Consider the following 241872-nt stretch of genomic DNA (forward strand, 5'->3'; position numbering starts at 1 on the left):
CGATCAGCAAGCTCAGCAGCGCAGCGGTTTAACCTGCAGCGCCACCACATCCCTCAATGGTTATCTATACCTTGCAAATTACTTAGCAAAAAAGTTAACTCTTCCCTCCTGGTTCCAAGATAGAGACAAAATCCAAGAGATGTTCTGTGAAAAATAGAGCAGATGATAGAAGGGGCTGGATTGGGTCAGTCACCCCAACTCTGTGTGGTGTCAAAAGACAGAAGGGATTTGTGGTGGAAAAGGATGACTGGGTCAGCCATGTTGCACGTACATGGCCAGTGTGAGGCAGGCCACTCAGATGTCAGAAGTTGAGGGATGGAAGATAGGGATGGCATGTCCCAACCACACCTTTCCTCCTAAGCCACTGCTTCTGTTGAAGGGCAGAGCTGTAGTTGCTATCCCTCTTGACCTGCATGCCATCATGTTCTTCCTTACATTCTGTTCAGTGTGGCATGAAAACACTCTACTAATTGTTTTTCAAGGACACATCCTCATAATGCACCCTTCATTTCATCCCCCATCCACTTTTGAGACAGCTTACATTTATCTTTAGCTGTTTGGGTTTTAAGAACAGTAGTGTTTTCCTCTTCTCTCAACCCAAGTCTTGCCATACAAACATTCCACAATGCTTCAGTGACAATGTTGGTGATGAAGCTTTGGAGATGCAACCAGCCTAGCTCCCATTGGCCACTTCTGGCCATTGCAGGCATGTGAGGGTTGCAGGGTCTCATTAAATGTTGGGAGTCTGCAGCAGTGAGTTTGGTATGCTGGGACTCTGACATCTGTCTCCAACTGCTTTGAGTCCTAATTTAAGTGGGCATTTTCTCCACAACACTGATCAATGGCCACATCCTTCTTTTGCTGTTCTCGCTTGGTCTGCAAGAGAGATTCGCCACCTGGCTTCCCCAAAGTCATCTGTCCATATAATGCATTGTTCAGGCATTATTAAGTGGACTTCATACAGTACATACATGGATCTAAGATCTAGTGGTCTTCTAGGAGCACATTTACTGTCCTTTTAACAAGTTTGTTGGTCCTTTGAAAGAGTAGTAAACCTGTTTTTAAAAAACAGGATTTTCATCCTCTGCATGGAAGGTCAATTTAAACTGGGCACTGCCAGCTGTGCATTGCTGCATTGTCCCAAACAAGTGCAGTACAGATTTTGCACTATTTCTGCCAACAAGGGGGGTTTCACAGCTGCACTTTTTAATTGTTTTCATTACTTTGGAGACGGGAGCCCATTTTGCTTAATCTATGGGAACCTTCCTATGCTGTGGACCATGGCCACTCTCTGCCATCACTGTCACTCCCTTGCAACATTTATCAATTTGAGCTAAACTGACAAGGGTTTTTATCCATTTCTCCTTTTGGCTCAAACAACAGATCACAAGTAAGGTGGAAGGGTGTGTCCTCAGTGTTCCTCACAACCCTGTCCTTTGGGCGATTTCTGCCCTGTGACCTGTCATTTGGGCCATTTCTGATCATGGGCCTATCAGTCTTCTGGGTGAATGGAAAACCTGCATCCAAAAGTAGGCTAATAAATTGATGGGGCAGAGAAAGGTTGCTAGAGAAGCAGGAGGGAGCTTGGATGATGCCTCAGGTGGGAGGGAGCATTCTTGTTGCACCTTGCAAGTTCCCTCCCACTTTATCTCACACCCTTCCTCTGTCCCACTTATCTTTCAGCTAGACTAGTTTCCCAATCTTCAAGAAAACTGGTGGACTGGGGCCTCCTGTGGGGAACAGCAGACTGAGCGGTACTGCTTTTTTAAGCAGCGCTGATGGCACAGCATTAACTAGCGAAAGTGGAAGATAATAGAAAAATTCCAGAATGTGTTTACACAAGTGAGAGTAAGATAACAGACAGTTCCCCAGGGAAAGTAGCAGCAGAAAGCTGAAAGTTCAAAACAGCAGATTCAACATGTAGGGGAATGCTAGTATCTTTAAATTTAGTACAAAAATAATAACAGGGAGAAAATTGCATACTCTCAACCCTCCTTAGTATTTGGATGGAAAGCAAAGTCCAAAACTTTAAAAAAAAAAATTTTTAATTAATCACAAAAATAACGATAAGCACCAAGAGAGCCGGTTTCTCCTTGCTGTAGAAAGCCACTTTGAGGGTATGCATACTTAAAAGAAAAATAAATTGGGTGATTTAGAAATGGGGTGGCCAGTCTTAATGTCCCTTTAAGGCTACAGTGCAGCTTGGAAATGGTGACACCCCAGCCTCCCGGCTGCTCTTACCAGTCGAACGCAAATGCTGTTTGCGATCTTCTGGCTGCAAGCAGCCATCTGAAGGACAGATGGGGTGATTCCAAGTTTTTTCCTTTCTCCGGAAAACCACTCCTGAGCTTCAGAAAAAAACTGCCTGAGCCTGAAGAAATTACCGCGTTGTCAGTTCTGCCTGTGGAGCCCACAAGGACAGGTGTTCAGACCACCATGTCCCACCGGAAGTCCACATAGGGCCTTCCTTCTGATGCTTATAGTTTCATAGAAAGTGGAAATAACTGAATGTTAGACTCTTGGGGATAACTGTTTCTTGTGTCAGTCAAGCAAAACATTATATTGATGATATCAGAAGTTTAGCCAGCAAATCAGAAATCTGGTGGCAAAACCCATTTTTTTCAATGACCCTTCAGTTGAATGATAAAGGTGCTAACCAGTTTTCACTGGTAAACTGTTGTATGAATAGAGATTTTTGTCTGAGATACATGCTGGGAAAGAAAATGTGATTTATTCAGGCTTAGAGGGCACTGCCAAGCTATAAAATTATACAGGGATTTGTCACAGGTAGCCAAATGCCTTGGGTTGCCTTACCCAGCGTTTTAAAGCAACTCATACCAAATATTGCACATGGGTATTGCAAATCTATATCTAATTTGTCTATGTGTAGGCAAATTCTTCTGTAATTATTCTCTTTATGGGTGTGCAGTTGCATAGTGAATGATCTCTGTAAAGAAAATAAAATGTCAAATGTTGCACCAGAATTACATTCTGATTACCAAAGTTCATGTCGTCATGCATTAGTCTATTCCTAAGATGCCACAGGTCTCTTTGAAGTAAGAATAGAAAAGCCATGTGAATTATAAAAAAGCCATAAATGAATGGAAGACCTCAGTGGTCCTGAAATCCTTATAGCAAAATAGCCCCAGGAATCTCAGGGAGATTGGAATGTCAACATTAAGCAAGGTACAAAAAGCAGATTTTTTACCTGCCCTAAAAGAAAAATGTCATTAACATTAACATTCAGAGAATGTACAAAACCCATAATCTACAGGGGTTCTATATTGCATGTATATATTTACTCTGTATTACATACAGAATTATATGAAACATTAGTCCATCTGTACCTTCAGAACAAGCTAAATGCTAGTTTTGTATGGGTAGGACTTTGAAGTAAGGCAAGTTATGTAATCTACTACTTGTATGGTAAAATTCCAGGAGGACGATATCAACTATATACTTGGACTACCTTTAATTTATGAGGTACTATATTTACCTGAAAAAAAGAGAAGTTTGCTTTCTAATAATTTAAAATGACCTTCCCAGTTTAAAGGTAAATTATTAGAAGACAAACTCCTCTTTTTTCAGGTATTCCTGAACAGTAGGATCATGGAAGTTTCCCCCCACCCCAAGCTGTTGGGAAGGACCACCTGAAATTCTTCCTTTTGCCTAAATATAGTATTTTCTATAATGTTTTTAATAAAGTTTTAGTGTCAACAGGAATGACTCTAAATTCAAGGAACAGGGTTTTTAGTGGCTTATTTTATGACTAGCTATCTAACCTGCACATCAGACTCAATTAGTTCATATATTATTTTATTTTACTTTATTTATATAAAGTTATCCATTCCCAAAAAGCTTACAATCAAAGGGTTTCCAGCAAGAAAAAGAATAAAAACAGATGACAGACGCTTGTGCTTCCCTGGACAGAGCTGGCCTGAAATTTGGGGGTCTTCCTGGATTCATAGCTCCTTCTTGAGTAGCTGCAGCCAGGAGGGCCTTTATCCAGTTGCATCTTGTGTGCCAGTTGTGGCCTTTTGTGGAAGAGAAAGCTTTGTATACAGTCATGCATGCCATTGTCACCTTACATCTGAATTACCGCAGTTCACTCTACATAAGGCAGTTCCTGAGGACCCCTTGGACGGTATAGCTGGTTCAGCATGCTGGGCCTGAGTAATTATTGGTCCACTGGTTTTCACTCATGTAACATTATTACTATGGGAGCTGCACTGGCTGTCTGTTAATTTCTGGGTACAATGCAAGATGCTGGCTGTCACCTTTAAAGTCTTACATGGTTCAAGACTTAAATACCTTCAAAACCATGTTCTTCAAATTGAATCTGCCCATCCAGCAATATCAAGGAGAAAGGGCTTACTAAGGATCCTTTCACCAGTGGAATGTTGTCTGCAAGTTAAGCCTTCACAGTGCTGGCCCCCTCTTATGGAACAGCCTACCCCTGGACTTTCAGACCATTCCCTCCTTAGCTTGCTTTTAAATAGTTGTGAAAACATAGCTCTTTGTTAAAGCATATCAGGACAAGTAAATATTATTCTAGTCAAGATGGTGCCTATGGTTGTGGCTGTCAGTGTTATATGGTTTGGTTTTATTTTTAATCCTATGGTGGTGGTTCTGAAAGCCACTTAGTGCTTGTTGGAATCAAGCAGCATAGATATCAAAGCAATTAAATAAATAAGCTATAGTACAAATGCCTCTTGAGATTCTGCTTTTAAAACAGATTTAGATTTCTTTAAACCTACCTCTAATTATACAGTATTCCTTCTAAAACAAAGATTGCTTAATGTGTTTAATGAATTTAAAAGTATAGTTTAAAAGTATAATTTATAAATTAGAAGTATATTTCTGTATTTTGCATCAACTTTAGGCTTGAAATTAATCTCTGGTGCTTCTGATAGGCTGATTTTAGAATTGCAGTGAAACTGCAGAAAAGCTGACATATCCAGTTTTACTGTCGGATGAGAACTTCCTTTTCATTTTGGGGATAAAATAAGAGACTGGCTGGTGTTTTACATTTAACCATTTGGTTATGCTGCTATTCTGGCACTTATAATGGAAAAAACCATCTGTTGAAAGGAAAATGGAACATTCTGACCATTGAATTGATTTAGAAGACTGTTCAGTAGTGTTAGACTAATAACAACCAAACTCTGATGCTATCAGAATCCTACAATGAGTTGGAAACATAAATTGCTGAGAAACATTCCCAGCAGAAGACCACCTTAAAGTCCAATCCAGAAATAAGATGAATAAAACCCTCAATTGTCCCCTAAACCAGGGTTAATGCTCCTGAGCCCCCTTTTGTGTCCCCTGTACCTTAGAACTTCCTCTGACTGTGTTTGCTGAAAACCAAAGGCATAATTTCCTAAAATTTGGATTCAAGGAATAGATAGACATTCAGATGGAAACCTTGGACCCCACAAAATGTTAAGTGCCCATCCCTTTCCAAACCATGGTGGGGATCTCCATGTATTGGAACCTGAATGTGAATGCTTCATCCTATAAATGAGCAACTCTCTTTCTTACTTACCGGTGATGAAGGAATCTGCTGGGTGTCTGCTGTTCATCTAATTAATGTTACAGCAGAAACACTGGTGATTCACCGGTAGAATTCTCACTTGTCACAAGGGAGGCTTGGGTTTGATTCTGGGCCAGTACAAATCAAACTTAAAGCCAGTGAGGTGTGGCTAAGGTATTGAACAGGGTTAGGGTTAGGACTGGATCAGGTTCTCAGTTGACCACTGTTTTGATCTCAAGGCTGGCTGGCTGAATAGGGAAGGAAGGAAGGAAGGAAGGAAGGAAGGAAGGAAGGAAGGAAGGAAGGAAGGAAGGAAGGAAGGAAGGAAGGGTTATCACCATATAAATATCATCATATTTTCTTGAGCAAAATCATTTTAGATTATTGTTCTGAAGTCACTGGGTAAAATATAATGCCTTTCTTTTGCTTCACTCCCGTTTTCACAAGAACAGCTATTTGATGCTTGCAGTTACACAATTTCAGTGGAAGTTCTGTCTTTTTCTGTGTTTCCCTATAAAAATGAACATGTCTAAGTAAAGAAACCATTACACTGGGCCTGAAGCATATGTCTTTGAGAGGAATGGGGAGTCTGTATATCTCTGATATATCATAACTGAAAGAAGCAGACTCTCTTAAGCAATGAATTATGACAAGGTGGGAAGCAGCTAAGCAATCTCAAATGAGCCAATTTATGCTCAGAACCGGAGTGAGGTGATATATCTAACTTGGCCCTAAAGTGTGACTTCTCCCAGCGCCTACACACTGAGATTGCCCAGGCTAGCAACTTATAGCATCAGCCAACCATTGCTTTGCTGTTGACAGGTTTCACATCATGACCACAATGGCTGGCTGCTGCTATTAAATGCTAGTCTAGATGATATCTTAGTAAGGCACACACCAAAGATTGCAGAGTGATTCAGTTCATTCTGAACGAGCAATCTTACTTAACAAGCTTGCTGCCATTTGCTCTGAATATTAATGTTTTCCATTAATATCTCCCATGGGCCTTTCGGTAAACTAAGGAAAAACAGTACTTTGTTGTTTATTCGTTTAGTCGCTTCCGACTCTTCGTGACACTGATCTTCAAATTCATGCCATCTGAAAGCCAGACTCATTTGAGCCTAAACCCTCCCAGTTATTTTTTTAATTGTTCTCAGTGAAACTTCCAGTGGTATTCTCTATAAAGATCAGAATAATAGGATTAGAGGTATGTTCAGGCTTCTGTGTGGAGGTAATACATGGTGATTTCAGAAGTCTAGAAAGGAGGATAACTACATTTATATGGATTTGTACAGTCCATGAACTTGTGCCCCCTCCCAAAACCAGATGTACCAGGTTTCCCCCTTCCTTCCCCTTCTCTTCTTTCTACTTTTTCTGAAAGTTGTAAGAATTTTACTGGCTTTTCCTGAATAATTGTTTACTTCTCTCCAAAAAATCAATTAGTTTCTTCCATTTCTGTAGTTATCACTGTCAGTTCTAGTCAAGCATTTCCTGTTTGCTCATCACTCGGATCCTTATCAGAGAGAAAACTGGCCACTAAAGGTGGTGGAGGACATTCGCCCCAAGCACTGAATCCTCTGTGATTACTCCTCAGAGCTCCCAGCCAGCTCCCTGGCACTGCCCTGGCCTGATTCACACACTGCGCTAAATTATGCCTCAATGTGCTTTACTAGTTTGGGGCTTCAGAGCTTGTGAATTACTGTTCATGGCTTAGTATACTTAACAAATCATGTTTTATTCAACTATAGCTGTTTAAATCATGGCTTGATGTGAATCCATGTGGAAGGTGAAACTAGGGCTGAGTGCATAGATTTTATTTATGTGCGCATTTTAAGAACCACTGGCCTGAAGAGAGGGGGAGCAAGCCAGATCAGGCCTACAGCATGTTGGGACTGGGGCTTTCACCATTTGCTCCTGCTGGGATCCTGCTGAGAGCTGAGCCTCCTTGAGTCTGCTATTTGCAATGGGAGGAAAAATCCCATTTCTCCCCATAACACCCACACTGTGGTCATCATCTAACTCAGCTCTCTCCTATACTACTTACTTGCTTCTACATCAGTCACACAAGGCCAAACCATGTGAACAACATCAAGTCTCATTTAGCTTGGGGTAATACGCTATTTAAAAAGTGCCATCTTCCTGGAATGCCTGCCAAAAGCAGAGCTCTCTTTGTTTTATGAACAATGGTGTCTGCTTATCCTGTGTTGTGAATATTGATATAGTTGCCATGAAGTCTAAAAGCCCTTAGCCCCAAGAGAGGATCTTCAAACGCACTGAGGCTTTTTCAGTCTTGAAGATGCTCATTGGAGTCTTGCTGTGGCTCTCTCTCCTGCTGTGCAAACCTCTTTGCCTATCTGAGTTCTCTCAAGCGGTGCTTCTGACTGCTACGATGAGAAACACCCCAAGCCATTCATCTCCTCTTAGCCTGGGACTAATGTTGCTAAAGGGAAACTAAATTGCATTTTTCCACTCCTCCCTCTCTTAAAGCTCCATGAGCCTTCCCTTGGCTTCTCATGCTGGTCTCTGGCTTAAACACTGCCAGAAATAAATAAAAAAAAAAAACGTGCCATGCCAGAAATGTGGCTACTATTATTTTCACATTCAATTTGTAATTTAAAAATATGTTTATTGTTATAAAATAGGAACAATGGGCTGAAAGGAAGAGAAAACCCTGAAACCTTTGAAATGGCACAAAGCTTGATTTTTTTAAAAAAAAGCAGAGGGCAATACAAAAATATTGGGTGGAACTGGAAAAGGCACTGGAAAAGTATTGGTGGCACTGGACTAATTCAAGACATAATTGAAGGGAACCTGAAAGATTAACATGAGTAGGAGAAAAGTGTGGTGACATGTGCCACACCAATAAAAGGTTTGCACAATACTCAGAACAATGAAACACAGAGATATTTGTAGGGCTTGGGCAGTTAAATTATTTTTCACTGTATTGGTCTTACGGTAGAGAATTTGCTTTATAAATCCTTTCAAAAGAGAAGAGATTTTTGGCGATCTCGGTCGTTTGGTGAGGTGGTAGCCAAGAGGAGTGTGTGAATGTTCTGATGTTTATGGTACCATTAGTATCTCTCTCCAGCGGTCTGCAGCCTCTCTGATTCTTCTTGCTTGAATTCAGTGCTGAGAAAAGACATTATGGTGGAACAACTCAATGGTGCTTTTCCAGGAGGAGTGATGTTCTCACCACTAAGCAGGAGTCTTCCCATGAAAATGGGTTGGAGACTATTCTTCCGCTGGAGAGAATTTCCACTCAATTTTTCTGCCCCTTAATTTGGTGGAGTTTTAAAAGGCCATCTATGTCCAGCTCCAGTTATTTGATTACCAACCAATGGGCTGACATGACACAATTCAATATTTCCTCTGAGTTTGGGATAACCTGTCTCCAAAAACTAGTTGCAGAGGAACAACAACAGAAGAAGGCTCAGTCTCAGCCTAAGCACCCCAAAGGCATTTGTAATGCTGGCCTGAATGTTGGACAGACTCTCATCCAGCAGGCTTCCCTTATGTTCTTTTGTCTATAATTTTAAGTAAACATAGTTTACCCTGTTGGCTGAATCAGCAAAACCATAGTTACTGCAAAGCCTCTTCTGCATTCAAATCAGAATTGTAGAATCATGGTTTAAACAATATTTCCCATTTTGGTTTGGAACAAAATGCTTTGGACAAACCAAAGTTTGACCAGTTGGATATCATAGCAAGGATATTATACTTACAGAATCCAGGCAGCCAAGGAGGAGTTGGGTGCATAAGAGGTACTTGAGGAAGACAGGTGTGAGATCCCAAATGTGTTGTATCATAAATTTTATTCTGATGCTTTTTTTCTTTTTCTTTTTTCAAATGTCCAAATTCCCCTGCTCCAGTTCTTGTCAATGTGATAGTCACATTCAGACTTTCTCAACCTTTTGGTTGAGGGTCCCTGGAGGAACCCTTGAAATATTTTTCAGTCCTCGGGGAAACCTGGCATATTCAGGCTCAAATGTAAGCCTCAAGTTACAAAATTATTATATTCGTTTCATGTGTAGGCCTGTATATACTGTATGCATTAATAGTGTTCATAAACTAAAAATAAAGAATGAAACTTGCCTTTTCAATGTGAAGTTGCCCAGATTTGAAGTAATTTTTAAAATAAATTGTGATCTCCCAGGAAACCCCTAGTGACCTCTCACAGAAACCCTAGGGTTCCATGGAACCCTGGTTGAGAAATCCTGGTCACATTAGTTGCATGAGATTGATCAGGAAAAAATATTGTTAGGCCACCCTAAGTTTGCCATATTGAAAAGTTGTATCTCCCCCTTCAGTTGTTGCTAAAATCTGGGGAGTGAGTGGGGACATAGAAACAGAGAGAGAAAAAGAGTTAATTTTCATTATCTTACAGTATGTTAACTGCTTCAATTTTAATTTTTGAAATATTGTTTTATTTTTGTTTTTATTATTGATTATAGCATTATTATGGCTTTAGCTTCACTCTAGTGAAGAGGTGGTGTACAGATATTTTGACCAAATAAATAAAGATGGTCCATATATTTCCTAGAGATGAAGAAGAATCTGCAAAAGATCTATATATTGGAAAGTGGACTGTAGCAACAATCATTATACATTTTGCACTGTTAGAATTCTCTTTCATTGTATATTTCTCACTGTCTTATTCACGTAATCTAAAATCTGTAATTTAGTATATTTTTCCACTGTTTTTTAAAAGGAACATAGCTGTTTTAAATTAATGGCATTAATCAGAAACATTTTGGAGTTCCAGAGCTATTATCAGCTATTTAATAACCTGTGAATGATCGAAAGCCTGTGATTTCTTACTCCTCTAAGTAATTGTAAATAAATATTTTGCTTCTATACCAACACTATGTCCTATTAAGTTTTGTAGCAAACATTGCACAGGAAACTATGGTTACAACATGGAAGAAACCCTAGTTGCAGACTCCACGCTGGGGCTAGTCAGTTACAACTAAATAGCTGGAGGAGTGCTCTGTTCTTCCATGTGGAGCAGTAGACTGGTAACCAAAAGAGAAGATAGAAAGTAGTTGGCAGATGGAAAATACAGCAGGAAGTCAACTGCTGGCAGCCAGCAAGTAGGCAACACTATGGGAGGGACAGCCACCTGCCAAACTAATTGATGCAAGTGACACTTGCTAGAGCATTGCACAATTATTTACACTTGGTCTAGGATCTACATCAAAGAAGATTGTGCCTTTGTACTCATCAAAAGAGATAACACACTCAAGAGACTGAATCCCTTCATACTGTAATTCCACTTTAACACTATCTTATTTAGCAGAGGTACAAAATCTCTGTTTTTTATTAAAGCTTTATTAATTTTTCCACAGTATAATTAAAATACAAAATATAGAGTATAGAACAGATAGAATACAAGACCAAAAAGAAACAAGGAAAACTAAAACAGTGCAGGAATAGATAGAAAAACATAAAAGACAAGTGACTTCCGACCTTCAACACAGATATAAAAATGTATTTAAAAAGTTAATCTCTTACTATTAATTAAATATTTAGTAACATCATTTCTCTGAAATCAAACCATTTAATCATCAAAACCCAAAATCAGAACTTCATTTTTTTCAGTTACAAGCAAATAGTCCAAAAGCAGCTTCCAAATAGAAAGAAATCCACTTATGGTATTTTCTCTTACCAATGCTGTCAGTTTAGGCATTTGCGCCAGTTCCATTAACTTAATCATCCAGTCTCATCAGAAACTGCTGCTTTCTTGTGGATGAGAATTTCAAGTCATTTCTGTATGCTAAGGAGCTGGAAGAGGACTGATGTTCTGTAGTGAAAGAAAGATGTAGCACACAGAAAAGATATTTCAAGAATATTGAGAGGTACCTGATATTGGTACCATTGTCTGTGTCGAGGGCCTCAAAGCAGGATCTTCTCCAGCAGTTCCTGAAGATGTCAAAATTCTCTGAACTCGAGGCTTTCTGAAGTGTTTTACATCCTTTTTCTGTCTAGCTTCCAGTCTGTGGTATCTAGTGTTCATCCTATTCACATATTTCATGCTCTGTAAATCTTTTATCATGTAAATAAATACTGGTTTAACTTCACAGCACAAATGCAGGCTGCTTTGATGTTTTATATAGTTGCCTTGGATTATTTTTAATAAGATGGGATATATGTCTTTCAAACGCATTATGTGTAAAGCAGGATATAATATATGGTGAATAAGCCTGGGGGTACATAAAGTCCCACTCCCCTCCAGAGGTTAGTAGCTTTATAAAAATATACTTTTAAGACATTCCATCTAGCCCTATCCTTGTTTATTCAGAAGCTGGTCCAATAAATTCAGCATAACATGCTGTGAGACTCTCAAGAAGACGGTGTTGTGGTCCTGTCAGATCGCTGCTGCACTTCCTGCTTATTCCATTTCCCCTGTATTTTGTATCTGCTGAGGTGTCTTTAGGGAAGCCATAAATCTAAGGCATTTGAAGATCTGTGGCTACTTCCCAAACAGGACTGTTATGATAGTTTCCAATGCAGTGTGATCCCTCCCATTCCCTGCAAGTCACCTACTGTGAGTAAATAGTGACCAAAGGAAGAAAGCAGGATAACATATGGCCAGGCTATTGTGCCTGTGGATGAGAATTCTGTGCAGGCTGCCCCAGAGGCATGAAATGTGGGGTGATTGGCTAACCAGCTGTTGGACATATGGCCAAAGGAAACTGGCTTGCTATTATTTTTAGCATGATGATGTCTTGTATGAATTAAAATATAAGCAACACATATTGGCTTTGTCCAAACAAGGCAGCTTCCAAGGATCAAGAAGTATTGCTTCCTACCACCAGGGTTAAAAATAAGGGTTCTTGGCAGTTTTCTTCATTTAGTCTGGCCCAGATAATTGCCTGTCCCAAGCTCCAGGATCTGCACATTTTGGCTGGCCTTGGTTGACAAACTATATTGGCTGAAGACTACTGAATCTCAGCCCATCAGGTCAGACTCAGCAAATGGATTGCTCAGAGTGTTTCTGAGGATAAGCCCTTGGAGCAACCCTGAATTCAACTGAAAACGATACCTGCACGCAGTCTCTGAGAGGGAATCAAATCCCTTTCTTGGTATTTATTTATTATTTACATTTATCACTGTTACCTATAGGGATCCCTGTGTTAAGGGATCTTTGTGACATAGGCTAGGCTTGCATCTATGCAAGAGAAAAGGGAAAAGAGGTGGCAAAAGAAAGATGTTGAGAAGCTTTAATTCCAATTTACAATTGATTGCAGTCTGCGCCTGCAATGCCAGAAAAGAGGACCAAACTTATTCAATAGGCAATTCGTTAGCAATCAAGCAGTTAAATATTTCAGAAATGTTCAGCAAGTTTCTGTGAGTCCTTTTTAAGGACTATGTTCTTCTTTGATTTGGTTTCCAACTACTCACATTCACATGTCCATGTGAAGGATTACTCTGTATTACATAATGCACCTGGGAAAAATATTTTGCACTTGCCAGAAACTGTTTTTCCATGCATTGTACTATTATTATTATTATTATTATTATTATTATTATTATTATTATTATTATTCAACATCTGTCTATCCCAGGTCCTTGGGAAAGACACGATAGGTGAACAAAAATACCAAATCCAGTCTAAACATCTAGCTGACTGTGCAATCAACCATAATAATAAAAAAGCAGTGAGCCTTTTCTTCCCTGTCAAATATGATCAGCTACAAAAGGCAGAAATTGAGCAAATAACTGTAAAAGTTGAACGTTTCCAAGTACTCTGTCTGTATCCTCAGACCACAAACTGAATTTCACCCAATAATATAGGGGTGAGAAGGAACATTGGATAACGGGACTATCTTATATCAACTGCAAAATCTAGGATGTAATGGATAATAGCATTTTTTCCTGCACAAAATGTCTCAGAGTTCAAAAGGTGAGGTTTTAAAAGACGTCCCAACTGCTTAAAAAAATGCTCTGCTGGATGATATTCAGGAAATTCAAAGATGGTGAGAGGGAGAAAAAAAAACCTTTTTTGCAATGATCACTCCTCTCCCAAGGCCTTGGTAGTATTCTATTTACTCTGTTTTCTTCACTCCCTGATTAGTCTCTGAAAAATATGAAAGGGCTTCAAAGCTCTACTCAGGAGCTATCACATCAACTACTTGGATTATCTCTACATTCCATATGCTGTTGAGAACACAACATAAGGGTCAGACATGTTGCTGGGAACCCATTGAAATCCATCATCTTCCAGAGTACAATTGTCCTGACTTATGCACCATCATCAGTCTTAATCAAAACAGGAAGCAATCTGGCTAGGACAAACGAAAGATTATAAAATCCTTCTTCCCCTTGTAGAGTGCCATCCTCCTGAACTTTTGTACTATTTTCTGAGGGCCTCTGAGGCCCATTATGATGTTGAAGGGAGTCTGTAACAAACCTTCTGGAATATGGAGAAGGTATTAAGGTTCTTGTGAAATTTTAGACACTATGTAATAACACCAGCCACCAACACTGTTTTTTGCTGCACATTATAGACTGCTCTTTCCCCATGCAGAATCCTGGACAGGCAATGTTGCTTTTTTATGCTGAATAAAGTGAAAAGATTTCCACTTTAAAATGGAAATGTTAGATAGATAGAAAATGTTCTATCTATTATCCTGATTATAATTTACTAGCTAAATGGAAAAAAGATGGGTTTTGTCTGTTAAAAGAAAATGTTTATTAATGCCATAAATATCCTACAAGGAACACCTGTGCAAAAAATAATTAATGACCCCAGTGAACATTAGCAACTCACCTCAATAGATCTTCTATAGACAGATCACTCGTGGTTGCCTTGTGTATTAAAGCTTCATAGAAGCAAAGACTAATTTAAAATTGTGATTAATCTATCATCCAGGGGCAGTATCAGTCTTTCATTTCGTTCACCACATAAATTCAATGTTATATCTAATGGGGTTATTAAACACTGACATACTAGCAGAACTGATCAATATTGGGCCTCCAGCTTGGTGCTACTGAAAAGTTTGCATGAACGAGTTAGCAGCTTAGCAAGTGCGATGCTATTCCCTAGATGCCATATTGCCATGACCAAACAACTATTTCTATCTTTGTTCTATGTTTAGGACATTGGCTTGAGAACATTTGAGATGAAATCCCAAGCGTTGCAGTAGATTCTTGACATGCTTGCAAGGAGAGAGAGAGAGAGATGAGAAGAGGTAAATAAAAAAAGGTCTCCATTCCAAAAGAGAGATGGGATGTTCTTCATTTTGACAGGCTTAATGTTGCATGACCAGTTAGAGTTGAAATAGTTCAGTGGGAAAATGAGATATGACATGTCATGTACAACAAAGATCTGATACTCTGGTGACCTCGGTGCCTGAGGGCCAGGGCAGCAGTCAACTAAATTGGGCTGGGGGGTGGGCAACCCTGTGAGGCAGTTAACTGGTTTTCCAAAGACTGAAGCTGATTAGGGCAGGAGTTCAATAATGGAGATCTCCTTCATAGCCCAGGACTTACCTTGGTAGCACAAGAAAGAATGGGGCAGCAAGGGTCCAATTCTGCTAAGGCAAATGTGGACATCCTGGGGTTTTTTTGAGGTGGGAGGTGTAGAATAGCTGGGGAATCCTCTGAGGACCTCATCAGCTGGCAGTGAGTAGAACAGTGATGGTGGGGCCAAGAAAAGTGTGGGCACACACACTTTTGTCCTTTCTTTCCTATTAACCACATATGTAATAATAGCCTCACAGACAGAGCTCCATTCCCCAGCAGTCAGAAAAAAGGTGATCACAATTGGTGCAGGCAAGAAAGATTTTAACACCCTGCTTCCATTGATCCTGATCGAGGAAGCAGTTTCCACATAAGTTAAAACCCTCTCCCCCAGCAATACGAATAAAGATTGCTGTTTTCTATTGCCAGTAATCAAAAACAGATAGCTGTTGGCTCCCCAAAGGCCAGCTGATGGCTGATCTTTTGGATAACAGGCAAAATTTGACATGTGTGGGCTCCCAAGATCAGAACAGAAAAAAGAAAAAAATCAGTGGCTTTGGGGCTTCTATGTGTATTATATAATGCTGGCTGTAGTCAAATAGTGCAGAAATTATTACACTGCATTGTGGCATCACATACTGTAATTCCAATACTTGTGCCCTTGGCATCACATTTGACGGGCTTCCCAATTAAAACTCAGCTCTTGTTTCCACCTTGGGGCATCTGGACTGTCCACCCAAAGAAAGGATCAAGGACCAGTGCTTGTCTGATCATCAGAGTCACTGGATCTTCTTCAGAAGTTTAATTCAGAAATGAGGACTTTAGAGGAAAAGAAAATCACTTTCCTACCCATGGAAAATTGGACAGCTGTTAATTGAAAGCTGATGCTTCTTCTAAATGGAATAAATGAGCATGCCTAAGACAGTATCCTCAAAGGAGAGATGCAGTGGCATTTTTTCTGTTTTCCTTTAAAGCTAAAGAACATGAATGGTCACCTTTTCCCCCACTTATTAATGACTAAACTGTAACTGTGGACTTCAGTCCTGAAAACAGTCGTCTCTCTGTTCAGATTGTTTTCTTTCTTTCTGTTTCTTTCTTTCTTTCTTTTCTTTCTTTCTTTCTTTCTTTCTTTCTTTCTTTCTTTCTTTCTTTCTTTCTTTCTTTTAACAGGGCCAGTGCCAATCATATATCCAGAGGGCAGGGGCCACAGTGGAAAAGGCACACCTTCTGGGTCCCATCAGGTGGTATTGTTTCAGGGAAGGGACCTGAAGCATGTCCATCTTATTAGAGTTTGTGGGATGGGCTGATACCATCCTGTGCCATGTAGGGCTTTATAGGTGATAACAAGCACCTGGAATTGCACCCAGAAGTCTGTAGGGAGCCAGTGTATCTTGCAAAGTAATGGTATTACACAGGCACACCAAGGTATATCCGTAACTTCCCATGCTGCTGCATTCTGGACCAACTGTAGTTTTCCGATGGCCTTCAAGGGCATCCCCATGTAGAGCATGTTGTAATAGTCCAATCGGGGGTAACTAAAACATGAGTGAAAGGGAGCAGGGCCTTTTCATTCAGGAACAGACACCATTGGCATACAAAACAAAGTTGTACAAAGGCTCTACTGGCCATAGATATCACTAGCTTCAGTCCCCAAATTGCACACTAGGTCTGAGCAGGGAAGTGCAACCCTATCCAGTTCCAGAATCCAGAGAGTCCAAATCCAGAGCTGCCCCTCAGACGTGGTAGGGTTGAGCCACATCCAGACCCCTCATCCAGTCCCCCACATCTTCCAGACACTGGGATAGAATCTTGGCAGCCTCACTTGTTAGAGATATGCAACTGAGTATCATTAGTGTACTGATAATATTGAAGCTCAAGCTGATGGATGATCTCCCACAAAAGCTTCATGCAGATATTTTTTAAAAAGTAGGGAGATGTTAGAGTCCTGAGGCACCCTGCAAAGCAGGGGTCAAAGGCTAGACTGCTCCTCCTCCACCATTACCAATTGGAACTGGCCTTAGAGAAAGGAGAGCCATCGTAACGCCATGCCTCCCTCTCCCAGCCCCCTGAGCTGCTCTAGAAGGATACCATAGTTAATGGTATTGAAGGTGTTGAAAGGTCAAGGATGGATGCATTACCCTCATCCCAGCCAAGGTCATCAACAAGCACAGCCAATGCTGTCTTGGTGCAGTATCTCAGCCTGAATCCTGAAAGTAACCTGCTTCCTCCAGGGCCCTTTGACCTGCGATCAACCTTTTTGACAATCTTCACTAAAGATGAAATATTGGAGACAAGACAAAAAATGTCCAAATCTTTTGGATCCAGTGATGGTTACCTGAGGAGGGAGTGGGCCACTGCCTCTTTCAGAGCCAGCAGAATCACCACCTCTCTCCAAAAAGCATTTACCACCACATGAAACTATTCACACACTCCCTCCCTGGTGACTTTAAAAAACCAGGAGGGGCATGGATCTAAAATGCAACAGTGCCAAGAGCCCTTGAGCTTTGTCCTTGACCCTCGGAACTAACAGGATCAAATTCCTCCCAGGTAAGAACATAAGACCGTATCTCAGTCAACTCCATTGGATCTGCAAACCTGGAATCTAACTCAGAGCAAATCCAAGTGACTTATCCATCAAGTGTCAGAATTAACCTCACAGCAATCCTGCAGGTATTCCCCCAATTCCTCCTTCCCCAGGAAGGATCAGGTTACTCCAAAGAGGGTCACTCATAGGACCCAGAAAGAGCAGAGAAATAAGCACATTCTGCCACTCTTATCACCACAGGGTAAGTCCTCAAAAAGACTCCTTGTGTCTGGTCATAGTTGCTCTTTGTCTTCTTCCAGTTGTGCTCTAAGCATATTTTCTGCCACTTCATTCTCTGGAGACCCTTTGTAAGCCAGGGGGTCCACTGAGGTCTGCACACAGAGTCAATCTGCACAGATGCAATTGTAACCCTCTCATTCCAAGTGGCACATATGGCCCCAGTCAAACAATGCATCAGAGCCTCAGAGCCTAAGTTGCAGATGAGGTGAGCCTTATTAGAGACTGACTTGACATTAAACAGCAACAGTCAGAGCCCCAGGCCACCTAAGACTCAGTGACTGGGCATTGGGGGCAAGTACACAGGGCCAGAACACAGTACCAGTAAGAGACATCATCCTGTGTTTCCTGTCAGCAGCCCACCTTGTGACTATCATCATATCTCCCATTTCCCATCACCACCACAATGTTCCTGCCTGCCCCCAACCTCCCAACTAAATTAATTCCTCCACACCCCTAATCCTAACTCTCACCCCAGACAGGTTGGTCAGCACCAGGATGCTTCTAACTCACTCACTCTCAGGGTCCTCAGCACAAGCTGCCATCCCCCTCCCTATTCACCCACACCACCTCCTGACCTCCTGGACAGGCAGTTTACTCCCTCTGGCATCTGCCAAGTGGCAGTGTGGTGGGACAGCATGCACATCAAACAACACCCTTTTGCTTAATTGGAGAATTGCAATACTTAGGACTTCATAGCAGATTTCTCCAAGACACAGTTTGAAACTGACTCATAGGACCCAGTAACTGACTCAGAGGACCCCCTGTGATGGAAGAAGTTTTTTTAAAAAAATCTTCAACTGTTATTTCCATGTTTAAAATCTATCTTTCTTGAAAGTCCAAGAAGATCACACATTATATTAGATGTATGTTTAAGAGCTTCAAATAAACGTTAATCTGTAAGGATCTTCAGGTCCCACTCTCACTTTTTAATAGAATTGTCTATTAAGAGTATACATAAAGATTATTCTAATCCCATCCAGTAGTTCCTTCCCAGTTCCCTCCATATAAGCCTTCTTCATTCTTTCCAGAAAACAGGCCCTTGTCTTTTCACAAGGAATTCTAGGATTCTCGGATTTCACAAGGAATTCTAGGAAAATAAAACACTGAATTGCCAAACCCTTGGAAAAGAACAAAAATAACAGGATGGATCACAACCATCCCAGGTCGGTTTATCCCCCTCCTCCTCCGGGTCTCAAACAAACCATTTTACAGTGTTCATAATCTATTTGATGGGAGCTTTTGCCTTTACTATGCTTTTGTTTCTTTAATAACTGGATGTTAAAATGAGGGGAACAATTAAGAATTTACATGCAATCGCAATTGACACACCCTTGGATCTTCCTTCCTTCCTTCCTTCCTTCCTTCCTTTTCTTTCTTTTTAAGCAGTTGAAGTGATTTGTGTGCAGGAAAGTAAAATTCTTTTCAGGTACAAATCTAGGTTCTTATTGGATACAGTGAGGGCCAACATACATGTTAAGCCAAAGTGTAGCATGCAGTTCCTCTATTTTTTCATCTGCACACTATTGTCTAGATCTGAAGTACATCATTCAGTATGATTGTTCTTACGCTTTCTTGATGCATCATAACATATAGTGCTCTTCAGAAAGAACCATGTCCTCAAGAACTGCATCACTGCACAGACTGTGCCCTCCAGCAATCCCAACATACACTGACAGGCTGTCCCCATGCTGGTCCTCTTCAGGTGTGGAGGACCGCCACTTCCATTATCCAAAGGCAGCATAGGAAAGGTGGTAAAAGCATATGGCATTAGCCTGTGAGGAAACATCACACTTCAATGAATGTTTACGGAAAGGATCAACATTCTGAGGGCATCCATCCTTCTGCAGCAGAAAGAAAACAGTCTGCATTTTTCAAGAGCAGTATTATTTTTCTTCTTCTCTCATTATTTGTAAGGCACTTCCTGAGGGCTGAGTTAAAATAGCATGCTGGCTGGGGAATTCTGGGAGCTGAAGTCCACTCATCTTAAAGTTGCCGAGGTTGAGAAACACTGATAAATAGTCAGAGGTACTATCTGTAACCCTAAAGCTGATGTGTTTACTTGAAGGCATGGCGGGGACTAAAAAGTGCATATTGGTAGCTTTTCCCATGACAACAAACCCATATTAACAACCAGCTTTGCTATTCTTCTAATTTAAAAAACAAATTTTTAATTTTAAAAAATCTTTTAAAAATTATTTAATCCTTTGAATTTTAAAAATAGTGTTCTTTGCACAGTAAAGTTGTGCGTAATCATATTTTATTTTTATTTATCATTACAGTGATATTGTACCTTTCCTTTGAGTACCAAGGGCAGTGGATGGAGGGGTTTCCCCTTCTTTTATCCTCACAAAAAACAGTAAGTGGCAAGCTTGACATCATCTGGGAGCCCCATAGTTGGATGAACTTGAATCCAACATCATAAAGGTCTTAAAGAATAGGAATGTTATTGTTTTTTATTGTTTGAAGAATTAGAAAAGTAATAACTGTTGGTTTGGCTGTCAGTTCATTGTGATCAAGGAGCAAGTAAATGGAAAAAATTAAGAAAAGAAGTCAGCCATATAAATTAACACAGAGAAAGATAATATGAAATAGGAATATATATCAACTGATACTAGTTTCAGCTTTTGAAAATTAGTATTTCAGCACAGTGGTTTAATACATTTAATATTGGATTAATGCAATCCAATTAATGCAGTGCAATGCAGTGCAATGCAAACCCACACAACCAACATTTGTTTCTCAATTTAATCCTAGAACTTTGCCTAATCTCCTCTGCACAGCACCTCTGGAGCAAATGCCTATATATCAGCAGCTGCTTGAGAAAGACTCCTTAAGCTATTACTGCACATTGGAATCTTGGCAAGTACTCTTCCTGCTCTTTGGGACACATTTACATGATGTCTTACAATGTTCTCTGTTGACAGCTTCTAGTACAGTAAGGGAACTAGTAACGTGTAGAAATACTTTTATGTTCCTTAGATAGCCAACCATTCATTGCATGTTCTTATTGGACCTCATTCCAACAATGGTAAAATCAGAGGATTTTGGATGAGTGTTGTCACCCAGAAGGTAAGTTAGGCCTCTCCCATCATCCTGCAGTCCTGCAGCTTCATCTGTCTGGCAGTCATTCCACTTCAATCTGCTTTGATCAGACCCCACCTCAACTAGTGTCTCTACTGCTAGGCACCACACTGGGATTCAGACAAACTGGAACAGGCTCAGGCAACAGTAATAAACATGATGAGGGGAATAAAACCTAAGTCCTATGTGGGGAAACTGGAGGAGCTGGGTATGTTTGTCCATGAGAAAAGATGGCTGAGGGATGGGGTATGTCTTCAGATACTTCAAAGGATGTCATACAGAAGAAAGCTAAAACCAGTTTTCTCTTGTTCCAAAGTGCAGGACCTGGAATAATGGTTTTAAGTTACAGGAAGGCAGATTATGACTGAATCACAGGAAAAAAAATAACTTCCTGACAGTAAGGCCAGATCAACAGTGGAAACAATGACCCAGAATAATGGTGGGCTCCTGTTCATTGCATGTGTTCTGATTGAGGGCAGACAGCCCTTTATCTAGGATGCTTTAATTTGGATTTCTACACTGAGCAGGGGGTTGGGCTTATAGCCTAAGAACCCCTTCCGACTATATAATTCTACTATTTCCCCTCTGTATCTTTTAACCAAAAGAAAAATGACATTGGGAAGTGGATCCACACATCTACAGCATCAAGTTTAATTTGCTCCTTGGCCTTTATTCACTCAGTTTTAGATAGCATATTCCCAAGTTACTTATATCAAATAATTTAGTGGATCAGACTTATTTAAGTAATGCATATACCTTGATTTTGAAGATTAAGGGTGTGAACCTATTGAGAATGAAATATCTTCAACTTAATAGGTCTTTAATCCAGCAAACAGGGGATAGCCATCCATTACTAACTGCAGATCCATTCACAGTGCACATTGTTTTTTTTTCACTCTTTGCCTAGACTTACTATGTATTGCAAGACTCTCTTAGGCTTTACTAATAGGTCACCAACTATGTTTCTGCATACAGCTGACTTGAATAGTATATTAAATAATACTAATCTATATAAATGAGAAAAGTTGATTACAAGATGACTTATATTTGCCATTCTTTGCTGTTAACAGTGCTCCAAGTTCAGACAGTTGCATCTAGACATAAACAGAATTAATTCCCCATAACTTAATCAAGTAACTGTACCATGTTCAGCTGGAAGTGCTGGAAACACTGAAACCTCTTACCTTATTTTTATAGATGTGGACTGAACCTCTTCTGATATAACCAAGCATGCACTACAACTCCTACAGTTGTCAGGAACCACTGAATCAGTACAAGCCTGAGATGGAGAGGGACATCCCAGTGCTCAGAATGTCCAGTGGAGCTTTGGGATGAATTATATCCATTACCAATATACAAAATTATTCCAGAGCTGGGTTTCAAAAGCCAGAGGAGCAGCGAAGTTGTTTTGATGAACTTAGCAATATGTGGACACCCATGGTTAGCACAGAGTGTTTGTCACTAAACAAGCATTGGGAGGTAATCAGGTCACTGCTAACTTCATCAAAAGCATACTGAAAGCATGGGGAGCAGGATAAAGTAATTGAAACATGAAGTGGGAGAAATACAGGAGGAAACTCAACATAGCATCTTAAACAGGCATGAAAAGGAACATTTTTTTAGAAACTTGAACACAAATCCCTATAAAGAGTAAAGAATGTGGGGCTATGCAGAGCTGCAGACCAAGCCTCTTAGCTATGACATACTGTATATTTTACAGAGATACAAGACATGCTGCAGGGCCTTAATTTCACCTAAGGGAAGAAAAACTATACAAATTAGTAGAGCTGTGTTCTTATGAGCCAACATTCCCAGATGGAACACTAAGTTCCTCTTAGTGTGACATCTTGGTACATACTCCCATATGATGCTTTTGAGGTAGAACACTTAATCCCAAATTGACATGATAGATAAAAGAAGCAGCAATGATAATCCTTTCTCATCTCCAAGACTTCAATACAGCCGTTAAATCTGGAGGAACACAAATCCCATATTTGTAATGCAAGACAGGACTGTTCCACAAATATCACTTATTTCCTCCCCCCACCCATGAATAAAATAAAACATGAAGAGTACATCATAAATCAACATTATAAATAATTTGTTTCAATTTATGATTTAAAGAATGCCTGAGCAATTTGGAAGCTGCCTTTCAGTTTTTGGAAGTTTTCCACATAAGATGAACGTCCAGAGATTAATTGTCATTTTATTAGAAATGATATATAGAGAAAAGTTGAGGATATGGAGGCATGGTTTCAGTTATAAGTGCATCACTAGCAAACTAACAGCCAATTTTTCAAAGCACACTTAAGACACTTGACTTGGGAAAATTCTTTTGAGGTTCATGAAAATGAGCTGCACATCAGTTTTTACATAATCCTCATCCATAATGTCAAGACTTGTGTGGGATTTCTCCATAAACCTTTTTGAAACTGGCAGACAGTCACCACCCAGATTTGATTAGCACAGTGTTTCTCAACCTTAGCAACTTTAAGATGTGTGGACTTCAACTCGCAGAATTCCCCAGCCAGCACGGCCAGAAGTGGGGGAAAAAATCTGACTTAAAATATACATTCCAATTCTCATACAAACATAATAAATCCTTTAAAAGCACATTAAGAAATAATTAAATGTTGAATGTTTGTGAAGTTATATTTTTAGTGCAAAAGTAGCTACCGTGGGAGATGTATGTTGTGAATAGAGCTGCAACCCCACCCCATCTTCAGTACTTTTATACATTTTTCTATGCTTCCCCAGTCATGAATACGGTAACACCAAGCAGATCTGATGACAAGACGGCATAATTTCATCTTCATATGGTCCTCACTGTGAACGTGGGAGAGGCAACACATTTCCCTTCTCACCATGTATACTAGAAGTTTTATTGTCTGCAAGTGCTATTCAGCAAGTATTTTATACTAATCAATCTCAAGTGGCCTGTAGTTTCTCTATAACATAATGAGCTCAGGAATAGGATTCAGATGTGCTTCCAAGTATGCCTTGCTGTCTATGAATTCTTCAATCTATTCAAGTCTGTAAATCTAGATCAGAGCATGTGAACACTCCAAAAGGAAATATACCACTTGTGATAAAACTATTTCTGGGGCAAAATAATCTTGCTGCAGTTGGGCCCGTTTGTAAATTTTAGAAGGCATGTTAGAAGAAGTAATCCCTGCTGTTTATTAAGGCTGGTAGGACAGAGGAAATTGTGGTTAATAGCAGACGGAGCCTATTAGTTCCTAGCTTTGGCCCAGTGTCCTTAGCAATGACACTAAGATAATTTAAGCACTGCCATAAGACTTAATATGAATTATTTTAACTTAGCTCATATTTGAATCCCAACTGAGAAAAAAGTGGGGAAAACTGTGGCTGTCCTAAGCCACTATCCCTGTCCACCAATTAGTCTGTCATTCCTGTGGGGAAAATTTATTAGTTTAATTCAGTTCAGAGATGGTCAAAACCAACTAAGGCAAGGGATATAGTCCGTGGGGTGCTGGTGAACGGTAAAGAACTGGCTCTGGCCAGCTCCACTGCTGTGCTGTGCCACGAGCTGCAGAATGTGCTAGGAGTCGTGGCCCAGCTGTGCTCTCAACAGTCCTGCAAAATTCCAGGAAATTTAATGGTCAACTCTCCCAAGCTGGTGCAAGCTGGCTCCAGCATCTGGATATAGTAGAACCAGGGACAGGTGTTTAGATCACACATAGCTGCATGTTAGAAATTTTGAGATTCATTTTATGGACTTGTGGTTTCTGGGGCACTTAGCTCTGGAACAGACTAAGTGAATGGATGGCAATGGCAGACTAATCAGATGATCACCCTCCCATCTCTGCTTGGGAAAGGAAGAAGATCCAAAAGTTCAGAACCACGCAGCAGCATCACAAGAGAGGATGAAAAACTGAACTTTATTAATTTATGGCCAGAAGCAAAAAAAAAAAGTTTTAAAAAGGCCAGATGGTAAAAGTTGGGGTGGCCTTGCCCCTACGGTATGTGCATTGCACAAAGATTCCAAAAGGGCAGAGTTTGCATCATGAGGCCACTTGTGCCATCTTGTGTTTTTTGATGCAGTCACACAGCTGCCACTGGAACCTGGCTGTGGAGCCTAGCAAACTGCTGCTATTCTTTGCTTAAGATGACCCCATTGTCCTTTTTCAACTAATTTTCTTTCTCAGATATACAGGCACCCTCCCATGAAAGGTAAAGTTCATAAGATAGATTGCAAGAATTTCACTTCTCTCCCTTCACACTTCTCTATACTTTTTTTTTCAGGAAGTAAACACAGTTTCACAGTTCCATCACTTTATTCTTTAGTATTCACTAAAAACTAAACCAAACCAAGAATCTCCCCTGAAATGCTCGGTTTTTCCTCCCCTCCAAGATGGAGGAGCTCTTCTTCAAAGCAGTTTTCCCACTGCCAATATTCCTGAATTTCAAAATGAAATGAAGTAAGACCCCGGCTTCTTTTCATTCCTCTCCACCAGAACTTAGCTCTTGCAGATGGACTTTTCAAAGCAGATGGAAGATGGTTCTCATCCAGAATTCAAAATCAAAAGCAGCAACCACAGAATTCAGCAGTTAATCTAAGGCAAACAGCACACAGCCCAGTGGAATAGCTCATTGGCTTATGGTAGACACATTTGCTATCCTTCTGAGTCCCAGATTGGTCAATAGGTCAGTAAGAATGTATTGATCAGATTTGTCAATCTTCCCTTTCCACCCCTCTTGCTCCTCCTTGTCCATTGCCTCTTCATGGGAAGAGATAATCTCTGCCCCTCTCTCCTCCTTTAAGATATGTTTGGGGTGGGGTGGGGAACTCTGCATTCCAGTGATTCTTGGAACATGTGTGCTGAGTTTCACAAAGCAAGACAGAGAAACAAAAGAAGAGACAGATAGCTAATTACTTGCATTAGTGATTAAGTCAGGAGGTAAGGAGGGGGCAGGGGAGCTTTGGAGAGGTGAGGCTGAGGAGGCAATGCCCTGTGTGTCCTAATGGGCCAGTCTCCAGAGAAGTATAGGTGCTCAAACCAGGAAAAGAAAACTTGGGGTTCTCCAGATGTTCCTGGACTCCAGATGTTTTCCTGGGAGGGATGAGTAAAGAATGCTGGGAGTATATGCCAAGAGTAGAATGCTAGCAGAGTCACCCAAGGTGTGAAGATCATCCCAGCTGCCCAGCTAAAGCAAGCAGGCACCTATATTGGCAGCAGCAGTATAGGAAGGTGCTGGAGGTGGAATATCACTTCAGAGATAACAGCAAAGGCACTAATTTCATACTGCACAGGAGAAAGCAACGGTAAACCACTCCTGTATTTTACTAAGAAAACAACATGGATAGAAAATATAAAATGATTGGCAGTATAGTGCCAGATGATGGGCCCCTCAGATCGGATGGCACTCAACACGCTACAGGGGAACAGCTGAGAATCCTTTGGAATACTAATGGTGTTTATGATGTGGCTAGATTAAAACTTTCAGGACATCTAGCTGTTGATGTTGCCACACAGAAAAAGAAAATATGAAGCTGCAAATACAGGTGGTCCTCATTTAGCAACCACAATTGGGACCGGCAACTCGGTCGTTAAGCAAAGTGGTCGCTAAGTGAAACCGCAACTGTGCTTATCTTACTTCAGCTTTCCTTTGCTTTACAGTCCTGCAAAGGTCATAAATGTGAAGATTGGCCACAAAGTTACTTTTTCATCACTGTTGTAACTGTGGACAGTCGCTAAACAAGGACTATCTGTACAGAACTGCAGTGGGAACATGGAACTTAAGAAGCATCAGCATGAGAAAGCTCAACACAGTGAAGATGAAATGAATCAACTACACATTGACATCTTAGGCATCAGTGCATTGAGATGGACTAGAATCAGGTATTTTCAGTCAGATCACACTGTGGATCAGTCAGTCAGATCACTCAGGACTCAAAAAACCAAGAAGGAAGGGTGTTGCTCTCATAGTTAGCAAGGGTATAGCAATAACATTAAACACCTGGAAAAACAAGGAAAGTCTTTGAAACAATCTTTGAACTCAAAAAGAGGTTCCCATTTTGAATTGGTAAGCTAAAGGATGCCAATGGACAGATAGTAACTGATTTAAAGGAGATCAAAGAAAGATGGATGGAGTATTGAAATACTGTACAACAGAGGTGTCAACATCCAAGATGAAAGTATTCCATATTTACAAGAAATTCTACTGTAGTACTAGAAGATGTAGTTTGATCACCACTCTGGACATTACCAAGTTGGAAGTCTTTAGGAACTGGTGGAATACCCACTGAAATATGGCAAGCAACAAAAGAAGAATCAGTAAAGGTTCTGACCAGGATATGTCAGCAAATCTGGTGACTAACCAAAAATGCAGACATAACAGAGTATACAAACTATCTTACAATATCCTTAATTTCGCATGCTGGCAAAATAATGTTTAGGATCATCCAACACAGATGAAAGCCCTATATGGAAAGGGAGATGCCAGATGTTCAAACTAGCTTTAGAAAAGACCTAGAAACACAAGACATTATTGCTGATGCATGCTGAATAATTCAGATATCCAAAAGAAGTCACTATGAGCTTCATTGATTATAGAAAGTCTTTAGTTGTGTTGATCATGTCAATAGGGTCCACTATCAGAGGTAAAGGAACCAGCATTCAATAAATATGCCATAAACTAGCACTTGGGAGAGTAGCCATGGAAAAAATATTCAGATGTCGAGATGTGTCTAAACCAACAAAGATTAGAATTATGCCAGCAAGGGTTTTCCCTGTAAACTGTATCAAAGTGAAAGCTGGACTTTAAAGAACCGGGATAGAAAGAGTATTGACACTTTCGAACTTTGGTGTTGGAGAAGACTCCTGAGACAGCTATGGACAGCCTAAACAAGAAATGAATGGATCATTGAACAAATCAACCCAGATTTCTCATTTGAGGCATAAAAGACCAAATTATCCTACTTTGGACAAATTATGCAAAGACCTAGCTCTCTGGAGAAGTTTATAATACTTGGAAAGATGGAAGTAAAGAGAAGAAGAGACAGCAAGGTGGATGGACTCAATCACAGCAGCAATTGGTGCACTGTTGGAAGACCTCCTGGAGAAAATCTATGTGGTTGCTAAGAGTTGGCACCAACTTGATGGCTCATAATCAATCAGAATTTAGATGCCACTCCATTTCCAGAGACTCTGAGCAGTTTACAGTATTAATAAGATTAAAAACAAAAATCAGTTATTACAATTATAATCAATCCAATGTATAATCAATCCAATGCAGAAGTAGCATGATCTCACTCATCCCCAAATGCCTTTTTCTTGTGCAATCATTCAGTTGCTTCCAACTGTGATATGATCAGGGCCTCAACTGGGGGGGGCAACCGGGGCATGTGCCCCAGGTGCCGTGTTGGGGGGGCGCCAAAATGAGTGCCAGGGGGGTGCCAAAATGGGAGTGGAATTCATGTTTGCCCTGGGTGATACAGACCCTAGTTGCAGCCCTGGATATGATACACATCATTTCCCAGGATCATCTGTCAATAGCCATTCCTTTGAGTTCTTGTAAGCCCCATGACATTCATACAAAGGAAGACAATTTTGTCTGAGTCAGCTGAAATTTCTGATCTGCCTTTAAATACATAACCCTATATAGTGATTAGAGTATCCTGCAGGAAGCAAGGTCTGCTTCTAAAAACTAGATGCATTTTGGTCATTACTTGCTCATCAGTCCTATTATTGAATAGTTTTGATATCTTTTATTCCTTCCAACCCAACTGAATGTTGGAGAGAAATTATATAAAGGGGCTCAGAATTCTGCCTGTCAGCAAAATCACTCTCTCAAAACTGAACAAAATGGGATGAAATTTAGTTTGATGGGAGAAGCTGTTAAAAGAAAGACTGAACTTGAAAATGGGCTGGATCCAACTTGGGCCTGTGGAGAAAAGCATTCCAGAAAAAAACAGCCCAGGAAATAAACACCTCTCTAGGAGAGGCACCTGGACAGCATCAGCTCCGTTCCTTCCTCTTCCCAGTCACCTGAGCCAAAGTTCACTCTATGCTCCCCAGTGGGCACATACAGTATACACAAATACACAAATATACAATGCAACAAGAAAGGAGAAAATATACACAGCTACAACATATTACTTTGTTACACAGAAGAAAATACAGACACTTCCTGTGTTCACTGCTGGTATGAATCAGAAGCTCTGTCTTGTTTTTTCATTCCAAAAGACATCAAACAAATTGCATATAAATAAAACTCAATTTGATAGATGTGGTTAAAAACCCTGGAAGTTTAACATACAATAAGCTATATACTATAAGCTTTTAAAAACAGTTTGTAAAAATCCTGAATAAAGTATCACTAATGAATATATTTATATATTAAATTTATATTAAAAAAGCATTGAAACATTTATGTATATTTTAATCAGACTAATCATCATCATCAAGAATTTCAAGTTTTTAAAATCATTTGTTAATTCTTTAAATAATTTTGCCTCTAGAATTAACAAGCATTTCCAAGACTCAATTTCCAAGACTAAATGAAAATAATTGAAAAGCAATTATGTGATCCTTTGATATTAATCATCACTGCTACACAGAATGCCAGTGGGTATGTGCAGTCCTCATTTCATTTAACAACATTTGGTTCTTAGTTTTAGCTTCAAGTTAGTGGCTGTTTGGGGTTTGGTTTGGTTTTTTGGTCTCTTTTTCTCTTAAACGTATTTTGGAGAAGAAGATGCAACAGAATACATTTTACCCCAACCTGAAGTGCTTTTTAACAATATTGCTTATTTGTGGGGAAAACACTGATATTCTGCTTCCCTGTGCCTCTGTTCCTAGAAAGTTGTTTTCTCTGCATTCCCGAAAACAATGTAATAGTGCTTTGGAAAGACTATTACTGAGCATCCTCCCTTTCAAACTGCAGTGGTCCCGAGTGGCATCTGGATAAGTAACTATGCAGGTGTCACCAACACTTATTGGATGTGAAGCTAACACAAACTGTTTCTCACGGATGCTCTTTCGCAGGGTATAAACTGTCTGGACATTTATTTGATTTCATGCATTCATTGTCTCTGCACTTTTTCATAGCTGCAGTAGTCTCACTTTCTAAATGCCCACCGCCCCAAAGCACATCCCTGTCCCTTAAAAAAAAGCTGGTCTCCCAGCGATCTTATCCAGATGTCACTGTCATAGGATCAGAGATAGAATTATACCAGTGCCTGTGACATACTTGGGTTTTTGTTTTTAAAACTTCATGGTCCTGTGACTTCTGGATGTATGGATTTCCAGGCTGCATTGGAAGGTGCGGGAAGAGCCAAAGGGTTGTAAACATGTTGTTGTTATCAAAATCTCTCTGTAAGGCATTGTTTGGAATTGCCACTTTTAGGAATGGATGGATGGAATGCTGTTGAGAAACTGTTTCTCGATTTGGGCTGTTGAATTGTGCAAGCCACACTATTTCACAGGGAAGACCTCCAGCTTCTATTCCCCACCTCCCCTGCTCCGTATTTGACTGTTAATACTTTTGCAGAGATCCTTAAGGTCCGCTAAGACAGTATTCCATTCTTGAAAGGAAGCCCGTGAATTAAAGATCCCCCTTCTGTCTTCCTGCTTGTTACTCCTTTAAGCTCTGCTTTCCCAAACACCAGCTGTCACCAAGGAAATTTTCAGCAACATCTTCTCCTGACTCCTTAGTGGGCTGAAGCTGCACCAGCATGGCCTGGAGAGTTTCCTTCACCATCTGGATCTCTCTTTGTAGAGACTGTATGCGCTTTATTAAGGAATAAATTGAAAGGTAATTGGCAGCTCCTTTCCCCTCTCCCACTTATTTAATAAGTTGTTGTTGTACTCTGCACAACAGATGGGCACTGCTAGTTAATTGCAGCATCAAGTTCATCCAAATTGATTGGATTAAATATTAATACATATTCCACACTAGCTCCTCCTCACCCCCCACCTGTCTTCTTGAGCCTGTAGGCAACCAATGACTTTATGTAGTGTTTTTGCTTAAGGGGTGTGAAATGAACAGCATTCTGGGGATATGTGTGTGCATATGTAAGTGCAAATGGCTGCCGATGCCCCCAAAGTGCTATACAAAGAGACTATTGCAACCACTATTCAGAGAGAATCATCTTAGATCTGCATTCCAAAGAAATATAAATAACTTTTTTGTCACTGTGCCAGAACTTCAGGTCATAGATGTTAATTTTAACTAATGTGAGGTTTTTCTCTGAGTTCACATTTATAGAATTCTCTCTCTTTCATCCACCCATGCACACACTCACATGCAAGTAACATACTGCTTCCCCTAAAATGAAATGCAATCCCACACCTTTTATGTATAGAATGCAACAAAATCATTCTGAACACAAGGTTACCCTCTGTTTGTAAACACATTTGCTTTAACACAAACCTATTTCATTCACATGTAGCCCCAGTTAGGAGTGCTGACTGCAGCTTGCAGTCTTGGAAATAAGAATTTATTTTCCTCTGCAGCCTTATTTCTGCAACTGGATCAATATCTACAGAATGACTCTCCATAATACTAACCAATTTCCTATGGAACCGAACACAAATTAAACTTAATTAGAATGGACACAATCAGATTGTGGCTAATTTCTATGTACAACAAGAACAGCTACACTTCAAAAAACAAAAAGTTGCATGCTTTGGCTTGGAACCAAATGCTGAAAAATATTTTAACATGAAGATAATATGCAAATAGTTTCTGATGGGCCTCCCTGCCTTTTATTTTGCTTCAGACTTCTGATCCATTAGACAAAGCTCTCATCCCCATCCATCAAATTGTTTCTTTCATGGTGGAGAATGGAGGAGGGATGGGATCACCTGGTGTCCTACTTTCCATCTCTATGCTGCAGTCATTATGTACACAAAGGGATTCAAGCTGGAACAACCATAGGCCACCCCTTTTGGGACTGGCCATGCTACTTGCCTTCAGCACTGTTTCCAGTGGCTCTGGAAAGTCCTGTGCCTTCTGATAGATACAGATAGATACGTGGATAATGTAAATTCTTGCCTGTTAGTCATGTCTTTCTCCTTGTCTTTTCACTGCCTTATTCTATTTGCCAGATAAATGTCTTGATGTTTGCTGTTGTTTAATAAATAAACATCAAGTTACATTTTTGCTAGCTGATCTGAGTGGTGTGTGTGCTTGCTCTGATCTGGAAATTCAGATTGACTAGGAGTGTGCTGGGTGCAAACTACACTGGAAATTACCCACAGTATTTTCTAACATCTTTAACCAAAAAAGTATGTGAAGGTAAAAATATGGCCTTAAGGGTTTTTTGAAGGAAAAAAAACCTTTTCCCAGGAAGTTAATGGGGGGAATCAGAAGGGAATCATAGGCAATATATGTACAAATTTTCAATCTCAGTTCCACATACCAATTTGAAAAGCATTTTCCAGCTTCTGATTGTATTAAAGCTTACTCAAGATCTTTTCCCCTGTAATTTACATGTATTTATTTGTTTATTTTCTATCCTGCCTTTATTATTTATTTATTTTATAACTCAAGGCGGCGAACATACCATACTCCTTCCTTCTACTTTCCCCACAAGAACAACCCTGCGAGGTGAGCTGGGCTGAGAGAGTGTGACTGGCCCAAGGTCACCCAGCTGGCTTTCATGCCTCAGGTGGGACTAGAACTCACAGACTCCTAGTTTCTAGCCCAGCACCTTAACCGCTAGACCAAACTTTGCTGAGTGACTCTCTTTTTAAAGGAAATTGCATTGGTGGGTGGGTGGGTGTATGCAAGTGTAAAATTTCAATTTTTTAGTTTTATAATTTTGTATTATTGTACAAATGAAATTACAGACAAAAACGAAAAGAATAAAACAGTAACAATAGACCCAAAACAATTATGATAATAAACTGAAAAAAAGAAAAATGAAGATCCATACAATATAGCACGTTTCAGTGAGGAATATTAATAAATAGAAAGTTCAGCCCTTTTAAAATGTTATTAGATTTAGACCATATAGAAACATAGTGCTCCATCTTCTCATTTTCCATAGTAGAAGGACACCGTAAAGAGAATTCATCTCTTGAATCTGTTCTTTAACACCTGGAGTCTTATTCCCCCACCCCCCCACCCCCCCCCACACACACACAATTCTCTTGGTTGATTTCTGGGCTCATTAGAGCCATTTTTTTCATAAAACCTCAACATCCACATTTTTAAAATACAGTTCAACATCATGCAACATTCACCCTAATTTTTAGAGAAGATTTTCATTTGAGAGACAAAATACAAACAAAATGCTGAAGAAATATTCTGCTCAGATCTTTAAAATGGAATATAAGCTGCACCTCACTGAAACCTTCATAATTCTACAAAGGTAGTGAAATGGCTACAGAATTCTAGGAGGGATTGCCAGACACACCAAGCATTCTTCAAAATGATGGTGATCCGTCTGTGTAATGGGATCCACCCCCTCCCTGAATTTACACAAAATCATTACCTGGTGATAATGCCAGGTCCTGACTTCCTCCTGCTTCAGTTCCCTGCTTTCAAGCAAACAGGGAAGTTAGCAGTGAGTAATAAGCTTCCTTGATAAGTTTGTGGACCACCGAGCAAAACCACTTCAGTGAATTTCCATCCTCCTAGCATGACATTGGTAATTTTCTTCTGCTCCACGATGACCTTAGCTGATCTCTAAAGAAGCAAGAAAGGTTGGAACTGGTTGGTGCTTGGAGGGAATACACCAGGAACTCCCTGGGTTGTAGGTAAGATTGCAAAGTCAGAAAACATCCCAGAAGAAGGCAAGTGAAAGCAATTCTGCATTACTATCAAAAGAGCTACATGGTATGCCTGCTCACTAGGCATCACCAGGAGTTGAATTTGACCTAAGGACTCTTTCTTTTTAACCTCTGGGCCCAATTCAGAAAAATGGAAAAGCAAATAGATGTGTCTATTCCTTTTCCTTGTTCGCTAAGAGAGGCCAAATAAACAAGGAATGGCAGCTAGGAGGGTGATTACTAACATGGCCAAGGATTCAGGGATTAGCTATGGCTCCAGGACAGATGTTCTACAATACAGATTCACAACACTGATACTCAGAGAAAGCAATTTCTCTGGTGAAGAAGGTTTAAGGAGTTGAGTTGAAATGCGCAACATATTTTTTATGCCTCAATCCAGGGTTTCTCAACCAGGGTTCTGTGGAACCCTAGGGCTCTGCAAGAGGTCACTAGGGGTTCCCTGGGAGATCACAATTTATTTAAAAAAATATTTCAAATTTGGGCAACTTCACATTAAAGAGGTAGGTTTCATTCTTTATTTTTAGTTTATGAACACTGTTAATGATATATACAGGCTTACACATGAAATGAATCTAATATTTTTGTAACTTCTGGCCTATATTTGAGCCTGAATGTGCAGGGGTTCCCCGAGGCTGAAAAATATTTCAAAGGTCCTCCAGGGTCAAAAAGTTGAGAAAGACTGCCTCAATCAATAATTCAGAGCAACTTTGGAAACTTACTGGAAGCTCTATTTGAAGCAAGGTGTAAAAGGAATCCTTTTTACATGCAGGATTAAATGAGCCAACCCATATTTTAGTCAAACTATTACAAGCACTCAAATTGTCTGTCAAATCATAACTGCTAATTAAGACCCCAAATAACTGTGAAATTGCAATATAGAATCCATTTAATTTTACTGAGAAAGCTAGGACTCTCCCTATCAGTGAAATAACACCTCTCATCAGCTCCTTAGACACCAGAAATGCACCACCTCTGCTGCTGGCTCTTCCAATTAACAATTCAGATTATTTTCATACACTTTAAGATGATTAAGAGCCACTGGCTCTTAATCTACAATCCAATATCAGGTTACTTAGAAGTAAGTTCCATGAAATTCAAGGGACTTATGCCAAGTAAGGAAGTGTAAGAGTGCAGTTTAATTTGGTTGTTTGCTCCTCTTTCCATCTGCCAAATGTGAAACCTACTGCTTAATATTTGCTTTGAGAAGCTACAATATTAAATAAAAATCCCTAGCGGGCCTGGGTAAATATTCAGTGTTAAGCATTAGTGCTGGCTTCTGGCTTCATTTGTGTTGTGTTATTCAGCTCCTGCTAGCAGGCTGGTTGATTCCAGTATTCAGTGCCATTAAAATGTAGACTGAAAAACAATGGCATCTGGGATTTATTCCTTCTAATAGAAGTTTAATTATTAATCAAACCCACAGTGTGCTTAAATATTGGCAGAACTGCTTGCTTGACAGCACCAGGAAGTTGGATCACTCAGAAGGAATCTTTTAATCTCTCTTTTAAGAGCTGCAATCCTACTTCTGTCTAATAAACCAATTTTGTCATAGTCAGACTCAGAACTGGGGACCTACTTTGCCATCTGCAAGAACTGATCTGTCTTAATGTATGCTTTAGACATGAAAATATCTAGGATTTGTGTGTTTGCCACCAGAAATACTGTTTGCATCATTTAAGAACAAGCAACTGCCTTTGCTAAGAGCTACTTCCAACATGACATATGCCAGCTCCTCTGCGCATTTAACTTTCCATGCCAATGAGCAGTTAATGTGAACCGTACAAGCTCTGGCAGGTGGCACCCTACAGATCAGCTTCCCAGGCCAGGTTGTACTCTAAAACTGTTAACTCCTGCTCATGGAGGCTGATCTTGCTGAATTCAGAATCCCTGTTGTGATGGGGCAAGGATATTAGGACAGACAAAACTAAAGCACTTTCCAAGCTTAACACAGCACAAATGCCACATCCACACAGCTGCTGCACCATCCTGCAGCCAGCAAGGAATGATACCACCCTAAGTCTTGCTGTCTGCCCCCTTACCATGCATCCAGAATGGGGTCGTGCTGTGGTTTATACAACTTTAATGCACAACATTCTAAGGGCTGCAAGTTATTATTATTATTATTAATAGTAGTAGTAGTAGTAGTTCCCTTGGTTAAAATTCCAGCCCAACCACATGGAATTCCAGCCCTACCACATGAAAGCCTCCTCCAACTTTCATGCATTTTTTTTCTTTTTTCTTTCCTGTTGTCCCATGAACAACTGAACTTTAAATACATACATTGCCTGCATGTAGCATCTGGAGACAGAGTAAGAGGGAAAACACCACTTCCAGAGTGAGCACCTGAAGTCATCCTTGGGCTGCCTCAGTTGTGGGTGAATGATGAAACACAGTTAGTGGCAGGCAGGCATATGCTCTGGAAATAACTAGTGGGCCATCCTCACACTGGGCAAGGAGGCTGCGTCAATTTGCCCAAATATCTATCATCTATCTATCTATCTATCTATCTATCTATCTATCTATCTATCATCTATCTATCATATTTTTATGACCACCCATCTCCCCCACACAGGGGACCCTGGGCAGTTCACAATAAAAACAGTTTAAAATTCAATAAAACTATAAATAAAACCAATAATCAATAAATATAAAATACAATAAAATCCAAGTAAGGGCAGATCAAATTCAGCCCATGAAGGGGTAAGACTACCCAGTCCTGGCAAGGCTAGACCAGGAATGGCTCTTCCTCTCCCCACACCAAGCCAGGTTACACAACCAGGTCTTCAAACGTTTTCTGAAGTCCAGGAGGGAGGAGGCTAACCTCACTTCCGGGGGAAGGATGTTCCAAAGGGCGGGAGCTGCTGCAGAGAAGGCCCGCTTCCTGTACCCTGCTAGATGGAATTTTCTTGCAGACGGGGTCCGTAGCATGCCCTCTCTGCATGACCGGGTGGGATGGGTTGATGTAACGGGGATGAGACAGTCCCTTAGGTAACCTGGACCCATGCCATGTAGGGCTTTAAAAGTGATAACCAACACCTTGAACTGGACCCAGAAGCAAAATGGCACCCAATGCAGCTCACAGAGCAGAGGAGTTATATGTGCTGATCTTAAAGCACCTTAAATTGTCCGCGCAACTGCATTTTGGACCAGTTGTAGCTTCCGGATACTCTTCAATTTAATATGTGAAACAGGAACCATGTCCTCAGCTGGGGAAACTGCCCTGCACAAACACTGTCCTCTCCTTCCATCCTTCTTTTCATTTGTTCAGGCTATCAGGAACAAAATAAAATTATGCCAAATGAGTCCCTTTGCTCTCTGGCTGGAAGGTGCTGTGTTTTGGCTGCTCCTGATTTTTTAGCCAAGGACAAATACTACTTCCATGTCACACCTGAGCAGAAGCCTCCTAAGGGACCTTATATAAGCTACTCTGTATTTCTCAAATGAAAAGCAAGTTGTCTAAGAATGTGAAGCATGAGTTCAAATTAGCATATGGTGTAAGTTTCACAGCTACATGAATTGGGAATTAATTCTACTGGATCTGGGTGGAGTTTTTATCATGGTGTTTCAGAATTCCTTCTCTTTAGGGTGGGGAAATGCATAGTATCTTGTTATAAATCAAATCTTGAGAAGTGACACCTAGACCTTTAGAAATTCTATCAGAAAGGTTGTTTTTTTGTCCCTAGTTGTAGAATGAGTTAGCCTTCCATGAGTGTCTCGAATAGACCATAACAAGGGTACACAGCACCTCCTAGACTCAACTCCCAGCGACCCCAGGTAAGATACGAAAAATATGTCTGAAGGTCTGAAGAACAGCTGCTAGTCATTGCTCAGTAGACTCAGCTAGATGTGCTCAGGGTCTGATTTAACAAAAGGTATCTTAAAATAACCTTCTTCAATCTCCTATGTTCTTTCCATTTCTTACATTCTTTCTTATCTTGTTCTGCATTTTTATACGCATCCAATATAATCAGACTTTCTCCTTGAGGATACATTTTCATGAGAAGAATGTGTTTCCCCCATTTTTAACTTGGCAACTTTTCATTGTATGACAGGTAGCCACATAATGCTTCAGCAAGTTTTATCCAGGGATCGGTTGGTTTTTGAGCTTTTCACAAATTTCAGGTTCCTCATTCATGGGATTTTATTTGGAAGGCAACTTAATGTGTTATAACCTTTTGCACTCTACAACATTGTTGTTGTTGTTTATTCGTTTAGTTGCTTCCGCCTCTTCGTGACTTCATGGACCAGCCCACGCCAGAGCTTCCTGTCGGTCGCCAACACCCCCAGCTCCCCCAGGGACAAATCCATCACCTCTAGAATATCATCCATCCATCGTGCCCTTGGTTGGCCCCTCTTCCTTTTGCCTTCCACTCTCCCTAGCATCAGCATCTTCTCCAGGGTGTCCTGTCTTCTCATTATGTGGCCAAAGTATTTCAGTTTTGCCTTTAATATCATTCCCTCAAGTGAGCAGTCTGGTTTTATTTCCTGGAGTATGGACTGGTTTGATCTTCTTGCAGTCCAAGGCACTCTCAGACAACATTGTTACAGGGGAAAAAATGCAGGGCAATATGCATGATAGGTAGTCCTTGAATATTTTAAGGGGAAACTATGTTCCAAGATATATATCCTTTGATTTATCAGTAGGTGAGAATCCCCTCGATTTGGTAACTCAATTATTTTGGGTAGATTTGGCAATTTTCATGTATTCATTTCAACAAGTGGAGGGGGAACGGGGAATACATGCAATGCTCTCCTTCTTCCTTCCTTTCAGCAAAACTGTGTGCATGTTTCTTCAGTGCGCAACCATCCATGAGTGGCAATGTCACCATGAGAGAACCAAGTGTTCACAATGCATAAAAAAGTGCCATACGGGTGTAGATTCTGTGTGCATGTTCAGCTGAACAAAATGGTAGGGGCTACCAGGAACAATATTACACAAGTGGCCCATTCCTATCCATCTTTCTACAAATTCAGCTGGGTGCATTTTCTTTCACTAGAGGTCGTTAATAGTAGAAACATTATAGACAGCATAAGGTAAGTTTGTTGTTGTGTTGTTTATTCGTTTAGTCGCTTCCGACTCTTCGTGACTTCATGGACCAGCCCACGCCACAGCTTCTTGTCGGTCGTCAACACCCCCAGCTCCCCCAGGGACGAGTCTGTCACCTCTAGAATATCATCCATCCACCTTGCCCTTGGTCGGCCCCTCTTCCTTTTGCCTTCCACTCTCCCTAGCATCAGCATCTTCTCCAGGGTGTCCTGTCTTCTCATTATGTGGCCAAAGTATTTCAGTTTTGCCTTTAATATCATTCCCTCAAGTGAGCAGTCTGGCTTTATTTCCTGGAGGATGGACTGGTTTGATCTTCTTGCAGTCCAAGGCACTCTCAGAATTTTCCTCCAACACCACAGTTCAAAAGCATCGATCTTCCTTCGCTCAGCCTTCCTTATGGTCCAGCTCTCGCAGCCATATGTTACTACAGGGAACACCATTGCTTTAACTATGCGGGCCTTTGTTGTCAGTGTGATGTCTCTGCTCTTAACTATTTTATCGAGATTTGTCATTCCTCTTCTCCCAAGGATTAAGCGTCTTCTGATTTCCTGACTGCAGTCAGCATCTGCAGTAATCTTTGCACCTAGGAATACAAAGTCTTTCACTGCTTCTACATTTTCTCCCTCTATTTGCCAGTTATCAATCAAGCTGGTTGCCATAATCTTGGTTTTTTTGAGGTTTAGCTGCAAACCAGCTTTTGCACTTTCTTCTTTCACCTTCATCATAAGGCTCCTCAGTTCCTCTTCACTTTCAGCCATCAAAGTGGTATCATCTGCATATCTGAGATTGTTAATGTTTCTTCCAGAGATTTTAACTCCAGCCTTGGATTCCTCAAGCCCAGCTTGTTGCATGATGTGTTCTGCATACAAGTTGAATAGGTAGGGTGAGAGTATACAGCCCTGCCGTACTCCTTTCCCAATCTTAAACCAGTCCGTTGTTCCGTGGTCTGTTCTTACTGTTGCTACTTGGTCGTTATACAGATTCTTCAGGAGGCATACAAGATGACTTGGTATCCCCATACCACTAAGAACTTGCCACAATTTGTTATGGTCCACACAGTCAAAGGCTTTAGAATAGTCAATAAAACAGAAATAGATGTTTTTCTGAAACTCCCTGGCTTTTTCCATTATCCAGCGGATATTGGCAATTTGGTCTCTAGTTCCTCTGCCTTTTCTAAACCCAGCTTGCACATCTGGCAATTCTCGCTCCATGAACTGCTGAAGTCTACCTTGCAGGATCTTGAGCATTACCTTACTGGCATGTGAAATGAGTGCCACTGTTCGATAGTTTGAACATTCTTTAGTGTTTCCCTTTTTTGGTATGGGGATATAAGTTGATTTTTTCCAATCTGATGGCCATTCTTGTGTTTTCCAAATTTGCTGGCATATAGCATGCATTACCTTGACAGCATCATCTTGCAAGATTTTGAACAGTTCAGCTGGGATGCCGTCGTCTCCTGCTGCCTTGTTATTAGCAATGCTTCTTAAGGCCCACTCAACCTCACTCTTCAGGATGTCTGGCTCTAGCTCACTGACCACACCGTCAAAGCTATCCCCGATATTGTTATCCTTCCTATACAGGTCTTCTGTATATTCTTGCCACCTTTTCTTGATCTCTTCTTCTGTTAGGTCCTTGCGATCTTTGTTTTTGATCATACCCATTTTGGCCTGGAATTTACCTCCAATGTTTCTAATTTTCTGGAAGAGGTCTCTTGTCCTTCTCTATTGTCTTCTTCCACTTCTGCGCATTGCTTGTTTAAAAATAATTCCTTATCTCTTCTGGCTAACCTCTGGAATTTTGCATTTAATTGGGCATATCTCCCCCTATCACTGTTGCCTTTTGCTTTCCTTCTTTCTTGGGCTACTTCTAGTGTCTCAGCAGACAGCCATTTTGCCTTCTTGGTTTTCTCTTTCTTTGGGATGTATTTTGTTGCCGCCTCCTGAACAATGCTGCCAACTTTTGTCCAGAGTTCTTCTGGGACCCTATCTACTAAGTCCAGTCCCTTAAATCTATTCTTCACCTCCACTGCATATTCCTTAGGAATATTAGTGAGCTCATATCTAGCTGATCTGTGGGTCTTCCCTAATCTCTTGAGTCTGATCCTAAATTGTGCAAGAAGAAGTTCGTGATCTGAACTACAGTCAGCTCCAGGCCTTGTTTTTACTGACTGTACAGATGTCCGCCACCTTTGGCTGCAAAGGATGTAATCAATCTGATTTCGGTGTTGTCCATCTGGTGAAGTCCATGTATAAAGCCATCTCTTAGGTTGTTGGAAGAGAGTGTTTGTTATGCAGAGTGAATTGTCTTGGCAAAATTCTATCAGCCTATGTCCTGCTTCATTTTGTTCACCCAGGCCATACTTACCTGTAATTCGAGGTGTCATTTGACTGCCCACCTTAGCATTCCAGTCTCCTGTGATGAAAATAACATCTCTTTTAGGCATGTTGTCCAGTAGGTGCTGCAGATCCTCATAGAACTGCTCTACTTCAGCTTCTTCAGCATCTGTGGTTGGGGCGTATATTTGGATCACTGTGATGTTAGATGGCTTGCCCTGAATTCGAATTGAGATCATTCTGTCATTTTTTGGGTTGTATCCAAGCACTGCTTTAGCCACTTTACTATTAATTATGAAGGCTACTCCATTTCTTCTGTGGTCCTCTTGTCCACAGTAGTAGATCTGGTGGTCATTTGATGTGAAGTGGCCCATTCCAGTCCATTTCAGTTCACTGACGCCCAGAATGTCTATCTTTAATCTTGACATCTCACCAATAACCACATCCAATTTGCCCTGGCTCATAGATCTTACATTCCAGGTTCCAATGGTGTGTTGATCCTTAGAACATCGGATTTGCCGTTCACCACCAGCATCGTCGGCCGCTAGCCGTCCTTTCGGCTTTGAGCTAGCTGCATCATCACGTCTGGGCCTAGTTGAGCAAATCCTCTGTTCCTCCCCAGTAGCATTTTGACCATCTTCCGACCTGGGGGGTCTCATCTTCTGATGGTATACCGACATATCTCTGGTTGTACTGATCCATTTAGTTTTCATGGCAAGAATACTGGGGGTGGGTTGCCATTACCTTCCCCAGGGATCGCATTTAGCCTGACCTCTCTGTCATGACCTTCCCGTCTTGGGTGGCCCTTCACGGTTTAGCTCATGGCATCATTGAGGTGCTCAAGCTCCAGCACCACAACAAGGTAACGATCCTTTGCTGAAGAAGGTAAGTTAGAATAATCTAATTTGAGCTACTTTTACATGTTTTGATTACTGTAAAACGAATGCCAAAATTAGTAATTTCCATGCTAGCAATTTATAGCTTCTTCAATAGTCATCCAACTATCGTTGTGCCAAAATATTTGTAATGCATACAAGCTTTATATCACATAACAGGTGATGCTTTGAAGATATTATAAAAGTATAGTTTGAAAATAACAAGTTATTAGAATTGGCATTAACAATAATTTATCTATTCTACATTTTTCATATTTTAGCATGCCATACAAACTAGCACGAAAATGGTTCAAATGAACTTTTCATGGGCTCTATGAAAACCAGCATCTTTTCAATCTGATCTAATTTAGATCAAGCCAGTGACAAGATTTCACTCAGTTTCAAGGAGTGCTAGATAAGTGGTTTCTGAAAGACTCTGAGGACTTAACTGCTCATGAATACATCTGATCCATTTGGTAATTTAGTATTACATTGGATGGCTGATAGAAAACACTTGAAAACTATTATGTAAATGCAAAGTTTTAAGTGCAAAAATTCTAGTGCAGCCATATTTGCTCCAAAGGAAAGACAACATTTGGAAAGCCTCTTGCAACTGCAACCAAGCTTGGCTTTTCCTTGTTCCTGTGCAAAAGTCTGCTGATTTACCCCACTCCTTAACAGACAAGATGGAGAAGCTGGTCACCAAGGTATTTGGGCCTCTTTGAGAATGGCAGTATAGTGGCTAAAGGGTTGGATTAGAACTGGGAATACTCAGGTTCAAGTCTACCATCAGCCATGGAAGCTTGCATGGGGACTTTGCTCACTCTCTGCTCAACCTTCCTCACTGGATTAGATTTATGGAGCTAAAAGTGAAAGGAGACCCCCATGTAACTCTTAAAGGAAAGGTGGAAGCAAATCTAATTAATAATAATTGCTTATGGTGAAGGAGGAGGAGGAGGAGGAGGAGGAGGAGGAGGGTAGGTAGAGGCACTGAAGCCACAGGAACTGAGCGTAGTCTCTGCTGAGAAGAGGCAGACCTGGAGGGGAAGTCAGATGCCTGAGTACAGACGGTTTGCTGAGACAAGTGAAGAAAGGGTCTTTGTTACTGGATGAAGACCGCAAGGCAACAAATGAATCACAAGGTGCAGCCAGAAGATTTTTTTTAAATGCTGGATTTCAAATTCCATGGATAGAACCAAAATGTATTTGTTGAAGGGAGTTGATGAAAGGCACTAGCACTAATAAAGCATAAGGGAATAAAAACTATTAATCAGTCATTATTCTTATCATATATGGATTACAGTACCTGATATTACAGAGAGAGAGGTAGGGAATACAAGTGCCTATCCTACATAGCATATAGTCTATATAGCATCCTGCCATTTCCTGCTTTCCTGATGGCAATTTATACCTTTCTTAGGCTCCAAGGCTGCACTCCTGATACACTAATTAGTTGATTCAAGTGCCATGAAGTCAGGCTTGACCCTGCTGAATGCATGGACAAATGCTCACCACCTCAAATTGTCTCTACTAATAGCCTCTGGTTCTTCCAATGAAAGTCCTATAATCTGTTGGAAAGAGTCGAGTCACAGAGTATGCCCTTTGCCTGTTCCTAGAGAAGAAGCCTGGTGAGGCAGCATATTGAAGGCCGCCTGGACCAACTAGTTATTCTGTTTATATTTTATGTCTTTTTGCCTTTGAAAGAATTGTAAGCAGTATGAATATTAGGGTAGTGGAAGAAAGTGACAATGTGAATGATAAGAACCTTCCAGTAGAACTGGACAAAACACAGTTGTTTTCTTGAACGACCAATACCTTATATAAAGAGCCTTTATGGGAAGAGGACAGATAACTGAAGGGGTGGTTGGCACCTTGAGGGGGCCAATGATGACACCGTTATCCACCATCTTGGACTCTATATCTTGCATTTTTATATTTATGTATTTATATTTATATTGTATTTATTTTAATGATATTTTAATCTTTTATTTTTAACTACTTGTAAACTGCCCAGAGTCATCGTAATATGAGATGGGCAGGGAATAAGTATGATAAATAAATAAATAATCTGTTTGATTTACTGGGATTCTATGCACAGCATGAGCAAATCCGCTTCCCTTTAAAAAAAATTTGTAGATGCATACACATAAAACAAGCCTTTCTTTTCCAGTCTCCTAGCTGATGTTGTAACTAGGAATTCATCACCTTTTAGTATGTAGCATTCAAAAGCATACTGACAGATCTCTTACAAAACTCTTACTGATCAGTCCAATTCAGTAGGTTCTTAAACTGCCATTATTTTGCTAGTCTAAGTTTTTAGGAAACAATACTATAATAATTATCTTAAGCAGGATTCATGCAATGCACGTTTCAATGCATGGGTTGAATGCCACCACTTCTGCTGGAGTACTTAATACAGCATATCAAGAAAGGATATGAGCAAGGTCTTCATCATAGCTACAGACTGCTAACTGAAGTTGGTCTTCCAAGAATATCAGCTTCTTGCTTATTCTTTCACATTTTTCACTGAGTTCTGTAGAAAGCATTTCAAATTCCTGTAAGTAGATTAAAAAATATGAAAAGGAAATGGTTGTCAAACTTTTGGTTCTCATTACCATAATTGAAGGTGATGTCAAACTTTGATTTTATTTATTTATTTACTTATTTATTTATACAAATTTATATGGCTGCCCAACTCACCCATGGTGACTCCAGGCAGCTTACATAATTAAAATCCACAATACAAAAACCCATGAACCCCCCACCCCCCTACAGCGGCCACAAACACAATCAAATCAGCCATGTCATTGGCTCCATCTCAACCTGGGGTCCCCAGGCCCACTGACAGAACCACGTCTTCAGGGCCTTCAGGAAAAGTATCAAGGTGGGGGCCAATCTGATCTCCGGGGGAATGATATTCCATAGGGAGGCAAATAAAATACTATGGCAGAGGTCTAGCCTCAAATACATGTCAAAGTGAGCTAGCTGGGAAAGTATGCTAAGGAGGACTATTTCAAAGAAGTAATCTCTCTCTATATATATATATATATGTGTTTGTGTGTGTTTGTGTGTGTGTGTAATAATTGGACCAATGGATTTGTTCCACACATATCTAGCTGAAATTTTATGCAACAGGAGATTAAGCCTTCGTTCTTATTAAGGTGGTAAAGTTGTTTCTAGACTATACAGTTTGGTAATTTAGAAGCTGGTGCTTGATCTCCAACTAATGCAGCAAGAAGTGTTGCTGCAAATTCAATTCCATGGTTGCCACACTAAATTATTATGATAGCTCTGCTCATTGGAACTGTTGAGAGTCAAAGCAACTCTTACGTATGTCTATGGAAATATAATGTAATTTGTGATTTGGGGAAATATGACAAAGCATCAATTTCACACAAAACAGTCTGACATTTTCCTTGGTTCTCTTCACATTTAATTATTCTCTGTATTATTAATAAGAAACAAGTAGGTTGGATACAACAGTCTCACAATCTAATTATTAGACTTCCTGACAGTTTTGTACTGCCCCCCCAAATGATATAACTGTTTTTCACTCTTCTTTTAGGTACGTCTTCCACTTTAAACATAATTGCTATAAATAATAATACAACTTGACTATTCATGGCAAACATTTAAAGGAAGGGAGGAAAGGAGGAAATCATTTGATTTTGCAGGAGGCACCAATGTTCAGAAAGAAAACTTTTGCCTTCTGAATCACTAAAATGGTTCCTACAGACCTTTATAATAATTGTATTTATCTGCCCCATAAAATTCTATTAAAAGATAGGTTTACATTAAGTGTCAGTGTGGCATAGGCTTTTAACAACATGGGCAATCAGACTGAAGAAAGGAGGGAGAATCTCCAAATATTGGTTGTAAATGTCCTTGAGTATCTCTGAATGAAAGACAACAATGAACAACTCATCCCTCAAGCTGATAAATTGTTATTCAATACCCAGCAGGATTCTGAATATTTTATTGGAGAAAAATACCTGAGCAATTTACAAGATTGGGAAGCTATTAGAAAATACCTTTATGACTGGCAAGCTCTGTCAGCACTGTAAGTGTTGCTCTCTTACAGATTTACAAGGCAATCACTCATGAAATTATTTATTTTCTTTGTTTTGAAAATACACATCTCCAACTGGATTACTGATTATCAAGAAGCATACCCATCTCAGAAGGTTATTGAAGGGGCTTGCTATCGTATTCATTAAAAAGCTGGATTTTGATAGCTGTCTTCCTAACCGTTTAGGAAGCCTTAAGCTTAGCTCAAGTCTACAAAATAATAACACTGATGAAAAAATATATTTAAGAATATGCTCTATCCAGATCTATTACTTGAACCAAATAGTGGATATTGGTGGGGAAAGCTTTCAGCTAAACTCATAAATGCACATTTAACAGTGAACGTAATGAAAACAAGTATCACCCATCCAATTTCCTCTCTGAGGACTTCACCAGGGTAGAACCATTATAATTCAAAATAAGCAGAGCAATGTTTTGTTTTTTGTAAGTATAGAAACTAAGCTGCACTTCCAGGGTTGATTTATTGAGTGCTTTAGTTGAATCTAACCAAACTGCCCCACTATAACTAGAGGCTCTTAGTATTGCAGAGTCCTTCTATCCAGGAAGGGTAGATATCCAGGGAGGGATATCCTCATCAGCAGAGGAAATTACAGCAGATTAGAAACAACATCTTCCAACAAAATGGATACCCACTCAACTTTATAAAGAAGTTGATAGCCTGACCACTCAAACCACTACAGCACAACCAACACAAGCTACAAAAAGAATAACACTGCCGTACATCAGAAACATCTCAGAAACAACAAATAGACTATTACAACTACACAGTATCACCGTAGCACAGAAAACCAACTAAAGCCCTCCAAAACATTTTAAGTAAACCAAAAGACCCAGTAGCCCAAGAAGAAAAAAACAGGAGTCATCTACAACATACAGTGTAAGGACTGTAGCAGCCTATGTAGGACAGACAGGCAGAAGCCTAGCAGAGCACATCCATGAACACCAACTAGCAGTCAGGGGACACAATAAAAACTCCTTAATCTCACAACACATGGGCAGACTCAACCACAGTTTCAACTGGGAAACTGTGAGCATACTAGACCAGGATAAATCCAAAAATGCTAGGGAATTCCTAGAAGCTTGGCACTCAGATACATCAGCCATCACTAGACATATAGAGATAAACCGCATTTATACACCATTCAAAAGAGACAATAAAAAAGGTAAGAAGGAAACAAAAAGACCAGAATACATCCTGTCCAGCAGCTAACACCCAAATAAGAAGGAATTAACACCAGACAAACAATCAAGCAGAAAATACCCTAATCAAGGAACTACCAATGAGACAAACAAACAAGCAGACAATCAAGTGGAAAGCAATGCCCTGATCAAGGAACTGTCAAGGAGACAAACAAGCAAGCAGACAAACAAGCAAGTGGAAAACAATACCCTAAAGCAATCAAGCAGACAAACAATCAAGCAGAAAACAATACCCTGATCAATGAACTACCAAGGAGAAACCAGACCCTCACCAACACTGGCAGGGCAAGCTACTTATATAAACAGGGAGATAATCCCACACTCACTAGCACTGGTGGTGTTACCTAGTTGGGTAATAGAACATCTGCAAGCAAACAACCAAGCTCAGAGAACACCAAGGACTCCACAGTTCAACCCTTAGTTGCATATATTCTCTTCTATTGACTTTTAATATATATGGTTATTGGTCAGACTGATTGCAATCACAGTAGAGACAGCCAAAATTGATTTGAAAATGTTAGTTGCTATAAACAAAGTTAGATATTGTAAAATTATGACCTTTTGAAAAAGTCTATCATCCTCATAACTTCCCTCTACCAAGCCCAAATCACCAATACTTGAGCCTAGTGCTTAAATCTCAGATTATACAAGAGTATATAACCTGTGTTCAAATCTCTGCTAGCCAAGCAGTTTTTTGGATGACTTGAATCAGATCAACAACTGGATACAACTGAATCACAAACCAGCCTTAGACAGAATTTGTGTTTACCACGAATACATCTTCAGTACTTTGATCTTTCTTACTTGCACATTTGCTAAATCAGATGGAGTTTCTCTCACATGTCATCCAAACCAAAGATCATGACTTGTTGCTCACTTTACAAACTAAGATTTTAAATCATGTCTCTTTCTTACTCATGAATCTTGGCTTGTTTTGGAGTTACACATCAAGACCTCTGAGTAAAACTGCATTGTATTCAAATCCTTCCTAGTATTAGTATTTTATTTATTTTAAAGATGGTGCTTGCAACAAGGAACAGAGTCAGAGCAAACAAGTTCCATGTATAAATGCCTAATTTATATAATAATTTTCTACTCCTGATTAAGCATTTTGTGCAAATTCAGCCATTACAGTTCCGCTAAGAACCGATGGGAATATAAAATATAGTTCATCTAAATTCCCTGGAAGAAAAATATGATATAAAAGCAAATAAGGAATAATAAATAAAAACTTGTATATTAAGGAGGAAGAAACACATTATTTCAAATTTAATTGGAAACAAAAAATAGGCATATTAGGCGAAATAATGATATGAACCTATACACACACAAATTCATACACATACATACGTTTTTTTAAAAAAATGCAATTAAAAATACAATGCATAATTAATTATGACTTTGGCCTGGAATGCATGACTCATTAAGGTTGGGAGTTTATCCCAGTTTCCTCCTGAAAATCATTTCCTACCATCTGCGTTCTCTCCCTCCCTCTCTCTCTCAATCTGTCTGTCTGTCTGTCTGTCTGTCTTTACTGTAATAGTCCTTTTGTGTATAAATAGAAGTTAGATAAAGGCGGGTCACTGGGGAGATCCAGACCAAGAGTAGGAACTCTAAAGATACTTCCCACCCCACCCCTGCAAATTAAAAGTGACCAAATGAAGCCCACTTCATGGAATGTGTGAAATTCTCTTCTAAAGGTACCTTTGCTGTGACAATTCCATATTTTTTTAATAACTGGGAGATAATCTTTTTAATTAGAATCATTTTATTTATTTACAGATTTACACAGATTTAACCAACTAAATTAACAGACCAAAACTCATGCAAAATAGGAAATAGCTCAAATAAAAAGGTAATTGTTTTATGTCTTTATGCCACCCTTATGATTCATTCTCTTTAAAAGTAACATAAAACCTCTCACTGTAACTTCAAAAAGTGGAGAAGTAAAATGCCTCTCTATGCCTAATGTCATTGCTAATATTTTTAGCTGCCTGATCTACTAATTATATATAAAAACTAGTGACACTGAAACTACTTTAAACATTTCCTGGATGCAATTCTGCTTTGCAGACAGGGTATGTTCAGAAGAAAAAAAAGTTCCTTGCCAGCACGTTAGCCAAACAGCAGCCCTAAAGCTGGCAGGTTGGCCTACTGTGAAAAGCAACTAGCTGTTGCTGTGGAAGCTCTTCTCGTCTCTTCTATTAATTAAAAATAATATTTTTAAACTGAACAGTCTGAGGAAGTAAAACTCTGCTTCCTTGAGGGAGCCTAATATACCATAGTAAAGCTGAATCCCTACTTTTATGAGGAAGACAGGCTTCCAGGCCTTCCTGGTTTTACAGCATATGGCCTCCTTGCAATAAACTATAGGAAACTGTAGACAAGCACAGAAAAACTGTTCGTAGCAAAAGGAAGATGCTATCTGCTTTCCACAAGATAGTGGACTTTTATCTCTTTCCCTTTCACATGGACTATAAGATGGTCCCTAGGACTGGAGGAGGCAATACGTTCTGACTTCCCAGTGGGGAGCCTGACTTCAAAATAGGCCACTCTGAGTGGTCTAGAAGAGGTCCAATTTGAAACAGGCCTCTTCTGTGGGTTCAGAAAGAACCCATTTTGAGTCAGATCACCTCTTGTGCACTCAACATGATCCATTTTGAAGTAAAAAGGGCCCATTTCAGGGTTGGCCCATTATAGAAAGTTTTGCACACCCCTATTCCTCTTGATGAGAGGTGGTCTTAATGGCTTCCATTCTCTTTTCTTAAAAAGACTCAGAGATAGATATTAAGGTGCTTGCTAGACAAAAGAATAGCTTAGGCTCTTTCTGCAGATGATATATACTCTTCTATTCAAAGGGATGGAACGGCAATATACTAAAAAAGGACACTGTTGTATGAGCTCACCTAAAATTCTATTAATAAGATTTCCCACGACTGCTGTGGACAGATCTGACAGTGCCAGCTTTTTTGGGGCGCAGACAGGCTTTTTCTGATGCCCTGGAGCGTTTTCATGGACCGAAAATGCTCAGATTCATCCCATTTGCATTCCAGAATGTCACCTCATAGCCTGAGGATCATCAACAGTGTTGGCGCTAATCCAGTAAGAGAAGACAGGAGTCGGGGATGCCATCATTTCCAGACTGCACTGTAGCCTTAAAGGGACATTAGGTCAAGCCACCCCATCTCTAAATCACCCAATTTATATATTTTTAAGTTGTACTGTAAGAGAGACTCTCTACAAGAAAAAGAAGCAAACTCTCTTGGTGCTTATCGTTATTTCTGGATTAATTTTAAAATCTTTTTTTAAAGTTCTGCTTATTTCCCATTTAAATACTAAGGAGGACTGAGAACAAATAATCATTTCCCCACTATTATTTTTTTATCTAATTTGAAGGATTTAACATTTTCCTACCCATTGAATCTGCCGTTTTGAGTTTTCATTTTTTGTTTACTTTCCTTGGAAGCCACAGCTGCTGGTTAACATACTTCCTTTTTCGTCAATTACTCTCGGAAGTCTTCCATTAACCCATTAGCTCCTATCTTCGTGAGTAAAGTATCTAGGGGGTGCCATAATCCACTGCCTGAAACATGGAAGAGTTTAAGATTTTCTCAGAGCTGCATTCTGAGCTTCATTGTGATTTCAAACAGATTTTTCATGACACCCTGCAAGCTATTCTGCAAGATATTCAGGAGATTGTAGAAAATATCAGTTTTAAAATGTGTCAGCTGGCTGAGGATGTTCTGGAGGAAGAGGGAGATGTCTTTACTGACAATGAGATTGGACTCTTTGATGAAATGCCAGGCGGCGAATACACTTTGGTGTTGAAGGGGTTAAGACACCTTGACTTGCAAGATACTGACAGGCTTGTTTTCCTGAGGGGATGTTTTGGGAAAGAAATGGCTCTGTTCTGTGGGAGGCTTTCTGCTGAGAAGTCTGAGTTCCTAAGGGGGGCAGTTGGGCTGTTTGATTTCTCTACAAAAAATGCCTTGTGTGTAATATGGAGACAAATAAACGCTCCGATATATTTCAATGTCAGATAAAGAATTAAGAATATGTATTTGGTTTGATATTAAGGCTTATATGATTTCATTTTTCTTTAATGATTTGGATTAAGATTTATTACATTGCAAGAATTAAGAATATGTATTTGGTTTGATATTAAGGCTTATATGATTATGTTTCTCTTTAATGATTTAGATTATAATTTAAATGTTTTTATAATTTGATTTTTACTATAAGGATTAAGAATATTATTATTTGGATTGATATTGAGGCTTGTATGATTCTTTTTTGTAATGTTTTGGATTAAGATTTATAGGATTGCCTTTAAAGTTTGTTTGATCTTTTAAGATTTATAAGATACAATAAAAATTGTTTGGTTTTAGGTTCAATAGGGTTAAGATTGTTATAGCATTATTAAGTATAAAAGTAGACAATTTAAATGTTTTTATAATTTGATTTTTATTATAGTGATCAGAAATGTATAGAATAGTGGTAGGAAGGAAATACTTAAATGTTGTTTTCTGGGTGGGGGAGCTGATTTGGAGGTTTATATATTTTCTTACTTTTTATATATATAAGGGGAAGAGCAATGGTGTTTAGTGATTTTTATAATGTACCAATGGAATAATTTATAGAAATAATGCAATCTTGGTTTGATATAGAGTAAGGGACTGATTATGGAAATTGTTGTATATTCTTGTTTTTGGAAGTCAGAAGTCATCTATTTATATAATCTTCAAAACATCTTTTTTCATCTTGTGTTTTTCTCACTTTTTAAGTTTTTTTCTTTTGTAGTTGTTTTCTTTTTTGTAGTTATCGTTGCTTTAAACTTAATAAAATTCTTATAATAAAAGAATTAAGGGATAGCCAGGAAATGTCTATATGTGCCAAAGGAGATAGACACTGAGCAAGGTTCTAGATGCAACATCATGAAAGGACATAGTGACTGGCCAAAAGATGAAAAAATACAGGAAACTTTGAACTGGATCAACAAAATAATGAAAGAGTTATTTTAATTTTATTTAAAGATTTATATGGCCATCTGTTTCACATGAGTTGGATGACTGACAATTTGAAGAAATAAATTGTATGGGAAAAGAATTCTTCATTTATTGCCAGTACCAGTTCCAAGCAACTTCAGTGCAGTTTCCATACATGGACATTGCCAGATGAACAAGATCAGTATCAACAGACAACATACAATCCAGGGGGCTGCAGAGAATAGCTAAATCTGCTGAGATGGGTGGTGGGTAAACAGGAATTGAGATTTTGGAGAAAGACAGAAAGCTCATCCCAGGCCAGCTGGCTCCAGGTTAGTTTAACTAGTCCCAGCCCTACAGGTCGCCTAATGAGAGTGGATAGAATGGAGGGAAAGGACACTAGTTTTGGGGCAGAGGCAGAAAACTAGGTCAGAAACATATATAAGATTCCTACTCTGGGTGTGAGAAGGAAGGAGGGAGAATATTTGAAGCAGCAGGCCCAGGAGACCTTCACCACCCCGCATCAGACAGGCACCTGTGAGGGAGCAAGGGCATAAGGCTTTGGGCAAAAGAGGTATGCCAGCAAAATATCACCTGGAGATCTTAAAACCAGGAAAAATAAATGGAAGAGTTCCAGCTAAGATAGGAATGCTGAAGAGAAATGACAGAACGGATCTGATAGAAAGAAATGTGGTTAAAGGAAGATAGAAATAATATATTAAAACTGTTTAGAAACAATACTCTAGAATGACAGAAACAATTGTATGGAGAGAATGACGAAGAAGAACACAGCCATACACTGAGAGAGAAATGTGAAATGATCAAGCAGGTTTCAGAAACAGTTGAGGGTCACAAAATCAGATAATTGAGAGAACAAGAGAAATCAAGGAAGTTCACTGTTGCTTCACTGACTACAGCAAAATCTATATTGAGGCTAATAGGAAAACTATTCTTCTGAGGAATCTTTACAATGAGCAAGGAACTACGGTAAGGACTGAATTTGGTATTTCTCATGGTAATATTTGGTTGTGAAAGCTGAACAGATAGCAAAAGAAAGAAGATAGATGCCTTCAAATTATACATTTGAAAAAGGTTTCTATGAGTACTGTTGGTTGTAATAAAAACCAATCAATCTGTTCTGGGCCAAATAAAGGCTAATTGCTCCCTTGATCAGCAAGAAGGTCACATATTTTGGGAATGTGATGCAAGCAGATGATGGACTAGGAAAAACCATTATCTTTGGCAATGTTGAGAAAAATCGAAAAGGGGGAAGATAACAGATAATGCTGATACACAGCTTCAAATAAATTATTGGCCATATTGCTAAAGATAGGTAAAGATATCTTAGCATTAGTCCATGCAGTAGTCAGACATTAAAACTGATTAAATTGCATGTAACTCACTATACCAGGAAGTTCACTGAACAAAACCCTAATTCTGCTGTTTACCTCCTTCAGCACACCACTGTTCTATCAGATTCCTCTCTTCAGTAAATGTGTGGTACAAAGACACATCTTAATGCTGTATTATTTATTTATTGGATTTCTTTGCCACCAACTCCATTCAAACTCATGACGGCTATTGCTGTTATCATCATGATATCTTCACCATTTGCTTTTATACAATAAAACTGCTTTATTGTTTTAAAATGCTGAATTTATCATGATCATAGATTCTACTCTATGGCAAATTCCAGTGAATTTTGTGAAACTTAATTTTCATATATAGATATTCTGCTGTTTTATTATCTGATATCATATAGACAGAGACAGAGATAAAGATTCATATCTCCTGTATCTCCAGCTATGGTTGATCTCATGGCTGCTGCTCTCTAGTCCCCTCACAGATCCTCCAACAGCCATCAGATAAAAGTAGATCCCTAGGTTATCCCATCTTTTCTTTAAAAAAAAAAGAATAACTATAAAAGTCAAGATATGAAAAACCAACCAACAGGATCATACTTCTAGTCCCTCACCTATTAGAGTTGGGCTTGACATGATGCTGCTGCCTTGGAAATCTAGGTTCCCAAAACTGGTCTGAAAATTTCTGGAAAGAAAACTTCCTTTTATTTTTTGGAATATTTCTTCCACCCCCATCCTGAGCCCTCCAGACGACATCCACAAGGGCGACCAATGATGTCTCAGTACTCTACCCAGCCTGAAACCAGATTGAAAAGGGTCCAGATAGTCCACTTCATCCAGGGCCCTCTGTAGCTGAGCACCAACCACCTTCTCAATAACACTCCCTAAAAAGGGGAGGTTGAAGACTGGACAAAAGTTGTCTAACACTGTTGGTCTCTTAAGGGGGTGCAATACTGCCTCCTTCAAGGCAGGCGGAACCACCCCCTCCTGCAAAGAGGCATTAACCACCACTTGGACCCAACCAGATGGCAACTTCCAGGAGGAGTTGACCAACCAGGAGGGGTGTGACAGACGTGCATTAAGAAAATAATAATAATATGGTATTAAGCACCTATGCATGAAGCACCTATACAATAGTGAAGTGAGAACAAGTAATGGTGACATCATCCGCAGTATGACTATGCTTAACAGACCACTAAATAGCCAAGTATCTTATTAACAAATCCCTTTTCAATACAGGATTATGGATATTTAGATATTGACCTTCACTTCTTCTCAGTAAAGAATGCAATAAACATACAGTCTCAATACAATTGTTTGTACTATAAATACAGAAATAAAGGTACACAGTTCCTTAAACACTTTGCCCTTCATAGATTGGGTATCAAATCCCAGATCTAGGAGCTATTTTAATTTATAGAAATGTTCTGTGGAGTGCTGACAACAGCACTACAGCTGGCTAAGAGTAGCAAAGTATTGCAATATGCAATACAGCTTTCTTTGTGGAGAGGAATGAAAACCACCTCAAATCCTTTAAAGACTCTAGGCCTATTTAAGGCCATCTCTTTTTTCCCAGGGGTGAAAACTGGGTATTCATCCTGAAACATACTGTGTGCAGCACACAGTTGTTCAGTTGTTTCTCTTCTTGCCTCTCTCCCTTCCCCTGCCCCCTGCATAGCTTATGGCTTCACTTGCTGTCTTAAACTATCAGAAAACATTTTCCTAAAATGTGCTTTACACCGATAATGAAGGAAGAGGGCAGGCATTGAAGTCAACGAAGGAGAGGGAAGAATCCCAGATGCCAGCAATCAATCAATCAATCAATCAATCAATTTGGCCCATTGTGTTTCAGAAAATGTATTCCTTTTTCAAGGGCACTGTAGAAACAGAAAGAATACAAAAAAGGATACTAAGATAATTTCCAACTTACATAAATTATAATAATATTTATAAAAAGTTCAATTCTTATGTGCCTCAAATTCAGTAAAAGCCTAAAATGAAATAGCCTAAAGTTACAAATACTCCAGTCAAGGATGTAACAACACTGATAATACTGGTGTAAGGACAACATTTTGTATTCTGCATACTCAAATATTGTATAAATTTCCGACATTATAAAGATGAATCAAGAACATGTTCCAAGGTAGATTTGAACACAAAAATATTAAAATACAGCAAGGCAAAAGTATAAATCATTATAGAAACATATAACATTGTGAAACCCAAAACTAAAAATAAAAAGAACCCACACAATTGCATAATACTGTGAAGGTATTGACTGGTATTTGCTAAAAAAAAAAAAGGAAAACAAACTTGGTTTAATAGGAGAGTTGAAGTTCCTGAAAAATAAGTCACAGAACAAAATCACGGAAAGCAGAAAGTAAGAATCCTGTCTTCAACTTCCATGTTACCTATGGAGTAAGGATGTCTCACCTACAGTATTGCATTTGCTTTCATTTACTGCTTGGGCTTCATACATTCATCATGATTTTCTACTCCGTTACTTTTCTTCCACAGTTTAGGAACAAATCTGAATTCAGGCCCCAAAGTTCTGCTACATGGGCTGGGTGTTAAATTCTTTTCCCTGTGATGTGATTTGCTTCAGGTCTGAACCAGAGCCTCTGCTACAGCCCTGAAGAAGGATAGGGTGGTAGGGAGGTTTAAGTCTTCCCTGTCCTAATATTGTGGAACACGGGCTTTGCAGGTAGATGATCCATAAGCATCCAGAAGGTGAAGACCTACAGATATATATTCCTAAGCCAATTTTCTGCTTTTTTTATAGCACAAGATATGAAGGAAGCCATGCTATTCTTTGCTCCAATAATGGGACAGAGCCTTTGCAGCCTAAAGAGACTTCTTTTCACTCAGTTAAATGGGAACTGCTAAATAATCATTATATTTTTCATTAAACTAACCACAATAACAAAATAGACCTCTGGATTATATCTTACTTTAAAAAGAAATCCACTTTGCAAAACTTAGTTATCAAATATTTTATTATTTTTAAAAAAATAATTAGAAATAGTACCTTTCCTTTTGGTTACCTCTTCTATTTTAATTCTCTATTGCAGAATACCAAAAAGAATTGCCAATGGGTCAAATTAATGTCCAACTATGGGGGGGGGGGGCTTTTTCCCATTCTCACAAAAATTCTGTGGAGGGATTAGTTTTATGAAATCTTCCAATTTTCTGGTTTATCAGATTCTAAATCTCTTGGAGAAGCGCTATTCCCAGTACAGTATGTCCTTCCTTTCCTTGGGCAAATGTTTCTTTCCATTTTTCTCAGTTTCCCAGCATTGCAAATCTGCAAATCTGCAGATTATAAATAGAATGAGAGAGAGGGAAAATGGCTTACCTTAGGGAAAAAAGTCAAATTCCCCAGCATCACTTCTCCAACCTTCATAATTAGCAGTTGCTAGCTATCAAAACAGAATAAAAATATGCTGCTAGAGATTCTAATTGTAATTCCAAATTAGTTGGAGATTCTTTTCTGTTCTTTTTTCTTTTTCCTATTATCTATTTTTTAATTTTATATATATATATATATATATATATATATTAATTCATTTATATATATATGAATTTTCATGCACTTTTTTGCCACAAATATACATATTTGCAATTTTACCTAATACACAGTTTTTGCCAGCAATTTCTCCTAATGTAATATATTTTGGTACATGATTTACATGCATTATTTGCAGATATATACGCATATAGGATTTTCCTAATATTTATTTTATTTTTAATTGACAAACAGTATTATAAAGTTTGGCCACCTATGAAATTTCAGTTAAGTGAGGTTTAGTTTTTCCATTGTTTCAAAAATGTGAAATTATCTAAGGTCCTGTACAAATACAAACTAAACAATTTCTCTCCTATTCCTACTCCAACCCTGTATCTCAACAAAAACAGTGACTACAATGTTCAAAACATTCTTAAAGGTGCACTGCACTTTCATACAATGTGCTTTTGGGAAATATTTATATGTAAAATCACAACAGCATATCAACTTTATATCATCATAGTCTATGCATTCAATTTTTTTTGCCTGATTACATGGCCTTTTTAATGACTTTATTCTCACGAACATGCTCCTTTAGATTTTTTTTAATTTTTAATTAAGAATTCTGAAAAGAGGATAAAGAGGCTGAGAGTTCTAGTCCCGATGTCATGAGTACTGATGGTGAGCAGGAGGGGGCCCCTATCCAGGGGGGAAAACGCATGCGTAGTACTGAGGAGTTGAGCAGCCATTCAAAGAGACACAGAACAGATCTGCCTTGACTTTTGGGGTTTATCTGTCTGGGTTTTTCTCACGCTTCTTCAGTTTGTTAGGATTTTCTGTCTAATGTAGCAGTAATAAAACACTAGAGACCTATTCCTCGTCTCAGCGTGGTTCCTGACTTTTAGGACACCCGCCTTAGGCCTGAGAGCCGGCTGGGTGACGTTGGGCCAGTCACTCTCTCTCTCAGCCCAACCCACCTCACAGGGTGGCTGTTGTGGGGGAAAGAGGAGGAGGAAGGAGTATTAGGTACGTTTGCCACCTTGAGTTATTAAAGGCAGGATAGAAAATAAATAAATAAATATTAACAAGAACTAATATAAAGAAAAGAAAGAATAGAAAAAAGACAAAAAGACAAAAGTGCGAAAAGGAAGAATGAAAAGAAGTAGAAAGAAGTAGCTTCTGATTTTCTTTGCAGCAAATAAAAGTACAATTACCTTTTACCCTATGGTTCCAAAAAGAACAACTCTCTTTTTTCCACTATCTATTTTTTCTAATAATCAAAGCCATAAATCATAAGTTCATTTTCTTCTGTTTCATGCAAAAAGTCTATAAGGGGTTTCCAGTTAGTGACACGCTCCTTTAGATTCCTCAGGGACTTCTTGGACAGCACTGCTAAGGGTGGGTGATGATAGTGAAAAAGAGTCAAAACATTTCTCACTAGACAGTAAAATATTTAGACAAAAATGAATATTTAATGTGCATGGAATCATGTTCATTTGCAAATTCCTGGAACCATCCTCTGACAGCCTCTTAATGAGAAAGTTAAACAGAGTTTCAAGGACTTTTGCAAGGGAAATACTTAATTATCTAATCACAGATTTAGGGTATCAGTTCATGAAGGCAAGGAAATCTTAGAATGCTCTCAACGTAAAATGAACCCTCAGTACTACTGTGTCCATATTGGAGAGCTCTGCCATGTACATATTCTATACATCCTTTCAAAATAAACATGATCAGGAAAAAGTTCAGGCTCTACTGAACAAACTATGGAAAATGTGTAAAGTATATATCCTTCATGATATATGTACATTTTTAAATTTTTAATATAAAAACATGCCCAGCTTTTGAATTCGGTGGCGATTGAAGCACTTGGATCTCCCAGCACCACTTCTCCAGTCCCTGTCATTGGTAGGTGTTAGCTACACACAGAGATATGTACCCTGCATATCTCTGCATGTAGCTATTTCCACCACCTATCTACCTAGATTCCTGGGATCCATATATATATAATTTTGCACTCCCTAAGAATGGTAAATTAAGTTGTCCTATCATACCATGAAGACAGAAAATAAGCGCACTGGAATTAATACTACTTCAATTAACCAGGAATTGTGGACCACAAAAACCTTCTAGGAAAATCCAACTACTGTTATCTTGTTCTGTTTTTGGCACCCAGGATGCTTGCAATGTATTCTTCCATGTTCTACTATTAGGCACCATTCATTCATTCATTCATTCGTGCATGCATGCATGCGTGCATTCATCATATTTATATAGCTGCCCATCTCACAAAATGTGACCCTGGGTGACTTGCAAGATTGTTGTCAGCCCTTCTAGGTAAACCAGACATGAAACGTGACTAGATGAACTAATTCTACTTTATTGTAAGGCTACATTTACAGAATCTTGCAAGTCTGAAAGTACAAATCTCCCACCCTCCCTATTTATTGCTTGAGCAGTCAGGGTGGGTCTTTCCTAAGTTTCCACTGTAGATTGTTACCCTCTTATAGACTTCCTTTTCTTTTATCTGATCGTTCGCTAGGCAGCATCTCTTCCCTCTGTTCTCCAAGGTCACCCTCACATTCCATCACATCCATGGTAATCAGGGCATGATCTGATCATGACAAAGGGGTCATTGAACGCTCCCCAGTTCCAGATCACGTTGTTGCTGCTCTGACAGTGTGAGAAAGGGGGGATAGCGTTGTTGTTTTTGCAGGTGAGGGACTTGCTTTCTCTGTAACTTGCTAACTGAAGCTTGCTTTCTAGTAGCTAGAATTGCTTGACCGTATATTAAGGATGTGGAATATGTGGTCAAGGGAACAGAAGATAATATCTCTATGCTGACAGGTGTTAAGGAAAGAAGCTGCCTAACTGATGCTGAAAATATGCTCAACACCAGTTCTAGCGAACTTTGTGGTCAGACACGACCCTGACCTACTTACTCCAAGGGGGCTAGCTACCTTATAAGGAAAAGAACAAATAAGGGACTTGGGGAGGTAAAACGTGAGGAATGGGAGATATAAACAAAAGCGGGACTTCCTGCAAAATCTAAGGCGTCTCGGATAGGCTGAGAACTCCCAAGTACCTATCCAATGGGGAACAGGAGGAGGGATTTCACCTGCTGGGGGTAGGGAATAATACTGCATGCTTTGTGTGAAGGGGTGTGGCTATTTTGGCTGGGCACCCATCCTTGCAAGAACGTTAATAAAATCTTTTTGCTGCTTCTCAAGACTTTGTCAAATTTATTCCGGAAGGGACTTTTCCCACAACTGGGGGCTCGTCTCGGATCCAAAAGTCTTCAGACTTCTGGGCACTGCCCTTACGGATGGGAAGGCATGCCCCACTGATTTCAGTGGTCCTGCTCCAGAACAGTGGTCTGAGGTCTCTGAATGACAGAGGATCCCAGGGAAACTAAACCTATTTGAGAGTAGCAAAAAGACATTGAGAAAAAGGTAACCGGACCTATAACTGTGGTGACCAGTCAGATCTCGTGCATGAGCCAAAGATAAGGAAAAGTGGGACTATAAGTACTTACCTTGGTGGTCAGGACCAGGGAAGGAAAATTGGACTTAAGTACTTCCCTGGTTGGACATTCTGTGAGGGTGGGACCCTCTATAAGACTTTGAAAGTGAATGGATGAGACATACAAGGGTGTACGAAGTGATTCTGGAGTCTGGATCTGCAGTTCTGTTCTCCCGTGAGGGAAACAGTCAGAGAAGGACTAAGTGTTGGTTAACGGGTGAAAGTCAAAGTCTCAGGACAGACAGAATGGGGAATAGGAAATCTAGGCTTAGTGGGGAGACGGGGTCTCCGAGAAATAAGGACTCCAGGAAAGGTAGTCTGGGAACATTCCTCCAGATAGTCCTTTAGGAGTGTTGTTGTTTATTCATTTAGTCGCTTCTGACTCTTCGTGACTTCATGGACCAGCCCACGCCAGAGCTTCCTGTCGGTGGTCAACACCCCCAGCTCCCCCAGGGACGAGTCCGTCACCTCTAGAATATCATCCATCCACCTTGCCCTTGGTCGGCCCCTCTTCCTTTTGCCCTCCTCTCTCCCTAGCATCAGCATCTTCTCCAGGGTGTCCTGTCTTCTCATTATGTGGCCAAAGTATTTCAGTTTTGCCTTTAATATCATTCCCTCAAGTGAGCAGTCTGGCTTTATTTCCTGGAGGATGGACTGGTTTGATCTTCTTGCAGTCCAAGGCACTCTCAGAATTTTCTTCCAACACCACAGTTCAAAAGCATCTATCTTCCTTCCTTCCTTTAGGAGTAATGTTGAAAAATTGGAAACACGTGTCTTGTACAAGGGATAAGGATAAGAAGAAAATGATACAGTACTGTTGTTTTGTGTGGACTAAAGAACCTATAAAAGGAACAGCTGTTTGGTGGCCCAAGTTTGGATCTTGAGAAGACTGGGTGAAACAAGCAGTCATGTTCGTCGTTCCAATGTTGCTGGTACATTGTAATGTTTCGCATGTCATTTCGCTGATACATGTTTCATCTGGGAAGGGAGGAGGATTCAATCTCATGGGGTTGTTATCTGTTGGCTGCTGGGTTGGAATGTGTTTGGGTTACCTCATGTGTTCAAGGTTACTTTCCCAGGACATCAGTAGAAACGGTTACCAGCACCTGGGGGGGTGGGGGGGAGTTTGCAATGCCAGGGCGAGGGGAGGAATTACATTTTGAGCCGAGGGTTTTTAGTTTGTATTTGGCGCACTTTTACTCATTCTCAGCTTTCTCTGTATTTGCATACTATTCTTCTAATAAATCAGATACCATTAAGTACCTGCTTGTGAGTCTGAGTCTATTGGGATAGGCAATCATTACATAAAGCTGAGAATCCAAAAAAATTTTTCCGTTAGCCCCATTCCAGATTTATTTTGTGAGGGGAAGTGCTAGCGATGAGCAAGCCAAATCCACAAACCGTGGAAAGTGAGGAATCAAGCGAGGGGGAACCCGACTCTAAAGTAATAAGAACGGAGAGAGTCCCTCCTTGAGAGACTTCAGAAGTTTGGGAGGGGTCGAGCTTCAGCCTAGGAGACGAGGAGGTTGGAGGTAAAAGAGCCCCTGAACCGACCGGCGAGTCACCAGGCGAGTTGCTCACCTGGGATGAGACACAGGGAACCCTACCAGGGACGTCAAGAACGTCTTGGAAGCAGCGGTACCCGTTGTCCCCAACCGTGGTGAGGCAGGAGGGAAAGGAGGATTCCCAAACCCCTGATCGTATAAAACTGGTGGAGGCTAAATTGGAGTCCTTAGAATTTATGTTTCGGAAAATGTCCATGGACTGGGGTCCACGGGAGAGGAGGAGAGAGGAGTCCAGTCATAGGTATTCGACTCCTTCTTCGCCCCCACCTTCCCCGGAGGAAAGGAGTAGGACCCGGCACCGAGAGGAAGAGTGCCAAGGGTGAGAATTTCAAGGTCCCCTCCTTGAGAGCGGAGATCCTTGGGGGCTAGGAGGAAGCCCGACCGTCCAGCTGTGGCGAAGGGACCACCCGGAGTGGGGGTAAAGGACTTTACCGTTAAATTTGATGGAGATCCAACTAAGCTGTCATTCTTCCTTACCAATGCAAGGAGTTATATGGATGAATGGGAACAGTGTTTCTGCTCAGAAAGAGCCAAGATTAATGCCATTGCCACTAAGCTCAAGGGGCAGGCGGCCGATTGGTACGTGCAGTTATGTCAATCGGAGGCCCCTGAGCTGGAGGAGTTTGAGGAATTCCTGTGGGCGTTAAAATTACACTTTGAAGACCCGTTAGCTAAGGAAAGAGCAAAACGGGCATTGAGGGAGCTGCGCCAGGGGCCACGATCGGTGGCAGACTACGCTCTGGAATTTAAGGCTTTGGCTGGGAAAGTTGAGGATTGGTCCCAATCCACCTTAATAGAACTTTTTAAGGATGGTCTGAATACGGAGGTCCTAAGGTGGTCGCTTGGGCGAGACGACCTGGATTCCCTATATGAGTGGATACAGCTGGCAGGGAAGGCTGAGCATGCCCATGAAACTTTTGCTCACCGGAAGGTGATGAGATATGCTAGGCTCAGCAAGGGTTCCCGCACTGCTGCACCCACTGGAAAGTCCGGCCAACATGCTTGGGAAGAGGAGAGAGAGCGCCGCTATGCGAAGGGACAATGCCTCCGATGTGGGAAGGAAGGTCACCGAGCAGCGGCATGCCCGAAAGGAAAGACCGAGGAACGTCCGGGAAAGTTGTCGGGGAAATCTCCCTCTTTACCCAGGAAAATGAAGGCCGCTTTGGCTGAGACTGAAGTGGAGGAAATTCCTTACTTCGGGGATGAGGGGGAGCCCGATATACTCCAGCCGGCGGGAAACACCAGCCACCTGCTTTAAAGGGCGCCTCTGGGCAGGTGGTAGAGGAAGGGCGCGACCATATTTCGGTGAGTGGTAACTATCCCACACTGACAGTGAAAGTGAAGCTAGGCTCCCACACAAGAACTGTTGAAGTGTGGGCTTTGATCGATTCAGGGTGCTCGCGTTGCTTGATGCACCCTGACGTGGTGGCTGCTTTGGAGTTACCCAGTTTTCCGCTAAAATGTCCCATGATTTTTACCCAGCTGGATGGTTCTACAGTGGGGGGGAAGCCAGTCACCCATTTCACGGGCATGGTGGCATTGCAAATGGGCAGCCACCATGAGGGGCTGCCGTTTGTAGTGGCGCCTGTGGGGGGTCCTTTAGTCATTCTGGGGATTCCTTGGTTGGTCCAGCAAAACCCATATATAAATTGGGTGCACAGGACTTTGACTTTTGGGGATGGTTTCTATCAAGCCCCTGGGGAGGACGATGCTCTGCAGGCTGCAGTGGGGAGGGCGGCGGCAGCAACCCCGCATTTCGCTGCCACCCCACTGGAAGGCTTGCCGGAGCAATACCAGAGTTTTGCAGATGTGTTTGGTGAGAAGGAGGCGGACCAACTCCCACCTCATCGAAAAACTGACTGTGCAATAGAGTTGGTCCCAGATGCACAACTACCCAAACCAAAAATCTATGCCATGACACAAAAGGAACTGGCGGCGCTGTGGGAGTTTGTGGACAAAAACTTGGCCAGGGGTTTTATTGAACCAGCAAATTCGCCAGTGGGCGCCCCCGTTTTGTTTCAAGCAAAGAAGGATGGGACATTGAGACTTTGTACAGATTACCGCGGATTAAATGCGGTTTCGATATTAAACAAATATCCTTTGCCAATAATAAAAGACATGTTAGCACATCTGGCCAAGGGGAAAATCTTCTCTAAGCTGGATTTGAGGGAAGCATATTTCTGTATCCGTATACGGGAGGGGGATGAGTGGAAGGCTGCTTTCAATTGTCCTCTGGGCTCTTTCCAGTACAAGGTTTTGCCGTTTGGTTTGGCGGGGGCACCTGGGGTGTTTATGCAATTGATCAATGAAGTTTTACATGAGCATTTGTTCAAAGGGGTACTGGTCTATTTGGATGATGTTTTGATTTATACTGAAATGGTGGAGGAACATCAGTGCTTGGTGAAACAGGTGCTTAGCAAACTGAGAAAGGCTGAGCTTTATGCTAAACTTTCTAAGTGTGAATTTCATAAGACTCAGCTTGACTACTTGGGGTACAGAATTTCGGACAAGGGTATTGAAATGGACCCTGCGAAGATTCAAGCTATTTTGGAGTGGGAGCGCCCGCGTACTCGCAGGCAGCTCCAGAGTTTTCTTGGCTTTTCCAACTATTATCGCCAGTTCATCCAGGGGTTCGCAGAAATTGCATTGCCTCTCACTGATTTATTACGTACAAAGGGGCTGGGGGACACACGGAAGGGAGCATTGCTCAATTGGACACCTGAATGCCAGTTGGCTTTCGACAAACTCAAAAGCCTGTTCACTGCTGAACCTATTCTGCAACACCCTGATCCCACTAGACCCTTTGTGGTTCAAGTGGATGCTTCCGATTTCTCCATTGGAGCGCTCTTGTTGCAGGCGGATGCTGCGGGCTGCCTGAAGCCCTGTGCGTATTTGTCCCGCAAATTTTCTGAGACGGAAAGGCGATGGCATGTTTGGGAAAAAGAGGCTTTTGCAGTCAAGGCTGCTTTGAACGCATGGCGCCACCTCTTAGAGGGGGCCAAATGTCCTTTTGAGGTTTGGACTGACCATAAGAATTTGGAAGCGCTTAGTACGCCCCATAAACTCAGTCCTAAGCAAATCCATTGGGCTCAATTTTTCAGTCGCTTTGATTTTAAATTGAAGTTCATTCCGGGCAAGAAAAACTTCTTGGCTGATGCGCTTTCCCGCCTGCCCCAGGATTCAGTCCAGGCACCTGACGTTGTGGGTACACTGTGGACAGAACCCCAGTTGAGTTTGCAGGCTGTCACTCGCAGTCAGACTCGTGCGCAGCTGCCCTCAGCTTCAGTTTCACCGGCTGGGAGAAGAACGTCGATTCCTTCGCAATTGCAACAACAGTTTCTCTCAGAACTGAAATCTGACACTTGGTTGCAAGCGAATAGAGACAATGTTACATTTGACAGAGGCTTCGCATGGAAGCAGAACCGCCTCTATGTCCCTGACAGTTTGCGAAGGGAGATTTTGAGTAGATCTCATGATGATAAAGTGGCTGGTCATTTTGGCTTTGTGAAAACCTTAGACCTGGTGCGCCAGCAATTCTGGTGGCCCACATTGAGACATGATGTCAAAGAATATGTTGCTTCTTGTTCTGTCTGTGCCATGTCGAAACGGAAAGGGGGCAAACCGCAAGGCTTGCTGCAGCTGGTGGCCAGTCCCTCCCGTCCTTGGGAGGAGATCTCCATGGATTTTATTGTTGATTTGCCTCCTAGTCAGAGAAAGACTGTGATTTGGGTGGTGAAGGACTACTTTTCTAAACAAGCCCATTTCATTCCATGTGCCTCCATTCCATCTGCTCAGCAATTAGCCCATCTATTCCTAGTCCACATCTACAGGATTCACAGGAGCCCCTCCCGCTTGGTCACAGACCGCGGAACACAGTTAACTTCTCAGTTTTGGAGGGCATTTTTAAAGCTGGTGGGCACTAAGCAAGCATTGTCCACTGCGTCGCATCCGGAGCCTGACGGATCTACAGAGGCTCTTAATTTGACCCTTGAACAATTTTTACGAGCATTTGTCAACTATCAGCAGGACAATTGGGTTGATCTCCTGCCTTTTGCTGAAGTGGCTTACAACAACACCGTCCATCAGAGCACAGGCCACACCCCTTTCCGTACTGTTTTTGGCCGGGATTTTGTTCCCATTCCTGATCTGCCTCAACCCACTACACCGCCCTGTTCTGCTTCTGATTGGGCTGCGCACCTGGCCGATTCCTGGCCAATAATTCAACAAGCGTTGGCAGATGCCCAGTCCACCTATAAACTGCATGCTGATAAGAGACGGGCCCTTCAACCTACTTTTAAAGTTGGTGATAAGGTCTACCTTTCCACCAAGTTCATTAAGTCTCCTCAGCCCTCAAAAAAATTGGCTCCTAAATTTGTTGGTCCTTTTCCCATTGTGGGAGTTGTGAACCGTCATGTTTAAATTGGATTTGCCACACAATCTTAGACATTTACATCCTGTTTTTCATTGCAGCTTGCTCAAGCCTGTCAACCACTCCGATCGGTGGCATCTGCAGCCTACACCTCCTGTGCCAATCATGATTGATGGACAACAACATTTTGAGGTGAAGGAGGTCCTTGATTCTCGCAGGCTTTGTGGCACCTTGCAGTACCTCATTCGGTGGAAGCATTTCCCCCACCCTGAGTGGGTGGCTGCCCGCGATGTTCAATCTCCTGTTTTAGTTAGACGCTTTCATCTGGCTTATCCTATGAAACCTGCTCCTTAGTATTTTTTGGGGGGCGGTATGTCACGTTCGCCGTTCCAATGTTGCTGGTACATTGTAACGTTTCGCATGTCATTTCGCTGATACATGTTTCATCTGGGAAGGGAGGAGGATTCCATCTCATGGGGTTGTTATCTGTTGGCTGCTGGGTTGGAATGTGTTTGGGTTATCTCATGTGTTCAAGGTTACTTTCCCAGGACATCAGTAGAAACAGTTACCAGCACCTGAGGGGGAGTTTGCAACGGCAGGGTGAGGGGAGGGTTTATGTTTTGAGCCGAGGGTTTTTAGTTTGTATTTGGCGCGCTTTTACTCATTCTCAGCTTTCTCTGTATTTGCATACTATTCTTCTAATAAATCAGATATCATTAAGTACCTGCTTGTGAGTCTGAGTCTATTGGGATAGGCAATCATTACACAAGCCCTAAACATCTATGTTAACAATAAGGAGACTTGGCCAGGGGAGGAATCAAAATATGCTTTGTGTTGGGTAAAATCTGCCAGCCTAATGATACTTCTCAGGGCCAAAGAAACTAAAGGGAGTCAGAAAGTAAAATTTACAAAAGAAAACCATGGTGAATTATTCTGTAAAAGTATGGCCTACATATAAATTGATTAGGGGTTTTGTTTGGCCACCATATGGAACTGATGCTTTGGCTATTTGTGAAGATTTAAATATTACTATAAATGAGACTAAAGTGAGAAGTGAGGAGTTTAGATATGCTGCACCATGGTTAGGAAAACAAACCAACTCATTCATGACATTGTCAAAATGGGACCCCTTGGATGACTTGCCGCCCTACAATGTAGTGGCGACAGCTCCTCCAATGGAACCCCGGTCTGAAAGGGATAATGGATTTCCAAAGGAAACCAGAAATCTCACAGGAGAAAATGAAGAGTTAATAAAGAAAATGGAAAGTTGTTGTAGAGAAGGGACTTTTTTGCCTATCGGCCGAAGGTTCACACAGCCAGAAATCATTGCACCATTTAGACAGGTGCCTTTGGCTACTGGTGGCGTGGGTGTGGTGAGGGTTCCCTTGCATGCAATGGATGTTAGGAACTTTAGGAAGAAATTACAAAATTAGAGGATTGGGAGAAGAGGAAGTTGAAGTGTCACTACCGCCCTACAATCCAAGCCATGGGAGAGGTAGGGAAGGATGTGGGGGTTGGGAAAAAAAAAAGGGTGAGACCTGTGGGGAAACCTAGTAATTAGAATTGAAAAATTAGTAGTTTTTATTTTATTTTGTTTATTTTTGAGTGTGTTTGTGCATGCACATGTATTTTGTTTGTTTGTGTGTGTGTTTTGATTTTTATTGTCTCTTTGGAAGATATCTTGGGCTGCCATAGGTGCACATTGGCCCCGAGTTTGTTTTGTTGATGGGAAAGCAACCAAAAACAGTTGCCATGTTTATAAGTATGTTTGAATTTTATAACCATGTATGTCTTGTTTGTGAGAGAGCTGAGGATTGGCAACTGTATGTGGATAGAAGGTTGGATGAAGTGTCAAAGATTGTGATTTAGTTGAGAGTCTGTGGATTGGATTGATGCAAATCCACAATCCAATGTGGCAAGATATTCAGACTTCGTTATCAGTCTTCCTGACATTGGAGGAACAGAGGATGGTTATTGAAATAGGACAGAAAAGGGAAAAGTTGGGAGGATATTGAAAGAAAACTACAAAAGTTGTGGGGTGTGCTGGCAGAGCCCATAAATGAACAGGGTGTTTGCAGGGCAAACCCAGGAGGAAGAGAGGAAGGAGAGAGAAAAAAAGAAAGAAAGATGAAATGTCTTGTTTTTAGCTCAAGGTTTGCGGCCCCAAAGAGGGGGAGGCAGGGGGAGTTCTCGGAAGATTGGGTCGAGGAGGTATTCCATGGAATGGAGGGCTAGGAAAACAACGGCGACAGGCAAGGTGCAGGCTGGACCCTGATTAAAGAAGAGACATTAGAGAAGAGAACTCACCATGGAAAGGACCTGGAGAGACGCAAGCTCTCTGGGGAGGGGAGTTGAGTTGAATCACGATAGGGCACAACAGGGAAACCAGAGCCGGTGTGTGTCCACTGTCCTGTGTCAGGCTCTGAATGACGTGGGATAGGCCTACGGCTGTCATGGTAGCCATGAACTCCTGAGCCGCCTCAGACCCCACTCCCAGAGAAGGCAGACTAAAGTCTGCCAAGACCATAATCCTGGGGAACTCCACTGCCAGCCTGGAAATGGAGTCAAGCAGCTCAGGAAGGGAGGTTTCTACACAGCAGGAAGGCTGATACAACAGCAACAATCCCAACTGATCCCTAGAGCCCAACTTAATGGACAGGGTCTCACATCTGGCAACCTGTGGAGCAGGCCTCAGTCTGAGTGGGACTTATTTACCAGAGATGGTCCAAATAGTCCTAGTCCAGGATTCTGAGATCAAGCCAATTGTTCAAGCAATTGTCCTAGAAATGCCTTCAAGCATGAAGAAATCATACACAATTTTATGGCCACTATAATTTTCTGGTATAGATCAAATATAGGGTTTTATATAATCATACCTACAGTACATATGGTCAAGAAATAGCTCCTTGTCCATAAATTTGTGTGACTATATGCAATTCCATACTGATGTACAGCAAGATATGCAACAGAATGTTTAGGGACACCATGTCCACAGGAAACTCTGTTGACACCTGCCAGCCTCCCAAACCCATCTTACTTTTAAAATAATTTTGATTTAAGACAAATAGGAAGCTGGCATGATGTCAACTGGGAATATGCAAAATATTCCAGGCTTGGAGCTGGTTTCAGCTGGTCTATGACTGAACCAAAATGTGTCTCTCTTGGGTATGTTGGTCCCTGCAGAGAAGGGGACAGGGCTACTTTCACTTGGGGCAGAAATGGTTTGGGAAGAACAGGGGAGCAGCCACAGTCATTGGGATGTCATGGGAGAGAAAAATAAGAAAGTGCTGGGAATGAGGGGTGAGCGGCAGGCAAGCCATTGGGATATGCTACACTGGTAGCAGTAGTAGCAGTAGCAATGGCTGAGGGAAGGCAAGGAAGGCCCTGAGAAGATCATGGGGCTAGGCGGGATGGTTGAGATGCTCACTGGGTCACGGGTAATGGCAACTCTGGCAATATCCAAGGAAAGGGAGAGAATTTGCTAGAAAGATTGGGGGAGCAGGAGGACTAATGGGATGAGCCATGCTGGACATTGGGGAGGGATGATGGGAAGAGAGGAAGGAACATGATGGGAAAACTGGGGGAGGGGCAGTAGGATGTGCCATACCGGGAACTACTGAGGGGAAGAGAAAGAAGAGCCAGATGCATTAGGTGTGTTCTACTTGTCCATCTAGACTTGGTTTCATCTGAAGCATGGAACAATCAAAGCCCTGTGGGTTTCAGTTCTACCAGACTGTTCCTGACCCAAAATAGTTTGGCAGAATCTCTGGAACACAATGGTTTGTTCTAGGTTCAAAGAAAGCATTTTCCATGTTTTGTGCACACCCATACTGTAAAACAAAGCACCAGCCTCCAGCATCATCTCTGTTTCCAAGAAGACTCTATGGACTTACCTAGCAATTGAAAATGTTGGGTGGCCGTAGTTACATCACAATGCTTTTTTTTAAAGTGCTTTTTAAAAAAGAACAAAAGCATGCTTGAATGATTGCACACATCTGGAAAGTAGAGAAAGTGTTGCATCCTGTCCAGACTAATCCTGGAATTGTAATTAGATTTCAGTACATATATGTCTCTGATGAGCACCTTTCGAAGCGTTTGTTTCACTGATATAGTCCAAGTTCTGAACAGTATTATAATTAATACCACTGTTGCAATTTTGAGAATAGCAGGCAATATCAACAGCTGCAGTTAATAGATGAAAATAACCCATGTGCATCTTATGGTACCAGGGCTCCACTAGTAAAAGGAGAATCCCAGCCTAGCTTATTGGAATTACCACTGCAGAACAGAGAATGTAACCATCTCCACTGTACAGGATAAAGAGGTGTGAGAAAAGGAAGTCAACAACTCCATTGTACAGGGGATGGCACAATTATAGACTATCTGAAGACTGACTGGACAGCCTCCCCTGACAAACTGCATGTTATGGCTGCTGTTGCCATAAAAGAATGAAAACATGTTCCTAGCCACGTTTGTCTAAGTGTTTGGAGAGTTTTTCCTTCCTGAGGGAAGCCCAATACAAGTAACCAAACTCTGTTTTGCTGAAAGGCTGAAATTAATACTTGCAATTCAATTCAGAACTAAATTTATTAGACAAGTCCGAAATTCTTAATGTATTTGTGGCTCGCCTTACAAATTTCAGGCAGTCACTAATATATAATTAGGCACCATTCTGCAATCCAGAATGCATTTGCATTAGCTACATGTACAGTTGATTAAGTATTCATTTAATTTTGGGGAAGACATCAAGTTACCAGTAACAAGTAGCTTTGAAGACTAGCTTTGGTAAAATAAATTGAGTTATCTCCCAAAATAATTCAGAACTTTTCACCCATATTATTGTGTAAAATAATTATAGCTGAAGGAAGCTAAGCTGTAGCTGAAGGAATCTTATAGCTAAGATTCCATTAACAAAAGAAAAATGAAGGCCTTACAATCCACTGATAATACCAAGTACACTTTTTTAACCTTAACCGTCTTGACTTGTGGCTCTCCCTATTCTCTGCAGCCTGAGGTAGCTAAGAGCTAACAGTTTCTCATATTTTTAAATAAATGATATATGCACAACAGTGTCAGATCCATCCAAAGACTCACTTTCTCAAACTTGTAGTTTTCACTTTACAAGGCAATGACTGGAGCAACTAGCAGCATTTTCAAAGCATTCTTCACTCAAAGGACTGCCCAGCACCAGATAGCCTCTCCCCAAGAGGGTCTTCTTTGAAAGCACATTAAGATCCACTGTTAGACAACTCAGTCTGTACCTTCAACCCAACCCTGATGCATGGTCAAGAAAACCCATTCTAATCTGTGCCATCCTAGCTCACCTCAGATGCAAGATTACTCCATGCATAAAAGAAACATAGAGTATGGTATTAGTGGATAAATTGACAATTAATTGGAAAAGTACTGAAGTGACTGAGTAAACTGGACATTTTTCTGAAGAAATGGTGATTCTTTAATATGCCAATAGGCATTCTTCTTCCTTGGGTCTTCCCATCGCCCAGGAAACATTTTGGAAAGACTGGCTGATGAGAGTGGCTGCGTATTTCTCTGAATCACTAATATATGAAGAACATCTGTATACTGAGGGTTATATCTGACCCATTGTAAAAGGTTGCTGTAATTGAATTTAAATGGGTACTGAGTGGCTGTACCATTCCTATCTTGGATACTACTTGTGTGGAAAAGGTTTCTAACATTTCTCTTTTTAAAAAAACCTGGACATTCTCCTTCTGAAGAAGAAACACCTTGAAAGGGTAAAACAAAATTGGCACCTTCACTTTTAATGGCACAGATGCAGCCCTCTGATTTTACTTGTGTTAGACTTATGCTTTTATTCCAAGCAAGCCCAAGACTCAAAAATAATGTGTCAGAATGCATAGAGGAAAGAGGGTATTTCACAGAAGAATACATACCTTGATTTCAGAAACAGCAGCCCTTTCATGATACAAGCCAAAATACTTGCAAAATTTTAATTGGCTCATAAATAAGCTGGGGTATTTCAAGCCAGCCTTGCCTGCTTCTTCTCTTCCCCCCAAACTTGCCAGCAGCAAAAAGTGGCATGAAGGGGTGGTTCAGGGCTTGGCCAAATTAGAGTTTAAGGCTTGCCAATAAGGAATTTCAGAACACAAAGATTCAATTATAGATCCAGGAATTTGTGGGGGGAGGGGTGTGTGCAGCTGGTGGGGAGCAGCTCTTCAGTGGTAGAGAAGGGAAGACTGGAGGAGACCTGACTATAAGAAAGTCTGAATGTAATGGCTGGCAAGGAAGCATCTGGAATGGCCCTCAAGCATCTCATGCTGATTCTGAACTAAGAGTTGCTTAAGTTTTCTTGCCACCCATGAGCCACAAAGCAAGAAAAAAAATTACAGAGAGAATTCTCTGTAACTTCTTACTCGAGGTAACTCACTACATACACAGTGGTTACATGCCAGTAGGATGACTCCGGGTATTATGATAATCAACATACTGTAATGCATCAAGCATCCCTTTCTCACTTCATCATCTGATTCCAATAAATAATAGATCTCACTTTTTACTAGGCTGGCTAGCTTGTAGCCAAAGTGGAATATGCCTCATCAAAACTGAAAAGAATGACCAGGGGAAACAAACTGAAAAACAAAACAAAGACACAAAACTTTTGATACCTCTTTCAGTTCACAGTGTGTACTTTGGTGTTTGCTTCCAATAAGTGGGTGTCGAAAAGCTCTGTGTTTGGAGCTATTAACTGAAAAGCATCTTGACTGTTCCCACTTCAGGGTCAAAGAGGCGTCTTCTGTACCCTCCATCTCCTCAATCTGGCTCTCGTCTCCCTCAGAAACATAAGAGCCATTTTTGTGGAGCAGAAACCCATGGATCAACAGCTGGCAGGCCTCTAAGTCAACTTCGCACACTCTTTCTAGAATATGGCTTCTTCTACAGCTGAAAGAAAAGGCAAAAAAAAAAGTAATTTGTTTAGATAAAAAAAGCTTTAGGACTCTCTTGATTTCTTTTAGGGCATTTTGTTTTTACCATGATAAAAACAGTTCTAATAAAGGATTCAGTAGGTTTGTTCCCTTGTTAGTTTGCTTAGAATAATAGCTACTTATTTCAGTATGAATTTTGGTGAATAGCTACTTATTTCAGTATGAATTTCGGTGAATATCAAGGAGTTTGCTTAACATCAAGGGAAGCCTGCAATGAGCTGTATATTTAGTTAAGGAGGGGTGGTTTGGTTTGTCCTCCATCTTATTCTCCAGCTCCTTCAAGAATTCACAACATTCAGTTTGGCCCCATTCAAATACTGTATATACAGCCTGTACAATGACTAGGATCCAGTGCTCAATACTACCATGGGAGCTTCACAGAAGTGTGGTAGCATCCACTTTCAACTGGACTGTGAAATACTGTGAAGCATGAGTCAGGTCTCTTTGATAGGGAGAAATAGGTAAACACTGGAGTCCATCTTGTACATGCAGGATTTAATATCAAGCCACAGTGTCCTAACAGCCAGGAACCACGCTGAGACAAGGAACTGGTCTCTAATGTTTTATTGCTGCTACATAACAGGAAAATCCTAACAAACTGAAGAAGAATGGGAAAAACCCAGACATATAAACCCCAAAGGTTAAGGCGGGCCCGATCTGTGTCTCTTGGAATGGCTGCCCAATTCCTCAGTGCTACGCATGCGCTTAACAGTCTGGATGGGAGCCCCCTGCTTGCCATCCTTACTCATGACACACAGTCCTCTGAAGAAGCCGGTGAGAAGAATGACTTAGTTATTCTGATGTCAAAAGCATTAGGGACACCTAACAGTACATAGGAATTGCAGCTAAAGCTTGTTAAAATAATATAACCTAATTCCTCAAACAACAAACAGAAATAGTTTTGAAGCTAAGAAAGAACATAATTATATGCAAGTATCAACCTCTTTTTGTTTCATATTTGTACATAGTAAGGCTCAATTCCTCATTACATATCCTTTTCTGCAGAGTATATATAAATGAAACTACCTCATTAAGAAAACACCCAGCTGAACTATTTTGGGTATGACTATCTACATATGAGAATATCTGTAATTCAGACAGGTTCAAGTGTAAGCGCTGGATTTAACCGTTTCAAACCCAGGGGATCAACTTTTTTACTTGTTTAATTTTCTCAGCAAAATTCTGGTGTTGGAGACTTAGATTTAGTCAGAGTAGACAGATGCTCCCTAACCATCTCTTAACTTACCTTGGGTTGCGGTTCCCTCCATTTGTTAATTGTTTTGCTTAGGACCATTTGAAGAGAAGCCAGAAGCAAAGCAGGGGTTGAGGAACCTGCTCTTTCCCCATCACCTGCTATTATCCTATCATCCTTTCCTAGCAGCAAGCCTGTAAGTATAACTTATATTCAAGGCTGTCCAATGTTCTGCCCTCTTTATCATTTATACATGCATGTGCACATATCTGCATGTGCACACATCCACACATACCACTTGATTTTACCAATAGGCCAAGAAGCAATCTTTATACACAAGTGCAGAATATTGTTGGTGATGAGGGCCTGATTGCAATATCTCCATATAACAGAGTTATTGGATAAGATTAAACGATTCTTTGAACAGAGAGAAGTTGATGACACAGAAGGAATCTACTGCTGTGTTCAGCAAGACCGGAAGCGCCTGAATGAGGACTGGTGAAATGATGTCATGAATTAACTAATATGCTGGATCTTTTACTGACTGAGAAGACTGTTGAACCTCAAGGCAAAGGGATTCTGCCATCCTAGCAATTAGCTTGCTCTTGGAATAGGGGACTTCTGAAGGGAAGCTGAGTGGCTGATCCTCAGCATGACCGTTGGGTGACAATATCGAATATTGAAGGGAATTTCAAATAGAGGCATATGAGTTCTGCTAGAGGATGAACAGGGTGGATCTTAGGTTCCATGGCAATGGACAAAATCTACCTCAAAGGAATGCCCTGGAGTTGAGAAGAGTCTGAGGACAAGACAGTGACACCTGCAAAAGCTGTCTTTGATGTAGTCAGTCCAAGACAGGATTAGGTGGCAGAATTTGAAGCCACACTATTATGGGAACCAGAACCTGCAACAAACACAGATGTCTACTTTGCCCCCAGCAGCAGCATCACAGCTCCAACAAGTACACACACAAGATTAGAGGCACCTTCACAAGTTCCCCCTGTAATGTGATATATGGCATCATCTGTCAGCAGTGCCCCTCTGGAGTCAATGTAGGACAAATGGGACAAACTTTATACAAAATAATTAATGGGCACAAATTTGACATCAGGACTCAAAAAAAGGCAAAGTAATATCAGAACATTTTATCTCAGAACACTGTATGGCAGGCCTCAAAGTGACTGTTTTGGGAAAATGGGACTTTAAAAACACCATTGAGCAAAAAACTGCTGAAAGGTTTCAGAAGATCTCAAAAAACACAAAGGCTTTTTAACATATTACAATTTTTAATTGATAAGATACTGGTAATCTATCTCACCTGTATTCTGCATCTGCATAATTAACCTGCTTTCCCCTCCCCTGACTCACCCCAATTTAAATCCTACATCAGCTTAGCTACTCTGTGCATCTCATGAAGTGAGCTGCAACTCATGAAGCCTTGTGCCTTTTAAGAACATTGGTTAATTTGAAAAGGTGCTACCAGACTCCTGATTTTTTACCACTATAGACTAACATGGCTCTCCTCCTACAAATGTTACATATAAGAAGAAGGATTGCAACCAGTCTGTTCAGTAAATGCCTGGCAGTTTTTAAAAGAGTCTACTGTGTGACCTTTACCAAGGCAAAAAAGGCACAGTTTATGCCCATACAAGGGAGGAAGTTTGCTTCTACTTCACTAGCACTTGTAAAATGTCATGAAGCCAAAAGCTAGATGCTTGCAGTGGGAGAACAAGTTATCTTGATGAACAGCTCTAAGGAGATTTCAAGAAGAATTGAGATAAAACTGAGAAATCAAGGGGGGGAAAGCATAAATAATGTTTATGAAGGAGAATCAGTTCAAGGATGAATGTACTACACCCTGTGGCTGCTGAAAACAGAAAAGGGATTCAGTGGAAGCTATACTTAGTTACATGGTGAATATGAGGGTGGGGCTCCCACCAAGCAATTCTATAAACAGAGGGTTCTAACTGTAGCTCTAAACAGGTGTATAACTGATATCTATGAGACCAGAACTGAGTTTTTGTCGCTGAATTGATTCAAGATTCAACCATATGAAATTAGTTATGTTTGCATTAAAATGCAAATTAAATATTTTGGGGGGAAGATATGTTTCCCTAACTTCTTTGGCTTTTAATAGAAAATTAGAATTCTGTCCTTCCTTCCTGCAATTAACAGGAAAGGCTGGCTTATTTCCAAGTTGATCAAATTCAAGATAGGTTTTGAAAGGGTTTTTTTTTTAATTTTGAAACTTGTATAACTTATAGAACTGGAGTTTTCTCAGGGTGCTCCATAATTTTAAAAAGGAAAGTGCATTTCAGGAGGTTGTATTAGTGGAATTGGTGAACCTATTATTTCTTAGGGCCTGATAAAATTAATACATACTTGGTTAGTCTGTGCAGGCACCAAAAAGTAGGACTTTATGTTCTATGTATATATGCATTCATTTTATTTGAAACATTTATATACTACTTGTCCTCGAGTTCTAGGTACTGTAACTCAGTTCACAATTAAAGTTATTAATGAAAAAACCCAAAACAGCATGGAAACACTTCAGTGATACAGATACTTAAAATATCAAAGCAGCAGTGAAATAAAAACTTCAGCATAACTAAACACTGAAGGCTTTCCTAAAAAGGAAGGTTTTCACAAGTTCCAGAATGCACGAGGAAATATTTGGGAAACACGCCTACAAGATCTTTGCTGATATACCTGCTGCTGCTGCTTCCAGGCATTAGACCCTCCTAACATGGTTTCTTGCAGCTTTTCTGTTGGCCCAATATTCCTATGGAATGGTTCCACCAAGAAGAGCTTCCATATAACTCTTCCAAAGAGACTTGGACTGAGCTGCCCTTTTCATTAAAAATAATGGGAAGGGCTATCAAATACCATGTCCATCTTGGAAGCACTACCACACTCAGGATGATAGTGTGCCCTAAACACGAGGAAATTCCAACAAACTAAAATTCAGTAATTTATCGTGAAAACAGATTTCTCCTTTTGCTTTCAAATCACACACTGCAGAGATGCTTCTCAATGACTATGGTATGTTTTCTCTCTGCTAAAAGTTAAACGCATCAACAGCAGTTAGGATCTGCAGTTTCCTGGCTGATCATAAAAAAGCTGTTTCTGAACCTAGGCTGCACAATACAGAAGCACTGAAATCTAAATTGAAATCTAAAAATAGCCTTACAGAAGTCTTTCTTTCCCTCAAAAGAGTTGAGAGTGGAAAAAAAAGCTGACATCAATATCTTGAGGGCAGAGCAGCTCCCTGGATTTTAAGAGAGGGTACAGATTATGTAACCATTCTTGTTACTTTGGGAAGCTGTTCACGAAAATGAAGAGGAAGAGCAATTTTTCTGCTGCTGAATCCAATAATGGATGCTTGATTATGGTTATTAAAAACAACATACCACATAATACATGGCAATAACAGTCATAAAAAGCATTTCAGCAAGAGTTAAGGATTGGAATTAAGCACTGTTTCTCTCCTTCTTTCTCTCTCTGGGGGTGGGGTGTATTCTTTTCATCTGCCAGACATTTATTTCATCTAGGACACAACTTTAATCACAGGCTGTCATTTTCCTATCAATGTTCAACATCAGTGTGTTGTAGTTAAATTATCTCCATGGGAAACGTAAAATGAGAGGCTGGTATAGTTGATTGTTTCTTCTTTGATTTCTTTCTAAGGTGACAAAGATAAGCTTGCAGAGCGGAGTTGTCAAAGGCAGGAAATTAACTAATCTATAAGGAAATCAGCAAGGCATCTTGTTAAGAGCTTACATTCTAATGGATTCATTTGATATACTGTATCATTTTTAAAGGATATTATCTAATGTACAATATAGAGAAAGTGTTTCATATTGAACTGCTCTAACCCTTTCAGAAACATAAATCACAGAAATTACAAGTGGTCCTATCCACAGCCAACTAATTATTTTCATTCCCAAGATACTTCCATTCAATTAGATCAATCCTTCCATGCATTTACTATCGTCATCACGGAATGCGCTTCACTTTTTCCTCACCAACAAATTTCTAGCTACAAATACTTTTTTTGACAGGAGATGAACTTTGTAAGAGATGGAATTTGTTGGGGGTAGAGAACAGTTAAATCAAAACATTTTCATAACATTGTTTTACTGGAGTTCTACTGAGGCAACCTCTTTTCAATTTCACAGAAGCACAAGGAGCTCTATCTCATACGATTTGGTTCCTGTGATTCAGATATTCAGATGTGAAAATGTTGAGGGCTGCACAGCAGTGCAGGGATGTTTTTGTTTATTACATTTATACCCTGGGGCAATCCCACAAGACTCTTGGCAGTTTTACAGAAATACATAAATCATTAAAACATCCACAGCCCAGTTAAAATCATACAAAAAACAAAGAACCCAAAAAGCAGGCATCAAGTCCCAAATGCCCCTGGAGAGCTCTGTTTCCAACTGCTTTCAGAAGGCAGCCAAAGTGGAACTAATCAGAGTTCTAGTGCAGAGCACATTGCAGTAATCTAGGCGAGTAGTGATGAGGGCATGAGTCACTGTACCAAGGTTCTCTTATTCCAAGTAGGACCACAAGTGGTGCATCAGCCAAAGCTGGGCAAACCCCGCTCCCGCAGCCATGACTTCCACCTGCTGTTCAAGAAGAAGCCATGAGTCCAGGAAGGCTACCAAATCACAGACGTGCTCCTTCTGCAGTAGTGCTTCTCCACCAAGAGACACACTGTAGCTGCCCAAGCATCCTGATGGACAAACAGTAACTCCATCCTGCTATGATTCAATTCCAGAAGGATGACATACTTAATGCTATTGAAGGCTACTGAAAGTCTAAAAGGACCTCCATCCAGCTCCTTATAAAGGTCCTCCACCAGTGTGACCAAAGCTGTCTTCATCCTATGCCCAGTCCTGGACCCCAACTGATAAGGATCCGGATAATCCATTTCATCTAGGACATCCCTCAGCATAAGTCACAGTTGCCAGAGATGCTGAGACTTATAGTCAGCAACAATCAAAGGGTTCTGGGCACTCTACTTTGGAACTGGGTGTACTTGATGACTTGGATTTGGTTGAGTGCAGTTTGTATCTCAGCCATATGCAAAAACGTCCTCTCTGTCGCTTTTAAATTCCCAATTGTGCATTCCTTCAAAATATTTTTACCATCAGGAATATTGTGTTGCAGGGCATCTCTCCTGTAAGAAGAGGATATGCCAGATGCAACTCTTTGGATTTTTTTGAAATATACAGTATTTTAAGAACCATGCATCCCAAAAGTCTTAAGGAAACAGTATTTCTCAGAAGATTAAAAAAACAAAAACCAGGAGATCCAAGCTCAGTTCAATAGCCTGGAAGGATAAAGGTAACCTTGGATCAGTTTGGAATCAAAGAGTAAAATAAGAACTGGGTGCTGTGTTTTGCTACTTCATAAACTTCAAAGGGACTCATCAAGGGCAAAGAGTCCAACAATCTGACCTATTTCTTATGCTGATAAAGAAAGCGTGAAGCTTTGTGAAGAATATATACAAGCATCATAGTATCTCTGGCTCTGAAATGGTTTAGTGCAGTTTCTTTATTTTCCAGCTAATCAGTGATGCTACTCCAGCACTTATTAATTTGGGACTTGGGGAGAAAAATATCAAAGATGTTTTAAAAAAAAGATTGGATCTTGTTTTGCTCCTCTCCCTGCCAAATACTGCAGTGAAGCCTGCCAGAATCGGGTGGGTGGGAGGGGGCAGGGGGTTATTTCACACTGATCCACCTGCTTTTCTCAGAGGGTAGAACAATTATGGAAAAGCAGTCAGATCTCCCAAGGTCGAGAAAGGAAAGCTCATGTCTGCCTTTCTTGCCTGTCTCCTTCCTGTTGATACAATAGTAATTCATTTTTCAGTATAATTTCAAAGAATGGAAGCGAAGACATTTCTACGGCTTTCTTCCTAATCAGGAATCCTGGATCCCTATCCTCTGAGAAGTGACAGAGGTGGACAACTAAAGACACTCAGCTGGACACAGCCCTTGAGCCTCTTATGTGCAGCTGCCACAGACTTCCCAAACTGGTTACCAATTGGTAACTTTTAAGGAATTATTATCCTTAAGGAAGGAATTATTAAAGGATTACTCTTCAGCTTTGTATTAAATAATCCCTTGCTTAAGGATTATTTTCTTAATTATTCATTATCATCACATTATTAATTATTGTTGCTATATTATTAATTATTAGTTATTATATAATTAATAATTATTATTCCTTAAGGGGAGAAATTATTAAATATAGAGCTGAAGAGTAACCATGTTAATTGCCTTTGTGTGAAAGATCCCCTGTGCAAGCACCGAGTCATATCTGACCCTTTGAGGGGACGTCGCTTTCACAATGTTTTCTTGGCCGAGTATTGTTGTTGTTTATTCGTTTAGTCGCTTCCGACTCTTCGTGACTTCATGGACCAGCCCACGCCAGAGCTTCCTGTCGGTCGTCAACATCCCCAGCTCCCCCAGGGACAAGTCCGTCACCTCTAGAATATCATCCATCCATCTTGCCCTTGGTCGGCCCCTCTTCCTTTTGCCTTCCACTCTCCCTAGCATCAGCATCTTCTCCAGGGTGTCCTGTCTTCTCATTATGTGGCCAAAGTATTTCAGTTTTGCCTTTAATATCATTCCCTCAAGTGAGCAGTCTGGCTTTATTTCCTGGAGGATGGACTGGTTTGATCTTCTTGCAGTCCAAGGCACTCTCAGAATTTTCCTCCAACACCACAGTTCAAAAGCATCGATCTTCCTTCGCTCAGCCTTCCTTATGGTCCAGCTCTCGCAGCCATATGTTACTACAGGGAACACCATTGCTTTAACTATGCGGGCCTTTGTTGTCAGTGTGATGTCTCTGCTCTTAACTATTTTATCGAGATTTGTCATTGCTCTTCTCCCAAGGATTAAGCGTCTTCTGATTTCCTGACTGCAGTCAGCATCTGCAGTAATCTTTGCACCTAGGAATACAAAGTCTTTCACTGCTTCTACATTTTCTCCCTCTATTTGCCAGTTATCAATCAAGCTGGTTGCCATAATCTTGGTTTTTTTGAGGTTTAGCTGCAAGCCAGCTTTTGCACTTTCTTCTTTCACCTTCATCATAAGGCTCCTCAGTTCCTCTTCACTTTCAGCCATCAAAGTGGTATCATCTGCATATCTGAGATTGTTAATGTTTCTTCCAGAGATTTTAACTCCAGCCTTGGATTCCTCAAGACCAGCTTGTCGCATGATGTGTTCTGCATACAAGTTGAATAGGTAGGGTGAGAGGATACAGCCCTGCCGTACTCCTTTCCCAATCTTAAACCAGTCCGTTGTTCCGTGGTCTGTTCTTACTGTTGCTACTTGGTCGTTATACAGATTCTTCAGGAGGCATACAAGATGACTTGGTATCCCCATACCACTAAGAACTTGCCACAATTTGTTATGGTCCACACAGTCAAAGGCTTTAGAATAGTCAATAAAACAGAAATAGATGTTTTTCTGAAACTCCCTGGCTTTTTCCATTATCCAGCGGATATTGGCAATTTGGTCTCTAGTTCCTCTGCCTTTTCTAAACCCAGCCTGTACATCTGGCAATTCTCGCTCCATGAACTGCTGAAGTCTACCTTGCAGGATCTTGAGCATTACCTTACTGGCATGTGAAATGAGTGCCACTGTTCGATAGTTTGAACATTCTTTAGTGTTTCCCTTTTTTGGTATGGGGATATAAGTTGATTTTTTCCAATCTGATGGCCATTCTTGTGTTTTCCAAATTTGCTGGCATATAGCATGCATTACCTTGACAGCATCATCTTGCAAGATTTTGAACAGTTCAGCTGGGATGCCGTCTTCTCCTGCTGCCTTGTTATTAGCAATGCTTCTTAAGGCCCACTCAACCTCACTCTTCAGGATGTCTGGCTCTAGCTCACTGACCACACCGTCAAAGCTATCCCCGATATTGTTATCCTTCCTATACAGGTCTTCTGTATATTCTTGCCACCTTTTCTTGATCTCTTCTTCTTCTGTTAGGTCCTTGCCATCTTTGTTTTTGATCATACCCATTTTTGCCTGGAATTTACCTCCAATGTTTCTAATTTTCTGGAAGAGGTCTCTTGTCCTTCCTATTCTATTGTCTTCTTCCACTTCCGCGCATTGCTTGTTTAAAAATAATTCCTTATCTCTTCTGGCTAACCTCTGGAATTCTGCATTTAATTGGGCATATCTCCCCCTATCGCTGTTGCCTTTTGCTTTCCTTCTTTCTTGGGCTACTTCTAGTGTCTCAGCAGACAGCCATTTTGCCTTCTTGGTTTTCTCTTTCTTTGGGATGTATTTTGTTGCCGCCTCCTGAACAATGCTGCCAACTTCTGTCCATAGTTCTTCCGGGACCCTATCTACTAAATCTAGTCCCTTAAATCTATTCTTCACCTCCACTGCATATTCCTTAGGAATATTAGTGAGCTCATATCTAGCTGATCTGTGGGTCTTCCCTAATCTCTTTAGTCTGATCCTAAATTGTGCAAGAAGTAGTTCATGGTCTGAACTACAGTCAGCTCCAGGCCTAGTTTTTACCGACTGTACAGATGTCCGCCACCTTTGGCTGCAAAGGATGTAATCAATCTGATTTCGGTGTTGTCCATCTGGTGAAGTCCATGTGTAAAGCCGTCTCTTAGGTTGTTGGAAGAGAGTGTTTGTTATGCAGAGTGAATTGTCTTGGCAAAATTCTATCAGCCTATGTCCTGCTTCGTTTTGTTCTCCCAGGCCATACTTACCTGTAATTCGAGGTGTCATTTGACTGCCCACCTTAGCATTCCAGTCTCCTGTGATGAAAATAACATCTCTTTTAGGCGTGTTGTCCAGTAGGTGCTGCAGATCCTCATAGAACTGCTCTACTTCAGCTTCTTCAGCATTTGTGGTTGGGGCATATATTTGGATCACTGTGATGTTAGATGGCTTGCCCTGAATTCGAATTGAGATCATTCTGTCGTTTTTTGGGTTGTATCCAAGCACTGCTTTAGCCACTTTACTATTAATTATGAAGGCTACTCCATTTCTTCTGTGGTCCTCTTGTCCACAGTAGTAGATCTGGTGGTCATTTGATGTGAAGTGGCCCATTCCAGTCCATTTCAGTTCACTGACGCCCAGAATGTCTATCTTTAATCTTGACATCTCACCAATAACTACATCCAATTTGCCCTGGCTCATAGATCTTACATTCCAGGTTCCAATGGTGTGTTGATCCTTAGAACATCGGATTCGCCGTTCACCACCAGCACCGTCGGCCGCTAACCGTCCTTTCGGCTTTGAGCTAGCTGCGTCATCACGACTGGGGCTAGTTGAGCTCATCCTCTGTTCCTCCCCAGTAGCATTTTGACCATCTTCCGACCTGGGGGTCTCATCTTCCGATGGTATACCGACATATCTCTGGTTGTACTGATCCATTTAGTTTTCACGGCAAGAATACTGGGGTGGGTTGCCATTACCTTCCCCAGGGATCGCATTTAGTCTGACCTCTCTGTCATGACCTTCCCGTCTTGGGTGGCCCTTCACGGTTTAGCTCATGGCATCATTGAGGTGCTCAAGCTCCAGCACCACGACAAGGTAACGATCCTTTGCGGAGTGGCCGAGTATAGTGGGGTTAAATATAAATAAAATAAATTTTAGTTTTTGTCCTGGCCCTATCCATTTTTTTTAAAGTACGCAACACCTGGTATGCCCAGGGGCATCCGCAGAAGATGTCAGTTGTGATCATGCAATTGACGCCTCACATCACACATAGAAAGGGGTGAGGCTTCAATGGCACTGTCAAGGCTTTCACATTAATTTCCCCCTCTGCTTCCCCACGCCCACCCCACAGACACCCCTGCAAAGACCCCAGTGCAACTTTTGGCCCAGGAAAGTGGCCCCTTCTTGCTCCAGTACAAGTTGCTGTCCTGGGGACAGTATCCAGAGACCTTCCCAAAGTTGCTAATGACCTGGAATGTTTATTGAGAAAGAAGGGGGAAATTCTTAAATACATTGGGAGTAATTAAACTAAGTATCCTCAATTAATCTAATTTTAATTCAAATTAATTTAGTTTTTGCCTAGGCTCTATCAATTCTTTGTCCTGGTGCCCCTAACGTTTTGGAATGTGGTCCCCAGCATGTCTCTCCAAGGTCACTTGGGCCCTGGGCCCCTGAAAAGGAGGACAGCCTGCTCTACAATCTCAAACTCTACCAGGTGTATACGTGCTAGACCCATACCAGTCTGCTGGAGGAAACATGTCCCATTTCTACTTTGGGGACAAAAGTGATACATAAGAGGAAATACATATTCTTTTCAAGAGGGTGAACTTAGACAGCTAAAACTGGTGGTGAGACACAGATTGGAAAAGGTGGCAATTGATAAGGCTAACAGCTTTGGGGATTTTGTTCTCTCTCTCTCTCTCTCTCTCCTTCCCTCCCTCCCTCCCTCTCGCCCTCACCTTCACCCACACCCACATACACACCCACCCACACACACCCACACACGAGAGAAACCAAACTGGGCAGTTCCTGATTTAGCCAACTTTGTCTTACAAAGCCCAAGAAATTAAACACTGCCATCAGTCTTTGGAAACATGGAAATATAATAATATAGTAAATAAATATAATATAAATAAATAAATGCTGACCATTGTGGTCAATTTGTTGGAGTTCCCTATGGGCCTAAGCAAATGTCTTTTTTGAATCAGTTACCTAATGGCAGAACTAGAATGTGAGGCCTTGTATGTTCAAACTTTTCAGCTGTTTTAGCCATGGCCACAGCTACAGCCTGGATAGTATAAAAATGGAGCAAAAATACTCTGAAAACTAAATTAATGTTCATTTCCCAAACATGAATGCAAGATACACCCCTTTTAGATCCTGCAAAGTGCCCGTGTACACAATATCCTGCTTCCAAACTCAACAGAGTTATGCTATTGTTGAGGAACTGATAAGTACACTGGTAAATTAAATAAAGATACAGCTGGAGAGAAATAACAAAGGCAAAACAAAGTCCCTCCCATTGGAGGAGATGGGCGGTGACAAATTTGATTGATAAATAAATAAATTGTGAGGAAACTAATTAAAAGAGGGTGGTTTTATATTCATTTTCAAAGCTGAAAGCACTGCATCATTCTCAATAGCAAAACTTCTGTATAGGACAAATATTGGTGCCTATGAGGACCTTTATTCATTTGTTTTCTCTCTTTCCATATTCTGAGGAAGAAGAGCTGTGGAATACTTTTTTATGCACTTCCACTGGTTATGCCATCCCACTACATAATTATATGATCTCTAATGGGGAATTAAGAAGGACTACTAAATACCCCAGTCTCCCCCATCTATGCTGGCTTCCTGCCTCCTATGTTTTCTCTACCCCCTCTCCTTTTTCACTGAGTGGAAATAATCTTTTTGAGATTTAGGATAATCACCTAACCACATTAAATGTCTTCCACTCAAAAAAATGTGGTATTTATTTTGACTGATACAAATAAAAAGTAGTTTGGACCCTGAAGGAACAGCGATAAGGGATTTAGAATACATCACTGTCTGGTCCATGAGATACCGTGGAATGCCATTACAGCATGTGATAAACACAATTGCTGGTGTCTTTCAGTAAGAAGAAATGACTGAGATATAATCATCATTATCATTATTACTGAACTAACTGATATGATGTCATTTGTAAATAGCTTGAAAAAAGAGGGTGCAACAGAGCTGAACAAATAATTTAGTAAATCACTTATTAATTAGAAGGTTTATCCCTCTGTTGTAAAGACTCAAGAACAAGGCTGGCTGGCCACCAGCAAAATGGAGAGGAGAAAATGACAAAAGAAAAAAAAATAGAACTATATGTAATAACAACATGTTTTATTATCCTAAGCTCACCACACATCCAGACAGGATCAAAATAAGTTTTTAGGAGTTAGCAGTTAATAACAACACTCAGCAATGTAAACTTTTTTTTTGCTCTCACAACAGTACCAAAATTGATTTTCATGGGATTCCAGAAAGACAAATGATATTACAGTGCATGATTTGTTTATGGAAATCATTAACACAATTCATGGTGATGAGGATTAGACAAAATCAGGGCAGATAAAGCTATCGGTGACCACCAGTTATTACAGCTGCATGCCTACAGAAATGGTTTGTGGCATTTATCTGTATGACTTAATCTCCTCACACTTAAAGGCACAGAAAAGGCAGCATCTTCCACAACACAATATTGTATATCCACTTTCAAGCAAACTCCTCAAAAAGACTCATTTGAACACTATAATCACACAAATTGTAGTATGAAATTAATTTGGACTTAGGTACATTGCATACACTCAGATTTTGCCCTTAGAATATGAAACAAAGCACCATTCTTCATATATTCATTGAATATCAAGCCTTTGGCCACTATAGGCCTGGATCTGGGGATCCATCATGGTGGTTGTTTATTCGTTCAGTCACTTCCGACTCTTTGTGACTTCATGGACCGGCCCACTTTAAAAATCTAAACTTTTTATTAATGGTTCCAGATATCATGTAAACATATTCAGAGAGCATCCTATTTGGAGTTTTTCAATCTGATTTTCAGGGAAAACCTCTTACAGGACAATTTGCAATTACCATATATCAGAAATAATGTATGATCAAATGTAATATTAGTATTTCAAAAAAATTAAAATAACAATACCATCATTTTCAGACACATAGTAAATATTGTAGTAAATATTTTCCTGTCATAGACCCAGAAGAATAACTATTTTCCCTTCATTCCTGATCAAAATGGAAATCTGATCATTATTCACCAAATTACCAAGGTGCTATCCTAATGAAGTATAGTAAATGCTTAGGACCCTTTGAGTGCATAGAAAGAAAGCCCCATGGCAGCTATTACAAGCCCCTCCTATCCCTCCTCTCAATTCCAGGTCTTCAGACTGAGCAAAGACGGAGGAGTCTACCTCTACTAACTTTAAAGAAGTTCTTCCAGACAGGTGATCTGGATGTGTCAAAGACAGATGAGCATTAACAATGGAATCAGCAGGGCAACCAAAGACCCATGAAAAATGCTAATATGATGAATGCGCAGGAGCCAGAGAAGAAGGCTTGGCAAGGGTGAGTTGGCATGTAGGAGGCCAGCCAAAGATGCCAAAGAGCTGGGAACAGTAAGGTGCCAGGGCCAATAGTGATATCTTCAAGAATAGTGGAGATGGAGCACAGGCCAGACCAGGGACAGTGGCAGAACCAAGGTAAAAGTAGAGCAACAATAACACCAGTGAAGAGCTAGTAGCAACCCCATGCTCCAGCAACAAATTAGGGGACACAAAGGCCCCAGTGGCAACTTAAGCTGAAGGCACCAGAGGGTGACCCACTCACTCTGGAAACCTCCAGCCCAAGGAACCAGGGCAACTGAGAGAACGGCATTTAAGACAGGACAGGGAGAAGACTTGGGTTTTCTCTGCAATCTACTGTTAGGAGAGAGACCAAGGCCAGAGCCAGCTACAATCATCAGATTAGCACATGTGTGAACAATTCAGAACTGCCTGCAAAGATAAAGAAAGTGGAAGGAAAAAAGAGGAGAAGGAGTATAATTCTGAAATAAGACCTAGAAATAACACAGAGAAATACATAGATGTATACATTAAAAATAACATAGTCCATAGAAATAGGAAATAAAAATAAGCGATACAGAAATAAGATTTAAGTAAAGCACAGCTATAGAACTAAAGACTAAAAAACAAGATAAGGAAAGACTTAAATATAGAAACAGTTAAGGAATGAGAGGGACAGAAATAAGACATAAATATATAAAAATAAAAGCCTAGTTACAGAAATAAAATAAACCGATACATCTTCAATTGTATTTCAAAAGCAAATCTTCATTTATGCTATCCCAATAAATTCTCTCCTACCACAAAGGGAGACAGAATTCCCCTCTTGACTGTGCTCTGTGCCATCCCGCCAGAGAGCCCGTGACAGGATGCTACTGAGTTTCAGTGGGAGCTGCTTGCTAGAGTGGATTTGTACCTACTCAACCTCAGTGCCATTCCAAAAACTATCTGGGAAGAATATTTTTATGGCCTTTATGTACAAAAACACCCCCATCTGTTCTGTGCTCTCCTAATTGCAGCATTCGTAGACTTCCAGCTGACTTTTGACTCCAGTTTTAAGGAAAATCCATGCACTAACATTATCACTCCTTATAGAGCTAGAACAGTGGAATTATCAGCTCATGCCAAATTTATTGTGATTTTACAGAGATTCCCATTTTACAGAGATCCCCAATTCTAAGAGGTAGGTCCCTCTATCTCTCTTTCTCTCTCTCTTTCTCTCCTTTTGAGTCACACTTGAATCCTGGTGACTACATTGACAATTCCATGCAGTTTTCTAGGCAACATTTTTGAGGTACTAGATGAATATTACTTCCATTCTTTTTCTAACCAAGATCAAATGCAACATTTAAATGGCCAAATGTTCTGCAATTACCCGTAGAAGTTGCCTGCAAGGAATAGCTGATTAAATTCTCCTTATTTTAGGTGGCAATCTTGAGTTTAGTATAGCACTATGAGCTATGAATGTCAATTGGCTCGATGCCGATGGTTTAGTATTTTTTATCTTCTCTCTTTCTCTCTCCTATGCAAACTGTTGCATTTTATTTATTGTTTTATTTTTTGTCTTAGTCAAACTGTAATAAAGAATGGAACTACACTAAACTGAATGGGAGCTGCTGCAGAATGTTGAATAAACCTAGAGTTTCCATCTTAAGTGCCAGCATTGTGTTGACCTATTTAAAGCATTAATATTCAGATATGTACACACACATGCGCGCACACACAAACACAAACACTTTACAGATTTCAAGGTAAGCAGTATTATGCAGAGCTCAGAAGAGGAATAAGAAATAGTAAACCAAAGAAATTAAAAGCATGAGATAAGAAAAAGAAAAGGAAATATAGCTAAATCTAGTTTATAGAAATATCATTTACTATACTTTTCCATACCTTTCTATGCTTACAAACCATCACTGTTTCCAGATTTGTCTTCCTTCAAATTGCTGTATTACTCCAGCAACCTTTATTTAATGTACCAGTTATAAGATAGTCAGATGTCCTTTGGTTACTTCAGAGTGATGTAAGATATACTATATATTTGGTATAGAGAAACCAGCACAACCACCTTCGCTTTTCTGAGAACAAACTATCCATATGAGGAACCTTTTAAAAATGTAAATACCTAGATAATCCTGTTATAAAGGAAACACAGCACCAAGAGATAAGCCATTTAAGAGGCAACCAAAGCCTTGAGGGAAGCAACAAAGCCAGAAGATTAATCTCCATAGAAGTTCCAAAAATGAAATAGAGGAAACAAGCTGTTATCTCAGTAAGGATTAAATAATACTTTTCTTTTCTTGCTTTCTATATTTGTGGGATATAAGGGCTAGAATTCTTCTTGATCTTCAAAGTTCTTGAGAATCTAACAGCAAATTATTTGATGGTATGATACAATGAACCGTGGAAAAATTCATCTGAAAGATGCAGAAAAAAAGGCTAACTGGGAACAGATACAGAGGATTTTCCAGTATTTCAAGTTAAACAGAAATACTTTTTAATCCAGAGCTGCACAACCTGAGGCTACAGGGCCACCCTCTAAAGTACTGAATGTCCTTGAATGTGTCAGAAAAGGAACATTATGAAATATATGGCAGGGGCCATATTAACTTTGCTTATTTTTAATTATATGTAAATGAAATCAAATTTAGATTTCATCCTGGGCCCACCCATTACTTTTAGTATGCAGTCCCTAGCATGCAACACAGAGGTTAAGTATGGCCCATGGCCCAGAAAAAAATGTGTTAGTCCACATCTGGTTCTTTGCAAAAGAGTAAACAAGGCATTTCAAGCTTTCACTTATCAAGCAATTCACTTCTCAGCATGCGCCTTCTAGAAAGCAGGGAGGTTGAACTCTTTCACATCATCTTTGGATCCAACACTATATAGGGACAGTATGACCGTACTAAATGTTCACGTAGAATGTTAAAATTATTGGAAGCTGAAGCTTTTCCCCTGGGCCTGACAGAAGAACACTTAACCTGACAAGTAAGTTTAAAAATGGTGTTAAATGGAGACTCACCAACTCCAGAATTTCATCAACAACTACAGATCAGTAACTGGAATAGATTAATTCTAAGAGATAGGCTGCCTCTTTGAAGCTGTGGTGGATCAGAATAATTTATATACATCTTTTTCTCATCTTGCTACTGAAACAATTGACTGGCTCTCTAATTATGCAAGGAAAATGCCTTGCAGGCCATTCCCCATGGTGACAGGAGCATTTCTAAGTAATCAAACTTTCTTCAAACCTCTCTAAATTAAATGAATGCGAAATGAAAATTGAAAATAAGGAGGTAAGAACATCTGGTGAACCTACGATGTTCTTAAGTGTACTGAAAGGGATGACAAGCTCATACCACATAGCGTTCATAACATATACAAGCTTATAACATGCGCATACCATATACAAATATATGTTATACAGTACATATAGTTTATCCTATGAGTTGCCCAGAGTCAGTCTGGAATCAAGCAGTGCCTAAGTCAGTCGGTCACTCAATCAATCGGTCAGTCAAATAAGCAAGCCTCATTCACTCAAGGTTACAATTTGAAGTGTTTTGTCCATCTCGTTTCTACTTCTTGACCAAGTCCATATATTAAAAAAAAAATCAGGAAATGTTGCAAAAATAATTATTTTTCATCTATAAACCTTCCAAACCTGTTAAAGGAGTCAAAGCTCAGTGAATACTACCTCAAGTCTTCTTCAGTATCGTTTATGAAAGCTTTGTTTTTATCATACTTGAAAAAAGCAAACACATAGCCTTCTGTTGTGAGCTTATGTGTGGTAACCAACCAGAAAGACTACACAGAGTTTTTTTTCTGGTGAATTTTCTCTTTATTGCTTAGCAGCAAGTCTGATTCAGAAAGGTTGTGTTTCCTTTCTCCTTTCTTTTCTAGGAATATATTTCTGGCCTCCCTTTCAACATCTAGGTATTGTTCTAAGCTAGAACTTGGCAACCTCTCTAACCAAGTGATTGGCCTTGGCAGTTTTCCCATACCTTTGGTATGAGAGACTGAAGCATCTCTACTCCACCTGTTTGAGATAGCTATTCCCCTGCACAGAGCCGCTGAGGATTTTACTTTCTTGCCTTTTCCTTTTCTCCTACAGAGATGGAGATTGCTGGTTGTCCTCAACTGGGACTCCTTGCCACTGTAACTCACTTTCTCCTCCTCCCAAGATCCCTTTCAGGTTAATCTTCACTCTTTTTTCCCAAACACAACTATCTTGGTCTTTAACACATTACTTTTCAGATTCATTCTCCTCCCTACATCATGTGAGATATCTTAACATTTACTGAGAATCATTCAGGTTCTCAACCAACAACAGAACATAATCTCCCTAAGAAGTACATTCATGTCCCCAAGCAATACACCTCCAACAACACCACAAGCATTCTTTACATATTTATCCATAAATATATTAAACAACTAAAGGGCATCATATATCCTTGTCTTACTTCCTGCTCAATGTTGAACCATATGCTAAGCTTTCCATTTATTCTCATCTATAATTTCCTTCCATCACATATGCTTCTACATAATACTTATGTAAAAAAGGTTACCAGCTGGGGATATATGCAGTGAAGGGGGTCAGAAAAGTCAAGATAGTGGCCACAACCATGTGCTCAAAGCCCCACCCGTTTTTACATTATCACAATGCACAGAAAAAAGGTGTGGTTATGGCCACTGCCTTGTCTTTTTTGACTCTCCTGAGGACACCCTTCTTACCAGCCCTAGCCACATGCAGCATTCCTGTTACTGGAAAGGACAGTACCAGTCTATTTTGGCACATTTTGGCCAGTATGCACAAGTGCAAGCAAATCTTTTTATTTTATTTATTTATATTTCAAATTTCATCCCCACCCATCTCACTTGAAAAATGACTGGGTGTTTTACAATAAAACTAAAAAATAAATACAGATTAAAATATAATAAAAACAGTACTTCTTAAATAAAAATAGAAATGAGATATTAAAAGTTCTTAATTAGATTTATGTAATCCATGGGGGTGTCTTCAAGGTGCCAACCACCCCCAGGATTATCCCTCCTCCCTCCCCAAGCAAGGTGGCAGAGCCAGGTCTTCACCCCTTTCCAGAAGGCCGGGAGAGTGGGGGCCTGCCTCATCTCTGGGGGAAGAGTGTTCCATAGGGCAGGGGCCACAGCAGAGAAGGCTCTTCCTGGGCCCCACCAATCAACAATCTCTCATGGACAGGAGATCCCAGTTTTGCCCCAAGCAGGCTCCTGATATTCTAGGCAAGCTAAGATTTCTCCACATTCCACCAATTTGACGGCAAAAAATGGGGTCTGTTGTCACAAGGGATGAGCAATCAACAGTAGCCTGCAAGCAGAGCTAGGAGTTTTCAAGACTGCACCATCAACATTCAACCACTTAACAAGACAACTCTCTGTGGACTGGGGTAGAAAATCATATCAAGTTAGTACATTAGATTTCTGAGAGGTTAACCTATCTATAAAGGGTGGGGGGTAAAGTCCATCACCCAAATAAAAAATGAGAAAGGGAGAAAAAGGCAAGTCAAGATTCCTGGCCCACCTACTCTGAAGACTTTGTAATGTCCTAGTCCTCTGCAACCCCCAACCAGTGAAAACAGGATATGCATCTTATCTTAAAGATTCAAACTAATTCCTTGAATTATATCCAGGGCAAGATAACTAAACACATAAACAAACAACATAGACTACACTTGAAACCCAGGAATCCGACAGCACGGAAAACATTTTCTAAAGATCTGAAAGACCTCAGTATGCCTTTACCTTTGCAGTTTTTCTTCTAACACTTCCATATACTTGAGAGTGTTTTGTTCCAACTTCTTCTCTGTAAGACAAACATGATTTTTTTTTTACTGAGAGAAGACAGAAAAAAAGACCAAATTTTACAGAAATTGCTTGGATGAGAGAATTTTACTTATTTTGCTCCAAATGGAATTTTCTTCTGTTCAGTTTTCAGATTTGAAATCAAACAACTATGTGTTTTTTAATAAAACTCTTTCTCAGAAATATCTTGCTGCTAAACACTACAAATGAAATAAGATACATGAAAGGAGACACATCAATTTATTCAAGGATGGAGAACATACGTGTCAAGGTCTTTCTTCAGCTTTAAATGTTTGTCTACAAAAAGACCCAACTACTGAGTACGATGGCCTGAAAAGAGTAAAGTGACTATGTCCTATGTCTATAATATTCTTAGAACTAAACACTCCAGAGACATACTTTATACGGATAAGGCTTTAACATTTCAGCATTAGTTAAACACCATACATCCATTACCAAGCATCTACGTAAAGCAATGTACATGGAGAAATTGGTCCATTACACTTATGGACCAATAACTTTGCAGAGATGCCCTCACCTCAGAAACACATCCTGTCTGAAAAAGAAGCATAATCACTGCTTAAAAGATGGAAAATGGAAAAACATCAGATGGATTACCATGTCCAACTGTGTTTCTCCACTAATCACTTATGTTTCAGATAGAGGATGACAGACTTATCAGGATGGGCTTTTCCTTCTCTAGCTTCTGGTGATCAAGAGACCTGGGCATTAAATACCCCAGTTTGTTTTTTCTCCATTTAGTACCTATAGAAAGTATATCATCAAATTTAGTCTTAAAATGCTTATATTATGCTTTTCAGCAGGGGCTAGAGGAAGTCCATACTGCTTGGTCCACAGCCTGCTTAATGTAAAAGAAAAAATTCACATTAAATGTTTTATATAAAGCATATCATCGTTACAACAGAGTTAATGTATATTTAAATTACCCCTACTTATTCTAATCATTCTTCTATCTTTCACAGTTCAGTCCAGGACTGTAAAATTACCGAGATGTGGCAAGAACATAATGGCTTCCTTGAATCTCATGTCAGTCTCATATAAGAGTAAAAAAAAAAGTAAAAAGTTTTCAACCTATAAGGTAAAGGTAAAGGTTTCCCTTGACATTAAGTCCAGTCGTGTCCGACTCTAGGGGGCGGTGCTCATCTCCGCTTCAAAGCCGAAGAGCCGGCGTTTGTCCTTAAATAGCAAACACTGTCAATCAAACATGTGATAAATCCTTTGATAATAGACAGCTTTATGCTCCAGCTTTCATTTTTCTCTGCCCCAATCTCATCATCACACGGCCTTGGAGCATGACATAAGAGTCTCCTTCATTCTAATGTACAACAGCAATAATCCTGTAACTGGAGGAAAAGGGGGACTCTGCTTCATACTGACTTTGTATCTAACTAATGTTTCAATATATTCTATTACATGAATGATAAACTCTAGTTCCAATTTCTCCTGCTGTGCTAGCTGGATTTTAATTGGATATTATCTGACATAGTAATTCTTGCTTTTCACAGTTGTGTCCTATTCCCTATGTGCAGTTTTACAATGTCCTTGAAACAGATAGCTTAATAAATCAGCAGTACTCAATGACAAAAAGAAACCAGGTAGGAAACCATCAATAAGCGAAAGTAGGTCAGTTAAAAACCCTCCAGGAAACATAGACATGACATGCACACAGTTCCATCAAATGCTTTATCTAAACTGAAATGACAAAGAAAATCATATGATTTTCTCACATCACAGGGAATAAGTTAAAGCCCTTTAAAATACCAGTCAGATTATTTCCCACCAACAATTTGAAGAAAATACCACAAAATATATCTGGAATTTCCTTATTTTTAGCTTGTCTCTAAGCTACTGACATGAAGATTTAACTGAATGCAAATCAGTCGCTGTTGGTCAAGGAAAGGAAAGAAAAGGAATCCAACATTCCTAAATCAAGCCAAGAAAAGAATAATGTAATGGTACTAAAAATTGGACAAGAGAGAATTATGCAACTGCACTCTACAGCATGTGTATGTCAAAAGATATATTTTCACTATCTCTTTCTTTCTGTTCTTGTTCCCCACGGTTGATGTGCTCAGCTCTTATTGGCCATGAAAGAGACCTATCCATGTAAATATTATACCTACTGATGGAAAAAGAGAGTACATTTAATAAAATCTTCCTTTACAGACACACAATATGCTTGCAGCAGTGCCTTTTATGCTTATTTTTCTGGAAACAGGACTGTAATGCTGAAAGCACCATTAGACGGTACAGAAGGAAGGCAGCCAGATCCTGGCAGACAGTCACATCCTCAGGGCATATATTTGCTGATAATGATGATACTGTAAATGTAGACCAATACTTCTGGAGGGTATTAATTCAGGAAAATCTGCTTTAAAATGCTATGAGCTATTCCAAGGGTTCTAAAATTAACAGATCCATCTGAATACACCACATGCCCTGTGTTGTAGCTTATAAGATGAGCACAAGAACTCAGAACAGGCCTGCATACCACACCAAGAATTATATTTCCAAATATGCTATTGCAAGAATGATCTGGTGCTCTCTAAATGGTTTGAGACAAAGCAGATCAATCTTGGTCTGCAACTCCAGATTCCTACTCCTATTCTAGGATGAACATCCCAAAGAATTAAAGGCATTGTCCACAGTAGGTAATCAAAGCCAGAGAAAGTTACACAAAGTCATAAAACTGTCTAGGAAACAGAAAATCAGGAAGGCTGTAAAAAGTTACATATTTAAAGACAAGCAGAGGTCAATATCCAAAGCAATCATCAAGAAAAACAGAGAGCCACACTTAGTGTTTTTTTTTTCCTTTTTCTGTCATTATTTTAAAAAAGCAATAAAATAAATAAATAAACAAACAAATAAGCAAACATCATAGGTCAGAAGCCAGATGTGAGCTACAGTAGCAGTGCCCAACTTTTTTCTTTATGCAGACCACTAGATCATGATCAAAAGTTTTTAAGAACTACCACATAAGCCACAAGGCATGTTTCCCTCCCCAAATGGCACATACAGAATCACAAAAATTAAACAAATCTGACAAGATGATAAACTATTATGAACTTGTGATACTTGATTATATCCTTTCTTCCACTTTTAAAAATTATGTTGAGATCTAAAAATTATTCTGAGATCTGCACAAGGGACCACCAGCTTTAATGGTCTCTGGACCACAGGTTGAAAACTAGTAAGCTACAGAATCTTTGAAAAACAGGTGATGATTGCCAATGGATGAGAAAATTCTAGATAGCACCAGATCCCTCTTCAGGCATTCATCTGAATGAATGAAAAGCTCTAAACTGGATGGAGAATCGAATGTGCATGTTCTTTGTGCCCTTTCTCTTCCCAGTCTCCATGCATTCAGCCATATGGAGATCTAAAGGAGAGCTGCACTTGTACAGTACTTACGTAAGCATGAATGTAGGTATTGTGTAATCTGGAATCTTTGTTAGGATTCTGGATCACTCAGTTTCAAAACAATGCTAGTACTGTACCACTCTCCTTCAGAATTCCAGTTCAGTAAGTGGAGCTTGAGAGATAAAGCTGCATGTACAGTTCTTTGCTTCTAGGATATAGACCTAGAGAGGGCCAAAACAGACCACTAGTTTCAGTTCCTTGTTCAGATTTTATGTCCAATCCCTCCTTCATTCCCTACATTTCCTCAGAATCCCAAACGTGGCATACCACAAGTTGTGACCATGGCCAACTCATGGATGTTGCAGAGGAAGAAAACAACAACAACCCTCAAACCAAGTACCATATTATCAGATAGGAAAAGGGGGATCTATTTGCTTTGTCTAAACAACAATTGGGTAACAGCATTAATATTAGCAGGATGATAGAATGCCAACTCTAAATACTCGAATATCCCTTTAAAGATCATTAATCCATTGATCTATTCTTACATGGGTTACATGAAAGATACTGTTTTAATCAAACAAGGTAATTAGGTCTTGGATGAGAAGAATAGAATTTGTTCCAGTGCAGCTGCTCCCACCGCTGAAAAAATACTCACTCTTCACATAATCCATTTGCCTTTTTGGCAGCTATAGCTGAAGTATACATTTGCTCACAAAGCCTTGCCCATGCTACACTGAAATCAAACAGACAAACAAGTCCCCCTTCCCCTGATAGTCTTCTGCCTCCTCTAAATCTAACGTGGGCCCATCCAAAGCTGAGCCACTCCTGCATTAACCAATGGAAGCCTTAGACCCTTCTTCATATCATATGTTGCATGTGCATCCAAGGTACTTACTGCTATGCCAGTTTATGGCATCCAAATGCCATTTTGGATTAAATCCCAGATTACCCTATTATGCTTGAATGGCTATATAACAGCTTTCTTGTAAAATACAAGCAACAGCTAAAAGTGTCCAATCCAGAAATTAACTCAATTAACTCAAATGAAAAAAGTCAACTGGTAGAGCTCAGTGCCAAATTTTCCTTTTCCCCTCTTGTTGTTGTTGTTTATTCGTTTAGTCGCTTCCGACTCTTCGTGACTTCATGGACCAGCCCACGCCAGAGCTTCCTGTCGGTCGTCAACACCCCCAGCTCCCTCAGGGATGAGTCCGTCACCTCTAGAATATCATCCATCCACCTTGCCCTTGGTCGGCCCCTCTTCCTTTTGCCCTCCACTCTCCCTAGCATCAGCACCTTCTCCAGGGTGTCCTGTCTTCTCATTATGTGGCCAAAGTATTTCAGTTTTGCCTTTAATATCATTCCCTCAAGTGAGCAGTCTGGCTTTATTTCCTGGAGGATGGACTGGTTTGATCTTCGTGCAGTCCAAGGCACTCTCAGAATTTTCCTCCAACACCACAGTTCAAAAGCATCGATCTTCCTTCGCTCAGCCTTCCTTATGGTCCAGCTCTCGCAGCCATATGTTACTACAGGGAACACCATTGCTTTAACTATGCGGGCCTTTGTTGTCAGTGTGATGTCTCTGCTCTTAACTATTTTATCGAGATTTGTCATTGCTCTTCTTCCAAGGATTAAGCGTCTTCTGATTTCCTGACTGCAGTCAGCATCTGCAGTAATCTTTGCACCTAGGAATACAAAGTCTTTCACTGCTTCTACATTTTCTCCCTCTATTTGCCAGTTATCAATCAAGCTGGTTGCCATAATCTTGGTTTTTTTGAGGTTTAGCTGCAAACCAGCTTTTGCACTTTCTTCTTTCACCTTCATCATAAGGCTCCTCAGTTCCTCTTCGCTTTCAGCCATCAAAGTGGTATCATCTGCATATCTGAGATTGTTAATGTTTCTTCCAGAGATTTTAACTCCAGCCTTGGATTCCCCAAGGCCAGCTTGTCGCATGATGTGTTCTGCATACAAGTTGAATAGGTAGGGTGAGAGGATACAGCCCTGCCGTACTCCTTTCCCAATCGTAAACCAGTCTGTTGTTCCGTGATCTGTTCTTACTGTTGCTACTTGGTCGTTATACAGATTCTTCAGGAGGCAGACAAGATGACTTGGTATCCCCATACCACTAAGAACTTGCCACAATTTGTTATGGTCCACACAGTCAAAGGCTTTAGAATAGTCAATAAAACAGAAATAGATGTTTTTCTGAAACTCCCTGGCTTTTTCCATTATCCAGCGGATATTGGCAATTTGGTCTCTAGTTCCTCTGCCTTTTCTAAACCCAGCTTGTACATCTGGCAATTCTCGCTCCATGAACTGCTGAAGTCTACCTTGCAGGATCTTGAGCATTACCTTACTGGCATGTGAAATGAGTGCCACTGTTCGATAGTTTGAACATTCTTTAGTGTTTCCCTTTTTTGGTATGGGGATATAAGTTGATTTTTTCCAGTCTGATGGCCATTCTTGTGTTTTCCAAATTTGCTGGCATATAGCATGCATTACCTTGACAGCATCATCTTGCAAGATTTTGAACAGTTCAGCTGGGATGCCGTCATCTCCTGTTGCCTTGTTATTAGCAATGCTTCTTAAGGCCCACTCAACCTCACTCTTCAGGATGTCTGGCTCTAGCTCACTGACCACACCGTCAAAGCTATCCCCGATATTGTTATCCTTCCTATACAGGTCTTCTGTATATTCTTGCCCCCTTTTCTTGATCTCTTCTTCTTCTGTTAGGTCCTTGCCATCTTTGTTTTTGATCATACCCATTTTTGCTTGGAATTTACCTCCAATGTTTCTAATTTTCTGGAAGAGGTCTCTTGTCCTTCCTATTCTATTGTCTTCTTCCACTTCCGCGCATTGCTTGTTTAAAAATAATTCCTTATCTCTTCTGGCTAACCTCTGGAATTTTGCATTTAATTGGGCATATCTCCCCCTATCACTGTTGCCTTTTGCTTTCCTTCTTTCTTGGGCTACTTCTAGTGTCTCAGCAGACAGCCATTTTGCCTTCTTGGTTTTCTCTTTCTTTGGGATGTATTTTGTTGCTGCCTCCTGAACAATGCTGCCAACTTCTGTCCAGAGTTCTTCCGGGACCCTATCTACTAAGTCCAGTCCCTTAAATCTATTCTTCACCTCCACTGCATATTCCTTAGGAATATTAGTGAGCTCATATCTAGCTGATCTGTGGGTCTTCCCTAATCTCTTTAGTCTGATCCTAAATTGTGCAAGAAGAAGTTCATGATCTGAACTACAGTCAGCTCCAGGCCTTGTTTTTACCGACTGTACAGATGTCCGCCACCTTTGGCTGCAAAGGATGTAATCAATCTGATTTCGGTGTTGTCCATCTGGTGAAGTCCATGTATAAAGCCGTCTCTTAGGTTGTTGGAAGAGAGTGTTTGTTATGCAGAGTGAATTGTCTTGGCAAAATTCTATCAGCCTATGTCCTGCTTCATTTTGTTCTCCCAGGCCATACTTACCTGTAATTCGAGGTGTCATTTGACTGCCCACCTTAGCATTCCAGTCTCCTGTGATGAAAATAACATCTCTTTTAGGCGTGTTGTCCAGTAGGTGCTGCAGATCCTCATAGAACTGCTCTACTTCAGCTTCTTCAGCATTTGTGGTTGGGGCGTATATTTGGATCACTGTGATGTTAGATGGCTTGCCCTGAATTCGAATTGAGATCATTCTATCGTTTTTTGGGTTGTATCCAAGCACTGCTTTAGCCACTTTACTATTAATTATGAAGGCTACTCCATTTCTTCTGTGGTCCTCTTGTCCACAGTAGTAGATCTGGTGGTCATTTGATGTGAAGTGGCCCATTCCAGCCCATTTCAGTTCACTGACGCCCAGAATGTCTATCTTTAATCTTGACATCTCACCAATAACCACATCCAATTTGCCCTGGCTCATAGATCTTACATTCCAGGTTCCGATGGTGTGTTGATCCTTAGAACATCGGATTCGCCGTTCACCACCAGCACCGTCGGCCGCTAGCCGTCCTTTCAGCTTTGAGCTAGCTGCGTCATCACGTCTGGGGCTAGTTGAGCTCATCCTCTGTTCCTCCCCAGTAGCATTTTGACCATCTTCCGACCTGGGGGTCTCACCTTCCAATGGTATACCGACATATCTCTGGTTGTACTGATCCATTTAGTTTTCACGGCAAGAATACTGGGGTGGGTTGCCATTACCTTCCCCAGGGATCGCATTTAGTCTGACCTCTCTGTCATGACCTTCCCGTCTTGAGTGGCCCTTCACGGTTTAGCTCATGGCATCGAGGTGCTCAAGCTCCAGCACCACGACAAGGTAACGATCCTTTGCTGAAGTTTCCCCTCTTAAGACATGAATTGCTATCACTGAGTTGGCAACATTATTTTATGCATTTGGGGAGATTTCAGGCACTCAGAGGCTCCTTTTCATCCAAGAGAACAACATGTCATTCTGTGCTGCCATATTACCCATCCAGAAGTTCTTAATTCATTACTGAGTTATGTCAGAAATGCACGAAGGACACTGATCTTTCTGAGTTTTCAAGCCCCAGCCATTCAAATATGCATAGAAGACCAGGAGTATAATCATAGCATACAGTATAAGAAACTGATTGAAGTAGAGCTGTTGTCTCAACCAGTGAAAAGCACTGGCGTATAACTGCCCTTGCCAAAAGACAAAAGATAATAATAACAGCACTTATCTTTGGGGTTATTTTTAAAAAGTAATAAGCAGCAGAATCTCTAAAGCTGTAGATGGAGAGTTAGAAATATGAATGCAAAGAGGTACATTTCTGACAAAGCCGTAAGCAGGAAAAGATTAAAATACAGTTAATGATTGGGAACAGGGAAGAAAACGTTTGTAAAATTAAAACTATGCTGAAATTGGGGGGGGGCAGTTGAAGAAAAAGCTAAGTAACCCCTTCATCTTTGCAATAGCCCTTCTAGCTTTCACATTTAAACAGCTATAGGGAGCCATGGAATGGCTAAATGTGGTAAGAATTCGGGGCTGGTGCCTGTTGTATACTGCCATCACCATCCAGTGCTGTCCAAAAGTGTTGAACGTCCATTCCCATCATCCCCAATCAAGAAGGCACCAGATTAGGTAAAGCCGAGTTATTCCTTCTCTCCTATACTTTGAGTACTGCAAAGGTGTGAATGACCTCGTTTAAGAGGCAATTGCCATGTATCTTAAACATTTCTATCTCACCTTCTGTCCCCAAATGTCCTCAAGCAGCTTACAATTACATTCCAAGATCAGCACAACACATTGGGCTTGTTTTCTTCCCACAATCAATTCACTCGCTTTTGTATGGCAAAAGTCCACGATCCAGGGCTGGTCAGCCATCACCATGATTCTTCATGCTCCCAGTTGCCACAAGGGAGGCAAGAGGCTGTCACTCCCCTCCCCACTTCTGGCTTGCTTTAATTTTACCCCCTCTGGAAGGAAAGGCAGAGCATCTAGAAAGGATCTACTTCTGTGTGGCCACTCTAGGACTTGGTTTCAAACACAGAAGGAAATGAAAGTTAATTCTTAGTTAAGAAATCCACATGATATGGTGGGAATTAGTCTAAACTAACCCTGGTCAGTCCTGGGCTAAAACTGTTCCCCTAAGCATTAATTGGCTGGATCAATTGGCTCAGCTTTGGAGATGATACCACACACACACATGCACACACGTGACCCAGTTAAGCATGCGGTGTCCACAAGGCTACTACAGTAACTCAATAGAACTCAAAGAGTGCTGTAATTACAAGGCAGAGCTAAATAAAATCTATCAAAACCATTGGGACAGGAATTCAGTTTCACTATTAAATTTCTGCAGTAATTTCTGCAAACAGTCCAACAAATGCAAGCAACCTTTTTGAATTCTACTCACACTAAAATAAAGCTAGTTTCTAAAATCCCTGGCTATGAAAAATCAGTTTCTATTACTAATCAAACAGGTGTGAATGCAAATCCAAAGCGACAGACAAATGTAGTTGAATTAAGTTTCAATATTTTTGAAGTGTTTTTTTTCAAAATAGCTTTAGGCTATTTTTTCATAAGAGAGCATCACTGGCAGTATGACCATTCTACTCTCTACACAGACAAAAACATTTCATAAGAACTAGACTAGCGCAGTGTAAAAACAGGTAGGCCCTGCAACCATGTGGGACAAATGGCTCAGAAAAACAACCATCATGAGGAATTTTGGCTGGAGAAAGGCATGAACAATAAGGTATTTATTTCCACATCCATAAAATGGCAGCTTTCATGTAAGACAATCAATAAATCATGACTGTTTGATGGCACACAAATAGACATGCACAACCACATGGCATCTCGGTGGCCATAGAGCGTGGCAGGTAAGCCAGCATCTGAGGGCTTCTGAAAGTCTGTTCTTTGTGCAGAAAGAAGTTGCTTTTTCTAAGGGCACATTCACACATCCCGCTTTTTGACTTGTTTTACTTGAGATTGACAGAATGATCAACTCAACTATCAAGAGTTCAGGTCTTAATCCCTAACACATTTCCTTTAAATATAATTCCATTATTTTTAATGAACTTCTCTTTTGACTGTCTAAAAATTATATATTCATTTTTCTTGAATTTTCATAAAGGAAGGTAGGGAATGTACATTTTAATAAATAAATTGCAATTGCCAATTCTTATTTGCACATGCTCCAATATCCTGTGGCAAAGAAAGTGAAGTTTAAAGTCTAATTTTTTTTTAAAAAAAGATGTCCTTAGGGTTGAATTCTACTTCTGGTGACTTCATGGACATGTCCATGTAGTTTCCTTAGCAATAATACGGAAGAGATTTCCAATGTTTTCTTCCAGAATGTTTTTTCCACTAGTCACTCTTGTCTATAGTTCCGGTATTCTCTAATCATCTAATAATACTCTAATAATCAGACACTGATCATGCTTAGCTTTTCTTTTTGATAATTCCAGTGAAACTGTTAACATTTGTAATTTAGCAAATAAAGCTAGAAAATGTTTTGAAATTAAAGTCGTTTTGCAATTTCGCACATACATATAGTATGTCTACATTGAAATCACATTGAATTAAATCAATCATTAAAATAAATGTTTAAACTATTTAAACTATTTATTTTAAATGTTTTTTTAATTTTACATACCACAGAGAGGCATGCTTCCTAGCATCTTGCTAGAATAATTAAAACATAATTGGTTTACAACTAAACCTTTAAACTGCCAGAAGCATACTCTGAGTCCAGAGCTTTGGCACTGTTGAATGACATCTGCTCATAAACCAGGGGCCAGTTACAAAATCACATATTTCTCTGCAGGTCATTCAATACTAGTGCAAGGCCAGGATCTAAATTAGTTTTCTGAAATGGCATCTTACTTGGCCTCTTGGCAAAACTTCTGAAATTCGGAAATGTTTCGGAAATGAATTTGCTTGATATCTGTCACAAAAGTCAACTATTCAAAAAGAAACAAAGCCCCAAATTCCGCTAAGGGCACCTCAGGACAAGGATTCTGTGCCAGTTTGATGCAGTTTTGCATCTTTGTGTTCCTATAGCATCAGCAGGGTCAGGTAGCTGAGATTATTTCTGGTTCAACTTCAGTTTATTTCAAATTGCTGAGAAGGCAGAATTTGTTGGGTTGCTTACTGTACTGTACTGTACTGTACTGTACTGTACTGTAGGGAGAATTTGTTGGGTTGCTGTTTTCTTTTTGAGACATGGTGGTGCCATGTTTTTATTGGAGGAAACACCCCTCTCCCCTGAGCTTCAAGTCCTGAAAGGAAATGCAGCCTTGATGGCCTTGCAGCTCATCCTTAGTAACCCAGAGATTGATGAAGGTGTTGCCAATTTTCCCCTTCTCTCTAAGTCGGTATGCAAATGCCAAGCTACTGGGTTTTTCCCTTCTTCTTTCTTTCCCTGTGGTGATGAGAGAATTTTTGCTGCTTTAAGATCTGTAGCAAGCTGGGGCATGGTGATGCTTTCTGCTCATAGTTCTCAGCATTTCAAGTCAGCAAAGTCAAGACAATTACAGATCACCTTCAACAGCTTCTGGGGGATTGGGGAATCAAAACAATGACCATGTAGGGATGAGCCAAGCAGTTCCACGAATCCCAGCTAAATGCTGGAACTTTCCAAAAGCCAGGATGGGAATTACGGGAAAATATATTTTCTATCTGAGATATATGTCCTTCTATTGGAATAGACTTATAGATAATACATACAATACATGATCATGTACTGTAAACTTATATTCATATGTTTAAGGGGATACAAGACTGTGGCTGTTCTTTCCTTTTTTAAACAATCCATTTTTCATCTTGTGTCCTATATTTTTAGCTTGAGAGTATGACTGTCTTGCTTTTACTAATCAGCAAGAAGCCATTTATATCTGAAGAAAAGGTTCTAAATATGTTAATAAATAAATCAGCAATGCCTCCCTCAGGCCAGATGCCAGAGAAAAAGAGAAAGTTTGGCCTGGTACACAAAGAGCAAACTTGAGGTTTACACATAATGCTAAGCCACAGTTTTTAAAAACATGGCTTGTTGAACAAATCACAGTAACCATGCTTAGCAATAATGGATAGGTTCACACAATACTGTACAGTAACCCAGATTATGTCTTAGAATAACAGACTGACTGGAAAGCAAAGCATGTGCTAAAATGTTTCCTGCTTGCTCCTACACTTCTTTTCTTCCTTCAGTTTATATACTACCTTTCATTCAGGAACTCAAAACAGCACACACAGCACTCCCACCTCCTATTTTTCCCCACAACAACCCTGTAAGGTAGGTGGGCTGAAAACAGGTGACTGGTCCAAAGCACCTGAGTAAGATTCTGTGGCTGAATGTAGACTAGAAGCTAGTCCTGCTCTGCTCCTAGTCTACCACCTTAAACATCACTTCATACTGGCTTTCAAAATGATTTTTCACACACAAACATACATACGTATTATATACTGCATTATATTTTTAGGCTGCACAATTCCTGCTTATTCACTAGCATATGAAACCTAGTATCCAGTACTAGTTTCATTTCTTGCTTAGCACACAGGGAAAAAATCCCGACTTCCTGGTTCAGATGCAACAGGAAGATTTTGTTTACGTAACTTGGGACAAAGGACAGAGCAGGTTAAGGCAAGAGAAGGGTCTGTCTAGCATACTGCTCATGGCTGAGCTAACGAACCAGGAATTTATCAGTTCCTAATAGTCAAGTCTGAAACAGCCTTATTTTTTGACTGATAGTCATGGTTTTGGTTTCAAGGGACTATAAATGAAGACTTTAAGAATCTCCTGTAAATTCACTTTTCAATTTAACTGGATGATTTTTAAAATGTTGGCACTTTGCTGACATGGTTCTACAAAATTCAAAAAAATCCAATGTTTAATTATTATTTTTAATTATCAAGTTTTATATACTATGATAAACAGTGATTTCTTATTACAAAGCATGCTTTTCCAAATCAGCATGTAAATTATACCTGTTAAATTCATAGTTCGGAATGCTGAAATGCCCTAATACTGCTAAAGCCCCAAGGAGCCATTCAGAAATTTAACTTATATTTAAGGGGCTATTACAGAAGAACAATTTAAAAGCATTTTCAGTCTAATATTATGCATTCAAATTTTATGCAGAGGAGGTACAGTTATGGAGGAATTACTTTCTTACTATCATTTTTTTCCTCCACTTAAATTGGCAGCTATATTCTCGACATACATATATTCATACATTCTCCGTCCCAAAGGATTGTATATATATTAAACACAACTTAAGCCTACTAGGATTTAATCTATGTTGATTTGATGTTCATTATGGGGTTTATTCTTCTATTTTGCTTAATTATTTTTCTCCGCCCCACATCTGCAATATTGAATGGCAGTAATAATGAACTCATATAATTGTACAAACCCCAATAGTAACTATTCATCGTTTGCTAATATAACATTATGTGTGCATTAAAATGCTCCGTTCAAAACACAGTGTGTAAATTAGTTCAGAGAGTTACAGTCACAAATCTGAAAGTAGAACATCAGGTCAATTAGCAGCTAAGCCAAAAGAGTTGTGGGGGGAAAAAAAGATGTTTAGCAATTAAAATCCAAATTAGTTTTCTCAGACCCAAGTAGATGTGAAGACAGATGATCTCTACATGTTAACATGTAACACAAGCTCATAAAGGGGCAGAGGTGGAAAAGTAACATCTGTTTTTAAGAAAAGACTAAGAGAAGGAAAATGAATGCTGATCGCAAGACAAGCTTGCCCCAGCATGAGTATGGATTACGGACCATTTCATGAAGGCAGGAATGCAATGTTCTCTACCTATCCTTGCCCAGTGACCCTCTCCCCATCTTTTCCCGCTATGCATCAAACGTGGTGTTTTCTGACAAGAGCAGCTGACTGGCCTTCGTTTCAAAGTTGGCAAACACCTCCACTCTGGCTACCAGGGACTGTGGCAGAACAGCCCTTCCCCTTGGGGTCCTAGTTCCCAGTCCTAGTTATCTATTTATTATTCAAAGTTACATATTTTCACATAGACACAGACACGCTCATTGGTGGAACAGTGAAAGGAAAGACTTTTATTTTTGTTTTGTTTTCTTATCAGTGCACTGATCGAACAGTGGAATGGTGGACCTGTTGGTTTTTTTGTTTTTCCGAGTCCACTGCTGGAAGAGCAGAATAGTTGTGACTGTTTAGCAGTACATTGGTGTCCTTATGTGGATGGGAACAAGACAAAAGAGTGATCTATGGAAACCGTATATCCTCAAAGACCTACTCTTGAAAGGAAAGTAATTGGTGTTTGCTATCCCAGCATGGATGGAGGGATAAAAAAGCAGAGGAATCCACCAACCAGGGACCTCAAAAAACTTGGTCAGACAAATCAGACCATCACCACGTTCAAAGTGGAGGAGGGAGCTGAAATCCAGAGAGGGATTTCTTAAAATGGCTTCATTTCCAGCCAGTTTACCCCCAGGAGTCAAATGCCTTAAGGCTGCCATGCAGGAAAGCTCTTAGTTTCACATCTCTCATTCACTGTTAAAGCTTACCAGGCATCACACTCTTTTTTTTTTTCCTTTTAAGGAAAAAAATTCTCACTGGTGACAATTCAGCCATTTCCCACCAAATTTCAGCAACACATTCTTGGGAGACAGGAGGGGCTGCCTGAAGATTGTGAGCCACAGATTGCCTGCTCCTAAATACACTGAATATTCAACCAAACTGAGATAGAACGATCTGCTACCAATTCCAGCCTTGTTGCATAGCCCAGTGACTGGCAATTTTTTCCAGGTTCCACAATCTAAGAGAGGTCACTTCCTTCTGGCTACTTCCCAGGCACACATCATACACATGCTCTTGGATTCTCCTTGACTCTCTTCCTGATAGGATGTACAGGTAGTCCTCGACTTATGATCATAATTGGGACTGGAATTTCCATCGTAAGTCACTGCGGTCATACATCGAATCACCACGTGACTGGACCTGATTTTACTACCATTTTTACGGTGGCTGTTAAGTAAATCATGGGTCATTAAGCGAATCACTGCAGTTGTTAAGTGAATTCAGCTTCCCCAATGGGCCAGAAAACAGCAAAAAACATTGCAAAATGTGATCACATGACCGCGGGATGCTGCAACCGGTCGTAAATGCAAGCCAGTTGCCAAGCACCTGAAATGTGATCATGTATGACTGTGAGGCAGTCGTGCAACATTTTGTGATGCTCGGAAGTGCTTCACAGGCCATAAAGCACCCATTCAGAGACTGTCGTAACTTTGGACCATCATAAACAAATGGTCGTAAGTTGAGGACTACCTGTAGTAAATTAGACACTAGCCTTTGCTTATCCCTATAATGTATTTCTTTTAAATAGTTTTTCTTTCTGTTAGAGTTATAAAACCTGCTTCACTAATCCTTGAACAGGTTAGGTTCCCACTCTCAGGAACTTAGAATGTTTCAACTTTCAACAGAGTTATAGGCCCAGGGACCAAGGTAAATACCTACAACAGATTTAAAGAAGGAATGGAACAACCTGCTTGGTTTACTTTCATGCAACTGGAGGGAGAAAAGAAAATGGCAAGAAGAAACTGGGAGTAGGAAGAAAGGCAAAATAGTGATAAAGAGAGTAAAACTTCCTGTTTCAAGGAAGCAGGAAACACAGGTGGGGAGAAGAAGCCAAACCGGATAGATTGGCAAGTATAAAATGAGAGAGAAAGAAAATGATAGGAAGAAAAAACTGGGCTTCAACTGGCAACACAAAAAAGATTTCCTGCCAGTGATCTAAGAGATTTCTATAAAATGCCCCAAATGCCCCATAGCTTGCTAACACAAATAATTTAGAAGTCAAACTAAAGTTTACTTAAGTAATATCTGTTGTTTCTTCCTACTAAGTGATAAATGATCAGGACACAGTCTGCACTAAGATGCTGTGGTTCCAATCTAGAACGGGATGAATGAGATTTTAATCTGCAAAGGAAAGAAAAACTTCATTTTTGTCCTAAGCAAATTGCAGGCCATGAGAACAAAGAATTGCAGCTCCCTCTCTTCCATGCTAGCATGTGAATCACACTTCTACTTTTGAGTAAGAAATAGCCACGATACAGTTATGCAATACAGGTCAAAGATTATGTGCAGTCTGGTTCACAGAGACAGCTCGCATTCATGTGAATCCTTGAACAAGGATTACGTGGAGACATATATTGAATGTTAGGTAAATAGCACTCTATGGATATACACTTGCAATAATGTGTTGATTGCAGCAGCAATTTTGGAGGCAGAAGAAGGGAATGAAAATGATGGAGGAAATGGTGAACAGGGGAAAGAGACTATTTAGTGTTATTACACTGAAGCTAAAAGAACCTGTGAAAACATTTAAGCTGTGAAAGAATAATTCAAGAGATCCCATGTCTGAGATGTGTCTAAAATTTACTTCTCCCCAACAACTGCACAGTTTCTCCATACCAGGTATTATTCTTAAAAGATTGTCTGGGCCTTTCTCTGAACATTCCACGTTAAGCAGTTCATAATACCAGGTTCTGAGATAAGCAAGAATGGAAGAATGGAAGAGCAAATTTGTGGTATTTCAATTAAATATACATATCAACAACAACCAAACAAAGAAAATTTGAACATTATGTTAGAAAGGTCCTGATGTACAGTACATATAAAGCTCACGGAGCACTCACTTAATGCAATACATTCAAAGGTAGCACCATTATAAGTAGGACCAGTTTTTCTGTATCTGGTTTTACAATACAATTAGAGTCACACGCTAACACACTTAGTGCTAAACTGTAGTTTTATGTTACATGAAAACTGCTCTGACTCTGAATTGCTTGTAGGGCTCTTTGTACACTTGATATGACCCTGCGTTCATTTTAATTCTGTTTGAGGCGTGGGCTTGAAAAGCTGAGTGAGCATGCAGAAATGTTCTCCACCTTTGCTAGATGTGGGTGCATCCCTGGGGTAACTCTGGAAAAAAAAAGATACATATACTCCGTGTTCTATGTGCACACAACTTTACAAAGAGTGTCTTATGCAAAACCATGAAAAAAAATCACATTAGTGAATTTATCCCAAATTTGTTATTTTACTATAAAAGGGGCTTTAAAAAAGTTTTAAACCCTATAATGGAAATAATTAAAACATCTCTTTCTTTTATTCTTCTAGCTGAGTGAAGATAATATCAGAAATACATCTAAAAGAAATGGGGTTATTTCAAACAACAAATTAGTGCTGACTACCAAAGATGAAACATGTTGAAAGCAGAATGCTGAGAGCAGCCCAAATGTGGAGATTACACAACAAACTTCAACAAAGAAGAAAAAAGGGAAGGAAGAAAACTGAACTCGTTCAAGAAAGAGGGGGGGGGTTTCTCCCCAGATCATGCAAATTTGCTGAAGTCAGTGAAAAACTCTAAGAATAATTAGGAACAGATGATTCAGTCAGCATGCTATATGCAAAAATAATGACCATAACATTATAGATATTTTATGTAGCAAAATTTTCCAAAACAGAATGGTAAGGCCAAATAATCAAGTATACTAAGAACACATAACACACATCCCAAATTAAGGAAAATAACTATAAGTAAGAATATGTTTGTTGGTGCATAAATTGAATCCTGTTTATAATAAAATAGCTCATTGCTCATAATCCTCCAAACTTTCTACGCTTTTGTGTTAAAAGTCCACATGATACACATATTTACTTAGAAGCATACTGAATTGTGTTCAGTCAGTTTTTCCCATAGAAAGCAGAGTCCGGACTCAGAGTCAAACTCAATGTTTTGGCCCTCTAAGTTGTGCTATATATTTGCTTTGTAAGAACAGCACGATCTAGCCATTATGTATGGGGAGAGGAGAACCTGTTCCTTCCCCTGAGACCTCTTATTCGTCAAATCCAAACTTTCCCCTTTCCTACCATACAAAGGCATATTTTAGAAAATCAACTGGCAGTGAAATACGAAGGAGGAAGTATACGGGGGGACCCAAGGGGAACACTGGGGACACTATCCAAGCTACCATAGCCAGCAGTAAGGGATGTTATGTGCAATTGTTGTTCAATAGTATCTACAGTCACAGATTTCCCACAGGTTTGGTGTAGCATTTGGGCCTTTAAAAGTTGAATCTGAACCTAAGAAGGTTCTGGGCCAAACTTGATTCCCAAAGCCCTGTCTGAACCTAGAACTAGAAATCATTTTTTCCAGTCTTCAGATTACAAATTTTAGGACAATAATCAGCCATGTCGCCACATGCCATTCTTGTTTTAGAGCTTATCAACCTTTATACTTCTCCATAAGCAAGTAGGCTGGCAACCTGAAGACAAAGCAAAAGCTGATTCAAGCAGGTTGAATTTAGTCACCGCTCAACAGGCAGGGAGATGCAAAGCAAGTTCTGAACTGACCTATGAGTTCAAATGTATCCTGGCTGAATTTGGGTCAATGACTGTCACTCTCAGTCCAGCTTATTTCTCAGGATTGTTGCTGTGAGGTAAAACAGAGGAGTAAAACAAAGTGCTATATATGCTTCCTTGAGTTCCTACCGAAAGAAAGTAGTTATAAATCTATAACTAAATTTAGTAATCAATAAATAAATGTACAGATAGTCATTGCTTAACGACTGTTCGTTTAGCGACCATCCAGAGTTACAAGTGCTGAAAAAACCAACTTACGACTGTTCCTCGCACCCATGACCATCACAGCATCCCCACGGTCACGTGATCACAATTCAGGCACTTGGCAACTGTCGTGCATTTACAATGGTTGCAGTGTCCCATGGTCACGTGATTGCCATTTTCAACCCTCCCAGACAGCTTCCGATAAGCAAAATAGGAAACTGTGTGATTCGCTTAACAACTACATGGTTTGCTTAATGACCATGTGATTTGCTTAACAACCACAAAAATGGTTGTAAAATTGGATCTGTATTCATTTAATAACTGCATTGCTTAGCAACCTAAATTCCACTCCCAATTGTGTTCGTTAAGCAAGGACTACCTGTACATTATTCTCCACCCATGAGTAGCAGTCACTGGTCTAAATAGTTCTTTCTTCGGAACAGTTATTATGATAGTATAAAAATAAGACAAGACTGAAGGTGCTGCACAGATGTAAATTATCGAATTATTTCAACCACCAGTGAGTCATAAATACAGTTGGGATGGGGAGCTATAGATTTTGTTTTTCCTAAGAGTTCATTGCGTCTCTTGTTAATTTGTTCCTTTCTGGTTTTAATCTCCTATGATTCTTATACTAGGCATCATCCTTTCGGAGTCAGGAGTTGCGGGGGAGGAGGCTGGGTTTTTGTTTTTTTTCAGTCCTAAAGAACGATTAGCTAACACCGTAGGTAAAATACAAATTATGAAAGCAGTGGATATTCTGTACTGCTAGTAATTCACTCATATGTTTTTCTTAACTATCTGACAAAGAATTGTGAGAATAGGCAGCATACAAATGTTTGTAAATGCATAAATATAGAGAAAGGTGATCATAGACTGTGGCCAAAAAAGGACACAACTACTGTGATTTGTCTATTCTTGTGCTCTTGTGCTGTCTTTGCTTTTTTCTCTTTGTTTCCATTGCTGTTTCATCCATGTGAGATGGCCCACAACTATAATAAAATAATTTTGCAACAGCTGACATAAGGACCAATTTATACCTCTTGGCTTTTTGTGGCAGGCTGTTTACTACAATTCACCCCCATTTACAAAATGCAGTACAGTCATTTCTCTAAAGCTGATTCAGGGAGGAAAGTGTGTGGGGAGCAGGACATATTTCAGATAACTAGACTATTGATAATGGGAATTCTCCTATATGAGAACTGACGGGATATTCAAAATACTTAGCCTGACTGTCTGCCTTATTAAAACTATTTCTGTATTTTTATCTACAGATTTCCAGGCTTATAAATAGGTTTCTAAAGTAAAACAGTTTAATGGCCATTTCTGTGAACCTGCTTCTGGTTATATTCAAAAACACCAAGCTGCAATTGCCATATTTATAAGTGAACCCTCTCACTGGCATCCAGCTATTTAAAGCGCAGAGGATTAATGCTCTGCCCAAATGTGTATGGCGCCCAAATATTTACAGCAGAACTGTCAACCTCACAGGCATTTCTGAAATGCCCATTTGTGTCCAGCACTACCATACCCTCAGAAACATCTGAGATCTTCTCAAGAGATTTCTTCAGGAAAAGCACCATAGAAGAGCTATGAAAGCAGCGAGGATGGTCATGCTTTGGATCTGAGTTCATAGTATTGGGTATGGCTGAGACTGAAATTTCAGTCAAGGTTTCAGAGCCCAGTCTAGAAGTCTGGGAGGCTCACAGATAATAAAACCAGAAACTCTTAAGGTTATAAAAACAGTAATCTATTAAAACACTACAGGTAATTATCTATAAAGCACTAAAATCATATACAGCATAAGCCTTAGGTATAACTAACTGCAGCACAGGATGTAGCATCCTACACCCACAGGCTTAGCACAGGAGGATCATTTTTAATTCTTTCCTAAATGTTAACAGAGAAGAGGTCATCCAGACCTCAGGGTCCAAGCTATTCCATAAGGCAGGGTATCAGCCCTCTGAGGTAGACCAGATCAGGAAATAGACACTGCAAGAAATACTAGAACTCCACTTTATTGATATAGGGTTTAATGACAGAATCTTGAAAGCCTGTGGAGTTTCTCCTTCTCTTCCTCTTACACCAGGGTTTCTCAACCAGGGTTTCGTGGAACCCGAGGGTTCTGCAAGAGGTCACTAGGGTTTCCTGGGAGATGACAATTTATTAAAAAGATTATTTCAAATTTGGGCAACTTCACATTAAAGAGGTAAGTTTCATTCTTTATTTTTTGTTTAAGAACACTGTTGATAAATATACAGGCCTACACATGAAACAAATATAACAATTTTGTAACTTGTGGCCTATATTTGAACCTGAATGTGCAGGGATTCCCCAAGGCCTGAAAAATATTTCAAGGGTTCTTCCAGAGTCAAAAGTTTGAGAAAAGCTGTCTTATACAAAGAGAATCAAGGCAGAGCAATCTTGAGTTTCCTTCTCATGCTTTCCTGTTTTCCCAAGCTAAGCTCGTATTTTACTAATGGTTGCTGTCTATTTTCTTCAAGGCCATCTCTATACTCCTCTACACAGGAGCAGCCACCAAAAGGCTTGCTTCTGGACTCCCACCACCTAACCACCTGGGAAGGGGGTGGCAGAATCTGTAGCATACCTTCTCAGATCTCACATAAAGGGTAGACTCTACTTGAAGAAGATGAGGATAGCAAGAACTTGAGCCATAAGATTAAGTTTTTATAAGAAAGTGCAGATGAGAACACCATGTTGGGTAAATTTATTTTATTTTTTATTATTATACCTTAATAATAATATACCTTTATTATACCTTAATAATCTTAATCCAAATTGTTAAAGATAAATGAAATCAGCCAAACCCTAAAAGCAATCCAGATAAATATTCTAAAACCCTTATCCCACTTCAAAATCCCCACAACGTGCACAGAGCTTTTTTCTTAAAAAAATCAAACAGCCCGACTGCCCCCCTCAAAAACTCCAACTTCTCTTCAGGAGACCTCCTATACATAATAACCCCTTCTTTTCCATGGCGTTCCATCAGAAGTTCAATTTCACCTGTGGGTTGCAACTCGCTCTCTCCCTTAAGTTTCTCCAACTCGACTATCCAATCTTCAGCCAGCATTTCAACAGAAATCCCAATCTCACTCTTAGAAGAAACATTTCTGTCACTGTTAAATTCCTCAGTTTCATCCACGACATCCCCAACCGGATGACACATTTTAGACCTCATATTTTCCACAATTGTCCTGAATGCCTTGCATAAAAAACTTGATAGGACTCAGAAAGAATCTGTTTAAAATCTTGGTGGAAATCAGAGAAAGTCTGTTTAAAATCCTCCTTGTCTCATGCAGTAGATAATGGTGCTCCCTAGGAGCTTAACCAGCAAAAATCAAAGATATGAAAGAATTCCGAAATGTGTTTACATAAGTGAAAATCAGATATGCAGACAGTTCTCCAGGGAAAGTAGAAGCAGAAAACTGGAAGTTCAAAACAGCTGATTCAACTTGTAGGAAAATGCTAATATCTTCAAATTTAGTATAAAAATAATAACAGGGAGCCAATTATTTACTCTCAATCCTCCTTAATATTTGGAGGGAAAACAAAGTCCAAAACTTTAAAATAATTTTTTTAAAAATTAATCCCAAACATAATGATAAGCACCAAGAGAGCCCACTTCTCCTTGCTGTAGAAAGCCTCTCTTAGGGTACGCGTACTTAAAAGAAATATAAATTGGGTGATTTAGAAATGGGGTGGCCAATCTTAATGTCTAGGATGGTGGTTTCTGTTTTTTGTTTTTGAGGGAAGGGGAAAGATTTCTCTGCATCCACCTTTTCCACTGCACAAGTAATTTTATGCATCCATTGTCACATTTTGGCTTGTTCCCATTCCCTGTTAACCAATTCTTTCATTTTGGGGGTTTCTTCTTTTGAAATCAAATATAATTTTTATTGCCCAGTTAGGTGATAGCATCTAGCCAACTTTGGATGATCTCAAAATGCTAAGAAGGATTAAACCTGATTAGTACTTCAGTGGAGGTCGCCAGGAAAACTCAGCATTATAGACTACATGAAAATTTTAAAAATCACCCTAGAAGGCAACAGTGGCAAACTACCTTTGGTGTGTTGCCAAAAAAAGTAATATGGATGTATCTATGAAATCACCAGAACCTGCATTTCACTTGAAAGAAACTTTATCTTTTTCTTGGTAGTTTCCACTTACAGTACATAGAAATGTAGTCAGTTTCTAATTACTAAAAATTTACACCTCATGATAAGTCCTGGGCCCCATAAAGGATTAGGTGCACAGTCATCAGCTCTCTGGTGGACTTTATGACCAATTGATTATCCAGAAAATGTATTTGCTTTGTTGTGACCCGAACGTACATGCATTTATTCTGTACAGGATAACAAAATTACCCATTATTCAAACACTTTCTTCTTTAGACACTTCCTCAGTTTCATTTACCAAAACAGCATCACATATACATGCTGGACAAGGGAATGTCTGAGTACTAAATAACTTTCTAGGCTTAATACTGCCATTTTGATAATTCTGTGAAGAAATCAGATCTTGTGAGTCTCTCCATTCTCCAAGTTTCCGCTGTGCCCATTGAATCAATGCCTCCCTCAAAGCCAAGCGTTGCTATTTTCCCTTCTTGACTCTGATGCTTCTGGCAATTGCACAGAAGGATCTATACACCAAATCTCTCTCTTCAGCATTCTTTGGCAGAGTAATTTTCCCTTCTGACCCTTTTGAGTGTTTCAGCATCCTTTATGCTGAATCTAATGTTCCTTAGCACTTGCCAGATTTCTGCCAGGACTAAGTTAGAAGTTGCTGTGCTACCTTTTTCACGCTGTCAGCAATTTGGACCCAGTTGAAGTATTGCACAGACCCACTTGCCCCCAAGTTTCCCCAATGGTTAAATCCCTCCTCTTTTTATACTGTACTCATGTCCATACACTGATGCTCCTCTTTCTCCTTTGTCCTCAGTATGGAGCAGGTAGCATTTTAGAAAAAGCTATCTTAGAAATGTTGGCTTTCAATTTCCTATCTAGCCGTCACGTTCGGTTTTCAGAAGTGCAGAACCATAACCTTATGAGCCATACCTACAACTTTTGTCTAGCAGGCAGACAGTTGGACATGTAATACTCCATTCAATACACTGGATAGCTTTACAACCCTGTTGCCTTTGTCTTCCCAGTTACTTTTTCTCTATTGATTTATTCCTCTATATTCCCTCTTATAATTCATCTTTATTTGAAGTCTGTGGCTTGACCCTCCATTCTGACCTTCAAACAACTCAAGTTCTTTGAATGTATGAAGACTGTTGTAACAGCACAGCTTGTTCTATTCTGAGCTCTGCATCGTAGTCTGCCTAACCTTCCTTCTCTCTTTCAGAGTTCAAATAGACAGCCAGTTAAAATATACAGGTTGCCTCTAAATTTCTGTTAGGAAAAATCTTTTCTTCATCTTCTGGAAGCTAGCTGTGAATAAAATATGACTGTGTATCATTGGTTGACAGGTATTTCCACAATTTCAGAGACTGATTTTAAAGAGTATTTCTAACCATTTTTGTAATACATCAAAATGTCCATTTCCTCAGCAGCCAGTCAGATGCCAGTGGGAAACTCAGAGCTGGATATGATTTATGGTAGCTCCTTTTTCTTGCTTGCCCTACCAACCATCAGAGGCATTCTGAATATCAAATCAGCTAATCCCAAACCAGTGGCCTCCAGAAATGTTGGAACCACAGTTCCCAAAATTCTCAGCCAGAAAGGAATTTATAATTTAATTATGCAGTTACAGATTATTATTGTTATTATTATTATTATTATTATTATTATTATTTTAGTATGGGACCAAACATACTACCATGTCAGTAGCGGACAATGAATAGTAATTCTAATTACTCTATATACAAAGTCTGAGAGCCAGTTTGGTGTAGACGTTAAGGCACCAGGCTAGACACTGGGAGACTCTTGAGTTCTAGTCCTGCCTTAGGCACAAAGTCAGCTGGGTGACTTTAAGCCAGTCACTTTCTCTCAGCCCTAGGAAGCAGGCAATGGCAACCACTTCCAAAAATCTTGCCGAGAAAACTGCAGGGATTAGTTCAGGCAGTTGCCAGGAGTCAACACTGCAAGACTGACTTGAGGGAGGGATAGACAGACACACACTACAGAGTTTATAATTTTACAGGAACCACTGGCCTACTTATCTAAATGCATGCATACACACACATGTATTGCTGAAGCTGTGCTAAAAGCTTGAATTGTCAAGTAAAGAGGTTACTCTCTAAAGTAACCTTTAAAATACTTACTGTACTCTAGCCTTATATTTGGAATGTATTGTTCATTTCACAACAGATCCATGTCATTCTCTACTGCCAGCAGAAACAGCCTCCTTATAAGTTAAAATCAGCAAAGAATAAGATAAGAATCAGAGTGACCTTGGTTGCAAGAAGAAACTATAATATATACCACTGAATCAATGACTGACATTTGCAGCACTCTGATACAGTAAGATCAATACAATGGATCTGGAAATATATGAAAGAACAGCTGTACAATAAGTCCTAATCTGGTACTTCTTTCATTACTAGCAAACTTTGTTGTTTATTCATTTAGTCGCTTCCGACTCTTCGTGACTTCATGGACCAGCCCACGCCAGAGCTTCCTGTCGGTTGTCAACACCCCCAGCTCCCCCAGGGACAAATCCATCACCTCTAGAATATCATCCATCCACCTTGCCCTTGGTCGGCCCCTCTTCCTTTTGCCTTCCACTCTCCCTAGCATCAGCATCTTCTCCAGGCTGTCCTGTCTTCTCATTATGTGGCCAAAGTCTTTCAGTTTTGCCTTTAATATCATTCCCTCAAGTGAGCAGTCTGGCTTTATTTCCTGGAGGATGGACTGGTTTGATCTTCTTGCAGTCCAAGGCACTCTCAGGATTTTCCTCCAATACCACAGTTCAAAAGCATCTATCTTCCTTCTCTCAGCCTTCCTTATGGTCCAGCTCTCGCAGCCATATGTTACTACGGGGAACACCATTGCTTTAACTATGCGGGCCTCTGTTGTCAGTGTGATGTCTCTGCTCTTAACTATTTTATCGAGATTTGTCATTGCTCTTCTCCCAAGGATTAAGCGTCGTCTGATTTCCTGACTGCAGTCAGCATCCGGAGTAATCTTCGCACCTAGAAATACAAAGTCTTTCACTGCTTCTACATTTTCTCCCTCTATTTGCCAGTTATCAATCAAGCTGGTTGCCATAATCTGGTTTTTTTGAGGTTTAGCTGCAAGCCAGCTTTTGCACTTTCTTCTTTCACCTTCATCATAAGGCTCTTCAGTTCCTCTTCGCTTTCAGTCATCAAAGTGGTATCATCTGCATATCTGAGATTGTTAATGTTTCTTCCAGCGATTTTAACTCCAGCCTTGGATTCCTCAAGCCCAGCTTGTCGCATGATGTGCTCTGCATACAAGTTGAATAGGTAGGGTGAGAGTATACAGCCCTGCCATACCCCTTTCCCAATCTTAAACAAGTCCGTTGTTCCGTGGTCTGTTCTTACTGTTGCTACTTGGTCGTTATACAGATTCTTCAGGAGGCATACAAAATAACTTGGTATCCCCATACCACTAAGAATTTGCCACAATTTGTTATGGTCCACACAGTCAAAGGCTTTAGAATAGTCAATAAAACAGAAACAGATGTTTTTCTGAAACTCCCTGGCTTTTTCCATTATCCAGCGGATATTGGCAATGTGGTCCCTAGTTCCTCTGCCTTTTCTAAACCCAGCTCGTACATCTGGCAATTCTCACTCCATGAATTGCTGGAGTCTACCTTGCAGGATCTTGAGCATTACCTTACTGGCATGTGAAATGAGTACCACTGTTCGATAGTTTGAACATTCTTTAGTGTTCCCCTTTTTTGGTATGGGGATATAAGTTGATTTTTTCCAATCTGATGGCCATTCTTGTGTTTTCCAAATCTGCTGGCATATAGCATGCATTACCTTGACAGCATCATCTTGCAAGATTTTGAACAGTTCAGCTGGGATGCCGTCGTCTCCTGCTGCCTTATTAGCAATGCTTCTTAAGGCCCATTCAACCTCACTCTTCAGGATGTCTGGCTCTAGCTCACTGACCACACCGTCAAAGCTATCCCCAATATTGTTATCCTTCCTCTACAGGTCTTCTGTATATTCTTGCCACCTTTTCTTGATCTCTTCTTCTTCTGTTAGGTCCTTGCCATCTTTGTTTTTGATCATACCCATTTTTGCCTGGAATTTACCTCCAATGTTTCTAATTTTCTGGAAGAGGTCTCTTGTCCTTCCTATTCTATTGTCTTCTTCCACTTCTGTGCATTGCTTGTTTAAAAATAATTCCTTATCTCTTCTGGCTAACCTCTGGAATGTTGCATTTAATTGGACATATCTCCCCCTATTACTGTTGCCTTTTGCTTTCCTTCTTTCTTGGGCCACTTCTAGTGTCTCAGCAGACAGCCATTTTGCCTTCTTGGTTTTCTCTTTCTTTGGGTTGTATTTTGTTGCCGCCTCCTGAACAATGTTGCGAACTTCTGTCCATAGTTCTTCCGGGACCCTATCTACTAAATCTAGTCCCTTAAATCTATTCTTCACCTCCACTGCATATTCCTTAGGAATATTAGTGAGCTCATATCTAGCTGATCTGTGGGTCTTCCCTAATCTCTTTTGATCCTAAATTGTGCAAGAAGAAGTTCATGATCTGAACTACAGTCAGCTCCAGGTCTTGTTTTTACCGACTGTATAGATGTCCGCCACCTTTGGCTGCAAAGGATGTAGTCAATCTGATTTCGGTGTTGTCCGTCTGGTGAAGTCCATGTATAAAGCCGTCTCTTAGGTTGTTGGAAGAGAGTGTTTGTTATGCAGAGTGAGTTGTCTTGGCAAAATTCTATCAGCCTATGTCCTGCTTCCTTTTGTTCTCCCAGGCCATGCTTACCTGTAATTCCAGGTGTCATTTGACTGCCCACCTTAGCATTCCAGTCTCCTGTGATGAAGATAACATCTCTTTTAGGCGTGTTGTCCAGTAGGTGCTGCAGATCCTCATAGAACTGCTCTACCTCAGCTTCTTCAGCATCTGTGGTTGGGGCATATATTTGGATCACTGTGATGTTAGATGGCTTGCCCTGAATTCGAATTGAGATCATTCTATCGTTTTTTGGATTGTATCCAAGCACTGCTTTAGCCACTTTACTATTAATTATGAAGGCTACTCCATTTCTTCTCTGGTCCTCTTGTCCACAGTAGTAGATCTGGTGGTCATTTGATGTGAAGTGGCCCATTCCAGTCCACTGACGCCCAAAATGTCTATCTTTAATCTTGACATCTCACCAATAACCTCATCCAATTTGCCCTGGCTCATAGATCTTACATTCCAGGTTCCAATGGTGTGTTGATCCTTAGAACATCGGATTCGCCGTTCACCACCAGCACCGTCGGCTGCTAGCCGTCCTTTCACCTTTGAGCTAGCTGCGTCATCACGTCTGGGGCTAGTTGAACTCATCCTCTGTTCCTCCCCAGTAGCATTTTGACCATCTTCCGACCTGGGGGTCTCATCTTCCAATGGTATGCCGACTTATCTCTGGTTGTACTGATCCATTTAGTTTTCACGGCAAGAATACTGGGGTGGGTTGCCATTACCTTCCCCAGGGATCACATTTAGTCTGACCTCTCTGTCATGACCTTCCCGTCTTGGGTGGCCCTTCACGGTTTAGCTCATGGCATCATTGAGGTGCTCAAGCTCCAGCACCACAAGGTAACGATCCTTTGCTGAAGACTAGCAAACTAAAGAGCCACAATTTGATAACAAATAGATGCATAATTCAACATATTCTGCCAAACAGGTTTTGAAACAAATGATTGCCAGGCAATTATATTGATTTTTTTTTTACAGATAGCAATACATCACCTAAAACATATTTTTAGCCTTCACTCATAGATTGGGGAGAGCAGGAATCAGTCTGTTGTTTCTTTAAGTTGCAGAAGTACACTATACAACCAACTTATTTTCAGGAACTAGGTAATCAAGTAGCAATGGGATAAGGATATAGAATTTATGTTAACCTAAAGAATATTTTTATTTCATATAGACATGATGATTGGAGGTAGTTTTAATAATGTATCAGTGTTTGCAAAGGCAGGATTTCCGTATGTGATGTGCTGATATAAATTTCTGGTAAAAAAATTTATATGAAGTATAAACATAAACTATTTAATGGGTTAATTCTTTTCCTTTTTATGCTTAATCCTAATGGTTCAGAGCAGTTTATTAGAGAAACATCGCTGTAACAAAAAGCATGTATGTTTACTGACCACTAATATTTCACTGAGAGAGTTGAATGGTCAAAACAGCATCGGAGAGACCTCTGGACATGGACTAATGAAGCAGAAGTATATACTTACATACTTCAAAGTACACATCCAAGATGCTGTGGCATCATAAAGAGCTACTTGAAGAAAGAGATCATGTCTTTTACTTCCAAAAAACCTTCTAGACTCAGTAGACTTTTCTTAACATGAACTAATTTATTAACAACATTTTAATTCTACATATATGTACAAAGTACCAACTCCAGAGACTCTGGGCAGTTTACAAAACAATAGCAGGCAATTAAAAAAGAAACCCAACACCCATCAAAGTGCAACATTTCTGAGCTATATAAAATAACAAAGGCAGCCCATTTCCCACATCAGTGCCCAAAGCTTGTCAGAGCAATATGGCTTTAATCACTCTTCAAAAGGGGGAGGGGGGCCACCACCAAGAAAGAGTACGTCCAGCCTACCTTTCACCTCTCATAGGATGGGGATTCCCAATACCCTTTCTTGGAATGTGCACACAGGATAGGTAATCTGGATGAGAGATACTATTCTGAAAAGCCATCTAGGGCTATATAGATCAAAAGCCCCCAAAGCCTATTGGTGACCAACATAGCAACCAAAGTACCAGGGTTAGGCTGCTGTAGCTATCAATCTCTATTAACATCCAGACCACAGTACTTTGGACCAACTGCAACTCCTGAATCATCTTCAAAGGCAGCCCTGTGTAGAATGCATTGCAGTAGTCTAAACAAGTTATGAAGGTTACCTGTTTTACAGCTGAGCCAGGTCAAAACTATTCAAAGATGTTTTAGCACAAATATTATTTTAGCATCTTGTCCAATTAGCTGGATTTCTTTCTCATGTAGCAAAACATTTATTTCATGCAAAAACATTAGGACATCATTTTGGCACTATTTAGCACATGTTAACATTGGAGCTATGAAGCACTCTGGAAATAATTCAGGAAAGGAGATTTGGAATGTGCAGGAGCACAAACATAGCACCTGGCTATCATTCTTTAAAACAGACATCTTTTTTCCAGAGATTGGCAACTGCCATGATCCCAGACACATCCTTTACTTTTTAATGCAAGAGATAAACATGGCTACTTCCTGTGGAAACAGTTTAGCTCAGAAGATGTGTGTACATCTTGTGTTTATTAAAAATGGAATTTAAAAATCACCCGACTTCACTTTTCTCTCCATTAAAAACCTAAACCAAAGATGATTAACAACAAACCATGGGGAGAGGGGGTGTAAAACATAATCCTCCTAAGCCAGGCCATGATTCATCCTTGAGATCATTATGGTTAAGTCTCTTTGTGGAACCATTCACAAATCACAAAGCTCAGAGCAACAAGATTACACACCAGCCCTTTGAATTAATAGAGGATTCTTGCTTTCCACATTTTAGATTTTCTACTTGTCTGAATTTTCCACAAGTCATCCAATATAAAAAAAAAATCTGATTTTAAATTAATAATGTTCCTTAAAATTGCAAAGGTTCCATGCATGGAGCTTCGTACAGATAGCATATTAATTTGAGTATTTTGATACAACCACCTCTATTGCCATTCTTATTGTTACCTATTAGTTTTTAAATGGCAGTATCACAGAAAGGTCAGTATTAAGGCAAAATCAACACCAAAATACAGTGTAATTTGAAACCAAAGTTCATTCTTCTGAAAACAGGCCTTTGAAAGAGAGAGAGAGTCTGACTATCAGGGAGGAATGCAATTTGCAAAGATATATATACCTGTGGGGTTTTTTTCTTTTCCTTTCCTCTTGTACTTTGCAGGAATCAATGAGAACTATGTGAACTTAATAAATGAGCTCCAACTTTGAGTTTCATCGGATAAATCTACCTTTAATCTACTAATTGTTTTTAATTTTCAATTTATAGTGCAACAACAGTGCCCTCTGGTGCAAGGAAAATGACAATGGTCATTCTTTCTCTTCTCTGAAAAGCTATTATTACCTTAATTATACTTTCCTTGCCACTTTCAAACAAGGTCAGGTAGAATATTTCTAGGGACCATAAAGGTTACAATAAAAGGAAAGCTGTACCATTCAAGACATTTGAAGACTTCTAAAAATGCAAATCTCTACACTTTTAAGTCTGGTAAAGAAAGAATCTAACAAAGGGCATATCTCCACATTAAGCTGTACAGAAAGACATATTTATGTGTTCCCCCAATAATAGAAGTTAAAGAAACAAAATTTAATTGTTCATTATCAGATTGCATGGAAGGTATTTCTACCACAATGTTTATGTAACTGGAGAAAATATTAACAAAAAGCAAACATGCATGAGCTTTCCCAACTTGTTCTGATTTGCCTAATTGTTATTTTCATCATCCATAAATATCTTTGTTAAAAACATTCCCATTGCCATAAATCTCCTTGATATGTGGGTGTGGGAATGCTTATATAGCTAAATACCAACACATTAGAATTTTAGTGTTTATATACAGAATTCAGCATAGAGAAATGTCCTTTTCTTCTCATTTTCTTCCAGTGAAAACAGACTGGGATGATGCCCATTTAGAGTTAAAGAAAATAGATCTATTTTGTATCTACCAAATAGAACAGAATCTGAACCTGCAAAATTTACTTCCAGACATGAGCAAAGACCACAATATAATATGTTCTATTTACTATATAATGACAGGATTAATAAAAAAAACTACACAACCCTGTGACCTGTTGGGTCATCCTTTGAGAGAAAGGTAGTACAGTCTGATGAGGCCAGAATGAACTTTAAATTTTCCTGAATGGAATTGCTATTGCTTTGCTTTGAAAATTAAAGAAGAAAACAGTTTACTAAAGAAGATGCATAGCAAGAAAAATATAGCTCCTCTTCGTTTAATGAAGGACGCTTTTGATGACATTTCTGGTTGATCTGCCATCCTTCAAAAATACTCTAACGTTTTCCTTTGGCCATCACACCAACATCAGCAGAAATATTATGCCATGCAAGTTGTGCATTTTGGCTTGTTCTTTCTCTGTTGAGGTCTTGTCGTCAAAGGTGGGCATTGTCGCATTCAGCAACTCTTGCAGTAATTACTCTGCCACATATTCTCGAGTCAATCTTCCCTTTCCTCCTTTGTCTCTTGTCTCCTCATTCTGTGCCTTTCATTGTCATTCTGGAGACACGCAGCCCTTTCATCCTCCATTTCTTCATCTCTTCTGCTATTTGTTCCTTCTCTCTGATCCTGGAGATGTGCATTTCTCTGCTCCTTTGTCTCTTCCTCTCTTCTCCTGTGCCTCTTGTTGTCATTCTGGAGATGTGCATGCCTCTCCTCTTCTGTCTCTCTTTCTCTCATGTTATTTGTCCTGACTGTTTGATCCTGGACTCGTGCAGTCCTAGCCTCATCCAATTCAAGTTCCCTCCTCCTCGTTGCTGCTTCCTGATAACGTCTGGTATCGTCTCTTGACCATGACATCCCCCCTCTCTTTCCATGTAGCATAATTAGGCTGACCATATTTTTTTAATCCCAATGTTGGATGATCCCATCATCATCTAAGAAGACTATATATCATAAATAGAAAAATAAGTGTAGTGGCAAATGAACTTCAATAATAAGTCAATATTTACTTACCTAAACAGATAAACAGAATGACCACGGGTGGACAAAGAAACAGTGGGAGCAGCAGCGACTTCTGACTTCCTGCTGGCTTCCCCATTGACTTTGCTTGTGGGAAGCTGGCAGGGAGCATCAGAAATCACAATCATGTGACCACGGGTATCAAAATTTTGAAAAGTATGGGTTTTGCAAGTGCATTCTGGCTGCACAAATGTTTGAGAAATGCAAATTAGGTTTATTTATACAAAAATTGGGATCAAATGTATTTCTTTTCACATGTTCCCTATACATGGCCTCAGAAAATAATCTGGCTAGAGCACACCTATATAACTTTGCTTACATTTCTTAGAATTGATCCAGAAAAAGTAATGTCCCCTATGGATTATAAATGTCTGCCTCTTCACAAAACATAAAATAGACGGAAGCTTACCATTAGTTTTCTTTCTATGATCCACACAGGAAACAGCAAGATGAAACAATTAAAACAAAAACAGAATGGTACCAATGTTAAACAGTTACAGCACAAATTCATATGAATTTATTATTGCAAAACCTTCTCAGAGTTACTACCTTCATCAGATACATCAAATGTCATCGTGAGGTCCAGGGCCGCAACTGGGAGGGGGGGGAAGCGGGGCATGTGCCCTGGGTGCTGCGCTGGGGGGACGCCAAAATGAGCACTGGGGGGTGCCAAAATGAGTGCAGAATCCAAGTTTGCCCTGGGTGACACAGACCCTAGTTGCGGGCTGCTGAGGTCAACAAGAAACAAAATGCAGAAAGTAGAGGCAGTGAGAATTGCCTGCTAACAGTGAGCCTTAACCAACAGTTGTTGGGTGATGCTATAAACAGTCTTGCCCTGGTAAGTAGATTAACAAAGAGTGTCTTGTATATTTAAAAAAAATCTGCTCAAGCCACAGGACATATGAGCATATGTCATGAATTGGCATTTAGCTATTTCATGCTGAAAATATATTTCTTCATTCAAGAATGTCCACCATAAAGACAGTGACAGATTACTCTGAGAGGCTGGTGTTTCCCTGTTCATTTTTAACTACTGTCATTTCTCTTGTCAGATTTGAGATTTTCTAGAGTCAGTCTTATAATACAAGCCTAACAAATTATGGTTTGTATCATATCAGAATATGAGGGGTGCAAAAGCTTCTGATGTGCATCAAGTTCTGTAATAGTGTTAGAAGAGTTGACTTCCTCCCAAAAAATCCACCTTAGTGCGTTTGTGTATGCGTGGGTATGGATGAGTCTGTAGCACACATCAGCTCAATAAATCCATTTATTGCAATTAATAATGTACTAGAAACATTAAAAATACCAACATAAAGCTACTGTCATTCTCAATATGCTCTTGAAAAATCTTCCAATTCTATTTTTGTACCTCTTGCAAATAATGCATATTTCCATTTAAAGACCATCATATTTATTTATTTATTTATTATTCAAATTTAATTACTGCCCATCTCCCCCAAATATTAAAAAAGGGTGGCACTAAAAGCGGAAGACAGAGGAATTTGGGGGATGCATGTGGCTGTATCCTAGCAACCATCAATAGAACCTTACTATTAGAATAGGGCTTCTCAGTCTCTTCCCTTCAGATGTGCCCTCCTGTGCTCCCTGTACACAAATGCACACAAAACTATACCGAAGCAGCCAGCAAACCTCGGGGACGTTGTTGGATCTAATGTAGCATTTCTATTCAAGATGGGAGCTGGCAGGACACCCGTCCCCTCAAAGTGAGCAGAATGCACACATTTTGGAAAAAAATTATATAGGAACACTTAAGCATACAGCTAATAATAAAAAATGCAGCAGGACCCAGACTGTTATCTCATTTGTTCTATACACTGAAGAACATTTATTTATTTTCAAACTACCTATACCTATAATTTTTCTTAGTACAAAAACTTGTACTAAGCACATAATTAAACTAAATCATCATGGAAGATCAAGCCTGCAAAAGGAATTCTTAAAACAACTGTTGGATTACAAGGACAATGTCTGTTTCAGACTATAACCTGATATCTGGTATTCTAATTAGAGATATTCTGCACAGAAAGAAGTAACTAATTAATGTACCCATATGGCCTTAGGCTGCAATTTAACTCCCAGATTAAAGTTTCTAATCACACTGGCTTCAAAGTGATCAAGAAAGCATAACTTGGTGAAAACTGTAATCACAGCATCCAATTTCTAGAAAGTCAAGTATGCTTAAAGAAGGAAAAGTCTGCCAGTGCTACAGGTGGAGGCAATACTATATTTTATGTCACATTGTTTGAAAGCAGTTGTTATTGCTGTTGTTAGTTGCCGTCAAGTTGTTTACGACTCATGGCGACCCAATGAATAACAGAACAAAATGCTGTTTGGTCTTGCACCATATGCCTGGCTGTTCCAATGTTTGCATCCATTGTCGTGGCAATTGCATCAATCCATCGCATTGAAGGTCTTCCTCTTTTCCGCTGGCCCTCGACTTTACCAAACATGATGTCCTTTTCAAGCGATCGGTCTTTCCTGACGATATGCCCAAAGTATGAGAGTCTAAGCCTAGTTATCTTCGCCTCTAGGGAACATTCTGGTTGTATTTCTTCGAAAACTGATTTTTTTGTTCTTCTGGCAGTCCATGGTATTTTCAATAATCTTCACCAACACCACAATTCGAGTGCATCAATTCTTCTTCTATCTTCCTTTTTTAATGTCCAACTTTCACAGGCATATGTGGCAATTGAGAAGACCATTGGCAGACAAAGGGAAAGTCAATCTATCCCTTGTCTTAGAAAAGGTGGAAAATAACATCCTTCATGACTATATATATCTGCATACCAGTCTACACTGTTTCAATATGAGTTTCATTTTCCTAAAATTGTATATTTTCCTTTTTAATGCACAAAAGTTGGGAGAAAAGGATCAAGTATAGCTCTGTTGGCCTACTGCAAATAGCTGGCATTATGAGATCAAAGTTCAAATCCAAGCAACCCCTGAAGATCATTATTCATCTTCAGAAAGCCAGTTGTTCATCTTACAGTGTATCCCCATCTCATAATACCTTATAATTTTTGTGAGATAATTATGGAAAATTTTGAAGGACTCTAAAATAATTTTAAAAATAAAACAATAGGAGTTGCTGCATAAGCCTTCCAGATGACATGAGTTTGCAGAGGGCTGGAAGAACCTTATTCAAAACTCTCATAATTTTAAAATGTTTTGATTTGAATTATCATGTGTAAAATGCACTCTGCAGATTTGAAACAATGCCCAGTTTTTTACTGGGAAGCAGTTACCTGCAATGAAATGGGATATCATTTTTTATAAAACAAATGACATACTGTATTGTATCATAGAAGAAATGTACTTTTCTTCTTGGTTTTTTTTCCCCCCTTTCTTTTCTCAACAAGCCATATTCCAAAGGTCTTCACTTCTGTCCCACTGACCGGTGTTTCATAATCTTCCCAGAGAAAGATGAAATTTCCTATCTAAACCTACCTTTTCATTCACACAAAGCAACCATTTCACTGCCAGGGTGAAAGGCATATTAATTCCATTAATTGTAATACAGAAATGTTCCCGTTCCCTTATTTTGGGAAGAATCAGTACCATTAGTAGGTGCATGTGGAAGTGACAAGAGAACCAACAAAGGGAACCACATGTTTCTTTTTACTACTTTTTGAAAAGGTGCTTTGAAAATGCTATTAAGCCATTTTAAATGTACTGTACTCTAAAAATGCTATTAACCCACAAGGCCAATAATGGACATTGTGGGTTATATCCCATTAACAGGATTGTTTTTCCATGAACAGAAGTATTTCTTTTGTTTCATTAATGGAACTAGGCAAAAGAAAGATATCTGTGGAATCCTCTTCCCTTTCAATTTAATCCAAACAAACAAGACAGATTATTTGTTCAATTGGATCTTTATTCTCATTATATTGAATTGTTTGCTTGCAAGAATAAAAATGCTGATGAACAAAACATGTTGTAATTAGAATTAAGAGCTAATTATGCCTCAATTTTAACAAAATATTGTACTGGTTGTATTATACATTTTGTACATTTGCTTTATTGTTTTTTGGTTTTGTTTTTTGCCTCCTATTGGTATCATTTATCACATCTGGACCCTAGTTTACCAGAAACAGTAACATGTTTGAAAATGGTGGTTTAAAAAAAATAACATAGGAGCAAAATGTCACAATTAGAAATAACTGAATGTTAAATGAACAAGTTTTCCATTGATCAAGTTTTTCTTTTGACAATGCCAAGTAGAATACAATTTTTCTAATGTAATTCAAGGTTGAGTAGATTGGTTTTGTTGATAGTGTTGAACTACAATTCCCAGCAGTCTTCATCTTCAGCTAAGCTGAATGAGGCTGTTAGGAATGGTGGTTCAGCCATAGCTGGGGTAACCAGTTTCCATCTATAATGTAGTAAGGGTCTATTTGGTGTAGTAGCTAAAGTGCTGAACTAGAAACCAAGAGACCATGAGTTCTAGTCGTCCCTTAGACATGGAAGCTGCCTGGTTGATTTTGTACCTGTCCTGAGAAAAGGTGGCAGGTGCAGAATCAGCCAGACAGCTTCCATGTCTAAGGGAGGACTAGAACTCATGGTCTCTTGGTTTCTAGTTCAACCCACCTCATAGGGTTGTTGTTGTGGGGAAAATAGGAGGAACCTTCCTTGAATTGTACAAAATAACAGGTGGGGTATTAATCTAAGAAATAAATACCACTTAAGCCTATAATGACATGAATAACCACACAGGTAATCCATTCCTCCAAACATACAGGAGGGAAATAAAATTGTTTGTTGTTGTTAAAATTAAAATGTTTGAATATTTAAAAATGTTTAAAAGTTACTGAGAAATGCTCTGGAAATGTTTAGAGAAAGCAGAAAATAACCTCAGCAGGTGGGAGAACACCAGGGAGTCCCAGCATTGTAGGGAAGTCTCAGAAAATCTCAGAGCAGGACAACATTAAGGCACTTCTATACAGTGTCAAGAAAACTATACGGGCATGTCCAGTGGAGTCACAGGAGACAAGTTCTATTTATCTTCCCCCCCCACACACACACACAACTTTTTATGTAAAAAAGAAGGGAAATTTTAGTAGGCTCCAGGAATTCATATAGGAATCGAAGAATTGTGTGATGCCAAGCTGGCAAGAGAGGTGTAAGTTTCTAAAATCAGTCATGCTTATGAAATGTGGAAGCAGAAGAAAAAGGAAGTTTATAATAATGTCTATAATGTGGCATTTTGCCATATCAATTGTAGAGGGTTGCATCCAATTTGAAAGGAAAAAACGGTATTTCAGAACACAGGATCTGTCTGTAATTCTTTAAGCCAAGTGCCTCTTTTCCCAGGATCCCATGACAGCTGCAGAGGGTAACCACACAATTCCAGGAAAAGGTGTGGCTGCTCTGAGAAGCTGCAGACAGGTGCTGCTTCTTGCCCCAGCATGCTCCAAAGGATTGACTTCAAGAGATATTTTTAGAAGAGCTTTCTCTAAGAATTCTCCTTATCAAAGTAAAACAAATGCTTTGTGGAAAAGGGTGAGGGTTGAACTGAGAAATAAGTTATTTGATCTTGGCAATTTAAAAATTGCCATCTAGATTCTAGAACTACAAATGGGAAAGGGTTTTAAAAAAAAACAGGATAGCTAGGAATTATCACAAACATAAAACATTATGGGCTATCAGCTTACTAGCTCACTTTACTCTTCCTTGAGAGACACTGATCTGAAATAAAACAAACAGCCCAAGACACTGAGATTCCATATAACCTAAACTTATGTCAGGTCCAGCCTAAGAACGACGAGAAGTCAGTGCATTCAAAACCCCAGTTCTTGATTTGCTTTCACCGTACAGACAGAATCTTGCCAGACTAAAGCTACTCTAACTGACCTAAGGGGAAATAACCTGGGATACTCTAGGGGGGGCTATCTGTTTTGACCATACAGTTAAATAATTATGGTATTTAATTATCATCATTATTCAGTATCTTAAAAGCAAAGAAGCAAAGAAATAAAGAGGCATTATTTCCAAGAAACATTAAAGTAAGAAAATTCCTTTAAAATATCACCAGTAGATGCATCACCATCATCATCCCTAGTGACACAGATGATTTGTTTTATGGAAGCCCATTTCCAATGAGTAGATCCCCTACTTTGGGCAGGTCAGCATAAGACATAATTCTGTAACTTCAAGTGCCAAAGGAACACTCCAAAAGCAATGAAGCAATAGTCAACTTAAGCTACAACTAAAATTCCTGAGCCATTTTAAGGCAGTAAATCAGGGATCCCTAATTTTGTCCCACAGGGTGCAATGTGCCCACCCAGACTCTCCTTGGCACCCATGAGGCTCCTTGCCCTAGTTGATTGCCCTAGCAGATTTTGTTTAAAAATTCATTTAATTAAGACATAAATTGACAGGGAAGTAGCATGCTTCAAAGCACCAGCCTCAAGCATAATATATTTTTGAAACACCTTCTCTAATACCCAGAGGTAATCTTAGGAAATAAAATGGTTGGTGGCTGCAGCCCATTGTGTTGTTTGGAACTATGCTCCACTTCCTCAGGAAAAAAAAAGGGAAAGCCAGCTAAGACAACAGAGAGTTTCTGAAAGGCATGAAGTGAAGGTGGGGAACATCTCTCTAGTTTTCCTTCCCACCATGGCAGCCATTTTGTGCCACTGTCTGTAACATGCTCCCAAAATTCCAAATACGCCCACTGGCTCAAAAACATTTGGAGACCTCTACTCTAAATTCTTATTACTATTATTATTATTATTTTAAACAAGGCAGATTGTTTAAAAGAAGAAACAAATTACCCTCAAAAAGGACAAAATATTTGCATATTCTATGCATATATGCCAATGTAGACAGAAAACTCTTAAGCAGAAACAGAATAATTTCCCCCAAAGTAGGGTCCACTATGTGCTTGCTTTGTCTCTTAAAAGTTGATACTTGACCCCAACACTCCTGCTCTGACAGGTCTTTATCATTAAACTAGACTTTGGTCAAACCTCCAGGTACAGGATGCCCTGAAATAGAAGGCTTTTCTCAGAGAAGCCTTCCAACTGTGACCACTTTAATTAGGGCAGAACAGCCGAATATACAGATGCTGTTGCAGCAATAGGCTGACCCTGTAATACTCCTCCAGAAGAAGGTGTAGCACGCCATATAAGCACACCAATGCGGGATTTAGCAAAGTTAATGTAATACGGATGGTGAGAGAACAGAACAGCAGTAATGCATTCTGACTCAGCAGTTCTACACTGGCATTTTCAGGCATACCATGTTTTCTTGGAAGAAAGATCATTTCAGGTTAGCATCAGAGTATCCTGAGAGACTGAAACATATTTTACATTTAGTTGCTTCCTGCTTATTTTAGTTTCTTGGGGGGTTGCTGTTGTTCCTGAATCCATAATATTTCAATTTGCTCTTAAGCTGCCATAAAAAAGTATTTTTTAACTTGCTTTTTATTTGTTAACTGTATTGAAGAGACATGGAGATCACTTTGCATGTTTGGAAATGACTCAAGAATAGAGTTCCGTAAACTTTATGTTCCATACTGAAATAACTACATTAGGTGATATCCAAAGTACATACTTTAACTTGGGCATCGATGTGAGCAGTCACTGAGAAACCTCTAGAGCTTCTGAAATGAAAGCAGAAGGTGGGGTTTTGGCAAGAGAAAAACCTGTTCATATGCAATGGGAGCTATGGAATTAATTGCATGTACTGGCTGCATTTTGGATCTTTAAATTATAAGCTAAGGCCATACTTATTCAGAAGGAAGTACAACATTCCAAATATACCACACTTTTTTCCCCCTACAAGGCATACACAGATCAAAGGATAAATATATTTGCTAAGCCACTTCTCTGTGCTACTTCTGCAAGCTTAGCAGCTGGCAAGGAAAGAAAAAACTCATTAACATACTAATGATGTGCCCCATTTTAAATTCCAGCCCTGATTATTATGTGATTAAATCTACGCCCTTGACTTCTGCCTCCTTCTATCACTGTAAGAGTAAGGCATCTACAACAGAAAAGCAAGATTTCACTCTCTCGAGCATTTGATCGATTGATTATATGCCATCAAGTCATTTTTGACTCCTAGCAGCCACATAGATTTTCCCCAAGACAATCTATACCTACCCTGTTCTTTCATGTCTTCCAATGGTGCACTCATTGCCTCTGTAACTGAATCCATCCTTATCTATCTATCTATCTATCTATCTATCTATCTATCTATCTATCTATCTATCTAATTTATCCCCGCCCATCTCCTCCCGTCGGGGGACTCTGGGCAGTTTACAACAATCGATTAAAAACCATCTTGCTGCTGGTTGTCCTCTTCTTCTCTTCCCTTCTACCTTTCCCAGGATTAGAGCCTTTTCCAGAAAGCTGGGTCTTCGCATAATATGTCCAAAGTAGGATAATTTGAGCCAGGTCATTTGTGCCTCAAGTGAGAACTCTGGGTTGATTTGTTGAATGATCCACTAGTTTGTTTTCTTGGCTGTCCATGATATTCTCAGGAGTCTTCTCCAACACCAAAGTTCAAAAGCATCAATACGCTTCGTATTGTGCTTCTTTAAAGTCCAGCTTTCATTTCCACAGAGTGTCACATGGAATACCATGGCTTGCACAATTCTGATCTTTGTAGGTATAGACACATCACGGCATTTGATGTGGCTTCGTGGCTCCTCAACCGAGTCCTAGTCTGTGGTGTATTTCTTGACTGCTTGTTCCGTTAGTGTTGATGGTTGATCCTAAAAGCAGAAGCTATCCACCACTTCAATATCTTCATTGCCAATTCTAAGGCTGGTTGTTCTACCTGTTATCATTAGTTTGCCTTCTTTATATTTAATTTTAGTGTCATTTTTTCACTGTGCTCTTTGACTTTTAGTACTAGGGCTTGCAGATCCTTTGCATTTTCAGCTATCAGGGTTGTGTCATCAGCATAGCACAAATGATTGATGGTTCTTCCTTCAATTTTAAAATCACACTTGTCTTCTTCCAGTCCAGTTTGATATATATTCTGCATTTACATGCATAGATACACACTCTTATTTAGAGCTATTTTAAATATCTGAGAGTTATCTTGTTTTTTTAAAAAAAAACATGAATTGTGAAGTTATCTGCTGGACACTGAAAATTAAGGTACTCATTTAACATCTATTGCAGTTTGGTGACACTTTCAAGGTGACACTTTTTCTCCCAGTAAAGTTATTGGAATTCAGTGGAGTTTGAGACCTCTTGCAACTGTCTTATATTCTTCTCATCACCTCATCTTTGTACTGTGAGGGCAAGGAGACCATCTTGATGCTCTGACTATCTTGATCAGTGGCAGCCAACACTGAAAACTACAGGAAGTGAAGTTTCTTTGATTCCTGGTATTCCTGGGAACCACAGAGTATGTGTACACAGCGAAATCTTGCAATGTTGAAAATACTGTAATGGGAAATAATTCTTATGGGCTATTGTTTGTCCCACTAATGTTATCCTGTTTATAGCCCTGTAATATCCAGTCAGGCTTAGCTCAAACTGACCTCCACAGTGATGAAAATATCTCCCATTATGTTTCCATAGTCCTAGATATTTTAGCTCTTTCTTCTTTTTCACAAGAACTGTTTCATTTTATTACCTAGGTTTTCTTGTTCAAAAAAATGTTTTGTTTATTTGCTGATCAGGCTGGGAAAGGGTTTATTGAAATAAATATAAAAATTACTTGCAAACATCCCTTTTTGAAACAACTAAAATGCATTCAGTAATAAACCCATGCACACTTTGTTTTTGGTCCTCTGTGGAGAAATGATAGGGTTTTTTTTTTATTTCCCTTGAGGAAAAGTTCTGAAAGTTGGCATGAACTTCATAAAATAAAATAACCAGCCCATTGGTAGAGCTAAGAGCCATCCAAGCCAATCCAGAGAATTGCAGGTGATGGGGGCAATGGCACAGAAAAGGCTTTTTAACATCATTCAACAAAGCAGCCACCACTTTGCCTCATCAGCCATACTATTGGAAAGAACTTCTGTGCATGCACAGGCATGAGCAGAAGACCTTGGCAGGACCTCAAAGCAGCTGCATCAAGGATTGGCACACCACAGATTCACTTCCAAAAGTGTGCTTCACTCATGAATGAAGGCCCCATCAAGGGATCTGTAGAGTCTTGGCAAACCAAGTCTCTACAGAGACTCAAGGATAAAAGGTAGCAGGGGCAAACCAAGGTCCTTTGGATGGGACCAGGCTCAAACCTGGTTAATTCTCAAATGGGAGACCACCATGAAATCCTGAGCTATAGACTAGATTGAGAAGTAAATACAAAGGCTATGGAAAACATATATTGGAACATCATTTCCCCAGAACTTAGATTGGCACCTACCCTTCTGCCTTTAGGAAGGGCCTAACCAAAACTTGGTTTGGCCAACTTGCCTGGGAATCCAGTAGTGGTGGGATGGAGCCTATTCAATGGCTATACTGTTAATAAATTGGAGTGCACTCTTGCTGATTATGTTTTTTATGGTTTCAATAGTTTTTACAATATTGCTTTTAATGTGCTTAAATGTTTTTGTTGTATGAATTTGGTTGTGCGTGTGTGTGCATGTGTGTTTTAACTCTATGAGCCACCCAGAGTCACATATGTGAGATTGGCAGCTATATAAATTGAACAAACAAACAAACAAAACCCACTTCTGTATTGTGACCAAGAAAACTATGTGGACAGGTCCATGTACTCACCCGAAATCAAGCACAGTTCAAGGGAGATTTTAGCTTTAAACTAAAAATGGACTACTTAGATTACAAAATGGAGTAATACTGAAAAATGAATTGTTGGATTATATACTGTATATATTAAATTTTACCTTTTATTACATGAATAATTCATTCATTATTGGTACACATTACTGGTTGTCTACACTGATTAAAAGAACTATCAAACTCTACCAAAATTAGGAAACTTCTGCAATTCCAGACTGGGTAAATTTATAATTAATACTGTGACTTGCATTAAGTGGTTAAACAATCTTTATTAAGATTTGTGAAGCATCTCTAACCCTTTGAACGGTTGTGAAAACTCAGTATCAAAATACCTCTTGTCTTGATCCTTTTATTCACATTACACAAACAGAGAGAGATACCAACTAGCCCCAGGCAAACCTGGACATGATAGAGGGTGTATACAGATGTTATCACATCTAACTATACTTTATTTGTTAATGAGTTGTATAGAGTTTATCAGCTTTATAAATCTGCTGAAAGGCAACCTATCTGATTATGTCACAATTTATTAATGAGGTTTCATTGCTAGATAGGCAGAAGTTAATAATCAGCAAATACTCTACAACCTCTTAAAAGTTCACAGTAGTACCATATAAATGCTATTCAGATAGCTTGACTGCAGAGGTAGATCATTTAGGAGATCAATAAATCCAAAAATAGTCCAGCAACATTTGGAAAACCATGGCTCTCACATGCCTGAAACAAATGAAGCCGCTTGTAAATTTAGAACGCGTCATACGCAAGTAAAATATTACCTATCAAAAATCTTTCAGCAGACCCCTAGAAGCTATCGCAGCTGCTGATGATATAGTGGCACATTAAAATTAAAAAATAAACAAAAGCAAAGATTTACCAAATCTCTAGAAATGCTTAATAAAGAAAAAAGCATTTCAAGAAACATTCCCATTGAAATGATTTAAAAAAACAAAAACAAAAGTCAGCCATGTTAAAATGATATTAGCATATGGTAAATAGTGTCAGTTTTTACAATCCTGAGGCATGTTTTTACTAAATTTATTGCTATACACTTCATATAATTAGATCAAAAACAAATTACTGTAGCCTAAAGAAAGATGTGCTCTACATGAGAGCAAAAGTGAAAAGGCAGGTGGGGGTGGGGAAGGAAATCACACACTTTAATTATTTATATGGCTTGCAGCATTTTGTGCTCCACTGCACTGTATTATACAAGGCAACAGTTTCAGATTTTTTGAGAATTGCAAGGAATTCAAGGTTCATTTTTTAAAAAGAACATTAGCAGATGTGTATTCTGCAATTTGTTTATACTCCAATCATCAAAGGATGATGAGACTCTAAAAAAAAACATGCCTAAAAAGTTCTGAGTTTCCTTTTCTCAGAAGAAAGCCCCCAAAACAGATTTATACAGTACCCTGACTTTCAAAACTAATTTGGGAATGTAATACTACAGTTTTTAAAATGGGAAACTGAGTTAGTGTGCATTTATTTTGGGAGGTGGGAAATCCTTGAGCTCTACTTTTAAGAGCAGTTTGGAAGTCCAGTCAAAAGGAAATTATCAAGAAAAGGATCAGTGGAGAGTACATTTGGGGGGGGGAATAGCAAAACTTTTTTTCATTATCAAAGATTTAAATAATAATAATAATAATAATAATAATAATAATATAACAATAACAATAACAATAACAATAATAACAATTTATTAAATTTATATGTCACTCGGCTCCCAGTGACTCTGGGCAGTTTATGTTTAACATTTTCTACAAGCCTAATCTAACTGTTAATCTTAAAACAGTGTCTCTGTTCTTCTATATATTTACATATTAAGCATGGAAAGCTTTTATTATTTCCCTAAAGCTGTGTATATAACAGTATATACAGCTGTACCTACCTACATATTTACATGAACCCTGGAGAAGACTGATTCTGTATTTTCACATACACAGAGATACAAAGGCACTAACAGCACCCTCGTGTTATCTCTTCATAATCAACCAAACAGTCTTTCTCTTTCCTGCATTAATGAACCACCCTTTCCTCATACAACCTGCTGCTCAGAAAGTCCAAGAACAAAGAATAATTTAATTTGTCTAAACCACTTCAAGTTTTGAAGATGTCTGGAAACATGAACCAACCTCTTTCCTGTAGCAGAATTACAGTGGCAGTATAATTGGCAGTATGCTCTGCTCTATCCTATTCAAAGAAAATCCCTCTAAAGCAGTGATTCTCAACCTTGGCAACTTTTAAATATGTGGACTTCAACTCCCAGAATTCCCCAGCTAGCCATGCTGGTTAGGGAATTCTGGGAGTTGAAGTCCACATATCTTAAAGTTGCCACAGTTGAGTAACACTGCTCTAGACTATACAAATATATCCAGTGTCCAGTCTCACAAAAACACCAAAATACACAATTGGCTATTTGGATCTTGACCATTTAATGTGTCATAATTACCCTAGAGAAGGAAATGTAATAGAAGCAATAATATTTACTTCACTGACAAACACTGAAGAGATTGGATAATGTCACAACAATCCAAAAAATAGGTTTTCATTTAGCAACAAGTCTTTTTAATGTCTTTTTACTCCAGTTACTTCTATTTCTCCCAAGAATGGTTCAGTTGTGAATGCTTCCAGCCATCTCATCCTTTTTCTTCTATGTGTGGCTACCCTATAAATACTAAGAGATTTTGTATTTCCGATGTTTCTCTTCTCCTATCATTAAGGATATCATTAACCATTAAACATGTTTACATTTGCAAGACAACTGTGTTTACTACACTGACTAAATCTATTGGTATTTCATGTAAAAAAAAAAAGCATACTGCTTCTAAAGCATTGCAAATTATGTCCCTATTCTGTATGCTTACAGAACAAAATCCCATTTCCCTAAATGTTTCCTGCTGGGTTTGCTATTATTAGAGCATCTTCTATCTTTTTCTACAGAATGAAGCACATGTGGTCATATTTACAGAGTTGTACTATATTATGCAAAGCTGTCAAAGCCCATGACAATCCATCTCAAATGTCAGGCAGCCAGCTTCAGTACTGGGAGCAAGCAGAAAATGACTCAAAGGAGAGAAAGCTTGCTATATCATCAACATATACAAAGCCAGCAGAAAAATGCCACTCATGAATGACAGGGATAGAAGCTGACAGCCCTCACGACGCAGTATACCTCAAAGCTCCTGGCAGAATTGCCCATCAGAGATCTTCCTTTAAAATGTCATATAAATTAGAGTATTGTTTGTCAAATCAGGCAGAACCCTAGATGGCATCCTGCATAAAAATGGCAGACTTCTGTCTCCCCAACAGCTGGCAAATTGCTCTACTTACCAAACGCAAACTCCTCTTGTTCCATTTCTTCCTTCAGTCTCTTGTAACTTTCTTTCACTCTCTTTAGTTTTTGGATATTTTTGGCATTCAGAGTTGACCATTCACTGAGCAGCCCTTCCAGGCGATCTCTTTCAGCCATTAATGATTCGATTTCTTCTGCAAGATCTTTAGCAGTACAGAAATTACCTCCTGTGCATTCAACAGATGAGATTAGGAAGTGTTAAAGACAGGGAAGAAACAAAACATTGATTTTTCAAATAGACTGCTACAAAAACTGAAGAGCTAATCATTTTTATAGGACATACAACCTGAGCAATGAACATATATTTAATGTATTCATTGTTTTTATTTTCTGAAAGTCTTTGACAATCAATTACAATATAAATGCAAACAGTTGTTATTATTATTGCCTTTGAGTCAGTCTTGACTCCTGGCAACTGCCTGGACAAGTCCCTGCCTGGACAAATCCCTGCAGTTTTTCAGAAGTGGTTTGCCATTGCTTCCTTCCTTGGGCTGATAAAATGTGACTGGCTCAAGGTCACCCAGCTGGCTTTGTGCCTAAGGCAGAACAAGAACTCACCATCTCCTGGTTTCTAGCCTGCCTTAACCACTACACCAAACTGGCTCTCTAAACAGTAGTTAAGGTACTATAAAATAGTATAAAATGACAGGTTTAATTTTAAAAATAAAGTTGAAAAAAGAGAACAGAAAAAAAAAAACACCCAAACCATACCTACAGCATTCATACAGGGATAGCCCAAGGGAAGAGCTAGCTCTGTAACAAATCCCTAAATTATGTATTCAGGAATTTCAGGCTGGAAAACCTTTCAAAGTGAAGGACCACAACTGAGAAGGCCTACCCACAAGGAACTACAAGATGGTACCCTGCAGTTCTCAGCACATGCTGATGATCTTAGCAAGAGAGCCAGTCTGTAACAGCAAAGACAATCTCTCAGGTACCCACATTGTTAAGGTCCTTCTGCCAGCCAACAGCAGTGCCTGCAGTTGCCTAAGCAATAACATAACATGTGCACAGAGAACCCAGCAACCTGGCAGACACAGAATTTTGAGAGCAGACCCAAATAAACATATAAATAAAAAATCTTGCATCAGTTTACAGGTTCTGGATGAAGCCCAAGGTCCATAGAGAACCATGCTATGGTACAATGATTGAGGTGTTGGATTAGGTACAGGGAGACCCAGATTCTAGCTAACTCTCAGCCACAGAAACTCACTGGGTAAATTTGAACCAGTCACTTTCTCTCTTAGCCTACCCTACTTCAAAGAATTGTTTCTGTGGGGAAAGATAAGAGGAAGGCGTGATATGCATACAGTGGTGAACTCCAGCATGAAAGGCAGGATAATCTGGTAAATTATTTACTCCAAATCAATATAAACTTAAAGTGATTCATAAAACTATCAGCAAACATAGTCATTATGGTTAAAATATTCACAGCAAATAGAAATAAATTAAAACGAGCAATAACATATCAAAGCTGCAATACAAGGATTAATGATACTGAGAAATGTCTAAAACAAATCATAACAAACCCAATTGAAATAATATCAATAATTAAGTTAACATAATTAATTCAAGACAAAATAAATTAAGGATGGAGATAACAAACTACTCGACCAAATGCTCTTCAGAAAAGTTTCATCTTCAGTAGCTTCTGGGATACCAGTAGGAAAGGAACAAGCCTTAATTCTAAGGGGGTATTCCAAAAGACCAGACCAGCAACTAGCAAACAGCACCTCCTGGCCTCCATTCCCTTTGGTTAACAGAAATGAGATACAATCAAATGCTTCTGCCTGGAAAAACAGATTGGATAGGCCAATTCAAATAGGAGAACATGGTCCTGTAAGTACCTAGATGCCAAGCCAGATTTATCAGCCATCGCTTCAATATTAAATACTTATTTTCATGAAGGTAAATGTAAAAAAAATGTTCAGTGAAGAGACAATAACTTATAGAGATTGCAAGATTAAGTCTTTGGTTCTAATAAACCAAAGATGACATACACATAGAGATAAACCACATTTACACACCATTCAAAAGAGACAATAAAAAAGCAAAGAAGGAAACAAAAAGACCAAAAAAACATCCTTTCCAGCAGCCAATGCCCAGATAAGCAGGGATTAACACCAGACAAACAACCCAGCGAAAACAATACCCTAATCAAGAAACTACCAAGGAGAAAACCACACCCCCACCAACACTGGCAGGGCAAGCTACTGTATATAAACAGGGAGAAAACCCCACATTCACCAGCATTGATTATGTTACTTAGTCAGGTAATGAAACATGTGCAAGCAAACAACCAAGCTCAGAGAGCACCAAGGACTCCAAAGATAAAATCTTTTAAGACTCTTTGAAATCATCAAAATCACCTCACTGGTTTAACTATCTTCAAATAAGTAGCATAGTCCAAAAGGAATTATAAAAATAAAGCACAATATTTAAAGTTCACTGAATTTAGAAAAAAAAACGTAATACAAAATTCACAACCTCTCTTTGAGCTATTCACAAATTGTTATTGAAATTCAGCTCAGAAACTGAACAAGTTAAAGATTGTATAATAAATGAATGCAGAATCTAAACAAGACAATTGAGATGCAACAATGGGAAGATCAGCTGAAGATAAATATTAAATTTACCATGAATATCACACTTAGAGAAAACTGGCACAAGATGTTTTACTGTTGGTATATTACTTCACTACAGATTCCCAAAATCAATAATTTATTTTCTAAAAATTGTTGGAAATGTAATAATGAGGTTCTAGCATTCTTTCTTATTTGGTGGTAATGTTATAAAGCTCAACAATTCTGGAAGATGATTTATTATAAAATAAAACAAATCTTAAAGGTGGAATTATCTTTCCTGCCAGCTAATTCTCTATTAAACATCACCAAACCTTATATTCCTATAAAGTATATGGAATTGGCATACTTAATGCCTCTTATTGGAAATCACATATAATTCCCTCTTTAGAAGAATGACAAATTAAACTGTGGGAATATGCATTAATGTCAAAAATGATTTCATATTTGAAAAATAAGTCTCATAGAGTTTAATTCAACTTGGAAACCATTCATAGACTATAATTTTACAAATGGACTTGTACCAAATCCAAAATTTGATTTCTCTAAACATAAGGCTTTAATTAGCTCTTGCTTCAGTTGTTAAATTTAAATCAGATAGAAAGTCTTATCAATTATTTATTTTGACTTAATGATTCTTTTTAAAGTGGCTCCCTTTGACAATTATAGAATATCAACTTGATTTTAATAATGGTTCTGATCTTATAGGCAGCACTAATCTAATGTTAACTTTGAAATTTTTACTCAATATAGCATGTAAATCTTTTCTATTTTTTTTTAAATGAATACAGTTGAAAAATTGAAATAAACCTCCCTTGCCTGTTATGCTGATATACACTGTGTACATGCAAAAAGGTTACATTTCTTAAATTTGCTATAGAATCCCCAGAAAACATATACAGGATCAATATGTGCTGAGTCCAGAGAGTGTCTCCTTTCCCTACCACCCAAATGCATCACATCATCCACTTCTGGGTTGTGTTAAAGTTACACAATAGACCAACCAAGTTCAAGGACTTTTTTTTTTAAAAAAAGCTTAGCATTTCCTTGGTAGTGCAAATTCTCCATTAGGTCAGTAAGACCTGTTGAACTGCAATGAATCATTTATTTAGAGTCAAGTAACCTCTACGACTTACATGATTGAAATACATTATAAGATGATATACTAACAGGCTCACCCATGGAACTGGGGATATTCAGAATATAAACTCTTCATGTTCAGGAAGATTCATACTATTATTAAACAGTCAGTCTTTAGCAAAGGATCGTTACCTTGTTGTGGTGCTGGAGCTTGAGCACCTCAATGATGCCATGAGCTAAACCGTGAAGGGCCACCCAAGACAGGAAGGTCATGACAGAGAGGTCAGACTAAATGCAATCCCTAGGGAAGGTAATGGCAACCCACCCCAGTATTCTTGCCGTGAAAACTAAATGGATCAGTACAACCAGAGATATGTCGGTATACCATTGGAAGATGAGACTCCCAAGTCAGAAGATGGTCAAAATGCTACTGGGGAGGATCTGATCTTATAGGCAGCACGAATCTAATGTTAACTTTGAAATTTTTACTCAATATAGCATGTAAATCTCTTTTCAACTAGCCCCAGACGTGATGACGCAGCTAGCTCAAAGCCGAAAGGACGGCTAGCGGCCGACGGTGCTGGTGGTGAACAGCGAATCCGATGTTCTAAGGATCAACACACCATTGGAACCTGGAATGTAAGATCTATGAGCCAGGGCAAGTTGGATGTGGTGATTGGTGAGATGTCAAGATTAAAGATAGACATTTTGGGCATCAGTGGACTGAAATGGACTGGAATGGGCCACTTCACATCAAATGACCACCAGATCTACTACTGTGGACAAGAGGACCACAAAAGAAATGGAGTAGCCTTCATAATTAATAGTAAAGTGGCTAAAGCAGTGCTTGGATACAATCCAAAAAACGACAGAATGATCTCAATTCGAATTCAGGGCAAGCCATCTAACATCACAGTGATCCAAATATATGCCCCAACCACAGATGCTGAAGAAGCTGAGCTAGAGCAGTTCTATGAGGATCTGCAGCACCTACTGGACAACACGCCTAAAAGAGATGTTATTTTCATCACAGAAGACTGGAATGCTAAGGTGGGCAGTCAAATGACACCTGGAATTACAGGTAAACATGGCCTGGGAGAACAAAAGGAAGCAGGACATAGGCTGATAGAATTTTGCCAAGACAACTCACTCTGCATAACAAACACTCTCTTCCAACAACCTAAGAGACGGCTTTATACATGGACTTCACCAGATGGACAACACCGAAATCAGATTGACTACATCCTTTGCAGCCAAAGGTGCTGGACATCTATACAGTCAGTAAAAACAAGACCTGGAGCTGACTGTAGTTCAGATCATGAATTTCTTATTGCACAATTTAGGATCAGACTAAAGAGATTAGGGAAGACCCACAGATCAGCTAGATATGAGCTCACTAATATTCCTAAGGAATATGCAGTGGAGGTGAAGAATAGATTTAAGGGACTGGACTTAGTAGATAGGGTCCCAGAAGAACTATGGACAGAAGTTTGCAACATTGTTCAGGAGGCGGCAACAAAATACATCCCAAAGAAAGAGAAAACCAAGAAGGCAAAATGGCTGTCTGCTGAGACACTAGAAGTAGCCCAAGAAAGAAGGAAAGCAAAAGGCAACAGTGATAGGGGGAGATATGCCCAATTAAATGCAACATTCCAGAGGTTAGCCAGAAGAGATAAGGAATTATTTTTAACCAGCAATGCACGGAAGTGGAAGAAGACAATAGAATAGGAAGGACAAGAGACCTCTTCCAGAAAATTAGAAACATTGGAGGTAAATTCCAGGCAAAAATGGGTATGATCAAAAACAAAGATGGCAAGGACCTAACAGAAGAAGAAGAGATCAAGAAAAGGTGGCAAGAATATACGGAAGACCTGTATAGGAAGGTTAACAATATTGGGGATAGCTTTGACAGTGTGGTTAGTAAGCTAGAGCCAGACATCCTGAAGAGTGAGGTTGAGTGGGCCTTAAGAAGCATTGCTAATAACAAGGCAGCAGGAGACGATGGCATCCCAGCTGAACTGTTCAAAATCTTGCAAGATGATGCTGTCAAGGTAATGCATGCTATATGCCAGCAAATTTGGAAAACACAAGAATGGCCATCAGATTGGAAAAAATCAACTTATATCCCCATACCAAAAAAGGGAAACACAAATTGCTGGAAGAAACATTAACAATCTCAGATATGCAGATGATACCACTTCGATGGCTGAAAGCGAAGAGGAACTGAGAAGCCTTATTATGAAGGTGAAAGAAAAAAGTGCAAAAGCTGGCTTGCAGCTAAACCTCAAAAAAACCAAGATTATGGCAACCAGCTTGATTGATAACTGGCAAATAGAGGGAGAAAATGTAGAAGCAGTGAAAGATTTTGTATTTCTAGGTGCAAAGATTACTGCAGATGCTGACTGCAGACAGGAAATCAGAAGACGTTTAATCCTTGGGAGAAGAGCAATGACAAATCTCAATAAAATAGTTAAGAGCAGAGACATCACACTGACAACAAAGGTCCGCATTGTTAAAGCAATGGTGTTCCCAGTAGTAACATATGGCTGCGAGAGCTGGACCATAAGGAAGGCTGAGAGAAGGAAGATAGATGCTTTTGAACTGTGGTGTTGGAGGAAAATCCTGAGAGTGCCTTGGACTGCAAGAAGATCAAACCAGTCCATCCTCCAGGAAATAAAGCCAGGCTGCTCACTTGAGGGAATGATATTAAAGGCAAAACTGAAATACTTTGGCCACATAATGAGAAGACAGGACACCCTGGAGAAGATGCTGATGCTAGGGAGAGTGGAAGGCAAAAGGAAGAGGGGCCGACCAAGGGCAAGATGGATGGATGATATTCTAGAGGTGACGGACTTGTCCCTGGGGGAGCTGGGGGTGTTGACGACCGACAGGAAGCTCTGGCGTGGGCTGGTCCATGAAGTCACGAAGAGTTGGAAGCGACTGAATGAATAAACAACAACCTCTATGACATATATGATTGAAATACATTATAAGATCATATATTAACAGGTTCACCCATGGAACTGGGGAAATTCAGAATATAAACTCTTCATGTTCAGGAAGATTCATACTATTATTAAACAGTCTAAAGCAGTGTTTTGCAACCTTGGCAATTTTAAGACATGTGGACTTCAAGTCCCAGAATTATGGTGGCTGGGGAATTCTGGGAGTTGAAGTCCACACATCTTAAAGTTGCCAAGGTTGAGAAACACTGGTCTAAACTGAGGCCTGAATCATAATCGGGGTCACTCCTGCTGCTAGCTTTCTCCCTCCACCTGTCTTTCTCTCTCCTCCTCAATATCTTTCTGCCAATGCCACCAAGCAAAGTTTGAAAAGAGAGAAAAGGGGAAAAAATTTAAAAAATTATTTTTCCACAAATAGGAATAATCAACAGTATGGGCAACTTCCTAAACACAGAAGGCTGGTATCCTTAAACCTTTTTAAAAATTGTTATTGTATGGAGAAAAAAGAAAATAAAAAGTGGAACGAATGGGGTAAAATCCCCAAAAATGTAACCTTAAACTGACAATTATACCTCCCAAGCATTTCCAGATATGGATGAATCAGATTGTGGATGAGCATAAAAACTTGAGTGGAACTGCAAACCTTCACTAACAAACCAAGTTTACTCTCACATGCCCCTCTCTCTTGTTGTCCTTTGGAAAGCACCTATTCTCTCTCTCTCACTGGCACATACACAAATTCTTACTCCTCTGTCATACATGTACATATCTAGAGGTAATAAAATTCAATTTAAAAACCTGAACATTTTTATTTAAGTACATTGTTTGTTTCTTACAGTGGATTTTATAAATACAAAAGTGTAATATATATTTATAATTTTTATCTTAAAGAATAGGTTGACTAATACGAAGTAGTCTGATCTAACCCTCCAATTACTCTCTAAAGTTGAATCAATGCCTAAACTGAATCTAATGAACACTTAAAAGGTTTGTTCCTATATAAATGACAATCTAACCAGATTTTTTTCTCGGACACAAATATTTACATGCTGCTTGCCGAATATATGTATTTTATTTTCATTTCACAAAAACAGTTTTCCAGAAATCTTGGCTTCAGCTTATTAGTCATCATATACTTTTCATTTATGGCAGATAAGATGATAAGATAAGAGCTAAGGCAGAGAGACGCACAAAGGAATAAACTAAAAAGAAGATAAAATTATCCAATAAATAGATTTCTCCATTCTCGTATTTCATCTCATAAATGATCAAGGGGGCAGATCATATAGACAGATTCCATTTTCCAATTCTATATGAAGAATATGCAGTCCTCTAGCTGCTGATGGACCTCAACATACAGACATGTGATTAGAACATTATACTAGGACAAAGGACGTCCAGGTTTAACTCTACAATTGGCCATGGAAGTTCCTTGAGAGATTTTCAAGCAATTACTGTATCTCATTTCCCAAACTACCTTACAGTACTACTGTGGCCAGGATAAAAGTGGATGCAGAGCTTTGTATGCCACCTTCAGCTCTTGGAGGATGCATCTAATGAACAAGGACTACAGTAAATTTTATTGATTATGTGCCATCGTTTTCAACTCCTAGCAACCACATAGACAGATTTTCTTCATGACGATCTATCCCTAGCCTATAATACAATAATAATTAAAATAACAAATAAATAATCATAATAAATGAATAAATAATGCATTTATAATAATGAGTTGATAATAAGTAATAAATAAATAATTCATCCATTCATTAAAATAATAATAATTAATGTAATACAATAAGTCTTAGCCACCATAATATCTCATCAGGGATGCCAAATGTTGCACTTCAATAACATTTGGACAGCCATGCTGCATCCCTTCCAAGCTGGCATTAATTTCTTAGCCAGAAAATATGTTGCCAACTACTGCTGCATTTATTCCTTCATTAAACTATCCCAAAATCAAGGTTCTGTAATTAGAAGTCAGTTTATTCTTCTTTGAAAGGTCAGGGAGAAGATACTATCCTGATTATTAAAGTTTTATGCTTACTGAATGATTACTAATTCCCAGAAGGAAACTTAATATCAAGACTTGAAGCTCTGACAAAATAAGCCCCACATCCCAGTTAATAATTTATAAGCATTTTTGCCTCTAATGTATGCTCAGGAGGCAAATATGCCCTTGTTTGCTTTTCTTATTATTTTATTTTATGGCAGCAGGAATGTGACTTCAATTCTAAGATGAAATATCAAAAACTCATCAAGAAATGAGCATGTCACTCTCTTAAAATGCCAGCAGTGAACTCCTGACCTCAATCACAGTAACTAAATTGGCACTTTCTAAATGCCACATGTGGACTCCTTTCTAAACATACATACATACATACATACATACATATATAAATCTGCCTCAGCAATAAAAAAAGACAAAATAATATGGTATTCTAATTTTATTTTTTAAAAGACTACGTAAACATTATTCTGGGAAGCATCTCGTTAATATCATTTGATTAATACAGTTCTGCATTTTCTTGACAGATTTCTACTTTATATAAACTGCACATTGTAATCTATTCATTGCTTGCCTTTCTTGTTTCATCATCTTCATATACTTGTCAGGTCTTGTTAAGCAAGCATTCAGCCTTTTCCTAACGTTTAAAAAGAAAATGACTCCCAAAAAAGCTGAGGAAAAAAAAGTTGATAGTGCTCAGAATGATTTTGTTCAGTCATTGACAGTCAGGTGGCATACAAGTTTAATAAATTATTGTTGTTGTTGTTGTTATTTCTAAAATGCAACTGCATTACTTTTTTCTGAAATAAAAGTAAAGTCACAACTTTCTATATTAATACTTTTTTTGCATTTGTGTAAGAACTGATAACAACTACAAACATCTTAAACCAATTTCAGTTAAAAGAGTTACTTAATAACTATAACTACAGCCATAGTTATGCGTGGAATAGAGGAATTATGGAATTGCTTTTTGGTATCTCCACTGGACTCAGTGTGTTGGGAATTAAGTAGAACTGGCCTCACTCCATGCCAGCATAGTGATTGTGTTCCTGGTTTGGGAAGGATTTAAATGTGGCATAACTCATATCCTTCCTTGTTCTTCTTTTGGCTTCCTTGCTTCCATATTTGGACCAGCAGGGCAATTCTGAGGGTAAATATTTCTAAAAGCAAATTCTGAGATTGGCTGGCAGAAGAATTTCCAGCTAGCAAAGGGGATTTCTAGGGGAAAAAGTGACTTGGGCACCTTTCTACCCCATTTCAGCCAGTGCGTCTTTGAGTTAATATGTGCTGTAATGGGATATTTCTGTATCTTTAAATAGATATTATAAAGAGGGCTAGTCTAGATTATCTTTGCAGGTTTATCTACATATTTATTTGATCAATTTATAACACACCTCAATTGGCAAACCCTGTCTAGATTATTTGTAATAATTCATAAACCCATTTTAAAATCGAAAGAATACCACATAAACCAGTAAGAATACCAAAACTACGTTAAAAACCAATAATAAATGTAATGGCTACAGATATACACTTACATGTATTTATTTCGAAGAAACAGATCATGGAGTAAAAATAAGTGTAGTCACATCTATGCCCCCTGGGATTTCATCCTCTAAAACTCAACTACGTTAGAGGATTCTACAAAAGCAGTGCCATTTTATTCCTGAAAGTATTACATGTGCCTAATGCAGGATTAGGAATTCTCACATTAATATTCCCAAATTAATCCAGTCTTTGACAACAAGGTTATATGATTTGTTTGATTTTAATATTAGGGTTTGGGTTAGGGCTTTCTAATATTAGGGTGTGTGTTTTTAATACATGTTTAAAGCCTAAATATCCACTTGGGTCTTAAAATGTATTAAAAGATTAGTATTCAAATCTGTCTAGAACGGGACAGTAAATTTAAGGGCAGTTTCAGACAACCAGCCTTTCTGTCACACAGTCTTCCAATTTCACATTTCAGAAAGGGGACTGTTTGACCCAGCTGTTCTGACTAAGAAAGGTGTCTGAGTGCTATTCCTCCTTCCATATTGTGAGTTGTAGGATTTACCAAGGAACAACAGCCTATCAGAACATGGCATTTGTGGTTAATCAGTGAGCAGAGATCTCTCCATTGGTCTGCGGTTCTCCACAAATTAAAACCGATAAAAGATGGCAAATTGCAAAGCTCTCATTGACTCACCATAGCAAAATCCTCCCTGGCAGGCTTTCTGTAATTGTGACCCTTTTATAATCTCTTGCCACACCACTACTCCACCAAGGGCATAGGGGATGGGAAATAGTTATCGACAACAAATTTGTGGGATTTTATTTTGGGGGGAGTATTTGTATTTCATATTTTAACTGATACTTTGGGTTGGATTGGGGAGGGGTTGTTTTTGCTTTCATGGCATGTGTTAGTGGACTGCTTTGATAGCCTTTCATGGAAAGGCATATAAATCAACACAAGTATAATAAATAATTGATTGGGGAAATAAAAGCCCAAAGATCTGATTCTAAAACACAACTGCTTGGTATCCGGCCTTGGATACACAGCCAAGGACATCCCTGGGGGAGGGGGTCAAAAAAGTCAAGATCGTGGCCACAACCAAAGCCCCACCCATGTAAAAAAGAGGCAGGGCTTGACCATGCAGTTGTGGATGCCATCTTGACTTTTTTTACCCCCTGCTCCCACAAAGAACATGCCTGCCCACAGCCCTGCCAGAAAAAAATACATCAATTAGCCAAGAATCAACGTGGACCTAAGGAGAATTGGAAGCAAAAAGTCCAAGTTGAAAGGATGGGAAGAAGACTTGCATAATACTGCTGAGGTAAACATTATGTACTGTATAGTTCAACATGCGATCCTTCACTTGGCAGTTTGGCTGAAATAGAGAGCAGATGCCCCAGGAAAGCATCTGGATGCCAGACTACATCCTGCCTGCTTCCACTTTGTTGGCCATCCACACAAAATTATGGGAACATTTTAATATAGTACACCAGAAAGTGTATGTGACAATAAAAAGTAATACAGTATGTACATTACTAACGCAAAACAATTCATGCCCTGCAAAATAGAAAAAGCCTGACCTCTGAAAAGTTTCTGTGAATTAAAAGACTGTTTTTTGAAGGTGAGAAGTAAAAAAAACAGGCAAATATTTGCAAAACAAATACAATATTGAGCAGGAAGCCTTTGTGGTAATCAGGTCTATGCAGTTCAGATAGTAAACCAAAGTGAATTTGAATCCTAACCCCCATTACAGAGACATTCAATGTGGGGTAGTGGTTAGGTTACTGGAGTTGGATTATGGAGACCTAGGTTTAAATGGAGACCTATGGAGACCTAGGTTTAAATCCCCAACCACCTACAGACATTCACTGAGTGACTTTCAGCCATTCACTGTCTCTCAGGCCCAATTTATCCTACAAAGTTTTGTGGTTGTGCATTTAAAAAAATGGAGAAAGGACCACAATGTACATCAACTTGAGCTCTCAGAGAAAAGGCAGGATATAAACTTAACAAACAATAAACACAGGGAGCTGATAATGCTCTCCTCCCACAACAAAACTACCCCCATAAGTGGCTTTAATGTGATCACAATGGCCTAGAAAAGGAAACAGCCACACACCCAAAGTCTAGATAACAAGCCAAGTTACATGGTAATTTGGGCATATAGCTGTGAACCTTGTTATTCTCAAACAGCAACGGACAAGAAATGATGATTTAAAAAAAACACACACACAACGAAACAATCACAAATCCTTCAGCCTCAGGTCATATCTATAATCTGGAATACTAATGCAATATCATTGTGTCCATGGCAAGAAAAAAGGAAAACCATAACCGTAAGTTAATTCCACAGAGGGCTAGGAATGAGAGGAAGGCAGCATCATGAGAATATGTCCTTTAAAACCATTAGTAACTATGCTACCTTTGTGCTCTGGTTGGATGGATATGAGGGTAAGCCCTGGGGCGGGGAGTATATCCTTGAATTAGAAGCTTTCGTTGGAACAAAAGTAAAGAATTGCCATTAGATTTTAGAGGTCTGTCATCCTCAAAAGTCCACTTCTTTCCCCCATGGCCATCTGTTACCTCACCCTCTTATGGCTTGCACCTTCTCCTCCCCAGTGTTGCTACTACCTTCTCCCTAGTCCTTCCTCAAGAGCCAGTTTGGTGTAGTGGTGAAGGCACCAGGCTAGAAACCGGGAGACCGTGAGTTCTAGTCCCGCCTTAAGCACAAAGCTGGCTGGGTGACCTTGGGCCAGCCCTAGGAAGAAGGCAAGGGCAAACCACTTCTGAAAAACCTTGCCAAAAAAACTGCAGGGACTTGTCCAGGCAGTCTCCGAGAATCGGTCACAATTGGACAGATTGAAAAAAAAAAGTATTTTCTCACTGTTATTACCACTTCCCTTCTTGTCTCTTCCTGCCCTCCCTCTTTCAATTACGGTGTGCTGGCTAGCCATACAACATGTTCAGCTACAATATTTTTCTTACCATGGGCTAATCCTAACAGGAGCATTAAACCAATAACGGCAATGCAGTGATGAAATTTCAGTGCCATCATTGGCTATGAACTCCAACACAGTGTGTGATTGGATAGTTTGCTGCTGTGGTGAGAATACACTGTAGTTTAAAATGGCACAACTCCACTGTGCCTTTTTCTTTTTTGGTGTGCTTCTTCATTCCCTAACTAGCTGCTATCACAGCCTTCTATGACCACAGAGGCATCAGACATGTGCCAAGTGATCTATCCCAGCAGTGCCAATGCTAATTGGTGTGCTGCTTCTTGATAATTTCAGCCTGAGATTGGCACAGGATACCAACTTTTCAGATGAAAATCTAAGTGTTGGGTCTAACCTTTAAAGTTTTGAATGGCTTAACTTGGGGTGAGGTCCAACAGACTTTGCAATGAGAAGAAGAATCTTTATTGCATTTGATGACCAGTCCATAAAACACCTTACATATATACATAAAACTGATATTGATTAACCAATTAGGTAAACAGATCAATCAGACAAACTGCTGCACTTCTTCGTACTCACGTTGATATTAGAAGTGTCTTCTAAAGCCAGGCCCGCAACTAGGGTCTCTGTCACCCAGGGCAAACATGGATTCTGTGCTCATTTTGGCGCCCCCCCAGTGCTCATTTTGGTGCCCCCCAGCACTCATTTTGGTGCCTCCCCAGCGTGGCGCCCAGGGCACATGCCCTGCTTGCCCCCCCTAGTTGCGGCCCTGTCTAAAGCTGCCCCTATTTTCAGAATAAGGTCCTTCTGATCTGTCACTTCTCAAAGTAGGAAATGTACTTTCTTTAGAGTTGAAAACTATCGACACTTTTTGTTTTGTTTTATTTTGCTTTATTTCTTTTCTATCCCGCCTTTATTATTTTTATAAATTACTCAAGGTGGTGAACATACCTAATACTCCTTCCTCCCCCTATTTTCCTCACAACAACCACCCTGTGAGGTGAGTTGGGCTGAGAGAGAGTGACTGGCCCAAGGTCACCCAGCCGGCTTTCATGCCTATGGCAGAACTAGAACTCTCAGGCTCCTGGTTTCTGGCTCTCAAAAGTTTGTTAATTGTTAATTATTTTTTAATTATGCTAACAAAGGCTATTTAAATTATTTTTCTTTTAACCTCTGCATTTATTAGATCATTTTGAATTATGTTTTTTGTTTGTCTGTGTGTTTGCTAGCTATCTTATACCCCACTCATAAGGAGGAAACACCACAATCCAGTAAATATTAACACTTAGGTTGGCACTCTATATAAGTTATGTTAAATGTATGATTACATTTATCATGTGTGGAAGCTAGATTGAAATCAGCATCACAACACAAAGCCCTTCAAACAAAATCTCCTTTGAGGAATGTAAAGGCAGCAGGAGGATCAGCTATAGGAATAGGCCTGGTAATAACAGAAGAGAAGAAGGAGCGAGGGAAATCCAAATTATAGTGAGTTTATAGGTAAAGAACTCCTTCAAATGTATTTCTTAAGCTGACTGTATTTCTCTTTTCATCTCAAATTTCAGAGCTTGAAAAACACCATTGAGCAAAGTGATGTCAGCTAGTGGAAAACCCACAATTTAAAGCTGTCATCATGGGCGTGCAGAAAATACATCACTCTGCTACTCTCGAACCATTCTTGCTCCACACACAAATGCCTTCAAAGGGCTGTTTTTTGCCCTATGAAGTGAGGTTCTGTTTGCCAGTTCTGTCAATGCAGCAGCACATTCTTTTTTTACTTTTCACTCACCTGCCCCCACCAAAGCAGTGGAATACGATATCCAAAGTTCATGTCACAGACAGCTATTATAAATTTAAACAACCATAACAACTTAATGTAAGAATAATATATTAATAATATATTACTGTTATGCATATGTGATACAGTATGTATGTGTGTGTGTGTACACACACACACACACACACACACACAGAGACACACCCAGTATATCCATCCATCTATCCATCCATCCTCTAAAGATGAATAATATTTCCACTGCAACAGTAGCTGTTTATGACCTCAAGAGGAAGAAACTGCCCACTCCTCTATTCCAACAGAGAAGTGCAGTTGAAACCAGATACATCTTAATCCTCGTGTCCTTTACTTCCATTTGCCAATAAAGCCCACAGTAACTTAAAGAATTTGCTCTTGACTTCTTTATGAATTTAAGTTCTGATGAAGAATTCTCTGTCATGAAACATTACGGCATCTTCGTATTCCATCAACAATTACCTGATGCAGCAAGCTTTTTAGTCTCAAGAAGAGCTGGAAGTTGAATCTCAGTATGTCTCACTTTTTTCCTTAACGTACTGCAGAACTTCTGACTAGTGCATACCTAGATGGAGACAGGCAGCCCTGATATGGAATTCATTCATATAAAAATATAAGGAAATACAAAGGCATGTGAGGTTGTCTTGGTTACAGACATGTACCATTTCAATAAGATAATCAAGATGAATAGAAAATAATGTGCAACTTCACTGCAAGTCATTTACCCCACAGTTGTACAGCTTTCCAACATAAACAGCACTTCCATTAGCAATGGGCAAGGCAGAGAAAAAATAATCACAAAGAAAGCAGAGGAGCAGATATTGCGAGATCACATTTCAGACAAAAGGCCAAAGCTGGTAAATCACTGTCGATGTCTGAACTTTCTGTAAATATCTTGTTAATTTTCAGGAACAGCTGAATGGGAGTGTGTTGCGCTTCAGACTGAAAGTCAAAAAAGTGCCTCAAAACAGGCATGGGTGTGCTCTCAAGCACTTCCTTAACTCAGATGCATATTTTCCTAGGAACATGCAGCTACTATGCAAGCCCAGGAAAAGATGCACCTTTTTTTCAGAAGGCCCTAGCAGGCGCACACCTAACCCAGCTCCTACGGGCATGTATCCAAAGCACACAACATCCCTGCTTTTGAAGATCAAAATAAATAAAGACTTGAACCAAATTAACAACCTAGCCCTACTCTTTACTTTCAGGCCATGATGGAACTACTAGAATAGCATCTTGTTCCAAGACATACTGGGCATAGCTATGAAAGCTAGTATTTCTTAAAACAGAGTCTGCATTTCACACTGGTGTAAATCTTTGTTGATGCTAGGAGACAGCTAAATTCAGCTGGCCCTTAGGAAGTAGTGTAAGATGCTTCTGTAGTTAAAAAAAAAACCTGAACCTAAGTGGCTCAGTGCTTATCAGTTTGAAATTAAAATGCAGCCACTCAAAATAAGACCAGAAGTAATATCTGAACCAAAGGCTTGAGGGAATAAATGGTTTTCATTGCCTTACAAAAGAAGAATAAGATTGTGTCTCTCTATATCCCAGGAGCAGTATGTTCCTAATATGGAGATTGCTACAAAGAAAGTGTACCTCTGGGTCCCCACTCCTTTCAACTCATGAAGGTTGGGGATCCTCAGCAGCCTGTCTCAGATCAACCTGAGACTAGCAAGGAGAGAGAGTCTAAGTGCCAAGCTATGTAGGATTTTATGGGTTAGAACCAGCCTCTTGGATTAGACCTGAAAGCCTGCTGACAACCAGTGCAATGACTCAAAGACAAGTATAATCTACTAGACCAACTCTTCCCTGTTGCATTTTGTATCAACTGCAGCTTACTCAATCATTTTCAAGGGCAGTCCCATGTAAAACATGTTACAGTAATCTAAATGTAAGGTTACCAAATTTGATACTCAAAAATAAGAACCTGCTAGGTGTTTCTTAAGGCAGATTGCCGCCTTTCACCGATGCACAGTAACTCATTGACTCATTGGTTCCTCAATTGTACAAGGAAAAATAAAAGTTTAATTGTACTTACTTTGGCAGCAGTATCTGTCATGGACATACTGAGGGACTGCTCTTTTTCTTGAAGCCTAGAAATAATAAATTAGTATTAAATTAGTATTAAAATCTCATAGTGAGCATTTGCTAATCCATCACATACATACATACATGCATGCATACATACATACATATTCAGAAGCACCACCAACTTCAGCCAACTTGTTAAAAAGTAAAGGGTGCATGTCATTACAGCAACCTTAAGAACCAGACATTATTAACAGTGTTCTTATTTCAGTCGCCGCAGATCTGGCTACTTTCTGGTAGAGCAGGGGTGGGAAGCAGGCCCTCAGGACACACAGATTGCAAGATTCAGAGTCAGAAGCTGATGAAACAGATGCATCTATACCTGTGCAGCCTTCACACGCATGCATAGCCACAACCACCCCCCCTCCTATCTCTCCCCAACAAGACATTTCTGATCATAAGCTTCTGCTGCCCCTAGGAACCCAGCCGCTAGTGATCAAGTGGCTGCTCATCAGGTGATTGGTGGGTTCATAGAGTTAAGACTGTTTTGTTTCTTGTCATTAATGGCAGCAAAATAAAAAAAATGGGGATGACTTTCTTGCTAGTCATGCTAATCACCTGGTCAATGGGAAAAGTCTCCCCAGTAATAAGAATTGCACTCTTTCTGACCAACTGATATAGCAGCCCTTTGGTTGCAGCTTGCCTACCAATATGATAGTGTCAGCCTTACAAAGTAATCCAGGCAAGAAGCGCACCCAGAAGTATTAGTTCTAACTTTATTGTAAGGTTACATTAACAAAATCTTGCAAGTCTGAAAGTACATCTCTCCTCCCCCACTTCACCTTTACAGTCCAAGAAACTAGGGAGGGTCTCTTCTTAGATGTTTCCCACACCCACATTCCTTCTGCAGGCTCAGCTGCCTCTTATCTGACCATTGTCTAGTCTGTGGCTCTTCCTCCTGTCTCCCAAGGTCATTCCCACATACCATTACAGATAGGGTATCATTTGGCAACCTCTTCTGCTGTTTCCAGCTCTTTAAAGGAAAAACGCAATAAGATAAAAAGGCAGTAAGAGCCAAAGCATAATTCATATAATTCATGGTGTGGGGCAAAGCTAGAAAGCAGCAATTTGCTCTCACCTGATCACAGGCTATTATACAATCCCTGTCCTCCATAATCAGGATTTTTTCCCTCTCATAGAGCCACTAGAAATCATATCAACTTACTTCCAAACACTACTGGAGAGAAATAACACCGGGGGAAGGAAAAGAAAGCAAAAGTGTAGGTACCATCATACTTCTTCTTCCCCCCACCCCACACCCACACGTACTGTCAGGCTTTTTGACAGCTGCCCCAAAATGAAAGTGATTCTTTTCCATGCACAAGTTCTCCTTAGCAAGATTTATTGAAATGAATAGGATGAGGTTATAAAGATCCCAGCAACTAAATTATTTTCAATTTAGAATTAATATATTCCCCTATATATTATGGTAAAGATTTTTGGATTTTGTTTCACAGCCTTCCTATAATCCAGCAAAGGGGTTTGCTCTATAGAAGGGACAAGGGAAGCTTGTCACTGGCTGTTTACGTAAAGGTTGCCTGAGATCTTTATCAATCTGGGAACCAACTCTTGCATATACTAAATCAGTGTTTCTCAACCTTGGCAACTTTAAGATGTTGGCTAGGGAATTCTGGGAGTTGAAGTCCACACACCTTAAAGTTGCCAAGGCTGAGAAACACTCTACTAAATGAAGCAACTATAAGCAATTGGTGAATGAGAAAAGACTGATGAGGACTGAGAAAAGGATTGGACTTTACTTATCAATAGACCCCAAAATGGGAATGAAGACTCTTGGTTCCACCAGAGACTTGAAATCTTTCACCAAATGTCATTAAAAGGCATGACCTTCAAAATAGATCTAATCCAACACCTTGAAAGAAAACAAGTTCAATGCTCCAGGGGATTCTCTCTGCTGAAAATTACATCAATGAAAAGCATATAGCAAAATTCTATTAAGAACGAAATGGTTTCTTTGCCCTTCAGCAACACAACATGAATCCATCAGGGCATCAAGTAATTCCTAGGCACTTTCAGTTTCTATCTGTGAATCTCTCTGTATTTTTTCATCTTTTAAGGAAAAAAAGGCTGTTTAACTAGAATACCATTTGGTCTATTTTTGTACCTTACTGATTAAACAACAACTAAAGCTTATTGGATAAATTATATCTTGTGAACAAGCAGAAAACATGGCGGGGGGGGACCCACTCTAGGCTCAATACCTGAGTATTCACCTTTGCTACCAAACCCTAAGGGACGCGATGGCGCTGCGGGTTAAACCGCTGAGCTGCCGATCGGAAGGTCGGCGGTTCAAAACCGTGCGGCGGGGTGAGCTCCCGTTGCTCGTCCCAGCTCCTGCTCACCTAGCAGTTCGAAAACATGCAAATGTGAGTAGATCAATAGGTACCGCTTCGGCGGGAAGGTAACGGCGTTCCGAGTCGTCATGCTGGCCACATGACCCGGAAGTGTCTATGACAACGCCGGCTCTAAGGCTTTGAAACGGAGATGAGCACCGCCCCCTAGAGTCGGACACGACTGGACTTTATGTCGAGGGAAACCTTTACCTTTACCTTTTACCAAACCCTACTGTACAGATTAAGGAGTAGCTTTTTAAGATTTTGTTGTTGCTGTTGTTGTTCCAGATACACCTCACTCTGCTGTTGTTTAGAAGAGCCATGAAAACCTCACTGTTCACCTGGGCCTTTGGCGAGGAACAGTGAGACTCCTCGCTTCATTGTGCTTGCCATCTTTTATCTTTATCTTTTATTTATTTATCAAATTTGTCACCACCCATCTCCTCCGACCGGAGGGACTCTGGGCGGTTTACAACACAGAATAAATATACAATAAAAACTCAAATAAATACACGGTAAAATTCCAATAAAATCCCATTAAAACCAAAACAATTTCTTAACTACCCCAGCTCATAAAATCCAGATGGCTATGATCTCTTCAACCATCATGTAGGAGGGGCACTTCAAGGCACCAGCCAACCCCAAGTATGTCGATTCTCCTCCCTGCCCCAAGCCCGGTGGCAGAGCCAGGTCTTCAACTTCCTCCAGAAGGCTAAAAGCGATGGGGCTAATCTTACCTCCAGGGGCAAGATGTTCCAAAGATCTTTATCTTTTATTGATTTTATTGTAATTTCTTTCTTTCTTTGTTGTAAGCCACTCAGAGTCGTTGAGAGTTGGGCAGTATACAGTTTTAATACATTATTACATTAAATAATGTATTATTATTATTATGAATATTATATCATTTTGGCTCTATGAAAAGATGAAGTGAAAAATAACAAAAATGTATTTGGGTTCCTACATTTAAGCAAGATTCTGTGAATCAGTGTGATTCTCTAGATAAATTAGGGATAGAGAAGGAAAGATCGGGATATTGTATTTGGTGTTTCAGACTTCAGTAATAACGTGGGCATATTAAAAGGTGCTGAGAGCACAAGAAATGCCGCTTGGGGACTTCCACATGCAGTATTCATATTGCTCCCAGACTGGCTCTGCACTCATTTGATTCCATACCTCCGTCTCTGTTGGGCAGCTGACGCCGTTTACTTCCTGCTGCACTTCAGGAGGAAAAGCACGTGGCATTTTCCAGTTGAAACCCTGGACGCCTGTCATTCATTGGCATGAGCCTTCTCCTCCCCTAACAGAATAAGTCACTTTGTATCACACTAGCTCCTCACAGTTCATTTTAATTGATCAGTACAAGGAGCAGCTTGGTGGCTTGGCATCCCTTTGCAAGCACTAATGTTTTTTTCAATACACCAAATAAAAGCACTGGATTTCAAAGAGGCATGGGGAACTAGGAGAACACTATCTGTCATGTTCCTCTACAGGTTGCCTGGATCAGCTGAAGTGGCATAGCAAGTAGCAATGAGAACCACCACTGCTGGGTTTTAAGTTGTTTTACAGGATTTCAGGGGTAAAAATTGCAGCTTTTGGAAATACCCTTCGAGTTCCCAGAACATACAGTTATCAAGAAGTGACCGATAGGAAGGGTAAAAAAAATGTTTAAAATGAAATTAAAAGTACAAGTAATAGTTTGCATATCATTCTCCAAGTTAAAGCTATGAGTGCTATTAACTGTTCAATTGTGTATACTCTTTTCTCTTACTTATGTTCAGAGCTGGATGATTTTCTCTAGAAAATCTATCCAGATCTAAACACTTGTGGCCATTTCAATTGATATAGGATTTGCAGAGAATATCCTTCTTAGGTCTTGTGCACATTCTGCAGTTGGAAGATTATTGGTTCCCTATGGGATATATCCATGTTGGTCTAGTTGATTCACAGTGTGATGAATCAGGTATGCAAGTCATGTATCAAAGTCATTAAATCAAACAAAAAATAGAGCATCCAAAAGTTGAACAAAAGGAGCTGGGGGTGGGGGAGGCTTAAAGATACGTATTAGTATATCTCTTGATGGAGAATGCAATGGCTTCAAAGGAAAGGCGAAACCATCAGCATTACTGTGCTTCAACATGAATTAGCAAAAACAGAAATAAGCACATCTCAAGGACAAGTTAACAGAAAAGACAACAGCAAAGCTCTGTTAAACCAAAGAGAGAGATGACAGCGAGCTATCAAGGAAAACAATTGCCAGAGAGTTCCCTCAGAAAGAGAAAGCCACAAAAATTGAATACAGCTCTGACAGACCCAAATACTGCCTGAATATTCCAAACGTATGGCCACACAGTGTTTGAACCAGAAGCCTAACTATATCTCTAGCAGCAGAGAGAAGACATTGTTTTCTGGTTTGGTGGCTACTGTCCTCCCAAACTTGAAACTAAAGGCATAAAAATGTGTGCTCAGTGTGTTTGGATGGGCCAATCCTCATATTCCCGTACTATCCAGGCACCAAACCTACATACAGTCTATGAAAATGGAACAAAAAAAGGGTTATTGGAGGGGCTCCAATAGAATTTCATTTTCAAGGATTATAACATTTATTTATTTACTGAATTGCTGGGTGCCCACCTCTAAAGCAATTCTGGGTAGCTTCACAAGGTGTCTTGTGTGTGCTTCCAAGTCAGTCCTGATTCCTGACAACTGCCTGGACTGGTCTCTTCAGTTTTCTGGGCAAGGTTTTCAGAAGTGGTTTCTACTTTCTCCATCCACCAGTCAAAAACAGAGGACAGTCCCCCTCACAGAATGCAGGATTATGTTGTGCATGCTGGGAGTATTGCGTACGAGTAATACCTTCTGGCTCACTGTTGCTGATGTAGTTTCAAGAGCTGTATTATCGAGTGGAGTGTTGCCAGCATTCTTAAACATGGATTCAAAAAGTTAGCTGTGTTTGGTCTCTGTGTGTTGCTTCAATTTGTTTTACCGCAAGGCAGCAAAATTAGGGGGAAAAGCGAAGTAACAATATCTTCCTCTATGCATATAATATGGAGGCCATTTCAAAATACAACCAAGTCTTTCCAACCACAAGGAGATTGCTCAGTGCAGGGTGGCCATGTCAAGACCTGTCCTCTTTCACTTCAAAGACATGGAATAATGGATTTAAGCTACAGGAAAGCAGATTCTGATTGCATGCTTTAAAAAAAAAAACACTTCTTAACAATGCAAGTAGTCCTTGCTTAACGACAGTAATTGGGACCGGAATTTTTGTCACTAAGCAATGTGGTTGCAAAGCGTCGTCAAGTGATCACATTGCTTAGCGATGGCAATCCTGGCAGTTCCCATTGCCATCGTTAAGTGAGGATCATGTGTCATTAGGCAAGGACGTCCTCACAATTTCCTGCCAGCTTCCAACAAGCAAAGTCAATGGGGAGGTCCACAGGAAGTCCCAAGTCCCAGGTGGTTTAAAAGCAGGCCAGCAGGTAGGGAAGTAGCTGCTGAGGCATGGTGCAAGTGTGTCAAGGCTGGGAGTAGCTGATGCCAGGTGAGAGAGGGTGCACCGGTGGCCACCTCTCGGGGAGCTCGTACTCTGTGGTCAAGATCCTCAGGAGAAAAAGTGTGAGCGACTTACACTTCCTTGCAACCTTCCCTGCTGGTTTCCCCACTGACTTTGCTTGTGGGAAGCTGGCAGGAAAGGTCTCAAGTCGCGATCACGTGACTGCGGGATGCTGCAACCATAGTAAGTGTGAGCTAGTTGCCAAGCTCCTGGATCATGATCATGTGACTTCAGGGGTGTTGGGATGGCCTGAATTTCAAGGACCGGTCGTAAGTACCACTCGTTCAGCACCATTGTGGCTTTGGACAGTCACTGAACAAGTACTTATTAACCAAGGACTACCTTTAAGAGCAGTGTGATGATAGAAATAGTTTCCCAGAGAAGTAGTCGGCAACTCTTCATTGCATGGGTTCAAGTGAAGGCTAGACAGACATTTATCTTATAATTTAATTTGGGTTACTGTACTAAGCAGGGGCCTAATGGACCCTTCTAATTCTAGGATTCTATTATTCTAATAAATGAATTATTTCATGGGGTTACCGGTAAAGAAAACTCAATTCCAGATAAAACATCTGGACATCAATGCATACAGCAATTTTCTGAGAATTGGAGTCTAAAATTAAAGACTATATTTCTTCTATATATGTTTCTGCATTAAATGTAGTGCCCTAAAAGTTTACAGTGAAAAGTAAGAGGCAAAAGAATAAAGCAGAGTTTATTTAAAAAAAAATATCCACAAAATGAGTACCTTTTGACAGATTCCGGAAAATCCAACCTGCATGGAATTTTATGGGAGGCTGCCAAAATATCAGCCAAGGCTTTGCCTATTGTTTGCAGTTCTTTGAGTGATACCCAGCTGAGCAAAGTAGACAGTTCATAATCCTGCTCCTGAATGAGGCGATCTTGTTCTTGAATTTCTATCCTTAACTGTTGATCTTTAGCTTCCAGAACAACCAGTTTTGCTTTAAGAACTTCAATTTCTTTCTGCATGGAGACAGAATATACTGTATATCTTTATCAAGGAAAAAAACTGATCAATAAATGATACAGAATGTGTAAGAGAAACCCAAGTCCTTTTCACATAACTTGAGCTACATGAGACCACATTGCTGTCCCATATGACTGGAAAGCATTTACAGATCAGGCCAATCAATCAAATCAGCCCTCTTCACCTGATGGGCAATATGTACTGCCAGATGGCACAGGACTTTGAGACAAAAATCCAAACCCATAATCAAATCATGCTTTTAAAATGACACAACAGATTGTGTAAATGTTCAGGTTCACCTCTGAGCCAAGGAGTTCATAAATGATTCAACATCCCTTTAAAGCCATGTTTCTCAACCTTGTCAACATTAAGATGTGTGGACTTCAACTCCCAGAATTCCCCAACTAGCCATGCTGGCTGGGGAATTCTGGGAGTTGAAGTCCACACATCTGAAAGTTGACAAGGTTGAGAAACACAGCTTTAAAGAACCAAAGTTGCATTAAATGTAATGCTTTAATTTTTTGCTGATTGAATTTAAAACCACTGGGTATTGTTAATGCAAAATCCACTAATTTTTATACGGACTGTGTGGCCTACTTTTTTAGGACTGCAGCTTATTTATTATATAAATAACAAGATAAAGGCATGAATTCCAATTAGCAAAGGAAGTTTGAAAAAGCACATTGTTGAAGTCATGCCAAATCTTAAAAGCTAATTTAACTTTGTGATTATCCTCAGTATCTCAGGATGAGCCACTTTCGTTCTTGATTCAATGAATCGGCTGAAGAAATTCAATTTACACTTATTTAGCCTCAGAAATATGCTATTTATTCCCCTGCCTGTAAGATTCAACAGGAAGAGAACAGACTAGCTAATGCTTCAACATCTGTCAAGGAGATAACAGAGGTCATCGGGCCAACATCAGGTCTGCTACTTTTGAGTATAAAATCAGGCTTGTAACACAAACAATTCATTCTTTGTACTATCTATCTGGGAATTCTGTCAGAAATTCAATTGTCTTCAGTAAATAGAAAATACATCTATAAACCATACTGTGCTTATTTTCATGAGCCAAAAAACTACTGAACATCCAATAATGATCAAGTGATATAATCAGTATTCATGTCAGAAAAGGAAGAAAATGTAGGATTCGGTGGCTCATGATGAAGGGACAGACAATGCACTGGCCATCAAACCAGTAAACAAACTGATAATTTCTTTGTTTATTTATTTGTGGTTTCTTCGTCAATAATAAAAAACCTGAAGTGCTACCTGTATTTTTAAATACTCATTTATTAAAGCATAAGCTTATATTTTGAGTCAATTCTCCTAGTTTAAATTTACTGTTAATGGACTTTAAGATATTGTACTGCCTATTCTGCCAGAAGAATAGAAAGGTGACTGCTGCAGTAGAAATTGTGCTGGTAGTAACAATACCATTTTGGTAAGAATCTTTCCATTAATTTTCAAATAATTAATGAAAACAAACACAGTAGATCAAATTTAACAAAAAGTTGTCAAGCAATATTCAACTCCCTCCCCCTTCCCTTATTAGCTAATTAGCAATTGCCAATTGAATTTAGGGAAAATAAATAAATAATATCTCAAAAAGGTAGCAGCATCTGGTTGACCTTATCTGGCCTCCAAAGCAAAGAAAGTTTGGTTTGGTTAGTACTTGGATGAAGCTTAGCAGAAAATCCCAAGGCTTGTAGGCTAGGGTAGGAAATTAAAGAACATCGTCCCAGAAGATGGCAACGGAAAACTACTTCATATTGTTCCAAGAAAACTGCATGGTTCTGTCTATCAAGCCACCAGGAGACTTTTTTTAAAAAAATGTAGAGACTAATAAATACATTTGAAAAATAATAAGATAAAAACATGTTCACTGAACTGACGATGAACTGAATTTTGATCATCCACATATCTTTCAAAAGATTTGTATAACTCCCATGGTCACAACTTCCCTTTATTTTTTTTTCAATTAACAGATGGGTTATACTCAAGATTTTTATCATGTAACAACAAATACATATCATGGAGTGTGTTTATCTGTGCATACACATCTCCACAACACAACCTCACAAGGTACATCATATTCTTCTTACCTGTATCCACTTCTTTTCCTCAAGCAGCTGGTCTCGTTTTGTAACAGGAACCTGTAGCTTTCCATGGTAAGGAACGCTTAATATCTTCTGATCGCTTTTTTCTAGGAAAAGTTTCCTTTCCCTGTTACAGCATTCAAAAATATTAATGAATACACATACTGATATTTTCCCCAAATAATAATTGCCAAAGAGAAGTTCTGTCAAAGAACGTTTTAACTTGTACATGCTTAGCTCAAACTACAGGTAGTCATCACTTAACAACCACAATTGAGAGAGGAATTTTGGTTGCTAAGCAAAGCAGTCATTAAGGAACCCGACCCGATTTTATGACCTTTTCTGCAGCGGTCATTAAGCAAAGCACTGCGGTCGTTAAGCGAATCACATGGTTCCCTGCTGATTTTGCTTGCCAGAAGCTGGCTGGGAAGGTTAAAACTGGCAAACATGTGACCACAGGATGCTGCAATGGTCATAAATGCAAACCAGTTGCCAAGCACCCAAATCATGATCACATGACCGCGGGGATGTTGCGACGGTCGTAAGTGTGAGCACCAGTTGTAAGTTGGTTTTTTCAGCACTGTCATAAGTCTGAGCCATCACTAAACAAATGGTCATTAAGTGAGGACTACCTGTAGTAAGGAGCCATTATTTCTTCATCAGAATTCCCCAGATTTGCTGGGAATATTTGAAACTAAAATAAAAGTTTTTCAAAGAGCAAATTAGGCTGCAGTACATGCATATGATTTCCAGAGTACCTTTTAGAAAATATTATCACCTTTGCAGATATGTGGTCTTCTATTTCTCCAGTATTTACTCCAATAAGTTTCAACATTCAGTCTTATGCCTGGAGAAATTACTTAGAAAATTTGTATGAAAACTAATCAGTTTGGAAAAACTGATCAGTTTAAGGTTTCCTGATGTTCAGTGCCTCACTTGCCAACAGATTACCACACAGCAAATCCAGCAGAAGAATGGACACGTTGAAAAATTTGTGGTTGCCTGCTTTTCTCACTGCATCTATTAATTTTTCAGAGTGATGGGAGAAAGGCTGAAGCAGTCATAATGGACTGCAGTGTTATCATTTCTGGCACAGGTGGTTAAGGAGAAGTACAACAAAAAATAAATTCAGGATTTTGCTATGGATACTAATATAAAAAATTACTCTAAAGGAATGCAACTGTTAGATTTGCTTGCTGGTCATTATGGAAGCTACAGCCTTAACAAAACTGCTTGGCAATTTATTGAAGAAGACAGCTCCATAGATTACATTCTTTAACTATTCGTACATCAGTAAATTACTAAAAATACAATCCATTGGTATGCTTTACTATGCAAGCCACTTTAAAATCTCTAGGACTTGCACATGTATTCCAATAAAGATTACAAATAAATTGTTCCCACTGGACTGTGCCACCAAAGACTAATCATCACAAAATGCTTAGCATTTACACAAAATCTGTATACTATTCAAAACAGTTTGCCTCCCCATTAACACTCAAGAAATTAGTCAGAGTTATCCCTATACGACAGAAAAGCAAATTAAGCTGAGCATTGTATTCTGCTTCAGCAAAGGATCGTTACCTTGTCGTGGTGCTGGAGCTTGAGCACCTCAATGATGCCATGAGCTAAACCGTGAAGGGCCACCCAAGATGGGAAGGTCAGGACAGAGAGGTCAGACTAAATGCGATCCCTGGGGAAGGTAATGGCAACCCACCCCAGTATTCTTGCCGTGAAAACTAAATGGATCAGTACAGCCAGAGATACGTTGGAATACCATCGGAAGATGAGACTCCCAGGTCGGAAGATGGTCAAAATGCTACTGGGGAGGAACAGAGGATGAGTTCAACTAGCCCCAGATGTGATGACGCAGCTAGCTCAAAGCCAAAAGGACAGCTAGTGGCCGACGGTGCTGGCGGTGAACGGCGAATCCAATGTTCTAAGGATCAACACACCATTGGAACCTGGAATGTAAGATCTATGAGCCAGGGCAAGTTGGATGTGGTGATTGGTGAGATGTCAAGATTAAAGATAGACATTTTGGGCATCAGTGGACTGAAATGGACTGGAATGGGCCACTTCACATCAAATGACCACCAGATCTACTACTGTGGACAAGAGGACCACAGAAGAAATGGAGTAGCCTTCATAATTAATAGTAAAGTGGCTAAAGCAGTGCTTGGATACAATCCAAAAAAACGACAGAATGATCTCAATTCGAATTCAGGGCAAGCCATCTAACATCACAGTGATCCAAATATACGCCCCAACCACAGATGCTGAAGAAGCTGAGCTAGAGCAGTTCTATGAGGATCTGCAGCACCTACTGGACAACACGCCTAAAAGAGATGTTATTTTCAGCACGGGAGACTGGAATGCTAAGGTGGGCAGTCAAGTGACACCTGGAATTACAGGTAAGCATGGCCTGGGAGAACAAAATGAAGCAGGACATAGGCTGATAGAATTTTGCCAAGACAATTCACTCTGCATAACAACCACTCTCTTCCAGCAACCTAAGAGATGGCTTTATACATGGACTTCCCCAGATGGACAACACCGAAACCAGATTGACTACATCCTTTGCAGCCAAAGGTGGTGGACATCTATACAGTCGGTAAAAACAAGACCTGGAGCTGACTGTAGTTCAGATCATGAACTTCTTCTTGCACAATTTAGGATCAGACTCAAGAGATTAGGGAAGACCCACAGATCAGCTAGATATGAGCTCACTAATATTCCTAAGGAATATGCAGTGGAGGTGAAGAATAGATTTAAGGGACTGGACTTAGTAGATAGGGTCCCGGAAGAACTCTGGACAGAAGTTGGCAGCATTGTTCAGGAGGCGGCAACAAAATACATCCCAAAGAAAGAGAAAACCAAGAAGGCAAAATGGCTGTCTGCTGAGACACTAGAAGTGGCCCAAGAAAGAAGGAAAGCAAAAGGCAACAGTGATAGGGGGAGATATGCCCAATTAAATGCAACATTCCAGAGGTTAGCCAGAAGAGATAAGGAATTATTTTTAAACAAGCAATGCGTGGAAGTGGAAGAAGACAATAGAATAGGAAGGACAAGAGACCTCTTCCAGAAAATTAGAAACATTGGAGGTAAATTCCAGGCAAAAATGGGTATGATCAAAAACAAAGATGGCAAGGACCTAACAGAAGAAGAAGAGATCAAGAAAAGGTGGCAAGAATATACAGAAGACCTGTAGAGGAAGGATAACAATATCGGGGATAGCTTTGACGGTGTGGTCGGTGAGCTAGAGCCAGACATCCTGAAGAGTGAGGTTGAATGGGCCTTAAGAAGCATTGCTAATAACAAGGCAGCAGGAGACAACAGCATCCCAGTTGAACTGTTCAAAAACTTGCAAGATGATGCTGTCAAGGTAATGCATGCTATATGCCAGCAAATTTGGAAAACACAAGAATGGCCATCAGATTGGAAAAAATCAACTTATATCCCCATACCAAAAAAGGGAAACACTAAAGAATGTTCAAACTATCGAACAGTGGCACTCATTTCACAGGCCAGTAAGGTAATGCTCAAGATCCTGCAAGGTAGACTTCAGCAGTTCATGGAGCGAGAATTGCCAGATGTACAAGCTGGGTTTAGAAAAGGCAGAGGAACTAGAGACCAAATTGCCAATATCCGCTGGATAATGGAAAAAGCCAGGGAGTTTCAGAAAAACATCTATTTCTGTTTTATTGACTATTCTAAAGCCTTTGACTGTGTGGACCATAACAAATTGTGGCAAGTTCTTAGTGGTATGGGGATACCAAGTCATCTTGTATGCCTCCTGAAGAATCTGTATAACGACCAAGTAGCAACAGTAAGAACAGACCACGGAACAACGGACTGGTTTAAGATTGGGAAAGGAGTATGGCAGGGCTGTATACTCTCACCCTACCTATTCAACTTGTATGCAGAACACATCATGCGACAAGCTGGCCTTGAGGAATCCAAGGCTGGAGTTAAAATCTCTGGAAGAAACATTAACAATCTCAGATATGCAGATGATACCACTTTGATGGCTGAAAGCGAAGAGGAACTGAGAAGCCTTATGATGAAGGTGAAAGAAGAAAGTGCAAAAGCTGGCTTGCAGCTAAACCTCAAAAAAACCAAGATTATGGCAACCAGCTTGATTGATAACTGGCAAATAGAGGGAGAAAATGTAGAAGCAGTGAAAGACTTTGTATTCCTAGGTGCAAAGATTACTGCAGATGCTGACTGCAGTCAGGAAATCAGAAGACGCTTAATCCTTGGAAGAAGAGCAATGACAAATCTCGATAAAATAGTTAAGAGCAGAGACATCACACTGACAACAAAGGTCCGCATAGTTAAAGCAATGGTGTTCCCCATAGTAACATATGGCTGCGAGAGCTGGACCATAAGGAAGGCTGAGCGAAGGAAGATCGATGCTTTTGAACTGTGGTGTTGGAGGAAAATCCTGAGAGTGCCTTGGACTGCAAGAAGATCAAACCAGTCCATCCTCCAGGAAATAAAGCCAGACTGCTCACTTGAGGGAATGATATTAAAGGCAAAACTGAAATACTTTGGCCACATAATGAGAAGACAGGACACCTTGGAGAAGACGCTGATGCTAGGGAGAGTGGAAGGCAAAAGGAAGAGGGGCCGACCAAGGGCAAGATGGATGGATGATATTCTAGAGGTGACGGACTTGTCCCTGGGGGAGCTGGGGGTGTTGACGACCGACAGGAAGCTCTGGCGTGGGCTGGTCCATGAAGTCACGAAGAGTCGGAAGCGACTAAACGAATAAACAACAACATTGTATTCTGCCTTAAAGCAATTCATGGCAAAAGCAAGATCTTTGTTCCCAGGTCAGATTCTTATATACATATTGTGCTAAATTTATTTGCACATATGTACAGATCAGCACACATAAACATGTGCAGTGTCCCACTGTTTTCAACTGCATGCTTACTTAAAATCTGAGTTCACAAATTCCAACATAATTGTATGGAAAGGCATCAGGTTCTTGCACACTTACTTATGAACTCCCTCATACAATGTTGTTTGGACATGGACTCTGAATTTGTCCAAGAAGCTGCTAACCGAAGGATGCCGTGAAGGAAGTTGAAAGTTCAGCAAACTTTTCTCTTTATTCAGCTCCTCAAGTCTTCTTCTGAATTTATCAGCTAGGAAAACAAGGGAGAAATGCTTTATCAAATGCTATACAGTATGTTCTAATTTGTCTGAAATCAAATGATAAAGAGATGTTAGATATGCAGAAAACATTTATTCATGAAATACTTTAACTTATTTTATTTTTAAAATATGGATGCAATTTTTAAAAAAACAGAGCTGAAGAATAGGAACACCATGCTGTTTTATCTCATACACACACACACACATAGATGCATAGAAGCTCTATCAACTGGCAACCATCTTTTAAAATACTTGCTGACTTTGTTCAAAATGGTCCACACTAACTTTGAAACAAAAAACATTTGTACTATAATAGTAAGACTTTTTTATACCCAGGATTACCAGATCCTCATGTCCTTGGTCCTGTTTGTTTCTTTGTTTGTTTTATTTGTTTTGGACTGTTTTCACAACAGTAGTCATTCAAATTTTTGTGTATTGTGACCTTGTAAATTGTCTGCTTCTTTGTTTCTCTTGTCTGTTGACAGGCTCGACAGCCTAGATTTATGTTATTTAATTTATTTCCTCATTCCAGCAATCAGCTTCAATCCAGTCCTTTCAAATATATGATCACTCTAGTCTGTAAACCACATGACTTGTCATACCTGTCAGGCTCCCTTTGAAGGGAGCCTGACAATACCTTTCTATGGTGAAATTTGAAAAGCACATTATTGTCGATTCTATATTATCGCTAGCATATGTTCTTGGAAATAAAGATTAGTTGGGAAAATATTGTGATTGAAAACCAGTCTTTCTGATGCTGGAAAAAGTAATTTCATATACATGTAGGCCTAAGTAATTTTTTTTTTACTTTTTGCAGATTTTTTGCTGTAATTTTTGTCACTGATACCAAGAAAGTTAAACGGTTAGAGTGTTCTCCTTTACTCCCATTTGTCCTCTTTTCCAATTGCCCATGTCCTCCTTTGCCTGTTCAGACATCTGGTAACCCTAATTATACTTCCATAATCACTCGACTCATGACACTTTTTCACTGGCAAACTCTTAGGGCCAAATTGTGCTAATAGTTACACAACAGCCATAGGAAAGGGGATAATTCCATCCTAAGGTGCCCAGAATGGTCCTAGGGAGAAAAGCTGCTATTGTACCTCAGACAATCGCTAAAAAGGGGTTGAGCACAACATGACATTCAGGGCAGGCACAGAGGAAGACAGAACCACAAGTCCAGCAAAGACTCCACAACGTAATTCTTTCTTTGCGATGTGTAAGGTCAGAAACAGAGTGTTAAGAATTTTCAGTTTCTGCACTTGCCTTGCCCGAGGTTCCCCTAAAGCTTGCAACCAGCATTTGTGACCTGTGGCCCTTGTTACTTTTAGTGTCAGTTCTTTTAACGGTTTTGCCTCGGCAGGCCAATGTTCTTCCAATCTGGTGCTTTTCAGAAGGGTTGGACTAGAAGCCCCTTGATGGCCATTCTGGCTGGAGAATCTGGGCTCAGCACATAGAGACAGTATCAGATTGGGGAAGGCTGCTTTAGATCAAAAATCTATTCTATTTACAGTATTACTGTAATACTGTACTGTACTGTAATTACTAAAAGTTTGGTTGTTTCTGTAACTGATTTCAACAGCTGCCATAACTCATTGGAACTGTTTTCAACCCAATCTCATCACACACTCTAAGCAGATTAATTCTAAATCCCTCTTCCTAATACTTGTAATTTAGATTATTATCACTTACACTGAATTTACATTTGAGGACCTTTAAGAGCCTGAATAAAGGGCAAACTTGAAAACAATTATTACTTCTTCAATGAATTAAAGAAGACCTCTATTTTCATTACTAACTTACAATTTAGAAAGTGTCATTTTCTTCTTTTACAGAAGTATTATAATTTTACAGAGAGCATTTTAATATGCACTCTTCAAAGTAAAATTCAATCCTTGTTTCCTCTGAGTGACAAAAAATCCTCAATGCTTTCATCACTTACAAGCACAATCACTGTTTTTCATTCTGATAATATATGCTTATCTTCTCAGCTGTGCAAATATGCTCAGATCTACTATTATTATTTCATCTTAAAAGGAAAATCTGCACAAGTGCTAAGAAGAAATGAAAATATAATCTCAGCTAAGGCTGATCCAATAGAAAATCATATGCTTGTGAACATTTTCATTAGATACAAGCAGTATCTCCAAGAAATTGAAAGTAACTAGGATTAACAGATCCAAGGTGCAGAAATTTGATGATCATTAGTTGGAAGCTATGGTTTTCCCAGTAGTAATGTATGGCTGTGAGAGCTGGACCATAAGGAAGGCTGAGCGCCGAATAACTGATGCATTCAAACTGTGGTGCTGGAGAAGAATCTTAAGAGTCCCTTGGACTGCAAGGAGGTCAAATCAGTCAATCATACAGGAAATCAACCCTGACTGTTCATTGGATGGACAGATACTGAAGCTGAAGCTCAAATACTTTGGCCACCTAATGCAAAGAGAGGACTCACTGGAAAGGACCCTGATGCTGGGAAAGACTGAAGGCAAAAGGAGAAGGGGACGGCAGAGGATGAGATGGTTAGACAGCATCGACGATGCAATGAACATGACATTGAGTAAACTCCAGAAGACAGTGGAGGACAGGAAGGCCTGGCGTGCTATGGTCCATGGGGTCATGAAGAGTCAGGCACGACTTAACGACTGAACAACAACAAGTTGGAAGCAAAGAGTTTTCTGTTCTGTTTACTTCCATCTAGTTGTCACTGTGATTTTTGCAGCCCTAATTTGTTAGCGCTAGAGAAAACATCAAAACAGAGCAACAGTATTCAGACAGGTAACTATAGGAGACTCATAAGGAATCTCTCTTTTTTTTTAAAGCACAAGTACAATTGTACAGACCTGTACCTTTTACTATGATCATTCCATCACTCTCTCTTTCTCTCTCTCAACAAAATCCCTACAAATTCAGCACTTACAAGATGCCAGCTTTACTTCCATGCATATGTTCCCATCCTGTCACGAAAAACTTGCCTGTTTCAAGGAGATATAGTTATCCTTGATGATTTACAGGCACCCACCCATCTTTCTCCCACTTTATTTCAATGTAATATAAATCCCATATAGTTCCTCCTGAAAAAGAATGGCACTGAGGTCTTAGCCTGGAAAAACCAATCAAGAATTCAGCAAACAGCCACATAAAAGGTAAAAAGAAGGGATTTTTCCAGATGCCCCCTTGAAAGCAAATGGTTCAGAAATATTTATGGGAAAACATACTTGTTTAACACACAACTTCTCCTGCCCTATTAACATAGCTTTCACAGACTTTAATAATTTAATATTTATTAGCTTAACTCAATCTCTCAGAAGACAATTACCATCTGGCATCTTCCTACTCAAAATGAGAGCAACGTAAGGCTCTAGTGAGGTTCAAGCCACACAGTTAACCTACTCCTAGGTGGTTGCTACCCTTCTGCCTACCTTACCTCAAAGGATTGCTGTGAAGATAAAATTTCCCTATTTTACTGTATCTCCACAGCAATTATGGAAGCCACAGCAAATATGGAAGCCACCTTGAGCTCCTGGAAGAAAGATGACTGTGAGAAATAAAGTAAATGTGGCTGTTTCTGTAGCATTGGACCCTGGCAAGTCTGTTAGAGCAGTAAGGAGTCAGTTCTTCACAGGATTGGCTTCCACAACAGAACTGTGTGCTGTTTCTTGCAGTTCTACAATTAGCAATATATCTTTTAATTTTTTTAATGTATCTAAAAGCTACTTGGGACAATGCAAAGCAAGCTGTCATAGTCCCAAAAGGCCCAGATGGTAACAGGGATAGAACAAAGTAGGACAACTTTGATTGATCGATCGATTGATTATGTGCTAACAAGTGTTGACTCTTAGCACATAGATAGATTTTCTCCAAGCAATATGTCCCTAAGTTGGTCCTTCAGGTCTTCCAGTAATGTGCCACTGCCACTGTAACTGAGAGGACAACTTTACTGTGCAGTTCAGTTAATAACAGAAACGTTTGCATTTAAAATCTTCTGTTCCCAAATCAAAACTAACATCTTGTACTGAGCCCATAAAGCAATTTGAATTTACCACAGATTCAGAACAATATGCTGTGAGCATAGCTCACCTCTACTAACATCCTAAATAAAACTGATACCATCAAATATATTGGCAAACAATGACTGAGCTTCAATTTAAAGACAGAGATAACTTAACTAAAGTGAAATGTCTCCAAATAATATACCCAGTAGCCATTTCTGTGCCATCAACCATCTTGTCATGAAAAGACTGCCATTTCAACAAAAGTACCCTTCAAAACAATAAACTTCTGTCAAGTTACTATTCCATCAAATCTGTCAAATGTGTCTTCTTTTTGTGCTCTAGGACAAGAGGACACATTATGTAAAGGTCAAATGGAAAAAAGTCCCTTCCACTACACCATCATCCTCAGTTGCTAAAGGTTGTTCCGTCCAATAATTATTGCTAACGAAAACAAAAGTTTACAGGATAAGGAAGTTATCCACCATCTAAATGTTTCTTCAGGACCAAGTCAACATTCCAGTCCAGATTTCTTTTCCATATAATAGAGAGTACCATGGTTTATTTTCCTTTCTTTCAGATTTAAAATCATGTGATGGTAAAAATTGCAAAATTTCCCTAGAGATATGGTGGTGGAAAAGCAGGTTACAATAGCAGTACTACCTCTGTGAAACAGCATTATTCTTTATTCTGGTGACATAATCAAGATTTCCCTGTGGACATGATTAAATAAAATACTTTTTCCAATAACAAAAATGTCCCTTGAGGAAACATTTTTAAACTTAAACATTCTGATAATATTTAATAATTAGGTATTCTACTTTAAGATTTTATAGTGCTAAGCCCACCAAATTTCAAGTGGATTCAGGTGCCCAACAGTGCTAAATTTACGAATCAAGATTCCAATAGGCATATATTCTCCATACATTTTTTTTCTCTTTTTTAAAAAGAGAAAAAAAGTTCACCTAGAACTCTGCAAACATTAACATGGATGGCTTTTTTAAAAAATTACACCATTTCATTCATTGCAATCAGTTTCAATAAATTCATGTTCATGGTTATTTGTACACCATTCTTTATTACTTTAAAATAAAATTTGCCATGAGGATGCACAGACTTTTTTTTCCATTCATACATTTGCATCATCATAGAAAAGTATAAACTAGGATAAGTGGAGTCCTTGGTACTCTCTGAGCTTGGTTCTTTGCTTGTAGACATTTCATTACCTGACCAGGTAACATCATCAGTTCAACCCTGAGCTACATATATTCTCTTCTATTGGAACTAAGATAACTGTATGCATTTATGCAAGGACAAGATCAAAACACAGTAGTCCTAAAATGACAGGAGATGCCATTCCAATACAGATTATGGGTCATTGTAATTCAGTATCCAGCCTGAAGCAAAAGTAAAATTTCATTGTTTAGCATTTCAAAGAAAAACAATGCTAGCAATCAAGCTAGCCTATTTGTAAAACAGTCTGCATGAAGCTAGCAGTGGGAATTTCAATCTAAACTCCTTCAAGCTGTGAGCTGACATCCCTAAATTGTGAACTGTAAATATCGAAAGTAGTAAAACTGATAAAAGAATCCTAGCAAATTGCAGGGGGCAAAAACCAACTATGAAAGGCACAGCAATTAAATTCCTGGAGTAGTATGATCCAAAATATAACTAAAATAAATCATCTTAATACTCCATTGCTACCTGATTTAGTATCAGTACGATCTCCAAGGGTACCAGGGGCATCTGCAGGAGAGTCAAAAAACACAATCAAAACTTCATATTTTTTTTTTCAATTGTGAGGTCATGGACATCATCTTGAAACTTTTTTGACCCATTTACACCCCTGAAGGACACAATATGATAGTGTTCTCAGGAACATCTTTCTCAAAACTGTATCCCACCAACTGCATTCTGCTACTGAGTGATATGATGTGATCAGATGGACCTGATCCATCAGGGTTCTTCTTCCAATAGAATATCAGCCCTAAAGGCTAGATCAGCATTCATAGAAAACCCACAAATACATTTTCAGAATTCATCCTTGAGGTTATAAGTTAGTTTATACTGTATATAGAACTTGGGAATCTTGCCCAAATTTCACATATTCAGAAATACAGATACTGGAACTGAAAACTCCATTTTCCTCAGGATTACGATGATATGAGCTATATATAAAAAACACACAGAAAAATATTTAAAAGCAGGATGAAATAAATCAAGGCTGTAAATAATTTATATTACCAAGGCAATGTTTACTTGCTACAATGTACTGGGAGCTTCTATTTTACTCGCCCAGTTTTTGGAAGACAAAAATGTGATTGTCATGTTCACCGTTTCAATGTGCTTAGTACATCGTAATGTTTCGCATGTCATTAGCTTGTTGCGTGTTTCATCTTTGCAGGGAGGACGGTTCCTGTTGGGAGTATGTTTATCTCTTGGCTCTCAGCTCGGAATGTATTTGGGTTATCTCCTGTGTTCAAGGTTGCTTTCCCAGGCTAGGAGATCTGACGGTTGCCGGCACCTGGGACGGGTGGCTCGGCTGGTAGGGGGGCGGGGTTATGTTTGCAGCGAGGGTTTTTAGTTTGTATTTGGCGCGCTTTCTGTCATTCTCAGCTTTCTCTGTACTTGTCCTAAGTTCCCTAATAAATCAGATTTCATTTAGCCACCTCTTGTGAGTCTGAGTATTTGGGCTGGGCAACCATTACATAGCAACCATTACAGTGATCCTGAGATTGCTAGAGAGCAATCTCGTTATCCTTCATCTTCAGAAAGCTTGAGCAACAAGCAGCAGCCTATGGAAGCAGCAGCAGATGCAGAAGACCACTTACCCCTAGACGGACAACTGCTGGGTTTGTATATAGTGCTAAGCCACAGGGTTGTGCATTTGGTTTTGCCTTAATGTATTTGTGAACCCGACCTCTTTGGTTTGCAAACCATAATTCATGGATTAGGGTGATATGTGATACTGATCAAATATAGTTAACAAACTGCGGTTCAGCGTGTTATCTAAACCAGCTATTAGGCTCCTGGCATCTGCTTTCCTATTTTTTCTATACGTAGCTTCTTCCTCACAAGCAGACCTGACCGTAAGGGCCTACCTGCACACAGATATCTGCTTCTTCAATGGTTATCAGTAGAAAGACTTTATAATTTAAGGGGACCATATTACTTCATTTCATTCTGGCTTCATAGAATAAGTAGAAAGCAATGAACCAAGCTTCTTAGAAAAGATAACCTAGTTTTAGTTGTTCTTACCTCAAAATAGAAGCAGCAATGCAGCATATAAATTACACCCCTTCTGTTCTTTACATACCATATTGCCAGATACTAACCACTAGACTTTTGCCAGGACTGATTATTCTCATTCATTCATTCATATTCCCTCTCTCTAATTAAAAAAAAAATTAAAAGATGGTACTTTTAGTCCCCAACGTGGTTATGGCTTAGTACATCACAGAAAATCCTATCATTAGAGTATCTCTGAAGCATTTGATAAAATAATAGAAGCAGATCTATTATCTGCTTCTATTCTGATCATCACAAAGGATTTCCCAGCCAGAACTATCTAGGATAAAAATAAGGGTTATTTGATTAGTTTTATCTGAAAAGGGAAGTGGGGGTGAGGAAGAGTCAAGATACTATAAATAATAGTGCTGTGCAAAAGCCTGAAAATTTGGCTCAGATTTCTTACATCTGTGAGCATACGTTGTTCCATATAATTCCTGCTTCATGAAGTAAATACTAAGATATGCTTTCTTGCAACTGTAATCAATGCTTTTTAGCTATTATTTCTGGCATAAAATCTAACAAATATCCAGCACTTAAACAATAGCTCTTTGAGGTCCATTTATTGTCAGAATCCAAGTGAAAAGAAAACCTTAAAATATGCATGCCCTCTAAAAGCATAAGCTTCCAAGCTGATATAAAAATGCAACTATCTTTTCCAGGTACCTTCCACAGACATTCTGCTTTAAAAAAATATCTCTCGGTGATGAGTTTAACCTTGGAGCTGTCAAATTCAGTCATGAATAATGAACCATGACAACATTCCAACATCCTTGGACAACAGAAAAAAAATCTCCTCTATACTAAGCAAGGCAAAATGTTGTTACCACTTTCCAATAGAATTTTACCTGCCAAGCAAATTTATGAAATACGTTGTATTTAAAATTGAAGGAGCAGAAAAATCAATTTCCCTTAATGCTGTGAACTCCATATACTATAGCAAGAAAGTATCTGCATATGAAAAGCCTTAACTGTATTTCAAAGAAGCAAAGCCCAGGGAAAGGATTTGAAGCTGTTACACATATTAGTGATAATGAGTTCATGGGCACCATTCAGCATGGTGGTAATGTGCAATTCATTAAAACATGTGTTGACTGAAAATAGAGAAGATATATACATACAAACCTGCATGTGCACAAACACACATATATAATCAATTAAAGAATTACTAATGTCTAATCAGTCAACCTATCTATTAAAATAATTTGGGTGTGATGATTATATACTCCCTCTTATCTGTCATAAATATTCATGAAGGTAGATTAATTCAATCTCTAAGTAATATATTATCTTTGGGGAGGAAAAGGCAAGATTTCCCTACTACAAAGCCATTGGCAATTTATGGCCAGTTGTAAGCTTAACAGTCTAGCTTAACAGAGGCTTTAGAGGCATGATGATTGACATCCACACACATGTATCTCTCTTAGCAGTAGGCATCTCATTTAGCTGTGATTTAGATAATATTGGGCTAAGTATACCAAAATAGATGATAGATAGATAGATAGATAGATAGATAGATAGATAGATAGATAGATAGATAGATAGATAGATAGATAGATAGATCTAAAAAAGAAAAAAGAAAAAGAAAGGACTGTGAGTGAAGAACAAGCATGAGGTGAAAATATCACTCTTATGAAGTTTGTGACAAAATAGGTTTCTTATAAAATTAAATTAACCAATGATAGTGGACTAGTGTCCAAAGTGTATGTCGGTATACTGCATGTACCTTCTAGTTGATGGGATATGGGCAACAGATCTTAGTTTGCACAGAATACCATGAGTTTGGGGTAAAAAGGGGCTCTTTGTGGCATACTCTCAAATGTTCCAAAATGGTCTTTTCCAGTGGCAGGGAATGGACCAGGTGGCACGGGGGCATCTAAGGCTGGCAACCTATTCTATACCTTTTTTTATCTTCCCCAGAACAATATGTGAAAGTCTCAAATGACCAAAAAGATTACGGACATCTGGTGAAGACTGAGCCATACGGAGAATTACAACTTGGAAGAGAAAAGTGTTGAATGTTAAGGAGCATGAATTAGCAAATGAAAGGAAAGAAAATAGTTATGAAAGAGGAAGGATGTAATAGAACTGAAGGAAGGTGGCCTGATCTTGTGGGATGTAACTGATGAATACATGCAAGGAAATAAAAATATAGGTTTCATTATTTTCTCTTTTTAAGCTTAATATTCCTTGCTTTCTTTGACTATATTTTTGACACTTTTTCTGTCTATGCACATACATACATAGTATGAATTGGTGCCATCTAGGTTATTGTTAAGGCAAAGGAAAGTAGAAATCTATAGGGTGGTAATAGTTGCATGTTACACTCCGGTGAAGCAGGATAATAGAAAAAACAGTGATGAGTTTGGGGAAAAATACAATATTCAGAATGAACACAGTTCAGGGAGAAAATTATTTGGGGGGTGACATGAATAGGTGGATGGAACAAGGGAGTACAAAAGACATGATTAGGCTCTTTGGAAATCTGAGATGGCTGAGAATGCGCATGCTGACTATTTGGTGAGTATATGCCCAGAACAAGGCCCATTTGTTTTGCATATATGTTGATAGGGAGTGAGCGGACCAGCCCTCAGTCCCTGCTTTGCAGGGTTCTGCAGAGTTCGGTACTTTCTCCGCTTCTGTTCAACATCTACATGAAACCGCTGGGTGAGATCATCCGTCACCATGGGATGAGGTATCATCAGTATGCTGACGATACTCAGTTGTATATCTCAGCCCATGGGGAGCTAAGTGATGCTGTGACCTCCCTTTCACGGTACCTGGAGGCTGTTAAGGTCTGGATGGGGAGCAACAGGTTGAAACTGAACCCTGGCAAGACGGAATGGCTCTGGGTTTGGGGCTCCTTGGTTCATGGAGAATTGCCATCTTTGGTCTTGGATGGGGTTGTACTACCCCAGACAGACCTGGTGCATAATTTGGGGGTTCTCTTTGACTTGTTACTGCTGCTCAAGGAGCAGGTGGCGGTCATTGCCAGAAGGGCATTTGCGCAACTATGGGTTGTGCGTCAGTTATGCCCTTTCCTGGACCAACAGGTCCTTCTCACAGTCATCCATGCCCTGGTCACCTCCCATCTTGACTACTGATATACACTCTACATGGGGCTGCCCTTGAAAAGAATCCAGAAGCTTCAGTTTGTTCAAAATGCGGCAGCCCACATGATTTTGTGCAGGTCCAGATTTGCACATGTGTCACCTCTCTTGCAGGAGCTACATTGGTTGCCGATTTGCTTCTGAGTCCAATTCAAGCTGCTGGTTATCACCTTTAAAGCTCTACATGGCTTGGGGCCAGGTTATTTGAAGGATCACCTTTTCCCAGTTACATCTACCCAACCACCAGATCAGGGAGGTGGGGTAAAAGTCTCCCCCATTAAGGAGGCCCATCTAGTGGGACCAAGAAGGGTCTTCTCTGTGGTGGCTCCCTCCCTTTGGAACATCATCCCCACAAGGATAAGATTGGCCCCCCACCCTAATAGTCTTCCGAAAGGCCCCAAAGACATGGTTTTGCCAGGAGGCCTAGGGATCCCAGGTTGATGCAGAGCCCATCAAGTAGTTTGTTTGAATGTATTGTTGCTGCCAGGGGGTGGGGGTGTAATGGGTTTCATATTTGGGGTTTTATTTCTGTAAGCTGCCTGGAGTCACCATGAGTGAGTTGGGCAGCCATATAAATCTCTTTAATAAATAAAAAAAAATAAAAAACAAATTTTATTTATTCAAATTTCTGATATACTATTTCTTGATTTGACCTCTATTATCATGGAGGAAGATGACCTTTGCCCTATCAAAATGAAGTGGTCACCCCAAAAGGGAGAAATGATTTCTAAAATTGGAGCCAGCTCATCAGATTTACTTCACACCTGTCACCTGCTCTGGGGAGCCAATTTCAAGCCATCACTCTAATGTAATCCAACTACTTTAACCTGCTGTTATAGCAGCCACAGCTCCAAAGACCAGAGACTGTTTTTTTCACACACAGCATTGGTCTGACTTAGCTTGCCTTGAAGCTAAGAGACCTTTAACCAGGCTTTTTAACAAACACACAAAAGACCCTTTTATGTATTCTATTCATGATCTATTACTACAAAAACAGCAGTTCAAGCAACTATGTCCTAAGAAGAACAGGGAATTATTTGGGATGGAACTGAAGTGAGAGGATGCTGGAAGGAGCATTTCAGAATTTTGTAGGAAATAATACTGATATATCTAAGAGTAGACTAGGAATAAATGCTATAAATATTAGTGCTCATGAAGAAAAGAAAGAAAAGGAAGTCATAAAAGCCATAAGAATGTTGAAGAATGGTGAGTCTGTAGGAGCTGCCAGTGTTCAGCCCTGAACACAGGGTAAAGCAAAAATATGTGATGTCCCTTGGTTGTTTAATATATTTATGGGTAACTTTATAATGAATACTTGTGGTGATGTTATAGAGGTATGTTGACTGGAGACGAGAAGGTGTGCATATTTTATATGCAGTATGTTGTTGGCTAAGAATGTGAATGATCTGCAAAAAATATTAGAGTCTGTGATAAAACAAGGAGCATGTATCTGAAAATTAATGTTATCAGAGACAAAGGTAGTTGTGCTTGATATGAAAAATAAGAGTGAATGATTGCAAATTTTACATAAATCGCAAAATATCAGAGCAAGAAGATGAACTGCTGTATCTTCATAGAATGTTTCTTAAAGATGGAGAACAGATGGAGAAATGTGAAGATGTGCAAATGCTGGTAGAAAACTTCTAAGTAGCATTTAGTCTGTTAAAGAAATGAATATTTACCAAAAGAAGGAAAATAGAGCTTCCTTCTGCCCATTTTGTAAAACAAATCTGACGGATTTTCTAAATATAGCAAGGGTATATATACTGATTTTATATACTGAGTTGCCCTTCAAGAAAGGTAAGAGGTAATTATGTCGACGTGAGGCAGTTTGCACAAAAGGGTGATGACAAGTGATCCATTCATACCTTATTTAATTGAACAAACAATTTTTCTTCCAAGTGTGACTTTGCTATTTTAAACAAACTTGTTAAACGTTTAACCAATTTTTTTAAGGAAGTTCAGACAATACGGAAAGTAATGCAACATTTTAATTCTTCATTCCGTTCTGTTTAAAAAAAAAAGCACTTACTCTTGAAAACAAACAGTGTGGATTTCACAAAAGATTTTGGGAACTCTGTTCACCTGAAGCAGAATATCCAAAAACAGTCACAAAAAGTGGGAGCAGGATTAGGAGAAGGGAGGAAAAAGAAAGAAGTAAATTAAGGAGTTAAAAAGTTAAGAAAAACTAGCCATTAATGGTGCTTCAAGTAGTGTACATTCCAATAAAATGATGCATAAAAATTTAATGTCAGAATATTAACACATCTGTCAGTCTTGGACACAGGAAAAATAAAGCACCAAAAATAATTCTGGAAATTATACATAATTCTGCTCCAAATAGACACTAGGATTAGATACAGCCATTTGTTTACATGGCTCTTTAGACAGAGATGAGGCTCCTGAATGCAAACAACTGTCATTGAAAAATAAAGAAAACCAACACCCTCCCAAAGGGTCAAGGGAACACTATGGTCTCATGGTAGCACTGACAGACATGGATGTAGATCTAGAGATAGGAGGAGCTGAGGAGAGGGAAAGAAATCTACCCTTTTTGAATTTCTCACTCATCTAGATTGTAAGTATTATTAGGAAAGTAATCAGAATCTAAGTTATTCCAAGTGTTCCTTTAAAGATCTGCAAGTACACCAACTATGGTTCTAATACCAGTAGCCTTTAGGCTTGCATGAGACTTATGGCTTATCCACACTGCCAGATGGTCCCATTGCCAGAACACGACAGCAACTATTTTTTGAGGGCAGAAATGGATGTCTGCCTTTCCTTCCCACTGCCAGATTGTCCCATTGTAAAGTGCAGGTGTGCCTTTAGGTACTACCTTCAGCTGTCATATTGTGATTAGCACACACAGAACCCAGACATGCTTTTTAAAATAAAGAAAGGCCATATAGGAAGCGGGTGATTTTTGGACCACAGAAATCACGGACAAGTGTAAGGTCCCCCATCCACCCCTGCCCCTTATTGGCTCTTAATTCCAAAACCGGGTTTAATTAATTCAAATCCACTATAAATTTATTTTTTATTTATCAAACTTTATCACTGCCCATCTCCCTCCCAAGGAGGGGCTCTGGGCAGTTTACAATAAAATAGAATTAAAACCAGAATAGTTATAAATACAATAAATACAATACAAGTAAAAATGTGACATGTGTACTTGTAAGATGGAATAACTTCGATGTGATTTAAAAAATGTTTTTCACATACTAAGGATCTTACTTCTGAGGCACAGAGAATTTAGACTTAGGTGACACTGGAATAGAGAAGTCATTTTCTTCTTTAACTTACCTTCAATAACTGTTGTGCGAATAAAAATTTATTGTAAACCAGTCTGAGCTGTGAGGTGAATCCTGGGCTTTGCCCATCCACAACAATTTAAAGCAGCGACTGGTTGACAGAAACATACCTTTCTCATAGTCATCTTCAGCTACTGCTTTCTCCTGAAGCTTCTGAAGTTTCCTCATTAAGGATTTTATCTGTATTAATTAAAAGATCATGAGCAATATTCCTATAAGTTGCTTTGAAAAACTGTGACCTAAACATTGCATATCTGATTGTAACAGTTCAAAGGCTTTGATTTCATCCCACTTGGCCCACTCATTTCTGAGGACATTTCTGTATTGTACAGTCATCACACAGGTTTCAAGAGCACACAGAATAGACATAATATAATATATTTATATGAAGGTGCAAAAATCAAACAAGTTTCCCACTATTCAGAAATTGGGAAAAAAAATAGGGCAAACTGCTTATTTTACCCATCTTGAGACTTGCAGGCTTCAACCAGGAAATCTTAAGTCAAAAGGTAGTAACACCATTCAAGGAGGGCTCACCAGCAGCAGAGGCAGCCTTCTGAATGGCTGGGCAGGTGAGATCCAAAAGCAATGGAGGAAAATATACAGCAAGGAGTCTGGGAGAAGACTAACAGGAAGTTGAAGGGCAGCAGATATTGTAAACTATTGGCAGAAGAAGGGTAGAAAGGCTCAAGATATTTGGAAGACAAGTCAAGGAGGCATTAGAGAACTTACTTTGCTTACTAATTATAACCAACCAACAAGATTTTCATAACCATCTTCTCCAATCCCCAGTAGAAACACCCCCCAAAATAAGCATTACAACAGCTATTGCATGCTTTACACTGAATGTATATGTCTGTTTAAAATTCTATCACACAAAATAGGCACAAAGAGAACTCTAACCTTTATTAAATGTCGATTGTCCATCAAACATTCCTGTAATACTGGTTCGTACTCCTTCATCAGAAAATCCCAGCTGTGGTCACCAGCAATGCCACAACTCTCATAGCCTGAAGTCACCGAAGAATCAGCAGATGTTGCATCTAAAGAATCCGTGGAACAGGAGGATGCGTTATTTGCATGGAAAGGGGAGAGCCTCCCACAGTCCGGCAAACTGTCGCTCTCTGCAGCTTCCCAGGGAGAGGTACAAACTTCATCATACAGAGAGTTACATGAAGCCCACACTTCTGTTCGTGAAATTCTTTGGCCTTCTCCAGGTACACGAACATTAATATTTTCTGCTTTCTCTACTCCACATAGCTGCGTAGTTTCTATAGGTTCCCTACCTCCTGATGCACCTGCAGTGTCACTTGCTTCAGAGGCTGAATTTAGTGAGAGCTGGATGAAACTAAAATTTGAATGAAAGGAATCCTGAAGGCAGGAAATGCCATAGGAAGTTTCTTTGCTTTCAGGCTCCTGGTTGTTGTTCTCTTCCTCCTGATACAGACGTAATCCTCCTTTCCTCTGTGGACTAGCACCCTCAGAAGTCTCCTCCATAGGGTCGAGCAACTTGCCTGGCCACGCAGATAAACTACGCGCAGGTGGGACATCTAGAGAATCAGATAAGACTGCTGCATTGGCCTGAGACATTCTGTTGCATTTCTGGCAGCAATCCCAAGACAGTTTCACACTGTATCTTCAAAGAACAGGACTTCAGTTCCTCATTGTGTGCTGTGCTTCAGTGCTCAGCCCAATTGAGCTGAATGGTTCACTGTCAGGAGGAGGATGAAATTCTCTTTCTTGCAGGACCCTTTGCCACCTTCTCCTAAGAACCTGCAGGCGATGAAAAATCTTGGATCTCTAAAATAAACAGAGTGGGCAAATGGTCACAAATGTATTTTGCCACATAAGAGGGCAGCCTTTGAAACCAGTTGCTAACTTGAAAAAGTCACACAATACCCAGTGGAACCGCATGCATTTATATCTTCTCATATTCTGTTTCTACAAAAGCAGGGCCAGAGAACTGAGGTCCTGGGGTTATAGAGACTTCAAAATTAGTAATTGACAAAATGTAAATTTTAATGAGATGGAAAGGGGAAATTATTAAAAAACAGGCCTTGCCAATAATAATGTTAACTATTTTTATTTTTAATTATATATAAAGCCAAATAAAATGTAGTACTTGCTCTGGTCTCACCCACTACTTTTGGGGATTTGGCCCCTAGCATATCACTTAAAGACCATGGTTAGCCCTCAGCCTGGCAGAAGTTATGTCTCCTTGTTCTAATGGATTATGCCATGTTTTTCCCCAGAATTTTCAATTTTCAATTGTTCACATTTCTGTTCATAATTCATTTGTACCATTATCAAGCATATCAACAGATGTGCATATGTTTTTTTGCTGCCTCTTATCATGCACTGCAAATGGAACTTAGAAAAACAACGTGGCAGGCAAAGAACCAATGAAACTAATTCTAAATAGTCTGAACAACAATTTTATCCTAACTCTGTCCTACATATAATAGAAGCTATAGGGCAAAATAAAGATCTGAAATAATGAGTTTAAAGAGATTGATAGCAAGCCCTGTAATATTCTGACTGACGTTTTTGGATTGTAAATTGAAGAATTATCCACACGATCTATTTTGTTATATGTAAAGCATGGTATTAGCATAGTAGTTAAGGCACCAGGCTAGAAACCAGGAGACTCTTGAGTTCTAGTGCCACCTTAGGCACAAAGCCAGCTGGGTGACCCTGGGCCAGTCACTCTCTCTCAGCCCTAGTAAGGAGGCAGTGGCAAGCCACTTCTGAAAAAACCTTGCCAAGAAAACTGCAGGGACTTGTCCAGGCATTCCTCCAACTGCAGCCACTTCTATAATTCCTACCATTTTGACAATATTCCTTGTCATATTACTTGGATGAAATGCCTCTAAGCCAGTTTGGTCTAGTGGTTACGGCAACGGGCTAACAACCAGGAGACCGAGAGTTCTAGTCCCACCTTAGGCGTGAAAGCCAGCTGGGTGACCTTGGGCCAGTCATTCTCTCTCAGCCCAACCCACCTCACAGGGTTGTTGTTGTGGGGAAAATAGGAGGAGGAAGGAGTATTAGGTATGTTCCCCGCCTTGAGTTATTTATAAAAATAATAAAGGCGGGATAAAAAAAGAAGCAGCAAACAATGAACTTCTTACAAACATGAGTCATCTCCACTTTCCTTTTGTGGCTGTAATAGAAAAGGGAAAAACATGGTCATGTATCTAATTTTTTTAAAGTATCTTTTCCTCAACTTTGCACAGTCCTTCCTGATTTTCAAATGCTTGGTGCTATAGAAACATCCCTTACCACATGACTCCATTAAGAGATAGGCAGGCTTGCTGGATACTATCTACTGTCAAATATAAACACCATCCCATTAAACTAAAATTCCCATTAAGAGAACTTCAGAGTCAAGTTATAGAATGAAGTCAGCAAATGAATGAATGAATTCATTCAATAAATTCAAATGCAGGCTTACTATGAGTCAATATACAGATGTTGTTCCAAAGACCGGTGTTATACTAGTTCAGAGTTGTTTTTAAGATCACATACACCAAAAGGAAATTAAACAATTGCAGCAGTACTTTCCTTCATGTCTGTAAAATATAAGAATTCATCCCTTTATCCTAGCCTGAAAAATCCTTTGCTCCTTTAATTTAGGTTCCCTTGAATCATGTCCTAATGGCTGCTATAATAGCAACCTGCACATTCAGAAAGCAATGACACTGGATATTTTGGAAGCAGGAGAAACACCAGCTGGTAAGTGGCTTCATGTTATTCACCATACTGTAACTAGAGGAAAGATCCTTCTGTAAGTTTCCTATTCCCAGAAGATACCATCTGCTGTAATTAGCTTTAGTGTAAGCAGGCCAATTGAATGTTTTGGTTTTAATTGTAGGCTCATTTTATTGTACTGACCTCTAAATACATAACAGAATTCAAGACTTTAGTGAGAAACAGCATCTACACCAGGAACTGGCATGAAACACTGAAATGCATTCATCCTCTAATCATTTCTTCCCAGTTTGTTCCCCTGTTTCCATGGAATTTAAGCACAACATTAAACACTGAAATCTTTGGAAACAAGCAGAGAGTTGTCAGAGGTTCAGTGCTGATTGATTTGCCCAAACCTGCTGGTTTCTACAACAGCAGCAATGCAGGCCATACGGTGAAGACACAAGATGCAACAGATCTGGGCTGATAGCACTTTGACAGAAGAGCACTTGGGAAAAGGCTATATAAGTTATGTTGAGCTCCACGGAGGAAGGGTGAACTATAAATTAAATGTTTATATTTGAAGTAGCTCTTATCTAGAGCCCAATAAAAAGAATGGACAAATTTCATTCTTGTGTTGTCTACATTTTTAATGCTAGAATCCTCATGTTCTTCCAAATTTCTTTCCATTTTCTAAACACAAATGCATACAGGATTTACAAACAGCTAAAACGTAACTATTTGTACAGTGATAGTATACTTTTATTGTTTCATTTACTATTTCAGTGCAAAGAAAATACATAAACAATGCCACTCATTAGAGTATCTGTGAGCTATTCATTTTTAAATACATAATTAACATAACTAAATTATGCCCAACCCTTCTATCAGATTGCTGAAATATCCACTAACATTAGTTCAACAAATAGTTCTTAATAAAGTAAGAGCTGTGGAGTAGAAGTAAGGTAGACTGGAGATAAAGGATTCCTAATAATAATAGAAAAATGAATGGCATCAGAGACATGAGCAATGCATACAGGGATCTGGAAGACCAGTTTATCACAAGAAAAGAACAATTTGGTTTACCTCTGTGAACAGCTGGAATTTTCAAATAAATCGCTAAATCACATCAGCTTTACTTACTACAACATATATTAACAAATGCAGTTTTTCTACCATTTCTCAGAATAAGACACAAGATTTTACAAATTCAGTATGGCCCACTTTCCAGAGTACCAGATATATTGTCCCTTCCTCATAGTCCTAATAATCTATAGCAGTGCTTCTCAACCGTGGCAACTTTAAGATGTGTGGACTCCAACTCCCAGAATTCCCAGCCAACATAGCTGGCTGGGGAATTCTGGGAGTTGAAGTCCACACATCTTAAAGTTGCCACGGTTGAGAAACACTGATCCATAGGGTATAAGGAATTGGTTGGCGTTTGCTCACAAAGAGCATGCACAGGTCTCAGCTCCTTTTTCAATATGCTGACCAACAGCTGCTATTCTTTTTAACAAAATATTATATGTACCAGGAAAAAGAGACCAAAACAAAATGCACACTAAACTTTTTGGAAGGAAATACCATACACTAACATAGAATTAGAGATATGATTAGAAATTGTAAGAGTTACAATAGCCAAAAAAGTCAGGAGAAATCTTATCGTACCTTTTTCAACTAACACATTTTGTTAAAAGGCATAAGCTTTTGTGATGCATCTGATGAAGTGTGTTGCAGCTCACAAAAGCTTATACCTTTTAATAAAATGTGTTAGTCAGAAAAGGTGCTATCAGACTCCTTCAGATATAATTAGGAAATAAATGTTCAAGTTTGAAGTGCAGATCCTTTCCAGAGATTACGTCCTGATGTGGTGGGAAGGCTTGGTACCTTCCCAAGGCAGTCAGTGAAAAGCTTCGCTGACTCTGAGAGTAATGCTGCCAGGAACAGGAACTCCTGGTAGAGTTATCCTTATCATTAAGGAAAGGAGGGAGCTAAAAGTAATTCACAACAGGTGTAAGGGCAGGTGGGGCTCTGCAGAGATGGATGCCAATTCACCTGGGAAAAGGAGCTCCAAAATCAAATGCAAAAGAAGTCAACTGCGAACTATTTCTCTCAATAAAATTGTACAGACCTGGTTGCAACACTTAAATGAGCCAAATAGGTGACTTAAACAGGTGACTAGAATGCAACTTTTGGAGAACTAGAGGAACCTGGAATCATAGGAAACTGAACTGGATGAACACAGTAATTCAGGATATAAGTTAATCAAATTTGCAATGACAACTCTTTGCTTGTGGTCAACATCTGCTTCAAGCAATATAAGTGCAGATTCTATACAATCACCCAATGAGCAGCATCAGAATCAAATAAATTACACCAGGGGTTGTCAAACTTCGCAGTACCGATCCCCCTAAAACATAAATGAATGTTTGTGACTTCCCTCCTCCCATAAACAAAACTAATGATTTTGTTGGAATTAAGGTTAGGCAAGAAATAAATATGTTATCTACTTTTCATAATTAAATTGAATCTGTATATCAAATAAAACAACAACATACAGTAACTTTGCAAAACTACTTCATACACCAAAACATCTAATTATTTTTCTGAGGAATCTTTATAATGAACAAAGAACTACTATATGAACTAAATTAGTAAAAAAGAGTGGTTTGGAATTGGAAAAGGAGCGAGACTCCTCACATGTGCTTAATGTATACAGCGAGTATGTTATAGGAATGAAAAGCTGGGGGGAAAAGTATACTGTAGCTGGAAATCAAAATTGGAGACTGAAATTAGGAATGATTTGAGATATGCAGATGGTGCTATTTTGTTAGCCAAGAGTAAAGAAGAGCTCATTGTTAGAATAAAAATGGTAAGTGAATAATCTGGGCTCATGTTAAACTCTAAGAAAACAGTGGTAATATCAAACAACTTTGTGAATTTATAGTTGTTAGTGAAGATGCAAAAGTTGTAGATACTTTTCTTTGATTCAAGAATAAAGACAAAATGTGCCACAGGAGCAGAAAGGAAATTGCTGCTAGAAAAATTGTCACGACAAATTTAGACTAGATCATGAAGGATAAATACTTTTAGTTATAAGAAAAATCAGAATGGTTAATGAAATGGTCTTTCTAGTGTCAAAGTATTTTTGTGAAATCTGGACCCTAAGAAATAGTGAGAGAAAATCAGATGCATTTGCATTAAAGATTTGATTACTAAGCTAAGGCTATGATAGATTTTGAGAGTATCAGTAAATCTATCTTGGACCAAAAAAAGGCTGAGTGATCCCTTGTGGCAATGATCAGCAAGTAGAAACATACTCTGGGCATATGCTGAAACAGGTAATGGATTAGAAAAATGATTAAGCTGGACAATGGTAACACAGTGAATAAGCTTGAGGGACAGGATCAAAAAGATGACTGGAATGTCATGAGAAGAAGCCAAGATGGAAAGCAATTATCCATAAACTTACCAGAGTCAACCCAACTTAATGGTACCAAACATGCTAAACTGTAGATGTTCAGATCAATGGTTTGGAACTTCCCATGGATTATTAAAATATGGTAAAAACACTAATGCTTTAAGACTACTTGGATCCATCAGGAATCACACTGGAAATCCTCAATTCTCTATACAGCAACCCCAGATAATCTCCTTGACAAATTAGGTGTTCTTAAATTCTGGTTTATGAAGGAAAAACCCTGAAGGGCTTTTTGTTTTGGTTTTACTGGGAGATAATGATACTCCAGTCTCTGTTGTATCCTGCTTTGACTCCCAACTCCACCCTGATATAAAATAATTTAAGGGTTCAACTTCCTATTTTATTTTCTATTTTAGCTGCTATTTTTCACAAAGCCCATTGGGGGCTCTTATTTCAGAGAGTTGTTATAGTCAAATTCAAAATCTCTCAAGTATCTCTACCCCTGAACAAATTGTTTTGACAGAGCTTAAGAGGCAATATTAATATGAATAAAGAAATGTCTGCCTGGTAGAATGTGCTTGCCTGTATGGCTCACCATTATGATGGGTCATTTAAGAATCTACACTTAATCTCACTCTATCTGATAAGTGACAAATCTTTGTTCCCAATACCCTATACATATACAGATATATACAAATGCACCCACAACACACATAGAAATACACTGTGGTCAAAGTCCCTGCTACCAAAGTAGAAGGCTTATCCGGCAGATAATGGGCAGCATGATAACACACTGACAATAATCAATTTAAGAAGCAGGCTTCGATTCAACCATCTGAATTTTTAATTTCACCAGGGAATATATTGCAAATTAAGTATCTGACATACAGTCCATTTGGAACCACAATTCAGTTTACCAAAATAGAAAGTAATTTTCTCTTAGCAACTCAGTAGTGATTGCACATAATGAGAATAAGACAAGCACAGCAACCACCATTCACCAAGGACAATATGTCAAATATCCCTAAGTTTGGCAGTTCAGATTAATTAAAATTCAAATCCTAGACTGTGTCCAAAACTTTGGTTCTCTCAGAATGCTAATCACCTCCTCCTCCTCCTCCTCCTCCTCTTTATCATTAAGAAAATACTTCCAGATTGTTTTTCAGGACAGAAAACTATTCAAGAATGTCATCTATAAAATTATATGGTGGTCTAAGTGTACAGATATACAGACTTTTGGAGACCTGAATCCTCCATGTGATGCCCTGAAAATCCGACAGATTTATGAACACATCCTTGGCATCTACTAGGCTGCATACCTCTCTCTCTCTCTTTCTCTTTTTTTTTAAAGATTCCTGTAATTAAAAAAAAAAAAGAATAGGGACATAAGATGCCATGAAGCAGAGTGCCATCCTCAAGCAAAAATCTTTATTTCCAAGCATGTTTTTCAGCCTCACTTATATCCTTAAGGCATTCTTAGAAATAAGAAACATAGGGAGTTATAGTCCAAAGCTTTGACTGAAAACTTGCCTGCCTGCCCAGAAGAAAGCTGAAATAGTTTCCTTAGAGGCTAAAAGAGATGGACAGGAACATCTCACCAGCTTACCCACTGGTTAAAGGATGTTTCATAACTGGCCATGCCCACCTTGGCAGCCATTTTTGCACTTAACATTTGAAATGTGCTAACTGGCCCAAGTCTTTGGAAGGAAGGAAAATATGTGTTCACAGTATCATCTAATACCTATTAAATACTCTTGAGAAAGAGTTTCTTTTCACACTTAATTCAGAAAAGAAATTTCCAATAGACTTGATCCATAGTCCTGATAGTTAATCATATGGATGGCATGCACATTTACCTGAACTGTATTTAAAATGTTATGTGATTATTCCAATGTTAATTTCTTATGGGAGTTTGCCAATAAAAGTACATGCCATTAAAGACACTGATATGCATAAGGTTATGAAACTATTCCTAAACATCTAGAGACTGACCTTTTTAAATGAAGTTCTGGACAATGTACATCACTTGATTCTGAACATACATACAGATATGGAGTGATTGTAATATGCTGTACTTTGGAAACTGTAAGAAATTGTCAGCCTCACATTTCAGCATGTTTTATAGCTCATTTTAACTAATTGGTTCTATTGGATTATAAGAGCAGTGTTTTCCTGCAAGTTTTATACTAGTCATTATTGTAACTGTTGTATCACTCAGGATGTTTTATATTGAAGGAGGCATATGAATTCACAAATAAACACATAATGAAAAAAAAATTTAAGAATGGAGATTTTTGAGGATGCCACATTGGGAATTGTAGCTCTACCCATATTTAGAGTACTTAGAAGTAAGCTGTACTCAGTTCAGTTGGCCTTCTTCATTAAGACTTTGGATTATACTGTAAACAATATCCAAAATGTGCCTCTATTATTGTCACCACTCCATTTGTCCTAGTTCCAGAACAAAACATCAGTCCTATCCTAATGCTTCCCAACTGCTACCAGAAATCCCTTCTGTCATTTATTAGATTCCTTTCTTAGAGCAATGTTGGTAATACAGCTTGTACCGGCACCTCATGTCCTCCCAGTGCAGATGTCACAATGGAGCACAACAGGTCCGCATCTTCATCATACCTCACTTGGACTACAGTAGTCTTCTCTCTGTTTTTTGTCAGCCCTCAAGCTTTGATTTTCTACCAAAATATTTCTGTACAGCAAAATTCGATTTTTATGTTTCATTTACCTGCACTAGATCAAGCTGATTCCATACTGCTTTTATCTTTTGCTCTGGATTCAAAATTGAATTTGAGTTATGAGTTGCTTCTAGTTGTTTTAGATCATTCAATACTATGTCTTTCTGTTTCTGCATGACTTTATCTCTCTAGCATCAAACAGGAAGAAATAGCCCTCTCATAAATGCTTTACTGGGCCCCCCATACTATGGTTAAGGAAGCTTCAGAAGTTAAATTACTCAAACTCTTTAATTCCTGTTGATACTTCAAGTTTAATCTTGTCTTTTAATAGTAACACTTCATTAAGTTTCCACCCGTTTGATCTAGGAATTTCTCTGTTTAATCTTACAATTATATTATTTATAATAACATGTAGTTCATATAAAATCAGAAATAAAAAAACCAAAATTATTTGCCTTTCTTATTACTGTGGCCATATCATGACTTTTAAAATCTTAGAATGGCTTATTTTCTATTCTTAATCTTTTACTAGCTTCTTTCCTTTATCACCTTTCATGAGCTGCTTCATCATTTTTCAAAGATACTTCACTTATCTCCAAACTTCTTTGCCTACAATTAGTGTATTTCTATATAATATTTGTATATTAGTGTTATCAGCTATTTAAGGTGATCAGTCACAAAACACTCATTATTTTTGCTGCATCTTATGCCTGGAACTTCTAGAATGTCTCCAGGAGGCCATCTCCCTTATATCCTTACCCCAAACTCACTATTCCCATGGAATTCGATCAAACTCAACACTTTACTATAGCTAAACACTCAATATTTTTCCGATTGTTATCCTGACCTTCATTTTCATCCCCCTCCACAGTTATCTTCCTCATGTCCTTGTCTAGACTGGAAGTATCTTTTAATTCTTTAAAAATTCCTAGGGGCATGACTGGTATTATAGAAACACAATTAATACACATGATTCTGTGATTCCTACTTTTAATATGCATGTTGGAATATTTCTCAACCACCCCACAAAATGCAAAAAGGCAGCAAATTTTTGGTCCCACTCAATAAGCTTTATTACAGTCTCAGGCCTGTATCAAAAACGAATTACATTGCTTCAAATTATAATAAAAATATAAGAGATTTTACAGGTTACATAAAGTCAATGCAAAATGCAATAATACAGTATAGTAGCAACCCCTTTATATCTTCACATTGTGTCTACTCTTCCCTGAAAAATCACGATGGCAGGCTGGCTACCAAACAACATTTTGTGACTTTCCATATGGTTCTAGAGTCTTTATCTGCAAGGAAATAGCTTACATAAAGATCATCTGGAGCATCTGGTACTTCTGTATTAAGGCATCAATAATGGTGGTGCCAATGTCCCTACAGAAGAGGCAGTACAAAAAAGAAATGGGACAATGTTTCTTTCATACCTGGTCCACGTGAGCTGAGTTCTTCCTTGAGTGGAGTATTCTGGTGAACCACTGAAGGGAGGATGTTAAAACATGCCAGAGTGAACACTTCCAATATTTTGGGGGAGTAGGCTGTCTGAGATATCGCACCACCTGCAGATTATGTAACCAAATCCTGGTTATGGCACTTGGGGTGAGTCAATCTTAATTTTGCTATGTAGTGATATCAGTAAGCCTCTGCTTCAGCATCTCCCATGCTTGCTGTTAGCCATTCCCACAAGACTTGGGAGAGAAAGCCCGCTCTGTAGCAAGTTTTGTTCTACTTTGTTTCCAGGATGCTTCAAAGGGATGCGCCATGTCAAAAATTCAGCTTTAGCCCAAAGGTACCTATCCTCATTCAGGCCTTAGTTTCAATCTTTATTAGAACTGCCTACTAACCCAGTGGGAGTCTGGAGTTTTACATACCGGACATACTTATACTTATTCAGGTGTCTTTGAGACTTACAGAATCAAAACAGAAATCTATGAACATCACAACTACCTTTTTGTTTCAGAGGATATATCTATCATGGCAAGAAGGAATACTGAGACAGTGCAGAAGACTTCGCCATCACATTCCCTGCATAGACAAAAGGTTTTTAGATGTTTATGAAAGACCTGATGTTTTAGTTGCAAGCTAGTATGATTTATTTACTTATGTTTAAATAATTTGCCCCAGTACCTAAGTAGCAAGTTACAGAAAGTTCACAGAAAGATATGAATTACTAAACGAGAATATGGGTTCCCTGAGGTTACACTGTAGATTTGGACATCTGGACAAGAAAGACATAGCAGGGCCAATTGGGATCAGTTCACTATTTTTAAGAGGAGTAGATAAGTAACATTAGCCTCACTGCCCTTGCAATATTTATTCAGCTCAAAATATATTGCGGTTCTTAAAAATAAATTGCCAGTCAAGGGTATTGAATTTATCATTGCCCGGCTACAGTTCTAAATCTTTTATCTCTTGTTCCTATCCCACCACTTTCACTTGAACTGCATGACAAATAAAGCAATAGCTAATTATTTGTTTGTCCTTACACACAAAAGCTAGCAGCAGTTATTTATGGTTGTTTGTTTGCAATCATCTCTTCTGAGGCTGTCTGTATGCAGTTTTTCAAAAAGTGCCACACAAGAACAGAAGTCTGATGAAAGCTCTTGCTATACATTCTAGCATGTCATATCATTTTCCAAGTCATGACTACCTTTACAATGGGAAGGTCAATGTCAGCAAGTTTTTTATTTTATTTATTTATTTATTTATTACTCAAATTTAATTACTGTCCATCTCCCCCAAGAGAGGGACTCTGAGCAGTTTACAATAAAATCAAACTCCAATCATAAACATTAAAATCTCATAAAACCAGACACATTACAATTATTATAAAATACAATAAATACAATTCATTTGGCATCACCCTTTAACAGCACCTATCTTTGAAAGCCAGTCCAGCAGACGAATTAGTGGGCTTGAATCTAAATTCTGCTCCGCAAGGCTTTTTCCCATGAAGCCTCTCAGCTATACAGGTAAGAGGGAAGTGATGCTACTATTCATTATTCACATCAATTATTCAAGTGTCTACTTTGCCTTCTGCACACAAGTTTGGAAATTATGCAGTCAAGAGAAACCAACACAATACTCATACATGATCCAGGGAAATGGATTTTTTTCCTAAGCCGTGTAGAAAATTTGTGAAGTAGTTCTTTCTACTTAGCCTTAGGATGTCCCGTGGTTTTAGCTTCAGTTCTTCATTTGTAAACAGCAAATAATAACGATCTATTTCCACAGTTTATACGGAGGTTAACAAAAAGCTATTCTTTCTTTCAGATACTTTAAGGGAAACCTGCACGTCATGCAGATCAAGAGCCAGATCACAGATAACCAGTCATGCTTTATCTAACATCCAACTACCCCCCACCCCACAATCAATGCAGCCCCACATAAATAGCAAAAAATCAATATTGGTCAAATTTCTCATGAGGCGGAGAAGGAGCTGGATCTGGCAAATCACAAGTCATAAAGGCTCATTTCAAAACACAGCAGTACTACCAAGTGGGAAACTGAGAAGTCAGCAACCCAAAAAGTGGTCCATCTAAGTTGAGAAGATGAAGCAAAAACTCTGAAGTCAGCACAGATACGTTTACTGCCTTCATCTGTAGAGAACACTCACATTTTGCTGGGTCATCTTCTCATAAGTGGCCTTCCAGAAGCTGGTAAAGACTGTTTTTTTAGCATGCATTTAATATTTAACCTGTAGTTTTTAATCTGTTTTTGAATGTCTTGCATATTTTGTTGTTGTAATTATAACATGCTGCTCTTTCTGGGTTTCAGTTTTTATTTTAAATTATAAGAATCTTTTAAAGCATTAAGCGTCTGATTTTTTGCTGCTAGCTGGCTTAAGGTCCTGAGTAAATATTTAATATTCAGATGGAAAAAGGAAGTTTTTAAATAGAATAAAAATACAATTATCATGTATTCTTCTATCAGTAACAAACATTTGTAATTTATTTTTCAGCTACATGTAAATACATCTGAATGAAGTATGCTTCTAAACAAAGGACTCCTAACACTGTAAGTTAAAAATGCTTCTGTCACTTCTTCTTTCATACCTTAGTGAATTCCTGGTTACAAGAAGAAATATGGAAGAAATTGCAGTGGGAAAGTACAAGTCCAACAGGTCTGAGTCTGGATCTCAATTCACCTCCAACCTGAGAATAAGGCAGATCGAATGTACAACAAAGGCCTGTCTAGAACACCCTATTATCTCAGTTTCAAACTTATACAAACTTACTTGGGAACAAATACTTAGTAAATACGATAGAATTTACTTCTAAATTAGAATGCAGTGGATCACTGTTAGTCACTCCTTTGAATATGAGCCAAGCAATATCTTGTTATAAAACTATTCAAACAGACTAGATTATTAATCAGATAAGACAATGGAGATTTCATAAAGTAACTGTCTGACTTACAGACTTTCTGGAACATTTTCCACTGAAGATACAAAGGAGTCTATTGATAGAGACTTTTTAATTCCAGAGGAACAGTATAGGCATTATCATCAAAATGAAAGCTTTGTGACTCTTGAGGGAACTATGAATGAAACTGCAAGAGCAGCACAGAAAGGATGCTTAAAACAAGCTGTAAAGAATCCACTATCTGAAGAATTCTTCACTCAATAAGCATAGTTCACATGACTACCCAAACAGGAAGATGTAAAAACTCAAATGTTTGGGGACATTTTCAAAAGATATTGGCTATAATTTGTGCTGGCTGTGTCAAAGGTGTTTTTTTTAAATAAGAATATCATTATGTTTTCCAAATTAGCATAACATGTGATTGCTTTGGCTTCCTGCACTGAGATACGCTAAATAAATGTTCAAGATCATAAGACAGAAAATTTCATCCAAGGATTAAACCTGCAGAGTTCAGCATAATTCTAAGGTTAGAATGCCCTCTGTAGGATTGAGACAACACTAACAGCAATACAAAACAACCTGTAGTCCTCAGCCTAATTTTATCCAAATGGAGGAAGCCCATTGACACAAAATATAGGTAGGAAGGAGAAAAAATCCCTCCCATGCTGGCTTAGGGCAAGGAAGCCAAAGTGGATGGAGTATAAGAAAGGGAATGCTTTCTACAAGCAAGTCATTCATCTATAATGTTTGGAATTTGGACCCATGTTCTAGAATTTGGACAACCAGAGTTTGTTGCTAACTGAAAACTAAGATGGATTTAATGGATTTAAGTTAAAGGAAGGAGATTCCTACTGAATGTTGGGGAAAAGAACTTGTTGTTGTTGTTGTTGTTTATTTGTTTAGTCGCTTCCGACTCTTCGTGACTTCATGGGCCAGCCCACGCCAGACCTTCCTGTCGGTCATCAACACCCCCAGCTCCCCCAGGGATGAGTCCGTCGCCTCTAGAATATCATCCATCCATCTTGCCCTTGGTCGGCCCCTCTTCCTTTTGCCTTCCACTCTCCCTAGCATCAGCACCTTCTCCAGGCTGTCCTGTCTTCTCATTATGTGGCCAAAGTATTTCAGTTTTGTCTTTAATATCATTCCCTCAAGTGAGCAGTCTGGGGAAAAGAACTGTATGGCAGTAAAAATAATAAAGGTGGGATAAAAATTAAATAAATAAATAATGGGTTGATGACTCAGAAAAGTTGTGGGCTCTCCTTCACTGCACATATTCAAATGGAAGCTGGACGTCCTGCTCTGAGCAGGCAACCAGACTCCATGGCCTACAAGGACCTTTCCAAATGCGATTCTATGGACTGCTTAGCATGAGTCCCCCCCAAAATGGATATATCTATAAGGAACAGAAATACTGGCGCTATTTTACAGCCATCCAGCAATCACTTTCAGAAAACTCTCTGTGAAATTGATTAACCCTATTCTATTTGTTGTGATGGACATACTGCTTTGTGATTTAGTTTTTGCCACTTCCAATAGAAAAACTGATCTCATCAAGGCAGTCAATTAACACATATTTAGTATTTAAACCAAGGGTAAGAACTAGTTACTTTAAAAATGCGAAGGACAATATAAATCAATTCTTGATTACCTCACCAAGGAATTTGACATGATCAGTAGAGTTGGCCTCTGCAAGATCAAGGTCCTATTCAACTGCATTGTGTAATTTCACAGATTCAGGTCAGACACCTTTCCAAGTAAACATGGATTCAAACTGTATTATATCATTTAAACAGTTCTGATGGACGTATTTTTCTTTGAAGACCAGAATTTGTCTCTGTGTTCCAGATAAATATTTTTGACAATGACAGAAGAGATGTAATTGTATGCCAGATCACATGGCAAAAGTACACAAGCTGTGTCTGAAATGGTATCTGCACTGTATATTTTTCTCAAGGAGAGCTGAAGACCTGTCTGATTTAGCTTGACCTAAGATCAAAGATGAAGTATAAGATCCATGACTCATATCTTGTACTTTCTTTTTCCCTAACAAGCAATTTTATGACACTGCTGTGAAGACAACGGAAGTGGATTAGGGAAAGTATTTTAGTTCCCTCTAGTGTGTCACTTCCCTCACCTAAAATCACAGCTCTCTCCAAGTTGAAGTCAGCTTTATAGAGGAAAAGATAGATACCAAAAATATTTTTCTAAGCATCTAAATCCTTGATTCCCTTCTGAATGGTAGTAAGACATATTTTCTAGCTGTACAATTCTCATTATACCCTTAGCTAATTGGTGTTATTCTTGTTGCTGATTTAGGACAAGGAAGAGGTTGAACGGTTCAGTTATTAGAGTATAAAAAGTTCGCCCAGGCCAGCCTTTCATGCATCTTGATATTTTTGGGTTGACTGCACTGGACTCAGAAACGCTTAGACGTTACGTTCTGGGAAATTTTTCATATGACAACTGTTAACATACAAAAGGCGGGGGAGGAGGGGGAGGAGGAGAGAGAAAGGGCCTCACAGGTTAGGCTTTCAACTATTTACCTGGCATGAAAGCTACTCTCATTATTTTTCACAAACATTCCCTGGTACCAGCCACACCTTAACATTTTCTGTTAAAACAGAAAGGGAGACAGACCCGGATAACTAGGATGGACTTATTCCTGCATGAATTGGTGCAGAATGCAATGATTGTCCCCAAGGCATTTCTTTTCCTGAGGTTGTCCCTTGATCTCTGCCAGGCTCCTATAAAATGCTGTTAAAATCCTTTTAAATGCTGAAATCCAACAGGTGGAGCAGTTCCACCAGCAACTACTGGTCGAGGCTGCCTGAAACCACAGTAGCTGTCGCAGACCCGGGAGCCCTACGGGGCAGAAAGGGGCAAGCCGCCCTTGTCTACGTTGCCCCAACATCCTCCCTCCTCTTCTTCACACCCGGCAGGGTTGCGCTGGTGCCGCTCTTCCAGCCGCAGGAGGGACGGGGGATGGCGGCGGAGCGACCGGGGGAGGACGAGGTAGAGTTACCGTGGCGAAGCAAACTTCTGAAAGCTTTCCTCCAGCCTCCCCTTCGCGCCGTTACTACGAAGGGAGGCGTCCCGTTTTCGGCAGTTCTCACCGCCCCGGGAGAAAGAGAGGCGGCGCCCAGCGCAGGCGCTAGCTGAGGGCCCAGGAAGGCAGCGGGGTCGTCGGGGGAGATGGTGGTTTTGTTTCCCACGCACACCTGGCGGGGCTCGGGAGGGAGCGAGGCAACGGCGCGGTTGCCGCCCACCTGCTTCCCTTCACCCCAGGAAAGCCCAAATCCTCACCTGGCTGGATCAGCTCCGAGCCGGGGCGCGCTGGAACTTCTTTCCGGCTCCGCAGACGCTCCGCAGCTGGCGCGCTCCGGCCATTCCAGGCTCGGCCGCAGCCCCTTCCCCGCCCCTGGACAACCGCTCGCATCCGCTGGAGCAGGCGGGAAGGGCCAGGGCGGCTGCCAAAGGCTGGGTGGAGGCCGCGCCATCCAATCTGCCTCCGCCGGGGCTGGAGAGGAAGAGCCCTTTCTGCTCGCAGCCGCTCCCGAGATTCGCACCCCGTCCTCCAGGGATTCCAGCTGTACCGCTAGAAATCCTCTTTTGCTGGAGGCGACTGCTCCTGTTGAGTTTCTGGCCGTCCTGGGACAGGGGATTCGCTCGGGTCCTCAGCATCACACATTAATCTTTGGTACATCATCACATCACACACAGGAATTCCTCCCAGGTTTGAAAGCCTTTGTTTATTGATAAAACATATTCTAACGTGCTTCAAAAACATTCTGGCCATAGTTCTGTAAGACAGCTGTTGCCTGGGCATAGTTACACATTTTCTATTTATATTTAAGTTTTCATTTCTAGGGACTTTTCAGGTCCAGAGTCTTGCATTCAGCATTATTATATACATATTAGGGATATAGGGACTTGTCCAGGCAGTTGCCAGGAGTCAAGACTGACTTAAAGCCCTCCCCCCAAAAAAAAGTGTAAATAAAAGGATTAAAGCTAATGCTACCCTAAGAGTATGTAGTTCAATAGATGTTGACATCTTGGTTGGTGGTTGATTTCCAGGTTGTGGTTTATGCTAACCTGAAAGGGCAGCTTCTTGGTGTTCTAATGACACACAGCCATAATAGAACAACCACATCTTGTTGATATGCACACTTGTGGTTTTCATGCAGACATCATCTCAAGCTAAACTGAGACCCTGCTTTGGATCCTAAAGCCCTCTTGGCAGGAGCTTCTTCTCAGTTTAGTTCCATTATCAGGATACATGTTCTCTAATTTCCTTTTCTTGACTGCAGCCCCAGGAGTTAGGGGGTATTTTGAAACAAAGTTGCTATGCAGAAAGCAAGAAAGGGAAGAAAAATTACTAAAAATGGGTCTTTCTCTAACAGGAGAGAGGAATCAATGGAACTGAATGGAAGGAGTGTTCCTTAGCATCACAGACATTGCAGAACTCCCCCCAATTAAAAAGCTTAGGCAAGCAATACAGGTTTTAGTAAGTAAAACCTATATGGTCAATCAGCTCCCCTCCTCTGGTGATTCTACTTCCAGATGGCTGGTTTCCTGTGACAGGAAGCCCTGGATTTAGAGTAGAATTGCTGAGACGGGCAAGGCTTTTCCTCGTCCCCCTCAGCAATACGGCTCAAGCTTGCTGACTTCCCATTGCCATTAGCAGCCGGAAACCACCAGTCTGTTCTCCACTGATCAGATGGTCAAGTTGATCAACAGGCTGCCCACTGCAAATAGTAGCTGGAAACTAGCAGTCCCACAGTTCTGCAGACCACAGCAGAGATGGGACGTGTTTTATTCTCTTGTGGCCAATAATTGGTTTCTTACCAGGACATTGTTTTCCTATGAACTAATGGTCCAATATAAGACTTTGGGTAAGACAGCTCTGTAATGATCTCTCTTGTATTATATTTCAATAGTGTTCATTTGCAATTATTGATTGCTAACCATAGATTGCCAGCAGGAGAATATTATAATGAAAAGGTAGAAGAAATGAAAAAGAGGGGATTGAATTTCAAGCTATCGCATGGGCTAAATTCACATATCCTACTAAATCATGGTTTGTTAAACATACCATCATTGTCTGGGTTCACACAGGCTTCAAACTCTGTTATGGTTTAGTACGGTATGTGAGAAAGTCATAGACCCTACTTTCTGATTGCAGATTTCCTTTTTTTTTTTTCCTGTTACGTAGCATTTAGCATGCTGAGAAACTGTCAACCATGTTGTACATGATGCTTCACTGATGGAGGCACAAGCCCTGCAGCAGGCTGGCTTAGATCTTAGATCTTCAGGGGCTAAGATCTGTTCAAAGACACTGTCCCAACAATCCAGAAAGTCTGCTGAAAGCTCTAGGGGTGCCGTTGGTGCATTAGTAGTGAGGCCCATGATGAGTTGTAGTAGCTGAAGCAACCAAGACTATGCAGGATTGTAAATCTCTTTATACCTCTGATGCTTCCAGAAATACTGTAGTTCATGGCCAGCACAGTGCTTTTTCCTCCCTGGATATACTGCATCAAAATACTAACATGTCTCACACATCAAAATGCTGATGTATCAGAAAGCTTAAATTTCTTGCATGAAATATGCAACATATTCAGGTATATTTAAATGGATGAAATTTGTAGCTTTATGGCTTATGGCAGTCTGTAGGCAGGACTTTATGCTTGCACTGCATAAAAAAGATAAAGTGGTATCGTGAGGGAATTGGCCTTGGCAGTTTCTCTTCAGCGTTGAATGGAAAACTCCGTAATTTATGATAAACAAATACAGGTAGTCCTCATTTAGCAACTCCAATTGGAATTGGCAACTTGGTCATTAAGCAAAGTAGTCACTAAGCAAAACCGCAAATGTGCTTATGATCTTACTTCAGCTTTCCTTTGCTTTACAGATCAGTAAAGGTCGTAAATGTGAGGCTTGGTCACAAAGTTACATTTTCATCATCACTGTAACTGCAAACGGTTGCTAAACAAGGCAGTTGCTAAACAAGGACCATCTGTAATTTATTTGTGACTGTTTAACAATAAATGCTTATTGGAGTTGGCATGTTTATCGGAGTTATGGTAAAAAATAAAAACACCAGGAAGGCTGAAACAGAGTAACTTAAAGCAAAAGACAACTTTGTCCACAAGGTGTCACTATTGGACTGCATCAGGAACCTCTGCAATATCTTACAGATGGCCAGAAAAGGGGGATTGTTTTTGGAAAAACCTTTCATGGCATGAGATTCCTGCAAATTTTCTTTTTCTTTTATAGGATTTCACTTCCAGTTCTTGAGTTTAAAGTTGTAAAGAACATTACTTTGTTGTTGTTAGGATAGGATAGGGATCATGTATCACACAAAGCCAAAATAATGTGCTGTGTTTGATTTGGGTTTTTCATATGGTGTAACCCCAGCCATTATGGCTTGTAAATCATAGTTCACAGATTAACATATTGTTAACTCAACTAATTAAGACTTGCTAAAGCCATGATTAAGCAAACAATGGATTGGCACATGTGCACCCACTAATTTAAAAAGTAGACCTAACATATTTTGTACCCAATCGATATGAGAGTTTGGGGTTGTCCATTTCACACTTTTGCTCAGTGTTATGACCAAAAGAGATGTCCAGAATGACTGAAGGAGATCCACAGCATATCAAATAATTTGTGGGCTTCTCATAGAAAAGATGCAGAATAGACAGTGCAAAACAAAGATGCAGAACGTATTTTTCAGACTTCCATGGAGGAAAATGAGGTCCTTGGTTAGAAGCTTGTCTATCTCAAAAACGTTCCATTTAGAAACAGTGTACTACTGTATATATATACTAAGGGAAAAATGTAGAAATGGAATGAATATATTTTATTTATATTTCAAATTTAGTCACCGCCCATCTCACTCGGAACGACACGTATAAAATTTCCAGGGAAAAAGATGTGTAATACCGACTTCATGTTATTTGACATCTTTTTCTCAAAGTGCCCATAAATCATTTCAAAACCCTTCTGGAAATCTTTCACTCTGAACCCTGTTGGGATTAAATTTTAATCCCAGTTTGCCGCAGACAAAGTTCGAACTGTACAGGATTATACTGTAATTTATCCCAGCAAAAAAGCTGCAGAATTTTAAAACCAAGAATGGGGGGAGGGGTAATTTTTTACAAAAAAGATAGAGATTAAGGGTCCCTGGAGGTGGTCATGAACCACACAGCAGATAGCCTTCAAAATGCAAGCTATGGTTTATCCTTGTGGGAGCTACTTCCCAGGTTCCACTACTAAAATACAAAAATAAAGTACCAGAGTGGCTCTGGAAACCTTTTCCAGAAACGATCTGGGAATGCCAGTCCTTTCTCAGATTATGTTTTTCATATTCTATTTATAGACATGAAATTCCAGGTAGCCTACGTAATTTTCAGAAAGAATCCCTAGATTTCAATAGTTGCTGTTCAAGAAAGATGTTGCTTGGGTTTTAGCTCCGATTATACTTACACTGATTCCAAAGGAAGACGTTAAGTAGACAGAATAGGTGTGGACGACTGTGCTTCATTCAATTCACTACTCCTAAAATAAAAGTGCTCTAGTAGCCCAAAGTAACTGATTTCCTTAAAAGGAAACAGCTCCCAATATATATAACTTTACAGTGCAAGGGAACCTTCGCAGAACATCTGTTTAAACAATGCTTGGATTTTGGCCGAATACCAAGCATACGATCAACCCCAGGCTTAAACAGGCTAAGAAATAGGCATTTTGCCACTTATTGTTTTGTGACTTAAATGTCATTTTTCCAAATATTCACAGTAGTCATGTAAATTTGAAATGCATTTAAGTTTCTGTAACATGTATTTTCTAGGAAGGGGCAAATAAATGAGATTTTGGTGATCAGGACTGGACCTTCTTTCTCTTTAATTATTTTTGTTTAATGTAGCTGGAAAGCTCTTGTGCCATTTTTCCTTTGCAAAATCATCTTTTTAAAAACTATTATGGGCTCCATTAGGGCCACTAAATAGGGCCAACCAGTTTAAAAATGCAAATTCTATGTTGACAATCTAAATATGAAATAAAATCCAAATCAAACAAATTTAGTAAAAACATCTTCACGCTTTTCTTTTCAAGCCCATTTCAATTCAATTCAAGGTACATTGGCTTTTGGGTTAAGTTGGACCATAGGAACAAGATGAAGAGCTTACTTATGTACCAAGCAACGAACTGCAAATACCTCTTTTATCTTGGTTGTCAAGCTGATCCAAAGTTATGAGCATTCAGAGCAACATTACAACTAGAAAGTTTTATTTTCTTCTGCAAAAAAATTAATTACATGGCAAATTCACTGTGGCAAACTGGAAAGTGTCAGAATAAATGGTTTCCTTTCATTAAAGTATGACACAGAAAAGGATAGACTGTCTAGTCAGAAAACACAGATGACAAACGATACTTTTACAAGATTCCTTTGTTTATTGTATAAAAATGTAGAAACATCATTAAACCTTATAATGGGAGGAAAACACTGCTTTCTAAATTTTTATCACATGAGAAATTTGGTAATGCTTACAAAGGGGAAAAAATACCGTTGTGTTTACTATACCATGTATCTGAAAATAGGCTATCCCAATTGTCAGCAATATAGAAACATGGAAGGTATGGTAGAAAATCCAGTGTGTTCATGTATAATGGAGGGCCTAGGTCCTCAACTCCTTGTATGTTTTACATTTTCCCCAGAACACAGTAACTTGGATCCTGAATTGTTCCCCCATTCATACGTGGAATTTCTACCAACAGGCCTCTTAAAATTTGTTCCACCTCATGCTCAAGAGTTCCCTGTTCTCAGGAACAGATTTACAAGGGATGCAGGGCTACATAGAGAAAAGGGAAGCAGGAAAGCCTGTTCTATAAATTTAATTGTATTCTGTTCACAGAAAGGAAGTTAAGGTCTAAGCCAGAGTTGATAATCAAGAAATCTTCTGAATTTGAAGCAAGAGATTAACTAAATACACAAAACAGTATCATAATCTTCTGAAGAACACACATAGGACAGATACATGATTTATAAATACTGGCAACTTCAGTTTTAAACCATATTTCAAATATTTTTCTTATTTACCTTCTCAAGCTTGCTCATCCAAATCTTCTATGAAGTCTGGATTAATTGACTATGCACACTGATTTTACTTACTGCAAAAACTCTTTACAAGTTTTCTGCTTTTGCTTGGCTTAATTTGCAGGGTAATATTAACTTACCTACGGAAAGCCATAATTAAGATATTCAAATAAGTATATGAAAGTACCCAAACATTAATGTACGCTAAGTTTGTTAGCTTCCCCCAGGTTATTTCCCATTCAACTGACTTTATTTTCAGTCATCTGAAATGCAGAATGCTAATTTTAACACCAGAACATTCTGAAGTTTATACATCAGACTTTAACCACTTAGATAAAAGCAACAACAAAACAAAACAGTTATCATATTGAATGTGTATTATGGACTATGGTCCTTTACTGACACCTGGTTTAAGGTGACCTGCAGTATGCCTACAATACTAAAGTACAGAATATAAGAGGTGGCCTTTGTACAAAACCCACCATTTTCATTGGGCAATGAGCTGGTGGGGCATGTTAAATCATTATGCAATAACAGTTTTAGAATACAACATATTCTACTTCAGCTAATCATAAAACGTTTTTGATTTTGAAAGGCTAAGATTTCTAATAAGCAAATCCAGGGCTTTGCTTTGTTCTGATCCTGAAGTTCTTGACCCTTCAGCCTTGTGAGGTTCCAAACATGTTAGGAAAGCCCATCCTCTTGCTCAATTATTTCTGTTTTACTGGAGAACACATCAGCTAACATATGCTTTGGTATCTCAGACCCCCTGACTTTCAGGGTGTAACAGGCATTCTCCACTTTAGCTAAACTCTGTTTCAAGGTATAGAGTTTCTTAGAAACTTCGTAAGGTCCAGTGTTACCAATGAAAGAAAAGCCATCATAAATCTGACACAGGAACTGGCTCAGCTCAAACGGTGTGTCTATATCGCCATTGCCAACGCTATTAATACACATCCGCATCAATTCTCCAGTGAGATCAGCCACTCCCAGAAGGTAATCCACAGGTGTCACTTTTATGTTCCAGGTATTGTTTTGCTTAATGGGAGAATCTGAAGATAGCTAGTAATACAACAGAATACAAAACGGCTTAGAACAGAGAGAAACTGCAATTGGTAAAACATGATTCAGGAAACTAATTCAATAAAAGCATTTCTAGAAAGAAGGTGGCTTTGCTTTGGAACCTTTCAATGGATGGCTTTCCTTGATGGAAGGCTTGCCATTTTCTGAGTTAATTCATCTTTTTTACACTGGACCTAAGTTAAGCCTATTTTGGGTGGCATAATATTAATAGCAGAAATAACTTACTTTCTTTTTACATAGTAAGTCTCCTGTGCCATCAACAATTACACAGCATGAATAATAATCTCTACACTAGTCAAGTACCTTCCTGCCAGCCATACAGGCTTGGAACGGGAGGGGGAACAGCCACACCTGGGGATGGACCTAGTGTAACAGGTCCATCGAGCGATTCTCGATGGACCTATTACACCCACGGACTGATAAAGATCTCTCAGTCATCTGGATTCCATTAGATTTTTATTTTTATTGTATTTATTGTATTTATAAATATTTCCGATTTTAATTTTGTTTTTTACTGTAAACCGCCCAGAGTCCCTCCTTGGGAGGGAGATGGGCAGTGATAAAGTTTGATAAATAAATAAATATGAGTTCAGCAAGAAAAGAATGATTGTAACAACTTTTACAGAAACTCTTCATTCCAATGCCAGAGTCTCTAAATCAAACAGAAGCTACTTATTATATTGTATATGCATGTATATCTTCTATTTCTATTGAATTATTTATATTTTGAAAACAGTAAGTGCTTCGCCACTACTATATATTTATCATCATCCCTGTGTAGTAAACTTCTATATATTATTGTTTGCTCTGACAGTTGAATGAGCTGAACTAAAAATAATCCCATAATCAACAAACACCCAAAAAATCCATCCAGATCCTCAAGATGCACTGATTATCCAAGGATCAACTGAAACAGAGATTGTGGTATCTCGAGAAACTGGTCACTTTGGCAGACACTTAGGTATAGGCAAGACCAGCAATTTGTCAATTTCACAGGCAGGTCACATGAGGCAATGAAGGAGGAGACTAAAGGAGAATGGAAATTTCCATTCTTATCTCTCATCAGAAAAGAGATTAGACATATGCTGTTTATAAGCAGCAAGATCTGATTGACTGGTAATCTCAAATTTGAAGAGCAAAAGACATTTAACTCTTAAGAACAGAAATGAGAAGCTGAGAACTCCTGTCAGGCTCTACAAGAGTGATGCAAGGATGGTTACTCATTCGGAGCAGAGGAAAGGACTAGCAGCTGCTGGTTAGCCTAACACATCCGTGGCTGCTGCTTAGAGGGATGCCTGGTATTAGAGCAAGCTAGAGATTCCACACATGGGCTGAGGCAAGGCAAATGACAATGAGATGGCAGACAAGAACTAGACCGTCCTGTATTTTGAAGCCCAGATAGAGTATCCCTAGTGTAAGTCCCACACGCCTTTTATTTTTTAAAAAAGTTTTATGTCAATTTTGTAAATGAAAAATAATTCCAACCTTCAGACAACAAGAGAAAATTAATTAAATTGAGAAAAAGAAGTTCTTGCATGTCAGTGTCCAATACTACAGGCATCATCCCAAAGGAATCTTTCTTTCCTTCATACTATTTGTCACAGGACCACAATATCAGCTGCACTCCTCATATATTCCCAGTGCTCCTATTCTTTTATGCCTCTGTAGCATTTTGGAGGAAAACAGCCCAAGATTAGGCTAGGAGTAATAGTGACAAAATAAAAAGATGTGTATGATATCAGGAATTCAAAACTTCAGTTTCTCTCCCTAACCTTAAAACAGAAAAGTGAGGCTTTTCCAACCACCTCTGAAACAAGGAGAAAAACAAAACTTGCAGGAAGCTGGACTACAAGGAGACCTTTCATAATCACGTCATTATCTTACTTCCATCCTCTACAGCAATTCTTTAAAATACCCATTTACAAATGATGAATGAAACATGGAACTTGTATGATCAAGATTTATAATACCTTCCTTTCTTCCTCTTTATTATCTTCTGTAAATATCATTTGTCTATTGATCTCCTCTAAGCCAATTAATGACCGGGTTTTGATAAAATATTGAAATGAAACAGCTTCCACGTATTCTTGAAGACCTGGTTGAAATGGAAAAATGTAAACTATATTATTATACTGTAGGGAAGCACAATAAAAATAAGAATTTAAGTAATATTTTATGGATGTCAGCTTTAACCACTTTTTCGTTGATGCAGACTTTTTTAGGTTATGTATATGAGACTATCAGGTTATGTGTATGACAATTTTACTTGTAATGATTGTATTTTAAATCCCTTATTGCAGTGATTCATAGAAAATCACACTATCCAAATGTTTGTTTCTCTCTACCCAAGCTAACATAGTAAAGTATCTTGCAAGTAAAATCAGCATGACCAAAAGATTCTCAAGTACAGTGACCATGAGATTAAGGGGAGAAAAGTAGTAAGAGACCCTATGGAAAAAAGTGGTTAACATAAATTGCTGCATGTCTTTTGAGCACTTGAAAAATTTTAAATGCTGGTCTTCAGTTCTTAGCTTAGGGACTTCAACAACAGTATACCAAAATTCAGTTTATTCAGTTTGCTTTTATAAATACGCATTTAATTATCTGAATCTTAATATTCTGTAGATAGGTGCTCACTGATGGTTGCCCCCCCCCATTTTCCTGAAGATATCATCTGTACATTAAGACACAACTTAAAACGTGAGGGGTTCAGTCATTTGATACTATATAAGTAACATTACAATCATAATTGCATTAAATCCAAAATAGAAAAGCAGGGTATTTGTTTATTTATTTAAAGCATTTATAAGGCTGCCAAAATCAAACCACGTGGCTCTGGGCAGAGTACAACAAAAATGAACATTAACAAAAAAGAACTAACCATGCATCATTAAAAAAAAATAGCCCAATATATAAAACGGCAAATCGAACAGATCAATTTAAAACAATCAAAAAGGGACGCCACTGCCTGGGGAAACGCTTTTTAAGGGCCTGCTAGTTTGGGGCCTGCTGTGTGTCAGGTGGGCGGAGGGGGTAGTTTCAGAGCACAAGAGCAGCCACCGAAAAGGCACGCTTCCTAGGTCCCATAAGATGGCAAGGTTTAAATGAAGGAACATGCCTTCCTTCCGGGAAGTGTGGGGCGAGCCAATATTCTTGAGAGCAGGTCCTGTCCTAACTGCCAGGAAACACACTGAGACAAGGAACTGGTCTCTAATGTTTTATTGCTAGTACATAACAGGAATCCTAACAAACTGAAGAAGCGTGGGAAAAACCCAGACATATAAACCCCGCAGGCTAAGGCGGTCCCGACCTGTGTTTCTTTGAATGGCTGACCAATTCCTCAGTGCTACGCATGCGCTTGACAGCCTGGAGGGGAGCCCCCTGCTCGCCATCCTTACTCATGACAGGTCCTATGCCATGCAGAGCGTTAAAGATAGTAACCAGCACCTTGCATCACATCTGGAGGCTTCCTGGAAGCCAGTGTAGCTCATAAAGTAGTGGTGTCACAACTGCATAATGAGCTGTGCCCATAATTAAAAAAAACAGACCGTCCATATTCTGCACACAGCAGTCCTAGATTACACTGAGGATTATTTAACAGTATCTTCCTCATTATAATAAACATTTGACATTGAATACCTGCCTTTCAGAAGTTCTCCACAAAAAGCAGCTTGGAATGACATTTAAAGTGACCCAAGACCTTGACATAAGGTGTTTTTGCTAAGCAGGTAAAAGGATGTTTAGATATATTGTAGCTTTAATGGAAGGACATCCGTTACTTTCACAAATAATTCCCAAGGTGGAAAAAAAAATCCCTATCCCACTTCACTATTTTATCCAACAACATCTTCCTGCCCTTAGTTTTGGGTTGTTTCCAAGAAAAGAATTACTTAAGAATCTCACTGCTGGGAAGAGAGCAGTCTAAAAGGCTACTTTTGTATAGTTTGCATTCTCTGAGTAAACGTTGGTGACCTAATTAAAAATCCATGATTGCATCTCCCAACCCTTCCTCAGCGAGGAGATGCTGGTTTAGAATGGAAATCCTTTAATGTGTGTTACTTTTATACTGTCCAACAATTTTTTGTTTTCTCTCTCGTATCTTTTTTAATACAAAATTAACATACAAAAAAATACAGAAAGCATGCAGAGTGTGACTTCTGGAATTCTTTCCAATGCCTTTACAGAAGTGGTCATAGGAAGCATCTATATTTGCTTCTGCGTAACAAACCAAAGTGTTACATCTTTGTGTTTGTTTCTGTATGTGCGCACTGGAAAACACTGAGTAGGGGAGCTTAGAATGGAGCAGCTGGCAACGGTCCAATCTGCTGCCCAACTGGGTCTCCCAAAGGGCTCCACCATTCTTTTCTGGAATGTTTTGCTCTGTAACCCCTTGGCCAGATTCAGCTCCTTTTCAAACTCAATCTTTCTTTCGCCAGCTTCTCCCCCACCCCATATTTGGCCCTCTTCTGTTCAGATTTCAGTTATCCTGGTGATGGAACCAGAGACAGAATCTTGGTCCAGATTACAAAATTTCCAACATCACACTGGGTTGGAAAGAACAAGGCAGGGAAAGCAGACTTCTGAAATTTTTTCCATCCCTTAATAGTAGCATTGCTCTGGGTCATGTGACCAGGAGGGGGAGAGTTCCTTAGAAAGAAGCCTGCAGGAGCATTTTGAGCAGGGCCCAACTTTCTGTCCCAAAAGGATACATTGGGGAATTTTTTTCTGGATTTTTTCTTAGTTTCTTAGAAGGACAAGTTATTTTTGCCACAAATTCTACTGAAGTATAACACAAAAAGTATTCCTCTTGATTAGGAAAGCATTATTTTTTTAGTTTTCTTTTCCTACAAAAGTAATCACCACTTGATTTTATTGGTAAGCGCAAATTATTTGGTAACGTGAATCTCATCTACAAGCTACCTAGAAGAGGTACATTATAAAATGTACATCTATAACATTAGTGAAGATTTACTCATCAAATCCATCTACTTTAGGAAAGGCAAAGAAGTCAATGACAAAGACACTCAATCATGTTACCACGCCTGGTCTATTCACAGGAATGTAAGCAACTTGTATCATTCTTTTTAAAAAAAGATAGACTCACCTGCCATATGTTTATCACAGTCACCACAAAATCCTCAAAAGATTACAACTGCACATAATTCAAATTTCTTCTCTATTCTCTGATCTTAATCCAGTCTGGGTTATCTGTCATTCTGCTGTCAAATAGCATACCCCTCCTTAATCTCTTTGTGATGTAATAGTGCTTATTTTCAAAAGCCACCCACCTTTTTCTCTTCTATCGTAATATATCCTTGTACAAACCTCTACTTCTTCAGCTCCACAACAGACCTTTCAAAGGTTTTCTTCCCTTTTTCCTTTTCTGCTCATATGCTTAGAGCTGCTTCCCAAAGCACCGGTGTGACACTTCTCTTACAAGTAGTCCTTGCTTAACAGTCACAAGTGGGACCAAAATTTTATACTTTTGTATTATACTTCAGTAGAAAAGGAGCTGAATCTGGCCAGGGGCTGCTAAGCAAAGCGGTCATTAAGTGAATCTGACCTGATTTTACGACCTTTTTTGTAGCGGTCATTAAGCGAATCACTGAAGAACCAATTTGGTCTAGTAGTTAAGGTGCTGGGCTAGAAACCAGGAGACTGAGAGTTCTAGTCCCAGCCTTAGGCATGAAAGCCAGCTGGGTGACCTTAGGCCAGTCACTCTCTCTCAGCCCAGCTCACCTCTCAAGGTTGCAGGGAAAATAGGAGGAGGAAGAAGTATTAGGTATGTTAGCCGCCTTGAGTTATTTATAAAAATAATTAAGGCGGGATAAACAAACAAACCACATGGTCATTAAGTGAATCACGCAGTTTCCCATTGATTTCGCTTGCCAGAAGCCAGCCAAGAAGGCCGAAAATGGTGATCACGTGACCACAGGATGCTGCGACTGTCATAAATGCGAACCAGTTGCCAAGCACCCAAATTGTGAACATGTGAACATGTGACCACGGGGACACTGCAACAATTATAAGTGTGAGAACTGGTCATAAGTTGTTTTTTCAACACCTTTGTAAGTCTGAACCATCACTAAACAAATGGTTATTAAGTGAGGACTACCTGTATATCTGCTTTCAAACTGTGGTTCTGAAGAAGAACCTTAAGAGTCCCTTGGACTGCAAGGAGGTCAAATCAGTCAATCCTACAGGAAATCAACCCTGACTGTTCATTGGAAGGACAGATGCTGAAGCTGAACCTCAAATAGTTTGGCGATCTAATGCAAAGAGAGGACTCACTGGAAAAAACCCTGATGCCAGGAAAGACTGAAGGCAAAAGGAGAAGGGGACAGCAGAGGATGAAATGGTTAGACAGCATCATCAATGCAATGAACACGAATTTGAATAAACTCCAGGAGACAGTGGAGGACAGGAAGGCCTGGTGTCCTACGGTCCATGGGCTCACGAAAAGTCGGACACGACTTAATGACTGAACAACAACAACAACAACCTGTATATCATTCAAGATTCCATCAACACCTATTTTTCACGAAACCTTGATAAAATCCTGTTTAATGTCCTTCTATAACTCAAACACACATATTAATTTCCTGCTCAATTATTTCTGCAAGTTCCCTCTCATTTTTCCTGTGTCAAATTTTAGACTATGTTTTTCTTGTACTTTGTAGTACATAGTAATGGTGCTATATGGACTATGGAAGACTTATATAAGGCTATATGGGTAAAATCATATGCATACTACAGAATAGAAGTTCTATTGAACTTGGTAGGATTTACTTCCAACTAAACAAGCACAGAATAAGCAAAAGCAGAATTCAACTCACAGAATAGTCATCACATGTTTATTCATATATGTTTCATGATAGAGGCTCATTACATTAAGGAAGAGTTGGCTATCTTATGTAATGTAAAGCACTGAATTGAACTATATGGGAATTCCCTTTGTTGAATAAAATTTCCTTTTCAATCAGTGTTAACTATTAGAATAACGAAAGTAAGTAGTGTACAAAAGAAGTCTTGTGTTTTCCTACCACTATTTCAGTTTTAAAGGCAAATTATTCATATATTCCAAAGGATATGTATCCTTTACATAGTAGGAAAAGATCTTTTATTGCAGACCTACTTCAAAAGTAACCACAAAAAGGTAACAATAACAACGTGCAAAAGTTGGTCTGCCTTTGTTTTTTAACTAGTTATTTCAGTATATTTTTGTTTGCTTGTTTAATTGTCCCTTGGGACAATCTGTATTTTAAGAAATGTGTAGAGAACAGCCATCATTTTTGTTATTGTTCAATTATTAGTACTATACTCAGCATTTGAGCTCATACGAGTATCCTTAGGGGAAATGTTCTGCATGCCATTAGCACTAGTCTTAATGAGGGAAAATGTGGAACTTCTTTAGTGCTTTGCCAGAATTATTTTATCTTTAAGTCAAAGAACAGTGGCTTGGAGTAACCCCAAAAAAAGCATTTTGTAACTACCAAAGCCAAACAATATTCCCAGGAATCATATTTATGGCACTTCTATTTATAGATACATGATTATTACACTAAACATTTGCACATCCTTGTTAGATTTATTTTTGTTACAGTCACTACTATAACTACATTAAAAAAAACAGATTACCCAATTATTTAATCTTTATTGTTACTCTATTTTCTGATAAAGTCTAAATAAAATAAAGCCATTAAATACAACCAATTTAGTTCGGATGTACGAAGTAAGACCTTCAATTACTTTTTCTCAGCAGGTCAGCAAAATTTTATAACGTCTTGTTGATTCTGGAAAGTTTGACTGTCGTACCCTAAAATAGGTACCATACTGTACAAAATATCTGAAGTACAACATGATCTTGCTGTGCTCACTGACCATTAAAAGTTTAGATGCTATTCGTTAAAAGTTGGCCCTAAAACCTCTGAAATCAAACCTTTAAATGCTTACTTTCCAAAAAGCTGCAGCTGTTGCTTGCAAAGAATACAAAATAGAACCTATTTCATGCCTCAGATGGCCCTCAAAATAATTTCAGCAATGAAATGGATAGTTTGAATATTGTGCTCCTTGAGCTATTTCAAAGGAAGGAGGCTGGCTCCTGAGAAAAACATTCTAGGAAATCTAAAAACAAAAGGACAAGATGATTTTGAGATACACATCTTGGATTTCTTTGAACTTTATAAAATATTTATGCCTGTTTAAGGGCACCACAGTGTAAGCATGCACAGGTACTTCTGTATGTAGACCGGGCTGCAAACATCCAGAGAACCATTAGATGGCATACAGGAAATTGTTATTCTTTGCTGTTATCTAGTGATCTTCTGGATTTCTGAAAACGACACTATGTGAGATGGAAAAAAATAAAACCAAGTATTTTAAAATACTTGCTAAAGATATGAAAATGGTGAGCGTTTGTCCATACAGGAACCAGGAGTCAAGCCCAACCCAACAGCAACTAAATATTAAAACACTAACTTATTGTAATGTTACAACAAATGAATGCTTAAACCAATAAAAGCCTGTATCTCATTAATACTTTTTACACAATGTAACGGCAGACACTGGTCTTTTTCTGACCCTGTCAAACATTGTGGGCGACTAATCTTTAGATGTCTCTATCAGTTCTGAATGAGATCCTTTGACCTTGTCTACTAATATAATTGATTCTCAATGTTCTCTTTGTCTTTTCCAAATAACTAAAATACCTGAAAGATAAAGGACAGTAACTAGAGCACCACCAGGACACATCATCTTTCTCAGAAGAGGATCAAGGTAATGAACCTGGCAATTCAAACCCTGAGGAACTAAACACCATACCAGCACTGAAAGACCAAATGTGGGCATTTCCATTCCAAAAACCAAAACAGACCACTGACCTGAAATTGGAAACACCTGCAGAAACAAAGGAGAAAGCCGGAAGCTAGCAAAGCAACAGCCACTTGCAAGGAAGGGATCTTGACAACAGCTGAAACTTCACAGATATGGATCCTAGCAAATTAAGGCTGCTTAGCTTCAGCTGCATCTAGATGCAGAAGACACTGGTATTTAAGACTGCCTCAAAAAGCAGATTCCTGGTTGGAGGAACTTTGATGATAATCATATTGTGCGACTGTCTATCTCATGCTGGTCTAAGTGAAGCCTTTGATCCCTGGGCTGGACCCCTTGAATTTTCACATGCTGTCTGACTTGTTGCAACTCTGATTAAAAGCTGTGGACTAATTTATAGTTTTATGTCCAAGTATGATAGTAAGCAGACTATTCATTGGGAAGTAGCTGTAAAGGGCCTCACCGGGCTATGAAAAGCACAGGCAGAAAACCAGTAAGGTATGTTAGGACCTGGTACTACAACCTATTTAACTGAAATATTATGAGTAGCAGCAAAACAAGTTCCTTTCAGTTACGTAGTCCTAAATGTTAAAGCACAAACTTCAATTTTAAATGTCTGTATAATCCTCCTCTATCTGTTTCATCTTAAAATAACAGTATTTTTAAGTCTCATCTTCCAAGTCCTACTATATTTCTTGCTTTGTGGCTTCTACCTCACAGGCCTGTAACAATCTTTCCCTAGTAATCTGTTTTATTTTTTTAAAAATTAAGACACATCAAAATTCATCTACTTATTCCTTTTTGTTCATGGTCTTCCTTAGCTACTTCCAGTTGACATCTGGCAAGTTATTTCTCTTTTCTCCCCCTCTCTCTCATGAGCCCTGTTTTACTAGACTTCAAGTCTGCAGCAAGAGCCTTGTATCCTGTATGATGCACAGTGGTAAGTGTATACACACAGAATTATGCAACACTGCAGGAATCTGCACTCTACCTATAAGCTGTTTGGAGTAGAAATCAATTATGTCCCTAGACTCCTGGGAATTCATTCCTCAGTATCAACTTACTTGATCTAGTTGTGATTAAAATTTGTAGATAAAACCTCTTACACTGGAGCTCAAGCTACAGATGAAACACCAAATACGGAGGTACCAATAGTAACTTCTTGCCACGTTTCTTGAATCACTGTCAGTTTCTGTGATACTGCCTCGTGGTCTGAAAAACTGCTTAACAATGTGACTTTTTAACCTCTGCCTACAAACCCTTGGATTTGTTGTAAGCACTCTATTGCTTTCCAAAAGAAGCAAATATCAGACCCACTTAGTTCTGGTAGTTTGGATAATTAGTACCCTATTATGCATTCCCAAATTTATTTTTCTAAGAGTTTCTGTGAAATGCCATGATTTTGCTCAGTGTGAAATTAAGATCATGTTGTTAGTTTGAGACCAATACAGAGGTGATATTTCCCTATTTCTGAATCTATGAATTATTCTAATACAGCTATTCATCAAATCCTATACAAGTATTTGAAGAAGCACTTTGTAAAGATTCCAAATATTAAAATAATTGCATTCTTTCTTACTGAAGCATTCACACAGATTAATTTGGGAAAACTGCCCTTCTACTCCTGAAGATGAACTAATTGAATGCCCTAGAATTTTGTTATAAAGTACTAGTATTTAATAGTATCACTAAGTTAGTAAGAGACACTGTGAGAAGCTATATATTGACAGCACCTAACTATACCATTTTCCACCAAATATAAAAGTAGCAGTCCTGGTACTTGAGACTTGACTATGGTGACCTGCTGGATTTTTTTAATATTGACTGAACCCATTTCCAATCTAGGTCATTTACAAAATTAAAAATATAAAGCAAGCTGAAATAATTGCTATGTGATTAATAATTATGTACAGACCCAAGGTCTGGTTTTTATTTGTGAGAAGTCCTCATTTGTAGCAGCGAACACGTGAGTACTGCTGAACCACCTTCATGTTTATATATTTCTTTTTATAAGCACACTTGCTCTCCTTGATCAAATAAATCCACTTGTGGAAGCTGTAAAATTATTAAACCATGTAGTGTTCTTCTGCAGCTTCTCCCACACAGAGAGCTTCAAGGCATATCAACCATGGTATCCTTTGGACCGCCTTTGGGAACTAGGAGTAGAAAGCACTGTTTTGCAGTGGTTCTCCTTCTTTCTCCATGGCTGGTTCCAGTCAATGTTGGGGCAGGGGAGAGGTCAAGCCCTAGGCCCAAGCAATGAGGGGTGCCCCAAGGCTCCGATCTCTCACCACTCCTCTTTAACATCTACATGAAACCCCTGGGTGAGGTTGTTCAACTGCACACGGTACAGTATCATTAGTATGCTGATGGTACCCAGTTACCTATCTCCACCAGAGGTTGCATTGTTCTAGTGCTGGCCCAGTTGCTGGAAGCTGTGAGGCTCTGGATGGGGTGAAACTGGCTCCAATTCAACCCTAGCAAGATGGGGTGGGTTTGGGTTTCTAGTTTCTTTCCAGGTACAATGCGAGGTTCTGGTTATTACCTTTAAAGCCCGACATGGCACCAGGCCACGTTATTTGAGGGACCAGCTCTCCCTGAGGGTATCTGCCCATTCCATCAGGCTGGATAGGGTGGGCATGCTCCAGGTTGCATCCTTAAATCTGGTGGGACTCAGGAAGGATACCTTTTCCATAACAGCCCCTACCGTGTGGAACACCTTCCCCGGGATCCTGCAAGCCCCCACACTTTTAGCTTTCCAGAAAGCCATAAAGGGTTGGCTTTTCCCCCAGGAACTGGGATAGGGTATGGTTGGAGCCCAAGGATTGCATTGTTTGTTGGACTGGAGATTGTAGGTCAGATGCCTGGTTTTATTGTTTTTGGTTTTTTATTACTGTTGTGGTTTTTATTATTGTTGTGAGCTGCCCAGAGATGTGTTTTATGAGATGGGCAGTCATGTAAGTCTTTTAAATAATTAAATAAATATTCTGTTTTTTTGCAGCTCTTTGACTTTACAACGTAAGTACCAGCAGAAATTAAGTTATTAATGTAACCCAATAATTAGCTAGCACAGAACAATTCCAGCTGATTTCTGTACAATTATGTAATTCTGTATAATGCAAAGTCTCTTCCTAGTTCAATATAATAAACTCCTATATCCAAATATTTTAATAGAATCAAAACAAACATTATCCCTGGGTAACAGAATCAAAAGTTGTCATCAATATGTTACCCAATATAATAAAATCAGGACTGATGAAATATCTAGAATTACCCCTCTTGCAAGTTTTGTTTACTTTTTTTATTTCTCATACATACCTGGAGAAATAGCTCTGTGGTATTGATACATATCCTCTCCTATTAGTTCTTGTGCTACTTGTTTTATCTTCTGTCTCACAAGATCTAATTTGACTTCAGATTCTGTTAGTATTTCTTCTACACTGGAAGCACTGTGATCACAGAATACAATCAAATTAAAACATGACCATTGTTAAAACTTCAGTAAAGAAGCAATAAGATACAGGCTATACACAGGCCATTCTGTGTTTAAACTATTTCACTTTAAAAGCATCACATTCATCCTTTTCAAGGATGAATAATAAGCAACCTGAACTTCAAAGCATCTGTCTCTAATAAACCATGTCTTTCTAATGAAGAATTAGACCACTTGGCAAACATGCTTGGGATTAACAGAGAGTAGCTATCATTTACTGTATAAACTTCAGCTACTATTTTCTATTACTGCCACAGTAATTCAGTGGATGAAAGCTGCTTCTAAATAATGTTACACATATGAGTTTGAAAATAGATCTACTAGTTATTCTGAATATTAATAAAAATAAAAATAGCATTATCTTGAAAATGCAGTTTTGATTTATAAGTTAGCTCATATAAGTTATAATAATGGGAAAGGGAATTAACATCATTCCCTCTTTTTCCAAAATCAGAGATAACATATCCCAAGAGCACCATCCATATACAAGAATGAAATTATGTGGGAATCCTAAGGTTTGCATAAATTTTAATTTTCTTTAGAAAAAACAATCCATTAGTATGTTTAGTAGAATACTGACCACTGTTGGGGAAGGGATGAAACCCTCATTCAAAAATAAAGTCAAGGAATAAAATGTTGGCCTCCTGTATGTCTGAATATATAGAGAAGAAAGTTTCTTCCCTCCATCCCTAACTCTTTGTTTTATGTTAAGTACTACAGGATTCTTTTGCTTTTACATATCTGACCAAAGCAAAAGATATATATTAGGAAAGTTGAAAGACAAACATAAATACCCACCTGGTAATTCTATGCAGTAAGAATATGGTCCTTTTACTTTCAATAGTTATGTCACGACTAAGTTTCACAAGCCTCTCATATTTATCATGTCTTGTATCAAGTTCTAGCTGAAACGCTGAAAAAGAATGCAGGTAAGCATAAAGGAACATTATTAGAAATACAGATATGAAGGTGCAAGCTCTACAGAATATACACCTGTTCATAAGCAGACTTCATGTGTTCTGAGAAACCCACAAGGCTACTAAAATAAATTCTAACCCTTTATTTAAATACAATTTTACTGTTTAAAATGTTACGTTTGCTAAATAGTTTAATAAACTTCATTCATTTTGCAAAAATTCTGACAGTTAAACAATCATATCCAGTTCATCCACGTTTCAAACACATGGAGAAAAGAAGCAGTGCAATTCCCCACTTTTATGGAAGTAATCACTTACAATATGAAGAAGTCAATACACAGAGGCCATCTGGAACCATGTCTGCAAACACAGTACCATATTATAGAAATGGTGCAGAATGTTTCTACCATAGCTTAAGAGAAATTGCATGGAGAAAAAGTAGTCAGTTCACATATGTGAGCCACACTTCAGGCTTCTAAAATTACTTACTCTTGAAGGATGTCATCACAGATGAAGAAAGGTTAATGCTGTCTTTTTCTTCCTTCCTATGACCATGCGGAAAACTGTCATGTTTCCTTTTTCTGAAGCCACCTGTTTATGCAAGATTGGAAAAAAAAAGTATCACATTGTAATATATTTCTCAAAAAACCAAATGTTCACAACTTTTCATGCCCAAAAATTGTGTTCTCTGTATCATGGGCATTTGAGACACTAGAAAATTGTCCACAATTCCATTCATTGTTTTGCACAGAAAACTGGATTCAGCCTACTGATCTGGAAATGGTAGGTTTCATGGTATTTTTAAGATAAGAGCTAACTGCCAAACAAGGCAATGGTACTTCATATATAACAGATATAGCTTATCACGCATTGATTTTGGTTGTTTCAAAAGGTCAGCTAATCGTTTTTAAATTTATTAAACTCATTTGACTGAAGCAGCATAAAAGTAATGTAATATTAATTGAATTTAATGTTTTTCCCCACTTTTATGGGCAACGTGTGCTCCTCTCCAGATATTATTTAACTTCTATCCATTCTAAGTGAAATGGCCATTAGAATGAGGTTAAAATCTGCTTTCTGGAGATTTGCCCAAACTTGCTCTATGCTTCATATGTAAATGAAAAGCAGCAAAGGCAACGCTCCCCTCCGACAAGTGAACCCCTAGACCGAACATATAAATAGGAGTGATGTTGCACATGGTGGGTTTCTGCCTCTTCCATTACATGATGTGTTTCATCATCATATTTGTTACAGGCACAAGAGCTCCCCACCAAAAGAGCAACCTTTGGAAATTTGGTTGTGTGCATTTTTAAGGTGGTCAAGCTTTTTTCTTGTTGTTTTTACTGCTGCTCCTTAACAACCGTTTGGGGATGAAACACGACAAGGAACAAACATTAGGAGGAACAAGAGTAGGATTACAGAAGCCGAGAAAATGCAGCAATGTGAAATGAAGAACCGAGGTTAAAATAAAGGGCCTGGGAACCTATAAATAAAGGGCCTGGGAAAGGCAGCAGGCGGGGAAAGGGGCCTCTGGCCTTCTCCGCACTTTGGCCCTTAGACGAGGGCCTCTCCCTTCCCCGAGTCCCACCGCCACCTTCTTTGCCGCTCATCTTATCCGCGCGGTCGCAGGAGACAGCAGCTCCAGCTCTGCCAGATCCGAATTCTGCGACCGGGACGCGCAACGCCGTCTGGAGCTCAGCACCGATTCAGCGACGTTGCTCCTTCAGTCCAATTTGATCTCCGCACCTCTCAGGACCTCGACCTTCCTCCCCCCGCCCACGCAAGATTCTCGGGGTGTCCATTGAAATCCCTGACAGCAGCATTTAATTTTGAGAAGCCCGGCCTCGCTGGGACTAACACTTCCACTCCGCCAAGGCAGAAAAAGAGCTAGGCTTTTTATCAGCCCGTACTGAAGTATTTTGGCGGGCAGGAGAATTCATTCATTTCCCGAATCAGGCATTAGTGTGTAAGGTATACACTATCCTGTTTGCTGTGGTGCTTCTTTAAGGCCTACAATCGAGCAAGACCTTATGGGAAACGTAGTTTTTCTTCGCGTGAAGCGTATACAGTAAATACAAGAACAGGATTGGAAGGAATGAGAGCTGGAAACATGATTGGAGCCTGAAACACTTACAAATTTCAGATATGCAGATTATGACACTTTGTTAAACAAAAGTAAAGACGGTTTTCATTATGAAAATAAAAATGGAAAGTGAAAGATCTAGATTAAAGTTAAATATTTAGAAGATAGGTTTGTTTTCTTGGTTTCTAAAACAGATGAACGGTGTGCTGGAGAAGCAAAATTAAGAGTAAGGAGGAAGACAGTAATGAATTTAGACAAGATCATGAAGAATAGACTATTTCTATGACAAAGAAGATTAACTATTTAAAACAAAATGGTCTTTCTAATGGTAATGTACACTATTAAAACTAAACATTGAGATACAGTAAGAGAAAGAAAATAATAATAGACACAGAGATGGTTCTGTGAATTGAAAGAACCACCGGTCAGTCGTGGACATGCATAATAAGGGGAGTCTTCCAAACATGCACTGATGTTCTTTCATCCTGTCCCAACCTCTTCTGTTTCCAGGGTTGCAGGAAAAGCTTCAGAAGTGGTGGCGTTCCTGCATATTCCAAAGCCCTTTTTCCCCACATTAATTTTAAGTTTTGCTTAGCCCTTCTGACATGATAAGGGAAAAGCTCGAATAATGAACACAGCACTATATTATCCCTCTAGCCACCATGTGCAGTTGTAACTAGATGCCTGAAACTGTGGAATAAGTTACCCCCAGAGGTAAGGCAGGCCCCCACTCTCCTGGCATTCGGAAGAGGGGTCAAGATTTGGCTGTGCCACCTTGCTTGGGGTGGGAGAGGGGATAGTCTGTCATGGGGGTGGTTGGCACCTCGATGCGGCCCTGGGAAATGTTACCAAGACTGTGGTTTCACCATCTGGGATTTTATACTTCATATTTTAGAGTTTTATGTATATTTATATTTTTTATAATGAATCTGTTTTAAGGATATTATAATGCTTTATTGTCTTAATTTGCTTGTAAACTGCCCAGAGTCGTTTGTCGAGATGGGCGGTGTAGAAATATGATAAATAAAATAAATTTGTGTACATAACAAAAAACCTCCATTGTTTGGGTGTTCTAATAGCACCTTACCAATAGAAATCAACCAGTGAATTTTGTAATGATGTAGCAGTTTTTATTGCAAACACAAACAGCGGTACAGAATGCTGGCAGTCAGAATGCCACTAAGCCTTAGCAGAGTTTACTTCCCGGTAATATGACCAGAATTGCAGCATCTTGTCATAGAAATATAAAACAAAATACAGTAGTCCTCACTTAACAACCATTTGTTTAGTGACAGTTCGGACTTACAACAGTGTTGAAAATGACTGTTGCGACATCCTGTGATCATGCGATCACCATTTTCTACCTACCCGGCCAGCTTCTTGCAGCAAAGTCAATGGAGAACTGTGTGTTTCGCTTAACGACCATCACAGGAAAGGTTGTAAAATCAGGTTGGATTTGCTTAATGACCACTTTGCTTAGCAACCAAAATTCTGGCTCCATTTATGGTTGTTAAGCGAGAACTACCTGTATACAATGGCAGTTCAATGAGTAGGGTAGCCAGACATTTGGAATTTCGCTGAATCATCTGGGTTTTTAAAACTTTGCCTCCATCCACTTCCACCCTTTTGTCCCCCTTTTTTGTCTGCTCTAACCTCAATCTACTACTTTCCTGATATCATGTACACTACATCTCATGTAATGGGCCTTGGAGTAAGGCTATCATACCTGGCTTGCAAATATCTGGATGGCCACTAAAGACCAGCAGTGGGTTTTCTGTATCTCTTTGCTGCCATCAGTGGCTGTCTCACTTTCTGCAGCCTGGATGTTATAGCCCTAATTTGGAGACAGTAAAAATTCACACGGCTGCACTATGAAGTTAACTAGCCTCCAAGGAGTCTGCATGGTAGTGAGTCAGAATGGTCTGGGTAGGAAGGAAGTGTATGAAGCAAAACAAAGAGCTGGATCCTGAGACAAGCTTCCAAACCGTTTTTCTTTCCCTTTTGGGCTGGCAGTGCAATTAAAAAGTCTGCTCCCAAGGCATTACCCAGCATTCAAAAAGCCAAAAATCGCATGCATGTAAATATATATGTATGTATGAGAGAGAAGGTGTGGGGGAAACAAAAGTTGTGTTTGGGCGGGGGGAAAGGCATGTGAGAGTGGGGACAGAAAACAAACAAAGTTGCATATGTCAGATAAAAGTATGCTGCTTAGACTGAATGTAAAAAAAGAGGTGCAGCAAACCAAGGGAAGTTTCTGCTAGACCTAGCACTTGTTTGACTGCTGATCCAAAATGCCAAAACAACTTCATTTAATCGAGAATGGCTGAAAGAACAGACATTTGTAACCAAGAGTAGAAAGGTGAGCATAATGCATTCCGCACATTGTGATGTGGCCATTAGCAGTAAGACAGTGAAAGAATGTTCTTCGCTACTGTATTTTGTCTAAAAAGCATAAACTGAACATTCAAAGTGCAGGTACTCTGTCATGGCTTTCCAAATCCTCTGTGACAACCCAGGATGATAAAATCATTGCTGCTGTACTTTGCAAAGTCTAGCCTGTTGCATAGGTTTGGTGTGTATGTTTCTACTATTGCCCTTCATTATAATTTTTCATATGGGAGATGCATTGAGTTGCAAAATCAATCACTGTCCTCTTTTCTTTGGGTCACTGTCCCAATCTTTAATGTCCACCCTGTTAACAAGGTATTGTCTCCAACCTAATGTTTAATGCAGTTGATTTGTGAGATGGACAGCACTCAATCATGGTTTCCTTAGCCATGGTTCACTGAATAATGTACAACTGGCAGGTAATGCATAACATACTGTAAACAAGCCATAAACAAGGCTTTACAAATCACAATGGCTGCATTGATGACAAACATGCTAAACCAAAATTACATAAACCCTATTAAAATCTACATATGAAACAAGCTTAAATAATGCCCATATTTAAAAGGAAAACAGCTTTTCTAGTTTTGTTTATAAAGGAATATACATGTGGAGCAGTGTTTCTCAACCTTGGGAACTTTAAGATGTGTGGACTTCAACTCCCAGAATTCTTCAGCCAGCATAAGAAGGATTTGTTGTAAAAGGGGTGTGTATGTGTGTAAAATGTACAAAATGTTACTCTACATCGGTGATTTTTGATTTAGAGTAACATTTTGTACATTTTACACACACACACATATACACATACCTTTTACAACAAATTCTTATTATCTTCAGCCCAAATCACTGCAGGATGAAGGCCTCTTTGTTGAGGGTTATATGTGGATGGATCTACACATACCTGTAGTGTAGATAAAATGTTAGCTTAGACTTGAGCTCCAAATAAAGGATAAATAAAGCTTATTATTCCCAAAGTAGTGCAGACAACTGACATAATCTACATTATCTGTGTAATTACATATTTGCACAAATGATGTAAATATATACACATGATGTAAATTGTGTCAATTTGCATTAGACAGACATATGGTTCCAGTGGACATTCCTTCTCCCCAGTTAGACTGTAAAATTGAAATTTTACTCTATGTATAATTCTCTTAAAGTGCTAAGGGTATAAATTGAAAATGAGTTTATTGACAAAGATTATACATTTCTTGATTTGATTTCAACTGTTTTTAATTTGTGTTACAAATTGAGTTACAAGTTGCTGAATGGTAAGAATTATGTCTCTTCATTTTTGCCTGCTTAAAAGAAGCAGGCAGGAAGAAGTTAACACTGAAAACAGAAGAAACAATCAGTAAAATGAAGGAAGTTGTATATTTTGGATTTTCTCTTTCATTGTATCAAACATCTAAAATTCACTGATTTTTGGGAGGAAAAAAACCCACAGAAAATGAGGAGGGAAGAACCAAAGGACAGATGTAAGGACCAGAAGAACAATTTAGCCAAAGAGTATCTGTAGCCTGAAATTCTGCTGCTTTATTTTGTTCCTAGCTACAGCAAATGTAGAAATATATAGTAGTACTCTCTCAGCTGCAACTTGGGAATCCTGCAACTGGGAGAAAGTTAGACAAAAATTTAGTTCACATAATTAAGTTATAAGGTATCCTGCTGTTTTTGGCTTAGAACCCCTCCATTAAAGCTAACTGTGATGTGAACATCAGATTATCGGAGCTTATTCAAATAATTACGATTTTTTAAATTCCAGTTTATGTATTTATTTTTCTTTATTTATTTTCTATCCCATTTTATTATTTTTATAAACAACTCAAGGCGGCAAACATACCTAATACTCCTTCCTCCTCCTATTTTCCCCAGAACAACCACCCTGTGAGGTGAGTTGGGCTGAGAGAGAGGGACTGGCCAAAGTCACCCAGCTGCTTTCATGCCTAAGGTGAGACTAGAACTCTCAGTCTCCTGGTTTCTAGCCCAGAGCCTTACCACTAGACTAAACTGGCTCTGCTTTACTTTAGTTTTAGAAATTTCACATTAGTCTTTTTCCTCAAATCTAATGGTCCAGAAGTATTTTTGAATAAACTAATCTATATTCCTTTACATTTCAATAGCCCTACCCATGGAAAAATAAACACCTGCTGCAATTGTGGGCCTGGATGTGGAGAGCTGTTCTCCTGATCCTCCAAACACAGCAACCATTAGGTAACATTTATCCTTTCCTGATGAAGAGATCCTCGGAGTGAAGTTCATAGGCCAGCTGACCAGGATGAATAGCAGCCCTGCTGTCATAGGGAAAGATTGTTCTGGGAAGAAACTGGTGAAGTGATCGATCCTCCACCAGATGGTGGGTCCTCCTGGGCCTCCCTTGACTATAGCTACATGATATGGCCTGAGCTACTTGGTGTGAATTGATATAATTTCTACATTATTCCTGAAAAATATGCCAGTAAGACTCCCACAACTGGACTTAATGTCAAGGGAAAACTTTACCTTTACTAAGACTCCTGAACGTGAAATTTTGCAGGAAATCATGATTGCATTTCTTTTAGATCTAATTCTGTCATGGTCAACTGGTAACAAGACAGGGTGTGCTTATTTTGTAGAAAGAATTGCACATATTTCAAACAACATACAGTGGATAAGGTGCATAAGAAATTCATTTTTCGATTTATATGACAATAAGAGCTTATTCTCACAAGTGAGAATATAGTCTAATTGCAATTGCAAGGCAGACAAATGTAGCAGTGATGCTTCGTTTATGACTGCATCTCCATTCAAAGCAAAGCCCACATGTCTATCTATTGTGCACTGGTTAAGAACAAAGGAACTGTAAGGGTTGCCTATTCCAAAACACTCTCAGACTCACAAGCAAGTGCTAAATAAAATCTGGTTTATTTGAGAATAGTATGCAAGTACAAAGAAAGCTGAGAATGGAAAAAGCATGCCAAATGCAAACTAAAAAACCCTCCGTACAAATGAGATCCCTCCCCCTGTAGAATCTTCCCAGGCTCACAATCCCAGGTGCTCCCAACAGCTTCTGATGGTGCGGTGGAAAAGTCCTTGAGCAGAGCACATAACCCAAACACATTCCATTGAAATAAACATAAATACAAAGCTTGGCATAAGATTTCCCAGTAGCTCCCCCCCAACAGCAACACGCATCAGCACCATGGCATGTAAAACATTATAATGTACAGTGCACATTGAAACAGTGAACATGACATACCGCCCCCCCAAAGAAAGAAAACTCTAAGTAGAATGCTTCAAAGGATAAGCTAAGTGGAAACGGTGTACTAAATCAGGAGCATTAACGTGGCGAGCAGGCACCCACTCAGGGTGAGGAAAGTGTTTCCAGTGGATCAGATACTGGAGGGTGCCCCGAAGCTTGCGAGAATCAACAACCTCCTTGACTTCAAAGTGTTGCTGCCTGTCAATCATGATCGGAGCAGGAGGAGGAGGTTGGGGATGCCAGTGGGAAGATTGATGGACAGGCTTGAGCAAGCTGCAATGAAAAACAGGGTGCAAGCGTTTCAAATTGTTAGGCAGATCCAACTTAACATTAACTGGATTAACAAGACCAACAATAGGGAAAGGACCAATGAATTTGGGAGCAAGTTTTTTCGAGGGTTGTGGGGACTTTATGAATTTGATAGAAAGGTAAACCTGATCCCCAATTTTGAAATCGTGCTGCACAGAACGGTGTTTATCGGCTTGGAGCTTGTAAGCAGCCTGGGCATCAGCCAAAGCCTGCTTAATCACCGGCCAGGAATCAGCCAGCTGAACAGCCCAGTCAGAGGCAGAACAAGATTGGGGAGGGGTTTGTGGTAGCTCAGGGATGGGAACAAAGTCGTGCCCAGAAACCACACAAAAAGGGGTCTGTCCAGTGCTCTGATGGACAGCATTGTTGTATGCCACCTCAGCAAAGGGCAACAAATCAACCCAATTGTCCTGATGGTAATTTATGTATGCTCTAAGGAATTGTTCAAGGGTAGAGCTCAAAACCTCTGTAGATCCGTCAGTCTGGGGATGCGACGATGTGGACAATGCCTGTTTGGTGCCAATCAATTTTAAAAATGATTTCCAGAACTGGGAAGTAAACTGTGTCCCGCGGTCAGTTACCAAACGGGAGGGGCAACCGTGGAGACGGTAGATGTGGATGAGAAACAGGTGGGCCAATTGTGGGGCTGACGGGATGGAAGCACACGGAATAAAATGGGCTTGTTTGGAGAAAAAATATTTTACAACCCAGATGACAGTTTTCTTCTGACTAGGTGGTAGGTCTACGATAAAATCCATAGAAATCTCATCCCAGGGACGGGATGGGCTGGCCACCGGCTGCAGAAGCCCCTGTGGTTTACCCCCTTTTCGCTTTGAGATAGCACAAATGGGACAGGAAGCAACATAGTCTTTGACATCCCGCCTTAAGGTTGGCCACCAAAATTGATGCCTAACCAAATGCAAGGTCTTGACAAAGCCAAAGTGTCCAGCAAGTGTGTCATCATGGGAATGCTGCAAAACATCAGCCCTCAAAGCTTCAGGCACATAAAGGTGGTGTTTCACCCACGCCAGACCGTTTTCAAAGGAAATATTGTCTCTATTAGCTAGCAACCAAGTGTCAGATTTCAGTGCCTGGAGAAAGTCCTTTTGTAACTGACAAGGAACTTGCATTTTTTGCTTCCCAGATGGGGCTGGGAGCGGGGTTGCCTGCGCACGGGTCTGGCTCCGGGTGACAGCAACCAAGCCCAGTTGTGGTTCAGTGAGAACAGTCCCAACTATATCTGTCACGTGGTCAGAGTCCTGAGGCAAACGTGACAAAGCATCGGCCAGGAAATTTTTCTTTCCCAGAATAAATTTCAACTGGAAGTTAAAGCGACTGAAAAATTGAGCCCAGTGAATTTGTTTAGGACTGAGACGCCGGGGTGTGTGGAGGGCTTCCAAATTTCTGTGATCTGTCCAAACTTCGAAAGGGCATTTAGCACCTTCCAGGAGGTGACGCCAGGCTTCCAAAGCGGCTTTTACAGCAAAAGCCTCCTTTTCCCAAACATGCCACCGGCGTTCCGTTTCAGAAAATTTTCTGGACAGATAAGCACAAGGTTTTAGGTGATCTTCAGAATCTCTTTGTAATAATATAGCCCCAGCTGAGAAGTCAGAAGCATCAACTTGGACCACAAAGGGGCATTCAGGATCAGGGTGCTGTAAAATAGGCTCAGCAGTGAAAAGGGTTTTTAACCTCTCAAATGCTGTCTGGCATTCAGGTGTCCATTTCAGCACTGCCCCAGGGTTTTTAACCTTGCGTATCTCTCCCAAACCCTTGGTGCGTAGCAAGTCAGTAAGGGGCAGAGCAATCTCAGCAAGCCCCTGGATAAAGTGGCGATAATAGTTACTAAACCCTAGAAAACTTTGTAGTTGCCGCTGGGTGTGAGGGCATTCCCAACTTAAAATCGCCTGAATTTTTTCCAGGTCCATCTCAATGCCCTTGTCAGATACCCTATAGCCTAGATAGTCAAGATGGGCTTTGTGAAATTCACATTTAGAAAGCTTTGCATAGAGTTTAGCATCTCTAAGCTTGCTTAACACCTGTCTGAGGAGGCATTTGTGTTCCTCCTCAGTTTCAGTGTAAATGAGAACATCGTCTAAGTAAACCAGGACCCCTTTAAACAAATGATCATGTAACACTTCATTAATCAATTGCATGAAGACTCCGGGCGCCCCGGCTAACCCAAAGGGGAGGACTTTGTACTGAAATGAACCCAATGGGCAGTTAAAAGCAGTTTTCCACTCGTCTCCAGCTCGTATGCGGATGTGAAAATAAGCTTCATGAAGGTCGAGCTTGGAGAAAATTTTACCCATTGACAGATGGGCTGACATGTCTTTCATTAGAGGTAGGGGATATTTGTTGCAGATCGAGACGGAATTTAACCCCCGATAGTCCGTACAAAGTCTAAGCGTGCCATCCTTCTTTTCCCGGAAAAGGACAGGGGCCCCAACTGGGAAATTTGCAGGTTCAATAAACCCCCTTGACAGATTTTTGTCAATAAAGTCCCGCAATGCCTCTAGCTCTTTCTGTGTCATGGGATAAATTTTCGGCTTGGGCAATTGAGCGTTGGAAACCAACTCTATTGCACAGTCAGTCTTTCGTTGGGGGGGCAGCTGGTCCGCTTCCACTTCCCCAAAGATGTCTGTAAAGTCTCGGTATCGCTCGGGCAAGCCTTCTAAGTGGGGTAAGCTGGGGGGCGGTGTTGCAATCGCAGCTCTTCCCACCCCCACACGTAAAGGTCTCTCCGCTGTAGGAGCTTGATAAAACCCATCCTTAAAAGTAACAGTCCGGTGCTCCCAATTTATATATGGGCTGCGCAAAGTCAACCAGGGAATTCCCAGAATTACCATGGGATGGCCCACAGGTGCCACGATGAATTTTAAAGCCTCCCTGTGGCTGCCCATTTGCATCGCTACATTTCCAGTGAAATGAGTTGCCGGACCCCCACCTGCCATCGACCAGTCTAACTGGGTGAAGATCAAAGGCTGCTGGAGGGGAAAGCTAGGCAGGTCCAATGCAGCAACCAGGTCAGGGTGGATGAGACACCTTGAACACTCAGAGTCAACGAGAGCCCAGACTTCCGTGCTCTTAGTGCGGGAGCCCAACTTCACTTTCACTGCTAGAGTGGGGCAATCAGCACTCACCATAGCATCTTCACGCCCATCCTCCTCCACCTGCCCACAGGCACTGTTCAGGGCAGGTGGCTGGCGTTTCCTGCCGGCTCCTTAGAGGCAACATCAGCCTCCCCGGAGAAGTAAATCACTTCTTCCACGTCAGTAGCCCCCTTGGCCGCTGTCATCCGTCGCGATGGGGGAGGGGCGATTTGGCCAGCACTTTTGTCGCTTGATCTCCAGCCCTGGCTTTTGGGCAGTCTGCGGCTCGATGCCTGACCTTTCCACATCGGATACACTGATGTCATGATCGCCATTGCGATGTTTGCGACATCGTAACGGCTCGCATGACAAAGTGCGGATGCGTGTCAATGGCTGGAGAGGTGCGGGCGATAAACCAGACAAAGAAGGTAATGGGAGATCAACTGAACAAACAAGGTCCCATCGCCTGGTAATCGGCCATTGATGCCCCTAATAAAGAAAGGATCAGGGCAAGGTTCGGAAAGGCGCGTCCGGGCTTTCAAGGAATATCGAGGTCTAATCGCCCGGTAATGGACCATTACCTCGCAGGAAGATAAACAGGGCGATGCCCGGGGCGAATGGGGCTGGACGACCTCTCACCTATCAAGTCTTGATGACCTGTCACTCCGTGGAACTCGTGGGGCACACCCGGGGAGTGTGGGGGTGGAGCGCTGTTTGGCGCGAGACTATTTAATTCAACTTTTGGCGCGCTTCCGTCACTCTCAGCTTTTTATTGGTGTGCATTCTATTCTAAATAAAAGCCAGATCTTAAACTTGATTTACAGTCTGAGTCTTTTATTTGGTCTTAGGCATTCCTTACATAAAGCTGAGAGTGTCTTTTAAGAACGAACCTCACTAGCTTCTACTAGGATTTTTTTTTTTTGCGAGAGAAGCAACTAGCGATGACTGAACCGGGGATGATCCTGGAGTCGGTGCTTCAGAGCGGAGACGCGAAGGTCTCAACGCAAGTGGGGGAGGCGACCAGACAGCTTCTGGAATCGGCGTTCCCGAGATGGGACACGAGCCCCCTCCCTACCCACACCGCACCCCAGTTTGGAGCCTGGAGCCCCAGCCCGGAGTGGAGGGCCCTGATGGAAGAGGGAGTCATGAGTCAACAACACTTCAGGTGGGACGGTGTAGCAGACCCCCAGCCGGGGACATCCCACACCACTTGGAGACTCCAATACCCCGAGACGCCCGAGAGGGAATTTGCAGGACTGCCGATCGGGCAACAACCGGCAGCACCGAGGATGGACGATCCTGTCACACCGGACAGGATCAGGGCTCTGGAGTCCAAGGTGCAATCATTAGAACACATGCTGCAATCCATGTCAACTGTGGTGAGTGAGCTCACGAAGAGTGCTGCTGCGCAGGGCACAGGGAGGGGTCTCGGCATCCCACCCACCGTATCGCCAGCCTTGAGAGGAAGGGGCGAGGTGCAGGACTTTTTCCCAGGGCCCCGCGGTTTTATTCCGGTGGGGGTTACCCCTACTCACTCACAGATTGGGGTTTCTCCAGTTGGTGGGATCGCTAAAGACATTCCAGTAAAATTTGATGGCAACCCCATGAACCTGTCATTTTTTTTAACCAATGCAACAAATTACGTACAGCAATACGGACATTGTTTGGCATCGGAAGAGGCTAAAATCTTGGCTATTGCCACAAAACTTAAGGGCAGAGCCGTGGACTGGTATGTACAAATGTCAGAGTCCGGAGCCCCAGCCCTGGCTACCGTCCACACCTTCCTGACCGCTTTGAAGCGGTACTTTGAAGACTCCCTGGCGAAGGAAAGGGCTAAAGGCGCTCTGAAAGAACTTAATCAGGGGCAGAAATCGGTTGCAGATTATGCCCTAGAATTTAAGGTCTTGGCAGAGAAGGTCCCTGAATGGCCAGAGGCCACCCTGATCGATATGTTTAAGGATGGCCTCAATCGAGAGGTGTTGCAATGGGCGCTGTACAGAGATGATCCGGACTCACTGCATGACTGGATCTGTCTTGCTGGGAAGGCTGAACACGCCCAGCGCACCTTCATGCTGGTGACTAAGAGAGACAGGTGTCCTCCCAGAAGGAAAGGGCCAGTGCCACAGTCGGGCCCGACATGGGACGCCAAAAGACAACGTCGCTTTGCCCGTGGGCAATGCATCAAGTGCGGTAAGGCAGGTCACTGTGCGGCAGAATGCCACAAGGCTAGGATGGCGGATCGGCCACCTAGACCGACGCAGAAGGCTCCGCAGAAACCACCCAACCCTCCCCGACGGCTGATAGGGGCACTAGCGACCCTGGACGAAGAAGAGGACGTCTACCTCGCGGGGGACGGGTTGGCCGCCCCGGAGCAGCCGGCGGAAAACGCCTTCCACCTGTCCTAAACAGTGCCGCTGGGCAGGTGGTGGAGAATGGGTGTGATACCACCAGGGTGAGTGTGGACTGTCCCATCCTGGCCGTAAAAATTGAACTGAGCTACTGCTCCAAGACCATCAAAGTCGGGGCTTTGGTGGACTCCGGGTGTTCCAGATGCCTGATCCACCCCAACCTAGTCGCTGCGCTAAATTTACCGTTTCCCTCTCCCAAAGCCTCTGATCTTCCAGCAACTCGATGGTTCCACAGCGGGGGGGGGGGGGGGGGCGGCCACCCAGGGTACAGGGAATGTTACCCTACAAATAGGCACGCACAGGGAAACCATAGAATTGGTGGTCACCCCGGTGGGCAAGCCTATAGTGGTTCTGGGAATCCCCTGGCTAACTTGCCACAATCCCTACATTAACTGGAGGACCCGTACGATAACATTTGAGGATGGGTTCTACCAGGCGCCTGCTAAGGGGAAATCCCTCACTTTGACTGTGGGGAGGGCTGAGATTGTCGACCCTCAAGTTCACGCTTCCCCCATGGAGGGGTTGCCGGAACAATATGCAGACTTCACTGACGTCTTCGGGGAGGAGGAGGTGGACCAGTTACCCCCCCCATCGCAAGACGGACTGTGCCATTGAACTGCTCCTTCATGTCCCATTGCCTAAGCCAAAAATTTACCCAATGACACAAAAGGAATTGGCGGCATTGCGGGACTTCCTCAATAAAAACCTCTCTCGGGGCTTTATCGAACCGGCAAACTCACCAGTTGGAGCGCCCGTTCTGTTCCATGAGAAGGATGGTACCCTAAGACTGTGTACAGACTATCGCGGGTTAAATTCAGCCTCCTTGTCAAACAAGTACCCCCTCCCCCTCGTGAAAGATATGTTGGCACACTTATCAACTGGAAAGGTTTTTTCCAAACTTGACCTCCGCGAGGCATATTACCGCATTCGCATCAGGGAGGGGGACGAATGGAAAACAGCTTTCAACTGTCCCTTGGGCTCCTTCCAGTATAAGGTACTGCCTTTTGGTCTTGCAGGGGCCCTGGGGGTTTTCATGCAACTAATTAATGAGGTTCTGCATGACCATTTGTTTAAAGGAGTACTGGTTTATCTGGACGATGTCCTGATATACTCCATAACTGAGAGAGAACACGAAAGATTGGTAAGACAGGTTCTCACCAAGCTTCGGCACACTAAACTTTATGCTAAGCTTTCCAAGTGCGAATTCCGTAAGTCGTGCCTGGATTACTTAGGTTACAGGATTTCAGATAAGGGCATCGAAATGGATCCTGCTAAGGTTCAGGCTGTTTTGAGCTGGGAGTGCCTGCGCACCCGGTGCCAGCTCCAAAGTTTCCTGGGATTCGCAAATTTCTACAGATCCTTCGCAAAAGGGTTCGTGGAGATTGCCCTGCCCTTGACTGATTTGTTGCGGACCAAAGGCGTCGGGGAAACGCACAAGGTAAAAAACCCAGGGGCTGTGCTCAATTGGACTCCCGCCTGTCAGGCTGCGTTCGACCGGTTGAAAGCTCTCTTTACAGCGGAGCCAATTTTATCCCATCCCGACCCCGAATGGCCTTTTGTCGTTCAGGCTGATGCCTCTGATTTTTCAATTGGGGCTATCCTATTACAAAAGGATTCTGCCAGACTCTTGAAGCCCTGTGCCTATCTCTCCCGGAAATTTTCCGAGACGGAAAGGCGCTGGCATGACTGGGAAAAAGAGGCATTTGCAGTAAAAGCGGCACTGGAGGCTTGGCGTCACCTCTTAGAAGGGGCGACTTGCCCTTTTGAAGTCTGGACAGACCACCGCAACCTTGAGGCGCTCCGCACGCCCAGGCGCCTCAGCCCTAAGCAGATTCGCTGGGCTCAATTTTTCAGCCGTTTTAACTTTCAGCTGAAGTTTATTCTGGGGAAGAAGAATTTTTTGGCAGATGTACTTTCCCAATTGCCTTAGGACGCGGAGCCTGTGTCCGACGTCATGGGGACAGTGCTGAGTCTCAATTGGGTTTGGCTGCTGTCACCCGGAGCCGCACTCGGGAACAGCCTCCCCGCCCCCTTGTGAATGACTCCGGCGCAGCCTGCTCCAGGCCACAGGCAACCACAGATGCCAGGTGGGTTGCGTGCAGATTAAAGTCTGATCCCTGGCTCGCATTAAAGTCTGATCCCTGGCTCCTTGCTAACCCTAACAAGGTTTCCATGGAACAAGACCTCGCCTGGGTGGAGGGATGTTTATACGTCCCTGACTCGCAACGATCAACTATCCTCAGCCGGTCTCATGACAGCAAACAGGCTGGTCATTTCGGGTTTCTCAAATCCCTCCACTTGACCCGACGCCAATTTTGGTGGCCCTCGCTGAGGAAGGATGTCAAAATGTATGTGGCATCCTGCCCTGTTTGCGCAATGTCTAAGCGACCGTCCGGTAAACCCCAGGGGCTGCTGCAGCCCGTGGCTAACGCTTCATGCCCTTGGGATGAAATCTCTATGGATTTCATCGTGGATTTACCGCCCAGTCAAAAGAAAACAGTCATTTGGGTAGTCAAAGACTATTTTTCCAAACAGGCTCATTTTGTCCCCTGTGCCTCTACCCCGTCAGCGCAACAGCTGGCGAAGCTCTTTTTGGTGCACGTGTACCACCTTCAGGGCTGCCCCTCTCGCTTGGTGACCAATAGGGGCACACAATTTAACTCACGGTTTTGGCGGGCTTTTTTGAAATTAATTGGCACTGAGCAAGCATTGTCAACCTCCTGGCATCCCCAGACTGACGGATCTACTGAGATCCTCAATGCCACCCTTGAACAATTCCTCCGCTCCTACATCAACTACCACCAGGATGACTGGGTAGATTTGCTTCCTTTCACGGAGGTTGCATACAATAACGCTGTGCATCAAAGCACGGGACAAACCCCCTTCAGGGTGGTATCGGGTCAGGACTTCGTCCCCATTCCCGAGCTCCCACAGCCCCCGTCTCCAGTAGTGGTGGCCTGTGATTGGGGTTCTAAACTTGCAGACTCCTGGCCCGTCATTAAGGACGCCCTCAATGAGGCACAGACCTCATACAAACTTCAGGCTGACAAGCACAGGCGCCAACAGCCACCTTTTCGAGTAGGGGACCTGGTTTATCTCTCCACTATATTTATCAAGTCACCTCAGCCTTCCAAGAAACTGGCCCCCAAATTTATTGGCCCCTTTCAGGTTACACAAGTTGTGAACCCGGTCACGGTGCATTTGTATCTACCGCATAATTTGAAGCGGCTGCACCCTGTGTTCCACTGCAGCTTACTCAAGCCGGCCAGTGACCCCTCCTGGTGGCATCTACGCACTCCCCCCCCTCCACCCGTCATGATCAACGGACAGCAGCACTTCGAAGTCAAGGAGGTTGACTCCCACAAGCTTCGTGGCTCTCTCCAATACTTAGTGCACTGGAAACACTTTCCCCACCCCGAGTGGGTCGCTGCCCGTGACATTCAGGCCGAGCTAGTCCGCAACTTCCACGTTGCATATCCCTCCAAGCCCTCGGCTTGATTTTCTTCAGGGGGGCGGTATGTCATGATCACCGTTGCGATGTTTGCGACATCGTAACAGCTCGCATGACAAAGCGCGGATGCGTACCAATGGCTGGAGAGGTGCGGGCGATAAACCGGACAAAGAAGGTAATGGGGTTGGGAGATCAACTGAACAAACAAGGTCCCATCGCCCGGTAATCGGCCATTGATGCCCCTGATAAAGAAAGGATCAGGGCGAGGTTCGGAAAGGCGCGTCCGGGCTTTCGAGGAATATCGAGGTCTAATCGCCCGGTAATGGACCATTACCTCACAGGAAGATAAACAGGGCGATGCCCGGGGCGAATGGGGCTGGACGACCTCTCACCTATCAAGTCTTGATGGCCTGTCACTCCGTGGAACTCGTGGGGCACACCCGGGGAGTGTGGGGGTGGAGCGCTGTTTGGCGCAAGACTATTTAATTCAACTTTTGACGCGCTTCCCTCACTCTCAGCTTTTTACTGGTGTGCATTCTATTCTAAATAAAAGCCAGATCTTAAACTTGATTTACAGTCTGAGTCTTTTATTTGGTCTTAGGCATTCCTTACAACTGGCCCCGCATGTAGCACTGCTGCCTCTCCTTGTCCCATGTTCTGTAGCCTGATGGGGCAGCCGTTGCTCCGGTTCGGGGTCCCCGCATCACGGTTGGTGGTCTCTCGTGCCGTCTGGCTTGCATGTAGGTGCACTGGGCATGCTCAGCCTTCCCGGCCAGACAGATCCAGTCGTGCAACGACTCTGGGTCATCTCTGCATAGCGCCCATTTTAGGACATCCCGATTGAGCCCGTCTTTAAACCTTTCTACAAAGGTTGACTGAGACCAATCGGGGACCTTGCCTGCCAAAGCTTTAAATTCCAGGGCATAGTCGGCTACCGACCTGGGGCCCTGGATGAGATCCTTTAGCGCCTCCTTAGCTCTTGCCTTGGCCAGAGGATCCTCAAAATGCAGCTTTAATGCTAACATAAAGTCCTCAAAGGACTTGAGCTCAGGGGCATCAGCCTCCGTTAATTGGACATACCAGTCCACCGCTCTGCCTTTTAGCTTAGTGGCCGCTGCTGTTATCTTAGTCTCCTCGGATGGGAAGCATTGCGCGAATTGCGTCATGTAGCTCTTCGCATTAGTTAGGAAAAAGGATAGCTTGGTGGGATCCCCATCAAATTTGACAGAAAAGTCCTTCACCGCCCCTCCTGCTGGAGCGGAACTGGCGGCAGGCCAAGTGGTGGGGCCCCAGGTCATGGTACTGGTCCCTCTTTGGGGCGGAGATTCATCCCGGAGCCGTCCGTGGTCCCGCTCCGCCAGCGGCTCGGGGGGAAAGATGGGGGATGGTTGCTTGAAGCTGGGACTTCCATCGTACCTCGCCTCACCACCCACCGCTAAAGACAGGTTTTTTAACAGATACTCCATCAATTCCATTTTCGCCTCCAGTACTCTCAGCCTCTCAGGGGTTTGAGATTCCTCCCCCTGTCACACGCCAGGCTGTCTCCCCATTGCTACTGTGGTAGATTCCACCTCTGGGGTCAGCGGGAACCGGTGCTTCCAGGATGCCTGGGGTGTCCCTGGCTGGGGCTCTCCCATCGTATTCCAGGTGATCAGCTCCGCGGGCAGTCTGCTCGGTGCCGGTGGCTCTGGCTCTCCCCCATCGCTAGATCCCCCCAGCTCAGGGCTGGAACTCGAATCCTTTGGGTAATACAAAAGTTCGGGGTGGGGGTCGTCTCTCTACTCCGGACTGTCAACTCGGGTAATGGGTTAGTTGGCTCCCCAAGCTCCCCAGACGCTAGTTTCGACTCTGCCATCGCTAACTGCTTCCCTCACAAGAATTGATCTTGGTAGGAGCTAGCGGTGTACTTTGGTGATTCTCAGCTTTATGTAAGGGTTGCCTATTCCAAAACACTCTCAGACTCACAAGCAAGTGCTAAATAAAATCTGGTTTATTTGAGAATAGTATGCAAGTACAAAGAAAGCTGAGAATGGGAAAAGCGTGCCAAATGCAAACTAAAAAACCCTCTGTACAAACGAGATCCCTCCCCCCGTAGAATCTTCCCAGGCTCACAATCCCAGGTGCTCCCAACGGCTTCTGATGGTGTGGTGGAAAAGTCCTTGAGCAGAGCACATAACCCAAACACATTCCATTGAAATAAACATAGATACAAAGCTTGACATAAGGTTTCCCAGTAGCTCCCCCCCGACAGCAACGCGCGTCAGCACCATGGCATGTGAAACATATGATGTACAGTGCACATTGAAACAGTGAACACGACAGGAACTCTGTCAAAAACAAAATGTAACAAACATAATGTGAGTTATAAAGCTGTACTTTTATTATTGAATCATTCCATATCACAACATCCAGTTCTGTAGAA

At 40.0% G+C, this 241872-nt stretch overlaps 2 protein-coding genes and 1 long non-coding RNA gene across 5 annotated transcripts; all 3 read right to left on the reverse strand.

Annotated features, from left to right (window-relative positions):
* Positions 1–28996: 28996 nt before the first annotated feature.
* On the reverse strand, positions 28997–33426 carry LOC134500035 (uncharacterized). The gene is made up of 2 exons (XR_010068198.1): positions 33367–33426; positions 28997–30656 (listed from the first exon to the last, which is right to left on the reverse strand). It is a non-coding gene; the product is annotated as an uncharacterized LOC134500035 (long non-coding RNA).
* Positions 33427–43996: 10570 nt separating this feature from the next.
* Positions 43997–202583, reverse strand: DISC1 (DISC1 scaffold protein). Of its 3 annotated transcripts, XM_063307009.1 has the most exons (12): positions 202363–202583; positions 185789–186685; positions 184996–185065; positions 171027–171174; positions 166025–166145; positions 163680–163915; positions 156978–157032; positions 155402–155504; positions 140023–140211; positions 93535–93595; positions 73163–73436; positions 43997–44474 (listed from the first exon to the last, which is right to left on the reverse strand). In XM_063307009.1, the coding sequence occupies exons 2-12, from the start codon at positions 186473–186475 to the stop codon at positions 44343–44345; spliced, it is 2076 nt and encodes a 691-aa protein (XP_063163079.1). In that variant the 5' UTR covers positions 186476–186685; positions 202363–202583; the 3' UTR covers positions 43997–44342. The 3 variants fall into 3 exon arrangements, with proteins under 3 accessions (XP_063163079.1, XP_063163087.1, XP_063163097.1); XM_063307017.1 differs by lacking the exon at positions 202363–202583 and having other exon boundaries at positions 185789–186916; XM_063307027.1 differs by lacking the exons at positions 43997–44474; positions 73163–73436; positions 93535–93595 and adding an exon at positions 137202–137409.
* Positions 202584–207487: 4904 nt separating this feature from the next.
* TSNAX (translin associated factor X) lies at positions 207488–224212 on the reverse strand. The gene is made up of 6 exons (XM_063306871.1): positions 224070–224212; positions 222965–223066; positions 222357–222471; positions 221384–221514; positions 211207–211331; positions 207488–209215 (listed from the first exon to the last, which is right to left on the reverse strand). The coding sequence occupies exons 1-6, from the start codon at positions 224083–224085 to the stop codon at positions 208838–208840; spliced, it is 867 nt and encodes a 288-aa protein (XP_063162941.1). The 5' UTR covers positions 224086–224212; the 3' UTR covers positions 207488–208837.
* Between the last annotated feature and the right edge of the window lie 17660 nt (positions 224213–241872).

The sequence above is a fragment of the Candoia aspera genome, chromosome 1 (genome assembly GCF_035149785.1).
Source record: "Candoia aspera isolate rCanAsp1 chromosome 1, rCanAsp1.hap2, whole genome shotgun sequence".
NCBI lineage: Eukaryota > Metazoa > Chordata > Lepidosauria > Squamata > Boidae > Candoia > Candoia aspera.

Coding starts and splice junctions, on each gene's coding strand:
- TSNAX (XM_063306871.1), bottom strand. Junction 222,472..222,964: donor TGTGATGACATCCTTCAAGA/GTAAGTAATTTT, acceptor ATTCTTTTTCAG/CGTTTCAGCTAGAACTTGAT. Junction 211,332..221,383: donor CCACAGAGCTATTTCTCCAG/GTATGTATGAGA, acceptor CATTTCAACCAG/GTCTTCAAGAATACGTGGAA.
- DISC1 (XM_063307009.1), bottom strand. CDS start 186,475: ATGTCTCAGGCCAATGCAGCAGTCTTATCTGATTCTCTAGATGTCCCA. Junction 157,033..163,679: donor TTTCCGGAATCTGTCAAAAG/GTACTCATTTTG, acceptor TATTATTTCTAG/GCTTCAAGAAAAAGAGCAGT. Junction 140,212..155,401: donor TAAAAAGCTTGCTGCATCAG/GTAATTGTTGAT, acceptor TTGAATGCACAG/GAGGTAATTTCTGTACTGCT.